At 39.7% G+C, this 243,793-nt stretch overlaps 5 protein-coding genes across 21 annotated transcripts; 4 read left to right on the top strand and 1 right to left on the bottom strand.

Moving 5' to 3' along the window:
* Window positions 1-227: 227 nt before the first annotated feature.
* On the bottom strand, window positions 228-147,868 carry NF1 (neurofibromin 1). Of its 15 annotated transcripts, XR_010917991.1 has the most exons (60): window positions 147,662-147,868; window positions 132,476-132,619; window positions 128,826-128,909; window positions 126,388-126,578; window positions 123,796-123,902; window positions 123,364-123,431; window positions 122,992-123,067; window positions 121,467-121,624; window positions 120,364-120,537; window positions 119,499-119,621; window positions 119,119-119,193; window positions 117,712-117,843; window positions 115,203-115,337; window positions 113,668-113,781; window positions 110,643-110,722; window positions 109,119-109,242; window positions 106,120-106,275; window positions 104,481-104,727; window positions 103,897-103,970; window positions 103,684-103,767; window positions 102,328-102,768; window positions 101,320-101,459; window positions 100,557-100,679; window positions 100,005-100,088; window positions 96,706-96,822; window positions 95,912-96,093; window positions 95,593-95,804; window positions 94,556-94,717; window positions 92,605-92,708; window positions 91,330-91,465; window positions 86,308-86,370; window positions 81,439-81,597; window positions 80,239-80,336; window positions 79,927-80,073; window positions 79,283-79,429; window positions 78,747-78,857; window positions 42,457-42,889; window positions 41,873-42,213; window positions 39,869-40,071; window positions 38,320-38,513; window positions 37,171-37,311; window positions 36,683-36,962; window positions 34,813-35,027; window positions 34,518-34,579; window positions 34,266-34,380; window positions 33,277-33,378; window positions 31,452-31,592; window positions 30,756-30,882; window positions 30,096-30,227; window positions 29,365-29,500; window positions 28,204-28,361; window positions 25,492-25,614; window positions 24,764-24,891; window positions 23,750-23,850; window positions 22,267-22,409; window positions 21,368-21,414; window positions 20,274-20,490; window positions 5,852-8,003; window positions 3,289-3,468; window positions 228-753 (listed from the first exon to the last, which is right to left on the bottom strand). XR_010917991.1 is itself a non-coding variant. In XM_067538044.1 (58 exons), exons 1-58 carry the CDS (start codon window positions 147,719-147,721, stop codon window positions 3,422-3,424), a joined length of 8,418 nt encoding a protein of 2,805 aa, XP_067394145.1. In that variant the 5' UTR covers window positions 147,722-147,868; the 3' UTR covers window positions 2,841-3,421. The 15 variants fall into 15 exon arrangements, 10 of the variants coding, with proteins under 10 accessions (XP_067394145.1, XP_067394139.1, XP_067394143.1 ...); XR_010917990.1 differs by lacking the exon at window positions 228-753 and having other exon boundaries at window positions 2,841-3,468; XR_010917993.1 differs by lacking the exon at window positions 228-753 and having other exon boundaries at window positions 2,841-3,468; window positions 6,478-8,003.
* EVI2A (ecotropic viral integration site 2A) lies at window positions 44,220-49,285 on the top strand. Of its 2 annotated transcripts, none has more exons than XM_067537711.1 (2): window positions 44,220-44,356; window positions 47,476-49,285. In XM_067537711.1, the coding sequence occupies exon 2, from the start codon at window positions 47,489-47,491 to the stop codon at window positions 48,272-48,274; it is 786 nt and encodes a 261-aa protein (XP_067393812.1). In that variant the 5' UTR covers window positions 44,220-44,356; window positions 47,476-47,488; the 3' UTR covers window positions 48,275-49,285. The 2 variants fall into 2 exon arrangements, with proteins under 2 accessions (XP_067393812.1, XP_067393813.1); XM_067537712.1 differs by having other exon boundaries at window positions 44,229-44,300.
* EVI2B (ecotropic viral integration site 2B) lies at window positions 51,444-55,120 on the top strand. Of its 2 annotated transcripts, XM_067537710.1 has the most exons (3): window positions 51,444-52,285; window positions 52,546-52,684; window positions 53,754-55,120. In XM_067537710.1, the coding sequence occupies exon 3, from the start codon at window positions 53,790-53,792 to the stop codon at window positions 54,543-54,545; it is 756 nt and encodes a 251-aa protein (XP_067393811.1). In that variant the 5' UTR covers window positions 51,444-52,285; window positions 52,546-52,684; window positions 53,754-53,789; the 3' UTR covers window positions 54,546-55,120. The 2 variants fall into 2 exon arrangements, with proteins under 2 accessions (XP_067393811.1, XP_067393810.1); XM_067537709.1 differs by lacking the exon at window positions 52,546-52,684.
* Window positions 57,679-61,020, top strand: OMG (oligodendrocyte myelin glycoprotein). The gene is made up of 3 exons (XM_067537708.1): window positions 57,679-57,764; window positions 58,379-58,573; window positions 59,334-61,020. The coding sequence occupies exon 3, from the start codon at window positions 59,340-59,342 to the stop codon at window positions 60,678-60,680; it is 1,341 nt and encodes a 446-aa protein (XP_067393809.1). The 5' UTR covers window positions 57,679-57,764; window positions 58,379-58,573; window positions 59,334-59,339; the 3' UTR covers window positions 60,681-61,020.
* Window positions 147,869-180,212: 32,344 nt separating the features above from the next.
* WSB1 (WD repeat and SOCS box containing 1) lies at window positions 180,213-193,263 on the top strand. Its single transcript, XM_067538036.1, has 9 exons — window positions 180,213-180,353; window positions 182,665-182,833; window positions 184,025-184,293; window positions 185,351-185,482; window positions 185,954-186,054; window positions 188,651-188,823; window positions 190,220-190,333; window positions 191,350-191,457; window positions 192,140-193,263. Exons 1-9 carry the CDS (start codon window positions 180,314-180,316, stop codon window positions 192,297-192,299), a joined length of 1,266 nt encoding a protein of 421 aa, XP_067394137.1. The 5' UTR covers window positions 180,213-180,313; the 3' UTR covers window positions 192,300-193,263.
* Window positions 193,264-243,793: the final 50,530 nt, after the last annotated feature.

The raw sequence follows: 243,793 nt of genomic DNA, 5'->3' as shown, positions 1-243,793 counted from the left end.
GGCATTTGCAAGTGTGAACAAAAGGAGCAGGTACAAAAGAACAGGGATTCCCTATGGAGTGCCTTTATAAAAGCTAATTGGAGAGTAGTTCATTCTGAGACTGAATATAAAATCCTATTTTAAAAAATTGGAGCTTGAGGTGTCCCCACGCTCTTTGACATGCTCCTCTTTAATGATGACTTCTCACCAGCCCATTCTATAGCGCCTTTGAATGGCCAGAACTGTGGAGATTGAGATCACGTGTCTCCAGGGAGAGTCTTCCAGTGCTTTGACGAATATGGAACTAAATGGTTGCTGAGATGGATTAATAGCCTGAGTGAAACTGAGGCGTTTGAGGTTTTCCCAAAGCAGTTTCTTGCAGGTAAAGAGGGGACTATTTTACAATAAGCCATTAAAAAAAAAACAAAACAAAACAAAAACACCACTTTGCACTCCACAAGGGTCTGAAGGCATTGCTGTTTCCTCCAACTTTCCAGGGACATCACTTGAAGGGATACAGCTAGGATTGATCCATGAGCATGAGTCACTTGCTGGCGGATTCTCTGAACTTTGAAGTCTTTAAACCTTGATTTGAGGACTTCAGTAACTCAATCTTAGGTCAGGGGTCTATTACAGGAGTGGGTGGGTGAGGTTCTGTGGCTTGCATTGTGCAGGTGGTCAGATTAGATGATCATGATGGTTCCGTCTGACCTTAAAGTCTATGAGCATGAAAAGGTCGGTCAAAAGGATTATAGTCATTGCACATGGGTGGGTCTGAAGTGGAAAAGGAATGCGATTAGATGTAGCAGGCTGGATTCTACCATATGATACACACATCCTCCCCCCCCAAACTCCAGGGGAAGTTGCGCACACATATATCTGAAGGCAGAATTTAACCCAGTGCCAAAGGCTTCAGCACCACTTTGGAGAGGTGGAAGATTAGATATTAGACTGGGCCTGTGACTGGCATGGACGCTTCTGTTGCATGAGGATTTTTATACTGGACTTTTCTAACCAGAAAGTCACTCATCCATTTCTGAACAGCTGATCCCAGCAATTGAACCTCTATCTAGTAAGAGCTCCAGACAAGACCAAGGCAACAGAGACAGATTCGTTTGTCCAAAGATTTCTACCTGGTGGAGATGCTTTGAATTTGAACGTGTCCACTGAGCAGTTTACATTGGTTTCATGATAACGTTGGGCACATGTACAGATGTTTAAAAATCAATCACTTTTGCCAGTCAGTTGCTACAAGAAACAGATCATTCTCCCTTATTACCAAGTCCTGACACAAATGACTCTGACAATCCTGTCTGTGCAAGGAAGCGCTGCTTCGTCCCTTGTGATCAGGAGTATTTCCCTTGTTACCCAGTCACTCAGAGTGGTGAAGTAGTTGGAGAGGAGTCTAGGGGTAGCTGTGCCAATGACAGCCCATGGTTTTGAGCAAGTCGCAATCGGTTTCCCCTATTTGCAGAATGAGGATATCTACCAACTTCAGAGGGGTGGGGTGTATTTCAATGTTTGTTTTTATGGAGCACTTTGACGACACAAAGAACTATTAATATGTTAGATCTTTTTACAGTCATCAAGGGTATCTGCAAGTATAACATGCGACACCTGGAATGGTTGAAGCTTTACGAAAAGAAGAGTTATTTACAGATGTGGCAATTTGGATATGTTTATAGGAACATACATGTCTGTAGGGTGTTAGAATAGTCAATTTCACATTAGGGGCTAGTCTGGATTAAGGGAGAAGTGCAGCAATTGCGAATGAGTGAACATTAATGACCACCTCTCCAATTTTATCCCACTGGGCACAGAATATAATTCTACCACCATATCCAGGACAATATTTAAAGCTCTGAATTTTGAGTCCTCTAACTTCTTCCCTTATAACATTACAGCGATGTCAGGACCAAGGACAGCAGGGGTTCTCAAATTGTGATTTGTGGAGCTCTTACTAGTCAGTTGGCACAGATTTCTCCTACATGTATCCAGGTGCTAAACTGCATTAAAAGACAGCTAAAAATAAACCACTGTCCTAATATTACTTTTCCACTTAAGCAATTACTATAATTACCACACTGATGTTGTGATCACAAATGGGAGGGCAAGTGACCTGCACAAGAGAGTCAGTCCCCAAGAATCACTATTAAAATATAATCCACATTTGGTGTATGGTACCCATGTGAAGTAATTTAGATTGGGGTTAAAGCACCTCTTTGGGAAAAATCCCCATCGGTCAGTAGAGGGAGCTTTCTGGCTGCTATTTCTGATTAAGAGACAAAAGGGACTCAGTAATGGAAGGCAATTCACTCCCTTCCTACGGTAGATTTAGCACCTTACCACTAATTTCGTAAGTGTTTATAAATAGCTGCACAATTGAATCTATGCCTTTCTGGCAAGGACACAAAGATCAGCCAAGATCTTGCCCATACCTTTTGGCCCCTGAAGGCCACAATTTTCACCATCGCTAGCCCCAGGTAGCTTGTTTTGCCCTGCACCTTCTCAGTTTTACACTGGGGTACAGTAAGTGCATAGGATGTCTACAATTAACCAGACTCAAAATGATGCTAGTTTAAAAAGGGAATGGAAAATATGGCTTCACAACTCGTTTCTTTTGGGTAACAAATTAGGGAAACCCAACCCCCCCCCCCAAAAAAATCTTCAGAAACGGCTACTCTTCTTCTCTTGCAGGCCCACCAGTTGACAGGGGCAGCATTCTGTGTTACAAAAGTCAGTAGATCTATAGATCTTGCGTGTAGGGAAGGGATGTGGGGGTGTATAAATATATTTTTAATTGATCTTGGGTCAAATGATACAATGTTTAGTTTGCAGCAATCAAAGGGAGTCGATATGTTCTTCAGACAAATGTTTTCACATCGTTTTACCAATTCACAAAGAAGGCAAAATGTAAGCATTTATACATTTTAAACAGGAAATGAATGTATTTTCCTAGAAGACAGACTGGATTATAATTAAGATGCTGCATAAAAGTTGCCTTTAGTTGATATTTAATTCATAGTTGAAATTCCAGGCTTCTAAAATAAGCTTGACTAGACAGATTATACTGAAAGATTTTTTGAAAGACTATGCAACCACCTTTAGTTACTAAAAAACTAAATTTTACATTTAAAAATGAGTTTGAAATAGAGCTATTTAAATTATGATAAAAATCTGATTTTGACTGATGTTATCTGCTACCAGATATGAACAATCTTAAGTCAATGGGAGTTGGCCAAGTTTAACTGAGGGCAGAATTTGGGCCAATTATTTTAAACATGATTTAGAAATATACAATTTACTTACAGAGAAAACGCATTCAGCAATATTCGCAGACACAAATCCAAGTCACCAGCTTTCAACATGATTGTGGACTTCCCCATTGAAGTCAGTAGAAGAATCTTTCTGACCTTGATGGGCTTTGGATTAGGTTCTTGGTTCAGACCCACCTCCAGTTTCCAAAAGAATAAACCAAATCCCAATACCCTGGGAGATAAAAAGGATGAGAGAGGGAGGGGGGAAAAAGGTCAAACTTGAAACCTAAATGCAAATGACTCCCAAACAACTCAAAGCAGGTTGAATTTACATTTTACTTCAAAAAAGGGAAGTACATACATGAGGGGAAAATAGGGTGAACAACAATGATTTGAAACCAAAATTTCTACAATTTTACCTACAGGTTACCAACTGTGTCCGAGTCAGCAGGATTCTCACCAGCTGCCGTACACTTGCTTACAATATTAACAGGATTGTAAATCAAGGAAACATTTTCAAAGTTGAGGCCCAAATGGAAATAGTAAATTATCATACACAGTGTAACTTTATAGTACACAGCATTGTTTTTCTTTAAATGACATAACGCAACAGCAGGAAGGAGAAGTAGTAGTTAACAATTACTAACACTAGAATAATCAAATTTGTATGTTATACATATACAGCAACTAACTGCTTTACAAAAAAGCAAAATAATACAATATATTGTCACATGTATTTACATTGTAGTAAATATACTTTGTCAAATTTTACACAAAATCTATTTACAGGTGAATATACTGCATTAAAAAAAATGGTGTGGCCAACACTAAAAGTGACTTTCTGTAGTAAGTCTGTTGCATAACATTAAGTAAGACGTGCTTCATTACATCTGAAAAATATTAACCTTAGAATGAAACAAAAAGCCCTAAAACCTACAAAAACCAATTAGGAATAGAGCACTGGCACGTTCCCAAATGCATAGTCCACAATACCTATTTGAAATGTTTCCTTTTCATGGAAAATAAATTGCATGCACATTAAAGCAGAAGCATTGGTATAATTAACAGGTAGGTTATGCACTATTAAAATACTACCAAGTTAACTTTAAGTCAGGGAAAATACAAACACAAACAATAAAATGTCAATCTTCTTTACAGTACTTCATGTGGCTAATGCATAATGGATAACATGCTCTAAAACAGGGGTGTCAAACATACGGTCCCTGTGATGTATTTCTGTGGTCCGCATGTCATATTCAGATTCTCCAAAATCTCAGCTTTCATGTAAAATAAAATATCTAGGCCCCATGGCTGCAGAGAGAACCTTCAAAATGGGAACAGAGTGTAACCGATGCAGTGATGACTGCCTGAGTCTGCAGTTGGCTGAAACAATGACTCAAGAGGTATGAACTCCTCTATCCCCTATTAATCTGACTGAAGTATCAGTGTTAAAGCCCAGTGATGACACTTCGGGCTTAATATTAACTATTTAATCTCTGACCATTTCAGTAGATGGAGCAGGAGAGGGAGTGAAGCACACTGGGTTAGGAACTGGCAGTTGCTTCAGGGAATGAAATGCAGAGAAAATGACAGAAGACTCACAACGACAAGGGAATGGGGGAGGAACAAAGAAAGGAGGATAAGGAATTAAGAAAGAAAGTGAGAAAGAAAAGGACAAAAATAGCAGTGTGTCTACTGGGGAGCAGATTTTCTGAGTGAAGAATGTGACAATAAGGCACTGAACAAATAACTAATAACTAGATGTTTAGTCACTACATAAAGACTATGTTCTTCCCTTGATCTCTTTGCAACCCTCCTACTGGCATCGGTGGCTGTTCCGCTGTACAATGTGGGAAGTATACGGTCCTGAATGTATACCTTGGCCCACAGACGAGAATTAAACATAGAATCCAGCCCTCTGCTCCCAATGAGTTTGGCACCCCTGCTCTAGAAGGTTCAGGTCCTCTGACCCCCAATGGTAGAAATGTTAAAAAACAATCCTTCCCCACACCCAAGAAATATACTAAGGTGAGTTACTTTTTATTGCCTATCTTATGAGCAATCAATTTTGGTCAATGGATATTTTGAGAGACTGCTGCAGTTCTCATGTGAAGGATAATTTTGATCACTGTATTTTGATTTCACAACATACACATTTCAAATGCACATAGTTTTTATGAATTCCAATTTCTGGTGTATCCCAATTCATTCAGGCAGTCTCAAAATATTGAAAAAGGTAGTTGCAAATACATTCAACCCAACCCAAAACAGATCTGATAATAAACATGAAAAATGCAATATTTAAAAAAATTGGCTCACAAGGGAAACTGAAAGAGCTAAAAAGCTTCTATTTTCTAACAGCACATTACATTATGTATTTTTTTTCTCACCTTAGGGGGGAAATATTTTGATTAGTGTGTTTTGTTTAGAATTCACCATCTTTAGCAAAACTGAACACTTAGAAAACTGGCAGGGCTACAATTTGCTTGATTCAATATGATCAAGGTTTTAAACTGATGGAGGTTTTGAAACGGACTACTATACAACTGGATGTACTAGATGGAAGAGATTTTATCTGTGATATCCAAGATTATGAATGCATAGCAGTTTAGTACCTGGCATTGGTCATTGCTCTATTCCTAAATTCAGTTCTATCCTCGTAACCATTTTATATATAGCTTTTGTCGTATTTTAATAATTAAGTTTCTACTGCAGCTCCTACATGATAAAGAATAAAAAAAAAGTTTGGTTAATTGCACAAGTCTTCAATATTTTCCAACATATCTATTTCAGGATAACTACTAATTCTAAGTTTTCCTCTTATTTTGGCAAACTATTTGCATATTAAGTTTGTGTTCATAGTTTTTCCAGGACTGTAAACAAATTAAAAAAATGAAATTGTTATTTTCTCAATCAATACAATAAAGGCAAATTTTTATTTACATAAACATGTTACACTGTTACTGTGTGAATAATGTGCTATATCAATAAAATCTGAACACTTAGTTGTACCATTCTTTATTAATTTAGCTGTGGAGTTTGATTTACTGAAAGCCACTACTGAAATTGCACTAGGGGAGGTTTTCTTTTTAAAACTACATATACTTTTTTCCTTGAAAGCCATTCATAGATTGCTAAATCCTAACATACAACAGGAACCACCTGGCATTAGCAGTAGATATATTTACCCTAAAATGAGCACCCAGATGACATGTCCTCCTTTGTCATAATTTATATTTACCTTTTGAGATCAAAATGTTCCGCACATTTTTAGTCCGTAAAGGTCGCATTTGCAGCACTTAGTGCTGCTTCATTACATAGCGTTCAACACAGCAGCATGTTATCAGTCATCCATTGTTAATATATTTCTGTAAGTTGACAAGTCTTTCACAGTGATAGAAAGCAGTTTCAGTTTACTTCTTATAAACTCCAAACATAATTTTTGGCCAATTTAAAAAAATCTTGAAAATTCTGCAAGACAAATTTGAGAAAAACATATCTATGCTGATAACAGAAATGACACTGCAAACATTCGTACGTAACCTGTCTGACAAAAGTGTCAGTTATTTTAAAATGGATGTATCATTTTGCATTGAAGTGAACATTAATGATTTGGTACCATTGCTTGGGCAGCACACAAACAATTTTGCCAAACAAAATTCTGAGAGAGTTGAAAGTTACTTCATACAACTTTCCCAAATAGTTATTCTGCCAGGAATTTCCTGAAGGTGCATAAAATTGGTGGAAAGGGCAAAACTAAAGTACAGGCTACGTGGAAACAAAAAAGTAATACATTTTTCAAGCAGCTACTGAGAGAGCATAATTAATAGTCAGTTCTTGATGATTTGCTTTTCTCTACACATCCATGTCTTTTAGTGCAGTCAAAGTTCAGCAAAATATAAATTTGCTTTGGAAAAAGTCAGTTTGTCCAGTTGGTCCATATATAGTCCCAAGTACATGAAGCTACTTTCTGGGGAATGAAGAGACACACGTAGCCTCCTCGTCCTTTTACATTTATTGCTAATTACTAAAGATTTAATTTATCAACCAGCTCTGCTTAGGTTTACTGCACTGTGGCTAATTTCATAGGTTGCTTTTAAGTATGGTAAAAAAAAAATCCACAGCTAAAAATCTGAAGGGTTTGAATTAACCAGAATTATAGTACTTCCCCGGCTCATAAAGCCACTAACTTGAAAAGTGTGCAAAACAGGATTAAACATTAACACTTTCCTTTAAAGAAGAAACAAACAAGGCATATAACAGAAGCAAGGTAGAACTGTCTATGAGAAATGGCTTTCATATTTGGACAGCTACTGTACTGCACTGTTACAGAATTCTGTACTTTGTTCAGCTACAAAGTTCTTCAGGATCTACAAATGGTTCTGTTGAATGGTTCTGAAACATTGGCTTAAACCAAAAAACAGAAGAAAAGAAAAAAAAAGAAAAAAAAAAAAAGAAAAAGGCATTAAAATTCAGGCAATGTTTCAAGAGTTGATCATCTGGCAACATGGCTGGTGGGATGGGAACGTTAAGAATCAAGTGCAGCATCATGACCAGTGGAGGGCTACTAGTGAAGCCCACATACATAAGTCAGTTTAAAAAAAAAAAAAAAAAAAAAAAAGCTTCACACAATCTTTTTAATGCTGTGACGTTTGAAACTGCCAGCGCTTCGCTGCTTTTGCACTTGACTTGCGGACCCATGGCGTGTCCTCCCGCTGTTGGAGTGTCCTGTGCTGGGGGAGAGTTCAACATTCTCTTTGTCAATTCCTGATGGGAAATAAAGGGGACACAACGTTACTTTCTAAAGGCTAAGAGTCTCAGTTCCATTTATCTTGCAATTTAATATTTTAAAGGCAGGTTTGTCTTCAATTAAACTGGTCACCAAGAAGGCATTTAAGAACTTTAAAGGCAGAAATAAATTAGACACATTCTTTATATACTTAGAATGACAAAGTTGTAGAAAAAGATCATAGGAGAAATAAGAATTACTGCAGATGAAGCTAGAAGCAGGCAGGCTTTAACTGAATGGTAGAGCATCTTCAGCACAAACCTTACCATGACTTTCCAGCAGAGGTCGCTTTCCGATCACCTACAAATGCTCACATCCCTCCCCTTATATACTCTAATCAAACTGAATTGAGCAAAATTAACATTGCAATTACTGAGCCAATAAAGTTACACTAGCAGGGCCACAGGCTTCTTAGATATAGGAGACAGTCAAGAGGAGTATATTATTTCAATCTTAGCTCCATTTCATATCAGCCTTCTTCCCTCCACTTCTGGACTTCTATGTAAGATGCCAAACACTTCTACAGCAAGCAGAGCACCATTTATATTACGTGTCTTTTAGTATTGCCATCATATAATGAGTTAATTGTATGCCACCTGCAGAGACAAGTCATACCTCCCAGTCAAAAGCCCCTTAATATAATTATTATGGGGGGGAGGAGGAGGGGAATCAAAGAGATCTATACAGCTAATTAAGCAGTAAAAACAGAAATTTAAAGGTAATTTACATGTATACAGTTCTGGCAACTTAAAATTCCAAATGTCCTGCAGGGTGAACTCTAATGAATAACACTGAGCTAGTTTATACAAAATCCTACAGGATAGGTGAAATTCTGAGTTTCCATGACACATTATAGGGGTGTTTAGCACTTATTACAGGTAGTGTTCAGAAATACAGCATCTCACAGAATAACTCTCTTCAGCTGTAAGTATTTTGCAGTAAAACTTTACCTTCCATTCTAGTTAGGAATCTGTAGGAAATTACTTATTTTAAAAATATTTATAACTTATTGCTTTAGTAAGAGATGTATATAAATCTTACTGTTCACAGAGGTCTCAAACTGTGAAATCTGGTATAGAGATAGTTTTGATGCAATTGTGTGAAATATGAAAAACTTTTTCAGGGTTAGCATCTGATATTTCATTTAGAACCGAGAAGATGTATAAAGAACATATCCAGGTATTGAACTGTCATGCTATACATTAGTAAAAATATACATAATCTGCATATACTAAATTACCAAAATCAAATACAAAAATTGTGATGTGTGAAACTATTGTATTAACAAAAACAATTCCCTGTATTTGGTGTATGTTTGTTAAATCTACCTCCAAGCTTAAAAGAGAAGAAATCAGATATTATTCAGGCGTCTAGAAACTTGCTGGAATATTTTATTCTATTGTACTTTCGCCACACCTTAAATGATATATGTAGGCATGTGAACCATTCACTGAGTCCAATAAACTCTTGTTTTCTAAAACAGAAATAAGTTTTTGATAATATGTGCAGGAAGGCAATTCTGCACGTGTGTTATCTCCAGTATCCACAGATTGCCAATTAAAAAATAAACACTACATGGCCAGTGTGATTTAAATAGTGAGTGTACAAGTGGACTGCAATAAGTATCCTAATCCCTATATATGAGGCTCATGTCTTATTTGTTCTGGAGGGGAATGAAAATATCTAAGTGCTGTTTCTGATCTATTAGTAAGTGTGCATTTGGAGGTATCAACATCCGTGTACAGAAGTACCATGCTCTTCTGCCCTTTGCTGAAGCCATTTCCAGCCTCTTGTCCTTCAATCGTTTAAAATTACTTCCTCTTTCAAATTTCCCTTGTGTATGAACTGAATCATAATGCCTAGAAAAACTGTTAGCCCCTGAATCAGCCTTTAACTTTTGATAGGTTACAGTGGAAACCTAATTTTACTGTAGTAAGAAATAGCCATTTATTTCTGTTGGTTTTGAACAAAAGTGTATTTTAGTGAAATAAGAATGGTCTTAAGGTTAAGCCACTGGACTAGGACTTAGACGATCGGGGTTCAGTTCCTGGCTTTGGTAGGAAAGCCAATCAATTTGTTTGCACCTCAGTTCCCCATCTGTAAAATGGGGACAATACTTCACTCTTTCTAGTCTGTTTAGACTGTAAACTTTTCAGGAACTGTGCCCTACCACATGAATGTACAGCTGTAGAATTTTGACATGGACTGTCACCCAGTTCTAGCCCCCGGCTAAAAAATGGGGTTTACACAATAAGACTGGGCTCATTGGTAGGTGCTGTATAGGACAGTGAACTGATGCAAACTGAAGTTTATTCAAATGTTTCAATCTTGATTTGATATGCAAAATAAGGATTATACTCTCCTCCTGTCATGGGCCAGAAATTTCCCTGGAAAAGAAGAACAGGTGTGAATGTGTACGAATTCAAAGTCTGAGCAGCAGAGTCTGGGGTCTGAGCAACCCTGGCCTACATTAAGTCTTTCTTACAGTGCTGGTCAAATAGCATTGCCCAAGTTAAGGGTTTTCTGATAAGGGTTTTATTATAAATGTTTCACAGGGAGCCAAAACTTGGCAGCTTTAAAACATGTTGTACTGAGATTTGGCCCACAGCTTGGCAGCAGGGACAGAAGACACTTTTTTAAATTAAAATTTAAAATTTTTCTGCAGCTTTTGATCTGAACTATGCTGACGAATGTTGATTTGGCTGATTCATATGGTTTATTTAACGTACTAATCATGTCGATTAAAAAAAACCAGCTGAAATATTTCAAAATACCTGCTAAACACAGGTAGTCTTTCTTTTTAACACGTCTCATCTGCATCATGTTCCCTATCCTGTAGGTATGCTATCACCGGTAGTATATCCAGTATGCAAACCCACAGAAAATTCAACTGAGGTGTGTGCTTAGATTTGAATTTTAATGGTCTTGTTCACTGCTGACAGGATATACATATTGATGTATATTCATATCATTTGTAGGATTAAATGAACCTCTAACTACACAACTAGTAGAAATGGTACTGAAAACTCACTTGGATAAAAATGGGGTTTGCACAGTAACACTAGGATCATGGAGGACTAGAGGGATCAGGGGGTTGGTAATGGAAGAAAAAGCTTTTTCTGTGACGATTCCTCCCCCGGTTTGTAGCTTATGTGAAATGACTGGCTTCAGTCCAATTTCCTGTGGACAGATGCCCCTTGCACAAACACTATGTGCACTGAAGGGCTTGTTGGCAGTGTCAGCAGAGGCTATTGGGGTCTTGGAGAGTGAAGTACTTCCTTACCCTGAAAGTGGACCCTCCAGGTTAGGAATAAGGCACCATGGTAGGGTACCCAGAATGTAACTTGCCTTGCCATTGGTCATAGTGCACTATTAAACAGCCACAGGACTTCACCATAAGGCTGTCAATTCAGCACCTTTCACAAATTCTAATTCTCCCCCAAAAGACACCAAACAAAAATACTGGAATCAAAAAACTGTTTTTATCAATTGGGCAGAAATAACCACAGACTCCATAGACTGCTATTGGAGCTGTGTCACATGATAAGTGCACTGAAATAATTGTAACACTATCAAAGTCTTTATGATAGAGAAGCAGAAGGATGTAAACAGATGCTGCTACTTTACAAAAAGAAAGTGCCCCCTACGTGTGCAGAGCTATAAATCAGATAGCAATATTATAAAAGCAGTACGAATGCAATTCAATCAAGGGATATTTTATCGTTTTTTAAAAAGCTGGTATAAAATTCAAACAAATATCAGAAGATGAGGGCCACCAGGAGGAGGTAAACTGAGAGTCATGGTTACAGCAGTTTGCTGCACTATATTCCCAATGGACAGCTCCTACAGTCATAGACCACCGCTGTAAATGGAAACGAAGGACCAAGCAAGAATGGAGTGTTATTTCTCATGTTCTACTTATTGCTTCTCTGTTGAAGCGTGTCCTTTTGTATATTTTATCATACACAGTGTAATATGCAAATATCTTGCTTTATCCTCTTTCAAACCTCAGCTCTGAACTCTCAGTGTTTAAATCAACTTGAATGAGAGTTGTTAGGAAACTGGATACAATAAAAAAACCCAGTTACTTACTTACTTTTACTCTGACTGTGGCACTTCAAGATGTATTGTCCACATGGATTCCACATCTGGTGCGCATGTGCCCATGCACGCAAAATCAGATTCTTTTGGCCAGCAGTGCCTGTTGGGCTGTACCTACGCCCTGGATGACCTTATGCCCTGACACTAGAGGGCCTAAAGGGCACAAACGGCTCAGCTGTCCTTCAGCTCCTTGGCCAGTACAGTACCCGGGGGTCACAGGACTCCATGAAACCCAGGAGGGAGGGTGGAGGTCATGGGACCGATGTGGCGAACACATCTTAAAGAACCAGAACCATTCTCTGTGATTGGCCATAGATTCCACTTCTGGTGACCAGCAAGCAGTCACATCTGATGTTTATGGGTGAGCCTGCAGCTGGTTGATGAGATCTATTAAAGTCTCAAAACTCTCTTGTAGCTGATAAGCTCATACTGATGTGGAAACTAGCACTGCCCCAATGAACTCTATTCTCTGGGTTGGTAACATTGATGACTTTTCTGTTGATCCTGAGACCCAGCGTGGTGAAAAGTTGTAGGACTAGGTGAATGGAATTGTTCACTTGCTGCCGTGGTCTTCCTCAAATGAGCCAATTGCCAAGCTATGCATATACCTGGATCCCTTGCCTCTTTAGATGAGCTGCTATGACTGCCAAGCAATACTCTTGGAACTGTTGAAAGACTAAAGAGTAGGACTCTGCACTGGTAGTGGGATGGTCCCACTTCAAATCTGAGGCATTTTCTGTGTGCTAGTTGAACTGATATGTGAAAGTAACTAGGACAAGGTACCACAATTTATTGAGAAACTCACTAGCAGAGATCCCCAAAAATGACTCTCAAGAGACAAGGATCTGAAAAAAAAATCAGATTTATTAGGCAGGAAAAATTATTCATCAAGTCTGCAAATGTTGATCTCCCGGACATCCCAAAGGTCTATGTCTACAACAATGTCTCCCTGTCAAACCAGTAGGAGTCCTATGAATGGGAACAAGCTGAGTGGGTAGGAGATACCTTCTTACTGTGCTCAGAAGGGGAGAAGGAAAGAGTACTCATGGGGGGGATCTACTCTTCTGGAGCTGTAAGGTAAATATATCCCCCACCACCGGAGCTGAAGAGGTGACTAGTACCGTAATAGTACTGGTAGTTGGTACTGTACTGGGCTGCCTGAGTCGTCGCTACTATCCTCCGCTGTGAGAATCCACCAGATCGTGTGGTACTCAAAATAATTTCAGTGCTAAGGAAGTCTGTGCATCTGTACCACAGGGGTTGGCACCAGAGTCCTCAGCAGCACATGCACAAATATCGGTGCCAGACGAAGCACAGACTGCTGCTGTATGTGCTCGGAGATTAGAAGGACCTGATTCAGGCTGTGAATCCCCATAGGCTAAGAAGTCTTTAAGAAAGCTAGGCATCCTTTAATAGGTCTCAAGGAGTGTGACCTAGGCCTGGGCTCGCTGAGGGAATGATGTTTTTTCCTAGCCCTTAAGCTGTCTAGGTAGAGGAGGACTTTGCTGCTCTGCTGGTCTCAGCGGATAAAGGTTTCTTTCAAGAGCGTGCCTGGGAGCTCAGAGTTGAGTTGCTGCTTATAAGAAAGCTGAGCGAGGAAGCCTGCTCTGGGGTGGAGGGCCCACTTTTCTCTGGTTCTGAGGGGATCTCAATGAGTGCTCCATGGGGGAAAAAAAGTTGAAGATGAGTTTCTCTCACCTTCTGCATCCTCTTGCAAAACGAGTGAGACTGAGGATCCATCAGGGATATGGCCCTCTCCAAGACAAAAAGGGATCTTGAGTGCCAGTCATTAACAAAGTGGATTATCTACATTAAAGCATGGATGGCTGGAGCCCCAGGGACTTTGTTTCAGGCACGAAAGCTAAATCCCAGTATTAGGGCTGTCTTTAACACTAAATTTTTTGTCTTAAATATAGATAGCTAATGGGGGTAAAAAACATTATACACCAACTATACAAACCACTAATATTTTAACATATATACACACATACATACAATACATAGACACACACAGATCAGCGAAGTAGCCCGGTGTGCAGAGAAATGAACGCTGCATGAGTTCTGTCTTTGCAGCTATAATTGGTAAGAAGGAACTGACAGTTGGTTGGGTTCACTCTGCCCTTTATGCCCTCGGTGGGGGTATGTGGTAGGGCATCGAGGGTTCAGGTGTGACCCGAACGGCACTGCTGGCCAAAAGGATCCGACCTCATGTGCATGGAGCACATATGCATCAGAAATGGAATCCATGTGGACAATCACCTGAAGAGCTGTTTAAGTGATGAAAGACACCAATGGAAATGTTATTTAAATATTTGTAAACCAGCCATTTTTTAAGCACCAACCAATATATTTTCCACCGTGAGCACCACAGAAGACAGAGGTCAGAAAATGGACCTAACAGGAAACTTCACAGGTGAGCATCTACATGGTAAAGGTGGAGTGAGGCTTACTGTGCACAACGTCAGGATGAAAGCACTAAATGGGATTTATATTCAAATGCATACACATTTCTAAACATCTTTAACCCCTATTCTCTCAACACTGGCCTTGCTAAAATAAGTTAATTGTAAATAACTTAGTGTGTAAAAGAAAAGATCCATGTCAGATCATAGCAACCAGTAAGTTCTAATTATTTTAGTCTGAACTTCGCACAAATAACTTATTACATTGCAAACACATGAACGTCATTCTACACAGAAGGGACTTTGGGTCAAGAACCATCAACGCTAACACCCTAGAACAGAATTGCTAATTTGAAGCAATGAAGCTGAAACCTCACTTTAATCCAAACCTGCTTTCAAGTTACAGCTACCAATTTTATACTGAAATTGTGTATTCTGACTGAAAATTATTCCTGCACTAATGTCATGGAGCCTCAGAGGCTTATGCCTCATTTTTGCAGCAGAATGAATGTGTTGGGTGTGTTATGTCCATGAATACTCAAGAGCAATCGTGTTACTTACTGTTCAGCAATGGAATGAACACTGTACATGGAAAATGATTTTAATGGTAGCAGCTAAAATGTGGCCTACAGCAAAATGTAGTGACAGTGAAAAAAACGTCAATCAGATTTCAGCTAATTTTTAACCTTACTATGAAAAGAAGCAGCAAGTGATAATTTATTGAATAAATAAAAAACCTTTCAAGCCATTTTAATACAAACTGTACCTCCAACTGTCCTCTGTCCCATGCAGATGAGAATCAGCCTCTCATTCTGTCAATAATTAGATTCTTCTTTCATTTACACTAATCAGAGTAGAGAATCAGACACACTATTTTACAGGCATAAGGATTATTTTCTAAATTCAAAAAACAATTACATTCTGACTCCTGTGGTCAGTTGTGGCTCATTTCATCCTTACACACCACACACGCAGGTGCAGACAACCTAGAGCTCGGGCAAACCACATGATAAAAGAAAACAGGAAGCAGTCTACATGGATGAGCAAATAAACACTCTCTGCAACTCTTTCTGTATCTCCTACATGAACAGAAGCCTCAAAATGGCATGGTCTCTCAATAAAATCAGCATGTGTCCTTCAATATTAATCTGGCAAAGTTGGTTCCAAACAACTTCTCTTGTGCATAAGTACTGGTGGTGCATAGCTAAATGTTTAAGCTGATTTCCTAGTAATCAGAAAAACACAAATGAAACATTTCTGTCCCTCTCCTATTCTTTACTAATATTTGCACTAGAATATCTTCATTGGGTGCCCATCACTGGAATATCTAGGTACCAATTCTCTGTTCTCAAACATGCCTTATTCCAGTGGAGATGGCTTGAAGTCTCACCCGCTGTGTTTTAAGTATTATCATTAGCTCCTTACTTGATACAAAAAATGCAACAGCTTCGTGCTTACTTACAAGGACTGTGTCTGGAGTCATTCCTGTGTTTAAAGAGATTAGTAAATTACTTCTCATGCCATAAGCCCAACTCTAATGCAGATCAAGCAGTATCTCGTGCAAATATGATGAAAGTAGAGGGTACCTTGATGAGGAAGCTGCATGAAAACTGCTGATTTAGAGCAAGGCAGAGAAGCTTCAAGGATACGGAATGAAAGAAAAAACATAAGTGAATAATGTCCATGACAAGAAAAAAGAATAAGACAGACAACATTTATAAACAATGATTTTGCCTAGCTCTCCTGTTCCCAGAAACAGGAAATGGACAAATTTTAATATTTGCAAATTTCTAATAGATTTTGTTATCATAATAAAAACCTGTTTGTATAAATCAATGGTTATTTCTAAATTAATCTGATGTGATAAGGTAAGATGGGCATCACCAAAACAATTGATTTTTAGTTAAATGGTTCTCAGACTATAAGTATGAGGATCACTGTGAAAGTCGTGCACCTCCTAGAACCCCTGTGGCTACCTCTCCTCTTTATAGAGACCCTGTAGTGGTCATCTCTATCTCCTACCCTGGTGTGCTTGAGTTACTCATTGCATTCTGGGGATAAACACCTCTTTCACCACTTGTCCACTTACATTTTTTCCCGAGATAACAGCAGAAGGAGAGAAATATACATAGCAATGATCTGACCTCTCTAACATGGCAGAGTTAATTGGAATACAAGGGGGCTGATTAAATGGTCAACAGGACTGAAGAGTTTGAAAAACAAGGTCTGATCTACATACAAAGTTGTACCCGTTCAATATTACACCTTTAGCTAAATCAGAATGAATCTGTGCAGACCAAGCCCCCGCAGTGGGAGATTTTGGGGTGGAGGTGCAACATGAACAGCTCTGACTTACAAAACGGTCCATGGAATGAGAAAGTTGGAGAACCACTGGTCTAATTCTATGTCTCCCCTTCCACCCAATTGCCAGAATGGGGGGGGGGAGGGGGGGGGGAGGAGTACATTCAGGTACAGACGAAACATTAATAAGAAATAAACGTGAAGAGAAGGGATTGAGTAACATTTCAATTAAAAGTTGGGGGAAGATGTTCAGAAGTTACTAGAGTCTTTGGGTGTTTTAATTTTTAAGTGACTAACTTGAAATGTCTTTAAGGGGTGATTTTCAGAGGTCTTGAGCATCTCTGAACAACAGCCCTTGAAGGTATCCGAAGCTGGGCACCCAAAATTCAATCACTAGTAACTTATGAAAGTGTTGGCCTATATGCAAGGCGTAATGTATACCTATGTTCTTTGTATGTGACTTGATGTATTCTTCTGTATTTTCTCTCATTTAGTGTATATATTTGAAAAGTTCTGAAAATACATTTAAAAAAATTAAAATATATCATCATCCTCTGTATCAAGTGACATCCGCAAAAAAGCTAAAAGTTACCACTGAGCTTTCCATGTAACAAATGTAATGGAAGAACTTTGTATTTTGGCAGATAAGGGGGTTTACTAATTCACTTAAAATACCAGCCCACAATACAAAATAAAGCCAAGAAATACAAATTAGTTTTGTAAATTTTAAAGAAATTTAAGAATCAGACAGAATTCCTTATAGTCTGAAACTTTTAACACTCTCAGCTAAGCTACTGGATGAAGCGGTCTTGTGACCAAAAAGTATGCTCTGACTAATCTCTAGCCCTGCATTTAACATAGTATATAGTCTAATTCATTATTACAAACAAGACATTAATGTCATACATTTATGCTTTGAACAGACACTGCCAACCTTTTTAAAAACATTTTTTTTTAAGTTAACAAATCTTTTAAAAATCCCATTTTCTCCTAAACTGTCTCCATTCACCAGTATGGTCTATGGAACACTTGCTAGTGGTTTGCAGGGAGCTGGCTAGAAATAGAACAGATAGGAAGTGATGAAATGAAGAACAAATGTATACACCGTGAATCTTTTCTTTCTGAAAAGAACTCCACAACATATAATGCAGTACAGAAGCTAAATATGCACAAATACTTTCCCAACATCCCTTTACTATGTGCAAACAACTGCTGGAGATGTCACAGAAATGTTACATGATTGTGGGAGGAGAGGTAGCCATAAGACAGGTCTTTCTATTAAGATGTTGATTTAAACAGCATATCCTGAATTTGTGTTTTTTAAATGCCTTTAATTTTTTTTCTGACACCTCTATTTGTCAGTCAGTTTCTATCTTGTTAACTGCCCATAGATGGAAACAGAGAATTTATTAAACAGCACTGGCAAATACACAAATTTACTGACAAAATTCTCCCCTGAACTTTTTTCAGTTTTAGGACTCTTCGGTCCTATTTGTACTTATAGTCAGTTCAAAATTTTCAGAAAGAAACAGATTTTTAATTTGACTGTGTCCCTTTAAACAATTACAGTAATTCTATTGGGACCCCATCTAATAGCTTCACGAAGTTTTATGTTTTAAATGAAGTCAACTAACTTGGCATTATTCACTACTCATTGTTTTATAATATTTCTGCCAAAGGAATTATGTTAATACAATTGAATGTTTATAGACAAAGCTATAACCACCTTGTTATTTAAGAAATTAAGATAGGAACATTAAAAATTCCTGCAATGTAAAAGACCGACTTTTCCAAGGATTTCTAAAACAGATACCTCCTGTATGCCCATTTATTACCATATTATTATTTGTCCTAAGCATGAACATCTATAACAAGGACACAGCAAAAAGACTGCAATAACAATAAAAGCCTCCCAAGGGCTAAGCTGGGCTATTGATAAAGCAGCATAGACAGATACAACTCTGAAAAACTAATCCTCTTCTCTCAGTTTCCCCATTGAGGACAAAGCTATTCAGTGAAATAAATCATCTTGGATTAGCCAGAACCTGGGAAATGAGCCATGTTCTCCTGAGGATAACTGATTTTTCTTCCTACATAGAATTTTCTTAAGACACGCTCCTAGCACTCACTCTCCAATGATTAAATCAACTAGAGAGTTTCACCTGTTCTAAAAAAATTGGAATCCACTACTTCGAAGACATTTGACAGAAGCTGCTTTGAGATCACAGCTAAGTCATGAAGTAGTAGGATTTTAAATACACTTCAGCGTTACTCGTTCGGACAGCCAGCTTTATAGGGCATTGCCTCATCTTTTGCAAACCTAATATTTATCATCATATAGACAAAGAAACACGGACTACATCTGTGAATGGAAAGAAGAACCGGAAGTCTAGATTCCTTGAGTGGAACTGACTCCTGGCTTTGGGTCAACAGAAGCCAGTCAGAAAACGGAGACTATGCACACAGCCTATCCCAAGTACTGGACCTAGAGGCAAGCAAAAGGCTACCAAGCCTTGCATCCAGAATAGAAAAATAAGCATGGAATCAAAAAGATGATTTAAAAAAGTGTCGGAGCTATAGCAATTTGAACACAACAGAGCAAAATTACACACTATATTGGTATGACTAATAGAGGCAGAAAAGACATTACTAGAAGATGTGCATATTAGCAGTCCAAAACTACTGTCTAATTTATCAAGAAATTTTCCACAACATTCACCCTGTTTTCTTTGTACGTTTCATCCTACTACTCCTAGCTCATACCCTCATGTACTACATTTAATAATTCCTTGCTCACTGTTTATCCTTCAGCATGCAAACATCTGCAGTTCTATTTCCCCCCACTGAGTTGTCACATAGCCAATCTATATGTATTAAATGCTTCCATTCCTCCCATTTACTATTTCTTGACACTTGGTAGTAGTTCTTTTTGGAACTTCCTTCAATTTATCGGTGTCTTTTCAGTAACATGGTCAGGAATGAAGCAGTATTTCAGGTGTGAGAGCACTGGTTCTTTTATTCAGCAGGACTACTAGCTCTCTGTTCTGTGACATCATACTGTTGCCTGTACAGCTTTAAACTGCACTGGCTCTTTTCCAGCTACATCACATTACCAACCCATATCTAATTAGTTTCCCCACTATAACCCCTAGGTCTCCTTCAGCATTATTGTTTTCCAGGGCTTGCCTGTTTGTAACGCGTGGCAATGTCAAGTTCCACTCGCCGTACAGCAGGGCCAGAAGACAATTTTCATGACAAACAAAATCCAACATCAAGATGCAATAATGTCATCAATATTTTAATATTTACTCTGCTTCAGAATGCAATGGTGCTTAATATATTAACATCTCCGGAGTATTAATGACACTTTTTGTTTGTGGGGCTACACAAATGTTAGTTTTAATATATTCCCTTTACATATGTAATGTAAAAACATTTACTGACCTGGGGAATGCTGGGAAGTTGCGAGTGAGGTCATGGAATTAGAAAGGTTAAGGTTAGCAGTAATACTGAGCTGGCTCTGCACTGCAGGAGGATAAGGAGATGTAGGTGTCAGTAGGGATTCCTCACTGGTTTCCTCATCAATTCCAGGCAAATATGTGTCAATCAAGGCATCAAGAAACTTCACTATAAGCTCAGCATAGTCTGGGATCTGTGTTTGCTGTGGAAATAAAAATTAGATCTGTTCCTTTTTCTCTTCCACTAATATTAACACAAGTTCTACCTCAGACCTCACTTTGATGTTAGCTTGCTTTGTCTAAGTCTTTAAGCATTTTATGTGGGCATTTGCCAAGTCGAATCTTAGTTTGTATTCAGATTAATTTAAATGTATACACAAAGGCAATCTGTAGTTATAATCGGGGCATACCATTGGACAGCAGCAGCATCAAGTAGTGAAGTGAAAGCACCAATGCCGAAATTTCCTTCAGAAGGTGAACTGCTGCATCTAGCTCTGAATGTGACAATTTATAAAAATCATTATCTGAGCGCCTTTAAATCTAATATCCAGCTACTGCCCAATCTTTGCTCATTTGGTTCTTGTTACATTGAGTTGACAGAACAAATTGCAGTACAGATGGTCAATACTTAAGACAATATTGTATTCAGTGTATAACATGAAATGTTTCACTGTGTAGTTACTTCTGTATTGATTTCCACATTTCTGTAAGCCACAAAATACATTTAATAAAGAACTAGAGATGTGATGAATGATAAAATATGTCAAATGCCTCTTAACAATGAGGGTGGGAGCATTGCAAATGGTTATTTACCTACTTGATGGTTCTTACCTGACTGAAAGTTTAACGGTAGGTAACACTATCTGTTTTTATACCTGCTTATCAAATCTATCAAGAATTGTGAGTGTGCCAGAGGGCTAGTTACTGCCTTACACATAAAAGTTTGCCTAGTGGGTTAGTCAGTTTTATTAACATTGTTTTTTAAATATGTATATATAATGCCATAGGAACATCCTGGTGCTCTACACAGAGAATAAAGACAAGACACTGAAGAACTTACAGTTTTCTTACTATTCTTACCTTAGAGAATGGCCCAGCAAACCTCCACAACCCATTAAATCCAAAACCTATAACAACAAATTGAATATTACCATACTATAACAATTATCTTCTAGAATACTGATAGAAAGCAAAAAAATTAGGAAGTATATAAGCTGTATCCCTTGGATTTACTTTCATATTGAAAAAAAAATAATGTTATGTAAGGATGACCCTGTAACAAAATGTGAAATTTTTTTATGCCTAAAAATAGATTGAATTTTGTGTTTAACATGTAAAGTGCACAAATATTGAGTTTTTTATATAAAATATATATCTTAGATGTAATAAATGAATTCAAAACCAAATTGAAAAGGGATGCTGTCATATTAAGGGTTTAAGTATAGGTAAAATTTCCAAAAGAGCAAGTGACTTAGAAGCATAAGCCACATTTTCAAAAGTGACTTAGGCACTTAGGAACTTAAATCTCATAGGCTTTTAGTTCCTAAGTCACTTTCAAAATGGAACTTGGGTACTTTTTAAATTTTACTTTACACAATTTATTTACCAGTTGGACACTTGATTGTTAAATCTAAGAGAATTTTATAAATCTAACTTATTATTTGCCACTTTTGACCAGTATTTGCATTTTGTACTTCACTCACCTTGGCACACGGAAACAAATGATTGAGTTTTAACTTCTAGCCCATTTCATTTAGTGTTTCCTCGAGCAGCTGGCGCCATGCAGTCACAGCAAGAATTTTACATTCACATTAAAACAGGTAATAAATATAGTACAAATGAATACATTCTTACATTAGAATTTGTGAAATTAAGAAAAAAACCCACAACAAATTCTGGGCAGCAGTAATCTTGATGGAAAAATTTGTAGTTATTTATTTTACAGTACAGCAGTTTAAAAAAAGCAGAAAGATATTTACTTTGTAGGTAAGAAGTTTGGTACTGGGGTGGAGATTCTTCATGGTAGACAACACTCTGAACAATCCCATGAATTGGATTCAACAAATTTGGGTCTTGGCACAGAGACAAAAGGGTATTGATCTTGGAGTCCAATAAATTGTGCCTAAACAATACAAAAATAAGTGTCTTCTTTTTGTTCATTTAGTTACTTAAAGTCAGATATGAACTGCAGGCTCATTGATCAAACAAAACTATTAGAATAGGATTTTCAGAAGTGTCCAAGTGATTTAGGGGCACAAGCCCTATTCACTTTCAATGGGACTTGTGCTCGTAAGTCACCTCAGTGCTTTTGAAAATTCCAGACATAGAAAACATCAACCCTTTTCTTTAATTAGCAATTCACAAAATACTACACAAAATCAAGTATCTGAATTATTTACAAGTGAACACTTCCATTGGTAAAATTAATCTCTGGAACGAGATAGTCTTTTAGGCTGGGATTTTCAAAAGAGTTGCAGGAGGATGGGTGCCTCTCTCACTTAGGCTCCTTTGAAAAGCCTACCCTTAACCACACTGTCAAGTATATGCATTGGGTCGTACTGGGTATTTTCAGTTTCAGTACATTTTCTGTTTGTGTACGAGGACAGTGCCAGGTATGGAAACGGACCTCCACAATTCATCCAAAAAAAGATACACAGAATGGGCAGGCAGTGGCAGAACATGCAGTTCAAGCTTCCCTCATATCAGCCTTCCAAGAGGCTTCAAGCCTAACCTGGAAGGGTATCCATTATTGGTGAAGTGATAGTTTACTCAATCCTCAGTATTACTCCTGACAATGTCATAAAGAATGCCAATTACTGTCACTTTTATTTCAGAAAAAAATTTTAAAAGGTAATATATATCCCTTTGTTTTGCAATAACACACTAATACAATACAAACAAACCCAAAGTTTTTATTTTTATTTAAAATTCAACTCCTTTTTATAGTTTCAAATACTGAACACCATAACTGAGCTGCTGGACCAATGGCTGCAATGAGCATGAGACGGTATTGGTGTTAGGTGTAGAAGCTATTGGCTTATTGCCCATGTAAACTGCCCAGCATGGGCAACAGCAGTGCAAACTTCTCCAGAGCTAGGCCAAAACACCCAAACTCTTGACTTGGAAGGATTATGTCAGAGGGTAATTCAGATTCCAAGGCCTTTGGCCTCTCTGTGGAAACTGTCAATAAGGGACTTAGTACCAATTGTGTGGGTGTTTTTTTTTTATTGAGGATACTTCTACCACCAGGAACACCAAACTTGTTTCACATAGGCCACTAGACAGCTCCCAATGGTAAAAGCCGTTAGACCTTGCAAGTCTAAGTTAAATTTGAAATAGTAATTTAGGGATGAAAAAATGTTGTCACCCACTGCCATTCGGTTCCTGAAGTCATTTAATGGACGTGTAAAGCAGCAAACTTATTGTGGAAGTTATTATATAAACTGAGTTTTAATTACTTACACAACAGGGAAGACCTTTGGGAAGACGACACTGGCTTCTGCTAAATACTCATAAAGAATTCGTTGGTCAAACTCATCTGTAGTGTATTTTACTAACGTTGCCTGCCATAATGCAAATTACAAAAATCAGTCTCTCTCTAATTTGGGAGGTGACTATTTGTGGTTAATTTAAAAAAAAAAAAAAAAAAAAAAAGGATTTCAAACATTGAGGCATGACACTAATCATGTTAGTTCATCACTAACAGCATTTGATTGCCAAAAAAGAGCACTAGTAAGATAGCTGATCACATTAAGGAATATTTTTTTAAGGACATGGTTTTCAAGTATTTCATGTGCACATAGGAGACTGACAATGAACAGAGTTGATAAAAGTTTTAAAAATTAGCAAAAATTTTAGACAATACACATTCCCTCTTTTGGTGAGAAATTTTTCAACAAAGATTGCCCCACCAGTTTTAAAAAACTGGAAGTTTAGAAATTTACTCAAACTTCAGAGTAAGAACAAAGAAATTCAGATTAAACATTCTTGAATGTCTTTTCAGAGGATGGCGGTGATGGGAACTGCTCTGGAGCAGGTTGAGAGAACTTTTTTTTTTATAGTAATTTATACTGCAACCCTCAACCCCTGTGCTCACATTAGTTTAAAACTCAAATTAATCTAGTTCCAGCAATTTAAGATTTTAAAAAAATATATAACACATTGTAGCATCAACATTTGTTTTGTGATTCTCATCACCCATGAAAAAGTGAGATAATAATTTGATGTACTCTGCAAAAAGGTACAGAAATATGAATGTTAAATATCTGCCTGTTTATTGATATTAAATATGCATTTTAAAAAGTAATTCTCTTGGACATTCTAGACATTAGTGGGGCAAAAGAATTCTCATACCAGGGACAGATCCTGATCAATCAAGCCCTACTAGTGTTGCACTGAAACATACATGCTGGTTTTAAAGATATAGTGCATAAAAATACTATAATATGGACAGTACAGTACAGTACAAGGACTTACAAGGACAGTAAGCAGCAGGGCTTGAATTTTTGGATCAGTAAGGACCTCTTCATCCAGGAGGACATTAGACTCAGACACAGAAACTTTCCGAAGGTGTGGGTGTTGTTGGGGCGATATTCTCTGGGTTTCTGCCAGAAAAAAAAAATTTACTCAGCCAGAGCTCAGTAATTACAAAACAAAGAATTATACACCATCCCATCACATTCAGCCACCTACAACTCCCATGAAGCAGCTTTTGTGTTATCCACAATTCAATGACTTTGTACTTTATAAAAAAGCATGTTTGTGGTAATAATAATACCAAGCCTTTGCGTAACGCTTATCAGTAGGTAAAGATCAATATCCCATTTCACAGAAGGGAAAACTGAGGCACACGGCAGTGTAGTGACTTGCCCAAGGTCACTCAGTAGACCAGTATCAGAGCCGGGAACAGAACCCAAGTTTCCTGAGTGCCAGTCCGGTGCTCTATCTATGAGGCCACTACTTCCTTTGTTTAAAAAAACAAAAACAAAAAAAGCCCCTGCATTCAATGCTGATAAAAATATAAAGGGTATAAGCTGGTTTATCTGACTTCATTCTACTATGCAATATATATTTATGCCTCTACTCTAGGTCTCCATATTAACTTTGTTCAACTGTTGTGATTTGAAATTCAATTGCCAAGACTACAAAAGGTTGGAAACATTTAATACTAGGAGTTTTCTAAAAGTGTTAGTCTTTCTTCTCACCCATATCATAGTCATTTTCAGCTACTCTCCTCATTTTGGGGGGTGTGGTAATCCCAGATTCCATTTCTTGCCTTTTAGGAGCCTTTGTGTCTGATATCAAGTGGTCAAAACTTTTCCTTGTACCTAAAAAAACAAAACAAAAAAAACTGTTACCAAGAACTTAAATCAGTAAACCATGGTGCCTATTTTGTGTGTATTTGAATAGCAAGGTACTGAATTTTTTTCACTGTGACACGTTAGCTCAAGATATGGTCACACTATTACCTAGCATACTACTGTCACATCTTTTGAAATGCTTGGCTAACACAACATACCATTTTAAAAAATGATATTTAAGGCTCAGATGTTGAGTGTGTGCTGGTCCTTTCCCAAAATCTGTTTCCTGGTCAACATATTACAGTGTCTCCCATTTAGTAAATATTTGAATGGCTTATTATTGGAAAGCAAGCCACTCTCAGGGTCATGAGTCACTACACCCTCTCAGGCTATGTTTACACTGGCGGCGGCAAATTTGCCGCCGCCAGATCGATCTTTCATGATCGATTGAGCGGTCAGTGAGACCCGCTCAATCGATGAGGAAGTCGACTAAATAAGTCCACTTCCTCAACTGGCGTAGCGCTGAGCCGACGGGAACAGCGCAATGTGAACAGCGTGCAGAAGCAGTTGACGGGAGTTAGGCAAACTACTCTGCGTAGTTTGTGTAACTCCTGTCGACTGCTGCCGAATTGCGCGGTAAGTGTGAACCAGCCCTCACTTAGTGGGGATATTCTAGTGCTTATGAAAGGTGAGAGGCTAAACAGCACTGGCCTGGCCCTGACAAAGCTCTGAAAAGCAACATATTCCTATACACTGGCCACGACATTATTATTCCAAGTCTGTCATCCACTCCTGAGAGGGAAACAGAAACAAGCAGCTCACTGTAGTTGTCTAGTTGCCCAAGACAGGAAGCCTGGAGACAGCAAGTGTTCTCCAATACTCTGATATCATCACAAACCAGATGGCCAGAGTACTAAACCCACTATGCCACAATCCTTCCCCCTTCCTCTCCCTCTTGCAGACAAGATGAAATCATGAATGCCCGGATATTCTGCTGCCTAGGTAACTGCTAGTCATTAAACATGTTAAGGCCAAAATCTAATTTCACGGCATTCCCATACAACATCACTGTGTGATACTGAGTTCTAGAAGCCTGATTCTCAATTATATTAAAGCCTCCCTTTATGGCACTTTCACAGGGTAAATTAGTCTTATAGAGAATGAAACTGCTCTCTAAGGACATCTCTGGCTGGTGTAGAGCTGGCATAAGGAATTTGCAGCAGCCCTACACAGTCTCAGAACACAAGAAGGGTAAAGATGGCTTAAAGAACTGCTCAGGTGATAGGTAATAGGACAGAGGAAAGGTTGCCAATTCAAATCCTACACTTGTTGGAAGTAACTGAAAGTTGTTACTATCTGATGGTTGCTTAGTGGCCTTTTTATGAAGTAAATCTTGTGGTTTCAAAATAAGTTTCCAGTGGTGATGGGGTCCACACCGCCAATTGCTTAAGCACTGTTACTAATTGGAGCCCTTATTAAAAGGTTCAACAGGGAGACCAAAGATTTAATGGCCATGGTCACTGAGTTATCCTCTCTTCCCTTGAGGCTAAAAACCTCTAGGTCAGGTTTGAAGCACAGTGGGGCAAGGTAGTGTAGGAAGCTTACACAACCACTGCATGTGCTGTACTTGTTCCGTGGCTATGTAAGTATCGCAATCTTCAAGACTGTTCTAGTACAATCACCACTGAACAAGCCCTGTTCAGATACCCCAGTTTCACTTTCTGAGGAACTTAGGAGGCAACTTTTGTTGCAAAGCAAAGAGAGGCAGTAATAAGTCATATAACGTAAGAGGATTGATGCAGTATGCCAGGAAACTCTTATCATTCTTTTTTTTCCTGTCAAGTTAAGACTTCTCCACCCATAAACCTAATAAGTTAAGGAGCTATAAGTGTAACATTTTGCTGGCAACTAACCAAATTTTGTTTTAATCTATTCCCACTAGGAGGTAATTCTTATAAATTTTAATTATGTCTTGAAGATCTGCCTTTTCCCATGAAAATACTATTAAGTATTCCTTATGAAATTTAAAGAGGACATGGCCAAAGTCAGCAAGATTGAAAACTGCTTTTTCTTCCATTTGTTTTCAAAGGCAACGAAATTTTTAATATATATTTCAATACTTCAAATAAAAAAAATAAGCAACAACTGCCAAAAACTTTAAATGTTTTGGGACTGCCTTGTTTCTACTATTAACCACAGACATTGAGATCAGCAGAGGTGGTCAAGTTAGCAGCCTCTAGATTTTGATGGAGAGGGCTGGTGGCAGTAAATGATCCTTAACTCTGGTATATGCTTTTTTTTTGGCTCTGCATTGCTTGGATTTGATGACCATGTTTCACTGTAAAATTTATATTTTTTCAGACTTCCTATGGGAGGGGGTGGGGGGGGGTTTGAAAGCTGGTAACAGGGGAAGAGTCCTTCCTTTGGAGGGACTGGACAAGGTCTTTAATTGTGGAGATTAGTCCAATTTGTATTGTGTAGGTGTTGTGTATGTGCCTAGAGGAAAGGATAGGCATATTTAAAAAAATGTTATATTCACCCAAAAACATTTTACACTATCTGCCTTAGCTTTTTAAAGCTGATGTAACAAACTAGTAAACCTAGCATCTTACTTACCTAGTAGCTTTTTAGTGTTGGCTTGTGAAGGCTGTCCCATATCCAAACTCATGGATTTTCGTGTTCGGGGGCTAATCTGTCCCACCGTGGGGTAATTGGCAGCAAGATGTCTGTCTGACCCCTTTGGAGAGGACCATGGTTGGTTTTCCTTTAGTGTCCTGAAAGTGTGGAGAAATTTAATATTTAAAAAGTTGCACATATTTGGTTATAAACCCTCTAACTATTTGAACTTTCCCCTTTATAGAGGGAAATGTCTGTGTAATTGTTAAAGCTGCCAGCTGGAAATATTTCTATAGTAACCACTTTGTTTGTATAATTCTGTAAAATTATCAGTGAAATGCAGCACCCTGTGTGATTATATTACTGAAAAGGTTAAAAAACAATTAAGAAAATGACCCAATGTAAAGAAGCCAATTTATAACGAATGGGGAAGGCCCTGTTTAATAATCAGCTGACCCATAACGTTTTTAGATCTTGTTTTTATATAAATGCTAATAATTTTAGAAATACACTTAGTATTTCATAAAACCAGGTTTTCCTTTCCACTTACATGCAGACTTCATATACTATGATTGCACAGTTCATAAGCAATACTGATGTCACCAGCTACTACGTGCTGGAACCTCAGCGAAAGGAGGAAGTAGGGGATCACTAAACAGCTAAACACTATTCTATGGAACTGCTAAGGGAAAAAAATAAAGATGATTATGTTTTTAAAGTTGTAGAAACAAGATTTAGGGGGAAGTTCAGCTCTATGCAGAGAGGCTAGCATACAAGAACGTAAGAATGGCCATACTAGGTCAGACCAATGGTCCATCTAGCCCAGTATCCTGTCTTCCAACAGTGGCCAATGCCAGATGCTTCAGAGGGAATGAACAGAACAGGGAATCAAGTGATCCATCCCATCTCCCATTCCCAGCTTCTGATCTAAACCTAGATACCAATTAAGCATCCAGTGCTTAAGCATAGAGTGCTTAAGTAGTGCCTAGGCCTTGAACCCTTAACGCACAGTTGATCTTTAAAAGCAGCTCTTCTGAATGCTGGTTTTTAACACATTATTTGTTACCTTTAAATAACCTGCAGAAGGTACAGTTTTCTTCCTGAAATATTTGCTGAGATTCAGATAACTGCTGTAGTTTAAATAAAGAGAGCGACACTGACCTACAGCTGGTGTCCCCATGATGTATGGGATAGGTGTCCATAGGAACATTTTCCATTGAAACTTCTGTCAGCAAGAGAGACTTCCTATGTTTTAGGCTGCAGCGACTTCTAACCTCCTCAGACACCGTCAGCAAAGCTGAAAATCCAAAGAAAGCTAACAAGTTTCAAAGACAGTAACATTTTCAGAAGTCTATGCAGTACTCCGTGCATTTGAATATTTTTCCTAGCACATATACAAATCCATTGGAAGCTGCAATTATTTCTCATTGAAATTCTTACAGTCAATTAGAGGACAAGGAAGGTATTTTTAATAATTTTAAAATAGTTGAATTATTTTTCGTAACAGTCCCCTACAAATTTACAACTACGATTTTATGTATTTAAATATTTTCCCTCCATATGGCCACATTGTTCGCTCTTGCTAGAACTCCTGATTGCTTTATTTTTTAACATAAGCATTAAAGTATTTACGTTTTAGAACTTCTCTCCAACCCCAGGAAGAATTTTGAAACAATATGTTACAAGGTAGCCCACAGGCTGAGTTTACCAACTTCGTTAGCATTCCCTTAACATACAATAAATCTTCACTGATTTACCTTTCAGACTAATTTTCTGAACAGCCCCGCCCTTCTCTGACAAAGCTCTTTAATATTTTATCAACCTAGCATCAAGAATTTCCACACCTCATTCCTTTTGATTTGTAAGAGGTTTTAGTCTTTTTTTTTTTTTACCTGCCAGATAAGCCACACTCTGGGTATTCACCTCGAACTTGTCACAATTCCTATGTTTGTTAACCAGAGCTAGTAGTGTGTGTAAAATCCTTACTGTCCTTGCTACAATGGTAGGAGAGGGATGCCTGTATCCTAGGGAACAAGGTTATGAAGAAATCAAACATTGAGCGTTTAGTTTTTAATGCATATTTATTATTTATAATGCTGTTACTAATATTTCTCAGCACCCTTCATATATACACAGTAAGCGAGCACAAAACTAGTGAATGCAGAGGACACACCAAAACAATTATTTTCTGCCCCCACCCAAAGCCCAGAACACTGCAAGTGTGCAGGCATATATTCTACATATTTACTTAAATTCCTGTCCCATGATGACCACCTCTATAATATGCAGTAAGCTGAAGAGGAATCAAGCCTAACTGATAAAGAGAAAACCAAAAGTAGCAGAAAAGGACAAATATAAATGAAGTCACGTATCTGGTGACAATTCACACCACAAAAGTGAAATCCTGACTCCATTTAAGTGAATGAGAGTTTTGCAACGGACTTCAATGGAAACAAGTTTTCACTCTTCATTCATTTTTGGACTTGGTTATGCTTCTGAACTCACTTAGAATATGACATGCAAAGCACGCACAACAGGTTTTCTATCCTTACCTTTTAGAAGATGTCCTACTAGTGCAAAATTAAAGTTAGAGTTGAAGTTGAGTCCAACAAAATGATCCATCTGTTTGCAGTGCCATTCCAAAGGCCTCCTGATTTCCATAAATACTTCTTCGGGGCTCTGTTAAGGAAAAACAGTGTCTCAGTGTTCAGCTGTAGTTTATTCATGCTTATTATTCATACCACTAAATTTTTGGTAAAAAAATTACAGAAATCAAAATAAGTTAGAAACTTGCAAGAAAATATGTAAATAAAATCCTTCCATGCAATATTGACATGTGTGCTCTGTGCCAATCTGGGTAAATTCCCAGCAACGGTACAAGTTATCAACTGGGATTTTTTTTTCTCTCTTTTTGGAAGTCAGAGGGAATTTGCTGTGATTGTGTTCTCTCTACATGTCAAAGATTAAATTAAGCATTTAAGGAGAAGTATCTTTTTACCCTGCAGTGGAATTTCAGATTCAACAGGAATCAATGTTAGTAAGAGGGTTTTTATAGGCAGGTTAACATGATGATTCTTAAACCTTGGAATATTGATTTCCTTGCAAGTGAGAATATTGGACACCAGTTCTCTCCACTCAACTATTTTGTTCAACAAGAAAGCATATACACAGATTTGATTGCTTTCAAAGATATGAATGTACAGTACATTAAAGATTGCTCACGGTTTACTCATGGATGGATCACTTACCTTGTCATTGAATACCCGAAGACTATCTAAGGTATGTAGATTTTGTTCAAGTAGTGCTGTACCTGCTGAATAAAGGTTAACTTCATCTAGCTGCAGCACTGCCATCGCCACCCAAAAGAGGGCCTTGTGCATAGGAGAGTCCTAGGGGAAAATATTGCAGTGATTTTAATTTCAAATCAGTTTCTGGAAATGAATAGAACAGGACAAAATGTATCCTGGTAATCTTGTATATGCCATGCATTATTAAGATATCCTTCATTGTGGTGGTCTGTTATCCGCATATGGAGTTCTCTCTTCAACCACATTAAAGACAAAACTGAGGGTATGTCTTCACTGACAGCAGCAAATTCGCAGCTGTCAGATCGATCTATCCAGATCGATTGAGCCACAGTAAAGACCCAATCAATCAAACTGAAAGTTGATTCAATTAAATCACCTCCTCAAAAGGTGCAGCATAGTGGAGATAGCGCGCAGAAGAGGATTTAGGAAGTCAATATAAGTTATGCAAGCTACTCTGCGTAACTTGTGTAACTCCTGCTGACTGCCACTGAATTTTCCCATCAGTATAGACCAGGCCTGACAGTGCATATGAGCAACATCTCCATTCTTCAAGCAGCTGTATTCTTCAAGATATGTATAACAGAAGAATCCGTCACAAGGATCACTCTTTGAGACTAGTGCCTCCCCATCCACTCCATTCTTTCAAATCACACGCATATCAGATCAGTATTGTAGCTGCATTCCACCAATCTGGGAAGCTATGTTTGTGTTCGTTACCAAATCTAGATTCCAAAAGATGTCACCATGCCCAATCAGAAAGGCATGCTGGGCGAGTGAGCATTCAACTAATCCAGGATGCCCAAATCAGCCATTTTTATTAAGAATATGTCTTTCTTATACATGACAGACATATTGGGGAACCGGTTCTGATTCTCTGTGCATGACACTACCAGAGATACATGCATATAAAACTGTCAGGTCAGAGTCCAAAGTCACTAGCTTTACATTTTACTGAGACAGAGTCAACAAACAATTAGAATTCAAGTGAAATGACTTCCAAAGGCTATGTGACCTTCATTGTCTTTACAATAAATACTCCAATTAAACTTCTATACTAAAATGTAAGTTTCATGATATATCAGCATAAAACGGAACCTGAAACTAATGCACAAAGGCACAACTGTAATTCCTGCAATGCGTTATTAATTCTAAACCCTACATGATGCCTTCCAGTTAGCTCAGCAGAGGATCCTTCAGAGATATTACCAATATTTGCTTAAATTCCTTGATGCGTGTGGATGATATTTACAAGATCAGTTGAAGGCAAAAGAGGAGACTTTAGCGAGTTAGCCATCCTCTTCCAGTAATCCCCAGATTCAAGAGCTTCTCCCCATTTTCAAATCGGCTGTGTCCCTTTAACAGCGTGTACAATGAAACTTGATGGCTGGAACATTTCAAGTCAAACAAGACTAGCATTTATGACAAACCATGATCCAGAAGACCTGTGCCAGCAGTCACAGATTGGAATGTCAAAAAAGCTGAAGATCATGGGATAACCTCTCTCAAACCTTGCTATGGCTTTAGACCATAATTGTTTCTCACCAGACAATCCACAAACGCAAGCTGGGCTTTTCCAAAGATTTTGCACAGAGGGTCTCAAATATAAACTAGTGACATTTTTTATTTCCCCTTGAGCAGGGATTACTTTTAGAGTAATGGAACAGGAATACTGCCAGTTCACAATGTGCATTCATATTTTTGAGGTTAAACATGTTTATAGTTTTCATTTACAGAACACATTTATAGTTTTATCAGTGTTATTTACCTTATTAAGAAGAGGCTGCAGCTTAGTTAGTGCGATAACTGTGGCTTCTATAAGAACTTGGCTGTTGTAATTATCAGGACCTTTTAAACAGCTCTCAAGTCCCTTTTTGGAAAAATGGACAAAACATTTATATTTTAGAAAAACAGGATCTAAAGACCAAAATTCTAAACAATAATTAACTGCAGTTTTAAATTAGTTTTGAAAAGCTTAAACTTGTTTTAGAAGGATTTTGAAGTATTGTCAGTGAGGAAGACAAACCTAGAAAATGTTTCATGGTGCATATAAAAAATTCAAGGTGCAGGATTGTTAATTTAAGGATCAGGGAAACTATTATATCAATAATCCTGATATTCCAGGTACTTTTCACCTAAATTTTAGATATACAAAACTTGAGTATAATAAAATGCTCAAGGGCAACTAATCTTTTTGGAACACCGGACATCTCCAATTCAACACAGCATTATGATCTTCTTTGATATCATGGACACCATTACCAAGCTAACTGCATAGTTTTAAAATATTTCACGTGTACAAATGGTATGCATTTTATTCAAATTCTCCTTAAGTTACTTTATTTGCTTTTAACAGCTGTTACATTTATAACTCTTCCTTCACAGTGATGCAGATTCAGCTAAGTATTAAGCTCTTAGATTCAACCTCAATGCAATGTCCCCAATTCAGTCAGAGATCAACTATCTACCCATACTATTTTTTCATATGAGTAGCAGCACTGCACAAAATTATTAAGGAGGAATACAATTCAGTGCCATGAATTTTTTCTGGCCAGAAAAGGTTTGGGTACAAAAACTGACTTTTCAATTATGAATCAATTCCTGGTTCTGCATAAGAACCATTCTGCATAAGAATTTACTCTAAAATGGGTTAGTGATTAAATTCTGCTGAATCCAAAATTTAATTGAGACAAAATTATTTGGCTGTTATTGAAGTTATTCTATGAGTGACATCAAGAAAAACAAAGAACCATATACCTTGCTAAGAATTCGGATTATTTGTTTTATCTGCCCATGTGACACTCGTTTGCTGATACAGCCAAAGACGACAAGTGCTCTTGGTTGCAGTGAGGGATTATATTGGAATGCAAACCTGTGAGAAAGAAACGTGTGTTGTACTAAACAAGTTTGTATCCCAAAGATCAACCAACAGCCTGTAGTTAGATAATCAAGAGTTGCAAATCTATGACATATGCAGTTATAGGTTATATTCTGTCAATCACAACATACTTTTGTGCTAGGTCCGTCCACTGGTCCAGCCACTTGCATGTTGGAATATCTCTCATACAAGCCTAAAAAAAAGATATTGAATATAATAACCTTGAGCAAAAGCATCTATTTAAAATATGTATCTGCTTTTTAATTTTCAGAGAGCTGTTCCTTATTTAAGCATTTAGTGCTCAGCCTAGTCAGGAGGCCTACATCCTGTTATGCTGCTTGCCTTTATGATAGTATATGCAATACTACACTATGTTATATCTCAGGCTTAAGTTTTATTAGTTTCTCATTGTCTTACAAATCATACCTCCATGATCTCCAGCAGAGCTTCAGTAACTGTTTCCAGAGAAGTCAGTGCAAAAGTCTCCCTCTCGTAGGAACCTGGAGAGAATGACCTATCCCGATAACTGGATCGGAATGCTATGACAGCTGCTGATTTCACTTTGCTGATTCCAAACAGCAGATAAAACTTGGGCAGCGAGAACTCTGTCAAGCTGAGTCTCAAAACTTGCTTTGTCTCCTCTGTTAATTAAGAATTTACAAGTTATATTTAAATACAATGAAACCCATCCCACATTTCAAAAAGTACCTTAAAGAGCAAAAGCCCATTTTTCAGGTGTAAGCATGCATTCTAGGAAGTGGACCACTATCGGATGGAAAAAGACAGACATTGTGGACTGTTCTGCTGTTTTAATACTGTTTAACATGCTACTGGCTTGTATTTATGCCACTAGGTGTGTGGCCCAGTGTACTGATTCTCAAAATGTGGTCATCAGGAGAATTAAATATTTTAAAAACAAGCAGTAAGGAACTGAGGTCTTGGTTGGGGGAGATGGTTCTATGAGAGCGCTCTCTGCGGTGGAACACAATGAAACGAGTCGAGAACATGTGGCTTAAAGGTTAATAAGTGGTAATGGGACTTAGTGCTGCTGAGTTCTATTTTTGTCATGTAGGGCCCGATTTTCTGAATCGCAGCTGTAAGGTTCTGAGCACCTTTGAAAATCTGGCCACTTCATTTTAATGCCTAAATGGGAGGTGAGCTCTTTTGCAAATCTTGTCCCTGTTATGGGTGCTCAACACTTTTGTAAATCTGCCCTTTAACTATACTATGCCTCAGTTTACTCATCAGTAAAATATAGATACCTACCTATACCTCTGGGCTGTTGTGAGGCTTAATTCTTAGCGTATGTAAAATGCTTTCAGAGTCTTGGATAATGGGACTGCGTGTGTAATATTATAAGTGTTAAGGTTCCTTTAATATGCTTTCATACCCGCACTTAAGTGATAGGAAGCTATGAAGACACACTTGCCAATGGGTTTAATCTGTTGGTTCTTACAGTAAGTTTTATCTTGGGATCATTGAAAAAGAGCATGCTCTAAGTTTCACAATTGTCTTACACAAGTCACATTACCTGGTATCTATTCAACAGGATAATTTCAGCCAATTAGAGCACATCATCTACGTCATGGAAATTCTTGGTGATAATGTGTCCACCTCACCCCTTTTCCAAACAAGCCACTCCCTTTAGTCATTATTTATATTAAATGTCTGCCCTAAATCAGCTTATCAGTTTTTAGCCCAATCTTCATTCATTCTAGCCATACACCCTTGAGTCAGTCTCCAGCAAAGCTGAAGAACAGCAACACAACACTTTCAAACCCTCAGAAGAGAAACGAATCCTTCACATTATAGAAGATTAATCTTTACCACACACAAATATTCACAACCAAAAGCAGAGATTGATTTAATGACTTACTTTTGCTTCAATCATCAATCTCAGGCACCACATTATTGTATACCACAAAACAATAGTTATCCTATATTTAACTATTGTTAAATGAGTTGGAAATATTGTCTCTTAATGTAAAAGTTCTTCTAATTTCTGACCATCAGAGGTGATAAATTTCCACCACTTTGTTCCACTGTAGCCATTGGCCATACTGGATCAATCCCAACAAAACTCTGGCCTCATCCATGATCTAGTATTGAACTACAGTTCACCTTTACTAATGGTCTGAAAAATACATCACCTTAGTCCCATCTGTGGTCTCAGATACAGTGGCTTCACAGAAATGAGGGTGGGGGGAAAGGGACGGGAACAGTTCAGGGAGACATTTGCTAAAGCAAATTAAACTAATGAGTGATCAACTTAATGTAACATTTCATAAGAACTTACCGCTAAAGTGAAGTTGAGAACAAGTGCACAGAGAATGAATGATGTTGATGACCAGGCCATGGGTGGAAGCTCTAAGGGAAAGAGGACCAGTGGCCACCAACAAAGTAACTACATGGAAGAGGTAGGGGAGATGTGCTGCCACATCAAGAGAATTGTTAAAGGACAGCATCAGCATGTAACGTGCTAGAATGGCAATATCATCCCACATCAGGTGTTGTTCTAATGTAGGAGTTGGAGACAGACAAGTCTTGTCGATTATTTTGCACATCCTCCCAATTACCTGAAAGTAAGCAAACATTTTCTTTTAGTTAAAACAAAAGTTGGGCTCAAAGTTTCAGTCAAACACTATTACAATTAAACTTTACAATTATTCTGATGTTAAGAACGCATTTTAAAATATCATTGCATCGTTGCTTAGACCTGGTACCAAAGAGCACTGTCACGTTATTAGGCGACTTAAAGGTAAGTTAAGGAATGGAAACACTCACTTTGCTTGAAACCAATTTCACATTTCCAGAAGCCAAAGCTACAGCTGTGTCTGCCATAACCTCAGCTTTTATGGATCCCAAGCCCCCTGTGGCACTGGTTTTGATGAAACTGTCCAGCACTACATCAAGTAGATCAGTTATCTATTGGAAAAAATAAGTAATTTGCTTGTAAATGTCAGTTACAACTGAATTTCATTTAACAGTCTGCATTACTCAGCCTGCTAGACAAGTTCTATTACTTAAATGTACATACATGGTAAAAATTACAGCACCAGTTTCAGTGATTTTTCAACAAAGACAACCATGCTCTATTTAACAATGTTTGCATTATGTTACATGTCTGAATTAAGATGAACCTCATCAAATTTAATTATAAATGTAAATTTTAAGCATGCATGCTTAACAGTGGTATACTTAGATTGTGAGGACTTAGTTTGCATCTTTTTCTAGTTGCCATTTGAATCTAAGATGTTAGATAAAGTCTTATTTAGAGCAACACAATTTGGAACCCAAATGGGATTTCTGAGGTACAGTCATTGTTCTTTTTTATAAAGCAAGAAGAGATATTATTGTTTATGTAAGGTATTGCCGCAAGCATTAGCCATACGTGACCTTAGCAATCAATAAAACCATAACTCTCATCTGGCAAGAATTTTCAGGTTGTGAGAAAGCTATGTATTTAATACAGATATACAAGTCAGCATGTTTCTCAACTGTGGTGGGACTCTGGCTGTCAGCTGCCAAGGGCCAGACAGCCAGAATGCTCAATGCAGTGTCTACACTAACATTGTGTCAAGCTAAGTGCTACGCCTCTCGCAGAGGTGGAGTTATGAGGTCAGTGTAGCGGGCAATTTACATCTGCGGGAGCAATGCTGTAGCGTAGGCACTTACAGAGTTAGGCTGACGTAAATTGCCTTGCATCAACTTAACGCTATAGCGTAGACCAGACCAGAGTGTGACAGCTTAATACAAGATGGAACAGATTGTTAAACAAAGTAGTTAACACATATTCAAAGGACCACTCAAAGTGAAGTGGTCCATTGACACCCATGCAGTCATAGGACTAAAAAGGGGATTTAGTGGATTACAGCCTGTAATTTCATTTACACTTTACTGTTAAAGGAGATGATGAATTTACGCAGTCAGTACCTGTCCAAGACTCCCCCATATCTTCGCTTGAATGGAAGGATACATCTGTTTCTCATTTATTGTCATTGTTATAAGCTTATCAAGAATAGCAGTGACTCGCTGGCGTTTGGCATCATCATTGTGTTTACAGAATCGGACCAGATTCGATAACCAGGGTGTCATATATTCCAGGCAAAGGTGTTTCAGTTCAATACCTGAAATAAAAAATTCCCTTTGTTGTAACAGAAGGCCATGATGGTCTCTTCTCTTTGTATATTTGCAAGCGCTTTTCTTTACAATTTTATTGTTAAATAATAAAGTTTAGGTACCAGAACAAAAAAATGGTAAAAGATCAGAACTAGGATATTGGGCAAAAGGACAATCTTTAAAAAGAAACAAGCTGTTCTAATGACATCCAAGACAGACATCTTTATGAAGCTGGAAAAGAGAGTGATCTCTTAAGTCATGCTGAAGAGGTGTGTGGGAAAGTGGCTCAAAGCTTGTAACCACACTAAGTTAGAATTTACACAGCACTTTTCATCTTCAATGTGCTTTCAAAATGTTAATTTTCAACACTCTCAAAGTAGGTACAAATCCTATGTTACACATGAGAAAAGAAGGGCAGCTATGCTCCAAGACTCATCCAAGGTTAGAGAAAGATCAAACCCTGGATTAGAATTCAAATTCTTTACGTCTCCTTTAAATTATTAATAATGTATGTAGAGGCAACACACGGCTAGCTTTTGCATGGAACTCAGATTGTGATTTGTGTCTATTTCTGGTGAATGTGTGACACTGAAGTAACCCTCACCAAAGTAATCATAGTATACAACTTTCAGCAGTGAGCGAAAGAGCTAATGTACAGTAAGATGTTTCTAAACAAGCAATATCATTGTAAACCACTGACACCTCTTGTAAGCTTGTCTTACATTAATATAAAAAGTCTAAAGAATGTTTTAGACCAGTGGTACTTCGAAGAAGGCTGGGTGGTACGCGAGCCGTACCGCACCGCCGAATCCACTGCCTAAAGTCGTCGTGTTCCCCTCCCCCCCCGCGAAACCCTGCCGTCACCGAAAGCCCCCCCGCGAAACCCTGCCACCGAAAAGGGGCAAATGGCGGCAGGGTTTCGGCGGAGGGCATTGTTCCCCCCATGTAACCCCGCCACCGCCGCAAAACCCCCCCCCCCGGCCACGAAACCCCGCCGCCAAAAGTCCCCCCCCCCCTTTTAAGGTTGAGAACCGCTGTTTTAGACATTGATTCTATAAAAGAAGACACTTTTAAACAATTCTGTGAATGAAGTAATCTTGTCTTTACATTGTTCTCCCTACTAGCAGAATCCAGTCTGTATCTTGACACTGCTTCTTCCAGAGCACTTTACCACCTGCTGATTAGGACACAGATATAATGGAAAACACCTACAGATGCTCTGGGCTGCATTTCTAATTAAAACCTACTATGCTGAAGGACTGACTCAATAACATGAGAACATTTATTAACTCTATAACAGAAATGCCAAGCTTGAACCTTTTCAAACTCATTGTTAGTGCTAGAGAAAATGAATGCTACTTACTAGATTTGCTAAACCCAGAAATACACTCTTCCAAAAACTCTAAGGTAAGGTGTGGCTCATTAGCTGCCAGAGTTTTACTAATCGACACAATAAAAAGGGTGTTGTTGGCGGGGATACACAGACCTGAAGTCTCCAGTAACTGGCCCTCAATCTTTAAATTAAAGGTACAGGTTAAGGCACACAGAAGATTATAGGCGGCAGACCTGCAACAAAGCATAAGTGATGTGATTTAAAATGTTTTCCTAAGCATCTAAAAAAAATTGCACACAGTAAATAATACCATTAAAAACAGTACAAGAGTGGTATTAATGTCTTTTAAAATTCAGTCTTGTGTTGCCATGACAAGGGAATCAGGAGTTTAGGTCCTGAACTTAATTTCTTCCTTCCAGGGATCGCCAGCACTATAAAGAGAGCTCCTTCTCTCAATAAACCATCTGTTAAATTGGAAGAGTTTCACTGAGGGGCTCCATGTCCAGTTACTCTTGGATGAAACCTATTAGAATGATATGGAGGGAGGGAGGAAGAGAAGAGGTCTACCAAAGAGCTATCGAGAAAAAACCTGACCAATGGTTCTTCAGACCAATGTAAAAATATGTGAACATTTGAATTTAGGTATTTTTGAGATTGTGACTAAAACCAGTTCATCCTTGGAAATTCTCTCCTTAAATACTGCACAAGTAACATTTAAGCGCTTATATCTTACACAAGTACATTTTACACAGTAAGGGAAATAAGGCAACTCTAAAATTCTCCTATGCATTAAATAGGCATTCAAGTGAATGTTGGAAATATTCTTGCCTTAATCCCACACAGAGAACAACATAGCCTACAAAAATTAAAAGGCAGGTATACATATATTATACTGTGTATATCTAGGGACATACAGAGCTGGCCAGAAACTGAATTCCCATTATATTGTAAGTTCTGAAATTTCAAAAATTATTCTTTCCGAAGCTGAACAAAAACTGACATTTTTGTATTTCCCACAGAAGAGGAATTCCAAATTCACTTACACCTTTTTGAAATGTTTAAGGATCCCATGAAACACTTGCACTCTGGGGAACCTGGAAGCTGGGGATTCCAAAGAGCTGGAAGCCTGAAAACCCCACTTCTGAGGTAGTCCACCTGGCAGGCTGGAGCCAGGGTCCCTGGAGGCCCTGACTTTGAGACTGTTTTTCTGGTGGGCGCCCTGGAGTCATGAGCCTGGCACCTAGGGCTCCCATGCTCCCTGTTAACCTGCCAGGCAGACTGCAGAGATGGTAGGGAACTTGGAAGCCAGGCCCGGTGGGTTACCGAGAGCCCAGGAACCCAGGGAGCTCCCAGACTCTCAGCTCCTTGTCAGGTGGCTAAGCTGGCAAGAAAACCAGGTAGGCTTGTGACAGAAACCTGCCGGGCAAACAAGGTTCCAAAGGAAACCAACTTGGTTTCTGTCAGAACTGGGATGTTCCTATAGACCATTTTGCTTTTGATGAATTGGCCTTTTCCACTGCAAGAAATGTTAAGCTGGAAAATTTCCAGCCAGCTCTAGTATGCATCTTCATCTTATTTATTCTGCTTTCTAGCTGCAAAAAAGCCACTCACTCCCCAAGTCTGAATTCTAGTTTATGTTTTTAAAAACAAAATCAGGAGAAAGATGTGCCAGGTTTTAGGATTATATAAGTAAAGAGAACTGGCATGCAAACAACCATGTCATATTTTGTCAAGCAATCTCATCCTTCAAAATTGAAATATTTCTTTTTAGAATTATAAAGAGGTTTTTCAGAATAAAAGTTAAGACTTCCAAAACTTTTACAGTTAACTTAGTACAATTTGCGCTTCATTTTTCCACCATGGAGTAGCTGATCTTTCTTTAGGAAATATTAATGCTATGGCTAGATAAATTTCAAGTTTGTGGAGCTTTGGTGAACGGATTATTATGTTTGCTGTAAAACACTCGCTAATGGGGAAACCTTAGAAATAAATGAGCACACATTTTGGTCAAGATAAGGGTTAAGAGATCTCTACCGTAAACTAGGGTCTGAGCTTCCCAGGTTAAGCAATGCTATATTCAGTAGTGTTCCAGGGACATCCTTAGGGCGGATTTTAGTATGCTGTGGGATGGAGTCTGGTTGTGACAGCTCCCATCGAGTCCGTATGTGAATGATGGACTGAACGATGGCTTCACACTCCTGATGCATGAAGGTGAGTGGTGTGCCTTGGTTGGCAATGGTTAAGGTGAACTGGTTCTCATCAACTAGACAGATCTCCTCAATCTCAGAGGCATAGTAAATGTCATTTAGAAACACTGTCTGTCCCAGGACTCTTGTTCGATCTGCTGATGTTACCTGCACAGCGGTAGACCCAACCTTAGAAAGGAAAGAAAAAGTATGATTTAGTAGCGGTAGCTAGGTATACAAAGAATGAACAAGATGATATCACCACTTTCTAAAGAGGGAGATGAATAGCTGAAATCTGAATAATGAACAAGTGTTATATTTACTACTGTCATGATTTCTCCCTAAGACTTAACGACAGTAAAACAGCATGCAGATCTCTAATGCCAAATTTTACACAGCAATTTGGTAGGAAGAGTGTTAAATGAGACTTACTTTAATAGAAACTTTGGTGTCTTTGTGGGCCAGTTTGAGAGCATTGTGGAATACTTTCAAATCTTCTTCCAAAGCCAAGGTAGCAGCTGGAAGTTTCTGCTGGTCATGTTCAATGTGCTCTGCCAATTTCCCCGGAGAGTCTATGAAAATAAGCCTTTTGCTGCCTTTCAGGCCTGTCAGAAGCCTCTCGTGGTATTTGGTGTATTCCCTGACCCAAGAGTTGCAGTTGTAAATATAAACCGCTGAAACATTTTCATAAGCGAAGCCTGGAAAAACTACAAACCACTTGGAAAGGAAGTCTGTTTTAAAGCGATTGCTGGGCCCGGCATGAGTGAGGTCCACTACAATCTCATATGGCTTAGCATAGTATGGCTTCAAAGTTAGCAGAACGTGATATATCAGTAAATCGCCGTTGATCTGACCTGTCTTGAACCTAAGAAAAATGAGAAAAAATATTTTATATGTTGTTCCGTGATTTCTCTTGGTTAGGGCAGAAAAAAAAATTTAGTTTGCATGTTATCCCATACCAACTCCAGATATTCCAAAACAATTGTACTGGATCTGCAGAGACCATGAAGACAATAGGCAAATAGCATCCATTACCATTCAGCTTTAGCTCATCCATCTTATTGGATATTAAAATCAGTTTTAGTGTGACAGAGAACTAGAAGGCTGACACTGAGGCTAGCCCCTTTCTTTCTCAATGAATGCCATCGAATCTAATGCATAGCCATGCAGCCCCAAAAATAGACAGAGGGGACCTCTGTTTAACGTCTCAATTGAAGAAAACTTATGCTGCAGAGCAACGGCACATCAATTGCATCACACACAAATAAATGCAGTTTAGATTCTCTCTCTCTACAAAGCAAAGAGACAACATTATCTTAGCAAGAATTCCTCATCGAACTCTAATTTATTCACTTTTCCACACTCAAATTATACCCATGTCGAAACATAGAAAAGGTCATTTATTATAGTGATGCTGCCTTGATTAAGTATTTTCGGGCATTTCCATTACAAAGCCTCCTTTGAAAGGTCTGTAACTCACACACTATTTGCTGTAGGCTGTAACTTGGCATCCTACTGCCTAATTGGATGTGTGTAAGAGTGTCCAAATGACTAATATACATGTGCTTGTTAGGTTTTCTGAAAATATCTAAATCTTTTGACTAATATAAAGCAGTTTTTTATTTGTTTAGTTTTTATGTAAAGCTGCTCTGCATCTTTAAGGACAATCACTTTCCAGAATTAATCCAGAAGATTTTTAACATGGCAGATATAATTTTACTAGGTTTCAATAACCCAAATCATAGACAAACTCCACAACAGCTTGAGATAATATGTATCACTTCTATTTGCCTACAGCATCTCTGTGCTACCATTATCTGAACTCTTTTGGCAAAGCTGGAGACCTGGAAAGACAGAATTCATAGAAATACATGCAATAAAAATAAAAGTTAAACAATACTGATCCCATCGGAGACACCATTTAATGTAACATTTAGAGGAAATCTGGACATAAAGGAAACATACATATGGGGCAGCAAGTACAGAGTGTCTGCCCTAAAGACAGAATTTTGTTTTCTACTGCACTTCCTGTCATTCGGAGAGCTAATTTGGGCAAGCTGGTGTTTCTCCCTCCCCCCCCCCCCCAACGTGTCATGGTAGAGTTGCAGAAGAAAGGAAGTGTGTCATCTCTGTGGTTTAGTTTTTCTAAGTGAGGAAATACAACTATATATTTTAGTAAGACTCACTTTTTCAAAAAAAAATCACCATCTTCTAGTCCATTTGCTTTATATTATTGGTCGTTTGCATCCCAAGAAAAATACCAAGAAACTGTGTGGGTAAGTAATAGAATTTGAAATTCAACTCTGATTTTGACAACAACACTTCTGGCAAGGTAGGTCCATGTTTGCTATCCTTTACCTTTGCCTCTGGGTTTGTTAGAATTTGTAGAAAGTTGTAATGCAAAAAAAAAAAAAAAAAAAAAAAAAAAAAATGTTTTTACAAAACTTCACACAAGTAACAATGCTTGTTTAGGTCAACTGCAAGCAAGTGAAATGCTATCTTTTCCCAGCAAGTCTATTTAGCTTAAACACAAGAAACTTACTAAAAATACAGATTTCATACTATGTTAAAGGGTGTTTACATTTCAGAGTCTGAAGCAAGCATTAAGATTGTCAGTCTCTAGTTAGTCCAGTTGTATCTATATATTGTAGAGCTTACTGTATACTGATAGAAGATTCTATCAATACCTAAGCACAAAGGGATGAATTAGAGAAAGATAATCTTTAATTATCAATTACTTTGCTTTTGAGAATTTAAGTAAAATTCTCAATATTCTGTCAACGAAGTGTTTATTTTTAACAGTACATCTGGTCTGGACCACTACAATGAACAGTGGATTTCATTGTAATGTCCGTGGAAGTACGTTGAAGCACTGTCACAATTATGTAATGGAAACATTAGGTGTTTGGGATACTTTCATTACAATATCAAATGGAACTGAATAGGCAGTCCCATCTCAAATGGCTCAAAATACCTAAAAAGGAAAGTCCATTCTACTAGGGAATAATTTACATGTTTTGCTTTAGCTTTCTCCTTCTACTTTTTTGGTATGTAATAAGGCACCCTATGCATAATATGAATTATTTTGAGATAAAAATCCTACCCAGGCTGCAGCTTAAATAACAAGCTAGTTTTCAGTTAAGTTTGAAGAGGAGGAAGTCCTTACCTCAGAATGAAGTCTAATTTTAACTTAAAATTCGAACTGTGGAAAGAAAAACATTTGTGCCCTTTAGTACTGCTCTATGGTGTATGAAGCCAGCCTCAAACTCAGTTTGCTTTAAAAACAAAAAAAAAACCAGCAGACATATCAGAAATATTAGGTCCTCACAGTCCCTGCAGTTTCTGGAGGGCTCTGGCATGTCTGAAGGACATTACTATTCAACTTCTGCAAAGATGCCAAAATCTTCCATCACGTTCACTTTTCTATAAGTTTATGGTTCAATGCATTAGGTGCTATGGTAGTTATGTTACAACTTTTTTACTATGACTAAAAGTAAATAGATCTTGTCTAACATGGAAGAAAAGTTATTTTGTTCAGCAGAATAATCTTTAAAGCCATAGTTTAAATACTTGGCACATTTGTGAGAACAGCCATAACATTTTTAGTCATTCCAATTTTAACAGAAAATACTATGTATTACTTGAATAAAACTGTATAATTTGCTAATCTTCACAAGTAAAACAGGGAAACTAGGTAATAATAATGGATTATCAACCTCTAATTTCAGATATCTTTCTCAAGTTTGCAACCAGGAGGAAATTACATCACTGACACAAAATCAAAATAGTATCAGAGTGTTGCAAATGCTACAATCCAAAAAAAGCTCACGTTAATTCTTGTACTTTGTTATTATTTTTGTATGTTGGTAGAATTTAAGGGTTCCAATCAAGACTGTGTCCCATTTTGTTAGGGACTGTAGAACCATGTACTAGAAAGACAGTCCCTGCCTGCCCCAAACAATTGATAATGTAAGACCTTCAATCTTGCAAAGAGTTCTACACAAGCTCAGGAAGTCTGCTGGAGCTCAGCTCCTTGAAGAACAACGACTTAGGCTACTACAGATAAGACAAAATAATTACATATGGGGAAAAAGAAAGAAAAGATGCAATACCAGAGTACAAGAAGCAGTAGGCATGGCGCATCACCTGCCTACCTTGTCAGTATTTAATTTTTAAGTCATTGTCTTTATATCAAGTATACTAGGAGGTTAGCTTCGTGTCTTCTTGCCAAATTCTGTGGCTGAAGATGATGCAAATTCAAATACTGTGCAGTTATAGAATAGAAACATGTTACTGGTTAAAACATGATTTGCATGATCTCACATATATTTCAATGAAAACATTTTTGGCATTTAGTGAGGCTATTACTACTTATACCTTGTGTAAGAAATTCCAGGTTACTTTTCCTTACTCCTCTCTATTTCAATCCTCAAAAGAAATCTACTGTACATACTATACTTAAAATACTCTGTTTTGAACTACTATAGAAGTTTCTCTTGTCTATGTAACTGATGGTAAAGCAACTTGGACATTATGAAATAGGGTTTTTGCACTGTCTGCATTACAAACTCAATTTCTTTCCAACAAGATGGCCGCTTCCAGTGCTTAGCTCAAATTGGTCAACTGTGATTAAGAATTAAAATAAATGCAGCTTATTCAAGGTAAACAATGCTTGCTGCACTGTCAACATCCATACAACTAGATTATAGAAAATGGGCACAATTCTCCTTCAAGAAACCCACAGAAACACCAGTAAATCAACAGAAATACCATAAACATAAAAAGAGACATCAGTTTGCTGGGAATTTACTAAAAAGATGCTTGGCAGCTGCATTCAGTCTTTAAAGGATTACTATGAGGGGGTACAGTAACTTACTGATATCTTCAAGATCACGTCAATTTTTTTTTTATTTGTTAGTTTTTAAAGATGGCTACATTTCCCCTTTCTTTGAAAATACTTCATTACTCATTCAGAAGAGTAAGAGGTGGGGAACAGAAGTTTCATAAATATTCCATAGATGGTTATCTCCTGTACTGCAAAAAGCAGAAGTAATAGATTCAAAGGTGAAACGTGGTCAACTTTAAAGAGAAGGATCTATTATAGTCCTCTTTCATTTACACGTCACTCAGTAATTTGAAATGTCCTTTGCTCGCTCCACATTTCTTCATTTTCTTTTTTAACCTTTAGATTTTTTTCCTTTAAGTCTAACACTGTAGAAATCTGTTCAATAATACTGAAGACCAATCACAGGAACACTTTTTAAAAAATTTAAATGGCTAAACTCTTCATAACATGCCCAAAATGCATGAAATCAAGTTACTGCAAAGAGAGAGTTGTCTAATTGTAGATAGCATCTGCCCAACATTTCAACAGAGCTCCAATTCAAACCTTCCACATTAATACAGGAATACATTTACTATGCTAATACTATATTTTTTATATTCTTACAGGTAACTACCTGATATGAACATGAAATTGAAATTGACAAGGCACTATAACCCACATTTTACTTTCATTGCTGCGACCATCTTTTCATTGTGCTTGCAAATAAGAGCAAACTATCTTAATCATGCCCGGCTTACAAATGAGAGCTACTTGGATCCCATTACCCAAAACATAAGTGAAAACCAGAATACAACTGAAGCCAATACAAATCTTATTTATCAAGACACAGATTACAACGAGTCAATGGCTACTTCTGAAATGCAGACAGCTACCTTTCAATCTTTATCATCAACATTTGGTCAGGAATCTTCAACATCTTCCCCAGCCCTTAAACTTACTTCTGCAGTTCAAGACCCTTTGAGTACCATCAAGACCCAGATTACAATAAAAACTGAAATTTGTGAAGAAAAGAATAAATCTCTTATACTAATTTGTTTCATTATAATAGCAGTGCTTGTTCTTGCTTGCACCTTTCTATTTCTGTCAACTGTGGTAATGGCAAATAAGGTATCATATCTCAAAAGATCTAAACAAGGCAAGCGCACACCCAGGAGTAATGCTGATTTTCTGGCTACTAACAATTTATGGCCAACTGGATCAGACGCATGGCAGAGGAAGTCTAAAGAGCTAACAGGAATTGACTTGATGCAAGACCTGATATCAGAGACAGCTATCACAGTTCAAACGAAAACTGCAGTTGAAACAACTGAGAAACTCACGAGTGGAAGAGCTAATGATGAGAAAAATGAAGCATCACCAAAACCATGTGACAGCATCATAACCAATTTTATCGTTGAGATTTAAGTGAAGCTCAAATTCCTAACAGAGACAACACTGCAGTCTTGAAGTAACATTTAGTACCACACAGGAGAATCAAGTTCACATCCTTGATTTAGTTCTCCACTATATGATAACAGGAACTCTATGCAGTAGCACACAGCTCCATAGGAAGGAGTGCCCCAATTTGTGTGCAATCAACCTTTCACTATCCTGGATGGTTCTAAAGGGAGACCGATCCATTACTGCTTTGAGAGAAAATGGCGGACAATGGAGCTGAGTGGGGATAAAGCAACAAAACATTTGGGATATTATTAGGGCTGCAAAAGGAACCACACAAAGGCCACGGAGGAGGGACCAATAGCAGAGTGCTAATTATGGTTATATGATTGCTTTTTTAATTCAAGTGAAGTTCATTTTTCTCTAATGTAATCAGCGACCCACAAACCAGTATGTTAGAAGACCACTCTGATATTGCAAACAGAATGATCAAGAGCTCCTAAGCATATTTTTGTACACTAGAGGTTCTCATATTGTGGTCTGCTAACCACTGAAAGTGTTCTGAGAGCTGGCTGATCATATGGTGCTATCTCCTCCTCATTGCCATCTGCTAAATTATATTAAGGAACAGCTAAAGGTAACTAACATGCGAGCTACTTTTGTAGTTGGGGGAAGAGGTCCACGAATGGGGAAGTGTTCCCTCAAACTACCTGTGTAGCAAGATATGCTCTGGACTGTGAAGAAGTTTGAGCACTCATATACAACATGCTGTATAAGTCAACCTCTAAAAATTAGCATTTTGAGTTACTTTTGGTGGCATTTGTTCGGTTGCAACTAACTTTAAAGCAAATATATTGAACAGCCAAGATATGATTTCTGCTCTTGTTCTTTCAAAAACCTTAGCATAAGCCTTGCTTGCTTCTGAATTAATTGAAAGTCAACTGTATTTGCTCAGCTTTAGGTTTGTGCAAAACGATATAAAGCTTGTTTTATATCTTAGTAAAATTCTCATTTGGTAACATCAATAAAAACGTACAATAGATTTTGAAACAATCTGACTCATTCTAATTATGGTATATAATAAATTGGGTTTTCTATTGTAATGAGATCTTCTAGAATATTAATTCTCAGGAATATTCACTAGGCGAAAAATTAGAATGCTTCGCTCTGAAGAGGGAAAGAGAGACTTATGTAGTTTTTTTTCCATTGTGGATTTGCTGGTTTATAAGAATGAAGATGAAATTTTACTACCTTCATCTAGCTGACTTTAGCCAGAAGATTAATACAATGGAACGCACATGAAGGACCATCTACCATGAATTACTCTAACATAAGACCATTACTACAAAATATCCCTAAAGTTTTTTTTGTTTTTTTTTTGAGTACTACTTCAGATTTTAGCTCCTCTAAGCTGGTCTTTTGGATGGATGTTTACAACAAGTTTCACTATATTAAAGATTCACTACCCTGTGGAAACAGGAGAAGTTTCTCGTTTGTGCACATTACTTCTAAACCTAAGCACTGACGAACTGCTTCACAGATAAGTCAGTTAATTCTTGGCATCTTGTAAAAACCAAACCAGCAATTTCAACATTTTCTTTGTCGTTCTGCATATTAAGCTACCAACAGTGTACAATCATGTTAGCAGGGCACTTCAGCTTGTAAAGCGGACTTTAGTCACCGTGCACAATAATGCAACATTTGTATTTATCAAGTTACTCAATTTCACTAATCATACTTGCATACAGATGTGATAAAACATTTAAGTCACATCTGATCAAAATGTGTGCTCACAACTCATTAATATTTGTATTGCCACAAGAGAAGAGATATTGCTAAGGAAAAATTTCCTCCTTCCAGAAATATGGATGACATAGTAATTAAACATCTGTATTGGGATAGCATGTAGAGGCCTCACCCAGGTTGCTAAGCTCTTGTGTTAAGCACTGTAGAAAAACAGCAAATAACTGTCCCTGCTCCCAGACAGCTTGCAATCAAAATAGTAGGTCAAACACTCTCTAAGGTAGTTAGAAAAACCATTTGGATTTCCTGGATGGCATAGTGATTCACATAGTAGATTGCTTACAGGTATATTATCGTATTTCTTCTGCGTGCTTAAAACAAAATTCTGAGAAAATATGAAGTCTTGCAAAAATCATTTATGAGACAAATATTAAAAGATACTTTAGAAGAGCTACCTAAAAAAAAAAAAGGTTATTTTCAACAAGGACAAATTCTCCAATTCTGAAAATGAAACAATATCTTTAGTCCAAGCAGCAGCCTGTAACTAGATCTGTTGAACTGGGCGCTGCAAGCATTAAAAAAACCCAACAAAGTGATGGGCAGTTCCTGAAGAATAACGGTTTGGCCTTGCCACACCTCCCATACATTTCCTATCTATAATGTGTATCTTTTAATATAAGGAAGTGTTGATTTTTAAAGCTCAGGAAAGTAAGGACATGTAACCTATTTAAGCACCAAATCTATCCCCCTTCATTCAAAGTGAACTTACTCCAGAGAGAAAATCCTACTTAGAATGAACATATACACCCTATTTTATATTATAATTTCTACCTTCCTGCCTCTGTTCAGCCAGAAGGGAGGGTCAGGGGTGCAAGCCTGCAACAGCAGATACTGAAGTTTTATGCACTGTAACTGGCTGTTGCTCCTCTGATTAGGATGGCAAAGGGAGCAGACTGTGGTGCTCCCTTGGTTTCAGGGAATTGAAAGATTTCAGTGTTATTGTTTCTGGGTCCTGTGTGGAGTGAATGCTACCTTATCCCCTCTGCTCTGGCAGACTCACAGCACTTCACTTACTGTAGATGAGCAACAGCAACAGAGATCAAGGGCCTCATCCAACTCCCATGGAAGTCAAGGGAAAAGGGCACAGGATCAGGACATCACTGCTGAATTCTGTTACTGCTCCCCTGGAAAGTAAAGATGTAGTCCCCATCCCTACCAGCTGCTAGGAGAAAATGTGAAGACAGAAGCCACCAAAAGTGTGCAGCTCCAGTTATAGCAGAACACTGTTTATCCTGAGAGTTGCTTCATATGCATGTAAATATCACATACTGCACATTATTTTTCAGAAGCCCCTTGAGTCAGTGATGTTTGAATTGCTATGAAACTTAAATATTTAAGTAGTAGGAGTTCCCACTCTGCTCTACACATAATATATAAAATGCATATACAGTCTAAACTTATATCTACGATTTGACTATTGTACACGCAAATTAAGTACTCCTCTGCGCATCTGCTCCTAATCCTCTCTACATCTAAGAGGCACTCCAACCTCTGTTCATTTACATGGATATAGTAGCTACTACATGCATTGTTTGCAGGATTCAAGAATCTGACACTGCTCAGGAGGAGTCCCTAGGATTTCACAGAGCACATTCGCTCCTGTTTGCAGCCACACAGAGCACATTTCCTGTGACAACTACAAAAATGGCCTGTTCGGAAAAGGAATATTAAAGTTTTAATGTGCTTTTAAGCTGTCTTTTAATGCAATTTAAAATAAGGAAGGTAACCAGCACCATGTGATCAGCCAGCTCACCATCAGGACTTCTGGTCTAAATCTTTGAGCACCTTTGAACAGTAGTAATCACCGTACTTCACCAGAAAAGCACTGTGTTAAAACTGTGTTAGCCTCAATCAATTTCTACATAATATACAAAATTACCATTGCTCGTTTTCTCCACAGACACAGGCATATACACATTAGTACTACTAAGCATATCATAAGCAAAAATTGCAAACATGATTATTTACACTTTTTTACAACAACATATCCCAAATTTGGTCTTCATGTATGCAATTTTTGAAGGTTAAAATTCTTAGTCATCTCTTGTCTTGACACTTCCTGCAGCAAGTGTTGATAAACTTCCTCTTTATATGAAAAAAAACTTTCAGTGAGAGATAGCAGACCATTTTAAAGCTCTAATGTGTAACACCCATTCTGACTGCTTTAGTTTTGAAACATCAAAATGTTAACTTAATATGTGAAGCCTGTCTACTACAAGAGACATTATTGTACAGGTAAGGAGCAGTTTTCAGGTGGCAAGATTTGACTGCTTTGCATAACTAGTTGTTGCTTGTGACATTAAATGACTTCTATTTGCAACCTGATAGCATAGAATATTTTGTAATTAATTTATGACTCATGTATGGTGTTCTACTTTGGTTTTCTTGTATTTATTAGTATTCTGAATACATCTCCCTACTGTTAAAATATTGTTATTAGAACCAATAATTCTCAAAACCAAGTTCAAAGTCTAATCAATAGTTTACATTTTTAGAGTACCTGGAATTTCCCCTGTGAATTTTTATGTTAATAGCCCTGGAATTTTTATCAGTACCCTACTGAGCTCTGATGAAGTCTAAATGCAACTCTCATCTGAATACACTTTGTAGAGAAGGAGAGCAGAGTAAGCACAAGTGAGTGAAATATTTTTACCTGTTGCAAACCTAAATATTAATTCATAACTCTGACATGTTCCCAGAACTTTTAACTTACTGTCTGGATGTGTTTATACTCTGGCAAACACGCAGAAAACATTATACATGAACACATCTGTGCTTTTATTAATATGCACAATGAACTGAGTTCTCAACAGCTTTACATTTTCTGATAAACTATTTCTTTGTGCAATTTAAATACTGAAGGTACATCAAAAGAAGCAGGATGTATTTAAACACACTGAATACGTGGCTTTATTAATCTCATCATTTAGATTGATGCTCTGACACTTGAACTTTAAACAGTAATAGCAAAAAACCTCCACTTCATTGCAGCAAGTGAATTTACATTAACATTCTACCTCTCACTCCAAACTCTATTATGTGCTCACGGGTCCATTTATAACAATGATCTAATGTGGGAATTCAAGTTCCATGCCCGTAATTGTAGCAGAAAATCATTTTAAAAATATATGCAACAAGTATTAATTTATAAAGAGAATTGAGAATGCAAGTTAAAGGTTAGAAGTATTGAAAGTACATTACATTTAGGGATGCTGCTTGTAAATAACAAATGTTAAATGATGCAAAACTACTGTTGTAATGAGCTGTTTTAATTTGCATTTGATTTCCTGTTTACAAGTGAGGATCTGAACTTTTCAACAAAATCTGAGAATCCATTCAGATCACTATTTCAACATTTTTACAGCCTTCTCTCCTATTTCCTTTTTTGGCAACTTGGAAAGAACATTGTGGCTGTTTCTCTTTTTAAATAAAACCACTCAAGAGGAAATTTAGAATCAATGACATGGGCCGGGCACCTGCTCCTACTCAATTCAGACACAAACCTGACGTTCACTTCAGTAGGAGCCAACATGCTGTTTTAAAAGAGTAGTGGGTCTGCCTTTTACATGGCTTTACACCAGTTTTATTGTTGGTAGTCAAAAGCAAATTAGTGAAGATAAACAAGATTTTAATTATAAAACAGAAATCCATATTATAATTCCGAAGTTAGCTCTAACTGCATGTTATTCTCTTTTTACTGTAGAATATTATAACAACACACTGTGGTCAGCAAAGGGAAATGGACACCAATCATATAATCCTCATTTTCTTCTATGGACAATTGTGGAGATCATTTTCTATGGAGACACAGATGCCTCCGATAACCCTATCAACTGTTTTTCAGTCACAACCAAGAAATACATCTGTCAGTCTTGGGGGGAAAAAAGGAAATACAGGTCCCATGTTCCCACCCCAATCAGCTGAACTTGCTACCTTACAGAAAACTGAAAAGCCACCAGTAGCTCTCATGACACCTCACATCACTTCAGCAAAAGAAAGTGAATCCAGTGATGGGAGCAGGGTAGCTGCAATGTTAATTGGCATAATTTTGACTTCTATGATCATAGCTATTATTATAATTCTGCTGTGGAAATGCTCAAAAAAGCCAGCTCCAATTGATCCGAACTGGGCAGGTCGCTCTCCATTTGCAGATGGAGACACACCAGATATGTTTGTGGAGACTATTAAAGAAATGGATCAGGCCCCAAAACGTACATCATTTTTCTCTACCTTGCCATGGAAATTTAATAAGAACACACATTCGTTGGATGATGCTGAAGGCTCTGAACTAGAAAAAAGGCCTGAGAAGTCACCCAGCTGCAATACAAAGGAGAAAAACAGCCAATCCACCCCTACACTAACGGCAGGTTCTGGCCCATTTGTTGCCAATGTGTCAGTTTCAAATAGTATCAATGTGCCCTCATCTCCTGTTTCAGATGCACTGAGTGAGGTATGTGACCAACCCTCCACTCAATCCAATCCTTTGCCCACCTGAGCCACTTTATCTGCAACCTCCACCTCATTGGCTTAACAAATTCCAGGAGAATCACTGTCCCAAAATCAGCAAACCCCCTGAATTTAAATCAGAAGCACAGAGCCAGTTTCCTCCATTTCCTGACTTACCCCATCAAGATGTAAATGAACCATTGCTGCTGCTGCTACCGCCACCACCACTGCCAAAAGACCTTTGATAAACTCCTGGAGCCTGCTTTGCAACGTATTTCACACAATTCTTACATGTATTTTGAAGCAAATGATTAAAGGAGAAGTTGAAATAGACAAGAACTATATGAAAAGTTACAGCTTTTATTAAACTTTAGCTTTTTGCAAATGGGAACAGCCTACAGTGATCTGCCTGAAAGTAATTACTTCAATACATATGGATGGTAGCTAAAGAAAAAATGGGAGTAAGTACATAAATGGCTTTCACAGATTTTAAAAGCCACAGGAAAAAAATTACATATATACAGCTTTCAAAATGCAATGAGTCCAGTTTTATAGACAGTCAGAGCATCTAAATTTTATGTTTGCTTTTCCAGGCTGTATAACTTGAATTAACAGTCATTTTACCAGTGCATTTTACATTTACTTAACTTTAATAAAATGTTTGAATACAAAGGGGTCTTGGTGACTTGTACTGAAATTCAAATTCACTGAATTTTTACTTGATTAAACACAAAAACTCTGATTAAAAGCAAAACTCCAGTGCCCTGAAACACATATCTACTGTATGTTTAGGTCTATTTACTGTATACTGCTTGGCACTAACATCCATCCAAAAAGGGAGAGGAACCCTTCTCATTTTTCCTTTTTATACTGACAAATGATTTTAAAACGGAGCTTACTGCCAATGTGCTCTTTAGTTGCCAGCATCTCTTTAGTCTTTTTATAATATCTTCAGCGGTTTTTTTTGTAGCCTTGAGGTCCATTACAAATACTACCATTTGCAAGACACAACCAAGTGAAAGTACAGTAACAAGACTGAGACCAGGTCAATGCTAATCTTGGATCCACCATGCTTGACTAATTCAAAAGGAGTTTAGTGGTCTTCTCTCTCTCACCCACTTGAAAGAAAAGCTACTGGTGTATGGACCCTAAGTTTTTGATAGAACAGTAAGAAATGTTAACACAGACTAAGGATTGTGTTCATAAGGAGAAAGGGGCTTTTTATTTGTAGCTTAGCAGCGCAGAGAGTTAAGTGATTGTAGGTTTCCTAAAAAAAAAGTTCAGCCAGTGCTAAATACGTATTGGGGCATGAATCTACTGCAGCATTTATGCTCATTAAGACATTTTATAAATGTTAGTTCAAAGAAAATTGATTTAAGCTCTACTCAACGTTTAGAGATCAAGTGAAGACTATTCCTTCATCCATTCATTTCAGATGAGTACAAAGGCTTGGTGAAGCAGTTATATGTTAGCATGTGTAACAGGAAGACAAATGCGTCAGGAGTAATTATGAGCAATGTGGTACAAAAAGAGAGGAAGAGGAGAATGAGGAAGTATACTACTGGTAGGTCAGAATAAACAGAAAGAATTAGACTTCAGATGGATTTTTAAACTGAAAATAAATTCTCAAACGAATAGAATCAAAGTGTAATATTATTAAAGAGAATTAAATCCACAGTTTTAGCTTGAGTCAAATGGAGTTTTACATGTAAGGATTGCAGAATTATGCCCAGAGTTTGCAGAACAACTTAGTGAAAAGCATGGAGCACAATTCACATTTTTTAGCTGGAATATGCAAGTCTTAGCGCAAAGGACACAATTTATGTTCACAAGAGTTCAATTAATACAGTATGCCATAAACCACAGAGTTAACTCTCATATATTGTATATTTGGACAAAGAACACTGATTCATTAATACATTTACAATGCTGTAACCTTCAAGTGGAATAACTGTTTCTGCCAGGATGAACCTTTATGGAATTTTATAACGGATCTTGCTCGAGAGAATTGTTTTGTGTGCTATGCAGCATACTGTATGTGACAGAATATAACTTTTACTTATAAGCAAGCAGATTTGGAGAACTGTATCTTAAAAATGATTGCAATGTAAAGAATTTGAACTAAAACTGAAATCCTAATGGAACCTCTGAATTTTGGATTAACATGAAAAGTCCATATTTAAGATTAATCCAAGAGACTCAAGTACAAGCAGCCTGTATTGCAAATCCAGATTTTCCATAAGGTGGATTCTTCTAAGATTCTTGGAAGAAATTATACAGCATTTAAATTAAAGCTGCTTTAGTTTGGAAAAAAAAGAGTCAAAGAAGGAAGTCCATTCTTAAAAGAGTAGCTACTCTGAAAAGGGGGTTCTTGTTTAAAAAAAAGTGATTTGGGATTCCACGTTTATTGTCCCATGACGACTTCCATACTAATTCGCTCAGTTTACAAGTACACATATTTTTTAACTGCCAGCTCTGAAAAGTCAACCTGAATTTTAGTTCAACCGTATTCTTTCTGGCTCATGGATCAACATTGGCAATTAAGATTTTGCTGGCCAAATTCTGCCTTCAGTTACACCTGAGCAACCCTTTTATCAATAATGGGGTAACAGACCATGGCCCTGTATTTGGAACTTAATTAACTATTTTGATGAGGATATGCGATCCAGAACAGAATTTAGCACACTGAATATTTAATTTCATAGTGATAAGATGCCAGATGCTGAAACCAGCTTCCCATAACATTTCAGCAAAGAAGGAAATTTTATAAATTTATAAATAATAAATTTAAGTTGATAAATTTAAGATTGCAAGCTCTTTGGAGCAGGGAATGTGCATGTGTGTGTGTTGCATACAGCATATTGTTAGCATATAATGCAAAAATAGTTGAAAGCTTACAAACCTTTTTTTTAAAAATTACAATTGGCAATTAAAATCATCAAGTTTTACATATACATTTTGTTCACTGACAGAAGAAAAGCAAAGATAAAAATAGCTACATAAGATGCCAGAAACAATAAGCATGTCAGATTTGTCACTGTCAGATCCATCTATCCGGACTGACTGAGTGGTCAGTGATGACCCTCTCAATTGATCTGGAAGACAACGCATTAAAACCACCCCCTCAAGTGGCGTAGCGCTGTGTTGATGGGAACGCATTTCCCGTCGGCATAGCACAGTGAAGACATCACGTGGAAGAGGAGTTATGAAGTCGACAGGAGTTCTGCATAGCTTGCATAATTCCTGTTGACTGCCACTGAATTTCAAGGTAAGCATAGACTTGGCCAATGTGTCAGAAAGAAAGGCTTTATATAATTTTTTAAAGAATTTTCTCTCTCTCTCTCTCTCTCTCACCCCTCCCTCGTGCCCCCCCCCCCCCCATAGCCTAAAGCTGTAATATTGATTGTTACTATATTGATTGTTTGGGGGAAATTTAAATAAAATCTCACTGAGAATATCTGTAAAAATCCCAAACTGTAATATACTGTAGCTAGGTTACACTGGATAATCTCATTTTAGCAGAGGAAAATTAAATTTTATATATAATTCGCAGTTTAAAGTATTATGAAAGACTTCAGCAGTATAGTTTAAGAAGGCTGAAGCAGAGGAACTCAGAGTTAAATTGTAAAGACATCATTACAGGAATGTAGATTAAAATTAAGGTACCAAGAACACAGCAATATGAACAGCAGTTGTAAATAGGTTCTTTTAGGTGGAACCAAAGCCAAACCAAGCTACAGAAATTCTACTGGATGTTATTTGTATAGTTACATTTTGATGGAGCCACATCTTGAAAAACATGCTTATCGAGAAGTTTAGTAACTCAATTAAAAACCTGTCTATTTTGTTGAATATGCACCCCTTGCAATAAATTTGAGTCAGCACCAACAACAGCTCTGCAGTCCTCCCATGTAGTGCTGATCAGGTGGTTGCGGAGCCCCTGCTAACAGCAATATGATGCAGCTGAAGAGGAAAGCACAATCCACAGAGGAACTGTAGCTACTCTCTAGAACAAGGCGACCTTTAAGTGTACATATTTCGGAGAAATGGTGCACTGATACTGCAGAAGGAACTGTGGTAAGTGTGGGGTTTTTTGGTTTGTTTTTAATTGCAAAAACCTACTACAAAATTAGAGATTTGGAAATAAGACTGAAAATACTGGGCTATGACAGTTGCATGCACCAGAAATTTGCTGCAATGACAGTTAGAGATTTCATTCAAACGTTTATTCACGTTTCAAATATACATGTTGGCTAGCTTTAGAGAATCGGAGTAATGATATTTAAAGGAAAACCATTACTAATGTCTATTTTGGAATAGGAATTCAGTTTTCAAAACTAAGTTTGTAACAAATCATCCAGATGCACTTTAACAAATCTTATTTAAGCAAATACACTGTGCATGTGTGGGGGGGACTGCTACATTACTGCAGAGATTTTTAAGGCAGATCCATTTGACAGCCATTTTTTCATCCATCTGTGTAAAAGAGCACATTATTTCTAAACTAATATAGGCTTGAAATCACTAAAAAACAAAGCACACATTGTATTACATTTGGAACAGACTTGCATTTTAGGAAGAAAGCCCTCAATTGAGCTCAAGGGGGAAAGGGAGATGAAAAAACAAGTCTCATTCTGCCAGGCACATGCCAGTAAATGGAGGAATGCTTTGTAAAGTCTTTTTTGAACAATTATACACACACACACACACACACACACACACACACACCCCCTACCTATTTTCTCCAGCAAGTCATCAGCGCAAAGATGACCCTTACAAATGCATTAAGTATATTGTCTATATTATAAGGGTATTATTTTGGTATATTTAATTTCAGGCAACAATGGAATACCAGATATTGAAAACATCTCCTTGTCTACTGGTCCTTCTGATTTTTACTCCCACTGTTCTGTGCATTTGTCCTTCTACGTGTACGTGCTCAGGAAATAATAGAAATGTGGACTGTGCTGGCAGAAACTTGACTTCACTGCCACATGAACTTCAAGCCAACATTACATATTTAAATCTATCCTTTAACCACTTAGTTGATCTTGATCATCAGCTGACTCAGTTCACCAATTTGAGGACCCTCGATATTTCATGTAATTGGTTCAAGAACATACCTGCTCATCTGCCCAAGTCGCTATGGGAAATATATGCCACAGGTAACAATATTAAAGTTATTCAGAAACTTGATACAGCTTATCAGTGGAATCTTAAAGTGCTTGACATTTCCAGAAATATGGTTGAAAGAGCTGTACTTATCAACAACACATTGAGTAGTCTCAAATTTCTCAATCTCAGTAGTAACAAACTTTGGACAGTTCCAACAAATATGCCCTACAACATAGAGACCGTGGATCTATCAAACAACTTTTTAACACAAATCCTTCCAGGAACACTGATGAGACTGCTACACCTTACAAACATTTATCTGCACAACAACAAGTTCACATATATACCTGACAAAGCTTTTGACCAGCTCTTCCAACTACAAGTAATAACACTTTATAACAACCCATGGTCATGCAATGATAAGCAAAATATCCCTTACTTGCTAAAATGGGTGAAGGAAACATCTGCCATTGTGATAGGGTCTCCATGCCCCAATCAAACAATGTCTTGGACTAATACCACACCACTTTTGACTATTCCCCTGGTTACAGACACTAACCTCATGGGTAAAGGAATAAAGGCAGTAGACACGAATGGCTCTCCAATGGCAACTGAACCAATCCAAGTGACAAAAATACGTGAACAATTTCGAGCAAATGAAGTTACATTAAGTGCCAACTTAAGCCAAACTGTATTATTTACAAGCACAGACAGACCATTACTCCTCTATCCAGAAGATCTGACTACTCGAAAAATTAGTTCTCATGAAGCAGCAGCGACACACACCATCTACATTAAAGAGTCAACTGATGTGAATTCAAGCATGATGAATTCAACAGGATCATCCACTACTCCCATGACCTTAAGTATTACCAGCAGAATGCGGACAAGCAACTCTAAAATGCCTCAACAAAGCACAACCATTACCTTAAGGAAAGAGGAGTCCACCACAAATATTTTTAACACTCAGATGCCCTCCAAAGCAAGCATTTGTGAAGTATATTCATTCTGTGTCGTAATGCTTAACATAGTGGCAATGCTGATCGGCTGCGGGCTTGCATTCGTCTGAAAATTAACAAAAATTTACTGCAATGATAAACAGTTGGAGCAAAAACACCCAAGTCAAACAGTGAGTCCAATACAAGAAATTCAGTTTTGAAATTTGACTCCGCTCTAAAGAAAGTAACCATTCTAAAACAAAGAAGTGCACAATTAATATCTTGATACTAAGCTGCTACTTATTTTAATATCTTACTGAGTAACACTAATCTGATTTTGTTTTTATGAAATGTGCTTATTTTGTATTTGAATTTTTAATTTTCCTTGCACAAAAAGAAAACATTGGAATTTTATGTACTGGTTTATGTATGTTTTTGTCATTAAACATCTGGAAAAAATAAAAGGCCTGTAACATATCCGCTTTTTCTTGCTTGACTTGCCAATCAGCAATTCTCGTGATATAGCTGTGCTGATCCTTTGTAAGTTAAAATGAAATACAAAAGGAAGAGGGGGAAATAAAGTAAACTTAATTTGTTTCACTAATCAATAGTTATTATTTGTGGAAATACGGTTGGCATGGGATATGTATATCCATAAATATTAAACAGAAATTTTAATACAGAATGAAGAACCATAGTTTTAAATTCAGGAATTAAAAATATGACAGACTATTTTGGTATGTACTGGACTGGGAAAAACCAAGGAAGGCAGCATGGTCTAGTTTTTCGAGAGGAGAAATGAGTGTCAAAGGAATGGCTTTTCTTTCTGGCTCTCCCACTGAAAGAGCTTAGACAAGTCACTTCACCTCTCTGTACCTCCAATTCCCCAGATTATAAAAGGGGATAATATACACCTACTATGAGATTCTTGGATAACAAACACTATCAGTAAAAGTGATTACTAAATGTAATTCTTTTAAGTTTAGTTCAAGCCCTTCTCTAATGCTCTAAAATAACTTACTCCATTATACTTAAAGAAAAATCATGATATGACTGGATCATGATGTACCTTCATACTACATTCTGCACGCCACTGAGCTGATATATACTTATATGCATAGTTCCATGTATTCTGCAGCACAGTAGCGCTAAATTGTGCTGCAAAAGATATATGCTACTAAAGTTCTGCAGCAACATGAAATACAGAGAAAAACAATTGGAAAAGGTGGCTTTTACTGAATTTATACTATTCCCCACTTAAAATTACTACAAGCCTTTGTTAATGTTTTCCTATGCATTTCAGGCAGTTGCTTAATTTCCAGTTTGCCACAGAATCCAGCATGAGGGTGCAGCAAAAGCCAGGGGACCTCACTAGAGTTTCAGTTCATCACACTATATTCCCTCTTGGCTGCAAGGCGAGGGATACAGAACATTCACAACCCTCCTTTTAACTACTTGGGAGGTATAAGGAGGCAACGGAGAGGAGAACTGGGGGAATGAAGTGGGAAACGAGACTCAGGCACTTGGGGATCGGGAGGAGCTGGGAGAGGCTTTAAGAAGTGCTGCAGGAGGCATATTCCAGTTCCTTGAATTGAGGATATCACTGGAGGCCACTGTTCTACAGTGCCTTGGTCAGAGAGGCTGGTCAGGGGAACCCCTTATCAAGAACGAATCACAGTATCCATGTGGGGTATGCATAATGAAAACAGAACTGCCTCTTTCTCCTTTGAGGAAGACGAAGAGGCTGGCAGGAAGCAGAGTTCTATCTGCTGTGAGTATGCATCCTCCAAGCGAGATACTAAAGCAAAAGAGGGCAGCAAAATTTTCATGAATAACCATCTTTGTCGTGGAGCTGCCCCAACAGTAAATTCTGCAACTGATTCCATGGCAACAGGAATCACAATTCACAAGACCTCTCATCTATGTGAACAATGTTTCTATGACCAAAAAATGGTCAAAAAGGAATGAGCAAGGAAACAGCTTATGTTTTAACTTCTAACTGCACAGCATACATTGAATGATGAGATTAAAAAACTTACTCAGTTATTTCACTGACATCCAATTACAAACACAGTTTTTAAGGCTGCAGGCAACTGAGTTATTGTTAGTGTTCCTTTGAAGAGAATAAATATTCACCATGACTAATACGTATCCGCCAAACTCTTCATAGCTATATCCCTAAAGATAGGTTAAAACACCATCAGGTTTCTGAATAATCTTGGCTTTCCTATGGAAATAAGTCAGCCCTTTCTGAACATGGTACCCAATTCAAAATGAAAACTTCTGGTGTTATGGAGGAAAATCAGAGAAGTGATCAAATAAAAGCAAATCTAAAATATTAGCTTGACACACTTTTTCTGCATGTCCTTTTCTTTCATCAAGCTCATTTACAATTATATAGTGCCTTTAATCTCAAAGAAGCCCACAGAGACTTGTAGACAGCTAAAGGATATATGTCCACTCACTACAGAAATGCAGCTACTTCTTGGGTGAAACTAGGCAGTTGTTTACCATATAAGACTACATAACAGTTTAGGAAAAGAAGACAAAACTTACAAAAGATTAGAAAAATTATATGGACATTTTAGGTAAAATAAACAGTTACTCAAGTTGAAATGTAAACAATCCTAGCTCTTAAGAGCTTACCATGTATCTTCAACAACTGCATAAAATTGGGGCCAATGGAAGAGTCATGATAGGCAAACCCTACCCTTCCTATCTGCCATTAAGTCTGAGGATATGTCTCTTCACTTACGGAAGCAAATTCGGCACTGCCAGATCGATTCTCTGGGATCGACACTCAATTGATCTGGAAGTCGACTGAATAAATCCACCCCTGGAAAAAGAGTAATGCTGTGTCGATGGGAGGGCATTTCCCATCGGCGCAGCATAGTGGGCAAGCTGCGCTATTTAGAATTTAGGAGGTCGATGGGAGATATGCAAGCTACTCTACATATTTCACGGTAAGCGTAGACCAGGCCTGATATAACATTTATCCACTGGTATCAATAGGCTTTGACCCAAAGTTTGCCTCAAGTCTCCCCACACATCACGAGGTGAATTCAGTGCTACTGGCCAGGACATTTAACAGACGGCACTGCCAGCAGCAGAGTGACCCCTAGTACGCACAAAGGAAAAAAATGACACCAACCACCCACCACTTCCTGAATCAGATATTTCTTGGAAATCTCCCATTCACATACTGGTCAAAATCTGCTTAGCTTGTGAGATTTGGCAGAGGTTACAGAACAAGGCGATATGACTGGATACACCTCAGGTACAATCAGAAGCATTCTCCAACACTACCTAGACACCAAACTTGCTCTTGCTGCACAATTCATGTAGTCATGTCAAGTTCTGCAAGTAGTCACAGCTAAGAGATAATCTGAAGCAGTCATGAGTATGTGGAAGTAGAGAATCAAGTCATTGGTGGAAAAGGAACAGTATCGGGCCACCTTCACGAGTTACTGGAAACAAATCTCCCTAAATCTTAGGGCCAGCCCTGTCTCAAACTTACCTATATTGGGGATAAGTTAAAAAGTCCTCTGGCCAACTGGCTGCTTTAAGTAAAGCAGGCTGAAATCATAAGGTTGTTCATGCACTGTTGCTGAGCAACTAGAATACATAATGGAGAACACATTTGCCTGCCTACTCACTGTTCTAACAGCAAGTCATTTGCATTCCAAGATAAATGTGAAGAAAATAAAAAAATAAATGGACATGAATGCAAATACACAGAATTACCAGGTACATGCACTAGTTTCAGATTTTGTTCAGTACTGTATTTTTAAATTCTATTCCTTGATTACACAAATACATTTCATGGTTTTTTCTAAAAAAAGCATTGGTTGCTATGGTTGCACACAATCATCACAAGACCCTGACAAAACTGATGTTTCAGTTTGATTCTTAGGGGTGTGGACATAATGGAATCAGTTTCTGCTTTTTTTAAAATAGTAAAATCATTCCACTCCAAGTCATCCCTAAGAATGTGTCAACTGAGTCAACTGAGGCGTAAGATTTTTCAAAATACTTAGGAAACACAATATACCATAAGGGCATAAAACGTTGTTTTAATATTAGTTTCTCCCATGCATACGCTAATGGATTTGGATTTTTTTAACTTAATTTCATTTCAGTACCTAAGAACTATGTTAGTTTGTGCATATTAATTGCTTATCTTTAGCTGTGAGCCTTTTCATTGTTACTCAGTAGTTTCAGCTTGCAAATATATGCTATTACCAGGCTGACTCTTTAGACAAGACGGCTAAACATGACCAATTTTAAGAAGACAAAGGATTCAAAATTTTAAAAGCATCTGCATTAGATAGGAGACCAAATTGTACTGAAAGACAACAGGACTTAAGATCTTAAGTCACTTTCGAAAATGGTGCATTAGAAAATTTTATCCCAATTCTATGACAAACCGTTGCCTCAAAAAAAATCTGCAAAATCTCTCTCTATCGCGTAGGAGTGTGAAACATACGGACTGCGAGCTGAGTTTGCCCTGCACCACAGTTTCAGATTTTCTGAATTTGAAGATTTAATTAAAAAAGCTTCAGCCTTCATAGCTGCAGAGATAGCCTTTCAAAGGCTAACACAGTATAATCAATGCAGTGATCATGGCCTGAGTCCCTGGACTGCCTGAAACTATGACTCAGAGGTATTAACTCCTACGTCCCCTATAAATCTGTCAGCTTTTAAGAGCAATGTTAACACTTCAGAGTCAATATGAATTGTTTAATCACTGATCATTTTAGTATTTAGAATGGGAGTAAGGGGAGTGAAGCACACTGATTTTTCCCGTTAACTCTTGATACCCCCGTGCTTTTCGCAGTGCAATGCGGGGAGTATATCATTCTGAATTTACACCCCACATTCTAATTACACACAGAATTTAGCCTTCTCTTCCAAATGGTTTGATAGCCTTTCAGTGGGTAGGGAGAGTTGGGCTAACAAATGCCTTTCATACCACGAGACAGGGCTTAGATAGGGAGCTAAAAGTCACGTTCAGGATTATATCAGTAGATGGGTCACTGCTCAGGGATTATGGCTTTTTTATTACAGCTATACAACAACAAAAAACTATAGTGTCTGACATTAGGTAATGCTCTCAAAGACTAACTTTCATGAGCAAAAAAAAATGGCCTCAGTCTGTATTAATTCCTCTATCCAAGCACTGCAAAAAGGAAATTGTAAGAAAAATTAAGCTGTCATCTGCAAGACACCTCCACCGACCCATGCCTTTCTCTAGCACATATTCATCTTTAGTATTTCTATTAATATTTGAATCTTTGCTTTTCAATACTTTAATACAGTGTTACAGGAATGAAAAAGTGACACCATTCACTGAAGTGTGGACAAAGCAGATCCTGTATTTCTTTTAGAGACATTATAGTCCCACCAATGTGTGTCTAAATACTTATTTGCATTGTTCTACAGAATGTTCTACACACACGGCCTTATTCTTTCTAAATCACACATTTCTTCATTCATGTCAAGGGCACTTGGGCCAAATTCTAATCTTTTGTATCCATGCCGCCCACTGATCCCAGAGGATTTGTAAAGATAACAGAATTTAGTGCTTAATCAATTGGCTTGGCCCCTTGCCAAGATGGAACTAAAACATTACTAAAAGTTATAAAAGTGCAGTAATGACTGAGTAATTTGTCAGTTACTAGAAAACACCTTGTCATGTCTCAAACACAGCCAAACTATGGAGAAAAATTCATCTGGGCTGAAAGGCAATGTAAAAATATCAGCATATTTCTCCTTCCTCTGCAGAAAGCTATACACCTGTAAAATTTGTTAGTGATTTAGGAGGAACTCCGAGAACAGAGGCTTTTCTCCCAATTTTTTCCTGACACAGTTAAGAGTAAGAAACAGAGTTCTTATATATTCAAAACATGCTGTGAGCCGCATTCAAAAATTAATATATCTAATCCCCTACAATCATTAACACATTTATACACACTACGTGTAAAGAGACACTACACCAATAAAAATGTACCTTAATTTCATGCTTGATTTTCTAAAATTATTTTCCTATAGAAAACCCTGGGTTGGTTATACTCTCTTGCTTCACCTAAATAAGCAAGGAGTATCCCATATTTCTACATAATAGCTCATCATGTACTGAAACATGAAAGATGACTCCTTGAATGCTGCTGATTTGATCAATGTATAAATACAGTCTAGGAAATTTTGAAGGGTTAAAATGCTTTCAGGGATTACTTCACTTCCTTTAAATCACTGTTGATTAGAATTTCTTTTAAAAGTTATTTACTTTGGAAAACAGAAATCCAATCAGACATATGTAAATAAAGAAACCAAGCCAGCTATTTGTTAGCTTTTTCATTACATCATTATGAAGTGATATTTAAACAGTAGGAAAGATATTTAAAATTAGAGACAGCAGTTTCAGAGCCTGGAAGGATATCCAGCAACTGAATTCTTTTTTCCCAAAAGAGGATCTGAAAGAATAAAAAGGTATGAAATTATATGATGTGCTAAAATTGTCTTAACCTTCAATAAATGGTACTAATTGCTTAATTTTTACCTGGCTTGTGAAATTTACCTTAAGCATTTTGAGCTTGGAAACAAAGAGAGCTCAAAACCTGATGCCTCGATAATTTATGAGAAATCATATTTTAGGTGGGCTAGTCTTAGATTATTTTATTTAAATTCTGCTTATAAATTGAGCACTCTGTGCTGATCTCATAACCATTTGTTAAAATGTAAAAGAATTACTATCGGTTTTGACTAAGTACATGTTCAGCTTATATTCTTCTTCATTTTTTGACTGGACAATGTTATGCTAATTGATCTCATGCCTTTTTAGTAATCGCTTCTTTAAAAAACTGCCCAAAAAACAACAAAGGAAACCGAGTAAATGGAAGTCAGGTTTCAAAAAGGCAAAACTTTTTGCACTCTCTGCTTTATGTGATTAAGGAATCACAGCTAGTATGTTCAAGAGAGACTATGTCTACACTACAGCTTATGTTCGCATAACTCATGTTGCTCAGGGGTGTGAATAAACCACCCCTTTCTGAGCAATGTCAGTTACATCAACCTACCAGCCGATGTGGACAGCACTATGTAGGCGGGAGAGCTTCTCCCACCAATATAGCTACTGCGGCTCACAGAGATAGTTTTATTATGCGAACAGGTGAGCTCCCTCACGTTAGAACACCTTCACTGGACATACAGTGTAGACATGCGTAAGTTTATTGTCCCTTTTGCTTTATTCAGACCTGACCAGAATCATATAGGGATTTAAAAAATCACAATGGGAATGTCTATAAAAAAAGGCCATAAAATGCAGTGAACCCAGGGAGGAAGGAGGAACTTGAATAGCAGCTGTAAACAGGATTCTCTCTCTATAGGCCATTTTTGCTTTTCCCCTCATGTTTATATGTACAGATAATGGAAATGGAAGATGACCATTGAGTTTTACTAGATCAGTACAGTGTATCAGGAGAGCTGCAAGCTAAATCAATCTGCTGTTTACCAGAAAAGAAAAACTAACAGATGTTTTCAACTTCTGATATTTCTTCCATATCCCCCTCAAAAACAGAAACAAGATGCCGTTCAAATCACACCTGGCCATCCTTGTTCTCATGCTATGTTGGCTCCATTTAACTGGAAGGGTAGAGAGTCATACGGCTAACATCACTACCCAGCTCATCATCAGGGATAAGGCAGTCCAGCTTGAAGTCAAAAGCTCCACCCATCCCACTGAGACAAACAAGACTCCTCCTGACAGTCAGCCCACCAACAGCGATAAGACAGCCCATACTACCATCAAAAAGATCACTCACACTGCTAAAGAAGAAAAGCCTACCCCCGACAGCCAGCCCACCTCCACCATCCACCACACCAGCAAGGACAAGGCTCTAACAAGCAAAGCAACACCAAAGAAGTCAGCTCTGAAAAGTGATACAACTCAACGTGGAGGCTCATCTGCTACAATCCCTTCAGTGTTTACTATCGCTTCATTGATATGTGTTCTTTTGCTTTAGATTTAATTCCCCTCTTCTACTTTTCCATGCATAATGACTGATACCAATGTCATTACACTAAGAAGTCAACTCTTCTTGGCACCACTTTACCAAGTAGGGTGCATCTTCATCCTTTCAGTGGGCTCTGTACATTTTTCAGATTAATTCCTAAATTATGTGATATTATGCCATATGCAATTCTTTGTTAAGGTGTTTTCCTAGCTGCTCCAGTTCCATTGTTACCCCACTGTCAGCTCCATTACCCTCCAGCATTTAGTTTATGATTACCCTCAGCAGCTCTGTAGGTACCAAGATTTTCCTAGGCTATGACCATTAAAGCTGTGGGATTCCCAAAGAGTTGGGTTATGGAGTATTTGTTCCTTATATGTAGTTTTCTGCCTTTAATCCAAGCGATGTGGAGTGAGCCCTGATAATAGGGTGATAGGTTCTATATAATATCTGATGTTCTTTTTGGTATCATGTCTGAAAGATGCTTCACCTAAAAATATTTAATTTCTGTATATACAGATTTAGTATTTTATTGCTCAAATGGCATTATCTAGTTTTTAAACAAATATTTTCTAAAAATTTTTATGTTATTCACAGTGATTAAAAATAAGTTGGGGTTGTCCAATTAGAAGCAAAATTCCACTATTACCAGTGTTATTTTAAATGGGGAGGAAGGGGGGGAATTATTTAAAAGATACTTCAAATTCTTCAAAATTTGATTGGAGTTAAATATCACAACGGATGGAGGCATGATAATAAAAGTAACATCTACACAGAATGGAGAGCTATCTGTTACTTTACTTTTGTTTCAAGGAACTTTAAACACTATATCATCATAACAATAATGATGTAGTAGCAGCAAGGGTAGGTACTAATTCTATAAATGAGTGAACAAGACAAATTAAAGGAAAAGTCAATCATTTTCTTGGATTCATGCAAGATTAATGCCTTGAGTGTGCCAGCATTCAACATGCTTGCTTGGCAAACAAGAGGAGAAAAATCTGCCTTTCAAGAAACACGCTTTTCACGTCCAACAAGTCAATTTATTTACTTGTATTAAACATAACCATTCAAAGTTAATCTGTTTACATCTGTGCTCAAATATCCAGGACTGAGTAATTAAGATACTCTAAAATGAAGCCTTAATGAAAAAGCAGTGCAACAAATACCCTAGCTATGCCTTGTAAAAGTGTTAACATTCTTATATTAAGAAAAGACATCCCAATTTAAAACCCCTTGCATTTTCCTCTGAGGTTTGTGGTCATCCTGATCTCTCAATACAGAATTTGTGAGCCAGAAACCAAGAAAACGCTGTCTATTAAACAAATCACATTCTTGAGGCTGACAGTTCCACTGTTCCTGGGCAATGTAGCTGTCACAGGAAGTCATGATCATGAGAGGTCAGGTAGTTCCTCAGATAACCTCGGCTTGTCTTACGTACAACTTTAGAGAGGACAACTGAAACTTTCAATACAACCTAGTATTCAATATCAGAGCACTAGAGAGAAGTGCTCTGCCCCAGTACTGCACCCCTTCCTATTTGTATCATGTTCCTTGGCTTTCATTAGCATTTTTATTTAAAAAAGCACAATGTAACAAAAGATCATTGTCCGTTTTTGCAATCTCACTTTATATTTAATATCCAGTTTTACTCACTGCCGAGCAAACAAAATTAAATCTGGATAATTACACAGTTATTTCTTGATTTTCAGTCTAGTGGCTGAAGTAAGAATAGCAAGCCAGTTTTAAAAAAATGAGCCTGAGTTTCCACTTACAATCTGACCCACAAATGTTTTCAGCTAATCAGTTCTGAAAAGGATCCAGTCATGACAGTGACTGTCCTTGCAATCCTTCCCCACTCTAGCCTTCCCAATAGCCTCCACCCTTCCCAAGATATGCCGAATTGAACATTTTAAGTGTCATCCACAACTATCTGACAGGTCACAAGGATATTTCATTCCACCCCTCCAATTTTATGAGCTGTCTATTTTTCTTTATAAAATGTCCCTTCTTAAAGTACAAAATTTGATAAAATACACAAGCAGCATAGTACAGAGTTGGGGGGAAAAGGTATCTTACAACTTGTTCTCTACACTTACCTTCTCCTTCCATTAGACAAATTCTTAAGACACTCAGGACATGTCTACACTAGAAACGTAAGTCAACCTACATTAAGTCGACTTACAGCCACCGCAGTAAGTAATTACAGTAAATACAGTCCACACAACCCTACAAAGTCAGTCTTGAGGCTGATAGTTCCACTGATCCAGTGGAATGGAGCTGCCATGGGAGGCTGTGATGATGAGGGGGTCCTCAGATAACGTGGGCCAGTCCCATATATGTTTTTGAACAAGTGGATTAAGGATAGTGCGACCAGAGTTTGCTGTGTGAAGCAGTTGTCTTGTGTGATGCAGGAACCCTGATGGACTGTTGTGACTTCCTACAGTTAGTTGTATACGATGGAAAGCACTGAAGACCACTCTAGTATTAAGAAAACTTTGGACTGAGACCTCCTAACAACTGAAAAGTATAAGGGGTAAGATGCAGAAAAGAATACTGCGCTAAAAATTATCCTAAATAGCTAGAACGGCAAGTATGGATTGTTAGGAAGAGACTAAGCACTTCCTCTAGTGAGGAGGTGGGTATGTAGTTCAAAGTTTGCAAGGGTTGGGGTAAGCTATTTGACAATATTTTCTGGGAAAATAAATTTAAGGTCAATAAAACTCTACAGGGCAAAATGATGGTGTTTTAAAACCATATGCCAATTTTTTTTTCCTGTGTGATGGATGTTGCACCCTGCTATACACACTTTCACAGACGGAGATCCACTTATCAACCACCTAGTAATACAATATTTGGATGCTAAAATATTGTACCTGGCAAGAAATGCAAAAATATCTTCACCAAAAACATGGCAGTATTGTGCAAGGAGTCTGATTCTGGTTGTGTTAGATAGGAACAGAATAACTTACTGCCAACGTTGTATCGTAAGACGGCCAATAAGCTCCTGCAAGATGTTGCATCTCAGTGACGCAATACGTTCACCAGGGGTAAAGTCTTGTCTCACTGTATGTCTATTGCTACAGAGAGAAATATGTCCTGGGTGCAATTCAAGGGGTTGGAGGCCTCCACGTGGACCAGAAACCACAGGATTTTTGTTGCAAAGGCATTATTCAGGATTGTTATGCTGATGGAACAGAGCTATGGCAATGGGAGACGGAGCCTTTCACCTCTAGATCACAGCTCAAATCCAGTTCAATAATGAGAAGTTACTATTCAGTGGGCTATGTATAAACACATTGGTAGTGCCAGTTTAGTTCCCAATGGACAAGCTCACAAAAACGACTTATTAGCGTTGACAGCACAGAGGCCAACGTTGTAATGAGAATGGAAACCAAACAATACCTGTCACTCCTAAAAGTGGACCTTCCAGGTGAGGACTGAGGCACATTAAATGGTAATTGGAGAAATCTGCCACTTGTATTCCAGTGGTTCTGTGGAGGAATTTAATCTCCAGGGTTGTCAGCCTACGGGCACCTTTTCCATGACCACTAAATTTAAAAAAATGTTAATCTCCTAGTAAAATTTGAGTATGTTTCCCCAATGTACATTAGAAGAAAAGAGCTGAATATATTAAAACCTGCTTTTTTTAGTACTGGAAAAGGAGCAACTATGTCTGATTCTGCTAAATATCACATAATTGGGAGATATTAGATTGTCTGATTTATTACTTGGATAATACTAGGAAGTTCAGAAGGATGAACATACTGGCTTGCTTAAGGGAGGGAATAGTAAGTGGAATTAAATAAATTCTGCCTTTATTTTTTTCTTCTAGAGTTCTCCTACTTCAAGGTATCCTCAAATACCAATGAGCTCCCAACAAAAATATCCTGACTGTAATGTTTCCTACTCGGCTTAATGTGTTAACCTTTTTCAACTTTTATGTAGGAATAAAAGAAGATTAAAATTTACACACCCGATCTTAGGATCTATTAGTTAAAAATTTGTTGATTGCCTGACAGGCAAACACTCCCGCCTGCGGGCATGTTATGAAACTAAGTTTATACATTCGTTCAGTAGAACATAAAACAATGAAACTGTGCAATGATCGCTACACAACAAATGGCCGTGGGTACGCATTATGCAACAGCTCCTTGTAGTCCCTTTGGCTTTTCCTGGCCCATCACTGACTTGTCCAGACTTGATGGCACTTCAGTTTTCTGGTAAATCACAGTTTCAGATTTCTAGTAAAGTCACAGTGAGACTTAGGTGGCATAGCTGCAGGACTATATTCACTGCCACTGAAGGGGAAATGCACATATAAATCACCATGATTCATAACGTTTAACAGAATTTAGCACTTCCATAGCAACATTCATCCAAAGATCATAAGCCCATGTTATCCCTAATTCGCAGATAGGGAAGCACAAAAGATTGAATGACTTGCACATCAAATAAGAATGCAGGCCTTCTGAAAGTTGCTCGCACTATCCACTGGACAACACTTATTTTACATTTCAAATAATAAGCTTACTACCTTTCTCAGTAATTTGTCCAAATCCATATGGAAAATGCATTTCAAATGGTATTAAGATTGCTCACTTAGCATTGAAATCTTAAGATATTCAAAATACAAGGACTCAGGGTCCAATCCTGTCAGGTGCTGCAAGCATCTAGTGATGCACTGAAGAAACATCCTCAATTGCTATTGAAGTTTGGGGTCCTCCACCCATTCCATTAAGTATTCTACACCTTACAAGATTGAGCCCCATGGTGAATATCTATTAGCACACTGAATGTTTCTCAGTTGCAATAGTGACAAACTTTGTGAAGTTCAACAAATGGAAACCACAGTTACCAAACAAACAACTAAACTCAAGTTTTTCCTGGTGCACCACAAAGGAAGCTTTTACTTCAACAAGTTTGCACATTGCCCCCCAGATTATGACCATCTCTCTCAATTTCAGATAGTATTTGTTCACCCAGGACAAGTGCTGAAAAAGCAAAAACGGGACTTAATTGTTAAAAGTGCATGATGAGAACAGTTCTCTGGTACAGTAGTTGATTTTAGTGACAGACTGCATATCTTTGTTAGCAGCACAGCTACTTAAAAAAAAAAAAAAAAAAATTAAGTTTCTTCAGTACTCTTGAATGCATATCATGAAGTCCACGTGACCTGCTGATCAGTTTGCTCGCACCTCCTCTTTTGATACCTCAGTCTGACAATATCCCTTCCTCTCCCCCCCCCCCGGTAATAAAAAGTATATATGGGATAAGTGTCTCTCCAAGAAAACGTTAGAGCAAGAGGCATGCAGTAAGGATGCCTTACAAATACAGATGTTAAACAGTTTTTGGGGTTCCCAATGAACAAGAGATTAACATTTTAAAAACTATTTAAGTTTTAAATTCTGTCCTCCTCTCTGTAGGGATGCCTTATTGGATTTATTTTCCTTCAAGAAAGTGATGCTTTGGGCCTAACCATGTCAATGGTATCCCTTCAGCACATTACCTCTCAAAATGCATGTGGAAAGGTGCATTACATACTGATTATTTTCCCTTTAACTGCCAGCATTCCAATGGAACCATGATGAATACCACTGCAACCATTGGGCAGCTGTCAGACAGTAAAGGGTTAAGCAGATTTTAACTGCTGCACTAAGTAAAAGCACTAGATTACTTAAGTGTCCAATAGATCTGTCTATTCAAAAAAGTTCACACATCTCAGCACCAAATCTCTCAATGTTTGGTAACAAACTTGAACAGCAATGTACCATGTCCCTAGAAAACTTCTGCCATGAAGCCATTTAACCCTGAATGATTATGCTATTCATTCTTCCCCAGAATTATAACATTACTTTAATGTAATGAATTAAACACCTTTACTTCTGTGCTTTCACAGTAATACAAGATAAAGTGCTGGTAAATGTTATGCATGTGTCATACAATAAACTATACAGTATACACACCTCAATTAGTTCCAGGAATTAAAGAACTCTTCTCTTCAAATTACATGGCTTTTTTCTTACATTACTAGTGAGGAATACACATACAATGTCTCAAGTCATTTTACAGAAGCCATACTGTATATGTTGGAGCTGGATCTGTTCCTTTGCATAGCAATAGCCCAGACAGAATGAACTTTGTTAGATGGATTGTCTATCCATGACATTTGCATGCCTAATTTCCTGCTTGGAGTGGAGGAGCATGTAACTTATGAATTCTGTTTTCCTTGATATGAAATGAGGCCGTTTGTGACGGGGGGAAAATCTGAAGAGAAAGATGTGATGAACAGCCTTTTATTGCTGGTTGTAACCAAGTGGGTTTAAAAGATGTCAGAGATGTGAATTTAAGAATAGGTCCCGACTTCTGATGTGAGTGGAAGAGGCTGAAATACAATGGCTCTCACATGGAAGGAAAAGGTAAAAGAAGAAATGGAGGAAACTGATTCTGCAATGTTCTTTTCTCTAGACCTATACCCATTCCCTGGAAGCTCCTCTCTCCCGTTCCTTACTACAAGGTGGTGCCGTAAAGCATGTACCCTTCAACATCAAGGAAAATATTTTTTTCCATATAGTTTCTAGTCCAGGAAGACGGGCAGATTGAGGCGCATCCTCAGCCTGGGGTGACAATGTCTTTATTCACGAGATAAAATCCCACCTGGTTACATTGGCATTGATAATACCATCCCTAGAAAAAGACATAGTTCACAGCTCTCAATATGAAAGATGCTTTCTTTTACATCAATATGCAGCCTTCCTACAGAAATTCTCAGATGTGCGCTAGGCCGTGGCTGCTTTTCATATAGGGTACTCCCATTCAGCCTTGCAACTGCACCCAAAGTCCTCATGAAAGTGTTTTCCAGAGTAGCTGCACACCACAGATGGGACATTTACCTTATCTTCCCATCTAGAAAACTAGTTTCAGAAAAATCTTGGACAGCAGAAAATTGTGGCATTTCTGCTAAAAGAGGTAAAAGGGTTGGCGCCTCAATGGCATTATTCATCCTGTTCCTTCCAACTCCACGGAAACCCCTTCTATCGTGGTGAGGAGCATAGCCAGGCTGAGGGGGAATGGAGTCATGGGAAGGCAATTCTCCACAGCATTGTCCCCTTTAAGCCTTGGATTTTCCCTACATAAAGCTAATGCTGACCTCTTAGCATTCTCTCCTGTGGTTCCCCTCTCAGCACTATAGGCCTCACACCAGGAGGAAAGTGATGAACCCAATTTCACAAGAGGCGGCATTCCCTAGCTAAGGTCATGCCAAGAGGTTTCCTAAGCATACAACAGGCCTAAAGGATAGCCAGTTCAAACTAATTTCTACACAAGTATAAACCATGCCTGGCTGTACCAAATAACCTGTGTGAAGTCATTTTAAAATGTGAAATGCAACATAAGGGCAAAGGGTTATTAAAATAATGCTGACTTCTTAATCATGCAGTTGTAACAGGCCTCACATTCTCATTTCCCAAGAAGCCCCACGAATGGATTTCTTGCACTGAAATTCTCCCTGAACCTAGCAGCCTTTTAGCTATGAAAGTAATTTAGTTGCAAGTATTCAGCCATTTAGTACTTTCACAGATACTTTAATAGTATGTAGCATGTTCTTTCCTTTAAGTGGTGTAGGGATGGTTGTGATGATTTACAAACTGTCATAGTATTCCGGAATGAGGAAAAAGCCTGAAAATTTATTTTACTTCCTTCATTGATGTCGGGTAGAATTTTCTTTATGTTTATGTTTGTTGCTCTGGAAATTAGAGACTCAGACAAATGCAAACATGGGAGCCAACTATTTGTTAGCTCCTATTATGACATCTTCAGGAATTTATATATAAATGGCAGAAACCACTTGAAAATTTAGAGGCTGCACTCATAGAGGTCCTTGAGAAGCTGTTATTAACTTTCACCATAAGAAACTGAAATTGGAAAAAGGTATGGATTATTATCTTGTGGCAAAATTAACTAAACATCTACAGTGGGAAGGTAGCTTATTGTTGGAATTTTACACTGGTATCTACAAATTGAGAGTAATTTTATCTTGGAAACAAAGACGAAAAAATATTGTCATTTTACAAGAGGTGTTAGAGAGTCTTTCTTGGTAAAATATGTCATTCTACTTTGCATCACTGCATGTTTAATGCAAGAAATATACTAAATGTACAGTTAAGTATGATGAAAAATGATAGAACATAAGTATCTATCTTAGATTATTTTTCTGTTGAATCAGTTAATATTCCTAACAGTTAACCTAACATAAACAGCTCTTTTCTTTTAAAAAATGTTACTTCATATTAAGCTCAAGAATGTCAGACATTGTGCCAATGCTAACTATGTAAAACGTTTAATACAGATAGAAGATGCTGTTGAAATTGTGCTGTGTTGTCCTGGTTCTCATATTTTTAAATGAGGTTCATTTAGCAGCAGCAACCATGACCACCAGCCCCCCTGCACCGAAGACCACGACCACCAGCCCCCCTGCACCGAAGACCACGACCACCAGCCCCCCTGCACCGAAGACCACCACTAAACCTATTAATGGAACCAGCATTAAACCAAATAATGGAACAGTCACTGATAGTGTAGGCACAATGCAGCATGGATGCTCAGTAGCTACTATCTTAACTCTCATAACTATTGCATCTTTTACTATGTCCATCATCTGGTTGTGAATGTAACTGCTTGCAGAATTGTTATAAAAATAGTGTTCATTACTTCCTAATCACTGGTAGTACAATCAAGATCAGGAGTCCAAATTCTCTATTTATCACCATTCTGACTTCAATTAACCTCTATCATTTCAATATGATCTTCACTACTATGAGAGTTTTAATATGGTGGCGCAGTAGCAATACTATAATTACGGTTGTTAGATTAATAACCCCGTTTGAATAAGTACTTTCAGTGTGTAAAGTTGTTAAATTTTCTCAAATCATCATCAAAATGTCCAAGCATTTTATATTAAAAATATGTAACAGCTATTACTTTTTCCACTGTAACAAAAATCAAACCTGATTGTCAAATAGAGCTCATACTCCAAATGTATTACAAATATTTGTAAGCTACAGAAATTAGTCTCATTACACTTGTTTTACCAAGCTACATTTTACATATTGAAGTATATGTATCCCCTACAAAAGCCAAATTATGCAAACATGACTCTATTTCCTACACACCTATCCTCATGTGCTCACTGTACACAATTCTAATAGTGACCAAAAGTCTTGGCCTAATAAACTCAGATAACCACAGGAAGAAGTCATGTTCCCTTTACAGTTGTATAGTTGTTCTTCTGCAGGAGACACTGATGTCTCAAATCCTTATACGTTCCACTTGTCATTCACATATGGTTTTTTGTTTGTCAAGATCAAGACTGCTACTTTATTTGGTTTGGATTTTTGCTGATGTTTAGCTTAAAGTGTAATCCTTTGTCAACAATAAGTAATAAAACTTAGTTATGCATAACTATGTTAAACTGAAAGAATTTCACTAATATTAGTAAAACTGGTGTAAAATTAAAAATGAGATGACAGTGAAATACTTACCTTGGTAATTTGAAAAGAATAATCCTCTGTCAGATATATTTCTTGAAACCTTCAACATTAGTGTAGCAAAAATCATCTCTTATTTTAGTGAATTGTTCCAATATGGTGAAAGACCACAGTTAAAATTTGCATAGTCTTCGGTTTTAATATTCACTACTACTATTAGTATTTTTCAAATCGCTACTACTACTACTACTACTACTACTAAGTATTTTTCAAAATTTTATTCCATGACATGTTTTGCATTTAATTCCCAATTATACTTCTGCAATAAACTCTGAAGAGAAGGAAGTTATGAAGTTATTGCTATGACTTAGTATTAGTGCCATCTATCTGCACTATGGGGTAATTTCATATTTATTGACTCAGAATTTTTCACTTCATAAAGTAAAACATAACCTTTCAAAATGAACTCTAAATACATTCGACAGGCACTCAGACACTATAGGATGGGTGCCCATAAAATCTATACTGACATATTTCTGATCCAGAAAATTGTATGGCCACAAGAGTATATTCTCACCTCAAATCTGAGATATGTTCACAAATTCCTGTTTGATGAGAAGGACATATCTTTCTTATATGCACTTGCTTATTTTGGTATTATAGTGGTTATTATAAGACAAGGGAAAGATAGATGTTTTCTTACCGCCGAGCAATATAGTAGAAAACAGGATTGCCAGCTTTTGATGTCCCAGCTTGGTAGAAAATATTTAACGTTTTCAGGGCCTTGAACTCCTCTTTTTCATGTACCTGGTGCCTAGAAATCAGCATAATTACATTATATTACATTGACATAGTTCATTCATAGACATCTAGACAAAAAACTGCACATTTGCATTTTAAAAACTGTCAGAATATTTCATTAACTATTGTTAAGCTAATTTTTAAATAACAAACCATCTCTTTTCTTAGAGTTTTCCATTTTACTGATGAGCTGACATTTTGGGGGGGGGAGTGGGGGAAGGAAATCACACCTCATGGAGTTTACTTCTACAAATACCTTTTCTGTTTCCGAGTGGAAAAGAAATGAAATATTTTAAATTTGGTTCTACTCCCGCCCTGCCCCACTCCCAGAAAGACCTCATTAGGCATGTAAGTACACATATATATACACACACAGGCTACAACAAAACTACAAGGCTCATAACTTTAAGTTTACAAACACCAATTTTGCTCCATTACCTAGTCATAAATTCTTCAAATTTGGAACTGGTGAGATTTAGACTGGACCAGTGTGTGTCTGCCACAGGCTTGTGCTCAGGTGGACCCAGGTAGGCAAGAAGAGTAGCCATTTTGTCAAAAGGTCGCCTTCCAACAGCTTTGTGGTCCCTAGAGACAATATATTACTTACAAGAGATAAAGTCTACGTAACCTCTCAGCACCCCTCCTGATTTTTATCCAGTAACCTCCCTTTACCATGAATGAACTGGTTGCTAATTCCCATTATTTTTAAGCAAATAAAGAATGTTAAAGTATTTACTGAAGTTTTTATTGCAGTGTTTAGTGAACCATAAGAAATCTGTTCACAGTAGACAGCATGATTGATGCACAGGTCTCAAAATGAATAAGACATAGGCATATCCTGTAAGTGGCAAACAGCAATATGAAGAATTGCAATGGAAAGTTACAGATATTGCAAGCTAATGGTTCCCTCAGACAAAAGTTCATAAGAGAAGTAGGTTGAGTACAACGCTCTTTTAAGTAATAGCAAATGAATGAAAGTCAAACTGCCTGTGCCAATTACCAGGATGTGAATTAATTGATTTGTCACTTTGACCTGTAAACGCATCAATAGCTCCCTCACAGATACTATTCAGATCTCTTACCTGTTGCTGGAAAGATACTGGCCAATCTTCTCCTGATTGTTCCAAAGCAAACGGTGTAAGGCAAGTACATTGCCATCACTAATGAAGGAGAGACTGTGATTGACAGTGTCACTAGCAGGACAATCAGATGCAATATCAAGAAAAAACCTAAAGGGAGATAGGAAACCAAACTCCGATTAGCAGGGTAAAATCAGCCCAACAGACTTACAACACGTTACAGGGCCTTGAGAAGGCATTTTTCTGTTTGCTTTCTACATTTTTTACATAACATGTATGGCAAAGATTTCTCAGGTAAGCTACCAGTAGGATTACCTTCGTGCTGCATCAAAGTTGCTTTTTACAAAGTCATTAAAAGGCCGCATATGTTCTTCTTTCGTAAACAAGACATGGTTGGCAATACTTTGAAGTATCTAAATAATAAAACAGAAAATGGAATTGTTAAAGGCACACAAAGGTTTTACACATTAAACTTTTATGCAGCTGTGCCAATCTCTTCCCACTATGGTAGATTCATCCATTTCTATTTACCTGTAAAAATCCCCAGGACACAGAAAGAAAGAAAAAAGGCTGTTGAGCAACTCAATTTCAATTCCATAGACTGTGCCCATTGCAACCTTTATGCAAGTTGGTCTTTGACCGGCTAGCTGGAAAGTGTGTTTGACCCTTTAAGAGCTCCATTTCACCAGGTGTTGAGAAGGTGAAAAATGTACAGGAATGGACAGGAAGCATTTACAGCCAGGTCAGAACAAGCTCACTGCATTGCCTTTCCTGTTGGCTGGAAGAGTGAAGCGGTATTTCTTCCTTGTGTGGCAGTGGAATGGTGTTTTCTTCCCCCAAACTCTCAGTACTCACACAACTACACTGATTAGTGGTCACTAACTGAATCAAGTCTACAGAAAGAGTTTTTCAATCACAAAATCGTTAAAAGGCAGCAGTCATCTTATTATGGCTTTACTGGTTTTTCAATCACCTCTCCTATGCAGATTATGTAGGTATATTTAAAGGCCTTGGCAGCGTACTGGATATTAAAACATTTACATGACACTAGGTACACACACTGCTGAGTTTTCTGATATGTAGATCCACTGAAGTTCAAAATCTTCATGAGGCTTTGAAAATTATTCTGACAAGATTTTTAGAAGAAAAAACAGCAATATAGGTGGGAGGCCAAACAGCATATGGCTCTTTTATATTCAGGTTACTGGGAGATATCCAAATACATGTCTTTTATACAAATCTTTCCCTTCAAGAACTAGACTGATATAAAGCCTGAACATTAGAATTACGATGTATTTCTAAGCATAGTTCAGAAACTGTGATTCAAATTAGCTATAAAATTAATAGAAAATGCACGCATTTAAATACTGAAGTCATGGCTATAGTAAACTTAAAGCTTAGCTAAGTCTCCTTATAGCTATTTAAACAAACAAAACATTAAAGCCAAATTAAATCAGCTAGAAAACACAGTAAGCCTAAATAAAAATACAGCATCGAGCAAATTCAATGCTTCACCTTTGACATTAACTTCAAGCCCCTTTCAATCCTAGGGGGAGGCTTTTTCTCTAAAATTCCTGCCTCGTAAGGGGAGACAATTGCAGGGTTGATGAACCTTAGAAACATGGCACTTCCGACCGCTCCGATGCTGTTCTGAGGAAATCGCTGGCTGACAACCTAAAAAAGTCAAGTTGAGAATTATGAAGACACAGTTTGAATTAAAGTAAAAGAGGAAGGAAAGCTGGAAAAAGTGTTTAGTTGTAGTGCAATTTTAAGGATTTATCAATCACTCCAGACCATAAATATGACTATGCAGGATCAATACATCTGAGTAGGATTATGCTGATTCGAGAATATTGTTTAATCCTGAGTTATAATGGCTTCATCACCTAAGAGGAATAACACCATCATAAATAAGTGCAAGGGGAAAAGGGATGTTTAAAGAAGACAGTGCATAATTTTACTGCAAGTTTCATACAACCATCCCCATGTGGGTGAAATTATTTAGTAGAGGTTCAAATCTGTACAAATCCAAGTAGTAGTTTAAAAATTACTAGTCACTTAAAGTACTAACATGGACAATTATTCCAGGACCCTGACATATGCAGCTCAAATATATACTATGATGGGAAGAGTATTGTTTCTAATTTGTCAGGTTTTTATTTGTCCAGTTACATTTTTAAGATTACTCACAGAAGCCTCTTCACCATTAAAATTCACATTATAATGATTCTTGGGTATTTTTAACCTTGGAGGAAAGAGACTTCATTGGAACCTGAAAGAAAACTTGAAGAGAAATAACGCATCATTTCAACACTTTCGCCAAATGAAATGATCAAGAAGAGATCAGTTATATTGGTAAAGAGGAATTCTGCTATCCAGCATTATTCTTAAGTTGTACACGTTTACCCTTTTCCCTTAGCAACTTCAGCACCCAGCAGAATCACATAAAGATGGGGACAGAATTTGCTGAAAAATTGTACATTTAAATACTACTTTTTGGGATCCAGTCCAAAATAGCTGGATATTTTGTAGAATTATCAGGATTAAATATATGGACAGAGAAACTAACTCTTCTGGATTATTAACTAAAGAATCTTTACATTTAACTAAATAAAAGGCTTGTTAACTTAGGGGTTGAACATAAAAACTTATTACTGCTTAGAGCACTAAGTTGACTGGAAATCAGTTCATCTGAAAATCTTTGGAATAAGGTTTATGAGAAACGTAGAGATCTGAGGAGTACCTTCTAGACTGCTAAATGCCTACATGTACTACTCAGACTTCTGAAATGGCATCTAAAGAACATCAGCAAAAATTATACTATGGGATGTTAGAAAAATCTCCTGTGGGGGAGTATGGTGATAGCTACTTCTATAGATATGAAAGTTCATGTCCTTCAAACTTTACAGTAGATCTTTAAAGCACCTTTCCATAAAACAGCAGGAGGCTAGACATTACCCAGGTTGACATATAATCAGGTCATCACATACACCAGTAGGGTTTTTCTCGGTACACAGAGCTTTTAATACAGAACTAGATTTCACTAGCTTGATCTTAAATTTTAAAAATCTTAAAATTTAGCTTGATTTTAAAATGAATGAAACTGAGGATAGCTAATCCATGAAGAAATTATCCTGCTAAATATGGATTACATATAAAATGCTTGCAGGCTATAGGAATAAATTAATTTGGAAAACCAACATTGTCAAGAATATACTACAAATAAATATTTGAGGCTTTATATTTTTAGGATTGCTCCTTTATCAAGTTCTATTTAAGGTCCCAAGAAGGAAACAGGGAATGCAATGACTAGATCTAGGAGCATGTGGTTTTTTTTCTAAATAGTCCGTGAAAAACAGTAAGTACTACTCTACAACTTATTGCTTAGAAGGGAAGTGAAAAGGGGAATGCAGCAATAATGTGATTTTAATACAAATAGAGATATCTTGCCACTGCAAATGTAAGTTTTCAGGACTCATGAGGAGTTAAGCTGTTGTGAATGTAGCTGAAACAACCATGGTGTGACACTGCCACCTAAATTTTGGGATGAGTTTTTGTAGTATTAGGTTCTTTGGTCTTTGAGTTTACTTGTTCTTGGTTTCCGGAACAGAAGACTGTAGAAAATCCCTTTAAGGGTGGTTCAGAAGTCTCATTAACTTTTGTCTATGAAATATTACTGATGCTTAGGCTTACAAGCATATTGAAAAAATGGAATGGGGAGAAAGCATAAAAGAGTTGTTAAGTGTGGAAAAGATACCTTCAAAAAAGTAATTGACAGCACAGATTGAACCGGATCAGCGTTGTGTTCTCATTTGCTTGTAGCAGAGGTCTCTGAGAACACCCATGAAATTCAATAAGCTCACCAGGATATATTCTAGACCAGGGTTCTCAACCGGTCTCTTTCCTAGGGTCCACCCCCCCGCATGCCATAAACATTCCAGGCCCAGCAAAGGGGGGGAGGGCAGTGGCACTTTGGGGTTTAAGTGCCACAGGGAGCTGATGGAGGAGGCAGCTCAGGGCTCCTGTCCCACAGGGCACCAGGGCTTGCAGCCCCCCAGAAACAGCTCGCGGCCCCGGTTGAGAACCGCTGTTTTAGACAGTCAACGATGAAAAATCAGGCAATAGCTCAGGGACATCTCAGCCTGCCAGAACTTCAATCTGCAATATAAATGCCTTTTAAAAAATGAACACGGTGTCAATGTTTAGGATTCCCAGAGGTGGCACTGAACCTGCATCATTACAAGGAACACGTGTGCAAGCTCCACAGGCCCGAGAACTCATTTTCAAAATGTAAAAACCTAGAAATCTGCAAGATGTCAATTTTGCTGATGAAGAGGCATAATTAATAATGCATGAAAATTTAATAGATTATACTTAAAATACAACTATTTGGGTAGTAAATTAAACAAACTGGGAACTGTATTTAAATAGGCTACTTATCCTGTTTATAATAGTTTTAGTTATCGAACCACTACTTTTACAAATACCCCTAGTACCAAGAACCTGAAAACTCGACGAACCCACCAACAATAGAATAGAATAAATGTACATTGTCAGACTACATGAATATTAATTTCATAGGCAGTGTCTTTTAAATAGTACAATCACATTGCAGATTTTTTAGTACCACAATCCATTAAAACATCATGAGTTCTGTACTAAAGTTTAAAATTCAATCAAAAACAGACTATCAACAAACAGCAACAAAGTTTAATTTCTATTAACCACTATTGACCAAAAATTCTTAAAGTATGAAATTTTGCAATATTTAAAAACAATTTACATTTTAATAATCTCAAATCGCAGTAGTTCATGTTCTTATAAATATATAATTTTGCTTCAGACATCCAGTATTTATTAATAGTGTTCAGTTGCATACATCATTGAAAATTTATCAGTCTGACTCTGTGTATAATGTAGGTTAGATAAATACTGCTCAAGAGCCTGCAGAAGACAGCATTTTTTCCTGGATCAAAAGGAGTAGTGATAAATATCTATTCTCTCTCAATGGCAATGGTGTGGTGGTTTAAAATTTAAAAAAAAAAAGAAAAGAAAAGAAAAATGTTAGGGCTAGAAATAATTCTCCATCAGATAAAATTAAGAAAGGTCAAATTTTCCTCTAAAAAGTTTTGAATGTGCCTTTATCCTTGCAATGTAAAGTTTAAACAATCATATATAGACTCACTACACAGAATATTATTATATTTTTTGAAAACAGAAGCGAGTAAATAAATGATACATGGTTTAATGTAAATTATCTTTTGCAAAAATACATTTCCCAGAGTAAAATTTGGAATATTTAATCTATCTTCCTAGATTCTGTAGTTCAACAAATAGATTTTTAGATTTAAATCCTTTTTAAAAAAATAGTTTTAGGATAAAACCTAACCCTGCTAAAGATATTTTTAACCCAGGGGGACTGTCATGTAACTTCTAATTCCCCTGAAATGCCATGGAAAATATACCATTAACACACAGCATTTATTAAAGGCTATTTTGCTTCACTTACAAACTCATCCACAACTCTCATGATTTCAATCACTGATTAACTTATTTTTTTCAGAATACTCCTATGCAGATCACACTTTTTGCATTTAAACATGATCAAGATTTTGATAAATTAATGCAAAAAAATATGGGAGAGAATCATAGAAATGCTCAACCTGCATTCTCCATCTATGCGTCTCATTTGCCATAGTATTCACACGTTGTAGACTGAGATCACCCTCAAGACACAATAAATCTTAACTTTCAATGACATCACTATATTAATAGACATTTTCTTGCAAGGAAAGTGAAAGCATAGTACTAAGTTGTCAATTTAAAATCTATTTTCTTTCACTGATAAGAGGCTTACCTTGGGAGATTTTCACATTTTGTATATACACACCAATGCTACATTTTATTGGTTACTCACAATGCAAAACTTAACGGAAAAATAAATAAAAAACAATTCAGATGACAGTGAAGTGAAACTACTTTTCAGTATACTATTTGTGTTAACCTGCGTTTTTCCCCCTTCCAGGAAAAAAAAATAAATCTACAACCCAAGATGTTAAAATAACAAAGCAGACCTGGATTTTCCTAAAGTCTAGAAGTAATTTTCTTTAATGTTTATATATAATTGCAAATGGTGGTAAGGACAGAACACCAAGCAGGAAGGTTAAATATGCCTTTTTGTTGACTCAGTAGGCACACAGAGAATATTTCAAATATACTTAATTCCAGTGTTAATTGAAATGAAAGCTATTTTTGTGCCAGAATTAGTAGAATGATTTTACAGTGAAGGTCAAATAGGCTAAGGTGAAGATGTTCTGAACAAACAGCAAAAGACTTTTGTTTTGCTTTGAAAGAAATGGCTAATAAAAAGTTCTCCAAACTTACTGATTTTTTGTTTTCCTTTTTTTCTTTTACGGTAGCTTTATTCAGTAGAGAGTGGCAAGTTGCCTACAGAACAGAGATGAGCACAAACAAGTCACAGCACCAACTACATACAGCAACAAAAAACAATGTTGACTTGTACATAAATTACACAATAAAATGTAACAAATGTAACAAAAAATGAAATATATAAACTAAAGTTTGATGGAGTTTTTATTCCACATACTTATTTTACTACACCTTATTCACAAAGCACTAAATACAATGCAAGCAAATGTTGGGTTTCAATCATTTCTACTATTTCTGGCTAGGTAAAAAGTCCAACTGCTTAAAATTTGCTTGTGATATACATCAGGCATAAATTATTATATGCATCTTTCAAAACATGTTTTGCCATACCCCAAAATATTTTTTTAAATAGTATATTTCAAAGGTTTAACTTTTAGAAGATCTACATCACTTTTAAAAATAATTTTTAGGTTTAAATCTTCCATTGTTTCTCTGTGTGTCCTTCAATTTAGTTTAATGTATGATTCGTATTAATAATTTTCTAATCTTTACATTATAAGAGCACAATCATGGGTTAAATTATTTCAATAGCCGCACAATATGGCGCAGAAAGTTTCTGTAAACAAAGGCTGAGAAAACCAGCAGGTCTATGCAGAAACTGCTACAGATTTAAAATTCAAGAGCTCTGACTTGACAATGTCTATTTCTGAAATTCATCGCTGGTCAAAGGGGCCAGCCCAAAGACTATGCAAAACTGAAGTCCTCACATTAGGATTTAAGTCAGACAGTGGAGCATAGCCCTCGTGTGCTGTTCCCTCTGCATAGGGGTGAACTTCACTCGTGAAGATTAATGCCATGTCGTCCACTTTAGCCGAAACTAATTATCTTGAATAAAGCAGGAGTAACCGTCAGTACAGAATACAATAAAATAGCATTAAGGAGGAAACATCATGTACCACACTACAATTTGGAATTTTGTTACAAGGAAGTTTACAATGCACTGTTAAAAAAAAAAGTCAAACAAACACGAGTCATAATTCAGGTAGATACTAGAGCCCTGGGTGGGACTATTTTTAATCCCGCTCCCACCCCATCCCGCATTACCCACCGCCACCTCCTCCTGCTATCATGGCAGCAGGTCCTGCGGGACCCTGGTCCTGCTGAAAGGCTCTACACTAGTCCCATGCAGGGCTCTAGTAGATACCATAAAGTCTTTGTAACCTCCAATAAAAGAAGAATGGTGGAAATTAAAAGGTAAGTTTTTATCTCCAATCCCCTTCATATTTATCTACCTTCTAGCACATACGAACAGTCCAGCACAAAATGCATCTACTAACAAAATAGGGAGTTTCACACTGCTAAATCTGGGGTAAGGACTTCTCACAACTGAAAAGTTGTGACAAGATCATCTCAAATTTCTATTCCATATGCTTACTAACAAGAAATTCGAGTGCTATTCTCAGAAATCGATACTGCCCCACACACGGTAAGTAGGTAATACATTTCTGTAGCAAATCACAGCCCCGTCCTGCTCTTTATACGGGCCAGACAGCACTTTTTGGTAATGGTATGTTGAGCGAGTTTGCTCTTGGCTTCCCGTCTTACACAACAACATATGGAATAAGCTACCTGAAAATGAGTGAGCACGTGTACTAACCATCACAATAACCAGAGACTTCATTAGGTACATGTTGGTGATTTATACAAAAAGGAAATACCTCTTATTATGGATTCTATTCCTACCACCCCAAAAGCTGTCCCGTGTTGTCCCTACTATCCAAATTAAATCTATGTTTTAATGAGATTGTTGCATTAATTAAAGGCAATTAATTTTCAGAATCAATTCTGATTAGTATTTTCTGCACATCTATTTTTGTGACTCCATTTATAAGTACAAAAAATATTGCAAAATTAGTCCTACTTGCGAGATTGAATACATTTCATGCTGGGGGAGAGCAGGGATTTTGATGAGGCTGCTTAAAGAATTGCTTTCCTTTTTCTCAGCCAAATTACAAATTATTTTTTACAATACTGTTTTACTCTTTCCCTATCAAATTATTGTGTATGGGGGCAATCTGTTAAATATAAATCATAGCCTTCTAAAAGTAGAATTATATAATGTAGCATAAACAAAGTATGACAGTTCAGACATAATTCTCATTTCTTTAGTCTTGGCCAGCCTCTTCACATTTCTCTAGTACTTGAATGTAGGGGAATAAGCTAGTGAACATTTTGATAAACCAAACATTTGGTGTAAGGAGGAGAAAGTGGGAGGCAAAGGGCAAAGAAATATGAGTAAAAGGCTATTCACAACAAATTCAGGATCAAGACTTATTTACAGCAGGCTGAAGACAGCAGACTGTTCAAAGACCCCAAGTATTTGTCAATTGCCAGATGAAGACTGCTTTCTTTTATTTTATTTTTCCAATTAATCTCATTTGCACTTGTTTGGCGAAGTCCAATGAGATATTTGGTTCCAAGAGCAACCAAATTGGTACATAAATACTCCAAAAGGTGAGAGGTAAAAATGTTTCTTAGTAGTCTTCTGTAGGATTTTCTTTGGCAATATCTCAATGTATATGTTCCAGTAAAGCCATGGAATTAAACTAGAAAACTTTTGTACATAAACAAATGTAAATGTTAACAAAATATTGCTGAAATAGAAATAGGTTTGAAAATATTCTAGTAATAGCATATAGTAAACTAGTTCAGACATAGATACAAAAGACAGAGCCCTCGACCAGAGGAAATAATGTCAAGTAACTGAAACAATAATCAAAGTTTTATGTAAAGTTGTCAATCGATAATGCTTAAACCACCCCTACGCATCACCCATGAAACAGTATCTATTTTCATCTTGAAAGGAAACCTGCCTGTCATCCCCTTAAGCTACACTGGATGCAACTTCCTAATACCACCACTAGAGAGGGAGAAAATGAATGATAAGACAATTTTATAAATATATATTTGTAGATCTAAACCCATGTAAATGTAAGAGTTGATTAGAGATATCTTTCAATGACTTGACTGTGAAATAGATGCATTTCTCTTTATTCCCCTTATTTGGCATTTTGTACTTGAAGATTTGTGACTAGAAAGTTAAAAAATAAAATAATCTTTGCTCAATTTGTTTTGGATGCCTAATAATCTTGAGAAAGTCAAGAAAAGTCCTATATTTTCAATCAGCATGAAAAACAATGCACTGTTTGCAGAACACTAACCTTGAAAGCCAAAGAAATTACATTTCTAGAAGGAGCATTCAATAAGTAGAAAACAGTGATGCAGTATTCCTGGTATATGTAATTCTTTCATTAAAGACGAATAGCTCAGGAAAGTGAGTTCTCCCGTAATTTAAAATAGGATTATTTGCTATAAAAAAGTATTTTTTTCCCTTTTCCATATTGGCTTGCATGCTGCCAAATTGATTGATTCTTTGCTGTACTTGACTTCAACACAAAAGTCACTGAAGATGCGGTCTTCGTTTTTGCATCATTTTATTCCTTACTTGTCCCTATTTGTACGCATTCCACCTTTAATCCATGGGTATTTCATCTATACTTTGAATACAACTCAGATGCACAAAACATATGCTGCACCACTTCCTTTTTAAGGTTATCAGTGTCCTATCTGCCAATGGATGAACTTGACACCTTCCCTCCTGTTACAAAACACAGCTTCACAACAGAGAATGCTGTAATATGTAGAAGAGCTTAGAGAAATCTGCTTTCAGAAAGTGCTTGGTGAGAGAGGACAGTACGTGTGGGACAAAGGAATAAAGACAATGGTGCACTGGCTTGGCTCTCTCTCTTTTTGCTCACAGACAGAACACCTCCTCAGTCTGCATATTTTGCTAGATGCAAGAGAGAGTCCTAAGATAATGCCAAAATATTGGTAGGGAGTTAATATTTCAGGTTGATAAGCTGCTTGAGACAATCTAAACTTAAACTTATTGATAAAACATCAGTTTGGAATTTAAAACTCATTTTAAATGACAGGAGTAAACTAAGCCAGATCCAACAGTGCTTCTACTGAAAGTCATAGGAATTTTGCATAAAATAAAGTTAGACCCTCAGACTGCAAAGCTTGTGTGATATTTTCCATTTTAACCAGGTTCACAATAAATGAAGAACATTTTAAACTGTTAGTTTTGTTCATTCATATCTGATGAATAGGTAATATTTCTGCAGAACTAAAGTGGATAATTGTTTTTATAGAAAAACAGTTATGTTTTACTTTCAAAGATAACAGTTTATGCACTTACTGCACTTAAAGTAGAAGACTGAAGACAACTATTTAAATTCAGTGACCAAGCAGGCTTTTTAACAGCTCTTATATTCATGCAGCTAACATCTATGTAGCTAATACTTATGCTCTTTTTAAAGATTGATTGATGGATACTATGAGGTACAGCAAACAATCTATTAGCTGAATGGATTTTAATAGGGGCAGTCTCTCCAGTATAGAACGTAAATGTGTACATTGCTATTAAATTCAAAACACTTGTTTATCTTCCGCCATACCTGCCGGACTTTCCCTCTTTCCTGCCCTCACCCTCAAAGGCCCCACATTATGCACTTCTGGCAAGAATAGCTGCACTCTTACCTTCACATCTAACCAATGCTGTGCAGTTAGTCTCCTAGCAAATGCACTAGAGCAAGCCAAGATGATCTCCACCCCTATTAGCTCCAGGTGCTCAGCTGTGAACTCAGATTCCTTGCTTAGCAACAGGTTGAGTTACCTCTGGTCTGCCAGGCCAGCCCCATAAACACTGTCCATTCCCTAGGCTAAGAGTATGCATGCTGAAGTTCATCTTGGAGAATTAACTACATGGTTGTACCATAAACCCCTGGAAACCATTTAAAAAAAAAAGAAAAAAAGAAAGAAATGTTCATACAAAACTTTATGATTGGCCCATGGCATGAAGCAACAGGTTTAAAACCAGAAATTCTGACCTTTACAATCTTTTCAGCAACAAAATTTAGGCTTTAAAGATTGAAACCCCAACTGTAGGCATACCTGGTACAGACAATGGCACACGCTACGAAGCTGGGGTGGAAACTCAGAAGAGGAATTAATGATTGCAAGGAAGAATTTCTCTGTCATCTGCAGGAGACTTCGTTGGTTGTCTTCAAGACTTTCTGCATGCTCCAACCTGCAACAGATCCATAAATATGAGACAAGCTTTCAAAATGTTACCATTAAAAAAAAACATACAAGTTGCTCTTATATGTTCAAGAGCAGCCACATTTCTGTGTAACAATACTAGCAGTCTTGTAAATGCTAAGGACCTATCAATAGAAACATCTGCACAACAGATTTAATCTAAAAAGCAGAATGACTTGAACAATGTAGTTCAAAAATATGAGGGCATTTTACAACTTAGCAAAAAACCATGATAATAGAATTCTCATTCTAATACCCCTTACAAACTATGCATGCACACTTTAGGGTCTCATACACCTATGTAGGAAGGGAAGTCCAGCAATTATATAATAAAGGTTAGAACATCTCCACAAAGGCAGTTATTATTTGTGCCTTAGGATATGCATACATAACAAGTTTGGCCAGGGTCATGGTTTTACTGAAAGTTCAAGCAGTTATTGAGGTAGGCACAGACAGGTATATTTCATACACGTAGAAGAGGTATTTATAAATGTGTTCATTTATCTCTTCCCAAAGTGAAAGATATTGATATAAGCATGGAAGAGGATGTTTATCTTTTGGGGAAGCTATTTTAGCTAGTGTAAAATTTTAAAAAAATCGGGAGAGTTACAGAACAGAGTTAGAAAAAAGCAATTACAAAATCATCTAAACATTTGATATAAATAATGTGGCGACATGGGAAAAATCAAGACAAAGTAGGCCATGTAAAAGGAAAAACATTCTTAGTTGAGCAACTGGATCAATGGCTTAGAGCCGGTGATCTGCAGTGCTATGGGCAAGAGTCACATTTCAGGACAGACACTTCCTGGTCCATATTCAGGTACGCTGTGGCAGAGGAGATGTGCAAGGGGCATCTACCCCTTTTGTCTCCCCCGTGACCCATATAAGTGTGTGGCAGAATTGGGGTCACTGAGCTCCTGTGTGGGAGAACCAGGCCCAATCCTTCCTGGCTATAAGGAAGGCAGCTTGTGCATGTGTGCCTATGTACCTGAAGTGAAGGGGGCAAAGGAAGCTGTGAAATAGGAAGGAAAAAACAATTTTGCATTAGGAAAAAATGAATCCTATCAAGTTAGTCTGGATGGGAAACAGGTTTATAAATAATTATGTGAATTATTTCACATTTCAAACCTTGTGGGATCCACCTCAAAGCTGACATGTTGCCATTCAGAGGATGTGATGACAGTCCTTAATAAAGGTTCCAACAGCTTCTGCAGATATGTAGCACCATATACCTATGGAAAAAATACATCAGACTGTCTGGCCAGGCCAGCATATCTCAAAGCACAAAAATATTTGCAAATACTGAGTATGTCAAGCTTTATACACTAATTCTATTTTTTCCTGCACTGAATTATCAGATCCCTAAAGTGTTTGTACAATCAATCAATCTTTAAAAATATATTCTCTGAGATTATGTAGTTCTTATAGCTGGAATGCTATACACACTAGCAAACACATGCTTCAGAAATCTGAAAAGTACTTAGAATGATCACCTTCCTGTCTGAGAAGTTTATGCACAAATACCAATACATTAAGAGGTTTTAAGCACTATATTACACTTTGAAGTACATTGAATTAGAGCAAGTAAACAAGCTTTCAAATTAGTACAATAAGAAAAACATATGAATACAATTCACTCCCTCTCTCATTTATAAGTGCTAGAATAAATTTTTTTTTGGTGAGAGAGCATCCTTCTAACTTAAAGCTATTGACTGCCTATCAAAAAGATACCAAGTTCATCATCACTGCTTTATTAAAATAAGTATCTACGCAACTTGGGTATCAAATGGTTATTTTCTTATGAGCTGAATGCACAGGAAGAGGAAATATTTCTTGAACAAGTTAAGGAAACCTGTATACTCCTCCACAGCTTTCTAAATAAAATGGCTGATGAAACAGCTACCAGATAATATTTTTTTTTGTAGCTTTTGCTTTGACTTGACAAACACATGAAGAATGTTCTTTAATTAGTCAGATTAGGGCACACGACAGAATTATACAAAAGTTAAAAATTGTATGTCATAGGATCACTTCTGGAACACAAAGTTATAACTGACTTCTACATTCATTTCCATAAGCTATTTTTCCCAAATAACTAATTAAAGCAGAAGTTATCAAATGTTGCAATCCTCTTTAAAAACAGATGGAACTCCTGCTTACAGGACATCAACTCAATACCACAATTTCTGTTTACCTGGTTCCTAACAAGTCCTTAAACTGGAATTCAGAATTTATTTGAAGAAAGGCCAGACTTTGTGTGGACAGGGAGAAAGAAGCCTTATGCAAAATTATGTGTGCAGCCTTCCAATTCTTCTTCAGTGGGGTAGTTTTGCTTTTCTAGAATCACCCATCTTATTGCTTGGGCAGATTCCAACTAAACCAAATTAAAATATATTTAAATATTCTGACTAGGACAGAAGACTGCAATGACTGTCTAACAGATCCTACAATATTATGAGATGGATAAGGAAGGATCTCTTGATTATCTAGTCCGACCACTTACCTCAAATAGGAAATAATACACTCTCCCTGTATTTAATGATCATTGACTTGAATGAGTCTACTAAGTCTGCTATAAATACATCTATTATGCAAGCTTTTCCATTATTGTATTCAACTTCTACCCTGGTAGCTCTGAAACAGATGCACCATGCAGGATGAGGCACTGGGCTCCCTGGAAACTTTCAAGGGGGCCTCCAAACTGAAGTCTGAACTAAAGAGGGTGTCTCATCAAGTCTCCATGAAAGTTTCCCCTCTATTACCTCACCCCAAATCAGGTCTAGGCATGTGAGATCTCCAAGAATTAGATACCATGCACCTTTATAAAAAGATAACTTCATGGAATTTTGATGGACTTTCAAGAGTTGTCTGTGATTGAGTAGACAAATACAGCCATGAAGTTAACTTACTTCTGATGACTGGAGTGCAATCTTATTTTCAATTATCTATTTCAATTATTCAGATTTTGTTAATGTAGTCCAACTGCAATTCCACATTTCTGCATGAATACATTTTTTCCTGTTAGTCTTTCACTGTTCAAACGGGTTTTATAAGAGGAACTTAAGATCATATCACTTACCTTAAAACAGAATGTCATTATTTTACTGGCCAAGCTATTTCCTCGGAACAAAGTCTGCATGGAATCTGCCAGTTCAACTTCCTTAGAAAACATGTTCCAAAGCAGCTGATAGAGCAAGTGCCGGGAGTCAAAGAGGGTGACCAGGACACGAGCTAGCTCATCCTTAAAGAACACCAATAAAGAGGTTAATCTGACCAGCAGTGTGTCAAAGCAGGAAAGAAGCTGGACTGTGAAACACCCCCCCAAATATCTCTAATGTATCCTGCACTAGAAAAAGAGGCCAATGACAATTTACATCTCAAGTATTCTAGCTTGCATTAGTTTAACGTTTTGTCCCATTTATGAGTTTGTGCTGTTTGAAAATATTTGACCACAATAAAATTTGTATAGCACAGGGTGAAGCATGAACTCCCCTGTTAAGTCTTGCCAGTGAATCTTAAAGTGTGCTCATCCCACTCCTCCACTTCTAATTGGTAGGTTAATGGCAGGTTCTTTAATATGTTCCTAAAACCATCTCACTTGGGAGCCTGAGATGAAAGACAAATGGATTCACCCTTTGTGTAACAGAACACAGACGGGGATCAGGGAAAAAGCACAGTAGGTTACTAAAATACAGACCTACTCTGGCATTACAGTACTTATGCACTAACAGTCCCCACACTAAGTAACATTAAAGGCCAAGGAGGAACTATTTTACCATTACAGGCTAATAATTACTGTTTCAAGTACTATTTTAAAATCTAGCACAATGCTTTAAGTTTAGACTAAAGCTCTTAGCAAAGCAGACCCAACCACAATTGTAGAGCCCTCTGAGAATAAGGCCATGTGTTGCAACATAGGCATAACAGGATAGCCTCAACCCTTCATTTCTTTAGTAGACTTTTCTTTCAACATTATGGTTACATTGGCAGAAGAGTAAGTTTAATTCCAACTCTTATGTAAGACTTTTTGAAGGAGTTCGGCAGGTTACATCTTCTGAAACAAAATGCACTCAGGGTTAACAAATATCACATAACTGGATATGTGAATCAACTTACCCACTGCGAACAAGGCACCACATTGGCCAAAGCCATTGCAATTGGTAGCTCTCCTTGGTCACCCATCATAGTGACCAATTCCACCAATCTCTCAAACCGATCTGCTAGTACAGTTTCTGCTAGCGTATCAAACTCTGTACCCTGCTGTAGAATTTTGGTGAGGACTTCCATGAATGTAGCTCTTGTTTGGAGATCTTTGTGATAACCTAAGCCTAATGAGATGGTAACAAAATAAAGACGTACATAATGAAGTCATATACTTAATTAAGTGCTCAAGCCTTCATGCATAAATCATACAAGTTGTTTCTAGCTAATTTACCTATTGAGTGCATAAGGCCGCTGTCCACGTTAGCATTGAGTAAATTGGACATTGCAAGCACAGTGCAGTGTCGCAAGGAAGCCAGTCTTCGAGACATTCCACGTTTCCTGCCGCCAGTCTGTGCACTTTCGTCTTCGACTTCACTACAGTCATTCAGAAGGTTCATAAATAGAGTGAAATATCTAAAACAAAAACGATATTTGTAGATCTGGATCAGTAAGACAAATTTTACAGAGTCAATAGTCTTCCAGCAGATTGGTCTAGGATATAAAACAGACTGACTATTGTACACCGCCCAGAAGTGCTAGCATACTAACTAGAACAACTGGGTATCTCCTTTTTTCCATTTTACTATGATTATTATTATATACTACAGCTTTTAAAAATGTTATGGTGAGAGTGGGAAAGCAGAATCACAAAGCCTGCATACAGAATTCCTCAGACCAGGCAACTGAACTTCATGGGATTGCCTTTTTAAAAGATTGTATATCTTCCATCCATAAAATTAAAATCTAAACAAGCTAATTCTGTGAAATAAGCATATACACATGCTTAGAGAAAACAAAGTTACCTTTAATGACTGCTTTCCAAATATTTATGCTTTTGCAAAATTGAAGTGTTTGTTTAAGCTTTTGAGGTGGAGATGTGCAAACTCAGAGAATATACTGAGGCAACTCATTGAGTAAAATTAACCCTTGCAAGATTAAAAATAAATTTGTTTCATAATAAACACAGAATAAGGTATCTGCCTTTAGTTACAGTATAACTGAAATGGTTTAAAAATGACTATTTACTTAAGAAATAATTGGGATTTGGCTTCCATCAGTTCAACACCATCTCCTTCTTCAGGCTGTAGTGGAAGCCCAGCAAGAAGAGACACCACTGCTTCCATACTTGCTTGGTCTAGATCTCTGAATCAAAAATTAAACAGTAAACAGAGTTAAATTAAACAGGGCCAGTCCATCCTTTCCTTTGATGGATTACTTAAGGAGTCATCTTTCTTCTTATGCCTAACTGCAGCTGAAGTTTCTCTTTACCACATTTTTTTAAAAGCTCCACACATTTAAAAAAATCTGCTGTGTACTACAGCGGGTGTTTCTCAACCTTTTAAGTAGCAAATACCCACTAACTTCTGAAAATTTTAATAAGTATCCCAACACTCAATTTTCCACATGATTTTATGTTTACAGACTAATGTGAGCTATATGTTGGAAGAAGGGCTGAGTATATAAGGCCATGATAGGACAGATGTCAGATCTAGTGTGGGTAGGGTTACCAACTTTATAACCAGGGGTGCACAACTCAAGTATGTACCTGGGCTAGAGGTGATGCTGGCCAAAGCTAGGAGGCTTTGAGCGGCATGCTAATGCTGGGGAACATAAAGCGCAGCGCCAAATTTTTTGCCATAGATTTGAGAGGAGGAAGGAGCGAGGGAGAGACAGGGAAGCAGGGCGAGAGACAGAGACAGGAAAAGAGGTTAACTGGTAAAATCTGGGGCCATCCTAGATGTCAATTTCACCGCTCAGCTAGGGCAGTGAAATTGACAAGTTTTCTGGGCACTGGGCTCTGAGCCAGGGAGGAAGGCTGCCACCTGGGCAAGTCGCAACCCACCGCCAGCTGGTAGCTGTGACTGGGTGGGGAACGAGGGCTGCCGCACGTCTCCCCCAGAAACCCGGGGTTGCCGTACATCTCACCTTCACTCTGTTTTTCCCTGGGTACCCCCTGCCTGTGTCTCACCTACCCCTAGGGGTACGCGTACCATAGGTTGAGAAACTATGTACTACAGTATAGCACAAAGCAGTACATCAGATTTGGACAGTGAGTTATGATCAAACTAAATATTTAAAACTTCACCCAAAAATATAGCAAATTACAGAGTATGTATTTCCTCTAACTTTATGTAACTCATTTTGTCTACGTATCCAAACACACACCTAGGATCTGTCCTGCTCCAAATAGTCAATGAAATTCTGCTGACATCAAGAGGAGTAGGATTAAGCACCTAGACCTGGGTAAATACAATTTCAGGACTATAATCTTAGTCTAAAAGCCTTACTAGGACTACTAAAAATGTAGGTCTAATTTAAAAGCTACTTATGGACCATACTATAAGCATGATCACTCTTTCTGCAGTTCTCAGACTTACATTAGCTTTGGTCACAGTTCACGGCAAGGCCTGATGGTTCTTATTCACAACGCTGAAGTGAACTGAATTTTTTTTTTTTTTTAAACCTTCAGCCATTTGTTTATAAAAATTGTAGATTTAATCTTAAAAATGACAGTTACATAGTTTTAAAAAAAATGTTAAGATAATTTCCTCTTACTTGCCAAAACTAAAGTTCAGAGCTCTGCATTTTCCTTTAGGTTGTAGGACATGCAGCCTATGTGCTGCTTCAAGCTGTACTGTCATCAAGTAACAAGAGAAACAGAACCCGAACTTGGGTCTTGGTAAGCAAAAATCCTTGAACAATACAATGAAGTTTTCTTTTCAAAGGAAGCCTTGAACTTATATTGCCTTTATACTAAAATAGCCAAAAGAAGTTTAAATATTTTACCATATTACATATCACCTTTAGCACACAAGGGCTCCTTTACACAAATGTTTAAGGCTGAATCTGCAAAAGGATTTAGGTGCTTAACTGCCACTGTCGCTGAACCTTATAGGCACCTCAGCTCAATCAGCACATACATTTTTTGCAGTACAAAGCTCCTAGGCACCTATGTTTCTCCTTCTGAGCATGTACATTGCAGCCCCATTTCAGGCATCCGGATGCCTAAGCCTCAGCGCAATGCATGAACTAGGGAAAGATAGGCATTTGGCTGCCTAACTTGCCTGCAGGGCCCAATCCAGTATTAGATCGGGTCCCTGTAGATGGGCTTACTCAAAACACTAGAGGAGAAGCAGGGGGTACAGTACAAGGACTTCCCTAATAACTTTTAGCCCAATGGTTAGGATGCTCCCTGGGAGACCCCCAGTTTAAATCCCCCTCCATCTGAGTTGAAGAAGGATTTGAACTAGGATCTGCCACCTCCAAGAGGAGTGCCCTAACCAGGAGGCGATGGAACATTCTCATGTGGGGCTCCGTCAGTCTCTCTCGTTGAAGCTGTTCCACTATAAAAATAAGGTAATAAGTCATTGGAGCAGGCAGACTGGATCCTGGGTCTTTCATCACTACCCACAGAGTTAAAAGTTATGAGGGAAGTCCTCCTCCTCCCTCCCCTGTCTTCTGGCTAAAACAGAGTAGGTGCCCAATGCCAAGAGAGAACAAATCCTTCCACCCTGGACTTAGGTACCTCTCCTGAGAAGAGGAGTGGAGCTTAGCACACACCCCTCTGGCTGGCATCTCCCATTGGCTGCCTAGCATCCTGGCTTTTGTGAATCCCATTCTCAGGCATCTATCTTTCACTACTCACATAAAAGAGAGCCTAGGAGACGAACTCAGGCTCTGAATCCAAAGTGATTTTCTTAGGCACTTCACTCTGACTCTAGCCCCCAGCATGATTCTACTCTGCACTAGTCTACTGCGGACTGTCTGCAGAGATCCTGCTGATTCGCATTAACAGTCCGTTGATGCGCTCTCATCTACTCCCACTTCAAAGAGGACTAGATAAAAGCCGATTAACTAATTGTCAGTGTGTCAGCAGGTCCATGCAAACAGCTGGTCCACGGAGGCCTGTGTGGGGTAGATTCTCACCCCAGCTTGCCATAACTAAATGGTCCCATAACCAAAGCCACCTTTAAAGATGTAGCCTACATCTGTGCTGCAAGCTAGGGATGCAATTCCTATCTTGTGTAGACATACTTGTCCCAGCTCTCATCTGAATTAGCATGTTAAAAATAGTAGTGCAGTTATGGTTGCACAGCCAGCAGCAACAGCACCACCATGCTAGTTGCCCCAAGTACAAACCTGCCTGAACCCCATGGTTTGGGGCTGCTAGCACAGGTCACCGCTGCCCATGCGACTGCAGCTGCACTGCTATTTTTTAGCACCCTTGCTTAGAGGGGAGCTGGCATGAGTTGTGTTTATGCAAGCTGGTGATCACACCCTGTAGCTTGCAGCCTCAGAAAGGGTTTTATAGCAACCTCTCTCACCTTGTCAGGCATTTTACATCTTCATCTGTTGCTTGGTTGGATGTTCCCATAACCCAGTCTGTCAGATATTCCACCATTTTGTTCCTGTAAGAAATAGTACAGCACAGGAAACTGAAAATACTCTGTCTGAAGTTGATGTGGCTCAAGTTGGCATTTATAAAAGATTAAATTTACGTTTTAAAAACTTTTTTAAACTGCAAATCTTAGTGATTAATTCAGTTTAGTCACTGTACGGTCCTGATTCAGGCTCTGATCCTGCACTGCCTTCCAATAGAACCCTGCACCCATGTAGAGTCCCTACTGTCAGACTTCAGGAGGACTCTGCACAGGCATAGAGGTCCATGGTAGCAGACACTGATGCAGGATTGAGGCCTAAATTAAATACAAAAGAACAAGAAAATGTTACGTATGTTAGTTCAAAGAAAAAAAGAAAAAGGGTCACCCCACACCCATCTGCCCACTTTACTCCGCAAGCGAACACTACTCCAAATAGCACTGTCCTCATTATTATAAATTATCATTATTGGAATTACTTTTTAATTTAGTACTCACCTAAATTTCATCTCTTGGCAAAACGAAAGATCATCTCGCCTCTCCATCATTACCTCCACTAGTTGACAGAGTTTGGTTTTTATCTGAATGGCATGTACCAAATTTCCAAGCACACGTACGTATCTGTGAAGGTAAGAAAAAGTAAAACACTAAATAAATTCATTTCAAAGCATCCAAGGGAATAAGGGCAGGAAGGGGAGAGGAACACATTTGAAGAATCTCTTCTAGTTGTCTAAGCCACAATTTAGTAATCTGGATACATAAAACATGCTCCACCCACACCACGCACATGCATAGAATTATTATATCTAGAATGACATGTGTCTAACCAGTCACTGCAGATCTTGGGCCAGATTTTCCAGTCTATGCCTTTAACCCATCTTGAGATAGCCAATGGAGAATTTCCTCTTAGCAGAGGAAGCTGACTGATGGCTCTACACAGTCCTCCACTGGTCCCCACTTACTCTCACAGATGTAGGGGGAGGGAGACCTGACAGGATGGGGAGTGAGAGAAAGGGAGGAGATGGGGAATGGCGGAGCAGATAGCTCCATTAGGTTTGATTGGCCACTGGTGAACCTTACATCATGGCATAAATCAAAGTTGCTTCCTGACAGTTTTAATTTCCATCAGTCTGGTAGCTGAGAATCAGAACATTAGCCATATTCCTACATTGCACCCAAACAGAGCATGGAGGGTGGTGGAGACAATGCCTGATTATCTAAAAACTTACTCTGCAGAGTAGAATCAGCCAAGATTTCTTACCTGACTAGATTTAGCATCATGGTCTCTATACTAGCTTGCCCCAGATGTTCTGAGCTCCCTTCAGTATGATTATCAAGCAGGTTTTTCATTATAGCAATAGTCTGCTCTACAAACTGTGTGTTTGTCTCAGTTAACAAAACCTATAGGAAAAAGACATCTAGTCATAGTTCTTTAGATATGATGCACAAAAATAACTTAATAAAATCTAAATAGTATTAGTAAATATTTATATTACTGTAGCACCCAACAGAAACTGAATGGACAAGTATTGTTCTGATTAACCTACTCAGAAGAATTCCAACACTTAACAGGGTTAAGGTCTCAAAAAGTTTATCTAATAAAGACAGCATTTTCCCAGAATATAAATCATATTAAGTAAAAACAGGGTTAAAATATAGAAACTTAAATTCTTTGTAAGCATGCTAGACTAAATATAGTCTAGAATATCAAATGCAATGAAGAATTGTATGGTCTATGCAGGCAAATACGCTATCTTCTGTCATATAATAAACACTTCTCTGGCTCTTTGGGTAAAAACTAGGGATGTAAAAATTCATGTAAAAAAATAGAACGGTTAAACAATTAAACATGGCGGGGGCGAAGAGGAGGAAGCTGTGCTGGGCTCTGTTCCTCACTGCCAAGCAAGAGCTGCCTAGCTGTGGCTCCTCCACCGCAGAGCAGCAGCTGGGCAGCTCTCGCTGGACGGGAGCAGAGCCGAGTTCAGCTGTGGCTCTCCCCTGTCCTGCACTTGCAGGGGGAACTGTGCTGGGTTCCGCGGCCCCTCCCACCAGCCAGAGCTGCTCCTCCTTCCCCCGCCCGTTTAAACATAATCAGCAATTTAAAATGTTTAAACAACTGATTACCGTTTAAACAGTTAGGCTTTTATACCCCTAGTAAAAACACTCAAACGTATAGAGGTACGTATCAATTTTAAATATCTATGTGAACGGTACAGTAGCTGATATTTTCAACATGATGAAAATATGAAAACATATCCAAACATTTTACCTGTCCTTGAGAGTCAAAAAATTTGCTGATGGTATTCTTCAATTTGTTAAACAGCATTGGATAAAGTGCTGGACTCAATTCCAGACCCACCAGATCTTTAATATTAGTCCGTATCTGGAGTCCCACTTTCTCATGGTTACACACCATTAAAGATAGTAATCTATCTATGAATTTGCTAACAGGAGTCTCCGCATTTCCCTCGGTGGATACCATAGATATCATGGAGCCCTTACGCTCATTGATTGGGCCCATGGGTGGGCTGTAAGTTGCTAATCCTGCATTGCTACGATGCTGTAGACACACTCCTCCGAGAGCACATAAGAACCCTGTCATGTTGATCCATTCCTGCAGAGAATCTGTGTCAGACAAGTCTATGGAGCCTCCGCCACTAACATGAGACATTCGTCTCCTGACAATTGTCTTGTGAAGACTATCAGTCACCTGGAAAAGAGTTCAAAATGAGATCTTTCTCAAATTACATGCAGTTATCAGATAAAGAAAACAGACATTCAGTGAGGAAATCCAATAATTTTAAGTTTGCAACAAGGTCAATAAAAAAAATTAATTATTCTAGTCTCCAGAGATTTTGCTAATCTTTACACATCAAGGGCAACAGGTAGGAAAGCGTGAATTGAAAGGTAAACCACAGGGCTTGGTGCCATGCAGCTCCTTTCATAACCACATTTGTGGAGTTTGGATTTTAGGAGGGTTTTCAGGAACTCTCCATTTTATCATTTACTCCAGTGTTTCTCAGCTGGTGGGGCAATACCCCTAAGCAGGGTCGCAAAAGGCAATTGGGGGAGGATTGTGAGTCTGAAAATTGTATTACAATTCAATGTAAAGAAAATATCACTCCCTCACTTCCCACACACCTTTATTATTTCAAGGTCAAACATTCTCTGTCACCCACTTGAAAAAAACAGACTGTACTGACTTATGATTGCTACTAATGATGCACTTACTATGAAAATAAGAGTTAAAAATGTAAGGGAGACTTGAAAATTTTTGACTTCCAATAAAGACTGAGAAACACTGATTCTGACCATGATTACTCTCTGCTCCCAATCATACTCTGTACTCAGAAGTGGGGAGAAAAGGTGCACCACTAATATACTCCAATCTCAGTGTATCACTATAGAGCACATGGGAACAACCTATGAGCTGTGGAATGACTTCAAAGTAACTCAAGTCACCCATATGAGGGACTGATTGAAAAGTACCAAAGTGCAGATATTTTTATTTTTATGTAAGTTATTTAGATATATATTCATATAGAAAGTTTAAATGGCTATTTTTAAAATACTAGATTTCTGTCACCACTTCTGATAACTGAATAGATAGGAAGTGTCATAATACCTGGCCATCTTCCATTTTGGTCTTTGGATAGTTGAGGATTAGTTTTGTAGCTTGTTCCCACTTTGCATGCGTATCTTCCCATGCCTAAAACACAATACATCAAGAAATTCAGGTATTTAGCCTCAGATTACTTCATACAATATTACTGATTGCTTTCCACCCAAGATATTGTCAGCTACCAGTACAAAACATTTTCATAAAGAGAAAACTTACTTCAGTGTTGCCTGCAGTTGGATGTTCAATGCGCCTTAATAACGCCATCACTCTTTTCTGAAGAGCTGCTCTCCCTAAAGTAAGGAGTATACAACAAAATTAATCTATCAATGATTTTTATTTAAAATAAATCTTTATTAGAGATGAAAGCATGCATAAATAAAAACAAATATTCTTAAAAAAAGCCAGAAGATTTGTATGTAGGACTTAATCACACGTACATTTATATTGTAAACAAATATTTTGAGAAAATGTTTCTCCTTCACTTAGATACCAGGTCTAGGGGTTCAAAAGTTCAGACTTTGTCCCTGTACAATACTTGATCTCACTACCCTATAAGCATTGCAAAGAAGAAGCAATCTTCAAAAATTTTGTATCAAAGTAAGATTTTTCGTTTTTCTACATGTGAATACATTCATGCAAACTGTGTATCATTTCCATGAAATCACATGAAGAAGAGACTAGAGGTAAGTATTACAGCACTTCAGTTATATCAGGACTAGCTCTAAAATTCTGAAGTATACTTTAAAGAACAAACAAAACTCAAGCAGACAAAAAAGTTCAATTAGTCTCTCCATTCTTACCTGTTGACATCATATTGCTGACAGATGCAAACTCCATAAACGTGTTATAGTTTGGCAAAAAATTGTGTACTGAAACTTCGTCTACTCCACACCTGATATCTGCTTCCTCACAGAGATGACGAAAACAGGACATCGCAACAAGGACTGCCTCGGTGTCAGGGCTCCACAGAAACATATACAGGGCAGCCTCTAATTTTGTTTGTGCTTGGCGACATATTGGAGTTCCACTGCATCCTGCTGTACTTTCCTTGGGGGGAAATACATTTGCATATCTGGTAATATTACTTATCAACAGGCAATTTTCTCAAAATAGGTCTTTATCCCAGTCCTCCACCTGCAAATTATTTTTATTCCAGTAGCATCCAACAGCCCCATCTAAGATCAGGGCCCTGTTTTACTGTGTATTTGTACAGCACCCAGGACAAGATAGCTCCTTCCATAAAGAGTGTGGCCTAGTGGATATAGGACTGGACTCAAGGGACCTGGGTTCTATTCTTGGCTCTGCCACTGGCCTGCTTGAGCATGTCATTTCACCTCTCTATGCCTCAGTTACCCTGCTGTAAAACGGGAATGATACTTACATCCTACATAAAGCACTTTCAGATCTACTGAAGAAAAGTATTATGTATGAGCTACATATTATTAAATGGACAAGACATCTTAAGTATGGGAGGAGGGAAGTATATCAAACACAAGTGAATGTAACAACTTGTTTCTCCACTAATACTTTTTTTTTGCCTTTCAGTTTACACTAAACTAATGCAGAAAATCCACAAAACTATCAACATTTGCTAAAACAAAAAATGTCATTAGTTTGATATCTGACATGTGACTAGAATAGTTGAATTGTGTTCATTGAGCAGTAGACTTCAGAAAGATGGGGTCTAGTGGTCTCAGCATAGGACTAGAAGCAAAATATTTAATCCCATCTCTAATCCTGTGTCTCCTTGGAGAAGTCACCACTTTCTACCTTAGTTTCCCCATAAATAAAAATGGTACTTACCTACCTCTCAAGCAGTGTGAAAAACCAATTTATGTTTATAAACTGCTTCAAAGATTGAAATGTGTATTGTTATAGATTACAAAAAATGTCATTTAAAGAAGGCAAATTAGAAATCTTGGCTCATGACAGATTCAGTTACAGCATTCTGCTCAATTTTTTCCACAAGTTATTTCATGGTGTAAATTAAGAGCTGAAGAAATTTGCTTATAAGAGGACACCCTTTATTCAAACAAGGTTGAACATTTTCCTTGCTTTGTGCTTTTTTATTTAGCATGTGTTCAGATAGCATAGTGATTTAGAAAACTGGAGTCTGAGATTTAGTAAGTGCAGACAAGTGTGTATATATATTATGGTTTAGGCTCTACGAAAATGACACCAACATTTTAGTTTCAAACTCTTAAAAATTACTGCATTTACACTAGCCAGCATAGCACAGCAATGGCCATTATACAGAACAGCTGTTCCTTGAACAAACATGAATACCTAGCGTATAAGCTTAAATTCTCCTCTACCCTTGCCCTGACCCACATCACAATGTTTAACATACTTGAAAATAATAGTAGTACACATGTAACTGATTTTGAGGGAGGCAATGGAGTTTATTTTAAGCTATTAAGAATACAAAATGTTGCTTACCATGGAAGAGTTCCCTTTTCCTTTCCTGAGAGTAGCTCCTGGAGGACAGCGTATCATCTCTTCATGGTCAAGAGAAAGCTGACTAGCTCCACCCCCAGAGACATCACATCCTACCCCATAAGGCAAGAGAAAATGACAGGAACTCCTATCTGATTGCTATAAAGAGAGGAAAGAAAAATAACTAATCACCTTACTTTTAAAGGGAAAAAGGATGGGTTACAGGAGCGCCACTCACAAAAGGAAAAGGGCATTTATATAGCACCTTCCGTCCTGAAGGCTTTCAAAGAGCTTACGAAAATTACCCATAGTAGTTACTTCACTCACTTAAGAAATGCAGCCACCTCTTGAGTGGAATGCAGCACCTTAATAATGCACACAGCCACATTACACAGCAGACAGGAACTGAATGCCACTCCCACGACAAATGCAGAGGGTACTCAAGTTGAAATTTGACCTGGAGTTCAGGTTAACACCAAAGTTTTCTAATAGTGCTATTTATTTTGTCTGTTCAAGGTGGCTCAGTGTTTATTAAACTGCTTGTTAAAGCAATACAGAGGAAAGTATTACCAGAACTATACTGTAAATATTAGAAACAGAGGAACAAAGGCTGATTTGTAAATGCAGACAAGAAACTGACAAAGGAACTTCCTAAGTTCAAATATGACACCATTAAGGAAAGCCTGAAAATGTTTTTTCAGAAGCAGGATATAAGACGCATCTTGACAGACATCCACCAAAAGCACCTTCCCCAGCTCAGGAAGATACTACCTATTTTCTCCACATATTTCCTTCCCTCTGGGCAGCTTCATTATTTAAAATGCCTGTTCATCTAGCAGAGAATGACAAAAGCAGATGGTTTGGCCTGCAAGAACAATCCTTATGCCAAGCTTAACGGCTGATTCTTTAGGCAAGAAAGCGTTCACACAACAGCCCAGTAAGTGAACAGGGAAGAAGATACTTCCCTAAACCTCACATGTGGAAACACAGTGGGGCAAAAATGGAAGACTGCTGAGGGCCCAAAGAGCACAAGAAAAGTTCATAGCCATCTGAAATGGGCATGTTTGTTCCAGAACACATCTCTTGAAGTTCCTGGAAGACTTTTCCTAAAAGAGGAGAAAAATCAGAGTTCAATTCTTAAAAATAGAAATTATGGGATGTGAAAACCATCAGATGAAACGGTACATTATCCCAAAAGAATGTTAACCCACATCTGTTGAATAAGGAAGTGGAAGGCGTTTATTAAAGTTGCAAGTCAAGAAAGTGAAGAAGTTAAGGCTCTAATAAATGTTAATTCTGTTGTATATCTTACTTTGTACATTTCACATTTAACTAGGAACAGAAAATACTGTGTGTGAAATGAAGCAGAGTTCAAGTAGCTCTAAAAATAATCATTTTTTTCTAACTTTGATTTTAACTAGTAAGTGAAGTCCTTTATTCATGTCTGAGTATTGGCGACTGTAGACTATTCAGACACTTTCTCAATCCATCACTAACTTCACACACTCATCTGCTGATCTCCGAGTGAGTGATCTGCGCACACCATCTTCCCCTTGCTGGTCATGGTTACTGCAATGACCCGCCACCATTCCTTTCATGATAACTTTCGAAGTTATTTCCAGCTCTATTCCTGAGGTGATCAAAGTATACACATTTGTGCCTGTTGATTTATGAGAGCAGAATCCATTTCTCTCCAACAACATTTCTAAGGTAAGTGTTCATCTTTAACCAGGAGATACTCAAGGGTCTTCATGAGCACCACATCTCAAAGGCTTCAATTTTCTTCTTGTCAGCAGCATTCGTTTTCCAAGTTTCACATCAATAAGCAAAATATTAAGCTTTTCACTATCCAACCTTCATACATTTCAAGATGCCACAATTTTCCACACTTTTGGAAGGGAGGCTATGGCCAAGCACGTTACCTTTGCTCTGCCATGGTAGTTCTTGTTGGAGAAAAATAGAGAATGGTTTCATGTTGCTTTCCCTTCAGTTTATGGCTGCGGTGGGTTCATGGTTCAACTCTTTCACCATTTGATGGCATTTCCTCTACCAAGATTCCTCTACCAAGATTTTTTTACCAAGATTTTTTTTATAAATAAAATACTGAATTGGAGATAGCCAAGGAACAGGCCTATTTGGTAGTCAACATAAAGTAAGAAAGAGAGAAGAAAGCTCATGTAGTAACAGTTAATGACAGGGATTTAAGTGGCAAACAAGTTATACACTTTGAAAATCCTCTCGCTCCAAACTGAACATCCGCTCTTATTTAAGGAACACTGTATATGTAAAGAAATCCAAGAATAAAGACAGAATGTCTTTTAATCATTGGTATTCCAGTTATCTGGAACTGAAGTCACAGAACACTATTCCCCCTCCTCTACCCTGATTAGGTAGGTCTTCTTTATTCTACCACTGTATTTAGGAAGCTTGATTTTGCATCCAGCTATTGATATTCTCAGAGGTGATCTTGCAATAGCTATATAGAGAGAGTCTGGGCTTGTACTTTGAAACAGTCAGACTATCAGAAAGAGAATTAGGACAGAATTTTGGAAGTTATTCTACCATATCAGAAGAAAAGGTATTTTATTGTGTCTGAAGACTTGAACATTATCATCCTCCCTCTCTTGCACTGAAGGAAATTTCTTACAATTTTCAGATATAAAGCAACAGACATCAACAAGTCTTTAGTTCCATAAAGAACATTTTTCAAACCTTTTGGAAGATGTGCATTTCCTATGCGGAAAGAGAAAAAAGGTCAAAAAAAATCTGAGCAGTTTTAGTTAAATATTTAAAAAGACCTAACCAAATGTAGACCGCTCGAGACCACTATTTATCATATAGTACATTTTCACTTTATTTACAGAGCAGAAACGTAACTACAGGTGGAGCTAGTAAATTTTCTTTCAATCAAAGAAATTACTCAATATACATAGGTAAGAAGTAAAAAGGAAAAACCTAATTGGTTTAATAAACCTAATAGATTAATGTTAACATTTACTTACTTTATTTTTCAGAAGAAATTTGTTCCTACAGATCAGAATCTCACGCAACCACTTGAGGATTTCTGTGCTGCTAAGGATCTGATGACCAGTTAGTTTCTTGCAGATATAGAAAAGCATTTGTGAACTGCAAGCACAATGAAATTCAGTATTAGCTATAGTCTCAAATAACTCAAATATAATTTCTTGACAGCGACATATACCCATATATCATTACATGGCATCAGGGAATTTGTAGGAATATCCTGTATGACAGAGTAGTCCATTTAAAATATAGTGAGTACATATAAAATATAGAGAGTATATTTTAAATGACAAATCTGAAACCTCTGTCCCCTACCACCTCCCAACAGGCCAATTTTTATTCCCTAGAGGAAATTAAATGATTTTGGTACTTCTTAGTAGTCCACTCTTCAGGGTTGTTGATTCAGAAGACCCCATTTATCCACAGAACTGATTCAGCACAGACAGTGAACATAAGAACATAAAAGTGGCAGTACAAGTTTACCTACACTGCCTGATGTCTCTGAACTCTGTTAGGAAGGAACATATTTAGGCGTGTTCCTTCAAATCCAGTACTCTGTTAAAAAGACTCCAAATTAGTGTTACTTTTTATGGGGGTTTTGCCCCTAGCCTGAACAGACCACAAACCTACTATTGCTATGAGTTTCAATTACTGCCAGCCTAGGCAGGACTCAAACCAATGTAAAGGTGAAAGCCTATCCCAATTACCAACGTCATGAGCCATATAATGGCACCAATGCAGACTAATTTTTTTGATGCTGATAGCAGTATTTTCTAAAAACAGATAATTTATTTTCTCCTACACAAAGCTTGTGTATTGATACACATCATATGACAACATTTGAAATATTTTAGTTTATTTTCATGATTCACAATTTCAGGTTCATGCAGGGTCATATTTAATATGCCTTTTTGCCTTCTTGTGAATGCTATACCTTTTCCCTAATTGTTTCACCTATAAATTTAATTATAGAATTATAAAATAAAATGTAAGATTAACTTAACCTATAAGTATTTATTGAAAAACCTTTAGGAAAGGTCAGGTGACTCAGACATCAGTGAAATGAACTACCATGTAAGGTGAGCCTTAGTTTCAGAAACATTAAATAACTCCACAAGGATGGGTTTGCCAGATTTATCCTGCCTGACCCATAAATGCATTAATGCAATTTTTAAAAAAGCAAATAGTAAGCATATCAATCAGATAATTAAAAATATGTTTATATTTTTAGCTCAACAGCCACAATTACAACTGAATACTGGATTAAAAACCTTTGACAAAGCTAGCAAGATGTCTGTGACATGCAATTTCTGTAAAAGTTAACTAGTACAATGGAAAGAGCTTTCTGTGAAACTAAACAAGAGTATACATGAATAATTTTGGCTTTAGAGATTTATTGAAACTACATGGCTTTTTTCAGACAAGTATAAACCACAGCTACTTCAAAAGAAAAGACATCTCAGAGGGCTATTTATCTGATTTACAAAAACTAATTTACCTACCTAATTTCCCAAAACGTTTCTATGGGTGCATCTGGATTCCATAAATCAATGCTGTCTAACTGATGAAGAACTAGCAAGGCCTGAATTCAAAACAGAGTAGCTTTTCACTTAAGAGAAAATAATTTGCAAAGTACTTCAGCGTATGTAGCAACATTAATTATATATAATTAATCTAACTATAAATTATATTTATGTTTAAAATAGTAAATACAATGGAAAACAAAAATATATGCAATCTTTTTTAAGGAAAAGCAAAAATTCATGATTAAGCAAGCTGCCATAATCATCTTTTAGCTTTTATTAAATATTTACAACCCAAACTTGACAAATTATCTTGTATTACTTGCATGTAAGTCTACAAAATGAACCAAGGACACATCAAGTCCTAAAAAAAGGGAGGTTTTGACGTTAGTGTTTACTTCAATGACCCATCTGAAAAAATATAATGAAAGCAATCCTGCTAGCATAAAACTAGAATAGCAACAATAGAAATCTGTAGTTTAAGAATTCTCTGGTTTAAGAGAAGAGAAGCCATTTCTTTATGTTCTTCCAACTAACAAAAAAAGTTCATTAAAATAATATGTTCTGACCAGAACTGGGAGAGTATTAGCAAGCATATTTCAAAAATATTCATTTTTAAACTTTGATCATGTTTGCATCCCTTTGGGGTTTGTTTTCCTCAATTATTCCAGAGGACAAGTTTATTAGTTTAAGGAAATAGCAAGGCTTAAACAAATATGGGAAAATGTTAGCAGAAAAGTATGAATTTTTAAATATACACATTCGCACCAGAAGCTCGAACCTAAGTTATGCTTCTCAAATTAACAAACAGAAATGCACTATATGACCTATGTGCCCAATCAAAACTGACAGCTGAAATAGCAAATACTCACAAATGAACTGAACATCCATAATTTTTTCAAGAAAATATTTGGCAAATAAATTTGAGAAAAATCGCAGACAATTTTAGTGAGCAGAAAAAGTAAAAATGCTGGTTACAAGTTATTCACCCAGCTACAGTTATGGCAAGGGAAATTCAAATTCAAAGCTGCCACTTCATCCTTAACTGTACGTGGGTATTGTGGAAAACTAGATGTTTCATGTAAGATCACCTGCCATTTGAAGACCCCTGCTAAAATGACCAAAAGAACTTTAATACTTTGGTGTTTAAAAAAAATATAATATCAAGGATAGAATAAGCAGCTCTATCTCAAATTCCTAACTTTATCAATCTAACAAATTCCATGAAAGCAGATATTCTAAGAGGTTTGACGGCAAAATAATACCACTGAAAGTGACATTTCCATCATCTAGGGAAGATCCCCACACCCTTGTGTAGCAACATTTAATGGTTTTCAGAATAGTTTATAACAGGTACCACTTTGAAATAACTAAGCTAGAAGAAAAAAAATGGTAAGTGGGGTTAAAGACTGAGGACATAAAACAGACCAGATTCTCAGCTAGTGTAAATTGTTGATACTCTATTGAAGTCAGAGCTATCCTGGTTTACACCAGATCAAAGTCTGGCCCCGCATGCCAAAACTAAGTAACATAACTAATAAATATAACTGAACTAATCCTTCATCCACTGTCATGCTGTACATTAATAACATGGGTTTGATGGGACTTTTTGCCACATTTAAAACTGTCCAAAATATTTTCAGGCCAATCAGGGTACTCTTATTAAAAAAGACACTACTATATTATGGGCCAACACAACATATCCCAAATACTTATACTATAACATTCAAAGTGATTATCGTTGATGGAAATGCTGCAATGCAAGCTGTACAATTTAGCTACAAAGATTCAGATAAGCAGTAAAAGCAACACCACATTGAAAAAATGTTTTATATGTCCTTTCTTTCACTATTTGAAAGTTTCCCCCCTAGAAGTGTGGAAGATGGAAATCTCAGACACACAGTGCACCAGATGGCGTGTGAGAACCTCAAATCAAAGTAAATCAGGAGAATTTAATAACTTGTCATTTAATTGGGACACTAAATCTTTCCTTCTCACCCACCAAAAGAAGTTGACATCTCTATTTTCAATATATTTTAAATCTGTTTTGCGTGTTTACCACAGTGAAATCATATGAATGTTTCAGTTTCATACCAAACCGAACAGGCAACTTACTCAGCAGCCTTACATTAGCAATATGACATGAAAGTCTTGGAAATCGGAAGCCATCATGGTGTTTTGCCTGCTGAACTACTAAAGTAACCTTACCTCAAGTGTGGAGCACTTAAATTACAGATCAAGCAGGGTGACGATTTTAACAGCCTTAAAAGTACTTGCCTGCTCATATACCCCCCCAAATTTGCTCATTCAGAAAGCAATCATTGACCACGGTCCCAGACATCAAATGAACGTTTAACTCAGACAATTAGAAATAACTGGGAAGGGCAGGGTGTTGGTGGAATGGTTTAATGGTGCTCTCTACAGTTTAGTGGAAGATCCATGAAATCCTTTCTGAAATAGATTTTGGTTAAGGCCAGCTTCAGTGAGGAACAAATCACTCAGTGGTATGGGAGGGCCACAGAAGGCAATAATTCCCTATTACACCTTTGAAATCTTTCCTTAAATAGGCCTCTGCTGTAAAATTTGCAACTGAAGATACTTTTAGAAAAGTGCATCAATACAGCGCAAACAGTAAGGGGTTGTCTACACACCAAGTTATTTAGCTGCAAGCTAGGGTATGAATCGACAGTATACCAGCTTGCAGCACCGTAATGTCCCATGAGGACATTATTACAGAGCAGTCAAAGTCCCTGAGTGCAACTTAGCTTCAGAGAATAGTACACAAAGCAGCACTATAGCAATGTCCATGTGACCATACTGCAAGCTGGTGCACTGCAGATTCACATGCCTAGCTTGCTGCATGGTAACTTACCATGTACACAGGTTCTAACACTCAACTTTGGAAGCAAGCTGATCAATACTTAAAAGCTTTTACACAAAAAGCCTGACATGCTTGGCAGTTTGCAAGCTAATCACCCTGAATGCAGAAAAACACTTCCCTTACCTCCATGGCTTCTTGCGCTATTTCTGGCATGTTGGACTGTGGAACAAGTTGTACAAGTCCTGTAATTAATTCAGCAGTGCTACCCTGTGTCTCAGGCCCTTGCTTCCTTGGATTCTACACAGTAAAGGGAAAAATGGTTTAAAAAGCAACATTGTTCTGAAATGGGCCATGCTTTATCTGCAGTTAAAATGCAGACCCCTTCAACATACTGGCCAATAGCATTCACAGAACTAAAACCGCAGGCAGACTTCAGATGACTACTTTCACAGATCCACATGCAAGCAAAGATGATTTTGTATTTTTATAAACTTTTTTTTTAATTGAGATATTCCTTGAATGTCATACTTTTTGGGGGCAATCTAGAAAACGTTTCCAACTGAAGAGTAAACAAAACAGATGTAAGAAAATTTCACAATTCCCTCTGAAGTTCAGATTCTAATAAAATGATGATTTTATCACTTGGCAACATTGCTACATCAAATGTTATTTTCATGATGTACATTTAACATAATTGCAACCAATTCCTAACACTTGGATTAGAGTTGGTCTCCACATGATCTGCAGAATCCCAGAAAAATTGTTTGAAAGGAACTATTTGAAATTTGAATTATTTGAAAGGAATACCCATTAGGACAAATTTACAAAATAACCAGATCTTTAAGTTTACTGTCCACTTTTTCATGTCTCCTTTATGATTCTTTAGTGATTTCCCTCAGTCTTTTCAAAGTCTGTTCCTCATAACAGCTCTTCTATCATATTTTTACAAGTTGTGTTTTAATTAATATCTCTCTAGTATTCTATTTTTGTTTTTCTGCTCATCAAGATTTTTACCCTAATTCTTCTTCCTCATTTCATTTTCTTCCCCACTCAATTCATTTCCTCTCTACTGAGGTTTACTAGCTTTATACTGTCTCTTTACTCTGGAGCTCTCTAGAACCAAAGAACTTCATGCACTGGAGTTTCACTATCCTGTTGTATCATTCTCTTCCCAATGATCAGCAACTAGATGACTGTCTGAGATCCATCCTACTGCATTGCCCATTTTCACCTTATAGTACATCACTGATAAACAGAAGAAATGCTGTGGAATGGGCCTGGTGTTTATATAGTGGACATAAGAAAAGCTGCCTTTACAACTGTCCTGACTGGGTGAAAGGGGAAGAGTGTGAAGCAGTATCCTAGAGCTAGGCATTCTGGGTTTCGATTTTTTTTTTTTTTAACTAATTTTATTTTTGGTACTTTAGTGACTTCATTTGTATTTGTTATTTGTATTATGACTGCATATTTAATAAAAAGCTTTTTCAAATATTTCTTTTAACACCAAAGATTTCACTACAGTAGAAGCTTCTTAGTAGCAACATATCGGTGCCCTTTTGTCAGGTTGCTCCTCAACAGCTGTTGCTATTATAGGGAGTGTCAACAATTTATAGCAGGGAAAGCATTCCGGAGAAATATTGCTCGTAAGCAGCGGTTGCTCTTACAAGGTCCTGCTGCAAACAAGCATCTACCGTAATTCAAAAGTAACGTTTACTTACATACAGCAAGAGCCTTGGATCAGCATGTAACAGTTTTACCATGGATAACAGCAAAAGTTTATAACTTCTGGTTTCCAAGTCTGTAGGTTTTTCTTTAAATTTAAGGCTTGTCATTTTCTCTTTAAATGTAAGACTCTAAGGAAAAAATATTACAGCATTTATCAATGAAGTACTTACATATAGTGAGTCGATTATGTAACATTTTTTAAAAGCTTATCACTTATATAATCAATAATGCATGGAAGGGTATTATATGGCTAACAACTGTATATTCAATTCAATAAAATATAAAACAACTTTTTTGTAATTTAACCTTTTACATATTCACCACTAAAAATACCTTGTTTAAAAATATGCTGCGATTTTTAATAAAATTATACTTAAGCAAAAAGAAATTCATCTGTCAATGAATTGCCCATGAAAGAGATTTTCAGTGTCCTTGATCAAAGAAGTAATTACCCTCCACATCTTCCAAATATCTGGATGTTGCTAATTATGAGAGCTTAAAAGTTAGTCTTACTTACAAATTTATGCCCTCATCTTGCACAATTTACAAATATGCTTAACTTTAAGCATGTGAATGGTTCCTGTTGTATGTTGACTGTGTTTTTTCAATCTCATTAGAAACAATATTCTGAATAGACTATAAACTGTTTGGGCAGAGACCTTCTTTTTGTTCTGTGCTTGTATAATATCTAGCACAATGAGATGCTGGTCCATGACAGGGGTTCCAAGATGCTACCATAATGTTCACTAATTTCATCCCATATATAGCCTGTAATTAGCATATAATTTTGCTTACTTACTTTTTAAATCTGTGAAAATAGCAATATTTAAATGATACTATTTCAAGTTTTACAACTTTTTTATTGAGTTTTATATGTAGAAGGCACTCAACAATAGCACCGAACACGATATTCTTTAAAAACTTAAATGCATTTATTACTGAGAAAATACCCTTCAAGCAGTAACACTGAAGTTGTAGGCTTTTTATTTTAACTTTTCAATCTACAGATTTATACCTTTGGTACAAAAAATAGCTCCAAAGATTACAAGCCAATTCTTGAATTCTTTTCAAGTAAAATATGGTATCATGTCATCATAAATTTGAGACTTTATAATCCCAAACTACTTTGCTAAAAAAAAAATTCAATTCCACTCTGAAAGATACATAATAAAATCCCATGGTTACAGCATTTTACAAAGAAAGTGACAACTGCACTGCGAGAGGAAACCGCTATTGTATATAATCAGTTTGTCATGATTAAGGGAACTCTGAAAAGAAAAGCATGGCAGAAAGGAAGCTGTTTGGTGTATCTGATCCATGAAATGATTTATTTACTTCATACAGCCAATAAGTGAAGACATGCTACATATTCCATCTGAAATGAAGTTATGTGACTACAATGGTAACTATACACAGAAAAGTCCAAGAAATTAAAGGCTTTTCTGTGGTAGTTACAATGGGTCATACTTACAGCAACAGAGGCCCACTGCCATGCAAAACAGTGACTGGTTGGCATCTGATCATGTGAGCGACAGCAGCCAATAAGAACAGAAAATAAGAAGCAGAAGACAAAGCACCACCAATCAGAGTTGCCAAGTACAATACCCTTGCTATTTTCTCAACAGATGAATATACACAGATATAAAAACTGAGTTAAACAATTCTACAACATTGTCCAATCATTTTCTTTTAAACAAAATACCGAATTATTAGGAATATTTCAGCTGCATGTATAGTTTTAGGCCTTCTGCTACAGTGAATATCTGGGACACTGAAAACTACATCTTTGCAATTCAGAAAAGAAACAAGTTAACTTAGCACAATATAGAAAGTCCTAAATTTGAAGTTCAAAATGAGCAGAACTGCTACTGAACTACTTTAAGGGACATTTAGATACAGTACTACAGACTCATCTGTAATTTACTGAAGATTTTTATAAAGATAACCAAAGCAGTTTTTATTTCATAACATTTGCAAATCTTTATAATTTCTGTGCTGTCACTAAGACCAAACAGCCAACATGCTTAAGACAGTAAGTAAAACAAGCAAAAAGCAGGTCAAATCAAAAACTCCTGCTCATCATCAATGTAGACATGAAGCAGTTACTGGAATTTATTCTTCTGTATGTGGTAGAGGGTAGAATTATTTTGATTATGCAAAAAAGGGTCTAGTATTGCCTTCACTAGATAGGCCTGAATAGAGCAAGACACCTGAAAAGAATAGTTAGAAATAATCTTCTTTCTGTAATACAGTCTATGTTGTCAGTCTGAGAGCAGCATAAAAACTAAGAAACAAGATCACTAATTAACTCAGTAGGAATACTTTGTCAACATACAGAATACTGTAAGGTTTACAGAGTATGTAAAGCACTCTGTTGCTTTAGGGATTGCTACATTTTTACTCTATCTTCCAGACTAACATTGATGAATAAAACTGCAGGAATGGAATGGAGACATAAAATGCAATGAACAGAAATTGTTAAATCATGGACCCAAGTCTTACCGGTGTCATACGAATTGCTGGATGCGCACCACAACCCTGCACAGCTTTTTGAAGTGTTTCACTGAACATGCTACGGAGTTCCACAGAGTGACAGTACACAGTATCGATCTTGGGCCACCAGTCCACTGCAGACTAAGAAGAAAATAAGTGATGCTTAAAAAGTACACGGTGCAAGAGTGGTTCCAATTTTTTTTAAGATATTACATTTTAAATAGCCATACCTTTCCACACAGCAAATAAAATAGGGATGATGAATTTGAGGGAAAAGAAGGAAGGGTGTTAAACTATTCTGACGAAAGTGAATGTTTTGCATAATCTTGAATGAAATTGGGTTGATACCTAGAGTTGCTACCTTCTATAAAACTTCATTACAGAGCATGTTAAATGTAGTGCTGAAAGCAAAACCTCTATTCTGTATTTGTACAAGAATTACAGCAATAAAAATGTACATCATGTTAACAAGTAAAACTATTCTTACAGTTACTTTATAACATCTCCTCCATATACAAAAATGTATTGATGTTCAGAGAACAGAACACACATGAAAAGGAGTTAATAGACATCATTAAAAACAAGATATACTTTATACTGAAATCTATAGCTGCTGTCAGTCAAAGAAAAAGGTCTTTATTTCATGTATTGTCATGTTTTGGAACCGTAAAAAGCTTGCTATATAGTAAGGTTATCCTAAACACTATGGAAACCACTGCAGAAATCCAAAGTAGCAGGTCACACAAAACACAATCTATTTAAACAAAAAACAAACAAGAAGACTGCTTGCTGTCATAATTGTCTTTCAGTGAGTAAATACTTCAAAAGATTAATGTCATTTAGACTGACACTGGAGAAGGGAATCAATCAAGTTAGTGAACAGATTACAAAAGCAAGACAAATTAAAGAAGTGTTGCTACTTAAAATCCAGTTTAAGACATAATTATTCTATATAGTTTTTGATGAAGTGCAAAACCAGTAGAAAGAGGGTCTTAATTTAACCCCCCTTTACAAAAGACCAGTAGGGGAACTGCTACCATGCAACTCCTGTGAATAGAATTTTAGCCTATTTTGAAACCTGATAAGTGGATAATGAGCAAGTTTGTTATACAACAGGAAAATAGCACTTTGTATTAAAACTGATAGAATAAACATGATTTTTCATCTGACATTTCAGCACATTAAATCTGTATTGAGATGCAGACTTGTAACCCAGTGACTCCAACTGATCAAACAAAGAGACCTGAATCTCATTGTTCATTAATGGGTAAATTCTGCTGACTGTGCAAGAAATAGTAGAATGAATACAGTGAGCAAGATTTAATCTACTGCTTAAATTCTATTCAAATGAATATTTTGATTCCTAAATAAAATCACCAACCCCCTCTGGGCTAATTAAACACTTTTAAAACTTACATTTGTGATTATTCTGTGGAGTGAGTTTACCAGCACATAATGAAACGTTGATGGGGAATTCTGTGCCAAGCAGATCTAGAAAGAAAACATTAATATAAAAGCCATTTAGGAAAACTGTTCTTCTTTAACATCTCTCAAGATCAGATTGAACATAGCACCAAAGCCCTTTTAGTAAATTTTAAAAAAAGTCAATACAAGCAGCATCAGAACAGTAGCAATAGATTGATACAAAAAAATCAACACAAAGAAGTATTACTGACAAATATTAATAAGTTTGAAATTATGTCTAAAGTTCTGTCTGCCATTAGCACACCTTTGATATCTGACAGGTCATAAATATGATCAGGAGAAAATTCTTTTCTGTAAAATTGTGGCCTAACCTTAAGGTATGGGTTCTTCTGAGGATTTATGCGAAAGCAGGAAACTAAGCAGTCGATCATAAGGTCTACATCTGCATTCTGATTGCCTCTTGAGAAAGGTTTACTTGGATTAAACAGCAAGATCTACACACAAAAATTCAGATAAAAACATTATTTCAGTCTGATTGTAATATACCACTAATTTGTTAAAAATCAGCAAGCAGGCCTCTGTAAAAGTTACAACAAATATTAGCAGATTTTTAAATTGTTTCTGAAACCTCTTAAATATTTAACCATTTCCTTGCTAATACTAATTATTAAACAAAGTCAAGATTCCTAGATGAAGGAATATAAGCTTGGATTTTCAGATACAATATCTCTATACCAATAAAAAGGAATTCTTATAGATCTAAAAGAGACAAAAAATAAAATTCAGAAGCTGTCCCTTGCTTCTTAAGTCACCCATTTAATCTCAGAAGCTTGGTTGCTTACATGTTGCAATACCCAGAGCTAAAGATGTATTTGGAAAAGCAAAAGTGGTTTGGGCATTACGGTATAGTGGCTGTAAGCGGGTAAATGTTGCATGAAGAAAAAACAAAATTCCTCAGTGCTGCTTCAGCCAAAAGGCATTCAGCAGAAACAACATGTAGGAAGTCAAGAGACAAGTGGGATTTGAAAGAAGTAAAGTAAGGAGTGAATCAATAATACTAGAGCTGCAATACTGGTGTAATTATAATACTAGAACATGCACAGCTTGCTTAAACAACTGTTACCAAAGATACTACAAGACAGTGAGCTTGTAAGTGAAAGACAAATACAAATGAATTTTCTCATCAGATCTAGGATATAACAAAATGACTTCCAGTCTCCCCTCTTTCCTCTTTACCTTAAGATCATCAACCATGGACTGTACTAGAATGAAAATGACAGAATTATCTTCCCAGTTGATGTAGGTAGATGCTTTGCACAGTTTAACGCAAGCAATAGCAGCACTTTCAGTCAACTGTCTGCTCCCACTATGGCTTCCAAGTGCTTTCCTGAGGTTGTCCAGAAACAGTTTCTGCAGAATTCAAATATAACAACCAAAAAAGAAAAGAAAGAAAGAGTTATAACCCATGTTTTAGGAGCTGGGGACTGAGCTTTTACATCTTTAAATAAAAAAAAATATGGAAATATTTATTGAGAAAGTGATCTCTAAAAGAATTTCCAAATATTTAGTCATGAGTCAGTGCACACAGATATTGGGGTGGTGAAGAAAGCAATTTGAGTATCTGATCTGCACAGCATGGTCTTTCTATTGTTTCAAAATATTTTGGTGTATCGGGTTAGAAAAGTATATTTTATTCATTACACACCCACTTTGGACCATTAACATTTGTGTGAAGATACCACCATATACTGAGCTTTGCAATGGTAACTTTGGATGCTACAGAGCTAGGGGATTGCTTATTTTCCATTATAGTCAAGTCACATTCTATCTGTGTTACAGTACTACATTTGCAAATCAAGCTATTTCCACACATAGAAAAATAAAAGCTCAGTACAACCAGACTAACAGTAATGTAAAACTTTATTAAGGGACTTGGGAAGGAATATCAGGATTCAAACTCCAGATTAACATTTTGTTCTCTAGCTCACCAGGGGCTGTAAGTGCTGAGGTGGCTGTTTGTTCACCACCAAAAGGAGTGAATGATTCACACTGTTCTGCACAAACCCTTTCCAGAAATGGAATTGTCAGAAGTAGCTATACAACCCTCAGCAAGCAGAATTATATGCCATTATACAAAGCTCTGATGGTAGGGAAAGTAAAGGGCTAGGTGAAAGCTCCAAGCCTGAATAAAGGGGAAAAATAGAGATGTGTTTTTTAAAAGAGGCAGAAAAGGCTTGCATCAGAAAATATAGAGTTTAAAAAACAATATGGGACATGCCAAGACAAACACCCTATAGAACTCAGACTTGTATTGACTAAGACATTTTAGCTTTCTTCACCTTGTTCTGTTTGGTTTCCTCCACCACATCCTTGGCTATATCTTGGATGATTTCTGGACACAGGACAAGAAGAATGATTTGCAGTGGCCAAACTGCTGCTTTACGTTTCGTGCTTTCGGCAAACCCATCCACCAAGTCAAACAACTTTTCTGCACAATCTACATTACAAAACAACCAAATAACTAAGGAAGAAATACTGAAAGGAAAAGCGTTTAAATATTCTGTTATGTTTAGCTCACAATCCTCACTTTTACTAGTTTTGCAAAGAACATTACTAAGAAAAAGTACTAAAAAAATCTTAGTATTTCGGTTCAATAAAGAACAAAAGAAAAGAGCAAGATAGCCACAAACGTAATTCCTTTATTATAAATGACTACTACAGGGCATACCAGAAATACGTATGAGTATATGGATGAAGACTTGTGTCATAGCTAGGTACTACTGTCTGCAGAAAAACTGAGAACAAAAAAAGGGGATTTCAAATATCTATAGGGGAAAAATTGTTGATCAAAAATATTATACTATGAAATATTTTAACTGACATGTACAGGTCCTGCTATGAGATAAATGGAAACTGGAAGGATGTGTACTGAGTACTGGCAATCAAAAGAAGTTTGGCACCACTTCTGACAAGGAAGATAAAGGGGGAACAGAACATAAGGGGAAAAATATGGCTCTATCTACACCGGGAGTGGCCAACCAGTCAGAGACGAAGAGCCCCAAAATAGCTATAGATACTGCAAAGAGCCACATTTACCTTACCCTCCTTGGAAAATTCGTGCTGATCCGTCAATTTCGGCAGCAGCTCGTCAATTTCACATTTGAAAGTAAAAAATTTTTGGCGCCCCATACAATGCACGGAGCCGCATTTGATAGAACAAAGAGCCGCATGCGGCTCGCGAGAACTGCATTTGTATGAGCAAAGAGCCGCATGCGGCTCCGAGCTGCGGGTTTAGCCACCCCTGATCTACACAGACAGAACAATAGTGTTTTACAACCATGCTTAGGCATGCCATTGTGGCTGAACTGGACTATCACATGGCTAAAACAATGATTCAGAAAAAAAACTTAAGAAGGTGCTTAAGTCCTTCTCTATTCAAAAAGACTAAAGCATATGCTCACATGTTGTTCCTGAATAGAAATGCTTTCTTGAATCGGGGCCTAAAATGTGTATTTGTAAATTTACATTTGTATGTAAGACAGTTTATGTTTGTGTGTTCTGTTTACTTAGTATGTGTATCAAAATAGAGCTCTATAAAAGGGGTCCAGTTCCCACCATTACCCTCCACCCCCATTTCCACTTGTTGAGTGAAGGAAGATAAAGAGTATATCCCAGGCTACTCTTGCAAAGGATGACAGAAAGATGCTTCTCTTATGCCAGCTGCTTGAGAAGCAAGGAGTATACAAAATGCCAGTGAGTTGGGGATCTCTGAAATAAAACTTTGTGAAAAAGAAAACCAACAGACTTAGCCTGATAAATCCAAATTTTAGAAGATACACATCTGAATGATGAGTTACGTCTTACCCGCCATGTCAGTCTGTGGTGTCTGGTACAGCTTTGTGAATTCATCAGGATAGTTTTCCACCCAGTTCCAAAATGCCTACAGATAATTCAACACGTCTTTACATATATGCAACAATCAGTTTAGGAAATAAAATCAGTGTAGGAAATTAATTTTCAGTGGAAGAGATTACTTTATTTTGTCCTTCAGAGTCTCAGCATGCAGTGCTTTTATAGCAGAACCCTCATATATGTTTAACAATGAAAAGTGATCTCTCCAACTGAGACTAGAGTTTTCCTGGTTCCTAAATTAAAACACTAGCATGAGACTGCAAATCAGTAACTAAGGAATGGCAAAAAAATTCCACTTAGAATATATTAATGGGACATACTTGCCTTTTCAAGACTGTTTATAACCGCCAGTTGAGCTACTTTCTTTAGTGCTTTAAACTTAAATACTGTCTCTGTAAAAATAAAAAATTTCAACGTTTGAAATAGAAATTCATTTCTAACAAAATAGATGTGTGTGTGTGTATATATATATATGTATATATGTATGTATGTATGTATGTATGTATGTAAATAATTCAACCCAATAAGACAGCTCAGAGGTTCTAAGCACCAGTCATTTTAAACCAGATGCTAATTATAATGTGAATTACTTACGTAAAATTATACGGTTTCTAAATTAATATACAGGAATAAATTATACCAGTATAACTGTGTCCATGCTAGAGGTCATACCAGTAACTATGGATTTCTAAACAGATTCAATTATAACAGCCCAAAACCTGTCAATCAGCCCTTAGATACAGTTTCACAGCCTACCTTGCAATAGTCTTTTCAGTTTTATGCAGTCCACACTAATATATTGTAAAAGTTCAATATCATGAACGTCAGCATTATCTTCCGAACACACAGTCAGTTCCTGTAATCTAAAGAGACGCCAAGTAAAGTAATAACCCAAAACAGTAAACTAAATTAAATGCTCAAAACAGAGAATGTCAGCGATGGCTGACACGTTCTCACCTATGAGAAACACCACCTATTCTACAGGTCAAATGAAAATAAATACTAAAACATTTGAATATTAAAGGATCATCACCATCCCCTCCAGAGACTTACAGTTAGAACTTTTACAGACCCAGGAACAAAAAACAAAGAAACTTAGGATGACTACTGGGTTAATTTTACAGAATATATTCATTTCATCTTCATATAGAAATGTTTCAGAGGAGAATCGCTCAACATTTCAAGATAGTAACTACAAATGCCATCAGTTTATATTTACGTTTACACCAAGATTTTACCCTACATCCTCTTTTTCTTTACTACGCTGTGGAAGTAATCCATATTACATGTTACCTGAGCAGTGACCTTCCTGGCTCATGCTGGTGGTGCCTTTAGACCATGCCACTAGGAATGAGTGCCTTGCTTTGCACTTGAGCTATACCAACTGGGCAACAATCAGGAGTATCCATTGGCTCTGAAGGGAACTGCAGTCAGCCCTCAGCCAAAGGAGAGCTCTTTTTTTCATTTCTAATGAAACGCAATTAATTTTAATCACATCAGTTTAAGTTCAGTGGTGAGTTTTTTTCTCTCCGTTTTAGAGTGTAACTTACTAAACACCATATCAGATCACAAGCCACTAATAACTAAATCATATGCTCCTGCAAGCTAACAGATTGTATTGGCTCACTCCAAAGCTACAGATGTGTACTTGACATGATATACAATTTCTAGCACTACACACAAAAGCAGCTCTTCATTTCATCAATGTGTGGAAAACTTAACAGCCCACGCTGAGAACGGGAATGTCCCTGATGCTGTGCTTTACATGCCAAAAATCCCCCAGCTGCTGTAGAGCCTCGAAATATGCCTAAACAGGAAGCATGGGTCAAAAGATCAGCAATGCTAACTATCGGCAGGCTGACCTCTGTGGATATTAGCAACAAACTGCCAAATGTTTAACTGTTACTATACCAATGAAAAATAGAATTGTGTGGAAACAAAATCAACTCCAGCCTTGAAACAACCTAGAATTTCCAAAATAAGTATTGAGTAAAAAAGATTTATAGTGAAAAACTATACTGCAGATGTATAAACAAATACATATTAACACACAAGGATAAGTTTTAGTTTAACTCCCTATAAAGGAAGGGCATGGAATTATTTCCTGTTCTGTAAGCAACTAAACCTAATCAACTTATTTAGCAAAAACCACATCCTCCATCCTAGCTGCCAAGTCTAGGTCCTTGAAACAGAGGTTATTAAAGCCCTTTAAAGTTTAAAAAATAGCTTGAGATTTCAGCTAGTTAGATGTTTACCAAGTTTCATATTTAAAATGTGAATGAACTTCCATTCTAATGTTCAGAAAATGTTTTAAATTGTATAAATTACACAAATCCTAGTTTTAATCAGACTACTGTGCTAAAAACTCAAACTGGCATACTCATTTCTGCCCAAACCTAACAGAGTAGCTTCAGATCCAACTCTAAGAAATTATCCATTGAAGTACTACTGTTGGTTATAACCACACTACTCTGATAAGAGTTAAGCCTTTTCAAACAACTTTCAAAGGACAATAAAAGCTCACCAGGCAACCTTGGTGGACTGGCCGAAGACATATTAGCACCAAGAGGCATGGAATGGGAAAAGTAAAGAGTGGATAGCATACCTTGAGCTTGACTCTCCTCTCATTTAGAGTGGTGGAAATCAGAAATAATTTTATTATAATCAGTGGAGTTACACTGATGTAAAACTCGGGAGAGGACAAGCAAGCTCCTTCCAAAGCCAATAAAGAGTAATATTTTTAGGGTCCAGGGACCCATGCCCCATTCTCCTCCGTCAAAAGTATGGCTAGATATGGGCCTTCAAGCAAGGAAAACTGGAGGAAGATAACACTGTTAAGGCTCCAACAGAGCTGCAGAAAACTAGAAATTACCATGGAACAGCAAAGACATTAATGGATATAAGTTGCTAAGTGCCTCTGTCAATTTTTAGAAATCTCTCACTGGCAAGTACCCATCCTACAGTTCAACTTGGTGTTATTAATTCTGTTCTATGGCAGGTTTTGTTCATATAAAAGCAGGTCTAAAAAATAAATAAGTCTAGCACCCAGAAAATAAGCTGCAAATAACTTAGAATGGATACAGAATCAGAACTAATTTTATCAACTGACTCTTAAGCAGAATTTTGGAAAGTAGAGGGATTTTCATCAGAAAAGATTTTAAATAAGCAGCTTATTATATAATACAAACTCCCCCCTCGGCATTTTAAAGTTAATATTTTTCAGATCAAAAAGGTCTGTCATGAATTTTAGCTTTTGTTTTAATCTACACTGATTACAGCCAGACAACACTTATGGTATTTGATAAGACTTCTAATACATTGGATATGCTCTGCCATTCATGCACTCACCTGGTGGAAATGCGGCTGAAAACTGCATTAAAATTATTGCAACTGAGAGAGAAGAGAACCCCAGAGGCAGAATTGCGAAGTTCAGCTGCATGTTGGTTTCCTTCACGATAGGTATGGATAAAATGGCAGATTTCTGGCAGCAACTGTTTGACCAGCATCGTCTCATCTAGTCGCATGGTGTCCTTTGGTTGCTGAAATGTCAACATTTCACTTATTTCCTGAAACTCTCTTTCACACCTTTCCATGCACAAAGAGTATTTCTAGTTACTATCATCAGAGGAACAGATTTTGCACTATTTACTCTGTATGCAGGCTAAACTTTCATTGATTTCAATGCAGATTAAGTGGAAAAGCTCTAACACACCCTTGCAAATAGTAATTTCCTATAATTTCACATAAAGTAATATTTTACATTTTCAAATATGTTTCAATCCCTTACCTGTGGGACACTGTCAATACTATCAAAATACTTATTTCAAGCAAAAGGTTTGAATATTTAAGGGACACACCCTGCCAACCTGTCAAAGCACTGGTGTTAGGGCATTTGAGTCACCCCTGTTTGGCTTAGAAGAATCTAATAAGGAAAATGCCTACTCTTCATTCTCTCAAATGGTTTTCTACTAGTTTTCTCCAATAGGGATTTAAAAGACACGGTGAATGAGAGGGTGCTTCTTTATTGACTCAGTGTGATTCCAGACAAACAAAAAAAGCTACACTTTCCTGTTGAATTCTACTTTTTCCAATTTGCACAGTATGAGACATAAGGAAACTATTTAACAAAGAATTCGAAGTGCAACTTTACAGAGGGGTCAGCATTTAAACTCTTAAAATCCTACCAATGAAATTACTATGGGGAATTCAGAAGTTGCAGTGATCCCACTTAGTTGACCTGAGTCTTGTTGCCATGAGAACTTGATGAAACATTAAGAAGCAATAGTAAGCAAGAAATATGTCTGACCATATCACAGAACACAACTCTCTTTGTATACAGCTTTGGCTCATGTCTTATTAAATATACTGGCGCAACTTGCTTTCATCTGAATTGACAAGGCAAGAAGCATTCAGTACAATTTTAGGCTGTTAGAGGTTTCATCATGGATCTGAAAAACACAGATTTTGATCAATATAAATTGTGGCTTTCTAAAAAAGGAAGATATGGATTTATGAAGTTAGACAACAAGTCTAAGGTACTACATTAAAAACAGGAAAGTAAATAAAATATAGTATAATTTACTTTTTTAAAGTTTAAATCTACTCTGCATAATATAGATACCCACATTCTTTTCATATATATTTAGAACAACCCAATTACTTAAATGTTCAGTATCTTTACTATATTAAAAGATGTTCTACCTTAATAAACCAAACACTATTATGTTTATTACTCTGTAGAGAAATATCTTTTAAAACCACCAAGGAATTGCAAACAGCTTTGATGGTTTCATTACATTTATCCTCAAACAGAGCTAAAAGAAATCTCTAGGAAAAAACCAGTTTTCACCTAAGGTGAAGTTTGGCTTTGCAATTATACAACTTTGCAATTGTACAACTGTTTTCATCCCAAAGGTAAAAGCAAAAACTCAGAAAAAACTTGAAAGAAAAAGGAAAGTTTGTGTGGAAACCTCAGGACTGGACTCCCACTGGAAGTTTGGACAAGGTTAAATAATGTAAACTAGGAAATACCTGCAAAAGTAATCTTAGTATGGCAATAACAAAGGTTTCTGTCTGGGTATATAATTATAGAAAATAGAAACAGAACTTCATCAACAACAAATCTCTACTTCATTTAAGAAACATGAAATATGGCTTCCATAAACTTCACTAATTTTAATATATTTTAAATATTTATATTTTAATTTTTACTATCTGCTACTTTTAAAATGATTGTTAAATTATCCTTTAATTTTTTTGTATGATCTAAATTGTAATGTGAAACCATTTTTATTCTTTTGTTTGTAACCCCACTTAGAATCTCCCCATCCACCCAGTTTATACAAATTCAACGAAAGCTTAACATTGAAATCTATTACTTGACTTAAATTTGTTTTCCATGCACTCAATGGTTTATTATTTTTATATGAACTGTTGTAGAGAAACACACAATATTAGAATTAGAATTCTGCAACTGAAGTGGAGGAAAGGTTAGATCTGAAACCTTCCTATGTCCATTTAGTTAACAAGTGAAGGCATTTCTTATCATTGTTACTTTTGGGGGAGGGGGTGGGGGCAGATGTCCATTCCACACATTGTTATTTGATCAATTACATTAACTATTTCATAGGTGTTTTTTCTAAAATTAGCATTAACCTATGTGACAAATCAAACTGATTGTTAGCTTATTAGTACCTAGTGTACACACACACACGTTTATATGACTTCTGTTCGTTGTCTCTACATCTGATTCAGAAACTCAGCATCACTTATAACAGACTACTTACCCCAGCAAGACATTTTTCCAGTGTATCCAATATAATCAGCTGAGAGAGATATAAATTCTTTTCAGCAGCTTCTCCAAATATCCTCTAGAAGAAAGATACAGATTTAGTTCCAGAACAAAAATATGACTGGTAGCCCATTATAGCATTTAGGTGATGCAGAAAATCTGCTGGGGGTTAAGCAGCACAGTAGATTAATGCTCTAGCTTTTCCATCTTTGGAGCTCTGGTTTCAAATTTAGAAATAGGGCCAGTGAAAATGAGATTAATTGTTCCTTCCTAGTTCCTATCATGAAGTGAGTAAATTCTTTTGGCATGATTGACATAAATTGCAGAAAGGTAACAAGGAACAGGACAGGCAGGCCAACTAGTATTGAGGGGCACTGACAGTCCAACTAGGGAGCCTATTAAGCCCTTCACCCTCATGAACCCAAAATTCATTAAAAAAATGAAGGTTACATTTCTTTTAGATGCTATTTTAGTACCTATTATATTTGTCTAAAATATCGGATTTCTTTAGTGTTGTGTTTTATTGCCAACACAATACTTAACAGGGCTGAGGTTTCCACAAATCCATGGATACAAACTCAGTTTGATCGCTGCATAATTTAGCATAGACCACAGGAAGAAACACAAATACACTACTGGATCTTCAAAGCAGATGCTGCATTTTAAACGTAGGATGCAAGAGCCTACCACACTTTTAAACTAGCATCCAATTTCACTACCAGCACCAATGACTAAGTGTATCAATAGTCAGATTGGAATAGCAAAACAAAGCAGACTAGTGTTAGCCAAAACTGCATCTAGTTCTATTGACTGTAGATAGAACACACAGTAAGAGGCTCCTAAAAATCATGTGATAATTAAAACTGCTTGACAGATTAGTTCAAATATCTGTTGGCCTCTTGAAGCGATCTTTTCTAAACATGGAGTAGACTGACAACACAGTGTACTGGTGTATCTGGTCTCCATTCTGAAGGAGTGCTTGAAAAATATTGCTAGCTGGGTGGGGTATCCCATCTAGTAGCTCTCTCTTCCTCCACCATAAGAAAAGTCAAGTCTTTCTGTTGGGTACAGAACATTGATATGAGAAGACTCATTCTTCCACTTTTGCACTTTATGGAGGGATTCACTTGGAAGTACCAAGCCAGATTAATAATTTTAGTGCCCCTTTCCATTAAAAGCTATACATGGTTGATATTCCCTCAGAGACCTTTCCCACTCAGCTTATCCAGAACACTTTGCCCAGTTCTCCGAGATTCAAAACAGAGTTTGACTCCAGATTTCACTGCTCAGGTCCCTTCACTTGGAATACAGAAAAGCTATGCTGAGTTGATCAAACTCAAGTGAATGGATTAGTTAAAGGGCATACCATACATCCAGATTACACACTTATATATATATATATATGTAAAAATTATATTGCATTTATTATACATTGCATCACACTTTTTGGATTGGGTTGGTTAATTTGCAGGAACCAGTCCCTGTGCAGCATGCTCTCTCCGTGTGCTGTTCATATAGAACCTGAGCTTTACATTCCAGTTTTATCTTGTCCCTTGTTAGTCAATGGTTCCCTGGGAGTTCTCCCTCTTATCTTAGCTGGCTCAGACATTGTCTTTTTCAACCTAATGTTCTGTTTACCTCCCTAATTCTATCCTCCAAGAAATAATGCCTCCCTCCAGGTGTTAATTGCTCATATCAGGCCAGGCCTCAGCAACACACAACAGATATAATACAGAATTTTTGTTTCTAATTGTATAGCTTACACTCTATAGATATCAATTGTAAGGGAGTGTATCAGAGTGGCTGATTTATTTTTGAGTTGGCACTATTAATTTTTATGGCCCTTTGTGTAAGTATAGATTGCTCCTTCTTATTTCATTCTGGTGGGTATATATGTTCACATACCATCTGCCCTTTAGGGAGTCCACGCGAGTACTGTAGGTTAATGACAAATCAAGTTTTGTCATGATGGATTCTATGGTTTAGAACTTGATCCCCTATGAAATTTGCTTCTTCTCCCTCCACTTTTTAAAAGCAACTAGAATTCTCTCATCTTGCCTGCCGCAGTGGTAATTTTTATTTTTCCTAGAATGAGCGCTTAGGATCCATATCTTAATAATTTTCCCTCTTGTTCCTTTCCCCCACCCTCTTTGTCTATTGGACCCTATCACATTAGTTTTCAATGTTAATTTAATGAGAGTGAGGTTTCATTAATGTTTTAGTATATTTTAAAGTGCTTCTATGCTTTGCCTTGGTGCACTTCAGAAATAAACCAAGTGAAGAGGGAGACTGTTTATTTAATGTTACACATTTGAGTTTGAAAGGGTTTTTTTGGAAGTTAGTGGGAAAACCTTCTTGAACCTTTTTCCATCCCTTTACTTAAATCTGCTGCCTTCAAGAACTCAGTGTTAAGGAGGTTCTTGATCCACCCCAAAAACACTGCAATCCACATCAACTTGTCAATCAGAGAGGGGCAGATATGAAGGACCTATTCCACTCAAGTTGAGCATCCCTTTCTGGCCTAGAAGAAATGTGCTCAGGAGATTAACTCTTTAGGACTACCACTAGACCCAAGAGGCTTTTTCAAGCCTTTTCTTTCATGGTTCTCAGCTAATAATCTTGTCTGTCTGCTGGAGTTTTTTTGTTTTTTTTGTTTGTTTGTTTGTTTTTAAATGTAATTTATGAGATTTGAACTTGCAAATGACTGGACGGTACACTGATGTCAAAGTGTCTGAAAAGAAGCTGAAAAAAATCTAATGCCCTAGGTTTTAAATGCTTGTTCATTTTATCTCTTCCAATACTGGTCTTTCTGGCAGGACACATTCTAGCAGAAAGGATGAGAACAGCTCCCATCACTCTGGGTGCTGCTTATTGGATACCTCTGCCCAACTGCCCTCCTCCTCCAATGCTGCAAAATATTGCTTCATGAGTTAAATGGCATGCTTATTCAGTTGTATGGAGAGAATCCATTTCCCACCCAGTAATCAGCTGCACCACTTACACAATAACTTCCACTTAGTTTGAAGAGCAAGTATTCAAGGTTGCTTACAAGCCCATGTCTAAGAGGGCATGTATTGAGTTGTACCCTTAATTTAGCCATATGTATTTTTCCGCCCTATTCATTACCTCAGTGACTGACACCTTTTGGGTTACCAATACAGCATTACTACCATTCTTCCTTTTAGACCAGGGGTTCTCAAAATTTTTTTGCTGGGACCCCCTTTGAAAATATTTCAGGCTATGATGACCCCCTCAACTCCTCCCGCCTCCACCATGCCACCCTTACTTCTGCGCTGCTGCTTGGGGTGGTGCTGCCTTCACAGCTGCTCCGGCATGCGCAGCAGCTAACAGTTCACAATCCCCCTATAATAACCTCAACTCCTGAGGGTCACGACCCCCAGTTTCAGACCTCCTGTTTTAGACCTTGTTGCCTACCTTCCCCATCATTCTCACATTTCAATTTTGTTGGTAAACTTTACGACATATGAAGTCAAAAAACAGTAAGGTAACTGGTAGCCTGTTAAATGCACAAATTGAAGCAGCAATTTGAGTCAATGTCAGACTAGACAGCCTACAAAGTTTTTGTAAATAAAAATTCATAACCATTTTCAAAAGCACCCAATAAACCAGAACTAGAAAACTTACCATATTGTTAACATTTTTTAAGATATTAGTGAGACCACTTATGACCAGGGAAAACTTGTACTTCGAAATGTTTATGAGACATTCCTTATTATGTTCTGTGCTGACTTTGGTGTGGGTATTCTGCTGGCCAGCTTTTATTGGAAGCTGCAAAAAAAAAAAAAAAAAAAAGTAGTATTACTTAATATTTGTATATTAAGTTAGTGATTTTCAGCTTTATGGGAAAGTTAAAGATTCCTACATGCTTTACAGACTGTGTTGTAAAACATTACATTAAAGACAATCTTACAGTAACATTTTACTACATTTCTCATTTTTTTTTCTGCTAGGGACATTTGCAGGAAACGAAATCAAAATTCACCTGTTTTACTGCTTATTTCTCAACTAAAGCCAAACCTCTGTTCTGTGACAATGTCAGAAGTATGATTACAAGTGATTAAGCAATCAAATTGAACAAACATCTAGAGATTAGTCCTGTTTTCATAGAAAGACACGAAAAGAGTGCTTCTTTTGTATTTATGAAGTAACACATTGACTTCAAGAGGTCCAGTGAAACTTTTGTCAGGATATAAAGTATGACAATGGGATAAAAGAAATTCAGAGAACTATCCTGGGTGACAAACTCATTCAGGTCTAAGCAGCATTCGAATATTCACTGCAATTCCATGTAACTGTTCCAGAAAGTTATCCAACAGATCCACATCGATCAGTAAGCAGCAGTGTGTGAAACTACAAAAACAGCAGGCAATATTATAGACTCTTGCACAACAGCAAGAAATTGCTAAAGCCTCAGAATGTTTTAGTGTGCATTAAATTTATCCCCTTCTGAGACAGGAAAATTCCTCGAATCACATTGAGGTGTTTAGTCTTAACACACTTCTTGCAAATCTTTCCAGGCTTCATATCCCTATGTAACAGCAAATGATGAGAAAGGAACTTACTGAGTGCTTCAGCTAAGTAAAGAAATACAGACATATCCTAAAACTAAGATAGTCTTCTAGATTATGAAAACAGTTGTAAAAATGTGTTTAATATTTTTAACTAATATATTAAGCAAATATATTTGAAAGAAAAATGCTATTATGAGTATAAACCTCAGTGTGAGTTAGTGAATTTTCCTGTTTCAGACAGGGATAGATTTAAAACTCACTACAGCATTCTGAGGAGCCAAGGGGTGACCATGACCCGCTAACATTTTTTAACACAATTTGTCTTGTCTACACTAGGTACAAAGTCACATTTAAAGTTGTGTTAATATTTTGAAATGCTATCACTTTTTTCATCTACACATGCTCTAGAGGCTTCAAACAGACACTGAAAAACTAATGCCTAGCTTTGTACTCTGCATCCTCTAAAGAAAGCTTTTTTATCAACCATCCATTTTATACACTATGTTACAGCAGATTACACTGTGAAAAATTACCCTATGTAACCTGTATCGTGCTATGTTAGAAGTGTAACTACATATAATTAACTGCACAGTTCTAGGAGCAGACATTTCCCAACATTAGCTACTGGTTTAAAGCTATTACTATTAGGAAATCTCGACTGTCAGACAAAGAAAAAAGTACCATGTCAAGTATATGATGCAGGCACATTCCACTGCAATGTATACTACCACCGTTTACTGGATTTTAAATAAGACCTAAATTTTCTTCTCACTGCCTGAGTGTATCAGCTAAAGTCTTAGAATAACTCTGCCTCATCAGTTTGAAAAATGAAATCACCTGGAGTTGAAGCTCATCTTCACACAAAGGGAATAAAATGAATTGGTCATAAGCCTAACTAATTCTGTGTTTGACCATAGGGTAAGCAGCTTACATGTAAATTACAGCACTGCGGGTTCTACTGGGCAGTTTCAATTGAATAATATAGCCACTAAAAATCAAGATAAGTGTTTGGGAAATCCCAGCAATTTTATCTGGAGTAGGCTAACATTTCTCTCACTTTCTAAGAAAGGCAAAAAGTCCACCTCAGAAAACAGATATTCCTTGGTAAGTGTAGTAAGTGCAGGAGAATCCAGGTGTTTGAGGGACAACTCTTTATTTTATAAGATAGTAAACATCAGTAAAATAAGGGAAACTGGAACACTATAAAATATGCCTTCATCTTCACCTGTAGGACCTAATGGAGGAACAAGAAACATAAAAGCAATTGCCCATGAAGACATACCCATGTGTTCATGAGTGGATAAAGAATCTCAAGCTTTCACACATTACCCTGGCATGCTAAAATGAAATTCAAGTTAATATTAACAGATTGATAGTCACTGAAAATGTTTGGTAATAACAGTCACAAATTAAGGCTATTTAACCCTCATTGTTGGGATAATGAAAGCTAACGGAAAAACAGATGTGCCATAACACCTAGCACAAAGACTGCTTTCTAACTGGGTTCTTCAGGTGCTACTGAAATACAAATAATAATAAAAGGAAGTAAGGCGTGAACTCTCAAAAATATGGTGATAAAAGAGGTGCCATAGTATGTAGGATGATTACAAGCATAAAAAGACAGTTCTCATGTCCAAAAGTTTCAGCAACGTCACTAAAATAATGCCATTGCAATCAAATTATGCAACTTTTGGATTAGAAAGGCCATTCTTTAAATGTTCATTTCTGGAAGTGTCAGGTTTAGTGTCACCTCTCTTCACTAAAACTATACTTCAAGAACACTCAAGTCAGAAGGTGAGGATCCCTTCTAATGAACTCAGAGAAATGTTGATAGTCTTATGTACTACAATTCCCTAGTGAAGAGGGAATCGGTTGCAGCATTGCCTATTATACACTTTACTCTTGCATTGTCCTTACTTTACTATTTAAGAAATTATTCATATTTACACTGCAAGAGCACTCAGACTCCAGTCAGGAAAAGAGTTCCATTGTGCTAGGCACAAATGTATATGAAGACATGGTCCCTGCCCCAAAGACCTTGCTGTTGAATATCTCCCAGCTAATCACCAATAGAAGTTGTCCAATAAGGATATGTCTATACTGCAATTAAAAACACATGGCTGGCCTATGCCAGATGATTTGGGCTTGCAGGGCTCAGGCTAAGCGGTTGTTTAATTGTAGTGTAGATGTCCAGGCTCAGGCAGCAATCCAGGCTCTAGGACCCTGCAAGGTGGAAGGGTCTCAGAGCCCAGGCTCTAGCTGGAGCCCGGACATCTACACTGCAACTCAGCAACCCTGAGCATGAGTCAGCTGGCATGGGCCAGCCCTGCGTTTTTAATTGTAGTGTCAACAGACACTAAGAGACATTACCTCGCCCACCTTGCCTCTCTAATAACTTAAGGGCATTTTAGTTTTATACAAGTCACTGATATTTAAACTTTTGGTATGTCTAATCTTTTATGAGTGACTCAATTCAGATGCTCAGTTGGCAAGATAAATCTGTTTCCTTCCATCTTTTCTCTAAATCAGACACATAGATTATTAAGTAAAAGTTTGTGATCGCAGATTTAACAAAAATGTAATTTTATGAATTCTACAACAGTGAATGCTAAAATTTCTTCCAACCGTATTAAAAAAGTGACTTTCAGATAGTAAAAATAGTAAAAGTTAGACATGAGATGCAACTGTCAGCCCAGATAAGAGACTCATAACAACTCATCAAAAGATATTAATCCTATTCTGAACACTAGATACTTTGTTTCAAGCTGTACTCAGTAAATTCTTCAAAGGTCACAGACCAATCATTTCCCTTGTGTGCAGTTTACCAGAGTCAGTTACAAGCCATCAGACCACATTTAAATGTGGGAAGAAGTGCTTTGTTGAAATTCACTTTATGGCATCTTTATATATAAAAAAAGACAACAGATTAGGGAAACAAGCATGTAATCAATACATCTATGTTTCCAAATTACACACACACACACTTTAGAGCAGACCCTAAATATCACAATTTCAATTCTAAAAATGTCAAATAATTAAAAGTTACTGCCTTCCGATTTTTAACTGGATTCCACTAGAACGTTCTGTAAACTCATTCTGAGATTCTGAGAAACATACATATTCAATGAGATGAATATGACATTGAAAAAGGATGTGAATTGGAAACACAATCTCTCAAAATGCCACAGAATTTAAGAACAGCTAAAGGAAAAACGCCAAGCAACTAATGTCTAAAAAGCAAGCGCTTAAAGGTTTTTGGGCATCACTGAATAAAGTTGTAGTATCTTAACCCTTTGTTTATCATACTAAAATGTATGAACTTCCTTCTAATACAACAACAGTGGGATAAAAAGTTTCATTTGGTTTGGTTACCTAAAGTCTGAAACAACTCATCTAGCGATCAAAGAACATCAAACCCAGGGAAGTTTTATGTCATGAAAATTACGACTATCCTGACTAATTATCTTGACATGAAAGTGTCTGCAATACAATTCTATGTGGAATAACTGTTTAACAGCTGTACCATAGCCTGACTTGATAGCAGATGTCACTGTACTTACTCAGTGTCTGAATGCCAGCAGGGGTTACATGGGTACAAAGGAAAATGAGGCACAATGTTGGAACTGCCCAGTACAGAAAAATTGCTCATCTGTCTGCAACTCTGTTTCCCCTCCCTGACCGCTCTTCCAAATCTATCCTAGAAAGCTAGTGAAACCATAGTTTCCAAAGCTGGTTAAAAAACATTTATTTCTGTTTCCGTAGTTCAGAATTAAATGTCACTTGTATCGGAATTTGCTATGTGCAGTATTTTTCTCATATTGATCATGCTTGTGTTAGTTCTTTTTTTTAAATTGTGTGGAATTGTACATAGAACAAACACTATTGCCATTTTAGCAGGTAAAACTAACAAATGATGCTATTTTATAGAAGGATTTACAAGAATGAGAAAATATGGAATGTTAAAAATTTATTTAATTCCCCAATTGGGAGCTGGCAATAACATTTAATTTTTTTCAAGTCAATGTTTTGTTTGAAGCTACCCCTTACAGTTGTATGTTTCTGGTCTATTTCAAAAATCAATCACCATTACTTTTGCTAGTTTCTTGGGGAAATGTCAGCACTTTACACTATATTGTTTTATGTCATATTGACTAACTTGTGAAATGGCTTAAAAATGGGAATTTTGATCATGGTCTAAGAGCTTAACAGAAGTTATTTCTTTCATTGCTAAACTTACTGGGGCTGGATACAAAGTCAAAAGATGTTGCTAAGCTAACACTACTTCACAAAACAATGGACACAGGAATGTCAAACCAGTTTTAACCAGTAATGATCATGGGGAGGGTTACACTTAAAATGCTGCAGCGGTATAGATGCTAGCGTTTCAGTAAATATGCTAATATGCCCGGTATCGTTATTCCACCTCCGCTAGAGGCAGTAACTATGTTGATGGGAGAAGCCCTTCCGTCAACATAGCACCGTCTACCCTGGGGGCTAGATCAGTAGAACTGTGTTGCTCAGGGGTGTGGTTTTCTTTACATTCCTGAGTGACGTAGTTATGCCGATGTAAGCTTATAGCGTAGACCTGACCCAAGTGTTATTTATTTAATAGCCCTCCTCTCAGTGTAAATCATTCTTAAACACTAAGGAACTAAGTGAACTAAGGAAAAGATATTGAGTACCAAACAAGCCCCAAGAGGACTAGAATGTTGAACTGCTCACTATAAAAGGAACAATGTTACTGGTACTTCAGTATTTTGTCCTGTTCCACAAAGAAGTGGAAATGAGGGTTGTGACAGAAAAAACAGCAAGATGACACTAGCTGATTCATACCTGGAGTTTTCCTTCTATTCAGACTTTCACGTTGTTAACCGTATAGGACCTCATTTCAGGAGGCAAACAACAGGAAAAGCCGTAAAGTAGTTTTCTAAGGAAACCTCAACAATAAAATGCCACCTTGTATTGACAACCATGTTAGAATCACAGAAATGTAGGACCAGAAGGGACTTCAAGAGGTTATCAAATCCAGCCTGCTGTGCTGAGGCAATGCCAAAAAAACCTAAACCATCCCCGACAGGTGTTTCTCCAACTGTTATTAAAAACCTTCAAAAATGGGGATTTCACAAATTCCCTTGGAAGCCTGTACAAGAGTTTAACTATCCTTATATCCTAATATCTAACCTAAATCTCCCATTTTGAACATTAAGCCTATCACTTCTTGTCCTACCTTCAGTGGACCTGGCTCACAATTGATCACCATCTTCTTTATAACAGCCCTTACATATCTGAAGACTTATCAGGTCCCTCCTCCTCAGTCTTCTTTTCTCAAGATTATACATGCCCAGTTTGGGGGCTTTTTTTACCTTTCCTTATAGGTCAGATTTTCTAAATCTTTTATCATTTTTGTTACTCTCTCCAATTTGTCCCCATCTTTCCTCAAGTATTGTGCCAAGAACTGGAAACAGTACTCCAGCTGAGGCCTCATCAGTGCCCAAGAGAGCAGGACAATTACATCCCATGTCTTACAAGCAACACTCCTATTAATACACCCCAGAATGATATTCGCTATTTTCGCAACTCCATCACATTGGCAACTAATAATCAGTTTGTGACCTACTATAACTCCCAGATCCTTTTCTGTGGTAATAAAACTGTTGAGTCAGTTATTCCACATTTTGCAGTTGACCATTTGATTTTTCCTTCCTAAGTGTATTTCTTTGCACTTCTCTTTATTGAATTTCATCCTGCTGATTTCAGACCAATTTTCAAATTCAAAATGACCCTGACAAATTACAAACCTGTCTCCCAAAGTGCTTGCAACCCCACACAGCTTGGTGTCATCTGCAAATTTCATAAGCACACTCTCCACTCCATTTTCCAAGCACTTAATGAAAATATTAAATAGTACTGGAACCAGGACTGACCCCTGACGGTCATTAGATACTCCCTCCCAGTTCGATAGTGAACCACTGATAACTAGTCTGAGTACAGTCTTTCAACCAGCATGTTTTATTCTAATATACCAATGCAGAACACAGAAAGCACAACTCATCTTGTACATCAACTAGAACAACTTATAGTAAATACACTAGTCTCTTGAAAGCTTCATTGGTAGAAGCTGAAGAATCTTTATCTAAACTTACTTGTTAACTCAAGCTCTCCTATGATCAAAACCTATAATTTGTCTTAAGTTGTCTACATGGTCAATCTAATGTAGACAATATACAGAAATGAATTTCCATCCCCAACTTAAAAAGCATTTTAGATCTATTTATGATTTTTGCAGACTTTGCTATAATTTGATAATGATAAAAATAATCAATCTGTCCAAGAATATAACAATTCTGACAAACAATTCTAACCCTAAGACACCATAATAGAAATTTGCTATTGCCGGAGGAAAATGTACAGTCTATGCTGGGTCACTAGCCTATTAGCTTTTTATTTTACGTTCCCAAAAGACAGACAACAAAACACATAAATCTTGAAAAGCGTGAAGTTGGAAACAAAGTCTCAAGAAAATAGAAGCATGCAAATTAGGTCAATCCACTTATTCAGCCTTTTAAACTAAATTTTCAACAGATTTTGTTTCTTATTTTAATTGTGCAAGAGACACAAATTCCACTTGCAAACTGCAAAAGGAAAGCAATATGAGGTTCTTTCAACTTTGGCCTCATGAAAAATAGAAGTTCAAAACCCTTTCACAGAAATATGCTATTTAAGGAATAAAATTAAGTTAGTCAGATCCACAGATGCTTAGCAGCATAACAAACTGCCTGCTACTGGCGTCTTAGAAACTGTTTCTAAAACACTGTTTCAAAATCTTTTTCCACATCCCCACATCACATGCTAATATTCTGAAGACTCTAAACATTAATATGCTATAAATTATTAACTGTTCTGCAATCGTGCCTGGTAACCTCAAATCATCTAGCCCATTCTGTGTCTATAAGATAGTCCGCCATACTGCTCTAAAAGACAATCACAGCCTTCCCATACTCTTGACCCTGTCCACATGCACTCATTTTTTAACCTGTCTCCCCCAGAAAGGAAAGTACTTGATTCTTTTCAAAAGTGGTAGGCAGTAAATTCTCAAATTTAATACTGAAAAAACAATCCAATTAAGTATTTATTGGCAATTTACAGAAGAGAAAGTAAACAGATATAAAAAGGCATTTAAAATCATGCTTAACAGCATCTCTACAGTTAGATCCTGAAAGATGGCTTTAAGACTTAAAAGTAGACACTATTAAAGAATTTAAACAACTGTTTCATTATGAAGAGCAGTGCAGTCTCTGACAGCATATTTTAGCGAGTGACGGCCCATTAGAGGAAGAAGTGCATTTATCCTTAGAAATCTCAGTTAAGGGACCCTCATCTGATATGCAGATATCAGTTACTAAGAAAATAAGTATATTTTGTAAGCGTGTCAAAGAAATATTTGCATTTGTTCCACATTCTCTTGTTTAAATACACAAAAATATAAAATCCTTTTCCTAAAACATATGAACATTGATAGCAATTGTATTTAATTAGTAACTGGTAGCACTGAATGCCTTGATCACTCATTTCCAAAATATTCCATTCTACCAGTTTTAGAGAGGTAAACAAAGAACCATGAATGTTTCTTTCTTAACTGCTACTTGGAATAAAGACAAGATGTAATTATCTCAATTTAGCAAAAGTTTGCCTTTAACACATTTCCTTTCACTGACCCTGAGACATGCCTAAAGTCCACTAACACTTTAAATGGAAAAAGTAAACATTTCAACTTTTGTATGAAGGCTGATTTTACGGAATTTCAAGGATTAAAAAGTGGACTAAATGTAGCCTGTCAAAAGCTCTGAACTATGAACCTGTAAATTCACAATCACTGCAGGACCACTGTAATTAAAAGAAAAATCACAAATTTCAGCACTACTAGGCCCATGATACAATACTCAAACAGAATGGATATTATAAGTAGGATTTTCTGAAAACAAGTTTTTCCGCAGCAAACTTTATGAAAATAAACTTCCAGGGCATTCAAGATTCAACTTCAAGCCCCTCTTCAAGTATCAACTGGCTGTAGTCTCTTTCCCCCACCTCAAATAAAGGCACAGACATCTGGAAAGAAAATTTCAAGTGGAAATGCAGTAATGATAATCCTTAATAGCATACAGATCCATGACGCATATAAAAACATCTGCTTACTCCCCTTCTACAGAAGGGTCTACAAGAACAGATTTTATGGCAACACATGGGTGTTTTGGACAGAGAGAGGAAGAGATAAAAAGCACTATCCTTCAGTCAGTGTAAATGTTGTCTGGGCCTGATCCAAAGCACATAATGTCAATGTGTGTCTTTCACCAACTATACATGGACAGAGGATAAGGTCCTCAGGGCCATGTTTCAGTAAAATAATCTTGCAAAGTAGTGCGTGACAAAAGACAATGGACTTCAGAAAATACTACTTTGTTCTATTTATTAGTAATGATACTTTAATAGAAGAGACAACTTAAAGTCATATGTTGTAAACAAATGTTTCTCTATTTATATTACTAACACCAAGTTATTATATTCTATGTAGGTTCTTACACTGCCATAATCACTGTAGCATCTAAGCACTTTCCAGTAGCGCATTAAGTGACATGACTAAAACTCATCTATTATGTGTGGAATGTTCTTTCCTATCTTCTTCTCAGAGGGAGACTTGTGTATAAAGTGAAGTGTTTTGGGGTGGGACTTTTTTTAAACATCCATACTGCTTTGTGTTTATGTTAGAGAAAGCAAGTTGAAGAAGTGTGCCTTGTACCTGGCATGAAAGGCAATGGTTTGTGATGGTCCTTAACTCCTGTACAAGTTCATTCCAGTCTCAGAACAACCCCGAAGAAAGTTCTGTGTTCTACACAGACAAGCTTTACCTTTATGGTAGAAATATAAGAAGAGTCATACTGGGTCAGACCACTGATCCATATAGCCCAAAATTCTGTCTTCCTGCAGTTGCCAATGCCAGGTGTTTCAGAAGGAATGAATAGAACAGGTAATAATCATCAAATGATTCATGCAGTCAGCTATTCCCAATCTCTGGCAAACAGTAATCCCTGCCTATCCTAGCTAATAACCATTGATGAACCTATCCTCCATGAACTTATCTAATTCTTTTTTGAACCCTGTTATAGTCTTGACCTTCAGAACATCCTCTGACAAGGAGTTCCACAGGTTTACTGTGTGTGGTGTGAAGAATTACTTCCTTATGTTCGTTTTAAACCTACCTATTAATTTCATTTGGTTATCCCTACCTCTTGTGTTATGAGAAGTAGTAAATAACACTTCCTTATTTACTTTCTCCACACCAGTCATGATTTTATAGACTGCTATCTTTTCCAAGCTGAAAAGTCCCAGTCTTATTAATCTCTCCTCATATGGAAGCTTTTCCATAACCCTAATAATTTCAGTTGCCCTTTTCTGTATCTTTTCCAATTCCAATGTGTATTTTTTGAGATGGGGCAACCAGATCTGCATGCAGTACTCAAGATGTGGGCGTACCATGGATTTATAAAAAAGGAATAAAATATTTTGTTTTATTAATTCCCAATATTGTTAGCTTTTTTGACTGCCACTGCACATTGAGTGGATGTTTGCAGAGAACTATCCATAATGGCTCCAAGATCTCTTTCTTGAATGGTAACAACTAATTTAGACCCCATCATTTTATATGTATAGTTGAGATTATGTTTTCCAGTGTGCATTACTTTGCATTTATCAACATATAATTTCCTCTGCCATTTTGTTGTCCAGTCACCCAGTGTTGTGAGATCCCTTTGTAACTTTTGCAGTTTGCTTTGGACTAAACTATCTTAAGTAGTTTTGTATCATCTGCAAATTTTGCTATCTAATTATTTACCCCTTTTTCCAGATAATTTATGAATATGGAACTGTACTGGTCCCAGTACAGACCTCATTGTTCTTGAGGAGCAGAGTTTTCTTAAAATGTTTTCGCATGTCATTTTTGTAACTATTTGTGGTCTCTTTGCTGAGATGCAAAAAAATAATAAACGTAACCCATAAAGTCAGGTTCACTTTCAGATTCTTAGTGCTGCAATGGATATCAAAAACTGCAGGAGGATATTTATTTACTTTAAAACAACTTTTTCAATTCTATTAGTTCTAAGTTTCATAAAAGCTTGTTTTTAAACAATATAAATGTGCAACTGTAGTTAAGTTGAGAGTATCAATTTAACTATAGACCATTTAATAAAAGGTTTCTTTCCTTAATTTATATCACAGAGAGAAAGAGAGTCACTTAGTCTTCTAGCCCATTCTAGTCCAGGACTGTGCCCATCTTTATTTTTGGTAGGGCTTAATACAGTCTAGTTTTAAATGCCTCAAGTAATGAGGTTGCATTACTCTGTTTGGGGACACTATTTCATGATCTAGTGGGTTTTCCCTCTACCTAAAATGTGATATGCTCTCAAAAAATACTACAAAATACTACAAAAATAGTTTGAAAATTAAAATTCAAAAGTAGACTGATTTTTCTACAGAAAGACCTAAATTCATTTATTTTAGGGAGGCCCTACTGCGTTTTGGAATATTTTTGCTTGTTTATTAATGGTTACAGCACATGTAGTGATTGAAGGTGCTTTAAGTTACAAAAATAAGATACAAATGAGATACGCCACCCTAAAACTCCTAGTAGGCCCTAGAAGACCAAACTTTAAAAATAAAAACAACCCAAACAACCAAACCTAGAAAAATACCCAAACAAATAAGATGCAAAACAAAACTCATCTAAACCAAAACAACCCAACACTAATCAAAATAAATTAGCCTTACATTGGGGCCTGAAGCTTGCCCAAATTGGGCTCTGGCAGATCACCAAGAGGAGAAAATTACAAAGGCCTGGGTACTTAACATGAAAACGCTGCTGTCAAACCTGGATAGTTTTACCAGATCATCCCAGCCAGTCTCAATTACTGCCATGGAGAATAGGGAGAGAGACATCTCATACTTGAGTCCTAGACCATTCAGGGCTTTAAAGGCAATAAAAATTTGTAACAAATAGGAGGTCAGTTCAGAGATTTCAGGAGTATGCTATGTACTCTGGTATGTCCTGGTCCCACTCATGTGGTGGGAAGCTGCTTCCTGCATCAGCTGAAGCCACCATGTGGTCTTCAATGGTACTTTGAAGTAGACCACATTACAGTATCTGAAAAGCAGAGGTGATTGGGGATGGGAGGAAGCGGCACATAGCTCTGAAAAATGTATTCAGAAAGCCAGATGTTGACTGACCTACAATGCAAACTCACACTTGCCAGTCACTTTAAGCATATAGAATCTTACCGACAAAAGGTGTTCTGGTTAGCAAATCATTTATGAAAATAAACTAGAGTTGCTCTGCTTGCTCTGATTTTTTTGTTTGTTTAATAGAGATTAGTCCTTCTTGCTCAATAATTTACTGTTTTACTCACTTTGAAATATGAATTACAATAGTTTTTATAAATGAATGGAAAGACCGTCTAAGTAACTACCTCTATCATCCATTGAAATCCTATTTTGTAAATTTTTAAAACAAAGCACTTTGGCAAATAATATTCTTCTGTTTCCAAAAACAACAGCAAACAAGAGTTTTCCTCTTTATTCAGTGACCAGAAACAATACTCCTGGTACAATATGCAGTGCTAGTTCACCTCCCTCAGTGGTGATATCAAAAGGTCCTGCATGCACAAGCAAAGAAACCTGAAAACGCATTGCTAGCACTGTAAAAAAAAAAAGTGAGAGCTGTATGCACTGGACTGCAGACACTGTACTTCAGTGAAGAGTTATTCAAACTGGCTTCTCAGATGAGCAGCTGCTAGGCAGTCAGAGATGCAACCAGGGGATAAACCTTCACTTTTGTAACATTATTGGCTGGTTATTCTCATGGCTGTTTTAATAATAGTTCAGGGAAGTGGCTAATTATCTATTTGCCATTCACTGATAATACCTGAAGACAGAGTTTAAGTGTGTAAGAATATCCTGACAGGTTTGCTCTGAACTAAATTCCAAAGTCACCTTACCAGCATAAAGATCGCTCTCAGAATGGGCAAAGCAAATGAGAAGAAATCTCAAGAAAAATTAAAAATCTCAGGATGAAGTAAATAAGGTAAGGTGGAAAGGGGAAGATTTTTTTCAGTATAATAGCTCAAAAAGTTTCAGAATATTAGTGTATCATCCCTGCCTCTTTGCCTTATTCATGTACCTTATCAAAACTGTAAAAAAAAAAACCAAACCCAAAACTTTAAACTTCAAATACATGGGAATTACACAATAAAATGATTACAGCATCCCTATCATGCAAACTAGAAGACAATCAACGTTCTCTTTAGTGCTTCTTTACCAGAACTGTAACTCCCATGTTCCAGCAAACTCATAACTGGAAGGGCTTTGTTTCTATACAAGTAGGAAAGGATTCCTCCTGTATACCTACCTTTAATTATTCCATAAGTATATAAAAATATGTTTAAAAAGCTCAAATCCTTAACTCCTAACAGATGTTGGCAAGCTCAATTCCACAACATACATAACAAAGCAAATGATAAAAACCTAAGGCCTTATAACACCAGTACACAAAGAGATGTTTTCCTGCATTACTGGGAGCATAAGCAGTACCATTCCTTTTAAAATTATGGAAAAAAATGCTCTATGATTCTAGATAAGCCAAAAAGGAGCTTACTGTGCAAAAATAACTGGCCCCAAAGCATGCCACATTATAATTATAAAAAATCCTCATCTTTTTGAATGTTCAAAAAAAATTAAAGAGAAGCTCAAGCTTTTCTTGCAAAGGAACTATATTCATATCTGTTTTTAAAATAAAGGTAAAAGCGAATGTCTTATCTTTACAGGCCCCCTATCTTTTCTGCAGGTTATCAACACCAGACAATATTGCTAAAAAATATTTAGAGACAAGGTAGATGAACAGAATGCAACCTCCATAATCAACTTCATGTTTACTATAGATAAGTATACACAGCAGGATCTCTTATACTCTGCCCCCCAATCACATGAAGGATCTATTCAAATACAGCGAAAGGACACAACATAGAACAAACCAGTCAACCTAAACTAAGTCCCTGCTTACATGTCAGAAACGCATCAGGCAGGAGGAGGGGGGAATGTGCAGTCTAAGAACTAATGTTGAGACTCACTGGGAAGGTCTGTGCAGCCATGTAGTCCCAATGACCAGTGTCTCTGTGTGGATCAGAGAAATACATAGTCACAAGCCCCAGGCCAAGAAATTCCTCTTCCTTCCACCCAGAAAACCCTCAGTGAAAATCCCTTCCAAAGGCACTGACTTTTTATAAAGAAAAGGCCTAACACTGTAACAGTATACACCCCAGACCCTCCCCCAACCCAGCTGTCTTTGTTTGGTGTTTCCATTTGACTGAGATGCAGTTTCATATAAACATCCACTTCATCCCTCCCCGAATTCCTCATTTTTGAAGCTTTAATACTACGTCTCAATGACAATTAGACAAGTTAAATTAATAAAAAAATAACACTGAGCAAAAGCAGTAAGTGATTTTTCAGAGGGGCTGGAACTGACAGGGAAAAGGACAACTGAGCTAGCTCCCTCCACTCCTTTCAAGGAAGTGGATAAAAAATGATTGTACGTGGAGGAAACTGACCATGAAAATGACCATAACTCAGGGGAGTCACCCCACCACCCGGATGGAGGGTCCCAGCCCTGAAATGAGTGGGAGGCAATTTCACCAATAAGGGGATAAGTTGACTTGGAGGAGAGAGGGGAATGAACGGGCAAGACTCAGACCCCACCCTCCAATAAAGACGCTGCCCATCACAGTGGCAGTATCTAACCATGGGGGGGGGGGGGCATTGCTGCCCATCCCCCAAACCTGTGGAAGGGGCAGAAAGCAGCAGCCCCTCATACTCTCTCCCACAAAGCCTGCGCTCACTACATATTATCCCCCCCCCCCCGAGTCTATGGCCAGCGCGATGTGGAGCAGATCCCCACGGATCCCCTCCAGCCCAGAAGAGGGGAGACGCCCCCCACCTCCCCTTCTTCACCCCAGGTCACCCCGTCCCCAGCCCGGGCGCTGGGGGAGGGGCAGCGAGGAAACAGCACCTCCCCCCCCCACACACACACACAGCCCGTGGGAAGAGCAGGCCCCTCGGCCCTTTCCCCAAGAGCGGGCATCGCCCTCGCCCCATCCTTCCCCTCAGCCGCCGCCGCCGCCCCCCTCCCAGGCCCCGACCAGCCCCGCCCCCCGGCTCCAACCTCAGCCCACGCAGGGAGCAGCCCCCCGCCTCCCGTTACCTGCTCGTCGAAGCGGTTCACCACGGCCTGCACCCACTCCACCGGCTTGTGGGCCGCCATGGCCCGCTGCCTGCCCGGCCGGCTCCCCGAGGGGAGGGAGCTGGGGGGGGGAGGGTCTCTGTGTCCCTGCCTGGCTCTCAGCTCCCCGCAGCCATCAGAGCTCCGAGGCCGCCATGACACCACACCGGAAGCAGGAGCCCAGGCCACCCCCACCACCAGCCCAGGCAGCAGCGGAACGTACGGCCGGGGAAGCTGGCGGAGCGGGGGAGGGGAGTGAGTGAGGGGGGGGGGGGGAGCCGTCGCAAAGCGCATGCGCAGGGACGGCAAGGCCGGGACGCATGCGCGGCCGGAGCGGGAGCCAGCCGGAAAGCGCGCATGCGAGCTCGGGGGGAGGGGGGCGTTGCGCGTGCGCAGTGGAGCGGGAAGCGGGGGCAAACGAGGCAGGCGCGTGGGATAAGGGAGACTGCTGCGCATGAGCGCAAAGAATCAGGGAGACACAAATTCGGATGGTGGGGTGTCCACCCAGCCCTGTCACACACCCCCCCCGGTCACTGAGCCTGCGCGCGCGGGGGAAGGGGGGTTGTTTCTGATCCCCTCTCCCCCAGCCCTGTCACTGAGCCTGGGGGGGGGGTCTCTGGTCCCCTCCCCCAGCCCTGTCATTAAGCTTGGGGGGGATCTCTGATCCCTTCCCCCCCCCCCCGCCCTGTCACTGAATCTGTGGGGGCAGCGGATGTCTCAATTTCCCCTGGCCCAGACTGCTGAGGGGAAGGGCGTGTTTCACCTCCCTGTCACACTGATCCTCCTGAGCAACCCCACTCCTTTCTCCTTGACACCCAGCCAGCTAACGGGATGAGCAGCACCCACCAGAGGAAATGGACTGGCATTCCTTTTGCAGCTGGTGCCATGTGGAAAGAACTGGCTGCAGAAATGAAATTGACTAATCCCAGTCACTTTCCTTCTGCTAATCCTTCTGTCTCCAACACTACAGAAGCATCTGACTGTGACAAGCAACTGAGTAGATGGATACTGACTAATCTGGTAGAGAGGTGAGATGGGTCTGTTATTGGACCAACTTCTGTTGGTGAGAGAGAAGCTTTTGAGCCACACAGAGCTCTTATTCAGGTTTAGGAAAGGTACTCTGAGCATGACAGCTAAATGAAAGGTGGAACAGATGGTTTTGTATAAGAATTTAGCACATATTTCCTGTGGTCAGTTTATCTTCACAGCCACCTCCTTCATAAAGCCAGAAGGAAGGTGACTATCCTTGATCACTTTCCTTCTTCAGCAAAAGTAATCTTCTATACACAGAGATTATGCAGAGGGAAACTAGCACCCTAGTCAATTTACCTCTGCAGCCTTCCTATGTATAAATTATTACTACTGTTCATTCTGCAGAGACCAAGAAGTGGAGAGAGAGAGGGAAAAAAATAAAAATAAGAAAAGAACAGATATACCATGAAGGTGGAAGGGTATCTATTAAATGGTTTAATTTTGAAAAATTCATATATAAAAAAATTTATTAACCAAAGTTTTTATTATCTTAATATCTCCTGACCATAGATTATGGGGGAAATGGTTCACATCTCCAAATTTAAGTGACGTCTTTAGTCTAACAATGCAACAGGATTTTACACAATGATGTATGCCCTATTTATCTATCAGGTATTTATATGGACCCATTACTGTCATATCTGAGTGCCTCACATTTAACTGACAATGGACTGTATTGTAATATTACCCCAGTGTCAAACTCTAATCTCCCTGCTTTTTATGTCTCCTATTAGGGTGATTCATCACAAATATTTTCTTTGACTAGTAAGGAGGTAATTGAAATCTATCTACCTAAGCTAAGTCTCTGAGGTTCTTCTTCCTTCAGTAGAAGAGAGTAGTACTTTTAGAGGAAAATGATCCAAGATATTATGGCAAAAACTCTATTTGCTATATTACAGGTAAATAATAAATCACCCTAGACTTAAATTTGGAAGCCTCAAGATTTCCTCACCTTTTTCTCCCTCAAAGGATGCTATATTCATTTGTAAATTTTGCTGTGTGACAAACTAGTGGTTAATAGCTATATCACTTAGGTTATGGTTATAAACCAGAAAATGTCCAGCAGTTCCCTCTACCTTTACGGGACGTTCAAAACTCAGAACTTCACTTTTCTCTTACATAGCCAACATACTGAGTACCCTAGAATTGAGAGCAAAATGAAGAAAAGTGATATAGGACCAAATTCACCCTGGGTGTAGTCAGGTGAAATTCCATTGCTTAATTGCACCTTTGTGCATCAGGGTTGAATTTGGCCTCTGAATTTCAGAAACCTAGATCAGAGGGAGGAAAAGAAAAGGTACCTCACCATTCCTCTGGTAAAACCGTTCTTCTCATGTTACTAACTACCTAGACTCCTGTAGACACATACACTTACGGAACAGAAATCTGACTGAAAACAAAGACAGGAAGTCATGGAGTAGAATTGGTAAGAAAATAAGTACATCCATTCTGGATATCAGATTGAAACTAATCCAGCAGAAAAATCCATTCAGAATTTATTGGATAAAGTGCCATGAGCTGAAGCTTGGGAAAGATAAAATAATAGTTATTGGAACAATGTTCATCAGATCTTTTACAGGGGTATTCATACTATAAAGAAGTAACCAGAAAAATAAATGATACTCAGGAAAGACTTACATCTGAGATCCTTATCATGGGAAGATCTAGATTCCATGTTCACAGTTCAAGGAAAATGTATTTTGTGTAGTGTAAGAGTGCACCTTAATAATTATTATACTGCATCTGGATGGATCTGTCACTTGCATGGGGTTTCTGTACTATAGTGTGGGTTCTTTCACCCTGGGGTCTGTCTAGGTAGCAGAACCAAGGGCCACAAGAAGGAGGCCCTTTCTAATAGTCACTCAACAACTTACACTTATGTGTTATTAAGAGACAGTGCCAGAGCAAGTAACGTTATGGCTCTAGTCCTCTCCCATGAGCAGCACCAAAACCAGATTGAACAAGGTGGGTCAGAGAGAACAAGAGAAAGACCCACAGGCCTTTCTTCACTGCTAAAAAAAAAAGGTTTGTTTTTCTACTTCAGGGTAACTAACATGCATGAGCTATCCCGAGGCAAAAACACAGTGAAGACCAGGCACTTTAGTGAGGTAGATGAGGTAAGGTCAACCCCAGGCAGACATGTAGTGCTGACCTCTCTTAATTTACGTTATGGTAACACTGAAGTGCCTGGTCTTCCCTGTGTTTTTACCTCAGAATAGCTCATGCACATTACTTACCCCAAAGTAAAAGATACACCTTTTTTAGCAGTGAAGACAAGGACACAGACAAACAGAGATCTTGGCTATCTCAAAAGTGGGAGTTGGTTCTGTGACTTCCTGTCACTTAAAAGGAAAGCCTATCTAATTTCATTTATAGTGAAGCACAAAATTAGATAAAAATAAATATGCATGTAAGCTGTTCATTGTTTTAAAATGCTTTTTTCTCTAATGCTTTATTCTGACAGCTACATAAAAACACTTTGGCTAAGAAGGCAATCGGTCAGCATCACTGATCACCATTTCCTGAAGGAAAGAAACACAAGTTTCTAAAACCTAATCAGACCTGCAGGGTGATGAGGGGTTGTCATACACAGGGTGGTGTACTTAGTCCTGTCTAAAAGGGGAAGAATCATGAGATTCCACCACAATACAGAAAAGGACAAGAGGCCTAACAACTAAAAATGGGTGCACAGACCAAAAAGGAGACAGTGCGCCTAGCCCCATAACCGTGTCAGTATTTTATTTCTAAAAAGGTATTAAATAGCAAAATTGTTCTCACTTGGTCCTTCGTCTGAAACATTGAAAGCCTTTTACATACACACATATACATAATATTTAAAGTAGGTTCCTAGAATACCGAATGGGGCATCTCTCTTCTGTCACTCTGGAAGTCAATGGAATTCCACCAGTGTAGCAAAAGAAAATTTGATCTAATGCAATATAAATTATAGCAATGCAGATCAGTCTTAAGTGTCATGACACTTTGCAGATTTTCTGTGTGTATAGGTAATTATTATATTTTTTATTATGTAATTAATTTGCGAGCTTTATTGAGACAGGGATTGTTATAATAGGCCTACTACAGCTAAGAAAGAGACAGAGAGAGGAGCAGGGGAGAACACGTTACCAAACTCCCATTACTTATAGACAAAATAGAATGGAGGTTTAGTGATCCCTTAGAGACAATAGGTCAGATTTTGATCTCGGGTACAATGATGGAAATACAGATTAACTCTATGGAAGTCACTGAAGTTACTCTCTATTTACATCAGTGTAAATAGGATCAGAATGTGGTCCAGTGTGACTAGATCTAGTAAAAACCTGCCTAGGTAGTAATTAAGGAAAGGCCCAAAGTAAAACATAATGACTGGACACTCCATTCAATTAACTATTCCAACCAAAGAGATTGCCCACCTCCAAAAGCCTATTTGGGATTCTTCTGAGCTCCTGGGAGCTGCAGCCACTGAAAATAAAATGGCATGGGGTAGCTATAAATGCCATCCAAATTATAGCCACAAATGTCTCCTTTAAAAAAGAACATGCAATAACTGGCCTAAATAGCCACCCAGAGCCTGGGACACCCAGGGGCCTGGCAAGGAGACATACAGTTTGCACATGCATGCTGCCTCTATTTAAAGCAACATTGCCTGTTTTACAAAACTACTAAGTCTGTTTCCTTACTATAATTAATTCCAAAAAAACCCACAACATCTAATATAAATATAGGAATTTACTGCATAGTAGTCTCTCTTGTCCATTCATTATTATTTTTAAAATAACTAAATTATTTTAATTGAACAATATTTGCTAAAGCTTTCTCAGGACTTCACTGCAGAACTCTAGTAAACTGAGAACATGTCATGTAGCCTAGAAAAATTCTTTTCCAAACCCAGTTATTACAGTACCCGGCCAATTGTTTACTCTTTCTGACTTAGGAAAGTAGGCTCTGCAGATAACCAGACAAACATCCACTTTCAATTTCCTTCTTGGGCATGTTAATTTGTTTTGCTTCTACAAAGATAGAGGCATACAATAATAATACTTTCACACAAGAGCCAAGTTAAAATTCTGATGAAATAAATATACAAACTGATGTACAACTGTTCCTTCAATATAAGTTTTAAAGTTGACAAGTGTGTAAGGAAGAACTGGTGAGGGTTAGCAGACTATTTCTTTTTTTTTTTTTTTAAACATGGCCAGACTTCTACGATCCATGCCCAGAAACCATTTATTTTCTGGGATAGGCTGCAGAATAACTACAGGGTTACTGTGTTTAGATGGGAATCCCATAAAGCAGATTTTTAGATGACGTTTCAAATGCAAATACACCAAATCTTGCTAATTCTCATTTCTGAAACCACAAATCTGTTAATTCTCATGGGGTGGAGGAAAGTGGCGGGGGGGAAATCTAATTCCACTTCTCACCAAAGACAGAATCACTCTGGCGCCATGACGCCACATATTACTGCTTTTTTCTTCCAAAGTGTGTATTTAGAGCCTGATACAGCTCCATAAAAGCCAATGGGGATTTGATCAGGCCATTACACTATGGTACATTTAATATACTGTGAAATATCATAAGAAAAATGAAACTACACTTGTCAAAATCATTGAACAGTACATTTTGTGATACTTTACCCTTGGCTTCTTTTTAATCCTATTTGTTCACTTGCTAATTTGCAATATTTGCTAATCTGCAATAGATCTCGGTCATTAATGCAAATTAGTGAGGTTCTACAGAACACAGGTTGAAAAAAGTGTTGCCAAGCAAGCAAAAGCTTTTCCCTCATTTATGTAGCATTAAACAAGTTATTATATTCTCTACTCTTCATGAACTTGAAATATCATTTTTTCCACATGCATGATTAGATTAAATATTTAGAGACAAATAAATCAAGCTTGAGATCCATTGACCAGATTCAACTCTGAGTTTCACCATTGTAAATCTGGAGTACCACTGGGTTTACATTGATGTAACTGAGAGTAAAAGCTGGCGCACACTGTGCATTAGATTAATCAAACGGAAGGGGGGATGTGCAATTCAATCAGCTACACGGGGCCGCGTCTCAATTTGCCATTGCCCAAATGTGGAACAACAACTCAAATGGGGAAGCACTTGAAAAACAATAGTAAATACATTCTGTAGAATTAGTAACTGTACAGGTTTCATTATTGTGTATTTATGTTGTAAATAACATCTACAATACCATGGTGAAACCACGTTTTTGTGTAACAAAAGTACATTTGGTTCTAAAACAAGACACCATTGAAGGTATGACTAAGATTATGAATAAAGATAGAGGTTCAGTTGTTAATATACTTCCTTTCTCGCACCCTTCATGTGTCTTATTCAGTTAGATTGTAAATTGTTTGGGGCATGGACTTCTATTATTATGCATAATACTCAGTGGGGCTATAATCTATCTTGGAACCCCTAGGTGCCACTGTAATACATAATAATAATAATAATTTATAATGTAGTTTTACATGTAAGTGATGGACATCAGGGGATATATCCAAAAACTCTTGTAATCCAGATTTAGAATATGAAGGATTATACAATATTTGGGGAAAAGATTCAATAACCATGTGCTGCAGTTTCAGGCTAATATTGGAAGAAGCAAATGTTTTATAAAAAGTGAAAAATCAAAGTGTATTTTGTAAAAAACTATAATGATTTCCATGGTTTTAGACTAAAACAGTTATCACCTGTGCAGTTGGTAATGCCATCCTTCATGAAATGCAATAAGCATTCTGATTTATACAAATTATGAAGCTTAATATTGGCCTTTTAAGTGCACTACTTTGTGTATTATTTATTTGTTTACGTGTAAGAAGGTAGCTGTGATATGAAGCCTATTGATTCCTTTGTGTTAGAGTGCATTACATTTGTCTCATAGAATGTGTTTTCAAAAGATTTGGGGGAAACAAATATAGAACATTGTGCTGAGGTCTCATTTTGATCCATTATCCCGGACATGCCATCTAACATCTGAGTTTTTTAAATTACACATTTATGGTATGTACATTTGTTTTCTTATGCATCTTCTTAAGTGGCTTGATGGTGCATCATATGATTTCTAAAGAATGGTCAAAGACTTGGCACTGGGGGGAACCTTATTTAATTGTATATCTGAATATGGATTTATATGGAATTTTGCATATATAAGGTGCACTTTACACTCTGGGCTCAAGAAGCAGTCTGCCAATAATAATAACAATAATTAAATAAATGAGAATTTTCATCTCTAAAGCATTTTGCAAGCATTAATTAATCTTCACAATATTCCTATGGGATAAGTGCTGTTTTAAGATTCCCATTTTGAAGATGGGAAACTGAAGAGGATAGAAGTCTGATTTTCAGAGGTGCTGAGCCCTCACAACTCCTACTGATTTTTACTGAAGTTGGAGGTGATTCAGCATCTCTGAAAATCAGGCCATAAGTGACTTCCCTGAGATCACCAAGACAGAGCCTGGCTTAAATCACAACTGTCTCACTACTGTGTAATGCTCAGGAACTGCCTGGACTCATGTGAAATGGACCTGCCATGGAAACTCTAAAGAAGAAAACACAAAACTCCCATTGACTTCCGTGGGGCCAGGATTTCAGCCAGGATTGTTTGTGAAGTTAAAAAAAAAACCAACAACTCCTAGTGCTAGATACTGATTCACTTACTCATGTTCAGTAATGCAGTACCTTACTGGGGAAGTCACACTGAAGTCACTTTGAAGTTTTGTAGAGCAAGGCACTGCTCAATATGTGTAAGTGTGGCAGAATTTGGCTCAGAGGTGTGCTAAAGGTTTGTTTTGGCCCTGAACTTAAACTGTTTAAAATTACATTGACAGAGTCCCTTCAACTATAATACAAAAAATGAAGGATCTCCTCCCTAAATTTGTAACATAGAATCAAAAAGATATAAAAATTGTCTTGGTCATCTAGTCCATTCCACTGCAATTACAATATTACTCCATACAGTCTGCTTGGTTCTGTTTGGTTTTAAATGTCCCAAATGCTACATCTCTGTAGTAGCAATGTAACCTAATGGATAGAAGGCTGGGACTTGAGAAATCTGGGTTCTGTTTCCAGCTCTGCCAGAAGACTGGAAATGTGTCTTTGCCCTAGTGATGGACAAACCACAAAAGGTTCAGATTTTGGTTTACATGCTTATCTGAGCTTTCCCTCCTGCTCTTTACCAATGCCTGAATCAGCTCTTGTGGAGGCAACATTTTCCTAGGCTTGTTTCCAGGGATATGGATTTTCTCCACATCTCCATTTTCTTTTTGTTTACCTTTTATCTGCTTCCCATCCCTCTTTTTCTCCTATTGCCTGTTCTTTTCTCCAGCATCTTTTCTTCTCACTCCACACAGGGTATTTTTCTCATCACTTAGTTTTCACAAATTCCTGCAAAGGTTCAAATTAGCCAACTGACTCCTTAGCAGTTCCTGTTTCTCTACTATAGTACAGAAACGTGATCTCTCTAGCGTGCATGAGTCTTGCCTGGATTCCTTTCACTGGGGGCCCTACAGTGTGGGAAATTTGTCAGGTCTGGGACAAATGGCAGAAATATTTCTCTGATCTCTCCTAAGTGAAACCAAACGTCAATGAAATGTTGTTAAAATAAAGATAGAAATAAAGAAACAGAAAATACTCTGGTTTTAGAGACTTTTTTGCCAAGTTCTCGTAAGAGGGGAATTATTAAGTCTGTGTTATAAACTCCTTGAAGATGGAGTTTAATGGAAATGCTGACTAACTCTCAATGGAAGATATGTAGTCCACCTGGGAATACCGCAGGACCTTCTTCTATATTAATATACTTCTTCCGATGCTCTTACCCCATTTTGCTCCACGTATTTCTTCTCAGGACATTGCTCTAACAAATATGTCCAGTAGAGGGCATTAGAGGCCACTAAAATCTGGTTTGAATTAACCAGAGGAAAGGAAAGTGCTCAGCATTTATTTTCCTTTATTTGATAAAAGAAGGGTGTTGTTGCATTCTTTCCACACCATTTACCTTATTTATGTAGCTGAAACGTGCTGGATAGATTTTAAAATTAACTTTTTCCAAAAGATTAAACCAGGGATTTGCTACTTGGTTTGCTTCTCTATTTGCCCCTGACTGAAATAGGATCTAGCAAATATGAACAAAGCAAGCAAAATGAACAAATGGCATTAACAGTAACCACATAATGATGGATTATGCCTTAGGGAAGTTACAGGATCATGGGTGAAATATTCATACTGTAATTTGTTATCCCATAAAGTCTGTGCAGGAAAGGATTTAGAGGGATAATTAAAGCTATAGAAACAAATGATTTCACACAGTCAAATTATAAATGCTGTAGTTTAAAAGCATTTCCTTTTGCTGTTGAAAGCTCATTTGGATACAAAGCAACCCTCTTTCACAGAGGTACTACTGTTGGGTGAAAGATATTTTAAAGAGGCAGTGCATTCTCAGTACACTATAGTATGAGCACAAATATTATGAAAGGAGGCTATTGGAGCAGAAACCTTGTTCAATGTGGAGTTGATTTCTACTTTGCTTAGTGTACATGGAAATACATACGCTAGTTTTGAGTGTGGTATTTTGTTTTACTGGTATAAAATATCAAATATTCATCATAGCTTGATGATAATTCATTTGACCACCATAACTGCCTGCATAAATGTCTGTCAATACTGCATAGCAATGAGGTCATTTTATCGATCTACATCTTTTAGCATGCAGTGGCTTTCACAGATATTACAGTCACTTGCAGTGCAGGGTTTGTGCTGCAGTGCTAAATGGATGCCATTTATCATGAACATCAGACATAATGTAGAGGCTAAGTTACTTAAACACCATAAAATCATACTTGAACTATTCTGGATGACTAATCAGCCATGCTCAGGCTATCACAAGGATCATTCAAGGTCATCTCTTCCTTTCCTTGAGATTCTGTTTCCTTGCTTGTTTACAGTACAACTGGGGCCAATTAGAGGAAAGATTTTAAGGGAGAGAAAGACCAGCTGGACCTTGTGACTTTAGTACTGCCTGGTATGTTCTAGCTTCTTCTCTGGGTGACCTCATAGGAAGGGACAGGGCTGCTAGCACTCAGAGAGAAACCTGGAGGTCTGAAATTTCAGCTGGATGAGACGAGTGAAAAAAAGCAGTAAAAAAGCAGCAGGCCAATGTCTGAATCCACTGCTGTATCCTTATTGTGAGGAGCTCATTGTAGTCTTCCTCCTTAGACAAAGCTACTGTGCCTTCACTCCTAACTACGCTGAACCCCTACATAAACAACTCTCCCCTTCCACTTCATCACATACAAGAAGCTAGCTTCTAAAGTAGCAGGGACTTGGGGACCACTACCCATAGGAACCCTAACCCTGAGGCAGGGACTCCGACCTATAGGAACCCTAACCCTAGCCCCAAGTACCATACCCGTAGGAACCCCAAACCTAGGGCAGGGACCCGTAACCATAGGAACCCTAACCCTGGCCCCAAGTCCCCTACCCTCAGGAACCATAACCCTAGCCCCAACTCCCCTACCCGTAGGAACCCTAAACCTACAGTAGGGACCTCTACCCATAGGTACCCTAACACTAGCCCCAAGTCCCCTACCCATAGGTACCGTAAGCCTAGGGCGGGGACCCCTACCAATTGGAATCCTGTCCCTAGCCTGAAGTCCTCTACCCAGAGGAACCCTAACCCTATGGCGGAGACCTCTACCCACAAGAACCCTAACCCCCTAGGGCAGTACACCTACCCATAGGAACCCTAACCCTAAGGCAGGGACCACTACCCATAGGAACCCTAACCGTAGCCACAAGTCCTCTACCCATAAGAATCCTAACCATTGGGCCGGGACCCCTACCCATAGGATCCCTAGCCCTAGGGCGGATACCCCTACCCACAGAAACCTAACCCTAGTACAGTCATATATCTGTAACAGAATGCAAGAGCACTACCTGGGCACTACCCCATACACAAGGGGTTAATTCCAATTTCCCTTTCTCTTCCCTTTGTCTAAATGCTCCGCTTATAAGAGGTGGGGGGTTTCTGTGGAGAGAGAAGGAAAAGTCTCTGAGCACAGGACTGATGCCAGGGTGGGGATTTAGTTTGTCTGCTTGTTAATCTTTTTTCTCCTGATGTTAGCTTGTTTCAATTTATGAATAGTAGGATTCTCTCTTGCTGGAAAAAATCTGACTGCTGCCGTGTTCTCTTTCCGTTGAATCACTCCACTAGTCTATGCTGCCCTATTTCATTTCTAATGCTGCCTATGCCCATGTTAGTACTTCTAAGGGGAAAAAACACACACTTATTTTAAATGCACATCAGGTTGTTTGGATTGACTGCCTATCATACTGCCCTGTGCATGCGGCATAACATAGACTGCTGGGCTATTAAATAACGTGGAGAGCATGGAATGCTCTGACACGCTGTTTCAGAGCTACCCTTAAATGGGGCTGAAAATTGAGGTGAGGTTTCCTGTAAATTGCCTTCAGGGCAGTAAAGTATCAGTATCACCTACCAACATCGCAAACTACCTGTAGGGACGCTGGGAAGTGACAAATAGGGAGGCATCTTTTAACTCAGGGCTGGGCAAACTACAGCCCATGGGCCACATAGGGACTGTCTGAGCTTTTAATCCTGCTCTCCAGCTCAACCAGTTGTTGCAGCGCGGTGGCGGCCAGTCTCATCCCTCTCCCACCATGTGGGCCCAGCGGCACCCTGGCCGGAGCGCTGCAGCCGCTCCCCCCTCCTAGCCTCGCCACTTCCCCCCCGCCCTTCTCCCACCACATGGGCAGAGCAGTACCCGGATTGGAGCTTCCCCTGGCCCCAAGCAGCGCCACATGGCGGCCGCTCCCCCACACCCAGCCCCGCCCCTTCCCCCCCACCCCTCTGTATGGCCCGCCATACAATTTGTATATGCAGATGTGGCCCTCCGGCCAAAAAGTTTGTCCACCCCTGTTTTAACTCCATTGAAATTAACTTGACTGGGGGAGACAATCTTTCGGAAGGACGAGATGAAAAAACGATAGATATTATACTTAGAAAATAGGGATTACACTTTAGATTATGATCTCTTTGGGGGAGGGGTTGTCTTTTTTGCTCGGTTTGTATAATTTGCTATTTGTTTGTATACCTCAATGGAGCCTCAGTGCCCGATTGGAGCCAGCAGGGACAACCACAGTACAAAGAATAATATCTGCTGAACTGCAAGGACCCTCGGCCTTCTTTAGCTGTCTGTAGTAAGAAAAGTCTTCACAGCCACGTTTCAGGTACAGTGTCACTTCCCAGCCGCTTCCTCTTTTTTGCTTATGGACAGAGAAGCTGGAATTAAAAAGACCGAGAGGAGGGATCTGTCAAAGATCATGGGGACTATTTCTAGTTTTGGAGAACAGTGTGCACTGAATTATTATTATTAGTCCTTAAAATGACAATGCTCTTGACACTGTGGAAGACTCAAAAGCCACAACCTCTTACCATTGCTAATACTTGATTTGCACTTGCTTTTTCCTAGCAAACTGTTGGCTGCAATGAACTATCTCATCTTATCTATCCAAACATCTTTCTAACTATTTCTAACTGGCTGCAGGAACAATAGAAATCAGCGGAGAAACAAAAACTGTGCATTTCGGTTGCGATTGTTGCCCTAAACCTGCAGGTGAGTCTTTAAGGAGCAGGCCACTTCTTAATCTATTTTGGCAAGTGTACCAATGAGGGCGATCTACATGTGACAGTGCAAACCCACAGGCCTCATTAACATCACATGACTGACACAACAGGAAAGGCAATCCCTTGCCTGCAATCACTACAGGAGAGGAGAGATTGGGAAACAGGAAGAAAGCATTCCAGGTATGCACAGGGTAGGGAAAACCTCCACACTCCTTCCAAGCTATGTAGTGTGACAGGAAATTCCTGCTTTGGAGAACAGGTGGGGGAAAGAACACATCCCAAGGGGGGAGGGAGAGGAGAAAGATAATAAGCCAAATTCCTCCTCCTGTGGAACCACATTCAATGAATAGGGTTGCATCAGTTTAAACCTGTAATTCAAGGAAGAATTTGTTCCAATGTTTTAAAAACACACTTAAAAAGTATGCCAGCAAAGTTAAGGTGGCAAAACTGGCCTAGTGTAGATTCAGTTATACTGGTATTCCGATTCTGGGAAGTGAAATAAGCGATACTGGCATAAGCACTTTTGTATCGGTATAACTGCGTCTACGTTAGGAATACGTTACTGCATAGCTATATCTGCTCAAAACCAATCCCCTTACCCACTTAGCTACGCTGGCAAAACTTTTAAGTGTAAACCAGACCAAAGGGTATTGACTCCAGCTGTGTGTTTTGTGGCTTATTGTGCTTTTCGTGACATGAACACTTAAAAGGTCTCGACTGGAGTATGAAACTCAGAAGACTCACTGAAGTGAATAAGGCACAGGTTGGGTTGGGTTTTCTCATCTCACAATTCCTCTGCTTTCCAGGGTCCCTGCTTATGTGGTCTCTTGTACTGATGGCTAGTACTAAGGTGGCACTGAAGGTCAGAAGGAGCACAAGAAATCCTCTAGTCTAGCCTGAAATTCACCCAAACAGCCCCAATCTTTACAAATCTGTTCTGTATCCTGAGAGAGCCCTGAATGGGTGTTAGGCCTTGTGTGATACATGGCGTAACATCTGCAACCTCATGACATGATGATTTGCCCTGCAAAACAAATACAGCTTTGCTGGACAACCTGCTTTCTGTTTCCAGTCAGCAGGTAGTGAAGCTGATCAACCAGCAACAGGGAGCTGGTGCTCTGGATGGTTTTGGTGTGTCTGTAAATCTGTGAGATTGGCATAGGGTTGTTTTGTTTTTAAAAAAAATTCAAACTCTGCAGTGATATTTATAGATAGAGGACTGGTACAGCTAGGAGAGGAAGGATGGGTTTGTGATTAAAACACTAGATTGGGCCTCACGAGATCTTGAGTCAGTTCCCAGCTATGCCACAGGCTTTCTGTATGACCTTGACCAAGTCATTTAAACTCTCTGTGTTTTAAATCCCTATTTATAAACTGAGGATAATGATACTTCCCAAACTCACAGAGGCGTTGTGACGATAAATGTGTCTATGTCTGTGTGGAGTTCAGATACTGTGGTGATGGAGCTCTAAAAGTGCTTTGAGAATAAGTGAAATCCTGGCCCTACTTAAGACAATGGTAAAATTCCCATTGATGTCAATAGGGCAAGGATTTCACAAACAGTCCTGGAATGGCGTAAGATACATTGCAACAGTAATTAAAAATAATTAAATGCTTTCACTGTTATATAACTAAGGCAAGTGGCACACTAAAGATGCTTTCAGTTTCACTCCAGTTTCGAGAACGAAAGAATGAACAGGAATATATTCTGTATATGCACAGTGCCCCCAGTACTTTGGGTCACCTAAATCTTGGTTGCCGTTTCTAGCTGCTTCTGTAAAACACAGAAGAAAACGATGAAATATTCTCAAAATAATATAACAAACATCTAAAATATCGGGCTAACCGTTAAAGTGACAGGGCTTCATCTGAATGAAGTATACAGTGGGAGCCATCTTACAGCAAACTGCCATGAGGTGCAGAGTTGGGCTCGCACCGCAACATTTGCAGGGGGATTTTGAACACCACAGGGGTCAGAGGTGTTGGTATCAAGAGTTTGATTAACCTTGTTATAAACACTGACACCCACTTCTACCCCTACACTGGGGGGTCACGACCCCCTAAAGTTATGATGTGGGAGTTGCGAGCCGCCCAGCTCAGAAGGCTGTGCCCTCGCCAGCTGCACAGAAGGAAGGAAGGCAATGGGGCGCTAAGTGTGCTGTGAAAATGGATATTGACAAAGTTTCTTCAAACCCCCCCTCCCTCCAGTATTAAACAGTAACTATTTTTAACAAATAACTTTTCTGCTTATAACAGTAATTCAATAAAAATGTGTTTTAGTCTTAATTTAAAAGTGGTGAGAAAGGGTACGTTCATTTTAAACAACAGGGTTATAAATATAGCATCTAAAATAGTGTTCAATAGAAGAAATGTATTTTTAATTTACAAGGGGATGGGTTGCACTCAGCGACTCGCTGTGCGAAAGGGGTCATCAATACGAAAAGCTTGAGACCCACTGTCCTAAATACCTGTAGCAACCTGCATGAAACTTGGAGGGAAGAACACAGGTTGCAGGAGAGAAGTCTGGAGGAGGCACCAGGAATCTGTCTGTGTGCATATGGCTTGTTGCAGTTACAGCATCTTTGTAAATAGTTCTCTTAATAAAGAGCCAGGTATGTTTTAGAAACATGGAATTCTCTCATGGTGTTACCCAGTATGTAACAAACCCCTATCAACTGACTTGCCCCCCACAAATCCCAAGAGAGGAAATTGATAAAATCTAACAAAACAAACACCGCAAACAGATTTTGTCCCTGAGTACTCAGATAGTACTATGATGGGTGGTAATATAAAACCCTATGATAGATAGATTTTGAAATATTTAAATACAGATGATCCAGATATTTCCATCTGAGAGATTTGCTTCAACATTAATTTTGTGAAGCTCTGTTGATAAATGGAGTAAGAATGGCAGTCTCAAAATATTCAGATCATCTTTTAAGTAGTTATTGTGTACATACTGAAGTTTACTTTACATGAAAATCACAGGCAGTGAACAGCAAAAACGGCATGAATATAAATAAAATCCAATTAAAAATTCAAAGTTTTGGAATTTTTTTAAATTGTTCATCCATGTCTACGCTACACTGAAGTTAACTTGTGGTGAATGAAATTTACTAATCCATTGTAGGGCTTTTGGTGAGATATAGTTGATTTTTGTCCACAAGTTCTGTGGCTGAGTCACTGTTCCGCAGACGAGTTCTCTGCTGGAGTAGCATGTGACATATGTAGAGTTAAGAATTATAAACACTTCTGTTCCCTTGTCATTAGAAGCATTCTTGATAGGCTTTGAGAACATGAGTCAGGCATCAGCAGTTTCATTAATGCATTTGAGCCAAAATGCCGGTCATAGCCAAGTAATGACCCTGTACCTGGAAAAAAAATGTGACTAACGAATATTACTTTTAAAGATGGAACTGCAACACAGTATAATCGCTTTGATGTTGAATCTTTACTTTTGATGATTTCATGAAATCTTGTAATATAGGGTGGTGAGTCTGAGTAGTTTAATTCTTTTGCATCAGCCATAGAGACCTTCTCAGAGCACTAAGCACCAATGTACCTTTTACAATAACACTCAGGGTGTCAAAGTCCCAATTTTTAGCTCTAACAAGAAGCAGGATAGTCTCTTGGTTAAAGCACTAGATTAGGTGTCTGGAGATATTGGTTCAATTTTCACTTCTCCCATAGACTGCCTGTATAACCTTTGTCCAATCCCTTAACTCCATTGTGCCTCATTTTACTCTTCCGTAAAACAATTATCATAACACCCATTCAACAGAGCTCTTGTGATGCTTAATTCATTAATGTAAAACACATTGGGATCCTTGGATGGGAGTACAGATTGTTGCTATCAACACAGTGTAATACGCCTGTATGATGAGCAGGATCATAATCCTGATTCAGCAAACCCTGGGAGGTTTTTTTGCCTTCCTCTGCAGCATGGGGCCGGGTCACTTGCAGGTTTGAACTAGTGTAAATGGTGGATTCTCTGTATCTTGAAATCTTTAAACCATTATTTGAGGACTTCATTAAGTCAGCCAAAAGGGTAAGGTTCTGTGGCCTGCGATGTGCAAGAGGTCAGACTAGATGATCATGATGGTCCCTTCTGACCTTGAAGTCTATGAGTCTATAAAGCACATTGCTAACATTAAGAACATGGTTAAGTGTTTTGCGGGATTGGAGCTTATATGTTTCCCGTTCACATCTGAATACTAATTGGCCTAAATTTGGGGTCTTCCCCAGAATATTCATCAAAATGACTACTAGGTTCAGTTTGAATTTGAATGTGAATATTTCCTGAATGGTAGGTGATAATACTTTCTTCTGCTCAAAACATTGCCTGATCTTATCACCCTTTAGCGAGGCCTGGTTCTAACAGTGTGGGGAATTCTGATGTGGCCTGAAATTTCCTTTTGAGAACATGATTATACTTCCTCTTTAACTGCTCCATTCAAGGTGTACAGTGAATGATCATTTCCAGCTGAACTGCTTATGTTGCCCATTATATCATAGATTTAAGATGTTTGGCTACTGGACATTGTGTAAATAACTGGTACTAGTAAGCCTTGCCAATAAATTATCTTTCATATACTAACAGGTTTCAGTGTAGAGATGTCAAGCTTTAGTGACATCCACTATAACAGATTATTAGAATCAATTTAAGTTTGTGCCTCATTTTGTATACCTGTAAATCTTTACTATGGAAACAATGCCAGCTCTTTTCTTTTTCTTGCTGTGTTGTGCTCATGAATGGATGATTGAGTCGGGAACACTTATTGTCACCGTGGCTGTCACTCCCTCAATAGGAGGCCTTGAGCGAGACACTTCACTTCTCTGTGTCTCGGTTTCCCCACCTGTACAATCATAATTGCCTCACACAGTTGTATAAGGATACATTCGTGACCTGAATTCATTAGGTATTGTATCCTTTTAGGCCAGGGCTGTATGGAGTCCAGAAATTCCATTTGCTGCGGCTAGCATTTTGTTTCCTATTCAGTCCAAAAGGCTGCTGGCAAGATCCTTCCCTTCAGCACGGCAATGAGACCTTTTTCTTTGTATTATTTTAACAAGCACCATTTTCCAGCATCAATGCAGGACTCTAGTGAGCAGAAACATTCGCAAAACGGAAGGAGCAGCATGGGGCAAGATGCCCATCCACCACAAGATCTATTTTGCACCCAATAAATCCAGCTGTAGTTTTGAGTTTGCAAATCCTACTCTCCCTCTTGACAGTAAACAAAGTGATGGCTGCCAGGAGGCTAAATTATGCACCCCAAAAATCCTACTCTTGCTACACTGCTATTGCTGAGGCTTTCCTGAATCTCATTTGTAAAATGTACCAACATTAGAGGGATCTACGAAGGTTTAATTAATGACTGTAAACCTCTTTGATCTCCTCTGATGACATATATATATAGAATGCAAAATATTAGACTAGTCAAACCTGTAACGACAACATTGAATACATGTTGTTTGCTCATTGTACTGCATGTACCAGACACCTATTAAGATATTTACTTGTATATCATCAATACTAACCGCAATGCTATCCTTGTTCCTTTTTATGTTAGACACAAAGCTGGAATAGTTGAGGACAATTATAATTATATCCCCTCACTCTTTATTACTCAAATTTCAACCCTAGATCTCTGTGTCAGGCTTTCAGGAAGTAAGTGAACTACAACAGTATCCGTTTTGGTTTTGCTATACCAATGTCTGGGTAGGAACTGATGTAGTTCTAGTGGTACAAGCTCCTAGTGTGAATGCAGTTATACTGCTATAAAGATGCTATATCAATATAGCTTATTCCCTAAATTTACAGAGCTGTACTGACATAAGGCACCTTTATACTAGTTGTACGATTATATCAGTTTACTAACTGATGTAGTTATAGTCGTACAAAAACTGTGTGTAGACCAGCCCGAAGGCTCATGCAGATCTAATCTGCTGTCAGCTAAGAGAGAGAAATCTAGACACTTCTCAGATGCCCATCACAGAAATTAGGATAAAGCAAACTCAGCTCCAAATTGGATTTCCAGCACCGAGGAGACATCATTGCTGAAATGATCTCATATTGCCGGTCTTTATTAAGCCCATAGCAGTGTGTATCTATAGAAACTGGATTACCCAAGCAGATATTGACTCTTATTTTAGGGCTTGAACTCTAGCTAGTTCTTGTTTCTGTTCTTCCAGCCAACCACTTGGTAAGAAAGAGATGAAATCTTACAGTAAGAAGGAAACTTATTTAATCCTTCCCTGTTAAATAAAATATGTAAGCCTTTTCCTAAATGTTGTTGGTACGTCTACCTCACATTGAGCATTGCCCCTTCTCACTGTTACCCATCGCTCTTTGCTTACATTTTCTGAGTCTCTTACTTTTCTTTCCTCCATTTCTTTCCCCACACAGTCCTTTGTTTACCTTGTTTTTTCCATTCTGTTTTCCATGTGCTTTGTTTGACTGCGTCCCCTTCCATGCTGCAGCGTGGTTGGCGGGCCAACTCCATTACTCAAACAGCCCCATGACTGTGGTGGGGATGGGCCCTGGACTGAGAGAGCTGGCAGACTCCTGCAAAATAGTTAAATTAAGATGTGATTTCCCCCATCATCACCCCAAAAAATCCTCCCCAAGATGTATACTTGAACTAGAGGAGTGGCCACCTGATCTTCTGTTTCTGACTCATCCCTCTCCTCCTTATCCCCCCAATCCTGCTTGTCTCTCTCTCACGTTGGGTCACATTTGGATTCCAGACTATAAGCTGTTTGGGCCCCGGGGCTGTTTTTGTGTTTGCTGTGGTGTGCAGCACCCAAGTGAACGCACTGTATATTACCGGTATGTAATAGCAGCTGCAATCATTTGCTTTTTCTTCCCTTTTGTCTTTAGCTAGGTTCACCATCTCCTGCCTTATTCTTCATCTCCGTGTGCTTCCCTGGGAAAATCCAGCCCTCAGGTCCTTGGATGTGTATGTAGGGCTGCAACTGGGAGCTGCATGCATAGGGAGAATTTGATCCTATGGCTTATGGGGTTGTCTCGTTTTCTTTGCTTCTTTGCTTGCTCTGTTTATGGTGATATTCTCTAGGCCTGATTGCCATGGACACTAAAACCCCTTTGCACCACTTTGACAGCATAAAAGGGACTTATCAGTGGGCATGAATTATACTCACACCCACTGTAAGGCAGCCTCATACTGCCAAAGGGCTGTAAAAGGGCCTTAACGTAGAAGAGAATCTTTTGCACCAAAACGGAGCTATGCTGATCTATGCCAGCAGAAGAACTGACCCTTTTGGTAGGGCAGTGTTCCCTAGTGGACTGAGCATTTGATTATAAAGGAGCTATGAAGTGGGTACTCAGTGCCTTGCAGGATCTGGCCTTAAACCCTGGATTCTCATCCTAAACCAGGTTTGGCCAGAATGTCTAACTATTATAGTTATCAGGAGCAGAGAAACAACATAAAGGCTGTTTTAGATCTGCCAGACATGGCTTTTGCAGACCCAATACATCAGCTGGTTAGGTCATCCTGCTCTCTATCAACGTTAAATAAACACTCTCACAAGGCAGCTCTGTCTCCTTTGGAAGGCACTGCAGCGCTGAGTGCTGTTTGATCTGGCTGATTAGTCAGACCTTGGCTCTCTGAAGATGAAAGACAAATCAGAAGTCTGGCATCTTTGTGGGGGAGGAAAGAGAGCTGGTTTGCAAACCTAACAGACAGGGAAGGACTGCAGTATAAAGCTGAACAGCCAGACAAGAGCTAAACCTCATCCAATCTGCAGCTGTGCTGGCAGAGGGACTGGGGCAAGAGGCATAAGCGCCCCAAATGTGTCTCAGCTCTCTGCCTCTGCTGCTCTGCAACGGGAGGAAGTGGAAGGGTTGTAGGGGGCCTTTACTAAAACCTTCCTTCTTCTAATTGCATTCAGCAAGAGGTGTGTCAAGGCTGGACCATCAGATGAAAACTCCATCAAATCTGGGAGGCTTTGTTGCCCTGGATCATTTCTACATTCAGTCAAATTATGCCAAGTGATGGACACAGGATCCTGTTTCTCACCCGTAAACCTCCTGTGTCACATGTTGCAATGAAGTCACAGGGCCTCATTTTTTCTGGCCTGGGTGCCTTATGTAATCATTTACACCATTCTGTCCTGGGATCATTTCACACCCAGTTTGCACTGGTGTAAATGACTTCACAAGTTATAGGATGAAGGAGAAATTGGCCCACGGTACAAATCAGTGTTTAATTATAATATTTTGTCACTTAGCTGCTGGCTGTCTCAAAGCACTTTGCAAGTATTAATAATTTAAGGTTGGTTTTATTAATACTGCTTTACAGACGGGATTAAGTGATTTATCCAAATTCACGCAGGAAGCCTGTGGCAGAGCTCAGATCTCCTGACTCTAGGTCTGATGCTTTAACCACAAAACAATGCTTCCTCTCTGACTTTAATGAAATCAATTTGAATCAAAAGTTTTCACCGTGGTTGTAATGAGAGACTTAGTACACCATTGTAATGACTGGAGTATAATTATAGGGCATAGCAAGTGGATTTAATCCAACAATGAACTTCTCTCTTTTCAATGGAATATACAGCAGCTAGGTAACATTTTTATTCCAGAGTGAAAAAGAATGTCACTTTCAATCGCATGGAAACATCACAGACTGAATGCCTGACCCTGCAGGGTCTTAAGCACCTTTTTCAAGGAGCCGGAAAGTCCTCAGTCCCCACTTAAATCAACCAGAGCTAAGGGGTTTTAGCCCCTCCCGGAAGCAGGCCCTTTAATTAGAGTCCTGCGCGGATACAAATTTTTAATCTGCATCCAATCCATGATCCACAAAAATGATCTGCGGATGTAAAGCAGATATCTGCAGATTTGTGGGGTTTTAAATATAAAATTTGGTCCTGGTCCACATCCATCCACAATCCGCAAAATCGGTACGCGAATACCCGCATCCGTAAAAGTGGAGATCCGCAGATTTGCAGGGCTCTACCTTTAATATAGGAGTGTGTGCAGGATGACTATATACCGAAGAGGAACACCTAGCATTGGTGTGTCACATAGACAATTTGGGAATGTGCAGAGAAACAGTATTAAAACAGATGTTTGTAACATTTGGGATTATTTTGCTATAGTTCAGGGTGAGGACTCAGCGAAGACTCGGCCTACTTTGTGTACTGCAGGAATTGTTCCTGTGCTGTGTGGTCTCCCATCACATATGCATTCATATTTTGGACTGCTGAAGGTACCGCTAATAATAAAAATGGCACCATTCTGCCACTCAGTAGTGCTGTCCATCCATTCGCATTATTATTTAATACCTGTATTGCAATAGCTTCTAGAGGCCCAAAGTGAGATGGGTCCCATTTTAATAAAAAGCACAATAAAAACACATAGTGAAAGACAGTTTCTCTGCCAAAGAGCTTACAGTGTAAGAAGAGTCACAGGAAGATGAAGGGACATGCCCAAGGTTACACAGCAGAACTGGGAATACTTTGAGATCCTGCTAGAGAAGGGCAAAGTGCTTTACAAACATCAGTGAATTCAGCGTCACAACAACCCTGCCAGGTAGGTTTTATTATCCCCTCTCCGACAGGTGGAGAAACAGAGGCACAGGAAGATGTGACTTGACAAGGTCAACCAGGAAGTCTGTGATAGTGCCAGAAAGAGAATCCAGATTTCCTGACCCCTCAGCTCATTCGCTACAGTATTTTCTTAATGGACACACATAAAGGGATGTGGTCACCCATGTGGGCTTTCCCAGGCCCTTTGCCTGTGACAATCATGCCAAAATAAAGCAAACAGTCATTCCTTGTTAAAGTTTCAGCCATTAGTAAGAGACCCTAACCACCAGACTATAGGGTCCTTCTCACTCACTCTCTGGCCCAATGACTATTCAAGTGTTTTATACAAAGTGGAATAGCTTCAACAGGAGGGACGGAGAAGCCCACCCCAAGCTGGCTGATAGCCCACTGAGTGGTCAGGGCACTCACCCGGGATGTAATCCTTGCTCCAGCTAATAGTTAAATCCCTCATGCAGGATGGAACAGCTTCACCAGGCGAGAGCTGCCCCAGCCCAGCGGTTAGGGATCCTCTCCTGAGAGATGGAGAACCCAACTACAACACCTTTCTTGATCTCAGCCAGAGGAGGGAATTGAACCTGCTTTTCCTACACCCACAGCAAGTGCCCTAATCATTGGGCTAAAAGTTATGAGGTTAGCAGCAGCAGCAGCAGCATCTCCCCTCCCTGTTTTGTGACTCTAACCTCCCCCCCCAAACATTTTCTGCATGCAACTATTCCACAAATTCGGGTCACATTTGCAAATAGTTTCAGGTGGACCAAAACAGCATCTTTTGGGGAATAAACGATTTGTTCAAAGAAATGTGCTGAGCTCTTTCCAGAACACACCAATGGGACACTCAGTAGCAGTTCGTTCTGATCGAGGCAACAGTGACAAACCCAGAACCAAAGCATACTGCAAACAAGACTGATTTAGTGTAGAAAAGCACGTATAGCACTAAGTCCTGCGGTTATCCACAGAACTGGCAGCTCACAAAGGCCGGGGGCTGTCTGGGCTCCTAGTGCAGCTAGCAGATTAATGGAGTTCTGATCCGTCTCCACTCAACACTCGGCAGGAATAGAAACCTCTCCACTATCTCACCTTTGGGTTCCTAGGTCAACCTAATTTCCAAGGCTTCCAGGGAAGATGCCATGGCCTTTCTGCTATCTTTTCACTCTCATCTGATCGAAATTTCCCAGCATGACTTTCTGCCATCTAGAGTTACAGCTCTCTCACTTCTGTGAGGTAAATATAGCACGGAGGTGTCTGGAAGTAGGCTCCCATCAAGGAAGGTGCAATTCCCATGGTTAGCTTGCAACGAAGGAAAGCCTGTAAGCCTAAAAAGTTAAGCCCAACCAGCACCTTCCCATACTCCAGTGCAGTCACTAAAAACTCCGAGTTAAAACAATTAATTTACCACAACCTGCACGCTCCTCTTATTACACCACAAAGAAATGCCCCCAAAATGATAAAAACAACCGAGAAACCAAAAGAACGTAGGCGAAACATGAGCCCAGCTTCTCTCTCAGGTATTCAATCCAAGTAATTTTTCCATAGCATATGGATGCTATTTCATAAGTCCTTTTTAGATTAACCCTTTATGTCTCAGGCGAAAACAAATTTACGAACAGCCATGGAAAACTGCTTACATTTTCAACTACAGATGGATAATCTATAGATACAGTAGGAGGGAAAGGAAATTACTAGTAAGAATTGCTCTCCATTATTTTCTCTCAACCCCTGTACATACTCCTGGCCCCTCCGTTATATTCTTCCCTCTTGATGAAGAGGTAGAGAGTGGCTGGGCCTTGCATGTGTGTAGGGCACAAGCAACCTTCTCATGTACCCCCTCCGACCACGTAAGGTTTGGCTACAACTGGAATCTTCTACTCTCCTGAACATAGGGGCTGGCCCCTGCTAGCACAATGGTGGGTGCAGTATAACCATGTCACTAGAATGGGATGTTAAATACCCTAGAATACCCCCAATGCAGGCCTTTGCCTTAATAGCACAATCGGTCCTTAAATCATTAAATGGGATGAGCTGAATTCAGAGCTGCTGCAAGCGGGTGCAGTTCCCACGCACTTCAATAGGAGCTACATGTACTGACTCCAGATCTCAGTTTACCCCACGATGTTTGCGTCACCTCTGCAACCTGGAGCTGTGACTGGTCATTTGAATGGGGGCAGGTAGAATCTGCAGCCAAATTACACGTGAGCCATCCATTTAATGATTTGTTACATGATCCAGTCTATAGCCCTTGAACTCTTCCTTGCCAGTCCTGTGGCCAGAGATTAAAGTGAAGCCTGCTGCCCTGCCTCTGAGTTTCACCAGTTGCTGTTCATTGTTTGGAACTGGGGGGAATGGCTGAGCAAAGACCCAAATGAAGGCTCAGGGTCCACCCTAGGAAACTTGAAATGTTTAAGTCAGGGTCCCAGGGAAAGGACGGTTGATCTTTCACAATTTCTGGTGTTAATCATTACTAGAGATTGTAGATTTGGGACAAAGGTCTTTCAAAGCATGAATTGGGTATTTGGGAACTTTCTTTTCTGTCTTCCAACCTTCCTAGACCTGAACAGGGTGTGGGGGGGATTTGGACAGAGCTGGCACTGGCTAGTACATTATCTCAGCCTCTCTCTGCTTCTGCCATCGTTTTTTTCTGGAAATTGAACTTTCATTACCTCTGGCTCCCCCTTTTTCTCCTCTATGGCTTATGGACAAAAATAACCGTGGGTGTAGTTTTGCTCCAACAGCGGATGTCATCAGATGTTTAACTGGCTGCTTCATAGGTCTAATCAAGCCACTCAAGCCTTCAGAACTGTAGGGGTAAAAAGGGAGGTTGTCTTGAGACTGGGCTGCAGATCAGGCACTAAGAGAATTGTGAATTGACCCGTACTAGTATAAATGGTGATATTTACTCTGAAACCTAATGATGACCCATTGTGATTTTACTGCTCTCTATTCCACGGCTGGTCATTTTAGCAGAAACCATCCAGTTATGCTGTGGGGGAATATTCAGTATCACCACTTTTCCTCCACCTAACCTGATAGGAAGGGTTGGACCTGCTTTCCTCCCATTCCCTGCCCCCACTGGACCAGCAAGAGTTGATCCAGGATACCTTTTCCCACTGTCCTCTTCCTTCACATGGCCTTCACCTCCAGAAACAGGGGAGATAGCCAGGCTGAACCTGCCAGCCCTTTCCTTCAGTCACCACCAGACTGGTAAGAGCCCATGCAGATCCCAGTGGCTCCTTCCTGTCTGTGGCCTCTATCTCCAGCAGCAGGAGGGATAGGAGCAGGTGAGGGGGGAGGTTCAAGGCTCCCCAACTCCAGCAGCCTCCTGGCATCCTCTGAATGAATCGAGATTGAATATTGGCCACGTTTGCTGATCTGTCATTGGTCCTAATATTCTGCTGCCCTCTCTGACTAGCACAACCCTTCCGAGGCCCTTCCTCACGCTCCCAGCTCAATCCCTTCTCTACCTCAGTCGAACCCCCCCCCCCTTTTCCTCAATGCCTTTCCTTCACCTCCATCTGCCCTTCCTTCTCCCCTGAATTCCAACCCTTCTCAACTCCAAGATCACCCCCACCAACCAGAAGCTCATCACTCATTAACAGCTTTAGAGTCTAACCAATGCATGTTATTTTTTTAATCAAGCCGAATTTCCAAGACACGCACACGGCTATACAGATCAGCGAGCTGGATCGCACTGGCATGACCGCTGCTTTCCATCCCCTCTTGGTTGTAACTTGATTGTAAGCTCTTTGGGGCAGGGACATGGCTTTGTTTGGCGACAAAGTGCCCTGCCTATCGATAGCATGGGGCTAGAAATATGACAATAATTATTGAGCCACGTTCTTCAGCATGCTGTATCCTCTTCCTCTACCTGTTAGGGCCCATCTAGGCAGTCAAACAACCAGGATTAACAGAAGCGACTATCCTCAATTGTTCATGAGCAGGTTTTAACATGGTTGGGTCTGGCTTGTTTGGAGAAGGTGGAATTGTGTCACATGCAGCAGCCGGGCTGGGTAGAGGCCACGAGCTAGATTCATTGCCGGTTAATGCCAGCTTAAACCAGGATTCACACACAAGGATGTGTGGTTCTCAGGGATGGGAGCCTGCCAACAGAAACTACAGAACGCAAGGCGGCTAATAATCACCATCCTGCCGAGGGTGCAGACAGCCAGGCCGGGCCAGGGAGGCAGCATTCCCAGAGTGGCTGGTTCAGCTCATCCTTGCTGCATCCTCCGCCAGTATGCCTCTTAGGGCACTTACGGTGGGACTCACACCTGCCGTTCCTGGGCAGGGCAGCAGAAGAAACACCACCAGCCCTCCTCCAGGAGTAAATCCCCACTGCCACCTCCATGGCTTTGGTGGTGGAGAGAAGGGTTATTTGCAACTCCCTGCACCAGTGAGGATCAACTCCAGCCATGGGTCAGATCTTCTGATCTGGTCAGCACTCTTTTACCCTTCCCCTAGCAGTCTGTCCACCTTTTCTCCTCTTTGAAGCTGAACCAATCTCTATGGAAGCAGCAGGGTCCCCTCTAGGCCTTTCGGATCCCCTAGCCTTTGCTTGTCTACTCAGGTCTAATAATTCATTGAGTGAGCCAAGAAAACTTCAGCAAGGATGGTTACAAGAAATATAAATCAACCCAACTAACATAAAAGTCCAAAGGAAGAAACAGAAATGAGACATGTGCCCAGATTCAATGGGTCAGTACATAAGAAAATTAAATAAATAGAAGCTGGTGCTTTAATTGCATCAGAAAGAGCCACGTAAGCTGGCCTTAGAAAATAACGTTGGCTGCCTGCCTGCCTCGAAAGTAAACTCCCTTTTCATATGTGAATGTTCACTGTAACCCGTAACATCTTGACAGAGGGTGATGGGGGAATATACGCCCTACACTCATTAGCTTCCACGCTGGAAAGCTCTGCACGGAGTTGGCAGCTGTGTTTGAAAGGAAAGATCATGGAAAAAGCATAAATCACCCTGAGCCGTTTGCACAGCCAGCCTTATTGGCCCATGCAACATGTGAGTGGATGGGGCATGCAACCCACTTCCACCTGGATTCCTGACCCTGCTTCACCTGCAAAAGAACAGAAAGAATCACCTCTGAAGGGAGTCCAATCTAGTTCTTTGTGAGCCAAGGAGAGTAACCGTGGCAGGGATTCGAGGAAGGGAAGTGGTGGATTCTCCATGTCTTGAAGTCTTCATACGAAGACTGGATGCCTTTCTGAAAGATATGCTCTAATCGAACACAAGTTATTGGGCTCAGTACACAAAGAACTGGATGAAATTCTCTGGTCTAAGTCATAAAGGAGGTCAGACTAGTTTATCTATTGGTCTTTTCTGACCTTAAAAATCTATGAATCCAGCGAGAAGGAGAATACTATGGGGGGAAACATCAGCTGTTGTGGAAATGCACATGGATATAATAAAAACATGAGAAGAATTTCACTTCTCTTAAAAGTCCTACACAAGAATAGCAGGACACCCACAGGCTCAGAAACACTGCTGCGAAGCTGTGTTACTTGTCTGTTCTTTTGGCCTTGATTTAACAGCCCCTCAAGGTAAGCAAACACAATCCACAGCCTTTTACTGGCTGTACAGGGGCATGCAAACCCTCAGAAGTCTTCCAAAGTGAGGAATTTCAGCTCCGTGATGGCCCACTTCAAACATTCATCGCTTGAGTAACTCCAGTGACACTGCATGTTAATCACCAGTGTACACATACCCCTGATATTTGGGAGAAATTAAGTGGTTTAGTGAGGATAGATGTTCTGGGCTTTTCCATCTCCAAAAAGCACAGAGAGACTTAAATAACCCAGACTTTGTGCTGCACATAAAGTACCAATCATGTCTAGTGGTCGGACCACAGGGCTGAGAGTCAAAGCCCCTTGCTTCTGTTCCCACCAGTGCCACACTATATAATCTTTGGGTTTGTCCACACTTTAAATAGCACAACGTAGTTGATCCACCTCTGTTGGCATAGTTAATCAACGTCCCCAAGAGACGTTAGGCCATTTTATTCTGGAATAGCTATAGTGGAATCATTATTCTGTTATAGCTGTGTTGATTAGTTTCTCCAGATAGACAAGCCCCAAAGCTCTGCCTCACTTTTCTCAACTGTAAAATAGGGATAATACTTAGATGCTTCAAAGGATGTTGTGAAGTTTAATTCATGAATGAATGTAGAGCGATCTGAGGTCCTTAAATTCAAGACACTATAGAAAAGTATTATTTAATCTGAGTTCTTTGCAAATCTTGCTGCACGAACTTGTTTGCAGCAGAATTTAATGGTGTCCTTTGGGTTATCAGGGTAGCACCTGTTTGTTGCAGCATCTTTAAGTCTAAGAGGGAACAAGTTAGGTCACAACTGACTTCAATGTAACAGAAACTTTGAAAGGTTCTTTGTCCTGTGAATGTAGTTTCTTTCCACGTTCAGCAGGGCCAAGGCTCAGAGATGAATGGTGTGGTTATGCTACGCTGGCACTTCTAAAAGTGCTATAATAAGGTCATCAGGAATCCTCTCCCCACTGGGGAAGCAGCATCTACATGGAAATATAACATGTGACACAACTGATGTTGGGATAAATCATGGCAAAACTGGGACTGGGAGCAGAGATTTAGGAAGAAGAAGAACCTGGGGAAGAAACTAAAACCAGTGACAGTTAGGGTAAGTAACGTGAGGTGAGGGACCAAGAGACTGCTAAAGTGAGCAGAAGGCAAGGAAAGGGGCCATGCAACCTTTAGAACAGAGAGAGTTTGGAGATACTGAAGGAAAGGGAAACAAGGAGGAGAAAGGGACAGAGAGAGGGGGATAGATGGATGGATGATCACTAAAAGTCTGGAAGACTGAGATGTAGCCCTGCGGTCCATTTCTCCCCAAGCAGGATATAAACAGGTCCCATTGAACGTAACTGTCAATTCTGGCTCAAAAATGTACCATTTCCTCAGACTGTGCATTAGGCTATAAAACAGGGCAAGGAAAGGCTGGATCCTTACATAATATCAATAGCTGGAAAATATGAAATCAAAGGCACATGTTAAAATCCTATAGCCATGTATTCCACCACACAGTCACAAAAGCTTAAAGCCACTTTTTGCCTTGCAATTTCATGAGAGATAGATATCAAAGATTTCATAACCTGGCTGAAAAGTTAAAAAGATAATGGAGACCACACCCATCCTACTCACCCAGGTAGGAATGTCACTGCTGCACCTTGGATCTTTAGGCATCTAAAGAGCATGTCTCGTCTTATCCTATTTGGCTGCTATGCAGTGTAGCAACACAAGCTCACTGTGGCTTCACTGAAATAGCTATAGGAAGTATATTGACTGACCATAATTTCACAGTTAGAGCGCCTAGGCTAAAAGTTAGAATCCATGAGAGAATAGTTTGTGTGTGCACTTTGAATCCTGCTGTTCTGGGGGGCCCAGTTACAATGCATTAGTCTCCTGATAGTTAAAACATGGTTCAGTCCTGCAGCACAGATGGCACTTAAAACTGCTTTTAAGGTGTTCCTGAAGAATGCTACGGCACTGGGCATTAGCAAAGCTGCAACACGGTTCAGTCTCAGCTAACCTGTAAGACTGAATCATGTGGGAAGGCAACTGTGTCATAAATGGATCCCATCACACAATGGGGTTTAGAACCATTGATTCGACAGATTAGCTGAGTTTGTAGGCACTTCGTAACACAGCTGACTTCACACATGACTCATAGTCACATACAACACAATGAACACATGGCACAGAATTTTTTACCCTGATCAGATGACAGCAGTAACGTATGTGCCAAGCTGCAGGTGGGTTCTAACAGGGTTCTTATGCTGTGTAGAGAGGATTGCTTAACCAAATCTGTGTCACCGGGTTAGCCAATGCTCCTATTCCCTGGGTCTCTTTGCAGGAGGACATCTTTAATGAAAAACACCCACATTTGTCTGCTTTCAGAACTCTGAGCTGAAGCGGCAAGGGATAGCTACCCAAATTTTTCAAGATTGCCCTCATACGAGTATCATTATACAGCATGGTAGATGTGGGTGAGCCAACATGCTTGTGGCAGGAAAAACGTTGCTGTGGGGACTGCACTGAAAAAGTTAGCTGTATCCATGCCAGATGAGGTTCCATCTACACTACAAAAATAAAACATGCTGGACCTGGTTACAGCATTGTCACACACCCTCAAGATTATTAAAATATGGTTTTGATGGATGGAATAAATAGGAACGAATTTATTTCACCTGTGTCCAAGAGTCATGCTACAAGCAAGGCTGGGTCCTTGCTAGACCGCAAGGTAGTTAGGTTTTAATCATGTCAAGGGATACACCTGTCATAGTCAGGTTCCCCGACACTACTGATTTTTGTAGTGCGTCTGGGACGAGAGATGGCTCTATGTATAGGGTAGACACCGCCAGAGAGAAAGAGAGTGGGGAAATTGAATCTGAGGGTGATGACCTAGAAGTAATGGCAAAAAGGATTAGTACACTCTAACAATACAATGGGCGGGTGTCTGGAATCAGCTGATTGTGGGGCAATCAAAAAGGATTAGGACTAAAATATGAGCTGAGACTTAACGAAACAGTTGAGGAATATAAATTAAATTAGTGGAAAGAGCATTAAAGTCATTTAATGGGATTCTATATATATGATTCTATGATTCTAATGACAAGGACAGTAAATACTGTAGTGTAAGAGAGAAGACATCTTGTGAACCATCAGTACTGCTCGAGAGCTATTAAAAAGGGACACATTATTCCAGCTATTGCTGCCAACTCCCTCAAGCAAATAAGAGAAAGGAGAGACTACAAAACTGGTAAAATTAGTTGGAGAAAAAGTGGCATAGAAAGAGAACATATAAGGAAGGACACTGAGGAAAAAAGGAGAATGAAGAAAGGAAACAATTGAATTTATAAATTAAAACTAATCTGGCTGAGTTTAATTGAGATTCTAGTTTTGTCTGGTTGCATAGAAACTCCATGCCTTTGATTCTCCAGCAGGATAAAAAGTGCATCTCACTCAACCAATGAAACACAAGAGATTATTACACCATCAAGGGAAAAAAAGATCTCATTGGCAGAATGCACCTTGAGAGTGGGCGCTGCTGTCTGTTTATCGTACCTTGGGGGTTTGTAGCTAGGTCTGATCTCTTTCCAATGTCCATTTGAATGGGGAAAACAATGCCCAATCTCAGAGGCAGCTGTGAAAAATTTAGCCCTTGAAATCTATTCCTCCAGAGACTGCTTGTCTAACTGAGTGACTCAACTTTTCCAGACTACTGTACCCCTTTCAGGAGTCTGATTTGTCTTGCATACTCCATGTTTCATCTCACTTAAAAACTACTTGCTTACAAAATCAGACATAAAAATACAAAAGTGTCACAGCACACTTACTTAAAAATTGCTTACTTCCTCATTTTTACCATATAATTATAAAATAAATCAACTGGAATATAAATATTGTACTTACATTTCAGGGTATAGTATATAAAGCTGTATAAACAAGTCGCTGTCTGTATGAAATTTTAATTCATACTAACTTCGCTACATGAGTTTATGTTCTCCCTGGAAGACCTCTGCATACCCCTGGTTGCAAACTTAGCAACTTGCAAGCAAAGAAGCCTGCTTGCATGCAAGAATTTTAGGGGTGCAAAACACAAGCCCAATTTCCGAGAATATTCTGGGGCAATTGAGACAAGATAGCTCGGACAATTGCATTTCTCAGGTTTTATTTTAACGTGCCTCATTCAAATGGCCCTAACACCAGGCCTATCATGAACTATTATTTTACACATGCACGACAAGCAGCCTGCAGCCCCAGTTAAGATCAGTGCCCTACTGCGCCAGGTGCTGTACATAACTATATAATACCCAGTCCCTGCCCTGGAGGGTTTACAATGCCATCCCAGTCAGGATTCCTACCCTAGCCAGAACTTAGTCTCATGCTTGTCCAAACTTTGTTTCTGCCCCCTTGGATCTAGCCCCAAGCCCTGGGCCTGGTTCTAGCCCAAACCTTGGCCCTCAAACTGCCCCCAACTCCTATCCCCTAGTTCTGCACCCCCCGCTCTGAGGGTCCTGCCCCCTGCTTACGTCCCAGACAGTCCCCCCCCATCCGGTGGAATGGTTTCTCCCAGGGCGGTGGCCGTTTGTGGTGTACTGCAGCCGCGAGGCCCGAGGGCGGGAGGGGATGCGAGCGCCCTCGTAGCTCCGCCCCCTGGACGGGGCGGGACTTGCCCCGCCCCTACACGACAACCCCGGACGCGGCGGCCATTTTGTCTCAGTGTTGCTGTCGGTACCTCCCGTCCTGCGTCGCGCGGCGGCAGCTCTCGGTCCGGTTGCTCAGTCCCGCAGCGCCCCGATCCGTGTCAGAGCCGGTCCGAAGGGCGGCTCCGTCGATGGCCAGCTTTCCCCCGAGTGTCAACGAGAAGCTCATCGGTGAGTGGCGGGGCGGGCTGGGACGGGGAGGGGGTTGCGGGTGGGGACGGGGGAAGAGGGGGAGAGGAGATGGGCCTGGCCGAGGGGTTGGGGGGAGTGTGAACATCCGTGGGGGAGGGAGCCGCTGGAGGATTGGGGTGCGCGGGGGGGCTGGATGGGGTAGAGAGTGGGCGCAGGTGTGGAGGGGGGGCTGGGTGAGGGAGAGAGGGAGGGAGGGTAGAGTGTGGGTGGGGAAATGGGTATGGGGGGGCCTGGAGAGGCGGGGGGGGGTATGGGGGGGCCTGGAGAGGCGGAGGAGGGTTGGGTTCGGCGGCGGTTGCACTGGAGCGACGCCAGCTAGAGACGCGTCTGTGGAGGAAACAGGAGCGTGGCTGGCGGGGGGTGGGGTTGGCCGCGCTCTGGACGGCAATGGGGTGAGATGTTGGGTAGGGTCTGGCCAGGAGCTGGAGAGGGGATGGTGAGATCAGAGTGTGCAGGGGTGGGTACCATGAGGGAGCCCAGGCAGTGGTCGCTGTTAAGATTTGGGGGGGCGGTGGGGTGATGGGCATTGTCTGCCCTAGTTTGCCGGCTGTCTAGTTAAGCTCACGTTTGCTGGTCTGATCATTTTAACAAAGCTCTGAAGGTGCTGTAGGTAAAAACATAAAAGCTGTGACCCTCATTAGACCTTGCAGTGCGGTCGCTGTTTTGGATGGTTGGGGGGCGGGGCAGGGGTTTTGACCACCTTACAAAGCATCCTGAGGTGCCTTAGGGGTGAGGGGAGATGCAGTATGTTCTCTTAGGGCAGGAAAGGTTGGGGGAAGGACGTCGCTACAGAGGCGTTTTTCAGACCATGCATCTCAACTCCTCCCTTTAACTTGATGCAGCAGTCTTGATTAGCAAAGTCTTTGTCCTTGCCTTTTTGATTTTGACATAAGTGGCTGCTAATTGTGTGAAATCATAGAAATACAGATAAAAACTATTGTGTTTTGGTTACTTAGTAAAAAAAAAAATTTGCTGAGTTTATATAATATTGTGCATTTTATATGAAGTTTTTCTTTTGGGGAATTTGTATTTTATTTTTGGTAATACAAAAACAACAATCTGCAGGTGAGGGGAAGGGATAGATGAGAAAAGTGATACTTAATATGTATATGATACTTTGTTTAGCTATTTTGGACACTTTGTATTGGTGACTTCAAAACAGTGTTTCCTGGCTTTAAAAAAGGAAATTTATAAACACACATTTTCAGTGTTAACCTTTATTTCCTTTTGGGGAGTGGTTAAAAGCTGCCATTGCATGTGTTGGTTTTCATGTACTGGTAGAGCTCAGAGCCACCTCCCTCCTTTATATGAATACAGAAAGCATGTGCGAAACCAGCCTGGGGCGGTTATCCCGTTGTGTAGGGCAGGGCTGCTGCACAATTCTTTCTCATATTGGGGAGGCACAAGCTCGAAGGTAGTTGATATTGAAATACAAATACTGTACATCCATAAAGAACACTTGCATGTTTAGTACACATTTATACAATTTCATACAAACGATGTGATCATTTTGCACATGTTCCTTAAATTTGCATTTGTAAAAATGGACTTGATGAAAAGCATTATTCTGTCCTCTTAAATCTGTTGGTGGGTGTAATGAGGACAATAAAACGATCCTTCCACTTAAATGGGAGGGAGAAGATATTCTGAGTTCGAGTTCACTAAATAATAATGAAAATCTTTATTCTGATTCCCTGATGAAGTTTTTTCTGCTGTACTCACTAGAAATAAATGGGATTGAGTGTTATTTTTGGATATAATAATTCTCTTTCCATTTGCCTGACAATACATTTAGTGGTGTGTTTTGTTGGGGTGATAAGACATGATGTAACTGCCTTGGCACACACTTAATGTTAAGTTAAAAATTTCACAAAGTAAATTTACCATTCAGCTCTGCTGAAATATTTGCTTGACTTGCAAAGAAGCAAATTTTGGTGTTATCTGTAAGGCTGGAGGTTAGAGTAATTTAAATAATAGTTTCAGCAGACTCATAAATATGATTTCAGCTGGTTTCATATTACTTTGAGATGTGTTTTTCCTATTGTTATTTAAGAATATTTCTGCTGTTTAATGACCTGAAATTTTTGCAGTCGCTGCTAAGGAAGACTTTAAATGAATTTATTGTGACAAAGGCATTTTTCTAGCCTAAAATAAATTAAACATTACTTTAAATTGTATCTGATTTAAAGCAAAAACATCAGCAGAAATCTTTGTTGTTGTTTATAAGTTTAAAATATGCTAAATCTCTTGTTCACATTTTGAATAGGATTTCCTTTGTTTGTTTTTTTAGCGAGATCACGTCCTATAGGAGAACTTATAGCTCCAACATCTCCTTTTGATAAGAAGTGTGGACGTGAAAACTGGACAGTTGCCTTTGCACCTGATGGATCTTATTTTGCATGGTCACAAGGACATCGCATAGTGAAGCTGGTTCCCTGGACTCAATGCTTTAATAACTTGTAAGATTAAAAATTGTGCTGCTTGTTATCAAATTCAGTTTCTCCTATTTCTTCATTTAGTAAAAGAAATATGAAGTGACCGGTAAAAGAATAAACAGGATGGCGTGCTGTATTTGCTGCTTTATAATGTATAAATAAGAGATTAGGTTATTTGGGTTTTTTATCTATAAATTGTCTTGATTTTTATATATAAGTAGGAAGAGTCTATGGACAACAGGAGAACTAGTGGGGTTACGATAGCAAAAATGAAATACAAACTTGTGCAGTGAAAGGGGAAGTGATTTTAAACTTGGACTTTTTGTTTAACATCTATATCAACTTCCTGAAACACTAAAAAAGAAGCTTTTTAATAGAGATTCAGATAGCTTACTTTTTCAGTTGAGGACTGAGAACTCCCACTCCAGTTCTTTGGTTGTCTAACAAAATCAGGAAACATGAATTTACATTCTTGACATCTCTAAGTTTAAAGAAACAAGCAGAATATTCTCATCATTTTTTCAGCACATCAGTAAAAAAAAAAAACCATGGCACAGGTTTGTTTCATTTGCAGGTCATTTTGAATTCCATCTGAATATTCGTAAATTACATTTTTGTGATTAAGACAGCTGCATTCCCCTGTATAGCAAATACTACTTCTCTGCATAGTGCTCAGCTTATTAATTCTTGTGTGCAGGCTTCAGTATCTCTTATTAGGATTTTTCTAATTAAATGTAGTGTTTTGAAGGGCACATTAGTGAGTTGCAGCAGAAGAGAAAGGATCCCTCCCCGCCCCAATCTTTTATATAAAAAACAATTCAAATACTTAATTCTAATACAAATTCAGTTTCTCATTACAATTTTCAATTTAAATGTAGCATTTAAAATGTTATTTTTCATGAAGCATTAAGGAAGCTAACTGCTCTGTACAGAGAGGCAGAATTAGGCAAAATTTATTTTCCTAATTCTGGAAAAGATTTTCCGATATAGCAAACTCTTTTCACAACCGAGAAACAAGGAACAAACATTTTAAAATCTTAAGTAAGGTATTAATTTTAGATACCATGATGATACCATTATGACTGCCCATAAATTCCTTGAAATTCTAAGATTTTTCCATTTCGCTATACTGAGTACACACTCTTGCTTTAAAATACAAGTTCATTACGTTTACAGTAAAGCTTATTATTTCTGAAATACTGACTTGTTTTACAGCTTGTTGCATGGCACAAAGAATGTTGCAAATTCAATCAATGCAAGACTTTCAAGACAGAACAGTGATAGTGGTCAGAAAAATAAGCCTTGTGAGCATATAATAGACTGTGGTGATACAGTCTGGAGTCTTGCTTTTGGGTCTTCAGTGCCTGAGAAACAGAGTCGTTGTGTGAATATAGAATGGCATCGATTCAAATTTGGGCAAGATCAGCTTCTGCTTGCAACGGGCTTGAACAACGGGCGCATCAAAATATGGGATGTATACACAGGTACAGGAGCTTGTTCAAATGTTTGTATTGCCATTGTCACTTCGCAATGCATTTTGAAGCTATGTAATCAACTAGAATAACTGGATTCTACATGTATATTGGTTTATGAATACTAATCTGAAAAGTGCAGTTAGAGTGAAATGAGTTAGGTCTAAAAATAGAAGGAATAATTGCAACTACAGTTGTACTAAAGAAATGCTGTTAAAAAGAGAAAAAATGGTTCAAATTGTTCTTCAGCATCTCCAAACCATTATTGTCTTGTTACTGTTTTATGTGAAATTTCACCTGTTAATGCACCTTAGAAATGTCATTTGAGTATGGCAAAGAGATGAGGAACATGGGGTAGAAATACCCATTTAGGCCTCAGTCCAAAGTGCTTAAATATGTGTTTCACTTGAGGCACATGGGTTTGTAGTTTTAGGAGGTTTTTAAAGCAAAATTTAGCATTCCAGGTAGGGAAGAATTTCCTTTAGTACCTTGATTCTGGGGAAGAATTTTTTAGAAATAATTATTGCTGGTCCCACTTTGTCTATAAGTAATATTGCTTAGGTTAAAACAGGCTGACAGAGTCATAGCCAAGCTATGAGGTGGGGGGTCCTACAATCTAACTTGTAATAGTTACCATCATATTGGGTGGCAACTAACTCCTGGCTACTTAGCAGTGAAACTACTTAATAAATATTAGGCAAGTTGCTGTTTTAAAAACTTGCTAATTGAAGTTCAGAACAAAACAATGCATCCATCTAAAGTTAAAAGGTAATTCACTTAGATTAGTTTTCAGACATCTAATCTTGTTAGTGTATAGATTTTAGAAGTTTAGCTTTGCAGGAGGTAGTCAGAGTTGAAAGTTTAAACACATCTTATCACTATGAAGTATGTATACAAGATTAACTTCTCTTTTCATATGTTAGATACATCTGTGCCCTAACCAATCTCCAAAAGTAAGCAAGGAGGAAGGAAATTTCTCTGTTTAAGCTTTATTTGGGAGCATTTAATTTGAGTTAAGAGAACTGCTATGCACTTTTTCCTCTTAATTGGTATCATTTTTGTGCAACAGGAAAACTCCTCCTTAACCTGATGGACCATACTGAAGTGGTCAGAGATTTAACCTTTGCCCCAGATGGCAGCCTGATATTAGTGTCTGCATCAAGAGACAAAACGCTAAGAGTGTGGGACCTGAAAGATGATGGTATAGTATTGTTTGATTTATTTTTTGAAAGATCATCTGTTGGGAGAGCATAGAACAATCTTTCTGTGGTAGTCAGCAGTAATATCAATGTATATTTTGGATTTTTTAAACCTTTATTGACCTCAAATCCCCTGTAGTAGTCATTTGATCTTTGTCCCATATATTGCAGTCTGTATATGCACCTCAGCAAGGAGCATATACTTGAGATTCAGTAGCCAGTTACAATGGGATGAGTACTGACCCTGCTGGTCAAGTTAGAGTTCTGAAGCCATTTCAATATGGCAGGTAACTTTTGTACAGCCAACATCTCTTTAAAACAAAAAAAGTAGTCCAGGAAAACAATACGGTGTGTCTTTCAAAAAATCTTTTGCATAAAATGTTAAACAAAACTGGACTTTGAATAGACTGTTCATGAGGGTTACTAATCTGGAACTAATACTACTTCTAGTTATGCCATTTTTTCCTTTGCAGGAAATATGATGAAGGTATTAAGAGGGCACCAGAACTGGGTATATGGCTGTGCTTTTTCTCCAGACTCTTCCATTCTTTGTTCCGTTGGAGCCAGTAAAGCAGTATGTGTCAGAGTTTCTTGTTCATAAATTTATTATTGAATTGTGTGTATAATCATTTTAAATCTAAGTAACAAATAAAGCTTGTGCTCGGTGTCATGAACTTCTAATGTTTTTATGATGATGCAAGAAGTTGCATGAAAGAAATTGAAGTAAACTAGCTAAGATGCCTTTATATACTGATTTATGAACTGAGAACTTGCACTGCTTTTAGTTGAAGAAACTTTAAGCATCCTTTGAAGTAGCTTGCACATCTGCATCTGTTCATAGAATAAAAACTAAGGAAAGTAAAACTTGTAGTGTTAAGAATGGAATATTTAGGCTAATGTTTTAATCAAATTATCTTGCTGTTGATTTTATCCTTTCTATTTCCTGCTCAATTAAAAGGACTTTTCAAAGTCTGAGCTGGTCATGGTCTCTTCTGCTGAACAAAAATGTTTCTACGTATTCTCAAATACAACTAGCACTCATATGTCTAAAACATCTAGAAAGAAGAACAGCATATTGGTTTTGTTTCCATCTGTATTCTAATGTCCTGCTAGAGAACTGAAAGCAGTGCAGGTAAAGCACGTTTTACAATAAGCTGCTCTTCTTGGCACTGAAAAACCATTAGTTAGTGTAAAATAGAGGAAAAGGAAAATATTAGTTTATAGTTTCTATGGATAGTATACTAAAGTTCAGTGATTAGCAAAACCATAAACTAATGTGAATATTGAACACTACTTTACTAGGATAATTGTTAGAATGCATTTTATATTTTTTTAAAAAGTTTGGTAAATTAAAAGTTCAGATTTGATAGAGAACAGTTTAGTCCAGAGGTCCCCAAACTGTGGGGCATGCCTCCTCGAGGAAGCGCCACTCAGCCATGCTCTGCCCCATCTCTGCTCTAGCCTCATCCCCCAACTGCAGCCCCAGCCTAGCCTCCTGGCTGTGGTCCTGTCCCCCACTCCTGGCCAGTCCTGGCTCCCCAGCCCCATGGCTGCAGCTCCAGCCCCCACCCTGGACCAGCTGCAGCTCAAGCCCCAGCTTGTGGCTCCATTCATGGCCCTCGACCATGGCTTTGGACCCAGCGCCTGACTGCGGCTCTTGGGGGTGTGTGGAGCAGGTAAGGGGGGGCATGACCCCAAAAGTTTGGGGACCACTGGTTTTGTCCTTTTAAAATAGAACACATGTGGATGTATACATTGATATTTTTAGGCTGTGTGTTTTCCATAAGCTTCTTGCTTTCCCTGTCACAGGTGGTGGCAGCAATATTGGTGTGATTGATGTTAAGCTGGCACCACTCACACAGGCGCACAATGGTGTTAGCTGGGCAGAAAGAGTGGCATCTCTGGCTACCAGGCTGGGGGCGAACTTTACCATAGGATGAAGTAACCTTGCATTCGACTGCAGGGTGTACTGTACGTACGCAGGTGCTGGTTGATGTCCACTTTCTGCTTTTTTTCTTTCTTTCTTTTTTTAAATTTTCACAGCAGTGAAATCCATTGACTCCTAAAACTTAAATTTTATTTTCCAGTTTTATGGAATTTTGGGGTCTTATTAGTGAAACTGGTCAACATGATACTTAAAACTAACTGACTTGGAAAATGGTTTCATTTTAGTAAAAGTATGTGAAGCACTAATACTATTTTCTTTGGTTAAACTTAAGTTGTTTGAATTTATCTGTCTGAGATGTTTTTAGTATTTAATCTGCAGTAAAATTGTACTGGGAGGGGGGGAAAAAGAACCCAAAGAGCACTTACAGGGACAGATTTAATATATAATTTTGTACCCATAAAGTCTGTTAGGCTATTTTCTATAACATTACATTAAAACATAGTAGAACCTTCATATTAAGTTATTCAGCACAGTCTTCAGGGCAATTTTATATAATGTAGCACTGCATGTAAAATCCCCAGAAATTACTATTCTACTTTACCAATTTCTGTAGTCAGATTTACAGTAAAATGGATAAATCACAATACTCAAATGTTTTCTTTGTTGTTGATATAATTAAAGTTAAAATGCATAAACTTGTTTTAATAATGTGGTTAGACTTCCTTGTTATGATGTTGCCAAAGACATTTCTTTTGGCTGTAAAAATTCTCTTTGCTTGCAGTATCTGTTTCTCTTCCTAGGCTGACGTTGGTGATCCAAGCGTATTGTAAACAAGTGATCTTAAACTCAAAGGGGATGCCACTGGAGTAACAATATGTTAACCTTACTTTTTCTGTCTGTATATTTCTTAAAATTTTGGTAGTTATTGAAAAGAGGGGACTGTAGTGCTTAACCCTATTTATTTCTGTGTATTTTAATAAAATAATTTTGTAATACATGGATTTTGGTAAAACTACATGGTTAAATTGCATTGCCTTTCTTATATTTTGGCTTATTTTGTAAATAACATTTAACAAACTTAAGTTAGAATTTGCATGTCTGCTTTAATTTTTTTAAAAACTGATTTTAATCTGAGTATGACACGAGCATATTTCTTAATTGTAGTAATTTATAATGCTTGATTTAATATAATCCTAAGTAAAACTAGCAGTCAGTTAAGAAATGTAAATGCTTCATTGTGTGTCTGAGCAAAAGCTATAACCTTGGCTTTTTTTAATTTCAGGTTTTTCTTTGGGATATGGATAAGTACTCCATGATCCGGAAACTAGAAGGACATCACAACGATGTTGTAGCTTGTGAGTTTTCTCCTGATGGAGCTTTACTGGCTACTGCATCTTATGATACTCGAGTTTATGTCTGGGATCCCCATATTGGAGTTATTCTAATGGAATTTGGGTAAGCAGAGTAGTTAAATGTGTTTATACTTCCTTCTTGGAATTTACAAAAGGATCTGACCATAGTTTATACCTAATGAAAATGCAGGGAATGAAAAAGTGATGGAATTGTTTCCTGTTTGGATTTAATAAGGTATAATGTCAAATAACAAAACTTCAACTGAGTTAATTTAATTACAATAATCAGGCAATACTTAATGTAGTACTATACCGGAAGGAAGCAAACGTACCAACTCTCTGTAACTGGAGAAATGATGACAACTTACTTCAGTTCACTTGTAACTAAGTTCCCAAAAACTCTTTCCTTTTAGAGGATGTTAGACAAAAAAATTCCTTTGTGTGGAGGTAAGTGTCTTTCCCATAGTAAATTTCAGTGTTCTATTTTCAAATATTTCATTTTACCTAATTACTAATGGAATTCCTTTTATGGTATCTCAGTTTACCTGATTGATAAACTAAAGGGATTTCAAATCCAGTCATTATTACTGACAGCTGTGGTAACCAGCAGTTCCTAATGAGTTAAAAATAACTTTCAATGGGTCATTATTCCATTCATCACATAAAACATCAGCAATAACAAATACCTCTTATCAATCACAGAACATAATTGGATCATAAGCACCCCGTATCAATTACCCTGTCTATTTATTATACTGTGCTTCTGTCAACATCCTTCATTAGTTGAGAACAGCCCAGTAGTTGATTCAGTTCATGAGCATTGGTCATACACTAAGTTCAATTTCAGAACAAACACAAAGTTCTTAGAATCCAGACACACCTTGGCTCATGCAGCACGGATTCTGGGAGTACAGTCAATATACAAAGAATTATGAGTTTAACATACACAGATTATAACAGGTTAATATTTACTAACAGAATTACTGAAATGGTTCAATTTCTTATCAAAACCTAAATGTATGCCTGCTAATTGCACAGTAATTGAAAAGGGAATGGTGTATTACTTGGCTTGCTTGACTAGTAGATGAGAAAAAACTCAGCTTTGGACAATAGAGGGTGGTGGAAGTACAAAATTGACACCATGCACTAAGATTTTATTCCCTGGGAGAAAACTGCTCTATCTCCCAGTTATTAAATTCCCATGTTTTATAATGTGAAAGATAAGTTCTAGGAGAGTACTATCTCTATAATTGAAAATGTGTAATTCAAGTGCTTTAAAAGGTGCTTTAAAACCTACTAGTGGAAGCGTCTTCAGTATATAGCTAGTAATGTGATGTCCTTTGTAAAGCTGTGCAGCTGTATCTCTTAATTCATATATTAAAGACAAATGTGAAGTAAAAAAAATCCTCTTGAAGTCTATCACTGATCATGGCTAACAGAAACTCCTACATAGTTTTCAATGGTTATGCTGTGCGTTGAACCTGTCTGTCTGTCTACAGGCATCTGTTTCCCCCTCCAACTCCAATATTTGCTGGGGGAGCGAATGACAGATGGGTGAGATCTGTATCTTTTAGTCATGATGGACTGCATATTGCAAGCCTTGCTGATGATAAGTAAGTATCAGGAAAGAGTTGTTGCACTCTTTTGCTTCTTCCCAGTAATTAAAAATTCCTTGTAATACACACCACTTATTTTTTTAACTGACAACAGACTGCTTGTAGCAGTGCCATGCTGTCCGAATGATCTGTTGTAAAACTCTCTCTCATAACCATATCAAATAAACAAGAGATGATGTACAGAGGAGATCTTAAATGGCACTGCAAACATACAACAGATATCTGTAAAAAGGTGGAGAAATAAAGGCCCTCTATATAACTTGATTTCAACAAATCATTGAAATAGCGTGCTCCTGGGTCTGGTTGAATGACATGTTTCAAGAAAAAATGGATCAGTATGATTACTTGGGTCATCTTGGCTTATTTTTGTAGTTTAGTGTATGGTTTTGTTCAAGAAGACTGAGACACAATCAATTTTTACAGTAGAAGATTTTAAAGATAGGAAAGGCATCCTGTCTCAAGACAAGGGAACCTTATTTTGGTAGCTTGCTAAAATGAGGATTGAGACCTCTTAGCGGAAATAACATCTGCTAAAGTTTTGACTCTAATCTACTTCCAGATCATGAATTAAGATTCTTTGACTGCAGTATACCTAATTTTTTGCTTGCTGTTACTAAGTCTGTAGTATCTATTGCATACTCTTCAAATGATAGCCAGTTATATTTCTTTAGAACTAGTGCCCGAGAGATGCACAAATGTAAAGTTGTATAACTGCACCAGTGGTTTTCAATCTGTAGTCTGCAGACCCCGGGAATGGGTGGCTGGGTGGGTGTCTCTGCAGACTATCTAAGATTTCCAAAATGGAGATTTCACACCTCCATTTGAAATTTTTTAGGGGTCCGCAAATGAAAAAAGGTTGAAAACCACTGGACTACATGACTGCAAGTGAAGACAACATATTATAAATGCATAAATATATATTTCACAAATTTAGGTTAACATTTCATAAATTATTGTATTGTATTAAAGAAATTGGTTACTCTGCCTTTAACAGCTAATTTTTTTGCTTCCAGAATGGTGAGGTTCTGGAGTATTGAAGAAGACTATCCTGTACAAGTTGCACCTTTGAACAATGGGCTTTGCTGTGCCTTTTCTACTGATGGCAGTGTTCTAGCTGCTGGGCAAGTATACAGCTAATAAATAATAGTTAACACGTACGCAGCATTATCCAGTCTCGAAGTACTTTGCAAATGTTAACTAGCAGTTCTAGCTCCCTTGCTTCTAAATGTCTGTTTCTGCTTTTGATGGTTTGAAGGAAGAATCAGTGCTTATTCAAGCAAGCCTCGAGTTCAGTAACACCTAGAGTTTAACAACCATAGTCTCTCTTTTCTCTGTAGTATTTAGGAAATGATCATGCAAACCATGAACGAGGGGGAGGGATTCTCTTGCCTGGCCTGACCCATCTACAGCACTGTGTAGCCGTGGAAGTGCTGTAAAAACCCTTTAGCCATCTAGGGGCGAATTCTCCTTGTGCAGGCACTGCACTAGGCAGTCCTGCACAGGCCCCTGGAATCCCCTAGCGTAGTACACTGCCATTTATAATCTGAACGGCTCAGTGTCTGCTGCCATCATAGCGTAAGAGAAAGATCTGCCTTAGGTTTGCCGGGAGGTGTTTCAGCCCCAGCCCATAATCCAAGGAGCACAGCATGCAATCTTAACTATGCTATTTAACATCTAGATTTGGGGAACAAATAGTTTAGAGGAGAGGATTTCTGTGGCTTCTCCCAACTATCGAATTCTAGTAAAGGTGTGCAATTCTGAAAGTAGCCCTGTGGAATAATTGACTTTTGTGTTTGTGTGCAGAACGCACGATGGAAGCGTGTACTTCTGGGCGACTCCAAAACATGTGTCCAGTCTTCAACACTTGTGTCGCATGGCAATTAGAAGAGTGATGCCTACTACCCAAGTGAAGAACTTGCCTGTCCCTTCAAAAGTGGTGGAGTTTCTTTCCTACCAGACTTAAACAAAAAAATCCCTTGCATGTGACCAGTCTGCTGAAACTGGCAAAAGTACATTTTTAAAGAAACCTCAAGCTTTACAGCCTTCAAGCTTCTACAGGTTTTCAAGATCTATTTAAATTTGATACATCTAAAAAATTTGTCCTGCATTTTGACAATGGAGTTTTTAATATTATTTATATAAAAATACAATAGAAGTATTTCTGAAGTTCTCAGACAATTTTCTAAAATTCAACTGTGAAAACATGTACATATGTAGATGTAAGCTGTTACGTGTTATCAGTGGACCTTTTAAAATTGCTTTCCTGATTTAGTGTATATCCTGTATATATTGCTTCTGTAGAGCCATCAGATGCATCAGTGCTGTAAAGCAGAAGGATAGCTATTATTCTGGGACACAGAGTGAGACAAATATTGACTTAAGGAAGCTTAACTGCTTTGTACGTACATACATTAGTTGGGGTTCAGGACACTGATCCACAGATACGAAATCATGTTAGTTTATTTTGTGGGGACGTTCAGCTTAGTTTTCATTAGTGCTGATGTGTGGTTAAGGGAAGTAGGTTGAGTGAAGGATGGATTGGATAGAATATAAATCCTGGAACATCGCTTTGATTAGCAAACATGTTTGTCATCTAAAGCAGGCCTTAATTTTTGTGACAACAAAAAGGTTAAATTTAAACCCTGGGTGGTCATTAAGAAAAATATCCTTAAATTTCTAAAATCTAACTACTGTATTGTTGCCTGGTATATTGTCTGTAATGTGTGAAGTTTACAGACTTCTGTTATTCTGTGACCCTATAATATCTCTTCGGGGGTGATATGGATAACTGCCAAAGATAAGCAAAATGTTTGCTTTTGCCTTCTGTTATTTATCTGTACCTGCAGATATAAAGAATGTATGCATTGCATAAAATGCCTGATTATATATATTTTTGTTTTTTATTAAAGACTTGTACAAAAACCTCACTTTTCTGAACCCATGATGTCTGGTGACTTCTTTTGTGTGCAAGGAGGTGTTGGTTATGAAAATAATGAAATAATTTTAGTGGAAGTCTCCTGTTAAAGAGCTGTTGTGATGATACCCTAAAAATTTCAAGGGCATAATAGTGCATATAATGAAGGGAGGGTTGGTAGTGTTAAATCCTTTTGATTGTACTGACGTACGTGTAGGTTAAGCTTCTCAAAAGGCCTTTTAAAAGTATTCTAGGCCATGTGTTACACCATACTTTGGTTGGCATAACTGCAGGTACGGGTGTAAAGGTGTGATTCTTGATTGACAGCTGACAAAAGGCCTTAGTGTAGATGCAGTTAGACCAACGTTTTCACTGGTATAGCTGGCTTCACGGGGGGCTGAAATAAGCTATGCTAGTAACTTTGCACATCCACTCTCAGAGCATACTGGTGTACTCATGGCCTTACGCAAAGACAACAAAATAGTTGTCCAGTTAATTAAACATATAATGCTTTTCTTGTGTTACGCATACATTATATGTGCATGCATGTATAAAGTGTTTGCTAATGGTCTAGAAAATTCCAGAATTATAAAATTTGATATCCATAATAAATGCACTACATTGAAAGTTCTATTAGATTAGGTTTTGGACAATGATTCAGTAAGTTGCCATTTGAAGAAGTGTTCATAACTTAATATTTGATTATAAGATGAGGGAAGAGCTTTAACTACAGCAAACAAAGACTGGTGACAGTGTTGACTGGAACGCTACAAAATGGAGAATTCAGAAGGATGAGCTAAGTTTTACCCACTACATACATGAATAGGGAAATAAAAGTAAGAAATTGCAAAATGAAAAGCCTCTAGTAGCTGGGGTGAAAATTGTGCAGAATTAAACTAGGGAAGTCAAGAGCCAAGCAGAAATGAAAACTTGGTCTGTAAATGATAGGAGTAAAATTACTTGTGGTCAGCATAGCAGAATTGCACAATTGCTATACTGGGATGTTAAACCTTGGAGTAATGACAACAATTTAAGAGGAAGAAAAATTTGATTACAAGACGTATTTGTACTCAATATAAGAGTTATTTACAATTCTAGTCTCAAATTTGCTGCCAGCCAAGGTCTGCCAGCTCATGTTTAAAACTACATTAGATGATGTAACTAATGTAGATGGAGACAATTGTGCTCCCAGCAATACACAATTCCATTAATGTGACTGCCAAATAAAATGGTGTCAACCTATCATCCTAGAGTAAAAATACCTGTCAGCTGGACTTAATTGTACAGAACAAGGCTGCTCTGAACTAATCAAGCAGCAGCCTTTTAACAGCAGTACAGTGAGCATCTGTTGGTTGCTCTACTCCACCCGCATTGTTGTTTACTGCAAATTCAATTAATTTTAAGCAAACAATACAAAGTACGGGAGCCTATAGCATAGGGCCTTGTGCCAAAATTCAAATGATAGGTGACAGGTTGCTGAGGGTATTTGAGATACAGAGCCTTTATCCTGGTCAAATCTGGTGTAGGTCCTTCAGAACCTAGTACCAGTGTTATCAGCTGAAAGCTGCTCCTATGGTCTATGTGGAGTTCATCTCTGTCCAGTTTCTAGTAGCTAAATAGTTACATCACATTTTGCGCACACTCAGTGCTTGCTGTTCTCAGCAGGGAGGTCAGCAAACCAGCAGTCCCCAAGGAGGCTGAACTTGCTCCTAATGTTGCTCCATGACCATGACCTAATGATACAGAAAGCATAACTTCAATGGGAATGGCAATTAACTTGGTAATGAATTTCCTGCTTTGAAAATGGTTTGCTTAGCTTTGACTTGTGTTCAAGCATCTTGGCATTTATTTTCCAGCAAGAGATGATTAACTAGCCATGCCATTCAGTTTCATTAAGCAATTAGTTTAATTAGACAGATTATATGGAGGACAAATTCATTCTGCTCACAAAGTGTGCCCAAATATTGTAAAATTGTAACTGAAAGTACAAAAGATCCAAGTGATCATTTCTTGTCTTTCATTTAGGAATCTGGTGCTGTTTTATTTTACAGAAAATATAGCATAGTTATTCTGCCATCAGCAATTAATTGGGGGTGCGCACTTATGAAATCTGTTTTGATTTAACAATGCCATGCTCTTTCATTCAGACTCCTGTGTCTTGCATATTATACTGTCCCGAGAGGTATGATGGTTTCATGCTTATGTCTTCAGAAGAAATAAAATTAGAAACTTCACGTGTGACGTTAACCATTGTATGTGTGCAGCAGCTCACTTAAGTCTTGAGCCTGATTGTCTGTGCTCCTGCATCTTTATGCAGGCGTTTACATCTGTGCAAAGTGCTACCAGATCAGAACAGTAGCCCTTTCCCTGCTTCTGATCTCTCCCCAGTTTTACACATATTCACATGGAGTGGGTTCTAATTTGCAGCAGTGTTTAAGGGAGAGCAGAATTGTGCCTTAGAGCTGTAGTAGTATTTCATGAAGTGGTACGTACAGGCTTAGCAGCAGCCTTAATGTCTGTAATTTGATCCAATGTTGGCAAACCCTAAAATTCATTATCTTGAAATTTTTGTTCTGTTGGAGTGGTGCTGTATAACTGCAGTGGTTCAAACCAGTTTATGCTGGCCTGAGAGCAGCAAAGACTGGAGAGAGCAGTCTGTAGCTGAATAGACTTAGTTTGGTTTGTCACAATGCATATCATGTATTTAAATGTCACACATCAACCCCCCCTGTCTTAAAGAGGCAAACAAATTCCAAAGGAGAAACCCCCTCTCACACAAAAATAACCCTGCAATGAAATTATGCTGTATTCTGATACTTGCCTCTTGTATCTGTGTCCTTCCTGTCTCCTTTAAAACTTGCAGGGTTGATATACCTAACTGCTCTCCAGAGCAAGGAGAGAGCCAAGGGTTCGGGTGTCTTCCTTTTCCCTCTGAGGAAAGGGGGAAATGTTCTGCCTGTTGTGAAACCTGTTGGTGTTTGCTCCAGGGCAGCCAAATGAATTTTCTTTGGCCAAGTACAAATGCCACCTTTACAGCCAAATATTCCACTTGAGGAATATAAGGACTCTGGGGAATTGAGGAAACTCTCAGTGAGGCCTAAATGAGAGAGCTGCACAGAATTGCAGCAGCAGCAAGAATTTCAAGCCTTTTAATTTATATATAAACATCAACAGCCTAAAGTGGTTCTCATGCTATCTTCCTCTCGGGGTTAGAGCACAGGACAAAGAGCCTGGAGTTGGGGGGTCTGTTCCTGGCACTGTTACTGAGCTGGTCACTTTCCTTCTCTGTGCATCAACTTCCCCATTTGTAAAATCAGGGGCTATGTTAGGACAGCTGCCTATCCCCCTTCTCTGATAAAGGTAGAGACCCTCCATGCTGTGGATGGAGTAAGCAGTGCTCTCTCACTGCTCCCCCTCCTGTTTCAGCCTGCATTAACCACTGTGAAAAATGAGTATAATTGGACTAGTTAACTACTTCCTAGGCACCTCGTTAATGGTTGTAAAGGGCCCTGCTATCCTTGGATGAAGGATGCCATAAGAGTACAATGTTTCTGTTTATTATCTGCATTAGTATGGCAACAACTCAACATCACTGGGAAATGACAAGGGAGAATATTAACTGAGCTTTTGTTCGTGCCCAGTGCTTACTTTTGCTCTCTTGGATTAAGTACAAAAACTATAGGCAAATGCAGAGGAAATTACTCCTTAACATAGTCTAGCAGGCCTCCTGCGAGAAAGTTATTTGTGAATATCCCCACCATTCTGTATCTTTCCTAACTACGCTGTTGCCCCTTCTTCCAGTAGGAGGGTTGCCCTTTTCCAGAGCGGTGTAACAGCACCATCTGGCCATTCCTGCCATAATAATACATTGGAGTGACAGAATTACCCTGAGAGAGGCACAGTAGCCCAGATCATCAAAGTTATTTAGGCTCCTAACTTCCATGGATTTCAAAGCGAGTTCAGCAGCTAAATACCCTTGTAGAATTGGGCCAATATGCCTTCCCTCCGCCCGGTCTAAACGTGTGAACAATTAGAACAGGGACCCTCAGGCATTGCCCAGTTAAAAGATACACTGGCAACTTGCAGGCATTCTGTTACCAGTGCTACCACAGCTACCTTACTATTCATCCTGACACTAACCTGATGAGAACGGTGTGTGCAGGAGCAGTATGTGTGCACAAGCCGGGGGAGCACACCCCTAGCTCGTAGTGTGGGCTGAGCCACAGAGAAATTAAAACTGTTGCTGCTGACAGAACTGTGTAAGTAAGGGTTAAAAAGACAAAGGAGAATGTTTGGTGGCCACTTGCAAAGTTTCCACTTAGCAGCTGTGCCTGGTGAAGAGAATTATTGTTCTACATCCAAAGAAAAGGCCTGGAAGCAACATACATCTGGAGAAAAAGCCCAAGGCCCTTAACAACCTGTTTGTTTGTAAATATAAACCATGTTACTGTAGCATTATTAAAAAGTTTAGAATTTGTTTGTGGACTAATGAACTTTTAGCTGGGATTGTCAGGCTATAACCCATCTGAATCACAGCTTCCAAAGAGAGAGACTTACTCAATACAAAGAGCACTTTTGTTTTTCTAAGTGTGCAATGGTCACTGAACCCAAGAACGGTGGTGGAGGAGGGAAGGGGGGGCAACAGCTGGCCTGCCACAAAGTGGATCTAGTGACTCCTATCATCTGTGAGCCATCACCATGGCCAACATCGCTCACAAACTATTTATTGTAGCAAAAGAAAATAGGCAAAGATAAATCAGGTTGTGACAATGAAGGGGAAAAAAATTAAAAATGACATGGAAAATATGGCACAGGTAAGATGGGAGTATGAGGTCAACAGATCAGCCTTTTTCTCATGGATGAAGGTAGTAGGGAAGTGAAAAATTTGAAACTATCGCATTTGATCTTGGGTTCATCTATAATTTGTGATTTAGATGATGTTAAAACCAAGGTCCATTCCCCGTGTAACAATTCACGTTCCTCTGGCACTTTTCACAAGAGTAAGGGTGCTAATATTCCAACCAAATTCCTACCTGGGTAATCACATTCTGCCTACTTAAATTCCTCCTGCGATGCACTGGATATAAGATTCTTCTTCCTTTCCTAAACTATTGGGCAACATGCTGTGTGCTGCTGTTTCACCTCAGAATTAACTGCACTCCAGTCATGGAGGTACTGATTATTCCAGGATGTTTATAGCACCTTTCATCCCCATGCAGTTATGTTGGCAGAGTCTGAAAAAGCCATCCCATGCTCTGATCCGGAGAGGAGAAGGGTGGTCATGTTAAGGTGATTGACTCGCAATCAGCATTTAATTCCTGGCCCTTTCCAAAGCCTTCATATATGACTTTGGGGAAGTCATTTAGGCCCGATTTCCAAAGGTGCTGAGCAACCTCAGCTCACATTCATATTACTGTGGGTTCCTCCTACTTTGGAAAATCAGCCTGCTAATCTCTCACTTCCTACTTTGTAAAATGGGGATAATAATTCTGTCGTTTCGGTTTATATTGTAAGCTCTTCAGGGCAGGAGATTCCTCTCAGTTCGTGTTTGTACAATAGGTGTTTGAGATTTCATTGTACAAAGAGGCCCCAATTTCAGCTGGGGTGTCTAGACGCTGCTATGATACAAACAGTTAATAGTTAATAATAATAGAGAGCTTCCAACTTTGCAAACAACATTGCTGTTCCTCTTTTGCTGCCTCGGTGTATTACTGTTGAAACTTTCAGGGATGATACTGACATCTCTCAAATTACAAACATTTGATCTTCCCTGCTTGGAGCCAACTAGCTGTTGTTGGCTCAAGGTTCATCTAATTCGTGGAATAAACTGAGGAAAGAAAAAAAGAAACCCCTCTGGTTCCAGACTCTATCATGTGTCACATGTAGACTACGGAGCTTTGACAATATGCTTCTGCTTGCTGTACAGTACACAAACATCAAAGTATTTGTGCCAAGGATCCGAGTGAGTCTTGTATATTTCCTGGATTCCAGCTGGTAGCATGTAGGAAATCTGTGGCCAAACACACACATTCATGACTTTGTCCTGCCATAGGGGAAGGAAGGGACAGTGCGGCACAATTGTCGTCAGATTTTGAATAGATGCCAGGTCTTTCCTGAATGATCTATATTTAAACACATTTAATGCAGGCTAAAGATCTAAAAATGGAAGAGGTTGCTTTACTTCCAGTGCTTTTGCCATCGGAATAGCCGTCTAATTCATGTCCTGGAGTTCTATATAAAAGTGCTATATGTGTGTATATAGATAGTTAATATAAAGAGTGCCATTCGCTGGCAGATAAGCCTATGAAGTACTGTCCATAAGTCAGATTCAAATAGAATTGTTGAGAGCTGGTCAACATTTTTCATATAGAAAATATATAACAAAATATGGCTTTTTCCTAAATTAACGTTTTCAGTTCTTGCTAGATTTTCCGACGGGTTTTTTTGTACTGCCAAAATGAATAATAGTAATTATAATATAAAACCAGTTTTTCAGTGAGAAAAGGGTCTGTTGAATTTTTTGGTGGAAAATATTTAGCATTTCCCAACCGGCTCTTTCTGTGCTTATGCTGTGCTTCCTGAACACCGGTCTAACAAGATGTCAGGGGTCAAAGTGGTGGTGTAGCCAGGTTGGTCCCAGGATATTAGAGGCAAGGTAAGTGAGGTAATAGCTTTTATTGGACCAAGAGACAAAACACCAACAAAAGCTGGACCAATAAAAGATATTACCTCGCCCACCTTGTCTCTGGAGTAAGAGAGTTTTCACTGCTTTAATCCTGCTGCCCAGGAGAACTGAGTCAGTGCAGCCATGTCTGTGAGCAATGCTATTCTTATCAGCCATCCTCTGTCCTGCTCTACCAAAACCATGTTATGAGTGGCAAGCAAATGCATCAGTAGCCATCATGGTATTGGTGGTGGTGTGACTCTTAATTAATGTTTGTAAAGCAATATGGGATCCTTGGATGAAGAGTGCTCCAAGTATTAGAGTAAAGAAAGACATTAAAATTGCCAGGAGCTGAGAGGAAAGAAACCAGGAAGTGGAGCCAACCCTGCTATATATTGGTGCGCATTAGCCAGCTGTTGCAAGCATTGCTTAGTAAGGGGCAGGTGGCAGAGAGAATTAACAGCACAAAGAGATGAGACAATTGCTGGCAAAGTTTCCTGAAGGGAACAGGCAGGGATATGTTTGATGTTTCTGTATTTCAGCTTGTGCTGTGTTTCTGGGAGACACTCCAGACAGAATGGCTGCAGCGCTAGCCTGCTTAATGGCCCATTAAGGAAACTCACAGGTACAATGGGCCCCAGGAAAGAACCCAGAGGCTATATCTGATGAGTCACCAAGACTTACTCATGACCCTGGACTCCATCTTATTCCTGTAAATTTCCACAAGCAGCATGGCCAAGGCCAAGAGACATAAAAGGCAGCTGCACCACATCCATTTTGTCAGTCTGTCTTTAGTCTTCACCTACTTCTGGATCAATTCATCTACAATTGAAGTTGTGAAACAAAGGACTAAGACCCATCCAGGTACTAGATGTACCCCAGAGCGATTATACAAGCCTGCAAACTCCACAATTCTATTGGAAACCTGATATATATGGACTTTCCAATCATTTGTATGTATCTGATTGCTTTAATCCTTTAACATTTCTCTTGTAGTTTCTTTCTTTCTTTTTATAATAAACCTCTAGTTTTAGTTACTAAAGGATTGATTGGCTGGCAGCATGGTATTTTGGGTAAGATCCAAACTTATATTGATCTGGTACTGTGGCTGACCCTTTGGGATCAGGAGAACCTTTTTGGTAAAGAGCATAGAGTTTTAAATAACTGGACTCTTTACTGGATCCAGTGGCTGATTGGGAGCCAGAGACTGAAACGCAGTAAAGGGGGCTGTGTATATTTTTGTTTTAGCTTCTTGATAACCCGTGTGGGGAATCGGAAGCACTGTTTGTGGCTGGTTGGGAAGTCTGACTTCAGTGTCAGCCACCAGTGCTGGGAGAATCTGCTCTCCTTTTACAGCCTGCCCTGACCTTGGCATTTTCAGGTGGCAACCCTAGGCAGAGACGGGTCACAGGGTGACCACGCTTCACCTCTGCCCCCCTGCTGCACGGTGGCTGACAGTGGTAGGTGAAGGGCTTCCTCTGCCTATATTGCAGTGATTTGGCCAACCTTTGCCACCTGGGAATTCTCCTTGAAGGGAAATACTATTATTTATATTACCATACTGCATAGGAGCCCTAGTCTTGGGCCAGGGTCCCATTGTGCTAGGCGCTGTACAAACACAGAACAAAAAACGGAACACCCCTACTGGCAAACAGATGCAAAGCTGCTGCAACCCTGACCAGGATCTGACCCTGGGAATCAAGAGATCTGGATTATATTCCTTACTTTGCCACTGACTTGCTGTGTGACCATGGACAAGTCATTTAACCTTTCTGTGTCTCGGTTTCTGTGTGTCTAAAAAGGAGGTTATAATACATACTTACCCAGCTCTGGCAAGCGCTTCAAGATCTATGGATGAAACCTGCCATATAAGTATTTAAGTATTATAACAACTCAGGGGCACAAACTGAAACACTGGCTCCCTTGACCCAAAACAAAAGCGCCGTTGAAGTCAGTGGTGAAACTGGGTCCAGGATTTCACCCAATGTCTTCTGCTGAGTTCCACAGCTCTAATTAGCAGAGAAAACAAATGTTGATTACAGTCCAGTAATTGCATTACCTTGTTACATAAAGCTGCTCCCTGTAGTTCTTATAGCTCCCTGTATACGGCTTGTTAATGCCTTTAATTGAGAGCTGCACAGCATTACATAACCCTCTGAAGCAACCAGTTACTTACTTGACTCTTATTAAAATTGCATAAGAAACCTCACCGCAAAAAGAAGGGTGAGTTAGAAATAATGCCTGGCATGAGGACAGACTGCAGAGCAAAAAGGCATTTCTGAAACACGGGGAGGGGGGATGAGAATAATCATGGGGTTCCTAGCCATAAGCTACCTAGGGGAACCAGATTAGGATACGAAAGAACAGAAAGTAAAGCTATTTTATTAGGGTAGGCACCACTAGTGTTAAGGCCTGGTCTACACCTAAAACTTAGATCAACATAACTATGTCACTCAGAGGGTGTGAAAATTCACACCCCATGATATGTAGTTATGCTGACCTAAGCCCCAGCGTAGCCACTACCAGGTTGATGGAAGACTTCTTTCGTCCACCTAGCTTCTGCCTCTCGAGTGGATTAACAACCCCTTGCAGCGCCGTAGCGAGTGTCTACACTGTGGTGCTATAGTGGCTCAGCTGCAGCCGTAATGGCTGTGCTGTAGACAAGCCCTCAGTCTGCGACAACCTTATCGCTGAACAGACAATTTTTCTAAGAGCTCTACAATCCACACGCACAGCCAGATTGTTGTGAAATTTTCTGTCCTCATCAGAGTCCGGGGTAGGGTCACTGCTCCAAATTTGGGTTATTTGAGCAAGAGGTTCCCAAGAGAGAACCCTTCCACGGGACAATAATAGGTAAATGATCGCAGAGCCTACCTAAAAGAACATATCTGGGTGGAAAGGGCCATGGTGAGGTGCAGTCTAGGGGTCAGATCCTTAGCGGGTGTAAATCGTCATAGCTCCATTGAAATTTCTGGAACTATGCTGATTGACACCAGCTGCGTGTCGAAGCAGCCTGTATTGACGGGAGGGGTTTAGGAACACCACCTCCCCATGGAGATTAGCTACATCGATAGAAACGTTCTTTTGTCAACACAGCTGCATTTACACTGGGGGTTGGGTTTGCATTGCTATGTCAGACAGGGATAGATGAAGCCTGAGGAAGAAACATATGTTGCTCCTCCACCTTTCACAGGTCCTGTTGTTTTCCTCTTCTCTGTACATTATGTCCCAGTGTTCCTGATGTGAAACACACCAGTGGAATCTCACGTGGCTTTCTCTAGTTCTTCTGAGGGTGGTTGGGTTAGTTTTTTTTTTAACCATCTCTCCAGGACACCACGGATAATTTTAGAGTTGGCACGCAAGCTGCCGCATTCGGGCCAACATTTATAACGATGCAGACGCTGGGTTTTACAAGCCTTCACCTGTTATAATGCAACCACAAGGCGAGATTTGTAGTCGACACGCCCACAACATTGCCCAGGCTTTTTCAGTCCTGACCTTCGATTGCGCGAACGCCGAGGCAGTCATTACGACAAGCAAGCTCTGTGTTGAGCCCACCAAAATAATCAGGCCTGAGGCCCGTGCCAGACAGACCCAGGTCTCTGTGCGTGTCTCGTAAGTAGAAATAGCAATATTGCTACTATTTCTGCCAGAGCTGTTTAAGGGTGAATACAAATTGAACATTGTATAAAAAGGGCAAAATATTATGGAGATGGGTCTGAACTAACCCCTTTGATCCCAACTCCTGGGGCGGTTTGTGGCTTGGGCCCATATCCAGGGGGTTATTATGGGAATTGGCTATTCTGATGAACGCAATCCTTCCTCCTCCCCAGGAAGCCCCCACTAAGGGCCTTGTCTACACTAGAAGTAGAATGATTCTTTCTTAGGACACCAAGGCTAAAATTTTCCAAAGAGCCTGAATAACTTCAGAGCCTGAGCCCCCAAGGACTTAGGAGCACAAGTCACTTGAGGGCTTTTGAAAATTTTAACGTGAGGAGTCTGTGTTCCATCAACATTCACTGAAACTTAGGCTCCTGAGTGCTTAAGGCCCAGATTTTTAAAGGCACTGAGGCATTTGCCGTGCTCACGTTGCAACACCTAACTGATGTAGGAGCCTAGGTCTCACCTTCAAAAGGGATTTAGGCACTTAGGAGACCTAGGCTCCTACATCAGTTAGGTGTTGCAACGTGAGCACGGCAATGCCTCAGTGCCTTTAAAAATCGGGGCCTACCTCACTTTTGAAAATGGGACTTAGGGTACAATTTTCAAAAGCACTCAGCTCTAGGTATGATCCGGGCTTTACTAACCAGTCGGTCTGTAATGCCCAGATCTACAGGGATTCAAAGAGAGTGAGCTGTTTTATCCAGATAGGCAGATTAGGGTTGTCACCTTTCTAAATGCTGGTAACCAGACCCCCAAGGTCCTGAACTCTTCTCCACCTCTTCCCCCAAGGCCCCGCCCTGCTCCGCCTTTTCCTCTCAAGGTCCCACCCCCATCGCTCATTAGATTGTCTCAAAGACCCTGCCTGCAGGTCGGAGGCGATGTTGGCTGAGCAGGGGCTGACGCGGGTTAATGACCCAGCGCCTCCCACTGCCCCACAGTAACCATTTAGGATTGCCAGGTCCCTGAAAACCGGGCACCTGGTAACCCTAAATAGCCCCCGGACACAGAAGCCAAAAACCACCCTAAGGCAGATAGGGAAACAGCACAGTGAGGCAACTGGTCAGGCTGGGGGACCCCTGGACATCCAGCAGCCGTGCCAGATAGCCTATGGGAGGAGCTACTGCTGCAAGCTGGCCATGCAGAATGGCAGGCATCCAAAGCAGGAGGGAGAGGTAGGATGATGGGAGGTGGCTGCGGAGTTGCAGATAGCTCTGTGAGGGGGTAGGGAGCACTGCAGACCTTTGACCCTACTACTAGTGATCTTGCTTTACTGGAGCACAGAACTGAAGAGCAAAGAACGTGGAGAGGAGTTTCCCCAGTTTTGTGGCCTCTAGACTCTGATTGGCTATGGCTATAATTTGGCTGTGTTGACAGCTACCCCACCCCTGGGATCAATTCCCTTCCAGCAGTTGGGCCAGCCAACCACGAAAGGGAGAAAAATAAAAAATCAACTTCCTAGGAGGAATGGCCAGGCTCAGATTTTAAACATTCTTTTGGCTGGGCTAGTGGAATGCGTTTGGCAGGTACTCGGGTTGCAGGAGAATGTGCTGATCTATGATATCCAGCCAATGCCTTTGTAAGAGGAGATTGAGATCCAAGTCTTCAAATGTACCTGGAATGAGGAAGGGAGAGAGACAACAATGAGTGTCTTAAAGATTCTACTTCTCTCCCCTCTTCGCTTGTTTCCAAATTAAATCTTTCAGCCTGCAGATATGGAGAAGGGTCGTCTTTAGTGGGAATTTTTCTTTCTCACACAGCTGCTAAAAATGACTAGGAGCCACAGGCCAAATTTTCACCGTGTAAATGCCATGAAGCTAAGTGGATTTACACCAGCAAAGGATCTGGTACAACATATTTTTCTAGCAGCTGTACTTCTCCAAGGGACTTCTTGTTTGGTATTCACACACTTGATCTGCTGCGGCCTCAGTGGCATCCGTAAAGTGGAGTGTACTCCAAACCTACTGGCAACTAGGTGCTGCTCATTATTTGCATACACAGAAGCTAGATAGTCCCTTCTGCTTCTGTGATGGGCAAAGTGCTATGTAGCAAGAATAAGAAATCAGCCAGAGGCAAGATCCTGAGGTTGTGGAGATGCTCTGAGGTCAGGACCTTCTGAAAAGCTATTTATAGTCAAGGAATGATTTCTGGATGTCTTGTTGAACTATTTGGCAGGGGCAGGCCCGGTCACAGGGCTGAGCAGTGATATTGGTGATTTATTTCTATATATTTGGGAGCCTGGGGAAAAAAGACTTTTCCTTTCCTCCAATAGTGTGAAGCACACTTCTGAACCGTTTCATCCTTCCTATGCCCTCCTTTTATTTACATATTAGGATATTTTCTTCCCAAGTAAATAGGTTACAGAAGAATCTGGGGGGGAGGGGGAATCTCAGCCCATAAAAGCTGTAAGGAGTGGGAAAGTGATACATTTCAGACATAAATACTTCAGAATAGGATTACATTGGTAAGGCAAGTGGGACTTCAGTGGAACACACGGCCCTTGTATTAGCTGTCTGCATGGGGTGAATTTACCCTCTAAGTGCAGTACAGCACACAATCCTCACTTCAGTAGACACAACAAGGCAGTCATACTTCTCTGACTCAAACGCTGGGGTATTGGAATGGAAGTAAAGCTAGTGTGTACTTTAGATAAGTAATCAGTGACCTTGTTTAAGCCAGGGTAACAATACCAGTATTTATCAGCGAGGTTAGGGCTTGAGCAACTTGTTGAATTTAAGAGATAATAGCGAACAATATTTGTTCTCAAAGTTGATGTGGAATTAGGAGTGTGAAAGACATGGGAGAGGCCTGTGTGTTCTGGGACTATTTTATGTTCCGCCTGCTTGTTGGATTGCTATTGTGTGGGTGGTGGTGTGATTACAAAGGGGTTAATTCCGGAAGGAGCTGTCTTGCACAGGCAGAGGCAAAGAGACCATAAACTGCAGAGAGCATCATTCATTTTACTGAAAAGGACAATACAAGGATCAATTCCTCCGAAGTTTACCTCTGGCCATGCTGGTTTGGTACTGGGCAGGGGGAATCCAGGCAGGAAACTGAAACAAGGAGTTCGGGAATGCCTAAAATCTGAGCCCTGGGAGCAGCTGGGGGGGGACTGAGGGAGACTGAAGCAGTTGCAGGCATGGGAGGGTGTGGCTAATTTGGGCTTATCTAAGATTTAGGTCAGTTATATGTAGGCTAGGTGCCGTGTTCGGACCCATTTACTCTTGCTATGCTGTGCTGCTAGCAAGGAGATGAAACATGACTTTGTTTTGAAAAGGCCGCTTTGGATGGCTGCGTTCACCTGCTGGTCCCCGTGACCGGGAGGGAAGACTTGTAGGGCAGCCAAATACAGTCAGGCCTGCCCAAGCAATCAACGGTGGGTAAACAGGGAGGCTACACCCTGGGGTGCCAGTCTACAGCGTGGGAGAATCCCGCCCAGCGGGTTTCCACCCCCTAGAGGGGAAGGTTGCAGGGCCTGTCCCTTGGAGGAGCTGCACGTGGAGACAGCAAGAGGGGTCAAAAGTCCAGCTTGCCCTGAATCGTGAGAAGAAGATACCGAGAAAGATGGTGCGCCCGCTTTTACTTCAGCTGGCTGAGTTCTACAGTGTGTGCGAGATGCAGTGCACTCATTAAGGGTGTCCTGGATTAGGAAGAGTGGCTGAGGTTAGGTGGGGGCTAGCTGACATGGGTTAGCTCACCCCCACTTAACTTTGCCCTAATTTCCTAATCTAAACCAACCCCAAGCATTCAAGGCCAGATGTTCAGAAGAGCTTTCTGTATTCAGTGTTGTAGGATGGTATGCAATCCCCTAGCACACCCCGTGGTACCAGAGCCTGCCCCTACGATCTCCTGCCTTGGTTCAGCCACAGCCAGGGTCTTTAAAACAATATTTTCCCTCTCCTGAGGTCTAATTTGGTAGTGATCACTCAGCTCCCACCAGCCCCTTTCCGCTCACCCTTCAGGTTTAGGGGTCAGAGTCCCCTTTTTTGGTACTGTGGCTTTACGTCTTAGCCTCCCAGCCTATCACTCACCCTCAGTCCTCCTTGCAGGGTCTACGACTTTAAGTCCTGACCTCCCGGGTCTTAGCTCCACCCCTCAGGTTTAGGGGGTCATACCTCTTCTTGGGATTGTTTCCAGTCCTGGGCTGTGGACACTCCCATTCTGTTCAGGGGTTTCACAGCCCTTCTTCCTGGGGCTGTGTCCTTAACTGGACTTAGAACCTCCTTTTGAGTCACTGGCCCAGTCACTATTCAGTCTCCGGCTGCTCCCCGGGTGGGTCTACTAACCCCAAACACATCTGTGCTGGCTGGGAGAGAGGGGAGCCAGGTACCCAGTCTACAAGGCTCCTGGTAAGGGTCTTAAAAGAACAGTGGTCTGAGGTGATCCAAAACCTTCCCTCTCCCAGACACTGACTGCCCCCTGGGACCATCTTCCTCTCCCCTCGTAGCTGCTTCAGGTGCTTCCCTGGACACATGAAACAGGGTAGCTACTTCCTCTGGCCTTAAAGGACCAGTAGCCCATGGCAAGTGCCCATAGGACAAAGAGGTTCTTTTGAAAATGTGACCGTTAATTATACCCCTCTTTTTTTTACACCTGTGAGACTGTGTGAAACTCACTGGGCTTGTACATATGTAACTCAGTAGGTTTTGCCATACACACATTGAGTAACTCCATGCTTTGTGACTGCGTGGCTATTTGTTTAGATTAAAGGAAAACAAACAAAAGTAAATTCCTCATGAGAGAGCACATTGTGTAGGTGTCCGCATAACATGCTGCATCTGAACTGAACGCAAAATGGCAGTTATCTCTTGGTGACTCTTAAAAATATAAAAGCACAATACACAGAAAATAAAGTCATAGATGTTTTATAGCCACATATGCCACACAACCACAGGCAGAAAGTCGCCCTAAGTACTCTTTTTTCCCCCCATGTAAGGAATGATGAATTGATAGGCAACAGGAATTATAACTGAAAGGGACTAAAGTACTGAGTGGTGTCATAGGTACAGAAGCTGGGCTTTGGAAAGCTAACAGCCTCTCTCTTGACTTCCTTTTGCAGTAGTAGGATAACATGTCAGACAAATGATTGTGCTGGGGTTTTTTCTTTGCAAGCCGGCTTTGCTGCTGTGTTAAAAATCAGTTGAACAATGTTCTGAAAGCCCCTTCCTTTGAAGAGTACAGAATGCAGTGGGTTGTCTTGATCAAAGCTTGATCTGGTGTTATTCTAGCATCAGCTGCTTTTCACTTCACACAGTCAGACTCGTGTGTAGAAAAGGTCTGGACTGGTAGCTGAAGGCAGGGAAAGCCCTCCACAGTTCACGGTGGCAAAGGACATGGTAGGGGGGATGTGAGAGCACACACCACTGATACTACTTGCACTATATAATACTAGAGATATGCCTGAGCTAGAAATGGGCAAAGCCAGATCCGTCCTTCCCCAGAGCTTGTGGGCACCGGGTTCAGGTCCTACTCTGCTATGGGTTTTTACCCCCTTTCATCAGTGTTTTACAAACATTAACTAATTAAGACTCGCAATACCCCTGGGAGACCAGGGATAGACAGGGATGATTTAATACACTACTAAAATGCAGCCACCTCATGTGTGGAGCAAGCGCCCCAAAGCAGGGCTTCTCAACCCTTCCAGACTACTGTACCCCTTTCAGGAGTCTGATATGTCTCATGTACTCCAAGTTAAGTTTCACTTCACTTCAGAACTCTAGCTTCTGCTTCAGCCCTGTGTGGTGGGGCTTGGGCTTCAGCTCTCTGCCTTGGGCCCCAGCAAGTTTAATGCTGGCCCTGGTGACCCCATTAAAACGAACTCGCCCACAGTTTGAGAACCACTGATCTAGTCTATAGAGCAGTGGAAAGAAGTCATGTTCTGGATGAAACTGTAGCTGGGACTGGCTTTGCTAGTGGTTTTTTATGTAGCCTATTGTAAAACTAGGCAAATAGCCAGAGGAGTTGATGTACCCACTGGCAGACCTCTGCGTACCCCCACGGGTATGCATACCCCTGGTTGAGAACCACTGCACCAAAGCACTACCCAACAGGGAGGGAAGAATACCATATCCAGTGGAAACTACGGGGCACCACGTGGGACACTTTCTTCCCTGAGCTGAGCCCCATCCTTGCCTGCTTGTTGGCCTCGTTTACCTGTTATGTCTTGTCTTTTAGATGGGAAACTAACCCAAACAGCTCAGTAGAACTGCCCACTGGGAAGGAGCTTTTGGTTCCAAGAACTAGAGCCTGCAGACCCTGCTGAGGAAATGGGCAAGAAGCTTTATCACTTGTACTTTCTGGGTAAAGACCCTCACTTCATAATTTAAACTTTAGCTGCTGGTCCTTTTCCTTTAAAATAGAGGCTGTGCAGTTGAAAACTGCAGAGAGTTTCCTCCCCTGGCTAGGTGAACAATAGGAAAAGGCATATTGGCTTCACACTAAATGGCCATACCTCTCTTCTTAACTCAGCTCACTTATCCGTGACAGCAGGAGTCATGGTGTCAGAGTGCCCTGCAATGTATTTTAGTCAGCAGTTACTTAAAGGCCTGCCATATCCTGCAGTGTAATCTATAAACTATGTGCCAGTTGGGTTATTCTGAACAGCACATGACATTGCCAGTCCTGTCTCATAGCCACTGCCGCTCCGCTGCTGACACTCAGACAGCAGAGTGGCTCCTTTGCCACTATCTGCTTCCATGTGACTGGACAGAGGCTTTCTCCTATGTAATGGCCCCTTGGGATATTTTGAAAAATATTGAACTTAAACTTAATTTTTTTTTTTAAAGACCCCAAAACAGGAGCCGTAAAAACAGAGATTTGAAATCAGTGGCGTGCTCCAGGAGCTCAGAACTTAGCCTAAAGATGCCAAACTTCGGGTACTCAACATTAAATGGCTTCCATCCTATCCCTACTACCAACACAGACACACCGACAGTAAATATCTTGCGGGCATCATCTGCTCCCAGTGGCTTGAATTTAAGTTTCTGGTGGGTAAACGTTTTTTGTTCTTTGGGCTTTTTATTTATTTTATTTTACTTTTAACATCTCATTGGCAGTTATTCCTGGGAGAGATGGAAATTCCAGGTCATTCAGTTCCTTCTGAGTGCATAATAGCACCATTCGTTGCAGTTATCAGAAGAGTGGAAATTTCTTTGTGTAAGTCCAGTGACAGAAGAGCTGGTCCAAAAGCTGTACAAACTGGTGAATAACAACCTCAGGGCCTGATTTTTCAAATGAGACCCCCAGTTCTGTAGGTGCAATTTTGCATCCTCAGTTAATTGCATAGCAATGTTGCCAGCTCTCGTGTTTTTAGGTCTCCTGATATTTGGTGAGTTTCTTAAAGCCCCATTTCCTGGAGGCTGGTGATTAGGTGAGAATCTCAGCTTTCATTTTTAAAAAGTAAATCTACAGATCCTCATGGTTGAGGAGAAAAGCTTGAAAATGTGACCTCAGCGCACTCTGAAGGCTCAAAAGCCAGAAGGCAAATAAAAAGATCACAAGAGTTGGGGTTTTTTTTTTTTAAATGTCATGATTTTGGAGGGCTTGATGTTAGCAATACTGCAATTTTGCACCTGCAGTGAACTGCCAGGATAGAATGATTTGCAGACACAAAGTTGTGGATGTAATTTATGTGTTTGCAAAGTTGCACAAAGGGAAAATGGAGGCTTAGTTTGAAAATCAGTTTTGCAATCTTTCCCAGGCCCTTCCTGAAGTCAGGAATTCAAAGTTAGAGCCAAACACCCCTATTTCATTTTAAATTTGATTAAATGCCTACATACTTAACCCCCCACCACACACACACACTTACCAATACACAAGTGAAATATAAAATCAAGATCTTTTTGTACTATGGGATTTTACGATCGTTTACATGTTCAGTAATGAGAAATGGCTGCAGGCCGAGGGAGTCGCTAACTCACTGACTTTCTTTTAGCATTTTCTGGAGCTCATCTAACGCTAGAGAAGGAAAGTCTTGCGGTCAGAGCACAGGATTGGGAGATCTGGATTCTATTTCTGGCTCTACCACAGAATTAACCTCTTAGATTCCCCAGCTGAAAAACAGGAACAATAATAGTTCTCTACCCCACAAAGCTGGTGTGAGGCCCAACAGTTCATTAGTGTTTGTGAAGACCTCAGTTACTAGGGGCCCAGTTCATTTCTGCACTGGAGCTCAGCATGGAAGCTCCAGCGTTGGAAGGGAAAAGTGGCTTTCTGCAACATTTAAGCCTCCTTTATTCTGGGCCAACAGGGAGGAGTTTTGTCATCGGATGCAGGCGAGAACCACCTGAAAACTGCTCTAAATTGCACCTACCTGCCTATGGCCCCTAGGGACCAATGTGGCAGTCAGGAATGCAGAAGCACAAGGGCTCTCGGACTACTCCCCATGCACCTAAAATACCCCTTTTGCCAGGGGCTCCTGCAGTGGGATGGAATACATCTGGCTACATCAGCTCTGCACCCTAGGCTGGGAGAACACCCTACTCGGGGGTATTTCCTGGGAGAAGGCTGGTTGCACCAGCTTTACAGCTGGTAAAGCACACAACAGATGTAGGGGAATAATTTGTTTGGCCCTAAAGTTACAGGCAAAGCACAGAGCCTAGCGCAGGTAAAGAGGAGATCAGCTCTAACTCACCAGCTCAGTCTGTCTCACACATACCCTAGTAACACTGCCTGTCAAGGTTCCCATTATCGAGGCCTTAAGACAACTGACCTTTGTAGGGAAAAAATATTTGTTCCTGAAATCTACAAGGCAGGGTTCCAGCAAGGGAGCCCATTATGGGGAGTGTGCACATTCCCCAAAATACTGATTTGGATGTGGGGTGGTTTTTTTTTTTTATTGTTACTAAACTAATAAAAAGATGATAAGGGGGGAAAAATGAAAGCCAGCTGATTACGCATATCAGCCTGTATGTGGGTGCAAACACTAGCCTGGCTGTGCTATTAAAAACTCTGGGTAAACGGGCTGTTTGCAGAGAAAGAGCAATAATGGTATTTTCAAATATTATTTTTAAAGAATGATATTTTCAAAATCTGAACTGAAATGGGAAAGATGCTGGGAACAGACCCTCAGCTGGTGTAAGGGGGTCATGTTTGGAGCGGTGACAATTTATACCAGCTGATCATCTGCCCCTAGGAAAGCACGTGCAATGATTCCATATTGTCAACCCTGAGAGTTAAAAAATCATGAGTGAAACCCCTCCCCTTCCAATCATAACATTGGCTCAAAAATCCTGACATTTTAAAATGTAACTTTTTTTAAAAAATTGCTAGCTGGCTTTTGAGCCTCTAGGGTTAATGTTTTCAAACTTTTCTCTACAACTGTGAGAGCTAGAAACAGAAACTTTTTAAATGAAAGCTGAGGGTCTCATATAATCACATGACTCCAGAAGCTGAGGCTGTAAGAACACTAAAAATCATTGCCAACACTTGCTACGAGAAGGAATTGCATGGGCTTTCCCCTTGCATAGTGATTTATAAGAAATGCACACTTGATCTGTGTGTTGCAAAATCTGTTTACCCACAGGATGGTAACTGCTTGGGTGGGAGAAAAATTATTATAAGTACATTGGGTTAAATTCACACTCTAAAAAGTGCCTAAAATAAATGCCTCTTCTGAATCAATACTGTGGCCCTGCTCCTGCAGACACCTACATGTATACTTAATTTTCAGTATGCAAGTACTTCCATTGATTTTGTGTGAGTAAAGTACATGCGTAAGTGTTTGAAAGATCAGGGTCTATGTTTACAAAGACAGTTGCACTCAGTGTATTCAGATGCCACAGTTAACTCCACAGAAGAGTTCTCTTCCTCTGCTTTTTTTTGCTTTTTTGAAACGCAGCATTATTTAAAACAAAATAGGAAAGTCACGTGTCTGTTAGTTACCATTCGGTTCCAGTTTTAACTGACAACCAAGGAAGTTCAGTGCTTCATCACACTGTGGCATTGATCCAGCATGCTGAACTTGCATACTGTAGCACATTAGGTTCCTAAAAATCATCCAAGCACAAACAGGGCCGAGGGGTGCAAAAGAGAATTTGTAGGGCTGCCGCAGTGAGCTGCATTGCATTGCCAGTGCTTGGCAGTTACCGAAGTTTCTAAGTACGAGAGAAGAGGGTGAGTTGCAGATGGGCCATTAATTTTAAACAGACACAATTGGAGACTCACTCTTTGAGCTGTTTTCCAACAGCGTGTTCCATTTGCGAGGGTGGGTGCGGGTTGCAAAGCAACTGCGTAACCCTGGTAGCCTAGCACTCCTTCCGTGACAAACCACCATGCACCTAAAACAGAAGGGGAAATAAGGGCCGGATCCTGAAAGCACTTCCAGGAGCAAGACAGATTTCCTAAAAAGCTCAGCTCCCATTTGTGCACCGAAATAACCAACCAGAGTTTCAGAGCAGCTCAGCCCCCAGCAGCTTCCATGTGATAATCAGGGCCAGAATTTCAGAAGAGTTCACCAATGCACCATGCGGTCAATGTGCTGTGCCCATGTTGAAAAAACTAGCCCCATTTGTGGATTCAGCCCCCTTCTGAAAATTCCACGCAGTACCAGGTCTATGCTAGAGATCTCTGCCAGTCTAGCTGTGTCAGTCAGGGGTGATCCCTGAACAGCACAGCTCTGCTGGGAAAAATCTCCCTTATGAGACACAGCGCTACTGGCAAAGCTGGGGTTTTGTTGGTATAGTTTATTTCACATGGGGAGCTGGGGCGGGAACTGGAATAAGCAATGCCGATAAAAGCAGTTTTGTCAGTCTAAGCTGTTTACATACTAGCAGCACTTTGATGGTAGGGTGTAATCGTATAGCTACACCAACCAAGAGACTCTAGGGCAGACACGGTCTACGTCTGGCTGAAATGAAGGCACATACTTATTCCCATAAACAGTACGGGCTTGATTCATCATAAAGAATAGTACTTTACGCTGACTGTGCACTGGTGTGAATAACGACACAAGGCGCAGTGCAGTGATGGATCAGGGCCTCTAACAGTCAGGCCCTCTCTGGATAAGGATACCAGCTCGTGCTTTCCAGGAGGGCATATTAGAAACAACAGTGCAGGAGAAAGATTATTTAAAGAAAACATCCTTGACAGTGCCCAGATTCTGTCTGTTCTTTTCCACCCATCCATAACCTTCCCAGATTGTGTCTGTTGCACCCACAATGCTCAGATGAACAGAGTTTTTGGTGTGCCAAGTGGAATCTGCCTTGAGTTTTTTCTGCATCTAACAATCTTCTGGAAATAAAAAGGTTGAAAATCTGCTTGGATGGATGCTATCTGATTTAAAAGCATCACTCAGTAAAAGTATGTTTTTATTATCCAGATCAAAAGTTCATTGCCGATGAGGCTCACTAGAGAAATGATCAAGCGGCCAAACAAAAGTTTTCCCTTCCTTTTCATCTAGTCAATAAGTGTCAGAATCCTAAAAGATAAACCGCCAAGTATTAATTCAGCAAATAAGCTGGATAAAGGACTCAAGGGCAGACTCAAACAAGGCAGGAAAACAAGCACCTTTAAAGGTGAACTGCAAAGAAAAACAAAACATGCTGTGTCCCTTCCTGCTCTGTTTGGACGTGTCTCTGCTTCTTTTTATGTTAATGTTATTGTTATTTGTATTATGGTAACCCTTCGAGGCCCCTTTGTGCTAGGTGCTGCACATACAAATGGTTAGAAAATGCTCCATGACCCGAAGATCTTATATGCCATCTGAGTTCAAACTAGATGACCATAATGGTCCCTTCTGGTCTTAAAATCTGATGGGAAAGGTGAAACAGAGAAGTGACTTCTCCAAAGTGGTCAGTGGTAGGGCTGGGAGTATATCCACTAGATCACACTACCTCTCACTCACAGATGCCTTCTTTTTCTTTTAGCTGTTTCCAAAGCTAAACCCAAACAAGGAACTTATACTGGGAAAATAGTGTCCACATGAGGGGTGGGGGAAGTTATACTGGTAAAACTACGTTGGTAGTTCACACCTTGCCTTATATTGGTGTAACTTCCTCATGGAGACTAGCCTGTAGTGTATGTTTTGATGGTACCATTAAAAGTATGTATGTGACTAGCTCTCCGTGGGCATGGCAGAAGAAGTGAACCCGAAGGAGGGATTTAAATGAAGAAATATTGCTTCATCACAGTTCTGTTAAGTGAAAAATAACAAATCCAAGTCCACTGAAGATAAGAGTAGCAGGAGAGCATTTAGTCTGGGGAGAACTTTGATCGTCATGTGGCATGTCACAAGACTGAAATATTTGCGTGCAGTGTATATACAAGTAAAATATGTGGAGTCATTACCCCTTACGAGACGTAAAATTACCCAGTCATAAATTCAAAGCAGTCTGCCCCCATTCACATCTGAAAGCAAACATTAGCTGACAGGCTTTTTCTTACACATCTGTGATGCTGAGAGGCAATAAAAGCTGGTGGATTGGACACTGGGTCAGGAGACAGGAGAAGCTAGATTCTGTTCCTAGCTCTGCTACTGACTGATGTGTGACCTTGGGCAAGTCATTTTACTTCTGTTTCCCGTGCAACCCTTTGTCCGTATAGACGGTAAGTTCTTTGGGAAGGAGGTTGTTTTTTCTAGCAAAACGAGACCCTAATTTCAGTTAAGGCTTCTAGCAGTTCCTGTAATACAACTAATGGTAATGTATAATTGTTGATCAATGCAAAGGAAATCTCACTTTCTTCATTAATGATGAAGCCACTCCTCATCTGCTTGTGCTGTCCCGTCGTGTTCAGAAAGCACATCAGTTTTCTCCCCTCCTTCCCATCTACAGCACCAGAAAGCCAGCTGCCAGGGTTAATTTCCCTCTTCAACACTGGATCATTTTTCCTCTCTGTGAGTTGATCCCACATGTGCCTTTTGCTGGTGAAGAGCGGTGGTGGCTTTTAGGACATGACAGTGCAGTGGCAATGCCAGGAGTGGGACACCCACCCACTCAGGAAAATGGAATCCAGGGGCTGCCATCCCAGTTAAGTGAGCTACTGAAACCCTACAAATCCCTCAGTGCCAACTGCCAAAGGGTACACTGTTCTATAACAGCAATTCTTATCAAGTCTGACCAACTCACTGCAGCTAACACATTGCTTTCATGGTATTTATCCATAAAGCATGCCAGGTAAGATTTCAAATTAAAGACAGGATCATGCTGGTCAATTAATATCGTTGCCCGGATAGCATTTAGCCAGATCAGGGGTTGCATCTTCCAATTTGGCTTCCTTCTGAAGAAGGGCAACTGGGTGAGGTTTCTTTACCTGCCCGTTTCTGTTACCCACTCACCTTTCAGGCAGAATCCGGCCCTGGCTTAACGTTCCCTGAGGATGCCATTGTCAGGCATACCCTTGAGTTGCGTGAGAACGGCTGGCTTCTCTGTGCAACTGAGCTGAAGGGCTTGACCCAATCAGAGCCGACTGTCCTGGGAAAGTGATGAGGCCAGGCCGTGAGTGCTGCCAACAGAATTCAAGATGTCAGTCTCTCTGGATGTAGCAGGCGTCTCATATTGTGCGTTTTGGTTCTCTGCTCAGGAAGATCATTTCCATTAGAGATGGACCAGAACCAAAACCTCAGATCCAAAAAAAACAGGCCCCGGCAGCTTGAGCTAACAGAGAAGTAGCTGTTAGTGGCACAGGGCCTGATTTTCAGAAGTGTTAACTTCCCAAATCAGTGGGAGCTGTGGGTGCTCAGCACCTCTGACAACCAGATCCGGAGGGCTAATGGTCCACACGCAAACTGTTCTGACTCCACCCCCCACTGGCGAGTGGTTCTTGTACACAGAAGCCAGTTTTTGCACTAGGCACTGCACTGCACAAATATAAAAGAGAAAGACGTCCCTGCCCCGAAGAGCTCTGTTCCTTCCTGCTCTGTTTTTTCTGGTAATTCATAAGAAATGGGTTTTTATTTCGGGCTCTGTAATGTTCCTCTGCTTTGACAAATGATGATTTTTGAATAATCAGTAGCTGGGAACAATCAGTGTTTTGAATAGCCAGAAGTCTTAACAATTCATGCCGCAGCCTGACTAGCGTCAATTGGTATTAACATCATGGTATGTACGGAAATTCATAAATGTTAGTATTATTATTTGTATTACGGCAGCACCTAAAACTCCACTGAGAACAGGGGCTGTTTGTGCTGATGCTGGGCAAACAAGCAAGTTCCCAAAGATCTTTCATTGTGTGAGGACTGGACAGATAAAGGGTGGGAGAAAGGAAATACTATTATCCCCATTTTACAGATGGGTAAATGAGGCACAGAAGGAAATTAAGTGACTTTTCCAAGGAAATCTGTGGCTGAGCAGCTCAGACTTGAACCTAAGTTTCTGGCATCCTAACTACAAGCTCTTCCCTCCACTCAAAAGAAAAACAAATAACAACAATTATAAATTGAATTCTTCTAAGTCAATATGGAGGAACAACCCAGGATCTTTTACCTAACCCACTGCAGATGTCATGTTGAGGTGATTTAATTTTCCCCACTCTTTCATCATGTTCTGCCATATTTGGTGTTTTTAAGCTCCAGATCCTGGAGTCAAGTGATCAGGTGAGAATCGTAGCTGTCTTTTTTTTTTTTTTTTTTTTTTTTTTAAAGACAAAAAAAAGTGCATGGTTGCAGAAAAAAGGCTGAAAATGTGACCCCCTAAAGGCTCCACTACCAGAAGGCAAATTAAAAGAACTCAAAATGTATTCTTATTAAGCTCTCATGATTTTAGGGGGTCCTGACTTTTGAATGCTTGGAGTTGGCAATACTGCAAACTATTCCTGCTATTGTGTGTAACTTTGATGGGTTTCTGCTTTTATTGCTTGCCTCTGCCATGCTTCATTTAACTGCTCCGAAAGCCTGGGAATGTTTTTTTCATTTTTTTCTGTATATCCTGGCAAAAAGTTAAAATAAATCAGTTGCAGATCTGTTCCGAACTATTTGTACGAATATCTTTCCTTAGACCTGAAGATGAGCTCTGTGTCGCTGGAAAGCTTGCCTCTTTCACCAGTAGAAACTGGTCCAATAAAAGATATGACCTCACCCACCTTGTCTCTCTAATATGCTGGGACTAACACCATAGTAACACACTGCAACCATTTCCTCCAACAGGGCAGAACCCTTCCTATGGCCGTAGTGCTCTCTAGTGGTGGCAATATGTCATCACTCTTTCATGATTAAAATGGAGGGATCCTCTTCCACGGAAACTGAGGCAGTCACACTCTCCTATGTGCCCAGGAAAATAGTTCTACCAACATGGGCAAATCACATGATAACACAGAAAAAAACGTGGAGAGCACCACTTGCTGTACAGCTGGGGGAATTGCTGGAAAGTCTGCCAAAAATATAATCCCGGGGTGTATGCAAATACTTGCAATTCTCGTAGGACAGATGTGGTGATAAAACTTCCAGAATCTGTTTACAACTGGTATTCTGAGTTAGCCAGCGTGGTTGGAGGTGGGCCTTTGACAGTATGTCTGCATCCAGTTGCAGATACGATTTGTTCGCTTTAGAGAAAGAAATCAGTTTGTGCGGGATTTTGCTACCTGTGGAAGGATCACAGCCCAGACACCAGGGAGTGTCTTTGAAAGACTCCACTCTCTACTTTCCCAGACATATCCTGCCCATCTCCATAGGCCCTCTCTGAGCTCCCGTCCCACAAAAACACCCAATAGCAGCCCTCCCCCAAGATTAAGCCCCATGTGGTTGGCTATTTATGGGAATTTGGTGGGGAGGAGGGAGAAAACATGGATTATACCAGCTCCCTGGCCCTTACTGATGCTCTTTGTCCAGCTGGTGAGTCATGGGAACACTATGTTAGCCTGAGAGTGACCGGTGAGACTCTGGCCACCGGAATTTCTCGAAACTTTCTTCCCTTAAAGTTGCTGAGAATTTGACGTCTGCCAATTCTATTTTCCTGGGCCTGCAAACAATCACGCTGTTGTTTAGCAGGGCTTTATTGGAAGAGCCCTATTGCTGGAATGAGACAGAAGGGCCCTGATCCAAACTGCTTTTTTGAATCACTTCTGGGTTCTGGCCTAAGTAAGAATGGAAACTCTGTCCATCAAGCTGGCATTCAGAAATCACATTTGAAAATCAAGTTTTGGTGCTGTGTGCATGCTCCGTCTCTCTCTCTCTCTCTCACACACATACACACACACACCGAAGCTGCCTTTATTTATCTTTCAGTGCTCCTAAAAGATGTGGGTTTTGAGAAGGAACATGAATGCATGGAGCCCAGGGTCAGGAAGGATATGCCCGGCAGACGGGGAAGTGTGAACAGCAATCACTGTGTCAGATGTCCAACCCACATTTAAACAAAAGCCCATTTAGCAAGGTTAGAAGGGGCATAAACTCACTGTGGGTAGTAACCATGGCCCTGCTGGCTTTGAAAAAAAAATAGCGCAACGACCCTACACATGAACATTGGCTGGCCTTACGCAGTCACATGGAATTCCTCGGGCAGTCACTGACCCTTCAGTGGAGTGGGGAGGCTAAAATTAGCCAGGGAACAGAAACATGAGATGCACTAGAGTGGTGTATAGAGAGAGGGAGATTTACAAAGGCACAGAAGGCGGCACCCAACTCCCATTGAAAGCCATTAAGAACTGGGTTCCATGCTTTGGGCCTGTGGTAGCTGCCCCCTTATTTATTTTTGCAGCAGTGTGTCTATCTGTCTTTGGTAATTGTAGGGTCCCTGCTCTCTGGCGGTTGAAACCCTTTATCCTCTGATCACGCCTCACCCTCTTTTTTTTGTTTGTTTCCCCTTGCTGAGCCAAGCCTACTTCCCCATTGGACCTGTCCATTTCAGCTGTCCCTATGGCTCTACTGATAATTAAAAGAAGTGGGATCATTTGTCAGACAGAGCCTGAACAGAAGCATCAGGTCGGGGAAAGATTCCTACTGTGGATTGAGGACTGGTGAGTTGTGTCAGACTTGCACGCCTGGAGACAGAGTAGCAGTACAAGTTTCCTCTGCTAGCCAGAGAGTATTTGTAACTCCCTGTTCAGTCGGAGCCTGAGTATACATGGGTGAGTATCCATTCCAGGGTAATTCAGGAAGCCATCAGAATTACAGCAGTAGAACAGGTGTGAGAGGAAGCATGGTGCCAGCTGTGATTTTAGTGACACATCTGCCCACTTGGAATAGATCTGAGATTGACTCATTTCACAACCGGCTAGTGAGCAAGCCTACATCTGGTTGTCAGCCTAAAGAGACTTCAAAACACTGACCCGAGGCGGAAGGTTCTGAAATGCCCTTCCTCCAAGCGCTCCACAATGTCTGTCCATAAGGAGCAGTTCCTGTCAATGGCTCTCCTAACACGTAACGGACTACGCTGGGAGCTATGTGTCCAGAGCTGACGGCCAGGATGCACAGTGGACATCAAAGTCAGTTTTTATTGGCAGCAGAGCCTTTGGGGAAAGTGGAATACTGCTCTTAAACCATGTTTTGCAGGACAGCAGAAGGGTAAAACAAGAGCGCCAATTTAAAAATAGCTGCTTAAAAAAAATCAGTTTGCTTCAACAACAGGAAACAAAGAGGGAAAAATATGAAAGCAAATCCTCCAAAACAGAACATGCTACAGCATGGATTTCCATAGATAAGAGCAAAAAACAATGAAATGGCCGCCTGAGAAAATAGTTCAGCAGGAGGAGAAAATGACTAACCCCAAGAGATTGTTATTGCATAGTGTGGATGATTAGAGGAACCACCCCACAACTGTTTACCTCAGTTCCTCTGTGACTGCTGGGGATTGGATGATGCTAGGAAAGGTGGGGGGCTATGCAGACTTTCACTTTGGCATGAAGGGTTATGATTTCTTAGAGTACAGCCTGGTTTCTAATGTCCATGGTTGGCTTGCCCCTTAGTGAGCTGGGGCAGCCAGCCCTGGTTATTGAGGAGGCACACCTGAGCAGGGAGACCAGAGTAAAATATAGAAGAGGTTCTAGCAGAGAAACTTGATACTTGGGACGAAACTACAGGCCTGGGCCCGACCAGACGAGAGGGTGGGCAGAGGGACCTGAGGACTTTTATTTTGAAATGTTTGTTAATTTAATAAACCAGGACCTGAGAAGGGCTGTGAATGGACAGCAGGGTTTGTGGGTTATTGAAGAAGCCCCTTGAAGAGGAAAAGTGAGGTAGGGGATGCCTGGAGGCCATACTAGGACAATCCACATGAGAGAATCTGCCTTCTCAGCAGTGATGTGAAGGACTACATGGACACTGACAACAGATGTGCAGCTAGTGGGCTCAGATCACTGCCTAGCATGCTGGTCAGTGGTGTTGCCAGGCGCTCTCCCTATCTTTCTGTGTCCTTCTGTTGAGTCTTTTCTTAGTAAGCTCCTTGGGGCAGAGACTATCCCTTTGTTCTGGGTTTGTACAGCACCTAGCACAATGGGGGTCCCAGGCCATGACTGGGACTTCTAGGCACCACTGCAATAAAAATACTAACTTCTTTGCAAAAATAGAGACAATAAGGGAACTAGACGGCTCAGGTGTAATAGGGCCATCCAAGAGCTGGTCTACACTGAAAAGTCAGATCGATCCAGCTAGGTCACTCAGGGGTAGTTAAACCGACATAACCCCCAATGTAGACAGTGCTAGGTCGATGGAAGAATTCCTCCATCCACCTCACTACTGCCTCTCGGGGAGGTGGATTAACTACAGTGATGGGAGAACCCCTCCCATCGCAGTCGCGAGCAGCTATGCTGAAATGCTAATGCTGCTGTAGCATTTTAAGTGTAGACATTGCCTGGGACGCTCACATCTAGGGCGTGTCCACACATAAACACTACAGGAGCACAGCTGCGCCCCTGCTGTAGTGCTTCAGTGTGGACACTACCTGTGCCGACTGGAGGGATTCTACCATTGGCGTAGGTACTCCACCTCCCTGACCTAGTCCTAGTCCTAGATGGGGAATTAGATCAGTTTAACTATGCTGATTTTTCACACTCCTGACCAACATAGTGAAACAGACCTCAGTTTTTAGTGCCGACCCGGCCTCCGTCTCTGGTCCAAATACATCCCAGGATAGGCCCATCTTATTTCATACTATCTGATGGTGGCTTTGCCTTGCATGAAGTGTAGAGACTATTGCTAAAGCTGGCCTCCTTTGTGCCCGGCTGGAGGGGTATTGCCAGTGTCGCGTGTGCGGGAAGTTTGCGGTGCTGCTGTAACCATCATGGGCAGGAAAAACGATACTTAGCGCTTTCCCTGAGCTCCAAGCACTTTCCAAAGGGCCCGCAGGTACCCCAGCCGAACTCTGAGGAGCCAAGGAGGTTACTCCTAAATTACACATGGTTAACAGAGGTCAGGCCCTTTGTCGCCTCCTTATGCGTGGATTTAACCCAAGCACAGGAAAGGAAGATAGGGCTGCATCTTTAATTAGGATGAATGATATTCTCTCTCACACATACACACACACACAGAGGTGGCTGCCTTCACACACTTGGAACACGGGCGTGTTAAATGAATCTAAGGACAATAACCGGCTCCTGACGGGATTCCATTTTTTCATTTCCTGTGATTGTCCGCAGTTCCTGTGTGGGCAGCATTCATGCTCCCACAAGGCTGCCCTGCCACCAACTGTATCAGTGACTCATTTCCTCTCCCAGCGGGGACGTGTGGCCCTGCCCCCGCAATGGTTATCCTTCAGTCGCAGACCACACCCCTTCAGCTGCAGTTCACCTTCCCCCTGATTCGGCCCTCCAAACCCCATGCCACTCAGCTGGCTGTAGAGGGCACTAGCGGATCAGGAAGAATTTTCAAGAGACCCAAATGCAAGTTCTATCCTCCCTTGAAAGATGCTGGAGGGGAAACAGTGTAGCACAGTCTCCAGGCTGTCTCAGGAGAGTACCCTGAACCGTGTTCTGAAATACTGGACCACCTGGCAATGCTGATGTTGGGCTATCACCTAACAGCCTATGCCGCTGTGCAGTGCAAGAGTGGAAGGGAACCAGTAGCCTCGAGGAACTTGTTTTATTCCAGAGATGCCATTGCAAACCTCATCATAATGAGGAAATTAACACCAGCCAATTTTCTCTCTCGTCTCAGAGGGCGGGGAGAAGATGCAGACTCAAACAGTGCGGCTGGGTAGCTGGTTTCACGCTATTTTACCAGCTCCAGGCGTCTAGCAGCTGCATTTAACAGTCATTTACAAACCAGCAGACAAAGCGTAAGGTACTGCACATGGTCTCTGGTCTCTAGGAAGACTGGTCCCTGTGTTTCTGCCAGTGGCATCAACAGCCATCATGCTTGGAGGAGCTTTTTTTTTTTTCCCAATGGCCTAGCAACAGCAGCAGGGGGTGGAAGGGCTGACTTTGTAGATTTATTATATCTTTAGATTTAAAGAGCAATAAACAAAAGCCCCCCACAAAAAGCTCACAGCTGCCTAACCACTGATCTGGGGTAAAATTTTCCAAAGTGATCTCGGAGCCTGTGTCCGCCACTAATTTACAGCAACACTGAAGCCTACTCCAGGAAAGATTTGCAATTAGAACAGTATTAGCCACCCTTCCTAGGGCAGACACAGCTCATCCCAGCAAAGGAGTGCTTTTGCCAGCAGAGCTTAGGTTAGTTCCCAACTGAAATAAGCTGTGCTAGCGAAAGCACTCTTTTAAGATGTGCCTACGGTAAGGCTTTTGCTGGTATAAAAATCACACCCATAAGCAACATACCTAGACTGTCAAAAGCTTTAAGTGTAGACCTGGCTTGACGTGTAATACTGGGACTTGGGCTCATAAGTCATGCAGCTGCTCTTGAAAATGTTGCCCGTAGGCCTAGTATACATTAGAAAAATGAATCAGTATAATAACTACTGGGCAGTTAGGGGGTTGATTTTTATTTTACTGATATAGATAATAAGCTCTCCTGGGGATGCAATTATATATGAGTAAAGATGTCATATATCAGTATAGCTTATTTTGCTTCTTGAACCAGAATGAGCTGTACTAACATAAGCACTTTTATACCATCACACTAGGAATTTCTTTTATACCATCACACTAGGGATTTCTGTGCTGCCTTACGTATACCAATACAGTGAAAGCAGAAAAACTTTCTAATGTCATTAGGCTCTGCTTGATCTGTGAGAGTTTCTGGCATGGAACAGAATATAGCATTTTCTTTGCTCACATCGATTTCCCAAGCTTTGGTCACAGCAGAGCAGAGCACTTGATTAATCTCTTGCTCTGCATCTTAATTTGTGAGGAAGCAAGTTAAGTCTCCCCAAAAAGAACTCATGCAGTCCGGACCACAAGTGTTGCCAATCTAGGGTGACCAGATGTCTTGATTTTATAGGGACAGTCCTGATATTCGGGGCTTTTTCTTATATAGGTGCCTATTACCCCCTATCCCTGCCACAATTTTTCACACTTGCGATCTGGTCACTATGCAAATCTGCACCAGAATTTGGCAGGTCAAGACCCATCTCTACTCAGGACTGGAAGAGATCATGTTTTTCTGAGGAGTTCATCTTTTCCTGCTGCTTGCTCCTGACACGGTATCCTCCCATTGTGATGTCACTGTGGAGCATTTAGCTAAGTAACTTGATAAGCCTTTGTTCTCTTTGTCCTGAACCTTCAAAGCAATAAGGGCTCAGTTGTTGATACAGGTAAGCAACCATTTTGTGTTCAGTTGAGTGAAAACCAGGAGAGATGCCCTCAGGCAGGCTTTTATTCTCTTGATTTTTTAATGTTCTCTGAATATAAAATAAAAGTCACTGACTAGAAGTTCACTATCAGGTTGTTCTTTGTGTATGGAAAAAAACCCGGATCGATATTAACTTCCCATGCACACTGTGAAGTCCCTCCTTTCCTTCACGGGTTGGAGGGCTTGATTAATATACCTCTTAGGCATGCGAGGGGGGTTGGCTGTTCCTTTCCTCCTGGATTCAAGCTAGTCCAGGGATGTGGAATGTGAGGGCCAGATCTTCCAGTGGTGAAAGCTGACATAGGTCCATTGGCCCTAGATACTTGGGTATTGTGTCATTTAACTCATGCCCAAGCAGCTGAGAGGAGAACCCTGTGACTTTACAGTGAAATACACACATATAGGGACTAGAATTTAGCAAGAAACACGAGGGTTACGGTGCTACCCTCTCCCTGCTGTCTAATACGCATACATTTAGTTACCTACCTTCCCAGGGTGCTCGCAGGTGAATTAGTGGAGCTTTGTAACGTATAAAGAATCATGACAGACTGGCCCAGCCAGTAACCCCCCTTTTACCTGCATTGCATATGCCATTGCCTGGGTCAGCTCAGAATAAAGCGTTTGATGTTTTCTGCTCATTTGATTCTTTGCTCTTCATTTGCTGAATCATTTTAAAAACCACACAAGAATGGCTATAGAAAGCCTATCCATAAATTACTTTTCCTGGTGTTCCCCTCCCGCCCCAAGCCAGCTATAAAGCTGGGTGTGGTTTCTTGCACCTCATATTTATATATTTTCCCCACCCAAGGTCTCAGATTTTAAGGCCAGAAGGGCTGCTGTGATTATCTAGTGTGCTCTACACAACACAGGCCATAGAACTTCTCCTATTCATTCCTGTATGGAGTCCTGTATCTTGTGTCCGAACTGAAGCCGCTCTTTTTAGAAATGCATCTGATCTTGATTGAAAGACTAAACTCAGAAGGTGAATGCTGCCTAATTCATGCTCAGAAGCTCTGATTTATCTCAGTAAGTGCATTCCCTGTCCATGTCCTATTGTCTGGCATCAGGGTTCTGGAAAATCATAAGGGTTTGTTTACAGGAGGGCATTTTGCACTGGTGTAGCTACACCAGCTGCCAGAGTAATTGCCCTTCACAGAAGTGAAGTGGGGCATGTGCTAGTCCAGTTTACCCCAGTGTGAAAGAAAATCTCGACTGTAGACAAGGCCTTCCATCACTTTACATTTTCAAACCCTTCAGAGAGAGGGCTGTGTTGTCTAGTGGATAGGACATGGGCAGATAGTCGGGAAAGCTGAGTTCTGTTCCCAGCAGGGTGATGCTGGGCAGCTTGCTGTACCTCCCGCCCTTTGTCTATTTAGAAGGTAATCTCACTGGAACAGGGACAATCTCTTACTTCGGGTTAGTAAAGTGCAACAGCTCCTCTAGGAGTTCCTGTAATACAACTAATTAATCTTCCCAGTGCCCCTGTGAGTGAGTAGATGGGTAAATTTGATTATACCCGTTTTACTGAGAGAGAGATTACTCAGGAGATTTGTCCAAAACTACATATCAAATCAGTGGCAGAGTTTAGATTAGATGCGAGGTCTCATGCTTTAACTAGACCACATTGTCTTTCAACTTGGTTTATCAGCAGGGCATTGGTCTTTGAGAGCATAAACTCTTTTTCTCCTTGGTCTCTTTAAAGCAAGCTAGGGAATCCTAGCTCTTGAAATATCACTGAGTAAGGAGGATTCATTCTAGTCTGTAGGGATTTTTTGCGCTGCATTCACTGAATCTGATTTGCACCTCTGCTGAGGGAACTTACGACAATAGGTACCATGACAAACAGTGTTTACCTCTCCAATTTCTGTACATAGCATCACTGCTTAGCTTGGAAATTTAATTGGGCATTAAAACTAACCAATTACAGCTGGTTTTGTAAGCATCTAAGCCCTTAATTCTCACCACTTGCTGAGCTTTTGTTTTCCAAAGGTATGTATATTCTGGGCTCCAAAACGTGTTGTTTTCCAACATTTTTGCTCTGGGAAGTGCCCCATTTGCCTATGTATTTTTCTGCCGGCAGTTCGTTAAATGTAACCCAATAGAGCATGTTGATGTATGAAAAGCTATGGGGAAAAACAAATTAAGAGGATGCAAACTAGAAGTGACAGGTTGTTAGCTGATGTCCTGGCAATCTCACACAAGTAAGGCAATGGTTAGTCAAAAAAAGTAAGTTGTGCTAATGTGCTGGTAGCTATGGTTTGAGACCAAGAAATATTGAAATATGTAGTTATAAGAAATGCACCCAAGCGTGGCGTCTAACGGAACACACAGACTTAATTCCTGATGACTTATTGTGATTTTCAGATGTAATGAAACAGACGTGTCTTGAAACATGAATTCTCTGCAGGTGGCAAAACTCAGTTCTGATAGTCTAAGCATCTCTCCCACGCGTCTGGGGTGCGCGAAAGAGGGAGAGGCATAATCACACATATTTGTAGCTCCAATGGTGCTGTTGTCTTTCCTGTTTCAGTGTGGCCCAAATGACTCAGAGAGCACAAGTATGCAAATGACTCTCTAGCTTATTGGTTACAGCACTCACTTGGGCGGTGGGAGACCCAGTCCTCCTGCTCCAATTACTCGATTTATCCACAGTGCAACAACTTCAAATGGAGAGATGGAGGGACCCTCTCCCTGCCTCCCCCTCCCCCCATCAGAACATCCCATAGCCCAGGGGTTAGGGCACTCACCTTAGAGGTAGCAGATGCCCCTTCTCCCCTCAGGCAGAGGAGGGATTTGAATTTGGGGTCTTCTATGTCCCAGGTAAGAACCTTAATCACTGGGCTAAAAGGCGTGAAGGACACTGCCCCTTCCAGCTTTTGCTAACAGTTTTGGCACCTACTGTCAATAGAAGGTTTGCAGCTGAGAATCCCAAAACAGAGACAGGCGCCAGCCTGGGCCTATCTATATGACAGGAGCAGGGCTCAGCAACACCCATTTCCCTCTGGCTGTCTTAGGTGACTCCCTGCTAATATGCTGGCTTTTGTGAATTGCAGTCAAAGGCACTTCTTTTTCCCCACTCATTGTACAGACGCTTAGACACCTAGCTCAGGCTGTGTGAATCGCAGTTACTTTCTACGAGCCTAACTCTTTTTGTGCATTCAGGCCCTAAATACCTTTGAAAATCCAGCTGTTAGTCTTTCTGGGTCTCCGTTCTCTGTCTATAAAGTGAAGAGTCTCATACTTCCTTTGTCCCACTCGTTATCTGGCTTGTGTATTTAGATTGTAAATTCTTTGGAGCAGAGACTGTCTCATTCTATAGGATTGTACAGCGCCTAGCACAAGGGGATCCTGATCTTAATGGAGGTACTTAGGAGCTACTATAAATAAGTGTCTATTCTTCATTTTCCATGCTTGATTAGTGGAGACTCTTCAGAGCAAGGGATTATGGGTAAAATGGCCCCTTGCATGGCTGTATCAAGTGTCTACACTACAGCAGGGCAGCTACAGCACTTGTAGTGTGGACATAGGGTCAAGTTTCAAAAGTGCCTCAGGCTATGGCTTTTTTATCTCAGAACCACAGCTGTGTTTTAATGTAAATGCTTAATAAAAATACTAGCCTCGGCTAGGTAACGTAACACTGAATTTTGTATACACAGCACATTTCCTCTCAGGTTCCTAAAGCTCTTTATCGATATTATTTAACCCAGAACCCCTCAGTGAGGTAAGAAAGTGAAGTAAGCCTGTGACAGGTTGCTCTACTCTCCTGCTTTATAACAGCCGCCGTGAAGAGTCCTTCCCCCTTCTCCTCCATGGTATCTCATTCCCCCTCCCCCGTGGGATTCCAGGTCTTGCACAACCTCTGGCAAGGCCAGTTCTGTAGCTACCAGTTTCTCCATCCGCTGGTCCATAGAGTCCTCCAGCACCCTGGCTCCCAGTGTCAGTGACCCCACGGTTTTGGGGCTTATCTCAGGGTTAGCCCCTGCATTAATACTTTCTTCCCATGGGAGGGAGAAATGGAGGGAGGGTGTCTCTCTCTTCCCCCCTCCCCCCCCCACTTTCCCCTCACCTTTCTTTATCTGCCTTTTGGGCTTCTCCACCATTCGTATAGGCCCCCCGGCTGTTCTTTTCTCTCTTGCCCCAGACCTTTGTCCTTTTCCTGACTCTCTTTTCCCTGTGGGAGCAATGCCTCTTTATTTGGCCCTTCCCCCACCAAAAGCAGGTCTTCCTCCGCTGACCCAACTGCTTCTCGGGTGGGGCTCTCTTGGCCCTTGTCTCAGTCCTGGCCGCCTGGTAAGGCTCTTTCCTTCTCTCTCCAAATCGGGGCACTCCCTCTTTGGGTGCCCCTTGCTCCCACAGGGCTAGCGCCTTTGGGGTTGGGCCTCTGGCCTCCTGTCCCAGCGCGCCTTTCCCATTCCTGGCCCGTCCCACGACGCCTGCTTCTTTCCTGCAGGATTCTGCCCAGCTGCTGCTGTTGACCAGCTACCCACCCCCAGACAGTCTTCGAAATACACTTGGGCTTCCCAGGGTCTCTGCTGGTTCTCTGTCTATCCCCACGTGGCCTGGACCCGCCCCTGTCGCTTCTCAGCGCCCCTCTGTGGGAGCAGCATCCCCAGGGGACAACTTCCCTCAGCAAAGGAAGTCTGTACTGTGAGTATTTCCAATCTCACCTTCCCTTAGGGGTTCTTTTCTCTCTTATGCTCCCTTGCCGTAGCGGATCAGGCACCTTATGGTCTCTCTGCCCTTCCCCTCAGGGCTCGTGTCAGGCACAGGGCGTCTCTGAACCCTTGTAGCAGAGGTGAGGGTCCTGCCTGCATTCTCCACCACGTGTGACAGGCTGCTGCACTCACCGTTAGATGGGGCCGCCTCCTGGCGGCTCTGGGGATGAGTTCGGTCAGCGCAGGGCCCCTTCCAGTCAGTTTCTCCTCTGCAGCCCTTCTCCGGCTCTCAGAAGCCACCAGCTGGGCTCTTCGGGACTGGGCCCTCCAGCCAGGTCACGACCCTGGTCTGCCTATGGGGGAAGGGAGGAGAGGTGTCAAAATTCCTGCTCTCCAAGGGTCTTGTGCTTCACTGCCTCACGGTGCCACTCCTGCGGTGGCTGGCAGAGGAATCCAGGCCAGCCTCTACCTCAACGATTCCCAACCCGGGCGGTTCCCAACCTGGGGGGTGCCAAAGATTACAGGGGGTCTGTGAGGGGTCAGTAATATTGAGGTTATTTAGCTCCCCGAACTCTGCATTGGACAGAGCGGAGGAGCAACCCCCGTGCTCCAGGCTGGCTGGGGCACAGCCTCTCCCCCCCCCGGTGCTCCACGCCAGCCGGGCACAGCCTCCCCCATGCTCCAGGCCGGAGTGGAGGAGCAGTCCACCCCAGCCCCCTGCCGGCCGGGCCCTTGGCTGGAGCAGAGCAGTCTCACACCTGTGGGGGGGCCTGGAGCAGCCCCGGCCAGCCCCCGTTGCCTCAGTTACCCTCCGTCCATGAGGGCCGGGAAGAGGCGGGGCTACATGGGGCGTGCGGTGGCGGCTGCGCCAGGGAAGACTTCGCTTCTTACTCAGGTAAGAGTCATTTATTCTTACTTATTTATGTAATTTAGGGTTGTTATTATTATTCTCATATGTGTTTACAGGGGTTATACTTGTTTATGGCTGGTGAGGTGGGGGGGGGGGGGCACATGTTTTTATCTAGTGTTAACTAGTGGGGCTTTCACTCAAAAAGGTTGGGACCCCACTGCTCTACGTAACAGCCAAGGTCCATTCCCTGCACCTTGCTGCCTTTCCTTGAGCTGTTGCCATACCTCCTGGCCCTCCCACCCCTTTGGGTTTCCCAGTCTCTTCACTCCCTGCTCCCAGGGAGTAATTTTAGGCGGGTCATCACTGCGCTTCCCCAAACATACCTCCCTTTTCCCAGGGAGTGACTGCAGACTCCTTCCTCTGCTTCAACTCTTTTGTAGAGTCCGTCCTGTCCTGTCCTTCACAGGTGAGCGTCTCTCTAATTAGCTGCCTCCGGCCTAATTAGCTGATTGGACCCACCTGGCTTCATTCAGCTCTTGCAGGGCCAGTGTGGGGAGCAAACCCCATCACGGAGTGTAACAGTTGGGTAAACAGAGGCACAGAGGAGTGATTTGTTCAAAGTTGTGTTAGGGCCTTGTCTCCACTAGACTTTTAATCCTTAAGATTTCTCACCGTTGCTGTCACTGGTCCCCCTCCCCTGGAAAAGGCAATGGCAGCAATGCTAGTGTGAAGGAGTCTGCTGGCATTTTAACAATTACTCTCCCACTCAGTGCAGGGCAGGCCTCAGGGACACAATCTATACTATCACCATGGAGTCCCAACAGCGGGAAATTAGAGGGAGGGAAAGAGAGCCGGGTCTTGTGTCAGCAGCAGAGCTAGAAATAGAACACACGAGTCCTGACTTCCAGTTATTCTTTATATGACAGTAGCGCATGCAGTCCTCAGCCAGATCAGGGCTCCGTGGAGCTAGGCCCTGCGCATTCACTTAGAGAGACAGTCCCTGCCCAAAGAGCTTATAATTTAAATCGATGAAGGAAGCAGTATCACCCTGACACAAGTGGGGAACACAGGTAGCGAGAGGTTCTGGGGTTTGCCCAAGGCTCACAGGAAATCCAGAACTGAACTCAGATTGTCCCCGTGACTTAGCCTCAAGGTGAGGAAAAAGGAGCCTGTTGTTATTCTTGAACTGTTGATCACACTAATCTGAAGCAAATGTAATGGGAACATGCACTCCCTGCTAACTCTGAGCTGCAGAAATGGGCTTCTTTTTCTTCATACAGTCCTAGGGCATTTGATATTTTGCCCAGAAAAAAAAAAGTGTTCAGAATGTCTCCGTAGGCCCTCTAGGGCGTAGCAACCTCTTCTGACTAGAGCAGGAAGAAAATTTATCAAGTGGAATGTGTTGATTTAAAGGCACTGTCTTCAATTTTTATCTAATTCAACTTTCCCATGGGAAAGAAACACAACATGCAGCTTTATGCCAACATCCCCCTCCCCTCACACCATAATCAGCTCCACAAGGGAAAGTGGCAGAGCCAGGGGGAGCCATCAGAGCAAGAAATAAAATTAAATAGAAATTAACAAGAAATAAAAATTGCATTGAGCAGTTGTCACTTTTTTCTTGATGGAACTGCTACACAGCATGGTTTATTAACCTATTTGGCATACCATCTCGTGTCTGTCCAGCTATCTGTAACAAAAGAAATCAGTGGCTTTGAAGATTTGTTCTCCCCAGTTGAACAATTTTCCCACCATAGGCTAGGGTTGAATTTTGTCTTACTCCAATTATATCTGTATAAAGAAAGTCAGTTGCAAATATGCTGTACCAATAGAATGTTAATGGCCAAAAACCAAGGAAGCCGGGAAAACTCAAATGTAATGTGGCTTGTTCCTTCAAACCTTCTCTGGCTATATGGAGACTGTCCATTGAGTGATTCCGTCATTGAGTAAAATGTGTCACTGGGCATGTGACTCGGTATCCTTAAAAGTGACAGAGCATTAATGAGAGCCAGGGAGTGTGGAGAGGGGTGTGTGTGTGTGAAAGGGATAGAAGGCTGGGGCTGCTGGCAGTGTGTCTCCCAGCAGAGCCTTGTAAAATATACCACTATCCTCAGGCCTGGCCTAGTAGAAGAGCTAAATTGGTTCTTACACCAATCTATTTACATAAGTGCCGCTCTCTACTGCAGAGGCACTGAAACCAGTTGACGCAGACTTAGCACAATTTGGTCAGTGCTCAGGTACTATGGTGGGCTCCAGGTAAGTAGATAGATACATAGCCGTATTGCCAACCCCACCTGCTCAGAAGTCAGGATCCCCAAAATCGTGAAACGATTTTTAAAGAAACAATACTGCTTCTTATTTGCCTTCTGGTTTTTGAGCCTTTAGGGTGCATTCTGGTCACATTTTTAAGCTTTAGTCCACCACTATGAGGAAGTTGCTTAAAAAAATAAACAGAAGCTGAAATCCTCACACTCCTATGACTCCAGCAGTCGGGGCTTTAAGAAATGCATCAAATATCACAAGATTCATGCTGAAGAAGTGATGAGAGATGACAACACTGAAATAGTCACTTGTGAAGTGTTGAGGAAGTACCAACAGTGAAAAGATGACACACAAAAAACAAGGAAGGAAGGAAATGGAGAGGTTGTTGTAGGACTGTATCACTCCACTGAAGTCAATAGAGTGAACTCAGGAATAAATTCGGCGCTGGCTCTTTAGAAGAAGATGTCCTAGTATTACCTCCTGACTGGAGTTTTGTTATCAGAGGGTTTGTTGGGAACCAGGATCCCAGTAAGAGATGCAGAGGCCCTTGTGGGCTGGTAGTCACTACCAGGCATGGACAAAACAAACTTTCTCACAGTCTCTAATTGTCAGGAAGGCTGAGAATAAAACCTTTTCCCCCCCAAACAAAACACAGTGATTTTATTTGTTTGGTTGTTTTTTCACAAATAAGAAACCAGCTGCAGTTCAGATGAATTTGAAGTCTCTCTGATAAATATTATAAAGGCCTAAAAAAATCTTTACCCTGCTAAAGAGAATTTCTTGTGGAGTAAACAATATATTCATTTTGTTTAATCTGCTGGTAGGATTTGTTGGTAGCTATTGACGGAGTTATCTGCAATAGCAGGGGACTGGATTGTCCTTTCCAGCCCTATGTTCCTACTCCCTGAGTTTGATTTACCCTGTGACCTTGAGCTGAAAAACTGTTGTCTGTGACCAGTTCTCGGGCCACCCCCTCCCCGATAATGCACATTTTGTGCACATGTGTATTTCTCCAAAGATGCTCGCTTTGTTTTTAAATAACTGCAGGTCTTTTTCTGCTCTCCGACTAGATCTGTGCCAGTCCTGATGTTCCCATCCTGATTCTACCAAGACACACTACCAAGAATTGATGTCACAGAGAACTGACTTTCTCTTTTCCCATCAGAGTTGTAGATTTTCCAGATGAGCATCCAAGGTTGTGTCATGGAACCTGCCATGTGGATATCAGAGATGGGAGTTTTGTTTCCTGAGCTAGTTTGCTAGCTCATTTTTTAAAAAAAGTTTTATTTTAGCCTTTAAAAGTTTTGTTCTTGTGGAGTTTATCACCTTATTGGAGTTAGAAAAAATGGTCTAGTGCGTTGATTACAGGACCAGCCGGAGTCAGGAACTCCTGCCTTTTAATCCTGATTCTGTTACTAAATTGCTATGTTGCCGCGGGCAAGTTATTTAACCACAATTCAGGAAGGATGTTGATAAATTGGAGAGGATTCGGAGAAGAGCCAAGAGATTAGAAAACATGCCTTACAATGTTAGACTCAGGGAGCTCAATCTATTTATTTTAACAAAGAGAAGGTTTAAGGGGGACTTGATTAGAGTATAAGTACTGTCATGGGGAACACATTTGATAATGGGCTCTTCAGTTTAGCAGAGAAAGGTATAACAGCTAGTGTCTTTAGTTTAGGGACCAGCGTTCAAGTCCTGGCTTCCCAAGTATGTGTGTGATTGGTTGAGGAATTGCCTCTGTTATCTCCAGGACATGGCTTTATTCCAACTGCCAAGATAAACTAGTCTGTTTTTTAAAAGTCCTGATACTAATAGTAATATCCAGAATTAGCATTTAGATCGTTACATCTTGAAAGCGCTCTAGAAACATTCAAAATTGTGCTAATGTAATAATAATAATAATAAGTTCTACTCTTGTTAGGTTTTGTAAAATTATTTTTAAAAAGCCCAGCAGTCTGGACTTGAATAGGGGTCAGAACAATTAGGTCATTATTCTCTTGGACACCTATCCAGCAAACACTGCTGCGTGTGTGTGTGTAACTTAATGTTCTCTGTGTAGTCTCAGAGGGGATTACTCAGTCTGTAAAGTAAATCACATGCATACGTCTTTGCAGGATTGCAGTCGTGCTCTTTACACAGGTTGAGATGAAGCAAATCTGTTTCCATTCATAGTAGGTGTTAGATGTTCCATATCAACTCCAGAGTGTGCTTCTCTTTGCATCTTGCACTCATGCGAACATATGCTGCTAGTCATTTAGTTCATGAATGCACTAAGTGGCTTAAACACAGAAGGATGTTACCATCATAATCCAGAGTCTGAACACAAAGTCAGAAATATAGGGGCTTGAAGGGACCTCAAAAAATGATCTAGTCCAGCCCTCTGTGCTAAGGCAGGACCAAGCATACCTAGACCATCCCGAACAGCTGTTTGTCTAACTTGTTCTTAAAAACCTCCAAGGATGGGAATTCCACAGTGCTTAACTATCTTTATAATTAGAACACATTTCCTAACACCCAAAATTTCCCTTATTTCAGATTAATAATAATAAAAGAAAGAGGACCCAAAAGGCCACCCTGGCTAAGCAGCAGAGCAAAAGAGGAAGATGAGGCAAAAATTTAAAAATTGGAAGTCAAATCCTAGTGTGGAAAATAGAAAGCAGCATAAACTCTGGCAAGTCAAGTGTAAACATATAATCAGGCAGGCCAAGAAAAATCTGAAGAAAACTAGCTAAGAAAACAAGAACTAACTGGAAAAAACTTTTTTAAGTGTATCCAAAGCAGGAAGCCTGCCAAAAAGTCAGTGGGTAGGCGCCAATGCTGGATTTTGCCAGTGGGTGCTGGCGGGGGGGTGGGAGGAAGGTCCTGGGGGGAAGAGGCGGGATGCAGGGCCCCCGTAAGACTTGGCTGCACGAATCAGCCATTTGGGAGCAGTTGATCTGCGGCGGCCGGCCCCGAACAACTGATTTGTGGCAGCCAGCCCCCTATTTTTTCCCTGTGGGAGCTTGAGCCTCGAAGCACCCACAGAGTCAGTGACTTCACTGCAGAGGATATGGGGGAGATGACAGATCTGAGGTACTGTCCCAGATTGAGGTGTTAATAGATGAGGTTTTTTTGGAATAAACAGGTAAATTAAACAGTATAAGTCACCAGGACCAGATGGTATTCGCCCAAGAGTTCTGAAGGAGTTCAAATATGAAACTGCAGAACTACAAACTGTGGTATATAACCTTTCATTTAAATGAGCCTCAGTACCAGGTGACTGCACGTTAGTTAATGTAATGCCTATGTTTAAAAAAGGCTCCAGAGGTGATCCTGCTAATTACAGGCAAATAAGTCTAACTTCAGCATCAGGCAAATTGGTTGAAGCTATAGTAAAGAACAAAATTATCAGACATATAGATAAAAATAATGTGTTAGGGAAGAGTTAACATGGCTTTTGTAAAGGGAACTCATGCCTCATCAATCTATTAGAATTCTTGGAGGTAGTCAACAAGCGTGCGGACAAGAGTTATCCAATCAATATAGTGTACTTGGACTTTTGGAAAGCCCTTTATTAGGTCTCTCATCAAAGTATCTCAAGCAAACTAAGCAGTCATAGGATAAAAAGGAAGGTCATTTCGTGGATCAGTAACTGGTTAAAAGAGAGGAAACAAAGGGTAGGAATAAATGGCCAGCTTTCACAATGGAGAAAGGTAAGTAATGGGGTCACCCCAGGATCTGTACTGGGAACAGTGCAGTTCAACACTTTCATAAATGATCTGGAAAAAGGGGGTGAACAGTAAGGTGGCAAAGTTTGCAGATGATACAAAATTACTCAAGACAATTAAAGCCCAAGCAGACTAGTGCCATCCCTTTGTAACTCTTCACAAACTTGGTGGTAAAATGGCAAATGAAATTCAATGTTGATAAATGCAAAGTAATGCACATTGGAAAACATCATCCCAAATATACAGATAAAAAGATGAGGTCTAAATTAATTATTACCACTCAAAGAAATCTTGGAGTCACTGTGGATAGTTCTCTGAAAACATCCCCTCAATTTTTTTGACTGCTGCTGCATACTAACAGAAAGTTAGGAGCCATTAGGAAAGGGATAGTTAATAAAACAGAAAATATCATCATGCGGCTATGTAAAGCCATGGTAGACCTACACCTTGAATACTGCATGCAGTGCTGGTCACACCATCTCAAAAAAGATATATTAGAATTGGAAAAGTTGCAGAGATGAGCAATGAAAATTATGAGTGGCATGGAACCACTTCTATACAAAGAGAGATGAAAAAGACTGGGACTGCTCAACCTAGGAAAGAGAATTAAGGGGCAATATGATAGAGGTCTATAAAATTATAAATGGTACAGAGAAAATGAATAGGGACGTGATTTACCCCTTCACATAACACACAAATTGAGGTCACCCAATGAATAGGAAGCAGGTTTAAAACAAAAAAGTATTTCTTCACACAGGAGACTGTGCTAGATGGGCTTATGTTCTTATGAATACGTACAGCCCCTAGCACAAAGAAGCCCCAATCCTGATCAGGGCTTCTGAGTGCTACCACAATAGAAATAACAGATAATTAGCATTGCCAAGCCCAAACACCCCAAAATTGTGAGTTAGCTCCCACCACCTGCTCAAAAAAATTATGAGATTAAAAAAAGCATTAAATTTTGGTTCCCGTTATTTGCCTTTGGGGGTCTGAGCCCTAACATTCTGACCCCTTTCGTAAAATGCTTTGAGATCTATGGATAAAAATGGCTAGATAAAAGCTAGATATTTGTTTATTTTATTACTTTCAAATTTTTCTCAGCAACCATGAAATGAAATCAGAGATTCTAAGTCATTTGTCTCCAGGAGCTGGGGCCATAACATTAAATACTAAGAGACTCAGGATGAAATTGCAAAAGTTGGCAATGCTGAACAATAATAATAATAATTAGCATTATGAAAGAGTCTGTCCCTACAGAGCTAAGAGACCTGATTTTTTCCATACAGTTTTGTTTCCATTTCAGTCTGGCTTGGTTCTCCGCTTCACCATGGTCCAAGGGATGCTCCCTGATCAATTGCATACTCTCTCCAGTACATTCCAGCAGATGCACAAAGCTTGGCCTGTTTGCTAAATTGGGACCCGATCCTGTCACAGACCATGTGCAGGCAGCCTCCTGCACCCGCATGGAATCCTGTGACTTGAATGGCGCTCTGTGTGGGTGCAGCACGTTGCAAATTGCAGGATGGGGCCTTGGGTACTAGAAAGCTTACAAGGGAGGAGGCAAGTGTCCTAGTCCCTACGGTGGAGTGGCATCAAGGGCGACATTTTCAGCCTTGGTCCAGCAGAAAAGAGAGAATCCATATTCTAATCATACACAACATTCAGTATTCTCCATCCCTCTCTCCACCTCTTCCCTGCAATCTGTCTCTCTTTCATATGTTATGGCTATTACTGTGAAAAATTATAATGAATAACAGTTAGTGAATGTCATAAAATCTTATGGAATCAGAGATGGCGAGTCTCTCTAATGAATAGTCCTATTCTTTCTGGATCAGTCTCTCTCCCAAACTGTCTACTGCTAGCCCACAGCTGCTACAGGGATCCTGATAAACACAGAAAAAACAGCCAGAACTTAATCAGGGCAGAGCAGGGATGGGATGAGAACTCATTTATCTTTTCTCTCATGAGCCTCCCCAGGATAAAGGAAATGCCCTAATACTCCAGGCATCTTGGACACCAGATGGCTGATTATTAGGTACATTTTATGAAGAGGAAGGAAGTGAGGAAAAACAGACCTGAATTTTCACGGGGCTGCAGGGACAGGGGAAAGAAAGTCACACAGTTACTGGAAAGACTCATATGGACTTTAATGGGCTTTGCATCAGGCCCTAAGGGGGAAAAGATGCATGATTACCTTTCTTCTGTGGGTTAAATCTCAATTCACTGGAGGCTAGTCAGGTTGACAGGTGAGCAAAAGATCTTATTTTTTTCATTATTTTCATCACTGGGGTAAATTTATAGCTAGATGTTTTGTTTTTTGTTTTGTCTGAGCTGGTAAATTTTCATAACAAGGTTGCTAGACTTATTGTAGATAGACAATCCAGGATGCTGCATGGAATTGGCTTGTCTTCCAAGAGCTCGATTTCCCCCATACACACACTACACTTTGCTCACATGAGAACTCTCCTTTGAAGTCAAGGATTCTACATACAGGAGTGAAGTCCAGCGTGTGCATTGTGTTTGCAGTGCCCTTGGATTCTAGTGCCCTTGGAGGGAATGTGACAGATGGTGCCCCTAGGAGGCCCTGGGACAGCTCCTCAGCTAATGTAAATTGGCATAGCTTAATTAAAGTCTGTAGAGCTATGCTGATTTATACAAGCTGAGGATCTGGTCCCATATTGGAGTCAAACTCTGCCTTCGGATACATAGGTGTAGATTCATCGATGTTGAAGGCTAGAAGGTCCATCGAGATCATGGTTATTTTGGGATGTCAGGAATAGCCAAAGTTACTGATGACAATAAAAACATTTATTTTAAGGGATATTAAACCTTGATCAGCTATCAGACCTATGCGGTAGGCTATTCCTATCTGCCTACTGCAGGGCTCTTTTGCCATCCTCTGAAGCACCTGGCGCTGGCCACAGTTGGAGACAGGACGTTGAACTAGGTAGACCTCGGTTCTGATCCAGTCTGGCTGTTGGTATGTTCCCAACGGCTAGGCTGACCCGCCGTATAACACGGGCCGTAGAATCTCTCCCAGTGCTTCCTGCACTGAGCCCAGTAATGTCAGGAAGAGATAGAGTCTAACTTTCAGAAAACGGCTTGTATGGACTTGCTCAGGATTTATGCAGCAGGGGCTGGGCCCTCCGTGTAAAGTTCACATTGTAGCCTGTGTCCTCGGATGAAATGTTTAATCTGTCAAATCACTGACTTTCCCTTTATTTAAAACAAAAAAAAAAAAAAAGGGGCCTTGGAGGAGTAAGCTAATAGCTATGTGGCATAACATCTCCTAAAAATGTAATCCTAGCCTCTGATTCATTTCGTAAAGACAAGAGAGCAGTAGTCATGGTCCAGTTCCATAAATTGCTAATGACGATGGTGGTGGCAAAACAATTAAAACCTTCAGCAGAACAGGAGCCTCAGAGCAATAATCTCTTCACCCGACGAGTTCGACAAAGCCCTGTTGCGGTGTGTGAGCCTGTTTTCAACGCTCAGCACCCCAGACGCTTCCATTCACTGGTTCCATTGTCAAGCCAGGAGATTTAGGTATGTGTTGCCTTTAAAGTTGCTGCTCTTACAAAATGGAGATTAAATAAATGGCAGATACGTTGCAGGTGTAACAAACGCAGCAGGCTCTGCTGGAAGGTGTAGTGGGAGGCGGGTGCAGTTACCGCTCACCTGCCGTGTTGTTCTGTGTGCTACAGCTCCCTTATCATTTTGATTATCCCCACGTTGTTTTGTTAAGCAAATGTTTGTCCTTTGCCTAATACACATTTAATGCCAATATACAAATTGCACAAGGGGATCAGTGCTAGCATGAGTCAATCCTAGGTGTGTTTAACAAAGGAGACAGTAGAATAAAGACACAAAGCTGTGCTATTAGAGCTGGTCCATTTCTTTCTTGTTAGACTTATGTGTAGTGGCCAGCAAAAAATTGTCATTTTACTTGGCCTAAAAGCCAAGAGTGTAAACAAAAATTAAAGTCTGGCAGGCCTCAAGGGAAAAGGAAGGTTCCTCTCTGGTTATTATTTATTATTTGTATTATTGTAATGCTTAGAGACCCCAACAGAGAGCTAAGCCTGGTTGTGCCGATACGTAATAAGTGACCCTTCCTGTCCAAAGAGTTTACAGTCTAAATGGAAAAGACTGAGGGAAAGTCAGTATTGCTGCAGCATTGCCAAGCACAAGTCAGGCCTCCAGAAATCATGAGCTAATGATATAAAGACCTCCTCTTTTCAGTATTCATAAGTCAAACGTTTTATTGTGAAATCTGGAGAGGAGGCGACTCTATCTAGACCTTCAACCGCATTGGAGCAGTTGACCCAGGAGCAAACTGGAACAAAAGGTTTAATTTGAAAGATATATATAATTTTGACTGAAAAAAAAAATCTTGATAAGAAAACAACACAGATGAAAAGAGATTTGGACAAAAAAATTGTTCTGGATGAGTGGGTCTCTATATGGGAAAGAGAATATACATCTTCAGTTTCTGTTGCTCATAAAGAAAATGTTTATAAATTACTATGGAGATGGCATTTGACTCCAATTAAGATCTGTTGTATTTTTGCTAATGGGGACACACTCTGTTGGATGGGGTAGCAGGGAAAGGGGAACATATTTGCACATGTGGTGGTTGTGTCCACGAATTACATGGTTTGGGAGAGGAAATTATTAAGAGATTCATCTTATGTTACAATGCCGGCTTCCTAGCAATCTCCTGACCTGCTTACCTAATGCTCCAGTAAACGATCTATACTTTAAACTGAACAACAAATTAATGTTTTTATCATTAGCAGTTAGATTCTATATTGCACATAATTGGAAAAATGTGACACACACACACCCACAAAACTGTGGTATAATCAAATATGGACTGTTCTTGTAATTGAAATGTTTTCATAACAAGTACATTCACAAGAGAAGTCCCCAAAGGAGGGTAGGTATTTGGAAATTTGGTCACTCTTTTTAGTCTACTGAGAGGAGGAGGGCTGTGTAGCCAGCAAGCCAGAATCTGTAGCCAGGTTCTTTGAATATTAACCTGAACCTGAATAAGTAATGTATGAAGGAGCCCCCGGCTGGGCACCAGATTTCACGGGGGAGATCAGATGTCACGATCTGTGATGTGTTTTTTCACAGCCGTGAATTTGGTGGGGCCCTAGTTATGAGGAAACAGGCCAGACACAGCCAGGTTCCAAATAGCCATGTGTATTATCTATATAGAAATGTACGAGATCTAACAACATATATACACTGCTACTATGTTAGGGTCTAGTGCTTCTGCAAAGAAGACAGGAAGGCCTGCTAGAGGGCTCCTGAACTATTTGAAGGGTTGCTACCCAATTCCTATAGTCTACTCAGCTCCCATATCTGAATATTCCTATTTCAAACAATGGTCTCTACATACCATTTCCAACAGGACCCCCTTACCATTGAGGGAGTAGTCCAATGACCAGCGGTCTACTAAGTTTCTAATCAATGCCTTGCCAGATGGGGAACTAGATCTAGGAGGAACCCCTTCATCTTTAGGGGTGACATACAATTACCTGGTACAGTTGTCGCCTCTCCTCCCCCCACCCACGCCCAGTCTCAGAAGGGCCTTCTGGAAGATGGAAAGTCAGCTGCCCACTTCCAATTGTGCTCTTGCATGAGCAGGACATGTTACAGTAACCACACTTCTTTATGTCTGTGTCTATGTCAATTGTGAACAGATACGGTGCCAGTAGATGGTGCTGAGGTATGGCTATTATCTTAACAAAGAGAAGGTTGAGGGATGACTGGATTAGTTTGTAAGTACCCACGTGGGGGACAATATTTGATAATGGGCTCTTCAGTCTAGCAGAGAAAGGCAGAACACGATCCAATGGCTGGAAGTTGAAGCTAGACGACGTCAGGATGGAAATAAGGTGTACAATTTTAAGTGAGAGTAATTAGCCATCGGAACAACTTCCCAAGGGTCATGATGGGCCTGATTCAAAACCCATTGAAGAGAATGGAAGGACTCCCATTGACGTCAGTAGGCTTTGGATCAGGCCCTAAATGAGCGTTGTACCTAAACTCTGTGTGTGGGAGGCGAGGAAGGAAGAGATGGAATCCACCGTCTCCCCCACCTGAGAGCAGGGGGCAGTGCTATTCCAGCCTGGCTACTTTCCCAGCTCTAGGCTAGAATAGGGGATATACCCCTGACAGCCACAACTGTGGCCCCAGACAGACTATACCTCCCCCAGCTACTTCTTCACAGTCTTCTGTTCCAGCCATCTGAATACCATGTCTGTTCCATGCACACTCCATGACGCAGCCTGAAGCTGTATGGGACACTTGAAGATTGCAGTTCTGTGCTAAGGTCTTGCAACGAGACAATGATTTCTCTGTTGTTTGGTGTTTGTGGCTCAGTCCCTCTCCTCTCTTCCCAGTAATGGGGTCAAGACCGCTCTGTCTGTAAGGGACTGGCTCTGTTTTGTGTAAGCAGTGTCCATGAAACAACATGCTGAGAGGAGTCTCTGTTTCTCCTGCTAATGTTGACAGCAGCATGAACATATAAGCCAGTGAGAGGAATGCAGAGCATAGAGGCATTAATGCATGTACAATACAAAACATTTAGTCAGCACATTTTTCCCTTTGGGCCCAGAGGGCAGGCTAGTGCACTGTAGGTTGGAGTTTTGCCTGCTTATCATAGCCAGTGAGTTAGGCAGACATTCCCACTGGAATACACAAACATTGCTCAAGGATTAAAAATCTCATGCAAAATGCAGGCCCCCTCGATTTCCTAGGCTTGCTTTCCCATGCAATAAATCTACAGTGCTGTCCTAGCAATTCCTTTATGTTCTCTGCTGGCTGGGTATGCAATTGTAGCAATTGTATCACTGTAAGAATATTTCCCAGGTCTATCCCAGCCTGCCTCTGAGGATCTCTGGGTGTTGCAAACACTCATGAATTAAAACTTCAAACCCTCCTGTGAGGTAGATAAATATTATCCCCATTAGAAAGATAGGATGATGGAGTCAATAAAGCAGGTAAGTGGCTTGCCCTAGTCATACAGTAAGTCACTGGCAAAAGAACAGTAGGATCCCATCTAGCAAAGCACTTAAATATGTGAGTAATTTACAACAGGTTAATAGCCCCATTGAAG

The sequence above is a fragment of the Emydura macquarii genome, unplaced genomic scaffold, assembly GCF_026122565.2.
Source record: "Emydura macquarii macquarii isolate MOO-44397 ecotype Brisbane River unplaced genomic scaffold, CSIRO-AGI_Emac_v2 contig_450, whole genome shotgun sequence".
NCBI classification, from domain to species: Eukaryota; Metazoa; Chordata; order Testudines; family Chelidae; genus Emydura; species Emydura macquarii.
Note: the sequence above shows the minus strand (reverse complement) of the source record. Positions and strands in the feature narration are given on the sequence as shown.

Coding starts and splice junctions, on each gene's coding strand:
- EVI2A (XM_067537711.1), top strand. CDS start 47,489: ATGAACATGAAATTGAAATTGACAAGGCACTATAACCCACATTTTACT.
- EVI2B (XM_067537709.1), top strand. CDS start 53,790: ATGGACACCAATCATATAATCCTCATTTTCTTCTATGGACAATTGTGG.
- OMG (XM_067537708.1), top strand. CDS start 59,340: ATGGAATACCAGATATTGAAAACATCTCCTTGTCTACTGGTCCTTCTG.
- NF1 (XM_067538037.1), bottom strand. CDS start 147,721: ATGGCGGCCCACAAGCCGGTGGAGTGGGTGCAGGCCGTGGTGAACCGC. Junction 106,276..109,118: donor AATTTCTTCTGAAAAATAAA/GTAAGTAAATGT, acceptor CTCTCTTTATAG/CAATCAGATAGGAGTTCCTG. Junction 30,883..31,451: donor TTCGGGTATTCAATGACAAG/GTAAGTGATCCA, acceptor TTTCCTTAACAG/AGCCCCGAAGAAGTATTTAT.
- WSB1 (XM_067538036.1), top strand. CDS start 180,314: ATGGCCAGCTTTCCCCCGAGTGTCAACGAGAAGCTCATCG. Junction 182,834..184,024: donor ACTCAATGCTTTAATAACTT/GTAAGATTAAAA, acceptor CTTGTTTTACAG/CTTGTTGCATGGCACAAAGA. Junction 190,334..191,349: donor GCAAGCCTTGCTGATGATAA/GTAAGTATCAGG, acceptor TTTTGCTTCCAG/AATGGTGAGGTTCTGGAGTA.